At 44.6% G+C, this 288,358-nt stretch overlaps 1 protein-coding gene and 1 long non-coding RNA gene across 8 annotated transcripts; both read left to right on the top strand.

The window, feature by feature from the left end:
* The first annotated feature begins 63,491 nt into the window (after nt 1-63,491).
* On the top strand, nt 63,492-197,885 carry LOC148518124 (uncharacterized). Of its 5 annotated transcripts, none has more exons than XR_015879221.1 (7): nt 63,492-63,581; nt 64,429-64,511; nt 79,864-79,981; nt 125,658-125,773; nt 182,412-182,515; nt 184,995-185,111; nt 196,529-197,885. It is a non-coding gene; the product is annotated as an uncharacterized LOC148518124 (long non-coding RNA). The 5 variants fall into 5 exon arrangements; XR_015879218.1 differs by having other exon boundaries at nt 196,481-197,885; XR_015879222.1 differs by lacking the exon at nt 196,529-197,885 and adding an exon at nt 192,232-192,327.
* A 55,323-nt stretch (nt 197,886-253,208) lies between these two features.
* Nucleotides 253,209-283,650, top strand: CCDC112 (coiled-coil domain containing 112). Of its 3 annotated transcripts, none has more exons than XM_088477696.1 (10): nt 253,209-253,308; nt 258,179-258,291; nt 258,839-258,960; nt 260,825-260,914; nt 266,341-266,416; nt 267,174-267,558; nt 269,345-269,761; nt 273,315-273,410; nt 275,996-276,114; nt 283,151-283,650. In XM_088477696.1, exons 1-10 carry the CDS (start codon nt 253,279-253,281, stop codon nt 283,179-283,181), a joined length of 1,479 nt encoding a protein of 492 aa, XP_088333822.1. In that variant the 5' UTR covers nt 253,209-253,278; the 3' UTR covers nt 283,182-283,650. The 3 variants fall into 3 exon arrangements, with proteins under 3 accessions (XP_088333822.1, XP_088333820.1, XP_088333821.1); XM_088477694.1 differs by lacking the exon at nt 253,209-253,308 and adding an exon at nt 254,100-254,247 and having other exon boundaries at nt 283,151-283,649; XM_088477695.1 differs by lacking the exons at nt 253,209-253,308; nt 260,825-260,914 and adding an exon at nt 254,100-254,247 and having other exon boundaries at nt 283,151-283,649.
* Nucleotides 283,651-288,358: the final 4,708 nt, after the last annotated feature.

Genomic DNA, 288,358 nt, shown 5'->3' with positions numbered 1-288,358 from the left:
ATTGTTATCCATCATTTAGGGGCAGAGCGCAGAATATGCCGTCATCGGCAGCGACGCCGTCGGCCACATCCCTTATCCCCAACTCCCAGCTAATCCTCCTCTCCCCACCCTACCCCTAATTCATCCTCCAACCCAGCATGGCCAGACCCGGACGCCCCTCCCTCTAGTATACTTCCCATCCCTCAAAATTCCCCCTCCCCTCAACCCCCCTCTCTCTTTTCATCACCCTCCCCTCCAACCACCCCTCTCTTTTCCACCCCCTCCCCCCCTTCAGAAATCACCCCTCCTCCTACAGACCTGCATTGGCCTACCTCCGTGGAGGACGATGGTGGGGCTACAGGTCCAGGCGGCATTGTCAACGGTATGTTTCCCTTTTACCTTTTTTTTTAAAATTTTGGGGGGGGATGTTATCCTTTGCCTGTGCATTTTTAAAAAATTTTTTTTTTAATGTTTGTTATATATATCTTGTTTTATAAATGTCTATGATGTTTGGCCCTTACACATATCACACATGTCCAAACACTCATACTTGTATGTCTTGTTTACGGTACCCACCAAAGTACTTTTTCGGCTTAATTCTCATTTTTTACAATTTCTAGTTTTTGTAGGGTTTATTTCGAATTTACTTGGGCAAAGAATGTTGGCTTTGAATTGTAATGTTTGTCCAAATTTACACTTTTTGTAAAGTTGCATTTCCTTTGGCAGTTGTTTCTCAAACAAAATTATGTTTTTTTTTATTAAGAACCTCAATTTTTTAACCCACAGAGGACCAGAGGCGGCTGACGGAGGCAGCAGCGTGTGTGCAGAGGATGAGGGGCCATGTTATAGGCATGCTGGTGGTCCTCGATCACATGGCAGGGATCCTGCGGCATTAATTTATTCGCTTTTCATAAATTTTGTCAGTTTTTCAAAAAATAAAAAAAAAAGTTTCGTTTGAAGTCTCATTCCTTCTCTGTAAATATTATATTGTTTAACCTTACCTAAGTCGACTATTGCAGCAAGTTTGTTAAAGTAATGTAACTTAGATTTGAGAAAGCTGAATTAGGTAAGCTGGCACATTCAACACCTAACAATACCAATAGGTTTTTTTTTTTTTTTTAAATAAATTTATTTTTGGGGGGGGTAAGGTAAATATTAAATGAAACCTGTTTAGGCCGAGAATCCAAAACATACTGATTCACCATAATACCTTGGGGTGTTTGATTTGAGCCACTAAGCATGGTAAAATACTGCACAATTTAAATCATTACTGGATTAGCCCTTAACCAAGTTTCCATTTTGGGAACCAGGTTACACTTGCATGTAATTTAGAATGGAAATGTTTTTTTTAACGTAACAAAAATTTATTTAATAAAAATTTAGAAACACAAAGTGATTAAGGACAATCAATACACACAGTGAAAACACTCTTCAAAAATCAGCCTACATCCAAAATATACAAAAACAAAACAATCAAGAACTGTTTGATGAAGTAGCATGCCAACATGATTCCACAAATGAGTTGACGACAAATTTGGTCCAGAAGTTAAATCCAATGTGTCCACATGAAGTCAGTTTTTACGAACAGGTAGTAGTCATGGTTTTCACGAAAAATATTATGGAATAAAACACACAAACAAAACAAAAATTAAAATTGGTAATTACATTATTACATGTCTACATTGTGTCATCTAACTTCATTTTGGACAATAATTACCTGAAAAAACGGGCCACAACATCATCGCGTATGGCCCCCCCACATACAGACCTCCGACCAACCTCGGGGGGGCCATCCTCAGGCAAGGCATCCTCTGGCTGCATTGGGACCACCAATCCTTATGGCGATGTTGTGAAATATCCCACATAGGACCGCAATTTTCGAAACCATATCCGGCAAATACATGAGCTCGCCACCAGAGCGGTGGAGGCATCTGGATCAGCCTTTTAAAAGGCCGATACAGTGCTCCACCACTTTCCTGGTGGCTGTAAGTGCGGAATTATACTCACTTTGTGGCCCTGGTGTGGGAGCCAAATAAGGAGTGAGCAGCCAGGGCGTGCAAGGGTAGCCACTGTCTCCTGTGAACAAGAAATTACAAAATCAGGATCACTGTGTATCAAGCTTTGCATTGGTATCTAAAAAAGGTCTCCACTTACCCAGAAGCCACGCATCACCAGCTTGTAGGTTGTTTAATTTATGCCAAATCCCTGATTGACGGATGACGAATGAGTCATGTGCACTCCCGGGTAATTTTGCATTCAGGGACAGGATCTGGAGGGAGGCATCACATACCACCATTACATTCAGTGAGTGATAGTGTTTTCGGTTCTGAAAAATGGCCTCCAGCCATGCTGGAGGCTGAAGTGGTATGTGAGTACAATCCACAACCCCTATGATGTGTGGGAAGCCAGCAATTTGGAAAAAATTGGCCTTCGCCATACTAATGGCACCCATATCCAAAGGCATTTTAATAAAATGATGGAGGTGCTTGAAAAGGGCCTCAATCACTGCCCTCAGGATCCTTGAAAAGGAGGATTGGGAGATTCCCGCAACTATTCCCACCATGGTTTGAAAGGATCCTGAGGCACAGAAATGTAACACCGCCATAAATTGCGTAAGTGGTGGTATTGCTGTAGGACTGTCAATTTGCCGCTCAAGATCACTCTCTTATTAATGAGAGAGTGTCTATGATGATTTGGGGCGGAAGACGGTAGCGCCTTAACACCTCATCATCGGGCATTCCAAAAAGGGTGACACGTGTTCTATATATCTGGGACCGAGCATGCCTATGATGCCTACGCCTGGGACGAGATTGAGGTTGGTCGGCTTCCGGCAGCATGGCCACAATAATACGACCAACATCAACCTGAAATGGTAAGAATTGTAGTTAAGGTATGTTGCCCCCAAAAAAGTCCAAAAAATACTTATCTTTACGATACAATCCAAAGATGCTTACATGCCGGGGTATTGTCATGATTTCAAAAACCTACATTTCAAAAGACCAAAAAAAGTTTAGAATTTGGGGTGGCCAATTTGTAATCTTGTTTTTTGAAAATGCACAAAAATAAAGGGGGTAAACACACATTTCGAACAATAGTAAACTGACATTGAGAGGACTTCCACAATTTGGCCCAAAAAAAACAACCAAGAATTTGAACGCTAAATGGTTCGCATTTTTACAAGGGGAATCAAGCCTAAAAACGTGCGCTAATTGGTTCGCATTTTTACATGGGGAATTAAGCCTACAAAAGTGCGCTAAATGGTTCGCATTTTTACAAGGGGAATTAAGCCTACAAAAGTGCGCTAAATGGTTCGCAATTTTACAAGGGGAATCAAGCCTACAAAAGTGCGCTAATTGGTTCGCATTTTTACAAGGGGAATTAAGCCTACAAAAGTGCGCTAATTGGTTCGCATTTTTACAAGGGGAATTAAGCCTACAAAAGTGCGCTAAATGGTTCGCATTTTTAACATCCCCAAAAACCCTGAAAAAAACCTTAATGACCCAAAAATATGCGAAGAACAATACAAGAACAATTAAAAAAACAAGTTAAAAACAAAACTTACCAATACACGATAAATAGGTCACAGAGCAAAAACGTCGTTGGGGCACAGCCAAAAAAAACCTACAAACAAAATTAAAAAAAATTATTATTTTTTGCCCAATACAAAAAAAAAGGAGATCCATATTTTACACAAGGATGACGGGAAAAAAGTTACACAAAAAAAACACCACAACTAAAAGAACCACACCAAAAAATGCGAACGGAAAGTTATAAAAAAAAAAAACGCCTCTAACACAATCCAAAAATCCTCCTCCAAACACAACTCCCTCCAACAATACACTCTGAACCACGTAACCTCCAACAAACAACATCCGCCACCTCAACTCGAGTCGCCAAAAGCCATAAATAGTGTTTCTTTTCCTGCTCAAATTAAGGACGGATCATAGGAACGCACAGTTAATGATGCGGCCGAATAATAAGGACGCATGTATAAATACGTCATGGAAAAAAACAAACGGTCTGGTGTAGTTCAAGTTTTTGCATGAAAAATGGCTACAGACCAGCCAAACAATGGCCAAGAGGCGGCCGGTAAGTATTTCTCACATTTCTAATCAAGGATTATTTTGAACCAGAATATAGTGAAAGATTGACATCTAAATTAAAATTAATTTAATGTAAATAGGTGTTGAGGATGACATGGAAGAGGCTGCTGGGCCCAGTATTCCGGCCAAAGCTGGCAAAAAGAAAAGGCAGCCACAATTCACAAGAAAGGAGATGGAGGTTTTGGTTCAGAAGTGTGTGGACATCCTGCCACAGGCAGACAGGTATATGGGTGTAAGCCAGAAGTGGAGAATGTGGGAGGAGATAGCCAGTGCTGTCAATAGGGTGGGTGATTATGTCCGTCTAGCCCGGGATGTCAAACGCCGGTAAGTAAAAACTTAAAAAAAAAAAAAACAGGGTCAAACAATGCAGGAATAATGCCTACTTTTTCACCCACAGATGGCAAGACTTCAAATATCGCCTGAAGCAAAAACTGGCTGACAGGGCTAGGCATGCAAGGGGGACAGGTGGGGGTCCCACCCCTGTGTCATTGGAGCTGAATGATTTGGAAGAGCTGGCACAGGGGTGTGTGCAGGATGTGGAGGTGTTTGGCGTGTCCAACATGGATACGGACATGCCAGACTTTGCGGCTCCTCATGTTGTCCCAGGTAAACGTTGTGATGTAACCAACTCTGAAATGTTATTGTGACAATATGTAGATTCTAATGTTCCTCTTTTCTCTTTTTTCTCACAGAGACACAGGCGGATGAGTCTGCTCCAGAGGGGAGCCTTGGCCGCAGAATTTCTGCTGGCTCTGCAGGGGAGGAACCAGTACATCTGGCTGAGGACCCTGCAGAAGCCAGTCCAGGGCAATCCCCCTCGCAGGCAGTGGCACTCCTCACAGACCTCAATTTTAAATCGGATTACCATATGGAGATTCTGCAGAGGATGGACGCCAGTCTGCTACGGGTGGCTGAGGCCGTGGAGCAAAATGCTGCGGCCAATGTGACCATTGGTCAGGCCCTGGCTGAAAATACCAGGGCCAACATCAGAATAGCCAATGCCCTGGAGCAGCTCGTTCGCCAGCACATGGTGGAGCCGACCTCCCTTCCTGCCGGAACATCAGGATCCTCCACCTCGGGCACAACAACAGCCATTCCTCCAAATGTGCCTAGCCCTGTGCCTAGTCCAGTGGCCACAACATCTGCCTCTGGACAGGCCAGCCAGAGGACATCCCAGACCCGGTCTGGCGCCCACTCTACCCCAGCCAAACGGGGGAAAAAACGATGACAGCACTGGCTACTTTTCCCACACTCCTGCTGTGCTTGCCCCATATTCCTTTAGGGCCAAAACTTCCCTCTCCTTTCTTGTGAATTGTTTTTAATGTGTTTGTTTAAGTTGGCCAACACTGGTAATATGTTTTTCAGATTTCTTTACGTTATTATTGCCTAACACTGCCCAAAAAGTGTATTTGCAAAATGCACCCCAAAACTTGAAAAATTTGTGTCAGAAATTAAAAATGTGAAAAATGTTCTCCATTGTATTGTGACATTATTTAAAAAATGGTTTAGAGTTAATCCTGGCCCACAAGCCAAAAACGTCCTCCCAAAAATAAAAAAAATGTGTTTTTACAAAAAGGCTTCTTTAAGGAACACTGTAAAATTAAAAAAAGGATGCAAATTCTCCTTGCCAAAGCAAAATGGTAAAATACACACAAACATGATGACATTATTGTTACAATAGCACAAAACCAAAATCCAAAAATAAAAACATTCAAACAAATGTACGCTAATTGATTGTGTAATCCTGAAATTAGCAGCTGAGATTTTCACCTGCGTACGGTTTTGTGCTAACCCAAAAAACTCTTTTCAAAACACATTACAAGCTGGTTTGTAATTCAAAGTTGATTGTTTTTCTGACAAGCCATGATAAATCGATGAATCATCGAGGAGGCCCGGACCGGAGGACAAGGCCATCGCCATTGTGGTCGAGTAAGCCACACCCCAAGCTGTGCGACCAAGTTGAACGGAAAGAGGATCAGCCAGTGACGTATGACTTGGTACGAACACATTTGACGTACGCATCTGAAAATTTATGCACGCCCCAAAAACGCCTCGCCACGCCTGTGTTTTTCCATCTCCACCCACGTCAACGCCCAAAAACGGCCTGTTCTGTCAATCACATTTGACATGTCACTTCCTGTTCGCTATTTGACGAACGAGACAAAAAAAACTCGCAATCTGCCGTACGCACATGCGCAGTGTAACACCGGCGCATGCGTGGTTTCACAACATCGGAACGCAACGAGCGTACTGATGCTAACGAACGGCTCTGAATGAGGGCCATTGTGCCTTATAACCAATGCAGGGGAATTATACTAATGATCTCATTTCAATTTATATATCTGTTTTTTTGTTTTGTTTTTTAATATAGCAGCTTCATAGTGAGGGTTAAGGCCCCATACATCAGCAATTGATTGCAGCAATCGTGCAATTTGCAATCAATTGTGTATAAAAATCTTTCCCTCTTTCAATCGATTGTGGCAATTTGCAATCTGCAATCGATTGAAAAAGGGAAAGATTTTTATACACAATCGATTGGAAATTGCACGATTGCAATCGATTGAAAGAGGGAAAGATTTTTATACACAATCGATTGCAAATTGCACGATTGCTGCAATCAATTGCTGATGTATTGGGGCCTGTAGTTGCAATCAGGGAGATTGCCAGACTCTTCAGGGAGTCAGGACAATTGCTACTATTTCTGGGAGTCTCCCTGACAATCAGGGAGAGTTGGCAAGTATGGCGTATGCAGTTGTGTACAGAGGGCCTGATTCAGACCCGCTCGCGAGCACACAGCGGGTCGTTGGTCCCCCACTGTGCATGCGCACGCCGGAGCCGGCTTTGGCGTGCACATGCGCGAGCCCCTGAGCGAGAGATAAATTCTCTCGCTCCGGGACTCACTACAAAAGGGGCAGCTGTCAATGTTGATCGACAGCTCGCCCTGTTTTGTAGGCGGGGCGGGGGGTGACTACACAATCGAAGGCATTCCCGAAAGAACGCCTGCCATTTGTGGGCAGCCTCACTGACATCACGAGTGATGTCAGTGGTGAGCTTCCGACTCTGTTAGAGCCAGAAGCTCACTGGGGCTTGCGTCGCAAGCCCCGATGGTCGCGATGGTAGGGACCATCGCGACCATCACCTGGCCACTCGCTAAAGCTGTGGATGGTCACCCACAGCTCAAAGAGCGGCCAGAGAGCGGCCAGAGCGTCCGGCTCTGAATCAGGGCCTCAATTCGCTATTATTGGGATGCCATCTGCAATCCATGGACATTTCAGAGATGACTTAAAGTGATCACAAAAAGAGGATCTTTCATAGGCGTGTTATGGGAGTGTCAGGATATGCGGCTGTATTGTCTTTCGCATCATCGCAGCCTCAGTGGCCATGTTTTAAGAATGTTTCAAAGGAGGATGTGCGCCATACAGGGAGTGCTCGGGGAGTATATGTTGCAACTTGTAACCAATAGTTTGTCAATGGTGGAGAGATCTGATCCACCAGCGGACTTGAGTATTGCGCAGATATGCAAAGTGGCCATGGCAGGGTTTGCTCAGTCCGTTGCAGGAAGTACACAAGAAGAATGCTGAAACTGACATTTGCATATTTTCCCACTTGTGAATCCCTGAGAAATTGCAGCTGCGGAATTATTATTTTCATATTGCATGCATAAGGCACTGCATTACTTTGTGACTCCTTATAAATAAAAGATAGTAAGGGGTAAATTTACTAACAATTGAGGTAGGTCGAGCAGAGTTGCCTACCCTCCCGATTTTAGGTTGAACTCCCCCTATCCCGTAAAGTAGGTTGAATCCCCTGCATTCCCTCTGCCCTGTCTAAAAATCCGGACTGCGCATGCGCGAGTCCGGAGGCAAAGGGGCGGGCCCCGAGCTTAAGACGCAGGGGCGTACTCACCGGGTTCAGGGAGGCAGGAGTGTGGCTGCTGCTGGCCCGGAGGTCTCCTGGGGCCAGCAGCAGCCACACCCTGCTGCTGGGAGAGACTGATGCTCACAGCATTCCCTGGCCAGCCAGTGATAACAGAGGACGGAGGGGGAGGAGCCGACGCCGGAGGACACTGAAGACAGAGGAGCTGCCTGGCACTGTGAGTGTTAAGGTGCCCACACACATACCGATCTGCACACGATCCCACGATGTGTGCGATTTCCCCTGAACTCTCCCCCGGCAGCTCCTACACACGATTTGGGGTAAAAAGCATAAGATCTATCGTGCTTCTTAACTTTTTTTTTTTTTTTACCCCAGTGCATTTTGTCCCAGATTGTCAGATCTGCCCTACTGCATGGCAGATATGACGATGCGATGTGTGACCAGCGGGGACGCACATCGCATCGTGATCGTGTGTTAGGACTCACGATTTCCTCACGATTTGGCCATATTTAACACGATCTGTCATCACGATTCGTCGGAATCGGCCACATCGGCCACATCGTGTAAAATATCGCTATGTGTGTGGGCACCTTAAAGGTGCCCACACACATAGCAACATTTTACACGATGTGGCCGATTTCGACGAATCGTGACGACGAATCAGGTAAAAAAAGTACAAATCGTGAGTTTATACTCACGAGCACGATGCCGATGCGCGTCCCCGCTCGTCGTATATCGCATCTTCTGATCTGCCGTGCTGTAGAGCAGATTAGCCAACCATGAACCCGATGGACGCCGATCGTGAGGGTTTTTTTCCTCACGATGAATCGTACGATTCATCACACAATGCGGAATTTGACTGACAGAAGCCTGGACACGCCCCATCGCCGTCTTGTGCAGCATCGTGTATGGAGCAAGACAGTCGCACATTGAGGAGCCTGCACACTGAAGTCTTGTTTTGGACAATTTTTGGTGAGTATTGGTACAGTTTAAATACAACCACACTGACCACCAATATGTGCTCCCCACTGCCCACCAATGTGTGCCCCCAGGCAATAAATGCATGACCCAGCCACCGCCCACCGTATTGAGGCGGCCGGTGGCTGGGTCATGCATTAAGCTCCCCCACTGCCCACAAATGTGTGCCCCCAGGCAATAAATGCATGACCCAGCCACTGCCCGCCGTATTGAGGCGGGCGGTGGCTGGGTCATGCATTAAGCTCCCCCACTGCCCACCAATGTGTGTAATACCTCAAATAAATAAATAAACACGTTTTTTACAAAAAAACACCATACATTACATTTAAAAACACACATTATTTCAAGCTGGGGGTCTTCTACCATTCGGTCTCCAGCTGTTGTGGAACTACAGATCCCAGGATGACCTGACACCCACCTTTGAAACTGTTTTTAGGGCATCCTGGGATCTGTAGTTCTACCACAACGACAGGCCCAAAGGTGGAAAACCCATACTGTCAAAGAAAAACATTATATTACCAAGCAATAAACACATAACATTCCTGTAAAAGAAAACATGATTAGAATACCATAACAAACCTTTAAAAACCTGTAAAAAAGAAAATATTAAAACATTAAAAATGTGAACTATAACAACATTACATTTTACAAAACTATATACACAAATATTTAAATGTCCTTTTTTTTCTTATTCATAGATAATGTCCATGGATTCAGAACGTGAATTCATTACAGGATTCATTGAAATCCTGCACTCGAAAGACTGTCTGTGGAAGATCAGTTCTCAGAAGTACCACAATAAGTCGCAGAAGTTGGCCGCACTCGAGGAACTGTTGGTGTATACAAAAAAATACATATCTGAAGCAGACCTGAAAACTGTACGGCAAAAGATACAAAATCTCAGGACAGTATACATCAAAGAAAAAAAGAAAGTGGATGACTCCATAAAATCAGGAGCGGCTACAGATGAAATATATACTCCTGCGCTGTGGTACTACCATTTGATGTCATTCATCAGTCAACAAGAGCCTCAAACAGAATCAATCATCTTGATGTCGGAGCGTGAGGGAGATGAGGAGGTTGCAGAAGTCTTGGTAAGTAGTGACACAGTTTAAACCAAAATCCTTAATGTTTTTGTTGTTAAATCCCAAATGTCCAATTTAGTCAGTAGTTCACAGACAGTCCTCCTGCCATGGTACAGCACCTGGTCCATTGAAATAGGTCATGTACTCCTCCCTCACTTCTTTGGCACGTGCGGTGGATGTTGTTGTAGTTGTTGGTGCAGACACAGATGTCAAATGTCCAATGTCCTCCAGGGGTCCTACATCTCCTGGTCTAGCTGAGACTGGTCCTCGTTGAGTACATTTTCTTCGCAGAAAGTTGTGCAGCACACAACACGCCATCACGACCCAGTCTATCTTCTCCACATGTAGATTGATGGTGGTGTGGAAAATGCGGAAGCGGTTGCTCATTATTCCAAACGCATTTTCCACAATGCGCCGTGCCCGGGATAGACGGTAGTTGTATATCCTTTTCTCTCTGGTCAGGCCCCTGTGTGCAAATGGCTTCATCACATGTTCATGTAATGCAAAAGCCTCGTCTGCAACGAAAACGTAATTTAGGCCGTGCTTTGTCTGGTCCAGTGAGGGCAGGTTGAGGGTTTTGTTGGCGAGTCTCTGGTAGAAAGCCGTCTTTTTGAAGAACCCACCATCTGAAGCACGCCCATTCTTGCCGACATCCACAAACAGAAATTCGTAGTTGGCATTCACCACTGCCATGAGAACGATGCTGAAGAATCCTTTGTAGTTGTAGTAATATGATCCGGTGTTGGCAGGTGGGTTGATGCGGATGTGTTTCCAATCGATGGCTCCTCCGCAGTTAGGGAAATTCCAACGTTGTTCAAAATCTTCCGTGATGCTGGTCCACTCCTCCACGGTGTTAGGAAACTGTAAAAATAGGAAAAAAGATGTTAAAACATGACTATAATATTTTTTATATCTTTTTTCCCTATATAGACTCCCACCCAAGACCCTGATTTAACATCAACACCGGACCTCAGTCTGCTCGGTGGCGACAGTGATCCGGAGAATAGCACACAAGTGGAAAGTCAAGTTCCACCTGGACCCCCATCTTCGCAACAACCCCAAAAAAAGAAAATTTTACAGAACGAGAGGACCATTTTTTACAAAACGCAGAACGGCTGCTGCAGAAACCCCCAGATGCAATTGATGATTTCACAGCTCATGTGAACAGCACATTGAGAAATCTGGATGCAGATATCCAACAAAATTTTTTACGGTTAAACTACGACCTCTTGAGTCGCTGTATGAGCAAAAATATCTCAAATTCGACATACATTGCAGATCCAATGCTATTTTCCCCTGCCCCAAATAGGTATGTCCGCCCCCCCCTGCCCAGTTAGATATTACTCCCCCACCAAGCACCCCAAGCACCAGCACCACCTTGTATAATGCTCTGCTGGATGCAGCAGATGAGTCGCCCCAATATACAGAGATGTACATTTTTTCTATATTGTAATATCACCAAATTTTATGAATTCCAATCGGTGCTTGCTGCATGGGATAGGGTGGTGATGACGCCATTTGAACAAGGTCACTATGCACATGGCACAAGTACACATAGCTGGAAGCCGGGGCCACAATGTGTATTTGTGCCATGTGTGTATTGGCCTGTTCAAACTGGCGTCTGACCCACCCTATCACATACAGCCAGCTACCTATTGGGATTCATAAAATTTGGTGATAATGTTCTTTTGTAAAGTTGTAATAAAAAAGTATTTTGCACACAGTTTAGTGCACACTTTCAGTTGCCTGCAGGTCAGTGCACATTGTACTAAAAGAAGGCAATTTCTTGCTTTATGTTGAGTAAAAAATAAATATAAAAATTTTTCTTTGCACAAGAAACCAATGTGTGGTGTTTTTTTTTAAACTTACCTTGCAATACTGGTACTGTAGCACTTTTACGATGGCTTTGCAGGTCTCCGGAATGATGACGCCCAAGGACTGAGGTGAGATGAGTGTCCCAAACTTTAGGTCTTCCAGTGACCTTCCTGTAGCCAGGTATCTCAGGGTAGCCACCAGTCTGTCTTCAGCAGGGATTGCCCTCTGCCACCTTGTGTCCTGTCTCTTGATGTGGGGGGTCACCAGATGCAGCAATTCTTGGAAGCTGGCGTCATCCATGCGCAGGTAGTTCCGATAGTCGTCCGGGTTGTTCTCCTTGATCTCTATCAGCAGGGACATGTGAGAGTGGGTATCCCTTTGTAGCAGCCACTCCTTGGTCCAGCATGCTCTCTTCCTTCTTCGCTGGGCCCTCTTCCTAATCTCCCGGACCCCGGCTTCAGCGACCAACACTTTATACTGATAGGGACGCATCAGTACAGAATTCAGAAACAGGATAGAATGCAGGTAGGTAGCACACACGTGCAGGTAGAATAAACTTTGTATAAGGTAAGCCAAATACAAAGAGCACAGTAGCAATGTACAGGATTCAGCAGGAATACACTTAGCCTCATCTAGTAGCAGAGCAGAATGTACACAGAGTTTAGGGTGCCTGCTTTTTTTATACTCCCAAGCTAGCCCCTCCCATTGTTATGACTTTTTAAATTTCCCTCCAATAGTCAAGAGCCTGTTTTATTTATTTTTTCAACTCACGATTTGTTATGTCCAATCTCACGATGCGTACGATCCGATAGATCGTGAGATCGTAAGACAGATTGGGTGTCTTTTTTCCCAAATCGTGATCACGACGGCAAGGGAGCTCCCGTGAAAGTTCATGAGGAAATTGGCCATAAAATCGTATCGTGAGCACATCGGTATATGTGTGGGCGCCTTTAGAGCTCAATGCAGCTCCTGCCAAATGTATAACTCATGTCAGTGCCGTGGGGGAGGGAGGGAGATCTATTACTGTATGTTTGTATGTGTGTGTGTGTAGTAATGTGATGTATGTGTGTGTGTGTGTGTAGTAATGTGATGTATGTGTGTGTAGTAATGTGATGTATGTGTGTGTGTGTAGTAATGTGATGTATGTGTGTGTAGTAATGTGATGTATGTGTGTGTGTGGGGGGGGTGAAATCTTCATATGATGTGTGTGACTGACTGGGTGTCTGTGTGAGAGACTGTGAGCCATATTCAATTAGAGGCGAAGTTTTCGCCTGTCCGACTGTTCGCTTCATTCGCCTGTTTCAGAGGCGAATTTATTCCGTGCTCGTCCCCGCTTTTCGCCTAATTCAATTGCAAAACAGGCGAACACGGAAATAGGCGAATACGGAACAGGTGAAAAGTACTGAAAGAATTGGGTAAATCAGTCTGTACCCCAGAAACAGATGCACTAACATAGGGAATCACTATAGATGTGTACTAATAGCCCTAATAAAACTATTTTGCGTACTTAAGTTGTGTAAATTGCTTGCTATTAGCATTTTTGTAAAAGTGGTGAAGAATGGCATAAAGCTGTATTTTTTGGTGAAAATAAGTAGTCCTGTCAAATTTGGGGTGCTTGAAAATAGGTGCTAGCATGTTTTTATGTCTCTAAAGTGAACTTTTAAAAACCGTGAAAAATCCACCTGCTGCATGCACCTGCAATCCCAAAAACACCTGACCCATACTTGTGGACCCCCAAGAAGTCTTTTTCGCTACTTTTAATGTTTATCCCCCCACTTTTTAAATTTACACCCCAAAAATGACATGTCTTTTTTGGGGTGTTCTTAGGTTTTAGTTTCTGGGTTTTTTTTTGCGTATTTGTCCTTTGGGGGGCTGTCCCAAGGGGTCTGAGTTGTTTCCCCACGTTTGCACCCCAAAATAAAGATTTTGCATTTCTTTTCACCAGCTATTGATTGGAGAATCATTTTTGGAGAATTGTTTCCACTTAGGCGAAATTGTCCTGGAATTGAACTTGGCGAATTTTTTTTAGGCAAATTTTTCACAAAAAAACAGGCGAATATGGCTTTTCACCTCTAATTGAATTCCCCTCTGTGTGTGTGTGTGTGTGTGTGTGAATCTATTCATGGGATGTGTGTGAGACTGTCTGTGTGTGACTGTGTGTATGAGACTGTGTGTGTGTGACTGTGTGTGAACCTATTCATGGGATGTGTGTGTGAGACTGTGTGTGTGTGTGACTGTGTGTATGAATTATTCATGGGATGTGTGTGTGTGACTGTGTGTGAATCTATTCATGGGATGTGTGTGAGACTGTGTGTGTGTGTGACTGTGTGTATGACTATTCATGGGATGTGTGTGTGTGAGTATGAATCTATTCATGTGATGTGTGTGTGTGTGAAACTGTCTGTGTGTGTGTGTGTGTGTGTGTGTGTGTGTGTGTGTGTGTGTGTGTGTGTGTGTGTGTGTGTGTGTGAATCTATTCATATAAATGAATGTGTGTGTCTGGGGGGGAATCTATTACTGTCAATATGGCAGGGTAGAGATGTATTAATGTCAGTGGGGGAGCTAGGGCATCAGCTTATAGGAATATATACACCCATAGGTGGAGTTAGACATGCCCTTTGGGTGGAGCAGACCACGCCCCCACAACGGCGTGTCGCATTCTGTCATCTACAATCTCCCTCAAGGTCATTTTCAAAAGTAGGCAAGTATGAGGTCGAGATGACCATCTCGGGTGATTTATTGATTTTTTCCCTGCTTGCAAATTTACTAAAAGCAAACGTTGGGTGAGTTAGAGAGAGATTTCAATCATCTCACTCGTAAAACTTGGGTGAGATAGCAATCTCGAATCAAATCACCATCGGGGCAAATCGGAAGTACTTTTCACCTAAAACATACATCTCTCAAATTTACCAAAAATCGGGATGACAAGCTCAGGTGAGATAGGAGCAAACTCTCTGTCAAAATCACTTTTCAATAGGGATGTGCAGGCTCGGATAGGTTCGAGTTTGCACGTTGAGTTCGGATTTTTCCCTCCAAAAAAACGGAACTCAGAAAGAGGCAAAACGTCATCATACATGGACGAACATCATCATTCCTGGACAAAAGTCCAGGAATGATGATGTTCGTCCATGCAAGATGACGTTTTGCCTCTTTCTGAGTTCCGTTTTTTTTTAGGGAAAAATCCGAACTCAACGTGCAAACTCGAACCTATCCGAGCCTGCACATCCCTATTGAAAAGTGATTTTGACATCCCTACTTTTCAAACTCTCAACCCCCTGAGCTGCGAGATGATCAGAAACATACACAAATCATTGTAATTTGTGTATTTTTTTTGTACCTGTATAAAATAGGGATATATTAGCCAATGAGCGGCTCCTCCACGTGGGTCCCAGCCAATGAACGGCCGCTAATGTTAGCCGCCGCTGATTGGCTGTCGCCCCCCTTTGAAGTCTGCTTGTTCCCACGAGCAGACAGTAGCGCAGTGCAAGAGCATACTGTAACATGCTGTTACACTGTATCAGCGGGCCAGCTTGGATTACTACGGAGAACATTGTGGGCAGAGAGCTGAGTATTGGATATTTTATTTACAGGTTATTCCAAATGGATACTTTATGTTGACAAGTGGACGTGAACATCTGGAACCGGGTGAGTATGTATGTGTATGTATGTATGTAATAAAGCTTTATTTTACAGGTGTGTTGTTTGTTTATTTAACCATTTCTTTACAGGTGAAGTACAGGTACCAGTGGGTCCTTAATACCCCGCATGCTGGTACTTGTGGTTCTCCAAGTACCAGCATGCGGGGGAGGCTGGCTGGGATCTGTAGTTCCACTGTAAAGACAATGGTGATAAATCTTATTTTTACACTTAACCTAACACAATCAACCCGCCACCCAACAGCAAGGGGTGGCGGAGATCCCTGGCTTGGGCTGACTAATGGTCAGGGCTGATGCTGCGGCTGGGGGGCCCGGTGAAAGGGCACCCCTGGCTGTGGCATCAGCCCCCCATTAGAAAGGGTCCAGGGTTGGTTTTAAATATATGGGGAACTTCACATCATTTATTTTCTCAGTATATTTAAAACCAGCTCTGTGCCTTCTGCCTTGTGCTGGTTCTTAAAATACAGTGAAACCCTATGCATTTTTTTCATTGTATTTTTAAGAACCTGGACAGGCTGGCTAGCCCGGGGCTGGTTAGTGATTTTGAGGGGGGCCTCACGTCATTTTTTTAAAAAACATTTTTCACATTGTTACAAAGTGTTAACACACAAACAGCAAGCACATATCTCACTGATATGTGCTGGCTGCTAGCTCGGGAGAGATTTGGCACAGAGAAAACACTGCAATCTCGGGTGATTAATCTCCTGCAAAACGAGTTACTCGGGAGATATATCTCGTTCTGCTTCACCATCGGCAAACTCGTTTAGCCTCAAATCGCCTGTTGGTAAATTTGGTAAAAGAAAAGGGATTAAATCACCCGAATTTGGGCGAATTCCAGCAAGTTAAAGCACTTTGAAAATCGGGACCATCTCAAATCTTGGTAAATTTACCCCTAATAGTTGCATTTTAACTTTATATGCAGCTGAATGCAAACTCTGATTTTATTTGTATTTTATTATTGATAATATTATTTTTCCAACAACAGCTTTTTTTTTTTTTTAAACACCTTTCTTATCAATTGACTAGTTCAACACAGGTGGGTGTAATCAGAAATTATGTTAGAAGTCTTAGGAGCAGAGCATAATGTACCTGAATGAAGGAGTCATGTTGGAGGGTCTGAAAGACGCCCATTGCTAGCAGAGTCTCATGGGACCAGGCGTGCAGAGAGAGGCTATTTGGTATGACTGCAGCAAAGACAAGCGAGGTCACATATGTAAATACACATGCATAGTTATGCACATGTACTAGAGACGAGCGGGCTCGGTTCCCTGAGAACTGAACCCACCCGAACCTAGCAGATACGAGGCAGATCCGAGTCAGCTCGGGTTTTCCCGCTTGACTCGGGTCTCAAAACGAGGCAAAATGTCATGTGTGTGCAGGGCCGGCCCTAGCCCAAATTTTTTGGTAAGCGAGTAGGTTTTTTGGCGCCCCCCCTATGCAGTGCCCACGGTAGTGGTCCCCCCTGTGCAGTGCCCCTTGTGCCCCCATTAGTAAGCTTATACAGTGCCCCCAGTAGTAGTCCCCCCTCTTGTAGTGCCCCTAGTAGTCCCCCCTTGTAGTAGTCCCCCCATTGTTGTGCCCCCAGTGGAGGTTTCCCCCCCATGTAGTGCCCCCAGTAGTAGTCCCCCCAGTAGTAAGCCTCCCTTCAAGTGCCCCCAGTAGTAGCCCCCCTTCAAGTGCCCCCAGTAGTAGTGCCCCCAATAGTAATCCCCCCTTCAAGTGCCCCCAGTAGTCCCCCCTTCTAGTGCCCCCAGTAGTAATCCCCCCTTCAAGTGCCCCAGTAGTAATCCTCCCTTCTAGTGCCCCCTGTAATCCCCATTCAAGTTCCCCCAGTAGTAATCCCCCCTTCAAGTACCCCCAGTAGTAATCCCCCCTTCAAGTGCCCCAGTAGTAATCCCCCCTTCAAGTGCCCCCAGTAGTAATCCCCCCTTCAAGTGCCCACAGTAGTAATCCCCCCTTCAAGTGCCCCAGTAGTAATCCTCCCTTCTAGTGCCCCCTGTAATCCCCCTTCAAGTTCCCCCAGTAGTAATCCCGCCTTCAAGTACCCCCAGTAGTAATCCCCCCTTCAAGTGCCCCAGTAGTAATCCCCCCTTCAAGTGCCCCCAGTAGTAATCCCCCCTTCAAGTGCCCCCAGTAGTAATCCCCCCTTGTAGCCCCCCCAGTAGAGACACACGTTATAAAAAACAAAACAAAAAAAACCACTTACCTGAAACCCCCGCTCCTGCTCCCGCCGCCGATATCAGCTACTCCCGACCATTCTCCAGGGCCGCTTTGCATTATGGGAGAGACGTCGTCATGACGACGTCTCTTCCATTACCCACAGCGGGAGCCGGAAGATGGCTCCCGCAGTGGGAGCTACAGCAGCCGATGAGAGTCTGACAGACTCTCATCAGCTGCTGAAACAAACACACAGTTGCCGGCTCCGGTGGCTGTGTGTTTGGCACTGTGTAGCGCTGACCGAACTCCGTCTGGTCAGCGCTACACGCGCGGTGCAGACTGTGTCACAGAGACACAGTCTGCACCACAGTAAGCCACTGAAATCTGCATGGTCACGGCCGCGGCGCCCTTCACTACATGGCGCCTTACGCTGCCGCATAACATGCGTAACCATAGAACCGGCCCTGTGTGTGTGGTTGGCTGTGTACATTAGCCACAATTTAGCTGCGCAGTCACATGACAGGAGAGCAGGATCCACATACCAGTCGTGTAGCTGCCAGCAGCAGTCATGATGACGATGCAAGGCCGTCAACGTCATCTATGAAGGCTGATGTACTAGGGCTTAAGTCAGGCTAAAAAACTCAACTTATACCCTGTTAAAGAAACAAAAATATAAAGCTAAGTCAGCTTCAGAGAAACAAAAAATTGGCAATATGCCATTCGCTACACGAAGTGGCAAGGAAAGGATAAGGCTTTGGCTGGTGGTTCTAGTGATGATTTAAGCCCCTCTGCTTGTAGGAGAGGTACAAAAAAAATTTAAATTGTTAAGATGAGTAAGACACCTGAACCAACTGTGTGCTCGCAAATCACAAATCTCCGAGTGTATCCACGGTTGCCATGTGTGAGCCTGACCTTTCTAATACTGTACTTGAAGAGGATCCTCCTTCCACCATTTGTGTGCTCTCTGTAAATGTGGGGATGAGCAGCACAAGTCAACATGCTGACGTAGAAATCGAGGATGCTTCTGTGGAATTGCACAAGGAGGATGAGGAGTGTATTTATGTAGTTGGCGATAACAACAAGGATAATGAGAATGTTGATGAGGATGTTTGTGTAAAAACTGTAAATCAGTAAATAGCTGTTGCCCATGGTGGGAAAATCCCATTGTTACCATGCCTGGGCAAAGGACAAAAAATCCACATCTCATGTGTGGAATCATTTCCACCCAATTCCAGACAACTTTTGCCAAGCCATTTGCAGCCATTGCCATGTAACAGTGAGTAGAGGTAAGGACCTTAACTATCTTGGAACCTCCTCCCTGTTACGTCACTTGCAGCGCATTCATCAAATTGGAAAGGGTATAGAAACATTGGGGACTAAAAACTGAACAACAATCAGTCCAGTGACACCTAGCTGCTCCCTTCTATCTGGATCAAAGTGCCTGCAATCTCCACCACCAACACCTGCATAATCATCAACATCCTCATACGTGATCGGAAGTAGTCCTGCATCCAATATCATAAGGACTGACTCCTCTCCTATCTGTTGTTCCTCAGAAGGATCCTTGAGTGCTACGCCTGATGCTGCTGCTGCTGTTGCTATGAGTGGATCTTCATCCCTGAAGGGAACCAGGAAGAAGACTACTTTTAGTAGTTCAAGTTCAACCAAACAATTGTCAAACAATCCTTTGCATGGCGAACAAGTATGACAGCAAAAACCCAGTTGCACAGTGGATTACTGACGCCATAACAGCTATGCTAGTATTAGATGTGGGGTGCAGTGGGTTTTAGACAGTTAATGGAGGTCCTGATTCCCCGCTACCGTGTCCCTTCTAGATTCCACTTCTCTAGAATAGCAATTCCCAATCTGTACAAGGACATTATTAAAACCTTATTAATGTCCTCTGAAATGCCGTTGTGTCCACTGTCCACTTTACCACAGATATGTGGACAAGTGGGATAGGGCAAACTAAAGATTACATGACTGTGAAAGCCTAATGGGTAGGTGTATTGCCTCCAACAGTGCAAACAGCAGCAGCATCTAACAAATGCCAGCTCATTCAGAGGCAGGCTACCGTTTTCACTAAGAGGCATATAACGCTGAGAACCTCTTAGAAAAACTCAGGGAAATCATTGCAAAATGGCTTACAAAACTTGGACTCTCCTTGGGATTTGTGATTTCTGACAATGCCAGCAATATTGTGCGAGCATTACATGTGGGTGAATTCGAACACATCCCATGTTTTGCTCACACAATTAAGCTGGTGGTGCAACATTTATTTAAAAATGACAGGATGTGCAGGAGATGCTCTCAGTGACCCGTAAGATTTCTGGACATTTCTAACATTCAGCAACTGCGTGTCGAAGATTGCAGCACCAGCAAGAACTGTTGAATTTGCCCCGCCATCAGCTGAAGCAAGAAGTAGTAACTGGGTGGAATTCTACCCTCTATATGCTTCAGCAGATGGATGAGCAGCTAAAGGCCATCCAAGGCTACACTACAGCCCTATGATATAGGGAGAGGAGCAGGAATGCACCTTAGTCAAGTGCAGTGGAGAATAATTTCCATGTTGTGCAAGGTTCTCAAACCCTTTGAACTTTCCACATGTGAAGTTAGTTCAGACACTGCCAGCTTGAGTCAGGTCATTCCCCTAATCAGACTTTTGCAAAAGCAGCTGGAGAAACTGAAGGAGGAGCTGAAATAGAGTGATTTCGCTAGGAATGTCGGATTGGTAGATCAAGCCCTTCACTTGCTTCAGCCAGTGGTTGCACCAATTATCAAATATCAACTCTTCTTACTTCAGCCAGTGGCTGCGCCAACTATCAATTCTTCAGCCAGTGGCTGCACCATTATCAAGTATCAACTCTTCTTACTTCAGTCAGTGGCCCTATAAGGATCGCCCTGGAGTATCGTAAGCTCTGGGACCCTCTGTTTGACCCCCTGGAAATTTCCAAAAGTTTTTTGGGATACCGGTAACCTAGGACTCCTGGTGCTTCCATTCTGGGTACGTTTCATTTTTTATCCATATCCCTAACAAGAGGGTAATTGTTTTTTATTGGATGTACAGAATAGTACACCTATATATTGACCCACTATGTTTGATTGACCTATTTATATGAGATTGTGTTTTTGGAATAAATGCTTATATTTTAACACTGAAGTGTATGAGAAGCTGTTCTCATTATTTTAAGAGATTGTAGCGCTACTACGTTCTGTCCCACAACCTATTTTTGTCTATCAGTATATTTGGTCCAAAGGTGAATTGGACTTGGGGAAGAACACCAGCAGCTTAAGATCCAGAACGCACATATATACAGTCATACACATATAAACACACATACAGTCACACACTAATACACACATACATACATTCAGTCAGTCACACACTCATACCGCCACAATGTAAAAAGGGTCTGATCCGGGTTGGAAATGTATTACAAATCCCCAGTCGGACCCAGGACTTTGGTGTAAAAGGGGTGTTACAGACAAATAATATAGTGTTGTCATCCCCAGTGGAGGCTGAAGGCACGGGCTAGCAGGGCAGTCACTCAGAGCGCCACAACCTGAAGGGCGCAGCCCTGCCTGAATAGAGGCACTCACCACAGGCCAGCTCCGGAAAATCCCACCCTCTACCGACTCCCTGGCGTTATTGGGGGAGAAAAGGGGCACGGCAGTGCAGCACAGGACAGCGCATGGTGCAGAGAACCTTAGCGCCGGCCCTGGTCATCCCTTCCCTCATATTTCAGGCTGAATAATCCTCATTCCCCTGGGCACACTGTCTGTAGCAGCTTTTCTTCTACTCTCCTATGCTGCTCTTACACTGTACAGTGCGTGTAGCCCCGCCCCCTGCTTCCACTCCGCCTCTCTTTCAGTCTCCTCTGTGTCAGTGCAGTTCTGACTCCTGCTCTGCAGTAGTAAACAATGGCTGCGGGGACCACTGAGAAAGGCCCCGCCCCATCCACACACACACTTAATCCGGTTCTAGCCATCCCCCACAACCACTCTCACCTTGCAGTCACGGACTCTTGCAGATGCCTATTACTTTCCTGTGCTTGATGTATTTATGGTACTCCAAGATGAATACAGAAATATTATATAGACTAAACCACTATAGTGGCTGGCACTGTATATATATATAGGCAAATCCTTCTCTATTAAGTATCCCCTGACATGTTCATCCATGTTTGTGGTATACCTTCTGTCTTGCCCATGTGGTTTAAACTATGTGGGCAAGACAGATAGGCAGTTTAAAGAGAGGATGGCACAACATAGAGCTGCAATCCGTGCCGCATTAGTGGCTGGCAGCAGTGAACAAGCTGTAGCCAGACACTTTGCGGAAGCCAGACACAACATGGCTACGCTAAGATACCGGATCATTGACCATGTACCACCGTCCTTACGGAGGGGTGACAGGTCAAGGAAACTCCTACAATTAGAATGTAGGTGGATATTCCGATTGGATACAGTAAGCCCGAGAGGTCTCAATGAGGCCTTGAGTCTCAGTTGTTTCCTCTAGATGGTATTACATCAGGCTTATATACCCTAGTTAATAACAAATATTTACATACTGGCATAAGGAGATGTTGTTCAGAGTTGTTACCACAACTGGATTACAATTGTTTGACATTATAGCTTTTCTATAGTAATTATGTTTGTACAGTTGGCATTGGACTAGATGAATTTATAGATCTCTAGTTTAATTTTTAAAAATTACATCAACATAGAGTTAATTTATGATAACATCTAAAGTACATATGGAGGGCATTTGCATGCTACAAAGCAGGATTTAAATAATTGATGTAGTTTTTTAAGGTGTAAGTTTTGGCATTGTCTCGCATTAAGGAGGGTATATATATATATAAATAATATTTTTGGGATATTTCACATGTGGTTCACACCAGCGTTCAAATGTCACATGAATATATGACTATGTATCTTTTCCACACAATACATTATTTGTTTGTTTGTTTTATGCATTTTTTCCGATGGTTTCCATCTGTCTTAATAGTAGTAGAATGTGTGCCAATAGTACTGTATGATGCGTAGTAATTTGCATGGTGCGTTCACTGTATATGTATAAGCTGCAAACTATTGTAACAGTTATATTTTTTGATGTTAAATATTTGTGATATATTGACAATTTTTTAAGAATGTGTGTTTGTGTTTTGCAGAACATCGTTGTTTGTTGCTTCACGTTGGTATCCGTTGTTATGGATACTATGGCATCATGGAAACCCCTGCTCCCCGGGTCAGGCCCGTATGACGTCACTTCCGGGTGGACGTCACTTCCGGGACCAGAGGCGCGGCAGCTGCAGGACGCCGGTGACCCGCGGGAGGACGGGTGAGTCCTGATTTGTTAATGTATGTTAATGCATGCTATTTAATGCACGATGTGTGTGTCACAAGCATGTGTCCTGACGAAGGGGTGACTGTCCCCGAAACGTTGACTGTTCCTAATACACGTTTTTCACGCAAGACTTGGAGTGCCTCCTCATTTATTTGGATGTGCAAAAGGGGTATGGTATACTCTTAAGGAAGGCACCCAAGCATATATACTCAAGGTGTTAGCTGCCTCAGGAGTGCCGGGTGATATTGATTTACATATATATATATATTAGGGGTGAGCGGGTTCGGATTTCTGAAATCCGAACCCCCCCGAGCCCCCCCGATCCGATCCGAGTCAGGCTCGACTTTTCCCGCCTGACTCAGATCTGAAATCGAGGCAAAACGTCATCATCCCGCCTTCCGGGTCTCGCGGGTTTTGGATCCTATATAAGGTACCCGCGTCGGCGCCATTTTCTCACTCGGCTGTGGACAGTGAAGAGGGAGTGTGGGAGTTAGGGCCGTTAAAGGGTGCTGTAACCCCCAAAGTACACTCCAGTCCAAACCAAAAAAAAAAATATTTTCTGTGTTTGTGAATTGTGTGCGCAGTAGCCGCACGTGCATCAACAAAGTAGTGCCAAGCGTGCGCCTGTGTCATAAGTAAAGGGCCGGCTGGCTTGACCGTTAAAGGGTGCTGTAACCCCCAAAGTACACTCCAGTCCAAACAAAAAAAAAAATTATTTTCTGTTTGTGAATTGTGTGCGCAGTAGCCGCACGTGCATCAACAAAGTAGTGCCAAGCGTGCGCCTGTGTAATAAGTAAAGGGCCGGCTGGCTTGACCGTTAAAGGGTGCTGTAACCCCCAAAGTACACTCCAGTCCAAACCATAAAAAAAATTATTTTCTGTGTTTGTGAATTGTGTGCGCAGTAGCCGCACGTGCATCAACAAAGTAGTGCCAAGCGTGCGCCTGTGTCATAAGTAAAGGGCCGGCTGGCTTGACCGTTAAAGGGTGCTGTAACCCCCAAAGTACACTCCAGTCCAAACCAAAAAAAAAATAATTTTCTGTGTTTGTGAATTGTGTGCGCAGTAGCCGCACGTGCATCAACAAAGTAGTGCCAAGCGTGCGCCTGTGTCATAAGTAAAAGGCCGGCTGGCTTGACCGTTAAAGGGTGCTGTAACCCCCAAAGTACACTCCAGTCCAAACCAAAAAAAAAAATATTTTCTGTGTTTGTGAATTGTGTGCGCAGTAGCCGCACGTGCATCAACAAAGTAGTGCCAAGCGTGCGCCTGTGTCATAAGTAAAGGGCCGGCTGGCTTGACCGTTAAAGGGTGCTGTAACCCCCAAAGTACACTCCAGTCCAAACCAAAAAAAAAAATATTTTCTGTGTTTGTGAATTGTGTGCGCAGTAGCCGCACGTGCATCAACAAAGTAGTGCCAAGCGTGCGCCTGTGTCATAAGTAAAGGGCCGGCTGGCTTGACCGTTAAAGGGTGCTGTAACCCCCAAAGTACACTCCAGTCCAAACAAAAAAAAAAATTATTTTCTGTTTGTGAATTGTGTGCGCAGTAGCCGCACGTGCATCAACAAAGTAGTGCCAAGCGTGCGCCTGTGTAATAAGTAAAGGGCCGGCTGGCTTGACCGTTAAAGGGTGCTGTAACCCCCAAAGTACACTCCAGTCCAAACCATAAAAAAAATTATTTTCTGTGTTTGTGAATTGTGTGCGCAGTAGCCGCACGTGCATCAACAAAGTAGTGCCAAGCGTGCGCCTGTGTCATAAGTAAAGGGCCGGCTGGCTTGACCGTTAAAGGGTGCTGTAACCCCCAAAGTACACTCCAGTCCAAACCAAAAAAAAAATAATTTTCTGTGTTTGTGAATTGTGTGCGCAGTAGCCGCACGTGCATCAACAAAGTAGTGCCAAGCGTGCGCCTGTGTCATAAGTAAAAGGCCGGCTGGCTTGACCGTTAAAGGGTGCTGTAACCCCCAAAGTACACTCCAGTCCAAACCAAAAAAAAAAATATTTTCTGTGTTTGTGAATTGTGTGCGCAGTAGCCGCACGTGCATCAACAAAGTAGTGCCAAGCGTGCGCCTGTGTCATAAGTAAAGGGCCGGCTGGCTTGACCGTTAAAGGGTGCTGTAACCCCAAAAGTACACTCCAGTCCAAACAAAAAAAAAAATATTTTCTGTGTTTGTGAATTGTGTGCGCAGTAGCCGCATGTGCATCAACAAAGTAGTGCCAAGCGTGCGCCTGTGTCATAAGTAAAGGGCCGGCTGGCTTGACCGTTAAAGGGTGCTGTAACCCCCAAAGTACACTCCAGTCCAAACCAAAAAAAAAATAATTTTCTGTGTTTGTGAATTGAGTGCGCAGTAGCCGCACGTGCATCAACAAAGTAGTGCCAAGCGTGCACATGTGTCATAAGTAAAGGGCCGGCTGGCTTGACCGTTAAAGGGTGCTGTAAACCCCAAAGTACACTCCAGTCCAAACAAAAAAATATATATTTTCTGTGTTTGTGAATTGTGTGCGCAGTAGCCGCACGTGCATCAACAAAGTAGTGCCAAGCGTGTGCCTGTGTCATAAGTAAAGGGCCAGCTGGCTTGACCGTTAAAGGGTGCTGTAACCCCCAAAGTACACTCCAGTCCAAACCAAAAAAAAATAATTTTTTGTGTTTGTGAATTGTGTGCGCAGTAGCCGCACGTGCATCAACAAAGTAGTGCCAAGCGTGCGCCTGTGTCATAAGTAAAGGGCCAGCTGGCTTGACCGTTAAAGGGTGCTGTAACCCCCAAAGTACACTCAAGTCCAAACAAAAAAATATATATTTTCTGTGTTTGTGAATTGTGTGCGCAGTAGCCGCACGTGCATCAACAAAGTAGTGCCAAGCGTGCGCCTGTGTCATAAGTAAAGGGCCGGCTGGCTTGACCGTTAAAGGGTGCTGTAACCCCCAAAGTACACTCCAGTCCAAACCAAAAAAAAAAATATTTTCTGTGTTTGTGAATTGTGTGCGCAGTAGCCGCACGTGCATCAGCAAAGTAGTGCCAAGCGTGTGCCTGTGTCATAAGTAAAGGGCCGGCTGGCTTGACTGTTAAAGGGTGCTGTAACCCCCAAAGTACACTCCAGTCCAAACCAAAAAAAATAATATTTTCTGTGTTTGTGACTTGTGTGCACTGTGGCTGCACGTGCATCAACAAAGGAGCAGCGCCAAGCGTGCGCCTGTGTCCCATAAGTAAAGAGCCGGCTGGCTCATTTCTTAAAGGGTGGTGTAACCCACAAAGTGCACTACTCTCCAGCAAAAATAAAAAAATATTTTCTGCGTTTGTGTGCGCTTTAGCCGCACGTATATATCAATATAACATAAATGGAGGACCAAACTTTCTCCGATAAAAATAAAATAGGGAAAGATCAAGAACCACTTCCTCCTAGTGCTGTTGCTGCTGCTGGGAGTTGTTCATCATCCCAGAGAGGAAGTAGGAACATCACTACTTTTACTAAACAATTGACCCTCCAACAGTCCCTAGCGATGAGGATGAAGTACGACAGCAGTCATCCTGAAGCAAAACGTATAACTGAGGCCTTGCCTGCTATGTTGGTGTTAGACGTGCGTCTGGTATCCGCCATTAGTGCAGTGGGATTTAGACAATTGATGGAGGTAGTGTGTCCCCGGTTCCAAATCCCGTCTAGATTCCACCTGCATCCTCAAAGCAGCAGCGACAAGCGTGCGTCTGTCTGTTAAAGGGTGGTGACACCCTCAAAGTGTGCTACACAAACAATAAAAATATTTTTCTTTTTTTTTCTGTCTTTGTGAATTGTGTGGGCTGTAGCCGCACTTGCATCCTCAAAGCAGCAGCGACAAGCGTGCGTCTGTCTGTTAAAGGGTGGCGTAACCCTCAAAGTGCTCCAAAAAATAAAAAACAATTTTTTTAATGTGTTTGTGACTTGTGTGCGATGTAGCTGCACGTGCATCAACATAGTAGCAGCGCCAAGCGTGCGCCTGTGTCATAAGTCAAGGGCTGGTTTGGACATCTGGTCCGGACTGAAGGACGTGCCAACAATTTCTGACAAGTCTACTGTCACTGCATATGATACTGTCCTCAAAGCAGCAGCGACAAGCGTGCGTCTGTCTGTTAAAGGGTGGTGTAACTCTCAAAGTGCTCCAAAAAATAAAAAACAATTTTTTAATGTGTTTGTGACTTGTGTGCGATGTAGCCGCACTTGCATCCTCAAAGCAGCAGTGACAAGCATGCGTCTGTCTGTTAAAGGGTGGTGTAACCCTCAAAGTGCGCTCCACAAACAATAAAAATATTCTTTTTTTTTTTTCTGTCTTTGTGAATTGTGTGGGCTGTAGCCGCACTTGCATCCTCAAAGCAGCAGCGACAAGCGTGCGTCTGTCTGTTAAAGGATTACATCGGTGACAGCATCCAAGTAGGCATGTCAGACAGTCCGTACCTGTACTAGCAGGAAAAAGAAGCAATTTGGAGGTCCCTGTACAAACTGGCTCTATTTTACCTGAGTTGCCCCCCCTCCAGTGTGTACTCTGAAAGAGTGTTTAGTGCAGCCGGGAACCTTGTCAGCGAAAGGCGTAGGAGGTTGCTTCCACAAAATGTGGAGAAGATGATGTTCATAAAATGAATTATCAACTCTTCCAGGGAGACCAGCCTCCAGAACGTACAGAGGGACCTGTGGTTCCAGCGGGGACGAATTAATACTCTGTGAGGATGAGGATGTACACACTGAAGAGGGTGAGGAATCGGTGGATGAGGAGGATGAGGATGACATCTTGCCTCCGTAGAGCCAGTTTGTGCAGGGACAGATTAATTGCCAGCTTGTTTTGTGGGGGCCCAAACGAACCAATCATTTCAGCCACAGTTGTGTGGCAGACCATGACGCTGAAATGATTGGTTTGTTAAAGTGTGCATGTCCTGTTTATACAACATAAGGGTGGGTGGGAGGGCCCAAGGACAATTCCATCTTGCTCCTCTTTTTTTTCTTTGCATTATGTACAGTTTGGGGCCTAGTTTTTCAAACTGCCATCCTGTCTGCCACTGCAGTTTCACGCCTAGATGGGTCACGTGTTTGTGCCGCCCACTCGTGTCACTTAGCATAGTCATCCAGCTACCTCGGTGCAACCTTTTGGACATAAAAACACTATTGTGAGGTGTGAGGTGTTCAGAAAAGACTGGAAATGAGTGGAAATTAAGGTTATTGAGGTTAATAATAGCATAGGAGCAGAAAAACCTACAAATTCTGTGATTTTAGCTGTTTTTATGCTTTTTTTCAAAAAAATACAGATCCAAAACACAAAACCCAGAACCCAAAACACGGAAGGGTGATTTTGGCAAAACCAATCCAGATCCAAAACACGAAGAAAGATCCAGATCCAAAACCAAAACACAAAACACGAAAAGTGGCCGGTGCACACCCCTAATATATATATATATATATATATATATATATATACACACACACACACATATATATATATATAATTAGATATATATATATATTAGAGATGTGCGCCGACCCTCGAGTCTTGGATCTGGATCTCCCCTGGTGTTGGATCTGAGTCTGTGTGGATTTGTTTCCTTGGTGTTTTGTTTATCGGTTTTGGTTTTGGAACTGGATTTTTTTCTTAAAACATCATAAAAACAGATAAAATCACATAAAATGGGCCTGTTTTTGTTCCTACAGTATTATTAACCTCAATAACATTTATTTCCAGTAATTTCCAATCAATTTTGACCACCTCACAATATAATTTTTTTCATCTAGTTAAGGCCAAAAGGTTTCATCCAGCTAGCTGGCTGACTAAGCTAAGTGACACAGTGGGTGGCACTAACATGTGGCAGTTCAGCTTCCAAGTTCCAACACAGATACAGTGTGTTATACAGTGTGGGTTGGATACACCAATAGTGCACTTACTGTAACAGCAGTGTCGGCAGTGCAGGGTGCTGGTGGTGTCCTCAATGCAAGAGTACCAGTGGTGTCCTCAATGCGGAAGTGCCGTCAGTTTTGGCAGTGTTGCGGTCTTTGCAGAGTGGGGACCCTGGCAGTGTCCTCAGTGCATAGTGCCAGCAGTGTCGGTAGAACGGGGGTGCCAGCGGTGTCCTCAGTGCAGGAGTGCTGACAGTGTCGGCTGTGCAGAAATGCCCTTGGTGTGGGAGTAGCGGCAGAGCGGGGTCGCTGACAGAGTCCTCAATATGTGGGGCAGTAGCGCGGGGGGTGCTGGCAGTGTCCTTAGTGCAGGGTGCCGGTGGTGTCGGCAAAGCAGGGGTACCATCGGTGTCCTCAGTACATGTGTACTGACAGTCTTGGCAGTGCAGGGGTGCCCTCTGTGTGGGAGTGTCGGCAATGCGGGGGTTACTGACAGTGTCCTTAGTACATGGGATGGCAGTGCTGCGGTGCTGGCAGTCTCCTCAGTAAAGGGTACCAGCGGTGTCTTTGGTGCAGGCTTGCTTGCTGTGTCGGCAGTGCAGGGGTTGCTGACGGCGTCCTGAGTACGTGGAATGGCAGTGATGCAGTGCTGGCAGTGTCCTCAGTGAAGGGTACCGACGATGTCCGCAGTGCGGGGGTGCCAGCGGTTTCCTCAGTGCAGGTTTGCTGACTGTGTTGGCAGTGCAGGGGTTTTCTCAATGCAGGGTGCCGCCGGTGTCGGCAGAGCGGGGGTGCCAGCAGTGTCCTTGGTGCATGTGTTCTGACAGTGTCGGCAGTGCAGGGGTGCTGATGGTGTCCTCAGTGTGGGAGTGCTGGCAGTGTGGGGGGCGCTGACGGTGTCCTCAGTACGTGGGGCAGCAGTGCAGGGGTGTCGGCAGTGTTGGCAATGGTGGTGTTGACAGCGGGGGATGCTGCCAGTGGGGGTGCCGGCGGTGGCAGCGGGGGATGCCGGCGGTGTCAGGTAGTGGGGGAAGGCGGGCGCCATCTTCTTTTGCTTCCTGTGTGCATATTAAATGGGATTAACGCTGATTGGCTGAGAGCCGTGACAGACGGCTCTCTCAGCCAATCAGCGTTAAGCCCACTCAGTACAAAACCTCGCGACCCGACAGCGGGATCGCTAGGTTTTGCCTCTGGTGAGGGATCCGGGGCAGACGGGCAGATCCGAGCTTGGCTCGGATCGCCCCGGATCCCTGAAATTCGGGTAGGTTCGGTTCTCTGAGGACCGAACCTGTTCATCCCTAATATATATATATATATATATATATATATACTGTATATATCAGATAGATAGTTTGATATTATTGACTGCGTCCCTAATTAAACTGCCGTGTGCAGCACAGATAGCAGCTAGACGAGCTGGGAGTGACTCATTAATCTGCTGGTAGGTTGGCACAGGTATCTGGAGCCATGCTGACTGCAAGTGCATCCCACAGCTGCTGGAGGATGCGTGGTGGAGTATTCATATACTGAACACAACGATCAAGGTGGTCCCACAGATGCTCAATTGGGTTCAAGTCCAGGGAATTAGGGGGCCAGGGAAGTACTTGGAAGTCTTGGTCGTGCTCGTCCAACCACTGTCAGACATTTCTAGCCGCGTGACATGTCGCATTGTCTTGCTGGAAGAGCCCATCCGCCTCAGGGAAGACAATCAGCATGTATGGGTGTACGTGCTCTGCAAGGATGGAGTCATAACCAAATCAGTTGAAGGTGCCTTCCACATGGATGAGTGGGCCCAGAGAATGCCATGAAAACTTTCCCCACACCATAACGCTGCCACCACCAGCTTGTATTCTTCCAGCAATGGTTGCAGGGTATTTGTTCTCCGATGTTTCTTGCCTGACACGTCAATGTCCATCCATTTGATGAAGCAGAAAACGTGACTCATCGGAGAAGGTAACCCTTTGCAATCAGCGGTGGGCTGCTCCACTGTAGGATGCCCTCACGCACTTTCGTAGCCGACATTCATCTCTCACATCAATGGCACGTGGTGCTCTGCTGTTTCCACGTCGATTAAGCGCAATGCTGCCATTTGTTCAGTCACGATACACCTTCACCACAGCAGCACGCGAACAATTCACAAACTGCGCTGTTACAGAAATACTGCCACCTTGTGACTCGACTGTGTATGTATATACATATATATATATATTTATATATTTATATATATGTGTATAGATATAGATACATTGAAAACATGTAAATATTAATCATGACTCAGCCAGGAAATATTAAATATTATTTCAGACAAATTGGCTATTTACTGAGAACTGTATTATTACTTTTTAAGTTAAATATCCAAAATAAGTGGTATGGGGCTCATGCCACTTGCGCAGAAGGATCCGGAGGAGCTTCTGGATCATAGACCCGGATGTCCCTCCATTGCAAAGGAACGTTCTTACTCACAGAGCGGTCCTTTGCGGGAATCGTCATGCATACCGTCGTTACCAACGCCGGCATGCATGCGATGACCGGCGGAATGCATCGCATAGCGAGTGCGATGCGTCATCCATCCATGTGATATGTTTAAATATTGCAAGCATTTATCAATATAAGGGTGGCGAGTCCCCTTTCCACACTTCTACTAGCCTGTGATGGCTTTCGCAGCAGCCAGGAGAGCTGTCTGCTTCAGGAATCACAGCATTGAGGAAGATGGTGTTAGTTTAAGTGAGATTCCCTCTGATATTATATCACAATTTGCCAATGGTAAATCTGACCTTATCACATTTCCCATTACAGGTATGGGCAATGCGATCAGGATTCGAATTGGATGCAAATTTTAGGGGAATCGGTATGAAATATCGCCGGACCTAAGGCCAGCGGATTAAATACCGACGCTGGAAGGCCGTCACATGAAGATCCCGACAGAGGTAAGTAAGACCCCTAACCCTCCCTCTCCCCCCCTAACTCTAACCCTCCCTTAGGGGTGCCTAGCCCTAACCCCCCTAGTGCCTAACCCTAACCTCCTCCCAGGGGTGCCTAAACCTAACCCCCCCTCCCCACACCTCCCCACACCCTAAACCTAGCCCTCCTGGGGTGGGTGCCTAGACCTAATCTCCCCCCGGGGGGGTGCCTGATGCTAACCCCCCCTTCTCCTAGACTGACCCTAACCCTCCCGGGGGTGTTCCTATCCCTAAGACCACCCTGGAGTCCCTAAACTTAACCCATTGGGATTTAGACGCCTGTCATTAGTCCCATGCCGGGATTTCACTGTCAGGAGGCCGGCGGTCGGCATTCCGACCGCCGGCTTACTGACTACATCCCAATTTTAGGATATGGATGAGATTTTTGCGAAATCTCCTTCAAAAGCCCTTTGATAAATTTAAGTGATACTAAAATAATGTCAAAAGGGTATGAAAACATCCATTTTCACATTATTTTAGTTAAAAAAAAATTGATAGATATGCCCATAGTTTATAAAATACAGAATTATCAGAGACACTTTAATGTTGATGTCACTCTACAGTGGTTGCAAATGAAAAATGATACAAACATATGGGGAAATATTTATTTAATTAAAGAGAAAATGTGATCACAAAGTAAGGATCACGGTCAGGAGCGGGCATTTGTTACCATGGTAATGGTAGCTGTTAAATTACATTCTCTTATATATTTCATTTTAACTATGTCTATGTGTTTAGGCTAAACCTACTGCTTATACTGTTAAGGCACCACATAGTGTGCTAAAGGCTACAAATTAACCTAGTGTTTCCTGGCAGCAATAATTCTTTACAATTATAAATTATAATGGATGATGGATAAGTAAAAGTATATTTTTGGAAAAATGGGTCCTTTTGTAAATAAATGCAAAGTGTCAGTGCTGTATATAACAAAAGTGACACTGAATCTAAAATGAATAGCTAACTAGAAAGAAAAAGAGTGCAAGCTATTGGACTTTCTGGTCCTCATTTAAGAATTGCACTAGGGGGCTGATTGTCAAGTGTACAAGTGTGCGTCTGAATTTGCAATGCCACTTTATGTGTCTTTAGACGCAACAATCCCTCTTGGTGAGTTTCTTTTTATAAGCTTGCCATCGCATGTTCCAGAGAGATGGATGTTGCGTTAGCATAAGGTAATAAATATGGTAGATGTGATGCACCTCGACCATTAGGCATTTTATAAATGATACCCTCTGGTGCCATTGTCAACCGAGCTGAATTAAGTGAGAGCACAGGGGGCTAAGTCCCTGGACCCACCTCTTGAGGGAGGTCGCTGGATTCAGGGATACCCATATCATTCAGTAGGCTGCATCCTATCAGGTTTGCACATACTGTAGGCTAAAGTAACTGTGCAGGCTCAGTGCGTTGACACTTGCCACGCAGAGTTCTGTGAAGAAAAAAGGGGGGCACAGACGTATGTTGCCATCAAGTGAGAAGCGCACCTTATTGCCCCTCTGACTGCAGACAGTGCACAGCAGGAGCAGAATTATTACAATGGTAGCAGGAGCATTTTAAGAGAGGAGAGGGCCCATGTGCACTCCTCGTGCGGGGCCCCCTCCTCTCTCCCTGGTGGCTGGCAGCCGACTGACGTGGCTGGCCAGCCACCGGAGCATTAGTAGACTCCGGGCACTAGAGTGTGCCTGGAGTCTACTGCACATGCGCAGAACACCAGAAAATGGCCGCGGCGGCCATTTTTCCCGTGTTCTGAGCAGCAGGTACACCCGACGCGGGACTCTGGACAGGTAAGTTTAAAAAAAATATGGGTGCAGTGTGTACGGTGCGGGGCCCCCCTGGACCCGGGGGCTCGTGTACCCCGCACACACTGCACCAATTATAGATACTCCACTGTACGGTAGGAATCGGACTATGAGACTGGTTTAACCTTGGGTACAGATTGGTTTAGTCCTGTGGAAATGATTGGCTACAATACAAAATAAAGCCAGTGTTTCCCAAACTCGGTCCTCAGGGAGCACTAACAGTGCATGTTTTCCAGGTCTTCTCACTGAATCACAAGTGAAATAATTAGCTCCACATGTGGATTTTTTAAACTGTGTCAACCAGTAGTGAATACACCTGTGCACCAACTAGGAAAAATGGACAGCATGCACTGTTAGTGCTCCCTGAGGAATGAGTTTGGGATACACTGATTTAATTAATATGTCCGGAATATAGGTTACCTAATGAACAAATATGAATAGTAATAATTCTTCTCCCTATCACTGTATTTCACTGGCAGTGGGCTATACTTAGCTACTCTACCGGAAGTTGGGCAGGATGAGCAGATAAGTGGGCAGGATGAGGGGATAATTGCCGTGAATCGCGGTATTTAGCCCCGTCCCCTTCTCCCGCTATTTGTGGTCGTATGCCGTGATGGGGCAGGGCCTAATAACATAGGAGCCCGGCCCCTGCCTCCCGATGTGGCCACATGCGTCTCCTCTCCGGGCTTCCCCCAGACAGGAAATATAAGAAGTCGGCAAGTATGCAGTGGGCCTTTGTTAAGAGCTAAGATCACATGCAATTGGTGCTCACTTGTGCCATTCAGATAAATTGATTGTTTGTGATCTCCACAGAAGATGTTTTGCAGTTCTTTAGACAGATTGGCAGAGCAATTGTTTCCATATTGTGTATACACAAAGCAGAATGGTGTATATATCCAGGACCATAACTAGGGTAGTGCGACCACAGGGCACCACAAGGCAGGGGGCGCTGTTTGGGCCTGTAAATTTTCCAGTTTATTATCATTCTTGTAGCTTCCTCTTCTTTTATCCCCAGCATCTGCTGGCCTCCCCTATCTCTTCCCTGCCCTTCCCTATGAGGCCATGGCCATTTTTCAGGTGCAATATCTTATGTGCCTATTTAAGAAAAATGGAGAGGGGGCGCCAATACTTTCTCTGGCACAGGGCACCAAAAAGTCTAGTTACGGCTCTGTATATCTCAACTTCGTCCCTCAAGTTTTCGCAAAAGTTCATGTAATGAGGAGATCTGTCTGTGAAAGGTGAGATAATTACTGACCCAGCATCACTGTACACCATCCTGGTGTATATGGTGTAAATATATAGATTTATTATTTATATCAGTAAGGAAAATTGTTTGCTTCAGTCTTAAATTCAGTGTTATGTCAGAGGCATGTGAGCAGGTCAGAGTGACATGTGGTGGGCATATATGGAGCTCTGGGGGGCATGTGTGGAGGTCAGTGTCATGTACAGGAGTTTACGAGTGAATATGGGATCTAAGGGTGTCATCTGTTGGCATTTTCTGGTAAATATGTGGTCTGAATGGCAGCTGGGATGATGTGAGTGGCATTTGAGGTAGTTTGAATGGTATGTTGGGCACACGAGGAGGCTGAAGTAGCAAATGGGGTGTTTTAGGGTACCTGTTGAATATTGAGAGCTTATGGGTATCTGAGGGCATGTGGCAGTGTTTTGTGGCAAGTTGGATGTCAGACTGGCAAGTGATGGAATTGTGGAGCACATGGGAGCATTTTATATAGTGATGTGGTGCGGTGCTGAGATAATTTTGGAGCTATTTGTAAGTAGTTGAAATGAAGAAAAATGTTCAGCCTATTTGGAGGCTGCCAACTTTATTCTGGAGAGATCAGAAAGACAGAAAGCAAAGCCAGCAGGAGACGGCTGTTAGCAACACAAAATAAAATGTACATTATTTAAAAGTTCTGCAGGTTAAACTCTTGAAAAGTGCCTCATGTTTAGACAAAACAATGTGCTTTCCTGATTACTTCTAATATACAGTATGATCTCCATGTGCTGTAAGCCTTTGGGCTTATTGTATCCTTATTCCTATACACCTATGGTATTGCTACTGAATACGTAAGTATTTTTATAGATAGATACTTGAGAAAACCTATTTTACTGCTTATACACCTATGGTATTGCTACTGAATACGTAAGTATTTTTATAGATAGATACTTGAGAAAACCTATTTTACTGCTATCTACAATTTGTTGATGGAACATCATGGTACGTGGGTTGTAAATTACATGGGTTTCCTGCAGGCAAAATCACAGAACAGCCTGTACTGGTTAATTAGAGTTGCCATTCTCAACCTACTCCTCATGTGCTATCTAACCAAACACATCACTAAGTAACAAGCAAGAATGCCTGTTTTCTCAGTACTTTTGAAAGAATTTCCAAAGATCTATTTACAAAAGAAAACTCTCATAAACGGGTTTAAGATTGGAACATTTAAGGTGCGACAGTTAATGTGCAGTAGAAGCAGGGCCGATGCTACCATTAGTCAGCTTTAGGCGGCTGCCTAGGAGCACCAACCACTGGAGGGTGCCGCTGAGTCCACAAAAAAATTATATCTCTTTCAGTCTCAGACAGGTTGGTTTAGTGCATGTGGGGTTGGTATTATTGTGTGCTGACAGGATAGTGTATGTGGGTTTAATGGGTGCTGGCAGGGTGAGTGTGTGTGTATGTGGGGGGTAATGAGTACTGACATATATTGGAGTACAGATGCGTGGCATAAATATATTGGGGCATGGATGTGTGGCATAATGTATTGGGGGCACAGCTGTATGGCATATAAAAAATTTGGGGGACATGTGTGGCATATGTATTAGGGACATTGTTTGTCATAATTCATGGCTGTGGGGCATACAATAACTTTGGTGCACAGTTGTGTGGAATATATATTGGGGGCAAAAAGGTATGGCATATTATGTATGGGGCATTACTCACATATGTGTGGCATATGTATTGGGGGCATAAACGTGTGGCATATTATGTATTGGGGCATAAGTGTGTGGCATATGTATTGGAGCATAAACGTGTGGCATATTATGTATTGAGGCATAAACGTGTGGCATATTATGTATTGGAGCATAAACGTGTGGCATATTATGTATTGGGGCATAAACGTGTGGCATATTATGTATTGGAGCATAAACGTGTGGCATATTATGTATTTGGGGCATAAACATGTGGCATATTATGTATTGGAGCATAAACGTGTGGCATATTATGTATTGGAGCATAAACGTGTGGGATATTATGTACTGGAGGCATTGATGTGTAGCATAATTATGAATTGGGGATACAGATACAGCTGTGTGGCATACAATGAATTGTGGAACATAACATATTATGAATTGGGCGCAGTGTTATGAGGCACAGTATGATTTTTTGTCTCTGCTGCGTGGCATATAAATTAGCGTCACTAATATGTGGCATAGTATAAATTGGAGGGAGAAGGGGCAGTGGGTGAAATATTGCCTAGGGTGCCCAGACACCTTGTACCGGCCCTGAGTAGAAGAGTAAGGAAGAATAATACATAAGGGTTTCTGACACTGAAAACAGATTCCTATACTGTGAAGAGCTTATAATCTAGGTCAGTGTTTCTCAAACTCTGTCCCCATGGAACCATAACAGTGCATGCTTTCAAAGGGGCGGATTCATTTCAGTGCAATTTGAATAGCGCCAGTAATGAGTTCCAGGAGCTATTCAATTGTCCCCATCATTCCCAGCACTTAAGTCGAGTGATGCAGGTTACAGCATCTTAAGCCGAATGTTTAGTCACGGTAACCTGCATTCTCCGACTTAAGTGCCTGTCGCGATGCTGTTAGCGCTGTGCTAAGCCTGAAAGCAGAATCAGGAGGGTGCGAGTAGCAGTCCTCTAGTTGGGGTTAACGGTGCGGCCAATTGAATAATTCCGGGAACTAAATCCATGCACTATTCTTCATCGCACTGAATTGAATCATCCCCAAGGTGTCCTCTGGAATAATTAGACCTACCTGTAGATCTATTGTGTTAGTCAATTAACACGCCTGTGCTCCAGCTAGATGATCTGGAAAGGGTTAGGGTTCCATGAGGACTGGGTTTGACAAACACTGATCTAGGTGATTGCTTTTCACTTATTCTTTACTCTTTACTATTAATACTGTTTTTGTTAAAGGATGAGTTACAGAAAGGAAAAAATTAAGATAAAGAGGGATGGATAACATTGTATATCTGTGTCAGTGTTAAGTGATACATAGATCACACTGTATATTATGTGGCGTAGTGGTTATCAACTACAAGTCTCAAGTATCCCCAACTGGTCATGTGGAAACAAATGGTATAATTACTGACCTAGCAAAATAGATCAACTCTCTTGTGCATGATTAAAGGAATCCACAAAACATGACCTGTTGTTGGAGCTGAGAATCACTGATGTAGCAGATAAAATATTATTTTTAAGCATAAAGTACTGACAGCAACTAGGCTCTTTATCAGAAAGAGATGTAAAGGAAAAATATAATTGTTTTAATGAAGTAAGTTATAAGGGTCTATTTACTAAGCCTTGGATGCAGATAAAGTGAAAGGAGATAAAGTCCCAACCAATCAGCTCCTAACTGCCATGTCTCAGGCTGTGTTTGAAAAATGACAGTTAGGAGCTGATTGGTTGGGACTTTGGACCTCATTCAGAGTCGGTCGAAGCGGCCGCACGGTCGTACGGAAAAAGGGTCCGGATATTCAAATGATTCCCTCGCAAGTTGCGTCCCTAAGTTCGGATCGGTAGTTGGCCGACCAAGGGGAGGAAGCGGTCGGAAGACAAAAAAATACGCCTCCTTCTCGTACGCATTGCACGTCATCTCTGGGCATATAAGGATTAATCGAGACCACATCGGGAACCATCGGCACTGGTCGTAGAGCTTAAGGTTGACCATACCCTCTCTTAAGCTCTACGATCATGTCAGTGTAAAAACCTCCCATGTCACATGTGCCATGACGCTACTTTGTTAATTATGCACTCCCATAAACCGTATGCACTCCCATAAAATGCCGTTCGCATAATTAGGCACGCCTGCGTTCGGATTTCCACTCCCCCGTTTTCAAGCACCTTCCCCTGTTACCACCCACAAACGCCTCCATCTGTCACTCAAACTACCGACCTGGCTGTGTTCAAGGAGAGAGAAATTTCTGATCGTAGCGGCTAGTTTGCGCACGCTGTTCGCTATACGCGAACAGTATAGCGAACATCGGTGGCGTACGACCGTGTGGCCGCTTCGACCGACTCTGAATGAGGTCCTTTATCTCCATTCACTTTATCTCCATCCAAGGCTTAGTATGACCCCTGTATCTTTAAAAGTTACCTGTGTAATACAACAATCACATCATTGGGTCTAATGTGTTGGTGAATGTACATGCACCAGGAAGTTAGGGTAAAGACACATGTAAAAAGGGGATATTCAAGTGCATTTGTTATATAAACACATCTTAAGATGACTTTTTGTCATCCATACATTCTTGCCATTTATAACAAATAGATGCTTGAAGCCATCAGGTTGGCTTAGGTATGATCGCTACCTCCCAAAGCAACAGGTAGGGGCTGGTGCAAACCCAGTTACATGTACGGTGCAGCCCCTGGCTGAAGAATTGATAATTGGTGCAGCCCCTGGCTGAATTGATAATTGGTGGTGCAGCCCTTGGCTGAAGAATTGCAGCCCCTGGCGGAACAATTGATAGTTGATGCAGCCTCCGGGCTGAGTAATAGTGGACTACAGAGCTATGATTAGTCCTGCAACAGCCTTGAGGCCTAGAACTCTTGGCAAGTTGTGGCCATTACAGCCTTGAGGGCTGGTGAGGAGTGACGACAGCTGGCCTTGGGCCATGAAGCAGGATGCGGCCTTAAGGGCTGAGAAGAACCCTTGGCTGAATGTCACTGTTGTGCGACTTGTGCCGTCGGGTTGACAGAACAAGCAGCAATTGGTTCAAAATTTTCTATAAAAAAAATAAAAGGGGCATGCAGGAAATGCTGTCTGTGGCCATTACAATTTCTGGACATTCATAACCCATAACATTAAAAATGTCAGGCAGCAATGCCCCAACCAGCACAAAATGGAAAGGAAAAAAGTGTAAGATGGAATTGTCCTTGGGCCCTCCAACCCACCCTTACGTTGTATATATGAAACAGGACATTCACCGTTTAACAAACCAATCACTTCAGCGACAGGGTCTGCCACTTGTGGCTGAAATGATTGGTTTGTTTGGACCCCCCACAAAACAAGCTTCCAATGCGCAGTGGACATTGGTGGCAATGATCCCATACACAAACTGGCTTTACAATACATTAGATTAGATGTCGTCATCGTCATCCCCATCAGTGTGTGCATCCTCCTCTTCTTCACACACTATGAATTCATCCCAGCTGGAATCCACCATTACAGAGTCAGACACTAATGTCTTTTTTGGACTTAAGTGCTGGTAAAGGTCTTCCTCGTGGAATTTGTAATTCATTTTGATGAACATCATCTTTTCCACATTTTGGGGAAGTAACCTCCTACGACGATCACTGACAAGGTTCCCGGCTGCACTGAAAACTCTTTCAGAGTACACACTGGAGGGTGGGCAACTTAAGTACAGCAAAGCCAGTTTGTGTAAGGGACTCCAAATTGCCTCTTTTTCCTGCCAGTAGTGAAACGGACTGTCTGACATGTCTATTTGGATGCTATCCCTAAAATAGTCATCCACCATTCTCTGAATGGTGACCGTATCAGACAAAGTCACGGTAGACATGTCACTCATTGTAGGCAGTTCTTTCAGACCCAACCAATTGTCATTAGATTTTGCTGACTGATCTGCATCACCACCAGCAGTGGGTCTCTTAGGAAAATGTCGTTTTTTCCTGGCATGCTGCCATGTCACGTTCCGCTTGAGCTGACAATTTTTTCACCACCAGCTCTTTTCATCTTTTCAGATTTATGTCCATCGGAAAGAAAGACACAAGGCATGACTTAAACCTAGGATCAAGTATGGTCGCCAAAATATAGTGATCTGATTTCAAGAGATTGATGACACTTGGATCCTGGCGAAGCAAATGAAGGGCTTGATCTACAAGTCCCACATACTTAGCAGAATCACTCCATTTTCAGCTCCTCCTTCAGTTTCTCCAGCTGCTTTTGCAATAGTCTGATGAGGGGAATGAACTGACTCAAGCTGGCAGTGTCTGAACTAACTTCACATGTGGCAAGTTCAAAGGGTTTGAGGGCCTGATTCAAGCCAGACGCTATTTGCGGACAGTCGTTCCAAAAAAGGGGTGCGTTCAGATCTCCACTCCCCCGTTTTCAAGCACCTTCCCCTGTTACCACCCACAAACGGTACATTCTGTCAATCAAATTAGCAGCCCCTCGCTGTTTTGCGAGCACACGATTTCCGACCACAATGACTGGTTTGCGCATTATGACACATATGCATGCGCAGTTGTGCAAACATCGCTCAGAGTGAACGAGCGGCCGCTTACGAGCAGCTCTGAATCAGGCCCTGAGAACCTTTTCACAACACGGAAAGTATTCTCCACTGCGCTTGACTAAGGTGCATTCCCGCTCCTCTCCCTATGTCATAGGTCATTGTGTAGCCATGGATGGCCTTTTTGTGCTCCTTCATCCGCGGAAGCATATACTGTAGAGGGTGGAATTCCACCTAGTTACTACCTCTTGCTTCAGCTGATGGCAGGGCAAATTCAACAGCTCTTGATGGTGCTGCAATCTTTGACACACAGTTGCTGAATGTCAAAAATGTCCAGAAATCTTTCGTGCCACCGAGAGCATCGCCTGCATCCCCCCGGTCATTTTTTAAAAAATGTTGCACCGCCAGATTAATTGTGTGAGCAAACATGGGATGTGATCGAATTCGCCCACATGTAATGCTCACACAATATTGCTGGTATTGTCAGAAATCACAAATCCCGAGGAGAGTCCAAGTGGGGTAAGTCATTTTGCAATGATTTCCCTGAGTTTCTCTAAGAGGTTCTCAGCGGTATGCCTCTTAGTGAAACCAGTGATGCCCAGAGTAGCCTGCCTCTGAATGAGCTGATATTTGTTAGATGCTGCTGCTGTTTGCACAGTTGGAGGCAGTACACCTACCCATTGGGCTGTCACAGTCATGTAATCTTTAGTATGCCCTGTCCCACTTGTCCACATATCTGTGGTTAAGTGGACAGTGGGAACAACGGCAATTCACAGGACATTAATAAGATTTTTTTAATGCCCTTGTACAGATTGGGAATTGCTATTCTAGAGAAGTGGAATATAGAAGGCACATTGTAGTGGGGACACAGGACATTAACTGGGTAAAACCCACTGCATTAATGGCGGATACTGGACGTACATCTAATACCAACATAGCTGTTATGGCGTCAGTAATCCGCTGTACAGCTGGGTGTTTGCTGTCATACTTGTTCGCCAATGCAAGGGACTGTGTGATAGTCAATTGTTTTGTTGAACTTCCTGAACTACTAAAAGTAGCCTTCTTCCTGGTCCTCTTCTGGGATGAAGATCCACTCATAGCAGCAGCAGCAATGTGGCACTCAAGGATCCTTCTGAGGAACATCGGATAGGAGAGGAGTCAGTGTTTATGAAATTGGATCCAGGACTACTTCCGATTATGAATGAGGATGTCAATGATGATGCAGGTGTTAGTGGTGGATATTGCGGAGACGCTTGGATCCAGATAGAAGGGAACAGCTTGGTGACACTGGACTGATTGTTGTTTGTTTTTTTGTCCACAAAGTTTCTGTACCCTTTCCGATTTGATCAATGCGCTGCAAGTGATTTAACAGGGAGGAGGTTCCAACATGGTTATGGTCCTTACCTCTACTCACTGTTACTTGGCAATGGTTACAAATGGCTTGACAAAGGTTGTCCGGATTTGGGTGGAAATAATTCCACACATGAGAAGTGGATTTTTTGGTCCTTTGCCCACGCATGGCAACAATGGGATTTTTCCCACCATGGGCAACAACTGTTGCCAGATTTAAAGTTTTTACACAAACATCCTCGCCATCAACATCCTCATCATCCTTGTTGTTATCGCCAACTACATAAATATACTCCTCATCCTCATGCAATTCCACAGAATCATCCTCGATTTCTACGTCAGAAGGCACACAAATGGTGGAAGGAGGATCCTCTTCAAGTGCAGTATTAGAAAAGTTAGGCTCACACATGGCAACCGTGGACACACTTGGACTCTCCTCTTGGATTTCTGATTTTTCAGAGCACACAGTTGGTTCCGATGTCTTACTCGTCTTAACAATTTAATTTTTTTTGTACCTCTCCTACAAGCAGAGGGGCTTAATTTATCACTAGAAACATCAGTCATAAATACAGGCCGATGCCTTATCCTTTCCTTGCCACTTCGTGTAGTGAATGGCATGTTGCCAATTTTTTGTTTCTCTAAAGCTGACTTAGCTTTAATTTATTTTTGCTTTAATAGGGTAAAAGTTGATTTTTTTAGCCTGACTTTTTGACCTGACTTAAGCCCTGGTACATCGGCCTTCATAGATGAAGTTGACGGCCTTGCATCGTCATCATGACTGCTGCCAGCAGCTACAAGACTGGGTATGTGGATCCTGCTCTCCGGTCATGTGACTGTCCTCCATACTCATTACTCACACAACCACACTCAAAAAATATTGTTTGTTTTATTTTTATTATTTTGGGCAGCAGCCCCTCGACAGACAGCAGCACAGCACCCTTGCGCACCTACGCCGATGACAGGTGTGGCTAACACGCGCACACATTTTTTATTATTTTGGCCAGCAGCCCCTCGGCAGACAGGAGCACAGCACCCCTGCACAGCTATGCCAATGACAGCGACAGCCAGATGTGCCTGACGTGCACACAAAAAAAATTGTTTACTTAGTTTTTGGGCAGCAGCCCTTGACAGACAGCAGCAGAGCACCCCTGCGCAGCTACGTCGATGACAGATGTGGCTTACACGCCCACAAATGTATTTATTATTTTGGCCAGCAGCCCTTGACAGACAGCAGCACAGCACCCCTGTGCAGCTACGCCGTTGACAGTGACAGCCAGGTGTAGCTAATATGCACAGAAAACAAATTGTTTTTTTTATTTTTGGCCCAGCAGCCCTTGACAGACAGCAGCCCAGCATCACTGCACTGATAACAAGTGTGGCTAACACTAATTTCTTTTATTTTTGTCACACTGGGGGTGGGTGAAGAGCACCCCTGAAGAGCAGAGCACCCCCTGGACAACACAGCACTACAGCCAGCCAGCCCCTATGGACAGGACAACAACAGTAAGCCAGTCCCTATGGACACAACAACAGCCAGCCAGCCCCTCTAGAGACAACAGCCAGCCAGCCCCTATGCACAGCGTCAGCATGCAATTAACAATAACAAGTATTAACAACAGCACAACACAGCTCCCAGCTCCCTCCCACTTCACTCTCCACAGCCGGAATGAAAAATAGCAGCAAATCGCGGGTCCTTTATAGAATCCAAAATCCGCGAGAATCCAACAGCGGGATGATGATGCTTTGCATCGTTTTCAGATCCGAGTCAGGCGGGAAAACCCAAGCCGGCTCAGATCTGCCTCGGATCCCCGTAGTTTGGGTGGGCTCGGTTCTCAGGGAACCGAACCCGCTCATCTCTAGTTTTTTGACAACATTAGGATGGACGGTTTTAAGATTTGTTTCTTTTAGTCAGTGTACTGAGACATGGCTACAATTATATAGTTTTCATACTTGCAGATAAGTCAGGTGCTTTAAGGGAACACATTATGCATCAGCCCATACCTAGTGATGTAGAAAACTGTAGGTTTGGCTGTCGATCTTTTACAGTGAGCTAGGCTGACCGCCTCGCTCTATTGTGAATCATGCATAGTGGCCATTCTGGAGCTCACAGATCTGCATCAAACATAGATTCTGATACTAATACCCATATACACAACATAGGAATGGTGTAACATTAATAAAACATTTAACGCTAAATAAACTTAAATTCAAAATTCACAAACCCTTCTAGCGTTTGTCCACCTGTTATTACTGATAGGTGTTCTCGATTATACAAACACACATGGCATTTATTCATTGAGTGCTAAAGTCATCATTCAGGAACTAGTTACTTGTCAGCATTCTTAGAAAATGGGTTAGGATACACACACACACACACATATATATATATATATATATATATATAATTGGGGTTATGTGCTGACCCCCATGTTTTGGTTTTGGATCTGTATCTCCTTCATGTTTTGGATTTGAATATGGTTTTGGCAAAACCGCCTATGCGGCTAAAAAATCATAAAAACAGCTAAAATCACATAATTTGGCCTGTTTTGTTCCTACAGTATTATTAACACAAGGGCCCTCATTCAGAGCCGTACGCTCTGAGCAGAGCGCATGCTCTGAATGAGGGCCGTCCTCCATAATTATGGAGCGTCCTCCTGGACGCTCATATAGCTGTGGGTCACCACCCACAGCCTGTACGAGCGTGCAGGTTGATGGCCGCGATGCGATGGTCTTGACCATCGCGACCATCACCACTGCGAGCCGGAGCCTGCGGTTGAGTTTTTCAACCGCAAGGCCCGGAGTGATTTTGGCTCTATCAGAGCCAAAATCACTCCCACTGACATCACTAGTGATGTCAGTGGGGCGGCTTCTGACGGTAGGCGTTCCCTTGGGAACACCCCCGTCAGGGAGGCACGCCCCTGGCACGCCCACCAAAGGGGGCGTGCTGTCAATCAACATCGACAGCACGCCCCCTTTGATCAGACACAACGAGCGAAGGAAAGTCCTTCGCTCGTCGCGTCTGGCGCATGCACACGACGGAGCTCCCGCCGTTGTGCGCATGCGCAGTGCACAACATCGACCCACTTGCGAGCGGACAGCCACTTGCGAGTGGGTCTGAATCAGGCCCAATATTTTTTTCATCCAGTTCAGGCCCATAATTTGCACCAAGCTAGCTGGCTGACTAAGTTAAGTGGCAGCAGTGGGGGCACAAACACGTGGCAGTTCAACTTCAAACATGGCACATAAGGAAAAATATGGTTTCATTAATCAAGAGGTTTGAGGGAGATGGAGTATGTTTGTAGTTGAATGCAGGGAAAGGAAGGTAAATTTAATTGAAGTTTTTGATGCCAAAGCAAATTTATGAGGGAGGGAGGTGGGGAGTCATTTTCAAAGAATATTTGACTCATTCACATCAGTCCATGCCCCAGGTGAGCTCTTGTGGTGGTCTAGTATTTTTTTTTTTTTAAATAATGAAAGGGGCATGAAGGAGATGCTGTCTGTGGCAGCACACAAAACAGAAGCTCTGAACAGGAAGGGAGCAGAGGGATTTTTAAAGTCTGGTACTAAACATCTGTTATTTGGCTTCTGGGATTATGGATGGGAAGGCTGGGAGGGGAGGAGAAAGAGCATCTCCAGATACCATCACAAAATAGCCATTCCATTTGGTGTTTGAGTTGCATCTGACCAAACATGGCTGTTATGATCAAGGAAAACAGCCATGGCGAAGCGAATAAGAGACTTGATCTACAAGTCCGACATACTTAGTGGAATCGCTTAATTTCAGCTCCTCCTTCAGTTTCTCAAGCTGCTTTTCCAACATTCTAATGAGGAGAATTACCTGACTCATGCTGGCAGTGTCTGAACTCACTTCACAGGTGACTACTTCGAAGGGGTTCAGCACTCTGTACAACATGGAAAGTATTTTCCAATGAGCTTGAGTAAAGGTTCAGTCCCCCTCCTCTTTCTATGTCATACTTCGTTGTGTAGCTTTGGAAGGATTTTTGCTGTTTTTCCATTCACTCAAGCATATAAAGGGTGGAGTTCCACCTTGTAACTACCTCTTGCTTCAGCTGATGTCAGGACAAATTCAACATTTCTTGCAGTTGCTGCAATTTTCTACATGTACCTGCTGAATGGCGAAAATACCCAGAAATGTTGCGGGCCACGGAGAGCATCTCCTGCACGGCCTGTCATTTTGAAAAAAAAATTGCACAAACCATGGGACATGTTGGAATTCACCCAGCTGTAATGCTCTCACAATATTGGTGGCGTTGTCTGAAATCACAAATCCCGAGGAGAGTCCAAACGGGGTAAGCCATATTGCAATGACTTCCCTGAGTTTTTCTAAGAGGTTGTCAGTAGTATGCCTCTTAGTGAAACTGGTTATACATGGAGTAGCCTGCCTCTGAATAAGCTGCTTTTTCTTAGATGCTGCTGCTCTTGGTGCCGCTGAAGGAAATACACCCACCAAGTGGGCTGTTAGTCATGTAATCTTGTGTTTGCCCTGTTCCACATGTCCACATATATGTGGTTAAGTGGACTGTGGGTACAACAGCATTTTGGAGGACACTAATTCATTTTTTTTTAATGTCCCTGTACAGGCTGGGAATTGCTATTCTTGTGAAGTGGAACCTAGATGGGATTTGGTTGCGGGGAAAGAGGACATCAAGTAACTGTCTAAAACCCATTGCACCAATGGTGGATATCGAACACACATCTAATACCAGCATAGATGGTATGGTGTCAGTGATCCGCTGTGCAACTGGGTGACTGCTGACATACTTGCTTCCGCTTCCAAAGGATTGTTTAACAGTCAATAGTTTTTTTAGAACTACTACTAGTAGTCTTCTTGGTCCCCTTCTGGGATGAAGATCCATTCCCAGCAGCAGGTGTAGCGCTCTAGACTCTTCTGAGGAATCCAAGATAGGGAAGGTCTGAGTTAGCTTTATCAAATTGGATGCAGGACTACTTCTGATCATGATTGAGGATATTGTCAATGAAGGTGTTGGTGGTGAAGATGCCAGGTGCTTAGATCTAGCAGAGAGAAGGGAGCTAGCTGATGCTGGACTGCTTGTTGTTACTTTATTAGCCAAGTTTCTGATTTTTGCAAACAGTTTTGATGGATGCGCTGTAGATGACATATCAGGGTGAAGGTTCCTAGATGGTTAGGGTCCCTACCTCTACTTACTCGGGCATAACAACAGATACAGATGGCTTGACAATTGTTGTTCAGATTTGGATAGAAATTATTCCACACATAAAAAGTGGATTTTTTTGTTTTATGCCCAGCCATGACAATGGGCTTTTCCTTATCATGGTCAACAATTGTTTCCACTGGGGCCTGATTTACACAAACAACATCCTCATCAACAACATCCTCATCATCAGCATCCTCATCATCAGCATCAACATCCTCATCATCAACATCGTTATTAAATATCCTCCTCATCCTGGTGCACTTCTACAGAAGCATCCTCAATTTCTAGGTCAGCATGTTGACTTGTGCTGCTTATCCCCACATTTGCACAAGTTGTGGAAGGAGGCTCCTCTTCGAATACAGTTTTGGAAAGATCAGTCTCATACATGGCACCCACCGACACACTTAGATTCTCCTCAGGGATTTGTGACATTTCTGAGCGCACAGTTGGTTCCTGTGCCTTAACATTTTAATTTTGTTGAAACGTCTACAGGGAGAAGGGTTTACATCATCATAAGAGGCAGAACCACAAGTCAATAAAGGCCAAGGCCTTAGCCTTTCGTTACCACTTTGTGTGGTGAAAGGCATATTGCCAATTTTATGTCTTTCTGCAGCTAACTTACACTTTGATTTTTTTTTCTTTAGCAAAGGTAAATATTGGTTCTTTGATTTTAGATGCCCTGAATTAAGCCCTGTATGCCCTTGGGCATCGGCTTTAGTAGATGATGTAGATGGACTAGTATCATCATGACTGGTGGCACTGGCAGCAGCTCCAGCCCTAGTATGTGGTTCCTTCTCTCCTCTCAACTGTACGTTCTCCATATCAAACACGAATGAAGTGGGTTACAGCACACTTGTCAATTTGTACCAATATTAAATATTACACTGCGGTATCAATGACCTACATTGTCACAATATTTTTTATGAATAAGAATAGAATAACACACTTCACTGCCACTTACAGTGTCAAAATATTTTTTATGAATAAGAAAGGAATAACACACTGTTCTACAACTTGGTATCACAATATTTTTTATGAAGAAGAAAAGAATAACACACTGCGCTGCCACTTAGTGTTACAAGATTTATCATGAATAAGAAAAGAATAATACACTTCTCTAACACTTACAGTGTCACAAGATTTTTTATGAATAAGAATAACACACTGCGCTGCAATTTACATACATGGATGAAAACTGCGGTCTGGCCTGCAGTGTCACCGAACAATATTTTTTTTTACACTGGGGAAGAGCACCCCTAGATGAGGCAGCAGCTCCTTGATGAACAACACCGTTCCCACCCTTTATGGACAACAAAGCACCCCTGCGGAGTGTGGACAGACCACTTGCAGAGTCACAAATACATGGATGATAAACTGCGGTCTGACCGGCAGTGTCACCGAACAATAATAGTGTAGCTAGCCCACACACACACAAAAAAATATTTATTTTTTATTTTTGGTGGAATGATAATTATTTATTTTAATTACATTTTTTTTACACTGGGGAAGAGCACCCCTGGATTGACACAGCACCCCTTTATGTACTGCAGCCCTGGTCCCTTGATGGACAGGACAACACAGCAGCACCCCTTTCTGTACTGCAGCCCCCCTTTATGTACTGCAGCTCCAGGCCCTTTATGGACAACACAGCAGCAGCCCTTTATGTACTGCCGCCCCTTGATTGACAGGACAACAGTGACACAGCCGCACCCTCCCTCCTCCACACTTTATGTACTGCAGCCCCAGCATGGACAACACATCAGCAGCCCTTTATTTACTGCAGCCACCCTAGCCCCTTGATTGACAGGACAACAGTGAAACAGCAGCACCACCCCCTTTATGTACTCCAGTCCCAGCATGACAACACTGTACCCTTGAACAGACAGAGCAGCACAGAGCATGTCTGTTCTCTGTACACTATCCACAGCCAGAGTGAAAATGTCGCAGATCACTGGGACCTGTATAGAATCCAAAAGCAGCCAGAATCCGACAGTGGGATGATGACGTTTTGCCTTGTTTTGGATTCCGAGTTAAACTGGAAAATCCGAGCCGGACTCGGATCCGACTTGGAATTGCAATGTTTGGGTGGGTCCGGTTCTTGGAGAACCAGACCCACTCATCTCATATATATCTTGTGATATGATTGAGGTAGGGGGTCCCTCTCCTGGGGAAGATGGACACCTCCTTACACACAGCAGCCAGGAAACAGCACACCAGTCCAGGGTTTTTGTGCAAGCTGGTCGGAACCAGTTTTTATTGTGCCATATAGATAATATAAACAAAACATAAAATTAATCCTAGCCCGTCTGGGCACTAACTAAACATGTTACTTCCTCTCTCAAAGTGGCAGGGCCTACTGCCTCACCACCAACACAACACTTCCAAGTATATCACAATGACTCTGAATAAACCTCATTGTCTGTTCTCCCCAGGTGTATGAGACAATGAACCAAATCTTGACATAGCTTATATGAGCCACTTTCAGGTGCAATTACTAATCAGCCTGCTCTCAGGCTGAAAGACCCAACACCTGGAACGGCCTATTGATGGAGCCCTCCCTTCTCTTCTCACATCCACACCCCCAGGACCCATTATCCGGCTTTTACCAAAAGCCGACACTCTAATCTGTTTGGCAGAACAGACTTTTCCCAGGGGTTTAAATAAATAAATAAATATATATATATATATATATATATATATATATATGACTTGCTTTAAAAGCCTGGACGTAGGTGAGCTTTAAACCAGGAGGCATATTTTGCAGATTAATTATAATATGATAGCAATTGCCATATTTATCATTCTGATAGAATAGGACTTCAAAATATAAACTAAATCCTGTGTTTTATTAATGTGAGAGCAGAGCCTCTATGATTTTTAATCAGCCACAGAACCTTTGTAATTCACATGTCCTGAATTATAGGATTATATGGCAAACTTATATGTACATGTACATGAAATATAATCTCTTTAATGCCTTGTGTACAGTTATATTGTTGAGATATAACTTTAGCCTTTGGAATTACATCAATTACTTAAGATTCTGGAAAGTCCACATAACCCTTGGAAGCAAAGGCATCACAAGGGTTGAGTTGTCCCATTTTGGGGACATGACTGCATGTTACACCCCCATTGCCATGTTGCTATGGGTTTACCCAGCACTCCAGGGTGCTGTTGGGAAGCCCCCAGGCTCTCTGGCCACAGGGATGCGTGTAATGGATGACAAGCGCATCATCTATCGCTGCTGCTAGCATCGCCGGTGCTAGCCGTGACACCATCCAAGGGGGTGACACACTAATAGCAGAGCAGCACTACAATTGGGTGTCGCCCCCTCGGATAGTGTCACCCAGTGCAGCCCGCATCCCCCTAGTGACACCACTGCTGGGAAGTCTTAACTGTTAGCATTTTGCATATAGTACTGTATATGTAGTGTAAAGGAAATATCTCACAGAAGTTAATTGGGTTCTCACTGATCAATTTGTGCCTTTATTCTTTAAAAAATTGATGGATCATGTATTGACATGAATGTGACTATACGGTGATGCTGTTTCTCATTTTTAGGCTATATATTTATGCCAGATGATTCTGTATTACCAATTTGTATATGTACTGTAACTCACTTTACCAAGAATAAAACCCAAATTCATGTTTTTCATAGAGATAAATCTACAATAAATATACAGCCTACACAAATAGCAAAATAGCATAGTCTGTACATGGACCCGCCCTTCACACCCCTATAACACCTCTATGTGATGGCCTTTGTCTGCGTTCACTTCAAGCCGCACCCCAGGAACACTCATGGCGTCCACCGCCAGCTCTATTCCCGCGACTCCATCCGCAACAACGGGCTCTGCGTACACTCATCGGTTTCTGTGATGTTTTGTGCATGTGCAGTATCAAATAATCGCTCAACTGTCTATATGAAAACTCCCATAACTGTTAAATGTCTGTACATTTGCATCAATCTTGTACTATACAACTTGTACTGAACCAAAGGCCTGGAATAATTAATTATGCAAATGCAACCAGATTCCCATTAGGATGGTTCTATTTTAATGAACATTTATTTTGCTTTCAGGCTATAACTTAAAGCTTCACAAGTTCCTTTTCATTTTAATACATATACGTAAAGGTTTGTTTATTTATTTATAAATATATTATATATTAAATCCTCTCCCTAAACACAGGGTCACAAACGCGGTCCTCGAGGATCCCTGACAGTTCAGGTTTTAGAGATATCCGTGGTTGATCACAGGTGGTTAAATCAAATTGACTGAGGTACTAATTAGATCACCTGTGGTCAAGCATGGATATTCTTAAAACCTGGACTGTTAGGGTGCCTTGAGGATCGAGTTTGGGAACCTCTGCCCTAACCCATTATATTACAGTTACATCATTCATCAACCAGCTTTTGTTATTCGGGACTACTGTAGATACGCCTTTTTTTCAGACACCCCTGTCTCAATTACTATTATTGCTATACAATTGTAATTATTATCTGTATTCATTATCAGCGCCAGAGCTCTTATTCTCCAGAGAGACCTAATGGCTAAAAGATCCTCCACCAAAGTAATATAATAACTAAACGGTTAGTTGCAAGCAAAACTAACAATATAAGTAAATGTGCAAAAATAACAGGACAAAAACATTTTTTTTTTCTCACTATAATATTGAGATACAATAAATATATTATTCCACTATGTACCTTACATAGAATGTTGTTCCTTTTGGGCAGACAATGCGATAGAAAATTGTATCACCGGATGCATAGTGAAAATATGAAAAATAGTTGAAGGTGGTGACACAGTTTTTCTGCTGCGTGTGATTTCCTACAGCGCTTTATGTGAATATGCTGACCTATGGAAACGAAGGTCTTTTACCTAGCAGTGTCACACATTGCAGATTCTCAGCTCAGACAGCTGGTAAAAAGTTGCAAGCTGCAGCAAAACAACTCATGCAATAAAAAAGTGTTTCATTGAAGCATATGTTATTCCTCCTGCACCTGTCCCACAAGTGATTAAATAGCTGCTGAAATACTGTTTGGATGCTATGCAGAACGTTTAAAGCAACTGCTGCTGGCACGATAACTGTTCTAAAATACTACAGTACAGAACCTCTTTTCCAAGCTGTTTTTCAGCCGCATGAAAGCTCTTATGTGACAAAGAAGTGGAACACCTGTGGTCACATATACCTCTTTTACACCAGAGCAAAAACCTGGGTTTTTGCTGGGTCTACCCGGGTTGCAGCTCAGTGTAAAAGGGTCCCTGATAAATAAGCCGGGTCAAGTGACCCGGCAATCCAACCAAGGTAGCTACCAGGGTCGGACCCAGGATGGACCTGGGTAATGGTGCAGTATAAACGGTGCAACCCGGGTTAACCCACCTGGGTCATGCCTAAAATTTGCTGATTGGTGGCTGTGGAGCAGTCACTTCCCACTTTTTATGACCTTGCAAGTTTAGCAGGGCAGACCCAGGTTCAGTGTGAACGAGGCTGACCTGGGAATAACCCAGATCGATGGTGCTGTGTAAACGGTGTCTGACCTGGGTTGGAACTATCTCTGAAAACCCAGGTTGGACCTGGGTTTTTGGTGTAAAAGATGTAATATATGTTAAAATATAATTTTTAATCCTTTTGTGGAGATGAGGAAGAGAGGGCCTGATTCAGAGCCGGACGCTCTGACCAGAGCGCTCGCTCTGAATCAGGGCCCTCCTACCTAAAAATGGAGCGGCCTCCTGGCCGCTTGCATAGCTGTGGGTGACCATCCACAGCTTATGCGAGCGGCCAAAAAGATGGTCGCGATGGTCATGACCATCGCGACCATCGGGCTTGCGACGAGACCCTGCGGTAGGGTCTCGCTGCCGCAAGCCCAGGAGTGCTTTTGGCTCTATCAGAGCCAAAAGCACTCCCACTGACATCACTAGTGATATCAGTGGGGCCGGACCTAGACGGTAGGCGTTCCCATGGGAACGCCTCCATCTGGCAGCCACGCCCCCGGCATGCCCTCCAAAGGGGGCGTGCTGTCAGTCACCATCGACAGCACGCCCCCTTTGGTGCGAGACCCGACCATTGCGACCATCGGGCTTGCGACGAGACCCTTGTGGTAGGGTCTCGTCTGCCGCAAGCCCCAGTGAGCTTCCGGCTCTAATAGAGCCGGAAGCTCACTACTGACATCACTCGTGATGTCATTAGGGCTGCCCCCAAATGGCAGGTATTCTTTTGGGAACGCCTCCGTTTGGCAAGCCGCCCCCCCGACACGCCTACAAAATGGGGCGAGCTGTCGATCAACATTGACAGCAGTCCCGTTTGTAGCGAGCACCAGAGCGAGTGAATTTCTCACTCGCTCTGGGGCTCATGTGCGTACTGCCCAGCCATCGACCCGCTTGCGGGCAGGTCTGAATCAGGCCCTTTGTCCATACATCAATCTTCTCTAGGGTTACTTGCCTTTTTATTTTCTGATTCTCAGACGTTGTAGTGGCCAGAAGGTGCGGCCAGGGCTATGGACAATACCGCTGTAGTGTTTCAACCATTTTATTTGTTAGGTTTAGTATACATAATAAGTAGCCAAAGTAGGGGATACTTGTTCTAAACAAATGTATTTATGATTTGATATTAGGAATGGAAGATTACAATCTATACAATCTGTAAAAGTGAATACAATATGCACTGTCTAGGAGGAGATACAGCTGCACCATTGGAGGTCCGTGCATGACTCGCAGCCGGCAGCACTACGTGCCCACATGTGCAGGCCAGGGGCAGTGCCCATTGAAGTTACTGTGTGAGTGTATGTTTAGTTTATACCATTACCAGCCACCCACATAACTAAAAATGTTTTTAAATCATACATATATATATATATATATATACATATATATATAGTAGCACTCGTTGGACCGGCACTCCGCTGAACTGTATGTAGAAATACTCCCGTGCCCGCAGAAAATAAATGTAAAAAATAGCACACACTGCGGCACTTGGAGATTTGAAGAATCATTTAATGTGTTCCTCAAACATGAATGACCGACGTTTTGGAGCTGCACGCCCCTTTGTCAAGGTGACTAGAGAGAAAAAGAGCAATAGAAATGACACTTACCTTATACCCGGAGAAACCCGCCTAACGATGTGACCGGTAATTCAAGACCTCACCGATTACAAGGATGAGATATATCACCAACTAGCCGTAGTAGACACTTACAGACCTCTTAACAGCGACCCTACGGCGAAGTACAAGCATGAGCTTGATCTTGTTTTATCCCAGGCTAGAGACAACGGCCAGATATCAGAACGTTTGATGAAATCACTACTGAAGGAAGGAGTTTCCGGTCATTCCAGTTATGTTTACAGTACCTAAGATCCACAAACGGATCAAGAAACCACCAGGCCGTCCGATTATCTCGGCCCAGGAATCCTTGTACCAGCCAATATCCAAGTTTTTAGACAGTATTATCCAACCATATTTGCTGAAACAACCAACTTTTTTGAAAGACACCTCTAGTTTCCTCAGCCGTTTGGACCATGTGGGCACGTTACCAGAAAACACATTGATTTGTGTTATGGACGTATGTAGTTTATACACGTCTATTCCCCACAGAGAAGGGTTGGAGGCCATGAAAGATTTTCTACATTCTGAGAGGATTTCAAACATTGATCACGACATGTTTCTGAAATTATTAGAATTAACACTCACGAGGAACTATTTTCTTTTTGATGGATGTTTCTTTCTCCAACGGACCGGATGCGCTATGGGGAGCAATGTTGCCCCCTCATATGCGAACATTTACATGTTCAAGGAAGAACAATTCATGTTTTACAATGACACTACAACATCTGAGCACATCCTTATGTTCGCGCGTTATATTGTCGACCTTTTCATGTTGTGGTCCGGGGGCGAGAGGAGGTTTCTAGAGCTTATGTCTACCATCAATTCAAGGAATTCACCAATTAGGCTTACCTATCAGTTTAGCCCTTATTCATTAAACTATCTGGATGTGCAAGTTTCAATAGTCAACGGTCGGATCAGCACAGGGGTCTATACCAAGCCGACAGATAAGAACACCTTTTTTCAAGCTAATAGTCATCACCCACCGGCACTTAAGAGGGGACTTCCCAAATCACAGATGATTAGGGTGGCTAGATTCACCAGCGATCCTAAGGAAGTAGAAGCCAGCCTTGATTCGATCGTTAAAAATTTTTTACAGAGGGGCTATGATCCAACTTTGTTGCACAAACAGAAATTGGAGGTTCTCGGTATGTCGAGGAGCTCTTTATTTGTACCCAGAGTTAGGAATCCAGAGGGAGTCATTCCTTGGAAAAGCAAATTTGGCACCTCTAGTGCAGTTATCCAGCGGGAAACCCGGGCACTATGGCCTATCGTCTCAACAGACAGATCTCTTTCCACCTTCAGAAACAAAAGACCACTCGCTTGCTTTACCAGGAGCCGCAATATTAAGGATATGGTGGTCCATAGCAACATCACAGGTTTTTCGAAGAACGATGGCTCTACAGGCTCCTTTCTCTCTAGGAAACTGGGTTGCTATAAATGTTTGAAGTGCACAACTTGCCAACATATGGATATGGGTCAAACATTTATTCATCCACAATCCAGCCGGTTATATCATATTAGACATGTACTATCCTGTACATCGTCATTTATTATATATGTTATTTCTTGTCCTTGCAAGCTACTGTATGTAGGAAAAACAACTCGTACAATGAGAGAGAGGATGGCATTACATCGGTCTGCCATCAAGTTGGCTATTTCAGGTAAAAGTTCCGATCAGCCGGTGGCATGACATTTTTCTGAAAAGAAGCATGTCTTAACAGATCTTAGACACATGGCCATTGATCATGTTCCAAGGTCCATAAGAGGAGGTGATAGAGCTGCTCGGCTACTCCAATTTGAAGCCAAATGGATTTTCATTCTCAATACCATGAACCCGGCAGGACTTAATGAGAAAATCAATTGGAGTGTTTTCCAGTAACGTTTCTATTTGTTAGAACGACTATCCATTACAGGGCCCAATATCATTTCATTATTGAAGGCTTTAGAGGGCTTCCCTGTAGGGGTGGCTCCCCCCCAGGTTCAGTTCTGTCAAACCATATTTACCACGTGTCTCAAACAACTTTGTTCCCTAAAGACTTTAACTGAGTTAGTGTGTGCTCTAAGGCCCTTGCTACTAGTGGAACCATTTTTTCTACATTACCTGTTTCTGTATTACATGATTTATGTATTTGAATGTATTTTCATTCATTTCCCTATTTTTTGTTTGTACTTGTGTATGTCATTCTCTGTTACCATTAGGTCTAACTTTAGCAGAATTTGCTTTAACATCTTGTATATTGGACACTAACTATGAGTACATTAGTCCGTGGCTATTTTGTATGCACAATTATTGGTGTGGTGGTTTGTTTCTATTTGAGTTTTTTTTCCTTTAGTCACTGTTTCCTTTCAGATGGACAAGCCACGTCTGAACGTGGGCGTCGGGGTTGCCTTGGTGACCATCGACTCCTAGCGCGATGATGTCTTCTATGCGGGACTCCGGCAGCGTCACGTGGGGTCCCGGGCGGCGTCTGGTCACATCGTTAGGCGGGTTTCTCCGGGTATAAGGTAAGTGTCATTTCTATTGGTCTTTTTCTCTCTATTCACCTTGACAAAGGGGCGTGCAGCTCCGAAACGTCGGTCATTCATGTGTGAGGAACACATTAAATGATTCTTCAAATCTCCAAGTGCCGCAGTGTGTGCTATTTTTTACATATATATATATATATATATATTAGGGATGTGCAGGCTCGGTTCTACTCGGTTCCGTTCGGTTCTTTTTACCGGATCTTATTGGGTTTCAGCTGTCACGAGTTTTGGATAGCCAATAAGATTCGGTAAAAAGAACCGAACGGAACCGAGTAGAACCGAGCCTGCACATCCCTAATATATATATATATATATATACACTGCTCAAAAAAATAAAGGGAAGACTAAAATAACACATCCTAGATCTGAATGAATGAAATATTCTTATTAAATACTTTGTTCTTTACATAGTTGAATGTGCTGACACCAAAATCACACAAAAATTATGATTGGAAATCAAATTTATTAACCCATGGAGGTCTGGTTTTGGAGCCACACTCAAAATTAAAGTGGAAAAACACACTAAAGGCTGCTCCAACTTTGGTGTAATGTCCTTAAAACAAGTCAAACTGAGGCTCAGTAGTGTGTGTGGCTTTCACGTGCCTGTATGACCTCCCTACAACGCCTGGGCATGCTCCTGATGAGGTGGCGGATGGACTCCTGAGGGATCTCCTCCCCGACCTGGACTAAAGCATCTGCCAACTCCTGGACAGTCTGTGGTGCATGATGTCTGTTGGTGGATGGAGCGAGACATGATGTCCCAGATGTGCTCAATTGGATTCAGGTCTGGGGAACAGGCGGGCCAGTCCATAGCATCAATGCCTTCGTCTTGCAGGAACTGCTCACACACTCGAGCCACATGAGGTCTAGCATTGTCTTGCATTAGGAGGAACCCTGAGCCAACCGCACTAGGATATGGTCTCACAAGGAGTCTGAGGATCTCATCTCGGTACCTAATGGCAGTCAGGCTACCTCTAGAGAGCACATGGAGGGCTGTGCGGCCCCCCAAAGAAATGCCACCCCACACCATTACTGACCCACTTCCAAACCGGTCATGCTGGAGGATGTTGCAGGCAGCAGAACGTTCTCCTTGTCGTCTCCAGACTCTATCACATCTGTCATATGTGCTCAGTGTGAACCTGCTTTCACCTGTGAAGAGCACAGGGCGCCAGTGGCGAATTTGACAATCTTGGTGTTCCCTGGCAAATGCCAAACGTCCTGCATGGTGTTGGGCTGTAAGCACAACCTCCACCTGTGGACGTCGGGCCCTCATACCACCCTCATGGAGTCTGTTTCTGACTGTTTGAGCAGACACATGCACATTTGTGGCCTGCTGGAGGTCATTTTGCAGGGCTGTGGCAGTGCTCCTCCTGTTCCTCCTTGCACAAAGGCGGAGGTAGCGGTCCTGCTGCTGGGTTGTTGCCCTCCTATGGCCTCCTCCGTGTCTCCTGATGTACTGGCCTGTCTCTTGGTAGCGCCTCCATGCTCTGGACACTACGCTGACAGACACAGCAAACCTTCTTGCCACAGCTCCCATTGATGTGCCATCCTGGATGAGTTGCACTACCTGAGCCACTTGTGTGGGTTGTAGACTCCGTCTCATGCTACCACTAGAGTGGTAGCACCGCCAGCATTCAAAAGTGACCAAAACATCAGCCAAAAAGCATAGGAACTGAGAAGTGGTCTGTGATCACCACCTGCAGAACCACTCCTTTATTGGGGGTGTCTTGCTAATTGCCTATAATTTCCACCTGTTGTCTATTAGATTTGCACAACAGCATGTGAAATTGATTGTCAATGGACAGTTTGATTTCACAGAAGTGTGAATGACTTGGAGTTACATTGTGTTGTTTAAGTGTTCCCTGTATTTTTTTGAGCAGTATATATATATATATATATATATATATATCTATCTATGTATATATATAAGTTGTTAATAACAAACAGTTGGTTTATTATTGCCAACAGCGCTAACCTTTGGAGAACTGGATGCAGGGCCGCAGCTAGGGTAGTGTGGCCGATGCCATCGCACAGGGCACCACAGGTCAGGGGGCGCTGTTTGGGCATGTCAAATTTCTGTTTATTATCATTCTTGCTTGTAGCTTCCTCTTATTTAATTCCAAGCATCCCCTGGCCTCCCCTATCTCTTCCCTGGCCTTCCCCATGAGGCCATTCCCCTTTTTTGGGTGCATTATGTCCCTTTGGAAAATGAGGGGGGCACCAATGCTCTTTCTGACACAGGGCACCAAAAAGTCTAGTTACGGCTCTGACTGGATGCTTGGGTGGGCCTGCATGTATATAAACCCTAACGTGAAATCACCAATCAGAGGTCATTGCAGGGCATCAAGGGAGATTAGTTTACTGTAAGAGCTGAGTGCATGATGGCTACAGTTCTACTATGGGGGAGATTTAACAAATCTTAGACAGATATAGTAGAGAGAAATAAAGTACCAACCAATCAGCTTCTAACTGTAATTTTTTAAACACAGCCTGTAAAATGACAGATAGAAGCTGATTGGTTGGTAATTTATCTTTTCACAATATCTCTCTTCAAGATTTGCTAAATCTTCCCCTCAGTTACCCTGGAAGTGTTTCTCTACTATAAGAATGTAGCAGAGTTTCTAATGAATGAAATAACTGCCAGGATTTCTCCTTACACCTGTACAAATCGTTGCAGAGAGGGCCAGATGATCTGAGATGTGATTTCCAGGCAATGTATATCAGAGATTGCTAAAGGCACGCATCCACTACACGATTAAAATGAACGATATCGTTATTGTTCAATCGTTCATTAATCGTTTGCAAATCGTTCACTAAAATGTCTAAAACGACCAGCAATGCGCGCACCTGCTGGTCGTTTTAGACATCCATCATCGGCCAAACGATAATATCAGGTTGAGCATGTTAGGGGATGATTGAAGTGCCAGTGTAGGCACAGCTCAGACTGACAAACGACTGCACGATTACAATGTCGTTTTGAGGTCTTCTAGTGGATGTGTGCCTTTACATTCCGGACTCCGAACAGAACAGTCGGGATCAATCCTGGATGGGTGGTAACCCTACGAGTGCTCTCTGTACAGTGAACGTGGCAGGAAACTACAGGTACAGTACGATGATTCATTGCAGTGTCTCCTGTGTAATATTATCACCAAGCTAACTTTTAATCAAGCATGGTTAAAGCAGTTACTATTTGAATACAACTTTCATAGATGTAACATGAGCAGAGTGAACAAAATTATACTTGACGTGGGAGAGGGCAGACAAGGCTGGGTTAAGGTTTGTGGGGCAACTAGCTTCTGAGGGCTCTACCAATCAAATTGTAATTATGACATACTGGCAATATTATTATAAAGAATACTTTGTCAATAAGCATTGTTTTTTTTTTCCAATGTCCACTGTCTACATACACAAAATGTGTTGAATGCAACAAGATAATAATTCTTTCTCCTGGCTGGTGAGGCTGCAGTCCACATGCACTGTTGTTTGATGCAGAACACTGCCCAGACTCAATTGCTTCCCAGTGAAAAAACAGGATTTCTAGAGACAAGGGGGAATATTGACTGAAGTGCACGCTTTTATAATTGGAGATGTTGCCCATAGCAACCAATCAGATTTTAGATATTATCTTCTAGAAGGTGCTAGATAAATAATAAGTAGAACCTATAAGCCCGCACTTATATATAATATATATAATATACCCCATGGGGTTTCCAAAAATGAATGTTTTTAAAAAAACAAAGTAAAATAAAACTTGATACTATCAATTGCAAAAACACTTTTATCTCTCATGCCCTCCCTCATGCCCCCTGCCTGACAACTTTTCTCTCACATGCCTCACTGCCTGCCAGCTTTTCTGTCACATACCGCTCTGCCCATCATATTTTCCCTCATATGCCCCTCTGCCCACCAGCTTTTTTCTCAGATGCAAGTCTGCCCACCAATGTTTTCCTTACATGCTCCTCTGCACGCCAGATTTTTCCATAAGAGCACCCACCAGGTTTTCACTCGCATGATTCTCAGCCTGCCATCTTTTCCATTACATGCCCCCTTCCCCCCCCAGCTTTTTCTTACATGCCCCTCTGATCAATAATTGTTTCTTAGAAGATCTGCCTACCAGCATTTTTCTCACATTCCCCCAAAACACCAACATTTTCCTCAAATCCCCTGCCCACCTGTAAACCCCACATTGCATTCTTCTAACATCAATGTCAGCCATCACTGCACAGGAACAGCCTGCCTGCCCACTGTGTACTGCTACATCAGCAGCTGCGATCCCATAATGTCAGAAGTAAGAGGCAGATTCCCGATTATCATGAATCTGTGCATGCGCAGGAACCATTCTGCCAGTGTGCAGAATGGGTAAGATGCATGCTAGTCCTTGACTGCCTCTGCCTGATTGACAGACAGAGGCATTTAAGGGGGGGGCAGAGACTGTCAGCGTTCCAGGAGAAGGGGCATGCCCACCTGTTTTCTGGGAGTGGCCAGCCCAGAGACTGCGTGGAAGTCTGCAGTCTGCTGGGCTCACAAGCCGGCCAGCCTGAGTAAGCTTACTCAGCTGGCTGGACGCCCGCCCGGCGCTGTCCACCATCTCGACCATCAGCCACCGATGGTCGCGATGGTGATCCCAGCACTGCAATCTATGTTGCAGTGCTGGGATCGCAAATGCAGCAGGGGGTGTCATACACCCCCTGCTGCATTTGCATGATTGCAAGGATCGCATTGCAAAGCTGCCTGCGTGCCTATAAGCAATTGCGATCCTTGCTGAATCAGGCCCGGAAAAAGCAGCAGTAGGAAGAACTGCCCCTGTGTGGCCACCCCAGGCGACTGCTCCAGCTGCTCCTCCAGTAATCTGGCTCTTGGGTGGACCAGATGGCAAGACCATATCCATCTAAACAATATTATTTCACAGGAGACCAGACAATGTATTTTCTAAACTAAAGTACAGATATACCATTTCTATTGAAAAGTATGTAATGAAATACATTTCATGGCATTAGCTTGTCAAAAAGTGAAAATGTTTTGTAGAGAAAGGAGGGTATACATTCCAATTTCAAAATGTGGTATTGAGTGCTTTAATACCCTATTTTCTCACTTCCATTCAGTGGTGTATCTATCAACAATGGGAGCAGGGTGTACAGTGCACACGGGTCCTTGACTCAAGGGGGCCCCATGCCACTCAACCTGCACTCAGAGTAAGGAGTCATCAGGTTGCAGCTGGCAATACAGATGTTTCCTGTGCTTTCTATGGAAATATTGTCCTGGCATATGCACAAAAGATGGCAAACTGCCAGTGCTATATTTCTGGAGGGGGCTCATTCAAATATCTTACACATGGACCCCCTCATTTCTTAAATGCCCCTGCTTCCATTTACTTTGGGACTAGCGACCCACCCCGGGTTCACACGGGAGCATTTTTGAATTTACCGCAATAGTCTTTTTTCACAAGTTCTTAGTGTATTGCCTTTAGACTACATTTGACGTTTTCCCTCCTGTCGTCAACACGAAAATATTTAGTTCTGACGTGACACGCAAAATAGGGCCACGTAAAGTTGTCCATGAGAAAAACAGTCTCCATATAGGTCAACTATAGCCATGTTAAGTGTCTGTCCCTGTGCTTTATTTATTGTCATGCCAAAGCAGACTCTTACCGAGAATTGGACTTGTTTGAAATTAAAGTATCGTTCACATAAATGAAATGGGAACAGTAAAAAAAAAAGAGAAAAACTGATAATATGTATCAATCCCTCCATAGTATAAAATAAAGTCAATCGTTGTGATATATCTTTAAAGGTTTAGGCAGCGTACGCGAGGAAAGCTCTCGGACGTCCATTTTTTTCATTGACTTGATTCACTAAAATCATCACAGCCTTAATGTTTCATACACCTAAGCCTTCCTCGACAAATGCTCTATAGAAGAGTGACAACTGCATCAAAATACGTTCAGTGGTTCTCGAGACAAACAGACAGATGCCTACCTGGGACTTTATTTTATACTATGTATAGATATACTCCTAGGAGAATATATTTGTGTTTCCTTGGTGCACACACAATCCTTCATCTTCTGCTTCCTGCAGTAAAGTTCAAGTACTGTACTTAGTATGATCATTCAATTCAGTTTACCAGAGGGTAAAAAAGGGTTATTTAATATGTCTTGTTGATCCTTTGCAGCAATACAAATGTCTGTCAATACTGGCGGAGTAAGTGTCTATTATTATACTTATTGTGAAATGAGGTAAGACGTATCCCAGTGTGGATTTATGGCAAAGCCTCTACTAACCTAAAATAGAACTGGCTTCAGGCTGGATGAGTAGAGATAACTGCAGCTCCTGGAAAGGGCTGAAGAAGAGCCAGCTGACTGGTGACATTTGTTTTCTGCTGGCCATTAAGCAAAAGGTAAGAAGAAGAGAAATTAACATTAATAGTTTGGTATAACATATATGACACCTGAAATATATGAAACTAATATACGTATAATTATGCAAATGAGGCAAACATCTCATTCATCAAGATTTTAGTCCATCAGAATGTATGGAAGTGACGTAGAATATTTTATAAATGCAACATTTAAATAAGAGTGATAAATTCTTAATGAGATATGAAAATGATTAAAATGGCAATATCTGCTTTAATGCAGATTGAGACATTTAAGAATAACAACTTTGGCCCTCATTCAGAGCCGTACGCTCTGAGCAGAGCGCACGCTCTGAATGAGGGCCGCCCTCCATAATTATGGAGCGTCCTCCTGGACGCTCGTATAGCTGTGGGTCACCACCCACAGCCTACACGAGCGTGCAGTTTGATGGCCACGATGGTCTTGACCATCGCGACCATCGCCACTGCGAGCCGGAGCCTGCGGTTGAGTTTTTCAACCGCAAGGCCCGGAGTGATTTTGGCTCTATCAGAGCCAAAATCACTCCCACTGACATCACTAGTGATGTCAGTGGGCCGGCTTCTGACGGTAGGCGTTCCCTTGGGAACGCCCCCGTCAGGGAGGCACACCCCGGCACGCCCACCAAAGGGGGCGTGCTGTCAATCAACATCGACAGCACGCCCCCTTTGATCAGACACAACGAGCGAAGGAAAGTCCTTCACTCATCGCGTCTGGCGCATGCGCACGACGGAGCTCCCGCCATCGCGTGCATGCGCAGTGCACAACATCGAACCACTTGCGAGCAGACAGCCGCTTGCGAGTGGGTCTGAATCAGGCCCTTTCTCCATAATTCTGTTTTTTGTTGTACAGTTCCTTTGCTGTCAAGAAAAGAGGGCGGGAAACGGTATGTAATGCAGCAGCAGCCCGACGGATCAAAATTCTGACTGCAGCAGGTAATTACCCTAACCCTCTCCCTACCCTAACCCACCCTTAGTGGTGCCAAACCATAACCTTCCCCCCTAGTGCCTAACCCTAACCTCCTCCCGTTAGTGCCTAAACCTAACCCCCCCTCCCCGCACCCTGTACCTAACCCTTCCGGGGGGGTTCCTAACCCTAACCCCCCCCTTTCCCTTCCCTAACCCTCCCAAGGGGGTGCCTAACCCCCCCTTTCCCCTCCCTAACCCTCCTGAGTGGGTGGCTAACCCCAGGGGTCCCTAAACCTAACCCTCCCACCTCCGCGGCTAGACGCTAAGACACCCGGCTTACCTTCGTTTGGTATGCCGAGTGTCGGGATTTAGTAGTGGGGTTAATGATAAGCGACGGGATTTCGACGGCTATCTTTAGTCCCATGTCCGGATGTCAGTGTCGATATATCGGCTGGCAGGATAGTGCCCACCGGTATCCTGACTGCATCCAAGAGTTTGTGGTTAAGCTGGATCAGGGGTGTGGACAAAAAGGACAATAAAGATCAGAATACAGTGCACCGGTGACTGGCTTATAAAAATATCACAAATTTACCAACTGGCCGCAGCTGCAGGGGGGTGGGTTGGCGGGCCCCTACAAGCTTCGGGCCCTTGGGCAACTGCCCAACAAGCCCAATGGAAGAGATAGCCCTGGACTGAGTACACTATGGATGTGTTCACGTAAGTGTGACACTAATTAGACCTGGATGCAGGAAATGTATCCTTGCAGGTACTGGGGGGCAGGTGTAAGGCTACACAATGACTACTAGCAGCACAATATAGCCATTTCTGATAGGATGCACGTTCCTGCAAAACTAGTGTCCATGTCAAGCACAGAATCAAGCCCATGGCCATAGCCTTGACCTTATCAAGTGGTTGCCCACTGTAAGTTGACGCAAGCAATGAAAGTTAGAGTTGGAGTCTAGAAAATTCTGAGTGGGAGACTAGTGAGAGTCATGTAGAGTTGCAGACATTTAGTGCATTAACAGGTATGCCGGGACCAATAGTGCTTCTAACCTGAGACAAGCTGCTTAGTGAAGCTGGGAAACCCAACCTGTGCAATACCCTATGTCTAGTGAGGAGGGTGTCCTGACATTAGGAGATCAAGGGAGCGGCTGTGGAGGACATACAAAGGCGATGTAAGTATGCGTACCCAACCTGTAACTGTGACACAAATTAGACCTGGATGCAGGAAGTGCATCCCTTGCAGATGCTGGGGGGCAGGTGTAAGGCTGCACAATGACTACTGGCAGCACAATATAGCCATCTCTGTTGGATGCTTGTGTATAAACCTCATTAGCTGGTAGTACTAAAAAATTAGTGGCTATATTATATGACATTGCAGCCATCTATTATCTTTACTGAAACCAATGTTTTTAATTAATTTCATTTGTATTTTTGCTTGTATTTAATTACATTTTATAAAAATGTAACTTTGCATTTATTGCTGTGTTCAGGTAATAATCCTTCTGGTGTATATGACACTTCATTGCCTTGCTATTCTGTGCATAAATAGGGCAAGCCTATCTCTATTTCATGACATGAGTGTGAGCTGTGGTATTACTTACATTGCAGATGTAAAATGAAATAACATCCACAGTGTGATCAAGAGGTCAGGAGCAAACACAGGATTCGTGTGGGATGGGGGGTTCCTTGTATATGTGTATAATTTTGTATATATAAAATATTATATATACATATATATATATATATATATATATATATATATATATATATATATATATTAGGGGTGTGCACCGGCCGCTTTTCGTGTTTTGTGTTTTGGTTTTGGATCTGGATCTTTCTTCGTGTTTTGGATCTGGATTGGTTTTGCCAAAACCACCCTTCCGTGTTTTGGGTTCTGGGTTTTGTGTTTTGGATCTGTATTTTTTTTAAAAAAAGCATAAAAACAGCTAAAATCACAGAATTTGTAGGTTTTTCTGCTCCTATGCTATTATTAACCTCAATAACCTTAATTTCCACTCATTTCCAGTCTTTTCTGAACACCTCACACCTCACAATAGTGTTTTTATGTCCAAAAGGTTGCACCGAGGTAGCTGGATGACTATGCTAAGCGACACGAGTGGGCGGCACAAACACGTGACCCATCTAGGCGTGAAACTGCAGTGGCAGACAGGATGGCAGTTTGAAAAACTAGGCCCCAAACTGTACATAATGCAAAGAAAAAAAAGAGGTGCAAGATGGAATTGTCCTTGGGCCCTCCCACCCACCCTTATGTTGTATAAACAGGACATGCACACTTTAACAAACCAATCATTTCAGCGCCAGGGTCTGCCACACAACTGTGGCTGAAATGATTGGTTCGTTTGGGCCCCCACAAAACAAGCTGGCAATTAATCTGTCCCTGCACAAACTGGCTCTACGGAGGCAAGATGTCATCCTCATCCTCCTCATCCACCGATTCCTCACCCTCTTCAGTGTGTACATCCTCACAGAGTATTAATTCGTCCCTGCTGGAACCACAGGTCCCTCTGTACGTTCTGGAGGCTGGTCTCCCTGGAAGAGTTGATAATTCATTTTATGAACATCACCTTCTCCACATTTTGTGGAAGCAACCTCCTACGCCTTTCGCTGACAAGGTTCCCGGCTGCACTAAACACTCTTTCGGAGTACACACTGAAGGGGGGGCAACTCAGGTAAAATAGAGCCAGTTTGTACAGGGACCTCCAAATTGCTTCTTTTTCCTGCCAGTACAGGTACAGACTGTCTGACATGCTTACTTGGATGCTGTCACCGATGTAATCCTTTAACAGACAGACGCACGCTTGTCGCTGCTGCTTTGAGGATGCAAGTGCGGCTACAGCCCACACAATTCACAAAGACAGAAAAAAAAAAGAATATTTTTATTGTTTGTGGAGCGCACTTTGAGGGTTACACCACCCTTTAACAGACAGACGCACGCTTGTCGCTGCTGCTTTAAGGATGCAGGTGCGGCTACAGCCCACACATTTCACAAAGACCGAAAAAAAAAGAACAATATTTTAATTGTTTGTGTAGCACACTTTGAGGGTGTCACCACCCTTTAACAGACAGACGCACGCTTGTCGCTGCTGCTTTAAGGATGCAGGTGCGGCTACAGCCCACACAATTCACAAAGACAGAAAAAAAAAGAATATTTTTATTGTTTGTGTAGCACACTTTGAGGGTGTCACCACCCTTTAACAGACAGACGCACACTTGTCGCTGCTGCTTTGAGGATGCAAGTGCGGCTACATCGCACACAAGTCACAAACACATTAAAAAAATAGTTTTTATTTTTTGGAGCACTTTGAGAGTTACACCACCCTTTAACAGACAGACGCACGCTTGTCGCTGCTGCTTTAAGGATGCAGGTGCGGCTACAGCCCACACATTTCACAAAGACCGAAAAAAAAGAACAATATTTTAATTGTTTGTGTAGCACACTTTGAGGGTGTCACCACCCTTTAACAGACAGACGCACGCTTGTCGCTGCTGCTTTAAGGATGCAGGTGTGGCTACAGCCCACACAATTCACAAAGACAGAAAAAAGAAGAATATTTTTATTGTTTGTGTAGCACACTTTGAGGGTTACACCACCCTTTAACAGACAGACGCACGCTTGTCGCTGCTGCTTTGAGGATGCAAGTGCAGCTACAGCCCACACAATTCACAAAGACAGAAAAAAAAAGAACAATATTTTAATTGTTTGTGTAGCACACTTTGAGGGTGTCACCACCCTTTAACAGACAGACGCACGCTTGTCGCTGCTGCTTTAAGGATACAGGTGGAATCTAGACGGGATTTGGAACCGAGGACACACTACCTCCATCAATTGTCTAAATCCCACTGCACTAATGGCGGATACCGGACGCACGTCTAACACCAACATAGCAGTCAAGGCCTCAGTTATACGTTTTGCTTCAGGATGACTGCTGTCGTACTTCATCCTCATCGCTAGGGACTGTTGGAGGGTCAATTGTTTAGTAAAAGTAGTGATGTTCCTACTTCCTCTCTGGGATGATGAACAACTCCCAGCAGCAGCAACAGCACTAGGAGGAAGTGGTTCTTGATCTTTCCCTATTTTATTTTTATCGGAGAAAGTTTGGTCCTCCATTTATGTTATATTGATATATACGTGTGGCTAAAGCGCACACAAACACAGAAAATATTTTTTTATTTTTGCTGGAGAGTAGTGCACTTTGTGGGTTACACCACCCTTTAAGAAATGGGACACAGGCGCACGCTTGGCGCTGCTCCTTTGTTGATGCACGTGCAGCCACAGTGCACACAAGTCACAAACACAGAAAATATATTTTTTTTTGTTTTGGAGTGTACTTTGGGGGTTACAGAACCCTTTAACGGTCAAGCCAGCCGGCCCTTTACTTATGACACAGGCGCACGCTTGGCACTACTTTGTTGATGCACGTGCGGCTACTGCGCAAACAATTCACAAACACAGAAAATAATTTTTTTTTGGTTTGGACTGGAGTGTACTTTCGGGGGTTACAGCACCCTTTAACGGTCAAGCCAGCCGGCCCTTTACTTATGACACAGGCGCACGCTTGGCACTACTTTGTTGATGCACGTGCGGCTACTGCGCACACAATTCACAAACACAGAAAATAATTTTTTTTTTGGTTTGGACTGGAGTGTACTTTCGGGGGTTACAGCACCCTTTAACGGTCAAGCCAGCCGGCCCTTTACTTATGACACAGGCGCACGCTTGGCACTACTTTGTTGATGCACGTGCGGCTACTGCGCACACAATTCACAAACACAGAAAATAATTTTTTTTTTGGTTTGGACTGGAGTGTACTTTGGGGGTTACAGCACCCTTTAACGGTCAAGCCAGCCGGCCCTTTACTTATGACACAGGCGCACGCTTGGCACTACTTTGTTGATGCACGTGTGGCTACTGCGCACACAATTCACAAACACAGAAAATAGTTTTTTTTTGGTTTGGACTGGAGTGTACTTTGGGGGTTACAGCACCCTTTAACGGTCAAGCCAGCCGGCCCTTTACTTATGACACAGGCGCACGCTTGGCACTACTTTGTTGATGCACATGCGGCTACTGCGCACACAAGTCACAAACACAGAAAATAATTTTTTTTTTGGTTTGGACTGGAGTGTACTTTGGGGGTTACAGCACCCTTAACGGTCAAGCCAGCCGGCCCTTTACTTATGACACAGGCGCACGCTTGGCACTACTTTGTTGATGCACGTGCGGCTACTGCGCACACAATTCACAAACACAGAAAATAATTTTTTTTTTGGTTAGGACTGGAGTGTACTTTCGGGGGTTACAGCACCCTTAACGGTCAAGCCAGCCGACCCTTTACTTATGACAAAGGCGCACGCTTGGCACTACTTTGTTGATGCACGTGCGGCTACTGCGCACACAATCCACAAACACAGAAAATAATTTTTTTTTTGGTTTGGACTGGAGTGTACTTTGGGGGTTACAGCACCCTTTAACGGTCAAGCCAGCCGGCCCTTTACTTATGACACAGGCGCACGCTTGGCACTACTTTGTTGATGCACATGCGGCTACTGCGCACACAATTCACAAACACAGAAAATAATTTTTTTTTTGGTTTGGACTGGAGTGTACTTTCGGGGGTTACAGCACCCTTAATGGTCAAGCCAGCCGGCCCTTTACTTATGACACAGGCGCACGCTTGGCACTACTTTGTTGATGCACGTGCGGCTACTGCGCACACAATTCACAAACACAGAAAATATATTATTTTTTTAGCACTTGGGGGGAGCACCCCTGATGGACAGAGCACCCCCTGGACAACACTACAGCACCCCTTTAGGACTGGGACACTGCACAGGACTTTGGAGTGGACACAGCCCCTATGGAGAACTGACTGCACAACACAGTCCAGCCAGCCCCTATGGACTTTGAAGTAGTGGACACAGCCCCTATTAACAACAGCAGCACAGCACAACACAGCCAGCCCCTATGGACTTTGAAGTAGTGGACAACAGCAGCACTACACTACACTACACTACACAGCCCTAACTCCCACCCTCCCTCTTCACTGTCCACAGCCGAGTGAGAAAATGGCGCCGACGCGGGTACCTTATATAGGATCCAAAACCCGCGAGACTCGGAAGGCGGGATGATGACGTTTTGCCTCGATTTCAGATCCGAGTCAGGCGGGAAAAGTCGAGCCTGATTCGGATCGGACTCGGAACGGGGGGGCTCGGGGGGGTTCGGATTTCAGGAATCCGAACCCGCTCACCCCTAATATATATATACTGTATATATATTTCACCATAGTAGACCTTAGATATTTTAATTTCCTTCATACCATCTTATAACTTATATGCTTAGTTTATTGTATGCCTCAGGTGTAAAGGAGCATGCTAGTATCAAGATTGGGGGGTCTATTTACTAAGCTGTGTAAAGGTGCATACACACGGAACGATCTGTACCACCAACGACTTGAAAGACATCTTTCAAAAGATATCTTTCATAGATATCGTTCATAGATCGTTCAAAGATCGTTCAAAGATATCTTTCAGTGAGTCATCCTGCCACATCTCTGAACAGGTAAAGTAGACAATATCGTCCAGATTTGCCTGCATGTACGGACGATCATAGAGATCGTTATCGTCCATGCGGGAACGCGCATCGTTGGTCGTTCACTGAATAAAACATGAACAATATGATCGATATATCGTTGAACAATATCGTTATCGTTCATATCGTAACAATATATCTGTCCGTAACTCACCTTTAGGAGTTAAAGTGGACGGTGATAAGGTACCAACCTATCAGCTAATAACTGCCATGTCACAGGCTGTGTTTGAAAAATGGCAGTTAGGAACTGATTGGCTGGTACCTTATCAGCGTTCACTTTATCTCCTAACACAGCTTATTAAATAGACCCCTAAGTAAATTACGTTTTTTAGTCCTGAGCAGTGGCGACTCCAGAGGTGGGGCTACAGTGCAGAGCAATATGCAAATAGCGGAGCCACACCAACTGTCACCTCAAATGCTGCCAAACATCACTGGCAGTTGGTGTGGCTTCCCTATTGGAAAATTGGACTTCACTGCAGCCCCACCTCTGTAGCCCCCACTTGACCCAGACAATGAGCTTACAGTCCCAAAGCACTTGGGACATGTTGCTTTGTCACCCAATCACCTCGGTTGAGAGGAAACATTTTACCACTTTTCAGCCTCTTAATGGGTTGAATTTTGAAAAATCCCTGCTTAGTAGGTGCTTACGTCATAGAAGGAATATACTCTCCGAATTTCATGTTTCTTTGTCAAGGGGTTTTGGCTGGGTGTTTATGAGTCAGTCAGACAGAACATTGCACAGGGGGAGGAAACATTTTAGCCATTTTCACCCCCATTAGGAGTCGAAAAATCCCTACTTAGTGGGTGCCTACATCATGGAAGCATATACCCCCCAAAATACTTGTTTCTAGGTCCAGGGGCTTGGGATATATATATATATATATATATATATATATATATAATTTCCAATATAATCCGGCACTCTCACCCAGTTATTTCAGCTCCATGCGTGCACATGCTGTATACAATAGAGGTCCAATAGGTGAGTATACTAATCGCACCATGCTCGGCACTGCAGTAAAAATTACTGCATTAAAATTTGCACAGGGTATCAGCAACGTTTCTAGACCGTGCAGGGTCCTGTCCTCAGGCTGTTACAAGTACAAAAAGTTAAATGAAAAAAGAGTTACCTTATATCCTCACCAGCAAGTGAATGCCAAGGAGACCCGAGGTGCGCTTCTGTGCACTGGGACGCTACTCAGTGATGTCAGCCATGTGCACCTTCCATTTGCTGGGCAACCTGATGCTGTCTCCCACTCCGGGATGCGGCTGTGAAGGAATGTTAATTATAGTGAACAATACTATAGAAGGCATGCTACCAACAGGCTAAACAGAACCTGTATCATGACATATAAATGATCCATGGCTAACGTAATAAATTAAGCTAGAATGCTTGGATTAAAGGTTAATCTAGAGCCGGTAAGGTAAACCATGTTACACATTGTTGCAAGGCAAGATGACCCACACCAGGCTACCTGGAGTAAATCTGAAGTAAATCTGACAGTTAGTTATACACATATATTCATAGATAATGTCACAGATGGTTCGTTAGGAGTTTATTATTTCAACCGATTTCTGGGCACACTGTTACAGCCTTACATGACAAGTCAACCTAGGTATCTGAAGGATACAACCACCTTCTTAAACCATCTGGCACGGTTTGTTAACTGAAAACTTTTAAGTTAACAAACCATGCCAGATGGTTTAAGAAGGCGGTGAGAATGTCATCCTATGTACCATGGACATTTGTTCCTTATATACAACCAACCCATTTCCTGAGAAATGTACAAGAACCTTTTGAATTAAATGCAGACCTATTCCTCCAGCTACTAAGGTTAGTCCTAACCAGAAATTATTTCTCTTATGACGGTTGCTACTACAGACAGAAAGCTGGTGGTGGTATGGGGACCAGTGTGGTCCTGGCTTATGCCAACATATACATGTTAAAGCAGGAGAAAGCCTTTTTCTTTAACAACAAGGAATATAACAAACATATTGTCTGATATATTCGATACATAGACAATCTCTTCATAACATGTGATGGGGAAGAGATACTATTCATGTCCATGATGGATGACATTAACAAACGCACCACTGGTTGCTCACACCGGTGATAATGTCACGGAAACAGATCTGGTGCACTGCCTTTGATAATGGCATGACAGACATTCAAGTTGAGCAACGATCCAGTTGGCGTTACACTGCTACCATTGGGAGGTACTGGACCATCCTCCCTACAGCCCTGACCTGACACCTGAGTAATTTACATCTGTTTGGACCATTGAAGAAGTACCTGGGTGGAAGGCGATTCACAACTGACTGTGAAGTTCAGCAAAACATGAAGTTCATGTCCTGGCTTCAAGTGCTTTACATTGATTTCATCTATGCCAGGATAGATGCCTTGGTGTACCATTGTAATAAAGGCTTAAAGCATGGGGACTTTGTAGAAAAATAATGTGTACGAAGGCCATTGTTTATACATTTATATTCGAGTTAAATAAATGTGCACAATGAGAAGTGTTGCTACCTTATTTATTGAACCACCCTCATGTATTTGTGTATATATATATATATATATATATATATGTATATATACAATATATGTGTGTATGAATATATACATACTGTGTATGTATATACATTGTGTGTGTGTATATATATATATATATATATATATATATACACTGTGATAGAGGAACTGGTAAAGTGGTTAATGGCAGATATGTTTGTCCTAGGTTTTTGGCCTATGTGTTTTAAACCCCTAGGAAAAATCTGTTCTGCTAAACAGGTTAGAGTGTTGGCTTTTGGTAAAAGCTGGATAATGGATCCCGGGGATGTGGATGTGAGAGTGAAGGGAGAGCTCCATCCCCAAGGCCGCTTAGGTCTTTCCGGCTTTCAGCCTAAGAACAGGCTGATTAGTACCTGCAGCTGCGTGAGGCTCATATAAGCTGTGTGAGGGTTTAGTTCAGGGTCTCATTTACCTGGGGAGAACAGACAGCGAGGTTTGTTCAGAGACACTGTGATGTATATGTAAGTGCTGTGCATATGCCTATGTATGTGGTGGGGGCAGTAGGCCCTGCCCTTTGAGAGTGGGAGTTATATGTTAAGTTAGTGCCCAGACGGGGGACCTCCTACCTCGATATTATTAAAAGTGGTGGAGAATGCGAGCAACACACACACTGAAAATTGCAGCAAGAGGAAAAGTTTTGCATTTGAAATTAAAGTGTCGGACACTAATTTGTTGTTTGGATATCAACTCGTGTTCTGTGGAATCCATGAAGGTGGCATCGGCAGTTGCTAAGGGAAACCAGATTCTGCTTCCAACCTACACCCAAAGACAACATGGAAGACATTGTTAAGGCCTTGCTCCAGGCTACGAGAGCTCAGCAGGAAGCTACCAGGGCTCAGCAGGAATCCACCAATGTGCAACTATTGGGGTTGGGCAGCCCAGAGGCAACAACAAGTCACCATAGAAGAAACCCACCAGGCGGTACAGCAGCTGGTAGCCAAGTCTGGAGATGCTTCCAATGACGTTCCAACTAGCACTCACTCCATACAGGCCAGCCACTTTCTTCAAAAGATGACCCAGAGTGATGACATGGAAGCATATCTTACGGCCTTTGAAAGAACCACAGAAAGAGGGAATTGGCCTAAAGAGCAGTGGACAAATCTTGTGGTACCCTTCCTGTGGTATTTTGACTTGTGCCTGACTGATGCTAAAGACTATGATAAACTAAAACAAGAAATCCTAACTCATTTGGGAGTCAGGGTGTTTGTTCGCGTCCAATGAGTCCACCACTGGCAGTTCCAAATTGAAAAGCCTCCACGTTCTCAAATGCATGACCTCATCCATCTAACCACAAAGTGGCTGCAGCCAGAGCCTTTATCAGGACCACAGATTGTGGAAAATGGTTGTTATGGATCGATACCTGCGGTGTCTACCTGCCACTCTGCGAAAGAGGGTAAGCCATGCGGACCCTAAAACAGAAGACCAATTGGTTAAACTGGTGGAGAGGTATGTGGTGGCTGAGGAATTGTTGAGTGTGCCCCACTGAGCCCTACTTCTGCAACAGCGATCTCCTGTGATCATTGGTAAAACTGTTAAAGGGGAGAAGGGTGTTGGGCGGTGGAATGAACTTAAGACTGTGGGTTTGGAAACTGGAGATAGGCCAGGAAGGTTCCTACCCTGTTAAAGACTTGACAATAATATGATAGAATGTTTTCGATGTGGTGGTTTGGGCCATTTTGCTGCTAATTGTTCGCTTACCACTGAACCTATGCAATGTGATACTGCTTCTGTCAATCGCAGCGTGTCTCTTTTTGCACAGGCAGCCTGTATTGCTGACCAACAGGCTGAGACAGATAAGCAAATGTGTATAGTTACTATAGAAGGCAAGCGGGTAGAGGCTTTGTTAGATTCGGGTAGCCTGGTTACTCTTTTGAAAGCTGAACTGGTGTACCCCTTAAATTGTATGGCAAAAACTGTTGGTGTGACTTGCATACATGGGGATACTCAGCATTATGTTACTGCTGAAGTGAACATAGAAACGCAGGGCCAAATTTAATAGGGTGAGAGTTTAGAAAATTTTAGAGTTTTCTCACACTTTTTAAACCCGGCTAATGTAATAGAGTCAGAGAACAAAGCAATAGAGCGAACTCAAAAAACTCTCATGATTTAAAATCTCATCGAGATGTTTTTCTATTCTGAAGATAAAACTCGACCAATGTGAGAATTTACTGCTAAACTCTCACATTTGTAAACTCCTACACTATTACATTTGGCCCGCAGTGTGGTTCCGCTGTAGTCTCTGTGGGTTTGTTCATGGCTTGATGTATGATACAATATTGGGGAGAGACTTTGTTCACTTCTGGAAGTTGTGGGAAAGCCGATTTGTTTCAGCAGTAAATAACCCCGACCCATTTGAGAAGGTGCAGGAGCGGTGGGACTTTCCTCCGAGTCTGAGATGTTCCCTTTTTTTAGCATGGTTGCTGAATCAGGGAATGCTGAGAATGATGGTGGGTCGCCGAATGATGTGCCTTCCACTGATATAGGAAATGTTGTTGAACCAGTTGATTGTCTGGCTGATCTTGAAGTCAGAAAAGAGATCTTTGCCGTGGAGTAGTTAAATGACCCTACTCTGGTTAAAGCCAGGGAAAATATAAAAGTGATTGATGGTAAACCTGTAGTCAGTTGTCATATCCTCACATGGCAGTACACCAGGATTTTTTGTATCAAGTTACTAAGAAAGGTGAAGATATTGTAGAACAGTTGGTAGTTCCCAAGGCATATAGAAGAACAGTGGCTCATGGTCACATAACTGCAGGTCACCTAGGGGTATAGAAAACCACTGAGCAAATTTTACAGAGGTTTTTCTGGGCAGGAGTCAATAAAGAGGTGTCTGAATATTGTGCATCCTGCACTGAATGTCAGTATCATGCTCTAAGGTCACATTTTAAAAGTCCACTTGTCCCATTACCCATAATTGAGGTTCCTTTTGAACAAATAGCTATGGATTTTGTTGGACCTTTAATTAAATCTGCCCTGGGCCATCAATATATTCTGGTGATATATTCTCGTGATAATGAATTATGCTACCAGGTACCCGGAAGCGATACCATTGCGCAATACGTCAACAAAAACTATTGCTAGAAAATTAGTCCATGTCTTTAGCATGTTGGAAAAACCTAACGAAATCCTGACTGACCAAGGTACCCCATTTATGTAAAAAATCATGAAAGAGTTATGCCGCCTGTTTAAAATTGCTCAGTTAAGAACCTCTGTGTATCACTCCCAAACTGATGGGTTAGTGGAGAGGTTTAACAAACCTTTAAAACACATGTTAAGGAAAGTGGTGGACAAAGATGAAAGAGATTGGGATTACTTGTTACCTTATTTGTTGTTGGCCATAAGAGAGTTTCCCTAATACCCCACAGGGTTTTCACCTTTTCATTTGTTCCATGGGAGACACCCAAGGGGATAACATTGCCAAAGTGACATGGGAGGGGCAATACAGTCCGGATAAAACTGCTATTGAGCATGAAAAAAGCCAGAACAGATATACCATGTAAATCTTATAAAACCTTGGAAGAATAGAGCAGCTCTGCCAGCCATCCCAGCCCCTCCGGTAAACCCAGGGCCATTGGTTCCCGAAGTGACAGTAGCTAAAACCTTGTTGGCCATTCTTAAAGAATTTCTTATCAGAAATAGGGTTTAGTTTTCAGACGTACCAGGTAAAACCACAGTCATTAAACATGACATAATCACTGACCCAGTGGTTAAGATTAACCTAAAGTCCTATGGATTACCAGAAGCCCAAAGGGAATCAGTGTCCAAAGAAATTAATAAAATGTTGGAATTGGGTGTAATTGAAGAATCGCATAGTGAGTGGTCAAGTCCCATTGGGCTTATTCCAAAACCTGAGGGGAGTTTGCGCTTCTACAATGATTTCCATAAATTGAACAGTGTGTCAAACTTAGATGCCTATTCAATGCCTAGGGTGGATGAACTAATTGAAAGATTAGAAGTGTCGGTAACTGAGACCGCCAAAGAAAAGACAGCTTTTTCTTCACCAGAAGGGTTGTTCCAATACAAGATGTTGCCATTTGGGTTACATGGGGCACCTGCTACCTTTCAAAGGATGATAAAATTCTAAGGCCCCATAGACATTGTGCTGCTGCCTATCTAGATGATGTGGTCATTCATAGTCCTGATTGGCAGTCTCACTTACCCAAAGCTCAAGCAGTGTTGGACTCCACCTATATGGCAGGATTGACAGCCAACCCCAAAAAATGTTGCCATGGGATGGAGGAAGTAAACTATTTTAGATACACCATTGGCAGAGGTTTGATAAAGCCCCAAATGACCATGACCCCTAAATTATATGCAGGTGAGAGCATTCAAGGGAATCACTGGATATTATAGGAGATATTTACCCAATTTTGCCATGATTGCAGTCCCACTGACAGACCTTATCAAAAGCAAACAGAAAGTTATGGTTAAATAGAGCCTGAAGCTTTTCAACAGTTAAAGGTAGCTTTGTGTACCCAACCAGTTCTGATGACAACTGACTTTAACAGGGAATTTGTTGTGCAAACTGATGCATCGGATGTAGGAATAACAAAGAAGGCGAGGAACATCCGATTATTTACTTAAGCAGAAAGTTAAATGTACATGAGAGAAACTATGCTACATTTGAGAAAGACACATTAGCAATAAAGTGGGCCTTACAAACTCTCAGGTACTACTAGCTGAGAAGGAAGTTCAGGTCGATCACTGATCTTTCCCCTTTGAAATAGTTGCATGAGAATAAAGAGAGCAATGGAAGAATAACGAGGTGGTTCTTGGCTTTGCAAAACTTTAAATTCTCAGTAGAACACAGGCCAAGAAGCCAACTTGGCAATGCAGATGCTTTGTCTCGTGTGTTTTGTTTGGGGGCTGCAATTGTTCCACCACACAGGTCGAAACAAATGGGGGGGGGGGTGTATGTGAGAGAAACACTGGTAAAGTGGTTAATGGTAGATAGGGTTTTGGCCTATATGTTTTAAACCCCTGCAAAAGTCTGTTCTGCTAAACAGATTAGAGTGTCGGCTTTTGGTAAAAGCCGGATAATAGGTCCTGGGAGTGTGGATGTGAGAGTGAAGGAAGGGCTCCATCCACAAGGCCGCTTCGGCCTTTCTGGTTTCAGCCTGAGAACAGGCTGATTAGTACCTGCAGCTGTGGGAGGCTAAAATAAATTGTGTGAGGGTTTAGTTCAGGGTCTAAACAGAAAGTGAGGTTTTTTCAGAGACACTGCCTAATCATTTAGTGTAGGTACTGCAGGGGATGGGGAACGATGTTACAATTGATTACTATGTCATAATCGTACTGTCGTTACCTCATCTGCTAGTGGATGTGCGCCTTAACCCTTCCTTCAATTTTCATCTCACATCGCCATGGGCAGCACCAGCAAACTGCTTACCTTCAAACTAATGCCCCTGCAGTATCGCCCACAGTAGCCTGCCCTGACCGACTTCTGAGGAAGAAGGGAGCTAAGGGAGACAGAGCTGCTTGGCTGCTCCGATTGTGCTATAAGTGTAATAAATGCAGGGCAGTCCCCCCCACCTGTGTTTCTGCAACTCCAGCCCTGCAGACAGCCCTCCTTCTCTGTCCCAAGCTCCAGCAGCCCCACTTCTATGTCTCCATCCTTGTGTGTCCCTATCACCAGCAGGCCCCCATCTGTGTCACCAACTCAAGCAGGCCCAGTACACTGGCACTCTACACTCTGTGTAAATGGGCAAATAGCCCTAGCTGGCTCCCGTGCCCTCCAAGGAGGACAGCATCCCCAGCTTACTTTATCAACAATATATAGGCGGCACTCCTAGTCTAGTGAAGAAAGTACCGTCACCAGAGGGAATTTATTAGGTTGACGTTTCGAGGTGTAGTTCACCCCTTCCTCAGGACAACAAAAGTGGCAAAACATAAGAACAGTGTATAAATTCATAATCAATAAACACTTACCCCTCTGTACAACTGGGTTTCATCATATCAGACATTGCGTAAATTCATGTATGTTTTTTATTGTTACAGTTTTTCAATAACTTATATATTTATATGTGGCTCTTGGTGTGAAGCACGATTTTTAAATATTTGTGTACACTGATATTGTCTGTATATTATTAATTGTTTGCATTTGTTAGAATAAGCTGCTGCACATTGCACTTTATATATTGATGCACGATGTTGCATTAAGTTTTTGCACTATATTTTTATTTTTTTACATTGTGTAGAGGGTTTCCATGGCACCGGGACTCGGCCAGGTGACGTCACTTCCGGTTTTTGCGGAGCTGCCGCGACCGGAAGTGTGGATGCTGGATGGAGCCCAGGTGTGCATGGCCTTACAGAGGGGTAAGTGTTTATTGATTATGTATTTATACACTGCTTTTTTATGTTTTGCCACTTTTGTTGTCCTGAGGAAGGGGCGAACTACACTTCGAAACGTCGACCTAATAAATTCCCTCTGGTGAGGGTACTTTCTTCACTAGACTCCGAGTGCCGCCTATATATTGTTGATATATATATATATATATATATATATATATCTCCAAAATCCGGCACTCATGAGATCAATGCAATACAAATACCGGGTGCCATCTACAGTCTGCATAGACATACAAAACCGATTATACACTCCACCTGGCTGCACTCAGTGGCAAGAAAGAAATCACATCAGCCATGCTTAGTAAGCTACGTTTCAGCGCTTTATTGCGCTTTTGTCAAGCTTAAAATACATATACATAACACAACACTAACCACAAATATATAGCTATATATATATATATATATATATATATATATATATATATATATATATATATATGGGTTGGTACAGGATGCCAGCGGTCAGGATACTGACAGCAGCATCTCGACAGTCAGAATCCCGATAAGTACCCTAACACGTCCCCAGCCCTTCCTGCCCACAGCCTGACCCTAACCCCCCACAGCTTAGCATCAACGCTCCCCCTAAACCCAATAGTGTATCCCAGAGCAAGTTTAAGATTGGTGCCGCCTACCATATAGCAAAACATATTGTGCGTGCGCATGTGCAAAAAAATTGCCGTGGTCACATACCAGAAGGGGCATGGTTACTGAAAATGGGGCGTGCCAACATGACACATACACACACACTGACAGATATACACACACAGACACATATGCATATACACACTGACACATATACACACACACTGACATAGATACACACTGACACATATACACATTGGCACATATACACACACACTGACACATACACACACACTGAAAAATATACACACACACACTGACACATACAAACACTGACACATATACACACACACCCTGACATAGATACACACTGACACATTCACATATACACTGACACATATACACACACACTGACATAGATACACACTCACACATATACACATACACATATGCACACACACACTGACACATATACATATACATACTGAAAGCCTAAACAGACACACACACTTTTACACTAATGTATGACAAGCTATAAAGTTTTATGGCAGACAGTATGAGCCATTGTTGTATCTGGCAAAACATAAAATAGTTGCTCTGTGCAAAAATCAACCCCCACACAAGGATCACTTACATGGGTATCACACCTTGGCGAAGAGCACCCGTATGGACTACTTAATGGCTATTAGAGTCTCAAGTGCAGGTAGTAGGTGTTATGCTTTGTAGAAGTGACAGTGTCATGAACTCAGGGAGTCATTCAGCCCGCTCGCGAGCGCAGGACGCTCGCAAGCTGGTCGATGTTCCCCCAATGCGCATGCGCTCCGTCGTGCGCATGCGCGAGACCCGAATAACGACGGCCAAGCCATCGCTATGGGTCTCGCACTAAAGGGGGCGTGCTGTCGATGGTGACTGACAGCACGCCCCCTTTAGTGGGCGTGCCGGGCGCGTGGTTGCCAGACGGAGGCGTTCCGATGGGAACGCCTACCGTCTGAGTCCGGCCCCAATGACATCACTAGTGATGTCAGTGGGAGTGATATAGGCTCTTGACCATCGCGGCCATCTTTTTGGCCTCTCGCATATGCTGTGGGTGGTCACCCACAGCTATGCGAGCGGCCAGGAGGCCGCTCCATTTTCAGGGAGGAGGGCACTGATTCAGAGCAAGCGCTCTGGTCAGAGCGTTCAGCTCTGAATCAGGCCCTCAGTGCCTCCACTTCTTTGGCCTTCAGTGCTGGTTGATAAGTAATAGTGAAACTATGCTCTTCCTAAGGGGCTGCAAACAAAATCTATGAGTGCGGAGGCCCTATAGTTTGTGGCATATAGCCGCACTTACTTGTACCCCGAGTTCAAAGACGGCACACAACTGCAGGCAGTAGCTGAGCCTGGTCATTGACACAGCCCCCCCGAGTTACCCTGTGGAGCTGTGTGCTGTGTAAAGGGGTTTTCTGTGTTGTGGGGTTTGCTGTGTTAAGAGATTTCCTGGTTGGAAGGTATGTTGTGTGGAGGGTGTGCTGTGTGGAAGGCATGCTGTATGGAGGGTGTGCTGTGTGAAAGGCAAGCTGATTGGAGAGTATGCTGTGTGGAAGGCATGCTGTGTGGAGGGTGTGCTGTGTGAAAGGCGAGCTGATTGGAGAGTATGCTGTGTGGAAGGCGTGCTGTGTGGAGGGTGTGCTGTGTGAAAGGCGAGCTGATTGGAGAGTATGCTGTGTGGAAGGCGAGCTGTGTGGAGGGTGTGCTGTGTGAAAGGCATGCTGGTTGGAGAGTGTGTTGTGTTGAGGTTATTCTGTTTGGAGGGTGTGCAGCGCAGAGGTAGTGCTGTGTGAAAAATGTGCTGTCAGGAAGGTATGTTGTGTGGAAGGTGTGCTGAGTGGAAGGTGTGCTGTGTGGAAGGTGTGCTGTCAGGAAGGTATGTTGTGTGGAGGGTGTGCTGTGTGGAAGGCATACTGTGTGGAGGGTTTGCTGTGTGGAGGGTTTGCTGTGTGTAGGGTGTTCTGTGTGGAAGGTGTGCTGTGTGGAGGGTTTGCTGCGTGGAAGGTGTTCTGTGTGGAGGGTGTTCTGTGTGGAAGGTGTGCTGTGTGGAAGGTGTTTTCTTTGGAGCATGTGCAGTGCGTAGGGTGTGCTGGGCGGAGGGTGTGCTGTGTGGTGGGTGTGTTGTGTGGAGGGGTATAAGTGGAAGGTGTGTTCTATGGAGAATGTGCAGTGTAGAGGGCATGCTGTGTGGAGGACGTGCTATCAAGAAGGTATGCTGTGTGGAGGGTGTGCTGGGCAGAGGGTGTGCTGGGCAGAGGGCATGCTGGGCACAGGGTGTGCTGGGCAAGGGCATGCTGGGCAGAGAGCATGCTGTGTGGAGGGTGTGCTGTGTGGAGGGAGTGCTGTGTGGAGGGAGTGCTGTGTGTAAAACGTGCTGTTCAGGAAGGTATGTTGTGTGGAGGGTGTGCTGTGTGGAAGGCATACTGTGTGGAGGGTTTGCTCTGTAGAGGGTTTGCTCTGTGGAGGGTTTGCTGTGTGGAGGGTGTTCTGTGTGGAAAGTGTACTGTGTAGAAGGTGTGCTGGTTCTGTGTGGAGGATGTGCTGTGCATAGGGCATGCTGGGCGGAGGGCATGCTGTGTGGTGGGTGTGTTGTGTGGAGGGGTGTGATATGTGGAAGGTGTGTTGTGCGGAGGGTGTGCTCTATGGAGAGTGTGCAGTGTAGAGGGCGTGCTTTGTGGAGGATGTGCTGTCAAGAAGGTATGTTGTTTGGAGGGTGTGCTATGCAGAGGGCGTGCTGGGCAGAGGGCATGCTGGGCAGAGAGTATGCTCTGTGGAGGGTGTGCTGTGTGGAGGGCGTACTTTGTGGAAGGTGTGCTGTGTGGAGGGTGTGTTGTGTGGAAGGGGTTCTGTGTAGAGAGTGTGCTGGTTCTGTGTGGAGAGTGTGCTGTGTAGAGGATGTGTTGTGTGAAAGGTGTGCTGTGTGTAAGGTGTGCTGGTGCAGTGTGGTGGGTGTGCAGTGTGGAGGGTGTGCTGTGTGGAGGGTGTGCTGTATGGAGGGAGTGCTGTTTTGAGGTTGTGTTGTGTGGAAGTTTTGCTGGTGCAGTGTGGTGGGTGTGCTGTGTGGAGGGGTGTGTTCTGTGGAAGGTGAAGGTGAGTTGTATGGACTGTGTGCTGTGTGGAGGCCATGCAGTGCGGAGGGTGTGCTGTGTGGAAGCCATGCTGTCAGAAAGGTGTGCTCTGTGGAGGGTGTTCTGTGTGGAAGGTGTGCTCTGTGGAGGGTGTGCTGTGTGCAGGGTGTGCTGTTTCTTTGTGGAAGGTGTTCGGTGTAGAATGTGTCCTGTGTTGTGTGGAGGGGTGTGTTGTGTGGACGGGTTTGTCGTGTGGAGGGGTTTGTTGTATGGAGGGGCTGCTCTGTGGAGGATGTGCTGTGTTTAAGGTGTTCTATGTGGAGGGCGTGATGTGCAGAGGGTATGCTGTGTGGAGGGTGTGCCGTGTGGAATGTGTGCTGTGTGGAAGGTGTTCTGTGTAGGGGTTGTGCTGGTTCTATGTGGAGGGTGTGCTGTGTGGAGGGTGTGCTGTGTAGAGGGCATGCTGCGTGGAGGGGTGTGTTGTGTTGAGGGTGTTCTGTGTGGAAGGTGTGTTGTGTGGAAGGAGTGCTATTTAGAGGTTGCTTTTTGTGGCAGTTGTGCTAGTGCTGCGTGGAGGGTCTGTTGTGTGGAAGTTGTGCTGCGTGGTTAGTGTTCTGTACGGAGGATGTGCAGTGCAGAGTGCAAGCTGTCAGGAAGGTATGTTGTGTGGAGGGTGTCCTGTGTGGAAGGTGTCCTGTGTGAAGGGTGTTCTGTGTGGAGGGAGTACTGTATGGAAAGTGTGCTGTGTGGAGGGTGTGCTGTGTGGAAGGTGTTCTGTGTGGAGGGTGTGCTGGTTCTGTGTGGAGGGTGTTCTGTGTGGAGGATGTGCTGTGTGGAGGGCATGCTGTGTGAAAGGTGTTCTGTGTAGAGGGTGTGCTGTATGGAAGGTGTACTGTGTGGAGCATGTGCTACGTGAAGGGCGTGCTGTGTGCAGGGCATGCTGTGTGAAGGATGTGCTGTGTGTAGGGTGTGCTGGTGCTGTGTGAATGGTGTGTTGTGTGGAGAGTGTGCTGTGGGGGGGTGCTGTGTGGAGGAAATGTGTGGAAGGTGTGCTGTGTGGAGGGTGTGCTGGTGCTGTGTGGAGGGTGTACTGTGTATAGGGTGTGCTGGTGCTGTGTGGAGGGAGTGTTGTTTGGAGGTTGTGTTGTGTGGAAGTTGTGCTGGTGCTGTGTGGAGGGTGTTCTGTGTGGAGGATGTGCTGTGTGGAGGGCATGCTGTGTGGAAGGTGTTCTGTGTAGAGGGTGTGCTGTATGGAAGGTGTACTGTGTGGAGCATGTGCTACGTGAAGGGCGTGCTGTGTGCAGGGCATGCTGTGTGAAGGATGTGCTGTGTGTAGGGTGTGCTGGTGCTGTGTGAATGGTGTGTTGTGTGGAGAGTGTGCTGTGGGGGGGTGCTGTGTGGAGGAAATGTGTGGAAGGTGTGCTGTGTGGAGGGTGTGCTGGTGCTGTGTGGAGGGTGTACTGTGTATAGGGTGTGCTGGTGCTGTGTGGAGGGAGTGTTGTTTGGAGGTTGTGTTGTGTGGAAGTTGTGCTGGTGCTGTGTGGAGGGTGTGCTGTGTGGAGGGTGTGCAGTGTGGAAGGTATGTATTGTGGAAGGTGTGCTGTCAGGAAGGTTTGCTGTCAGGAAGGTGTGCTGTCAGGATGGTATGTTGTGTGGAAGATGTGCTGTATGGACGGATGCGCTGTGTGGAAGGGTGTGCTGTGTGGAGAGGTGTGCTGTGTGGAGGGTGTATTGTGTGGAGGGGTGTTTTGTGTGGAGGGGTGTTTTGTGTGGAGGGTATGCAGTGTAGAATGTGTGCATAGTGAAAGATGTGTTGTCAGGAAGGTGTGCTGTCAGGAAGGTATGTTGTGTGGAGGGTGTGCTGTATGGAAGGTGTACTGTGGGGAGAGTGTGCTGTTTGGAGGGTGTGCTGTGTGGAGGGTGTCTTGTGTAGAATGTGTGCTGTGTTGTGTGAAGGGGTGTGTTGTGTGGAAGGGTTTGTTGTGGAGGGGCTGCTGTGTGGAGGATGTGCTGTGTTTAAGGTGTTCTGTGTGGAAGGTGTGATGTGCGGAGGGCGTGCTGTATGGAGGGTGTGTTGTGTGGAAGGTGTTCTGTGTAGGGGTTGTGCTGGTTCAATGTGGAGGGTGTGTTGTGTGGAGGATGTGCTGTTTGGAGGGCATGCTATGTGGAGGACATGCTGTGTGGTGGGGTGTGTTGTGTTGAGGGTGTTCTGTGTATTTGATGTTCTGTGTGGAAGGAGTGCCATTTAGAGGTTGTTTTGTGTGGAAGTTGTTCTGGTGCTGTGTGGAGGGTGTGTTGTGTGGAAGTTGTGCTGTGTGAAGGATGTGTTATATGGAGGGGTGTGTTGTGTGGAGGTTGTGCTGTGTGGAGAGTGTTCTGCGTGGAGGGCGTGCAGTGCAGAGGGCAAGCTGTCAGAAAGGTATGTTGTGTGGAGGGTGCTATGTGTGGAAGGTGTTCTGTGTGAAGGGTGTTCTGTGTGGAGAGTGTGCTGTATGGAAAGTGTGCTGTGTGGAGGGTGTGCTGTGTGGGAGGGGTGCTGTGTGGAAGGTGTTCTGTGTCCAGAGTGTGCTGGATGGAAGGTGTTATGTGTGGAGAGTGTGCTGCGTGGAGGGCATGCTGTGTGAAAGATGTGCCGTGTGAAGGGTGTGCTGTGTGGAAAGTGTGCTGTGTGTGGGGGTTCTGTGTAGAGGATGTGTTGTGTGGAAGGTGTGCTGTGTTCAGGGTGTGCTGGTACTGTGTGGAGGGTGTGCTGTGTATAGGGTGTGCTGGTGCTGTGTGAAGGGAGTGCTGTTTTTAGGTAGTGTTGTATGGAAGTTGTGCTGGTGCTGTATGGAGGGTGTGCTGTGTGTAGTTTGTGCTGTGTGGAAGGTGTGCTGTGTGGAGAGTGTGCTGTGTGGAAGGTGATTTGTGTAGAATGTGTGCTGGTTCTGTGTGGAAGGTGTGGTATGTGGATGTTGTGCTGCATAGAAGGTGTGCTGTGTGGAGGGAGTGCTGTTTGGAGGTTGTGTTGTGTAGAAGTTGTGCTGCTGCTATGTTGAAGTTGTGCTGTGTGGAGAGGTGTGTTGTGTGGAGGATGTGCTTTATGGAGGGAGTGCTGTGTGGAGGGTGTGTTGTGTGGAAGCGATGCTGTGTAGAGGGTGTGCTATGTGAATGGCCGCCATCAGGGGGGGACTGCCAGGACTCCAGTCCCGGGCCTGGAGAGAGAGTGGGCCAGGTGGCAGCGGCGCCGGTGGAGAATGCACCGGGCAGCAGGCAGAGAGAAAGAACATCGACGCTGCAGCATTTGAACAATGGAGCCGGCCGCGAGCCAATCACAGTTCATGGAACGGCAGCCAATCAAGAGCGGCCTTTGCTGATTGGCTGCCATTCCACGAGCTGTGAATGGCTCGCGGCCAGCTCCATTGTTCACATGCCGCAGTACCGATGCTCTCTTTCTCCCTGGCCTGCCTGCTGCCCAATGCATTTCTTGCTGCTTCCCCCCGGGCCCCCTCTATATCAGGAAAAGTAAGAAAGCAGGTATGCTGAGCCTGCCCTGTGCCGGCCCGCCTCTAGTTCAGCCAGCCTTCCCTGCAATATCCCTTGCCTGTCCAGCCAGCCTTCCCTGCAATGTCTCCTGTCTGTCCAGCCAGCCTTCCTGCAATGTCCCCTGCCTGTCCAGCCAGCCTGCCCTGTAATGTCCTCTGCCTGTCCAGCCAGCCTTCCCTGCAATGTCCCCTGCCTGTTCAGTCAGCCTTCCCTGCAATGTCCCCTGCATGTCCAGCCACCCTTACCTGCAATGTCCTCTGCCTGTCCATCCAGTCTTCTCTGCAATGTCCCCTGCCTATCAGGCAGCCTTCCCTGCAATGCCCTCTGCCTGTCCAGCCAGCCTTAACTGCAATGTCCCCTACCTGTCCAGCCAGCCTTCCCTGCAATGTCCCCTGCATGTCCAGCCAGCCTTACCTGCAATGTCCCCTGCCTGTCCAGCCAGCCTTCCCTGCACTTTCCACCTCAGTCCAACCAGCCGTCCCTGCCTGCCCCCCATCCCCTAGTCCAGGCAGTCTGCCAGCCTTCCCATATGCCCCTTTCCCAGTCCAGCCAACCTGCCTTTCCTGCCCGGGCCGCCCCCCTAGTCCAGCCAGCCTTCACTGCACCCTCCCTCATAGTCCAACCAGCCAGCCTGTCTTCCCCGCCCCAGTCCAGCCAGACTTCCCATAGGCAAACGCAGGGGGGTTTTCTGTCTGCCTGGAAACCCCCCTCCCTAGCACACACCATGGCCACAATAGAAATAGTAATATAATAGAATGTTACTAGCGCTGCATGTTCTTCTCAGTATCACAAATGAAATTATCAGCAGCACCTGTGGATCTTTTAAAATGTGTCAGCTAGTAATAAATATACCTGTGCACCAACTAGGCCATGTGGAAAACATGCACTGTTAGGGGTGCACTGCTATAGACCATCAATAGGGTTAATTATTAATACTGTAAAATAATACACTATCCAGTACATAAGGACACCAATATGTACATATATATGTCCAGGGCAGTGCTAGGTTCTTCTGCTGCTCCCTCAGACTCCCGGACTCCAATGCTGTGGAATGATGCTCACATCTGAAGAAAAACATTCTGCTCAGACAGGATGGCCCTACTGCAGCATCTAATGGCTTACTGTGATCGCTGGTCCTGTATATGCTGGAATTATGACACACAATATACTTTGTATGACACATATTAAAGCTGGATAAGTACTAATTCTGCCCTCTTCAAGGACTGGCCACACTCACTCTAAAATCAAGCATTTGGAAACCCCTCTCTAGAAATCCTGTGTTTGCCACTGCTTCCCTGTGCCCCCCCCCCCTTGTCCAGCCAGCCAGCCTGCTTTGCTTCTCTGCCCCTCCCCTAGTCCAGCCAGCCTTCCCTGATCTTAGCCCCCCTAGTCCAATCAGCCTTCCCTGCCCTTTGCCACCCCAGTCCACCTTCCAAGCCCAGTATCCCCCCTTGTCCAGTCTTCCCTGCCCTGTGCCCCCCCATTAATGTCCATCCTTCCCTGCCCTGTGCCCCCCCATTAATGTCCAGCCTTCCCTGCCCTGTGCCATGCCCCTCCTCCACCATGTCTAGCCATCCCTGCTTTACGCACCAACTGATGCATCACCCCTGGAATAGCTCCACCCACATTATCCACAGCACCGCCCAACTCTTCCCTATACTCGGGAGGTGAGGGGGCCCCGTGTATTTTGTCAGTACCGGGCCCCACAATTTCTGATGCAGCCTTGGCTGTGTGGAAGGTGTGTTGTGTGGAGTGTGTGCTGTGTGGTAGGTGCAATGTGTGAAGGGTGAGCTGGGAAGGTGTGCTGTGTGGAAACTGTGCTGTGTGCTGTGTACAGAGGGAAAAATCTTTGCCACTCATCAATAGAATATGAATGACCAGATGAGTGAAGTAGGGAGCAGTGGAGGGGCTGTTTTGGTCTCTTAATGTTTTGGGGCCCTGGTTGCCCCACTCATAATCAGGCCCAGTTGACCAATGTAAAATAAGTGCAAATTCAGGTAACAACACAACAGTGCCACATGTGTTAGACAGTCCCAATGTCCTATCTCTCTCAGGATTAATTTGTTAAAAATAAGGCTAAAGCAATATTTTAGCAGAAAAACTTTTATAAAATGACAGGAGTGATTGTAAAGTGGTCAGAGGTTGGACTCTTGGAGCCATATTTATCACAATCTGCATTTTTTATGTGATAAATATTTCTTCTATAACTTTGCAAAGTGAAGATGAAGATCTTCATGTGAATTTACTCTCAAAATTTAGCGGGTTTGTAGCCCATAGGCCATCTACAGATGGCGTCATCCTATCAGGGCTAAGCTCTGGAATGCTTGGTAAATCTGACCATTTTGCAGCTTTCATAGAAACTTATTGGGGCTGCGGCTGCTTAGAAATGGAGAGAAACACAGCAGATATTGGAGATACTGCATCTGCTGCAATCCCTCCTTCATACATTCGGGGGATCTTTAATATTTGTGGGTTCCCCCTGAAAACACCCATAATGTTATTTGATAAGTAGGCCCTTTGATGTGATTTTTTTCTCTTTGCATAGGGTCCTCTTCAGATGTTCACACATTCCTGAAAATCTAGATCTATTTTGTATTAGCTGAAGTGCATCCCGAGAGCTGAGAATAGTTGTGCACATTGAGGTGCCCTAAGCGGACCATCCTGTGCCCAAAATAACTTATGTCCATTACCGCCGGTAATGGCTAAATAGGTAACACATACGCAATCGCAAAGGGAAAGAAATAAGCAGCTCTAAGACCACATAGCATATTGTGATCACAATAGAGACCCTCTAAGATCCAGAGCAGTTGCTACACCCGAGTGACAACTACAATATCTCAGGCTACATTTTCATACAATACCAGTGACAAAAAAATTTTATAAAATGATAAAAATAATTGGAATATATTTCTAGTAAAAGGTATTTCTAGAACATTTACCTTACAAACTATTTTTATACTTTATTATGCATAAAATTAATTAATGCCAATATTTTATTATTGTAATATTTGATTTCTGGCATTATCTTAATGTTATTTCAATTACATTTTAACTTTTGATTTATGTCTTTCTATAGCCCTACATTATTCATTTTTTATTTATCTTACATTTCAAGCAGACAGCTAGAATGTTTATTCTTAGTATTTTAATGGTTTGTTACTATCAGTTACTAGCTATTCAAACAACCGACATTTTTGTCTGAGAACTCAGACATAAGCTTGAACATAGAAATACGCTATTATCTCTATGGATACTGTATGAATAAACATGACATATTAAACACAGGATGAGTGTGTTGTGCCAGTTAAATTATTGACTGATAAGAGAACAATCAACAATGAAACAATGAAAATCAAACTAACAATCAACACCTGGTGCTAATAGATGTTTCCTTTTGCTGCAAATCTGGCTTTCTATGACCATTACATAGACAACCTTTTTATTATCTGGGAAGGAGATGTCACATTAGCATGTGAGTGTCAGGATGTGGCCTGGGTTTGGCCACTACTCACCTCCACGCCGGCATCCTTAGGCTAAGGGCTTCAGTCACTGGGAATAGAGGTGAGTGGTGGCTAAGTATCCTCCCCGGTGTCTGCTAGGGCTTCCGTGTGTGTGTCCTGCTTCCCAGGGTGCCGGGTATGGGCGCAACCATGTTGGTCCATATCACCTGATTAGTCTCTTCCAATGGTACTCTTGCAGTCACTCAGCTGATCCAATGACCAGCTACCCAGGGGTATTTAGTCTGACTCCAGGAACAGGAGGGGATAGGATCAAGAGGGGAGGTGGAAGGGGGAGTTCCGAATGAGGACCATCTCCAAATACAAGGGAAAAAAAGAACTCGGAATTGGAATGATAGATGGGGAGGGATATGTTGGGAAAGGTGGGGGTAGGGTGCTGAGGATCTGTGAGATGTAATGTCCTGACATAGAGTCAATTTTAGATGTGAAGCAGGCGGCACAGTCATTGGCAGAGAGTGTGGAGGGTAGACAAGCAGGTGGGGGGGCAGAAGAAGGTTGAAAGTGGTGAAGAGACAATGGGGGTTTGAGGACTGTGAGGAGATGAGGTTCTTGAAATATGACTGTTTAGAAAGAGAGAGGGCAGTACAGCATGTTATCTGTGCTGGGATGCCAGCACAGATATTAGGATTTACCTTTCTATACAAGTACTGACAAAAAGACGGCTACATTTTAACTTACTTCTAATATGGATCCGTAGAGTGTGCTAATTAACAAGCACATGTGGAATTTCATGCTAGAACTGAATGCAATCAGGTATATTTATTTTAAATAGCAACATTGTATTCATATTTCTGCAGCTCAGTAGATGTTTCAACTGTGATTCCTTGTGATGTAAATTTCTTTGTTTGATTATGTGCTCATGTGCAATTTATATGGTTGTGTTAATTTTAAAGTAAAAGTATTTATACATATCAAATTGGCTGTGTATAGATATATCTTTTATATATATATATATATATATATATATATATATATATATATTAGGGGTGTGCACCGGCCACTTTTGGTGTTTTGGTTTTGGATCTGGATCTTTCTTCGTGTTTTGGATCTGGATTGGTTTTGCCAAAACCACCCTTCCGTGTTTTGGGTTCTGGGTTTTGTGTTTTGGATCTGTATTTTTTTTTTAAAAAGCATAAAAACAGCTAAAATCACAGAATTTGTAGGTTTTTCTGCTCCTATGCTATTATTAACCTCAATAACCTTAATTTCCACTCATTTCCAGTCTTTTCTGAACACCTCACACCTCACAATAGTGTTTTTATGTCCAAAAGGTTGCACCGAGGTAGTTGGATGACTATGCTAAGCGACACGAGTGGGCGGCACAAACACGTGACCCATCTAGGAGTGACACTGCAGTGGCAGACAGGATGGCAGTTAGAAAAACTAGGCCCCAAACTGTACATAATGCAAAGAAAAAAAAGAAGTGCAAGATGGAATTGTCCTTGGGCCCTCCCACCCACCCTTATGTTGTATAAACAGGACATGCACACTTTAACAAATCAATCAATTCAGCGCCAGGGTCTGCCACACAACTGTGGCTGAAATGATTGGTTCGTTTGGGCCCCCACAAAACAAGCTGGCAATTAATGTGTCCCTGCACAAACTGGCTCTACGGAGGCAAGATGTCATCCTCATCCTCCTCATCCACCGATTCCTCACCCTCTTCAGTGTGAACATCCTCATCCTCACAAAGTATTAACTCGTCCCCACTTGAATCCACCACCACAGGTCCCTCTGTACCTTCTGGAGGCTGGTCTCCCTGGAAGAGCTGATAATTCATTTTGATGAACATCATCTTCTCCACATTCTGTGGAAGCAACCTCCTACGCCTTTCGCTGACAAGGTTCCCGGCTGCACTAAACACTCTTTCGGAGTACACACTGGAGGGGGGGCAACTCAGGTAAAATAGAGCCAGTTTGTACAGGGGCCTCCAAATTGCCTCTTTTTCCTGCCAGTACAGGTACGGACTGACTGACATGCCTACTTGGATGCTGTCACCGATGTAATCCGCCACCATTCTGTCAATGGTGCCAGTATCATATGCAGTGACAGTAGACATGTCAGAAATTGATGCCAGGTCCTTCAGTCCGGACCAGATGTCCAAACTTGGTCCTGCCTGCCCTGCATCACCGCCAGCGGGTTGCTTAGGATACCTAAGTTTTTTCCTGGCAGCCCCAGTTGCGGGAGAAAATGAAGAAGGAGCCGTTGACGTGTCACGTTCCGCTTCAGCTGACAGTGTGTTCACCAGCAGGTCTTTGCACCTCTGCAGGCTTGTGTCGGCCAGAAAGAGAGACACCACATAGGCTTTAAACCTAGGATCAAGCACGGTGGCCAAAATGTAGTGGTCTGATTTCAACAGATTGACCACCCTGGAATCCTGGCAAAGCGAATGAAGGGCTTCATCCACAAGCCCACATGCCGAGCGGAATCGCTCCGTCTTAGCTCCTCCTTCACTTTCTCCAGCTGCTTCTGCAAAAGCCTGATGAGGGGAATGACCTGACTCAAGCTGGCTGTGTCTGAACTGACTTCAGGTGTGGCAAGTTCGAAGGGCTGGAGAACCTTGCACAACACGGAAATCATTCTCCACTGCGCTTGAGTCAGGTGCATACCCCCTCCTTTGCCTATGTCATAGGTGGATGTGTAGGCTTGTATGGCCTTTTGCTGCTCCTCCATCCTCTGAAGCATATAGAGGGTTGAGTTAGACCGCGTCACAACCTCTTGCTTCAGGTGATGGCGGGGCAGGTTCAAGAGTGTTTGCTGGCGCTCCAGTCTTCGGCACGCAGTCGCTGAATGGCAAAAGTGCCCAGAAATTTTTCGGGCCACCCAAAGCGTCTCCTGCACGCCCCTGTCGCTTTTCAGAAAATTCTGCACCACCAAGTTTATTGTGTGAGCAAAACATGGGACGTGCTGGAATTTGCCCAGATGTAATGCCCGCACAATATTGGTGGCGTTGTCAGATATCACAAATCCCCAGGAGAGTCTAAGTGGGGTAAGCCACTGGGCGATGATTTCCCTCAGTTTCTCTAAGAGGTTGTCGGCGGTGTGCCTCTTACTGAAACCGGTGATACACAGCGTAGCCTGCCTTGTAACGAGCTGGCGTTTCTGAGATGCTGCTACTGGTGACGCTGCTGCTGTTGCTGCGTAAGGTGATACATCTACCCAGTGGGCTGTCACAGTCATATAGTCCTTAGTCTGCCCTGTTCCACTTGTCCACATGTCCGTGGTTAAGTGGACATTGTGTACAACGGCATTTTTCAGGACACTGAGGACACTTTCTGACGTTTCTGTACAGTCTCGGTATCGCCTGCCTAGTGAAGTGGAATCTAGACGGGATTTGGAACCGGGGACATGCTACCTCCATCAATTGTCTAAATCTCACAGCACTAATGGCGGATACCGGACGCACGTCTAACACCAACATAGCAGTCAAGGCCTCAGTTATACGTTTTGCTTCAGGATGATTGCTGTCGTACTTCATCCTCCTCGCTAAGGACTGTTGGAGGGTCAATTGTTTAGTAAAAGTAGTGGTGTTCCTACTTCCTCTCTGGGATGATGAACGACTCCCAGCAGCAGCAACAGCGGCAGCAGTAGGCGTAGCAATGCAGGATCCTCCAGAGGAATCCCGGATAGGAGAGTTAGTCATGCCAGTGACATGGCCTGCAGGACTACTTCCGATCCTGACTTAGGAGGAAATTGACGAGGAGGGAGTTGACGGTGTGGTTTGCAGGCACTTGAATACAACAGGACAACGGGATTTAGGTGTCCCTGGACTGCTTACGGTCTTAGCCAAAGTTTCTGAACTTGACAGTAACTTTTTATGAACGCGCTGCAGGTGCCGTATAAGGGAGGATGTTCCTAGGTGGTTGACGTCCCTACCCCTACTTATTTCACCTTTACATATGGTACATATGGCAAGACAGTTGTTGTCCAGATTTGGATAGAAATATTGCCAGACCAAAGAGGTGGAATGTTTGGTCTTCTGCCCAGGCATGACCGTGATGGGCTTTTTCATCCCACGGACAACAACTGTCTCCCCCGGAGCCTGATTTAAACAAACCACATCACCATCAGAATCCTCCTCGCCAACTTCCTCCTCAGCGCCAGCTACACCAGTATCCTCATCCTGTTGTACTTCAACAGTGACATCTTCAATTTGCATATCAGCAAGTGGACTGTGGGTGCTCCTTTCAGCACTTGCAGGGGGCGTGCAAATGGTGGAAAGAGCCACCTCTTCCCGTCCAGTGCTGGGAAGGTCAGGCATCGCAACCACCACCACACTTGGACTCTCCTTGGGGATTTGTGATATCTTCTTAGAAAGCACAGTTCTTCGCTGTGCTTTTGCCAGCTTAACTCTTTTGATTTTTTTAGTGGGAGGAGGGCTTCCATCGTCATGTGAAGCTGAACCACTAGTCATGAACATACTAGGGATCGACCTTAGCCGTTCCTTGCCACTTCGTGTCGTAAATGGCATATTGGCAAGTTTACGTTTCTCTTCAGCTGATTTAAATGTCTTTTTCAAGGTCATTTTCCTGAACTTTGCCATTTGGGATTGTATGTGCCCTCTACTATCACATTGGGCATCGGCCTTGGCAGACGACGTTGATGGAATGTTATCGTCTATGTCATGACTAGTGGCAGCAACTTCAGCACTAGGAGGAAGTGGTTCTTGATCTTTCCCTATTTTATTTTTATCGGAGAAAGTTTGGTCCTCCATTTATGTTATATTGATATATACGTGCGGCTAAGGTGCACACATTCACAGAAAATAATTTTTTATTTTTGTTGGAGACTAGTGCACTTTGTGGGTTACACCACCCTTTAAGAAATGAGCCAGCCGGCCCTTTACTTATGGGACACAGGCGCACGCTTGGCGCTGCTCCTTTGTTGATGCACGTGCAGCTACAGTCCACACAATTCACAAACACAGAAAATATGTTTTTATTTTGTTTGGAGTGCCCTTTGGGGGTTACAGCACCCTTTAGTGGTCAGTCCAGCCGGCTCTTTATTTATGGGACACAGGCGCACGCTTGGCACTACTTTGTTGATGCACGTGCGGCTACTGAGCACACAATTCACAAACACAAAAAAATATTTATTTTTATTTTGTTTGGAGTGCCCTTTGGGGGTTACAGCACCCTTTAGCGGTCAATCTAGCCGGCCCTTTATTTATGGGACAAAGGCGCACTCTTGGCACCACTTTGTTGATGCACGTGCGGCTATTGCGCACACAATTCACAAACACAAAAAAATATATTTTTTTATTTTGTTTGGAGCGCCCTTTGGGGGTTACAGCACCCTTTAGCGGTCAAGCCAGCCGGCCCTTTACTTATGACACAGGTGCACGCTTGGCACTACTTTGTTGATGCACGTGCGGCTACTGCGCACACAATTCACAAACACACAAAAAAATTTTTTTTTATTTTGTTTGGAGTGCCCTTTGGGGGTTACAGCACCCTTTAACGGACAAGCCAGCCGGCCTTTTACTTATGGGACACAGGCGCACGCTTGGCGCTGCTCCTTTGTTGATGCACGTGCAGCCACAGTGCACACAATTCACAAACACAGAAAAAAAATTTTTTTTTTTGCACTTGGGGGGAGCACCCCTGATGGACAGAGCACCCCCTGGACAACACTACAGCACCCCTTTAGGACAGGGACACTGCACAGGACTTTGGAGTGGACACAGCCCCTATGGACAACTGACTGCACAACACAGTCCAGCCCGCCCCTATGGACTTTGAAGGAGTGGACACAGCCCCTATGGACAACAGCAGCACAGCACAGCACAACACTACACTGCACTACACTACACTACACAGCCCAGCCAGCCCTAACTCCCACCCTCCCTCTTCACTGCCCACAGCCGAGTGAGAAAATGGCGCCGACGCAGGTACCTTATATAGGATATAAAACCCGCGAGACCCGGAAGGCGGGATGATGACGTTTTGCCTCGATTTCAGATCCGAGTCAGGCGGGAAAAGTCGAGCTTGACTCGGATCGGTCTTGAATCGGGGGGCTCGGGGGGGTTCGGATTTCAGAAATCCGAACCCGCTCACCCCTAATATATACAGTCAGGTCCATAAATATTGGGACATTGACAGAATTTTCATATTTTGTCCTCTATTCACCACCACAATGGCTTTGAAATGAAACATACAAGATGTGATTTAACTGCAGACTTTCAGATTTAATTTGAGGGTAATTACATCCAAATCAGGTGAACGGTGTTGGAATTACAACGGTTTCTATATGTGCCTCCCACTTTTTAAGGGGCCAAAAGTAATGGGACAAACTAAACAATCCTAAATCTAACTTTCACTTTTTAATACTTTGTTGCAAATCTTTTGCAGGCAATTACAGCCTGAAGTCTGGAACGCATAGACATCACCAGACGCTGGGTTTCATCCCTGGTGATGCTCTGCCAGGCCTCTACTGCAAATGTCTTCAGTTCCTGCTTGTTCCTGGGGCATTTTCCCTTCAGTTTTGTCTTCATCAAGTGAAATGCATGCTCAATCGGATTCAGGTCAGGGGATTGACTTGGCCATTGCATAACATTGCACTTTTTCGCCTTAAAAAACTCTTTGGTTGCTTTTGCAGTATGCTTCGGGTCATTGTCCATCTGCACTGTGAAGCGCTATCCAATGAGTTCTGAAGCATTTGACTGAATATGAGCATATAATATTGCCTGAAACACGTCAGAATTCATTCTGCTGCTTTTGTCAGCAGTCACATCATCAATAAATACAAGGGAACCAGTTCCATTGGCAGCCATACATGCCCACGCCATGACACTACCACCACCATGCTTCACTGATGAGGTGGTATGTTTTCTATCATGAGCAGTTCCTTTCCTTCTCTTCTCTTCCCATCACTCTGGTACAAGTTGATCTTTGTCTCATCTGTCAATAGGATGTTGTTCCAGAACTGTAATGGCTTTTTTAGATGTTGTTTGGCAAACTGTAATCTGGTCTTCCTGTTTTTGTGGTTCACCAATGGTTTGCATTTTGTGGTGATCCCTCTATATTCACTCTTGTGAAGTATTTTCTTGATTGTTGACTTTGACACATATACATCTACCTCCTGGAGAGTGTTCTTGATTTGGCCAACTGTTGTGAAGGGGTTTTTCTTCACCAAGGAAATAATTCTTTTGTCATCCAAAAAGTTCCTCCAGGAAGGTCAATGTCCAGGTTTTGCAGACAGCAGGTGTTTTTATAGGAGAACCATCAAACTCACAATTGTTGGATCAAAGTTGGATCAAAGTTGTCCTTCTGAAGCAGAGATGGCAGTAGAATAGCGTCCTTCTATTTTCTGTTGGTTTAACATTGGTGTACAATACTGATCTTATGTGCACTTACAATAATGTGCACTAGCAGGCTGAATGGCTAGCAGCCTGAGAGATGAAACTTTTGTGTGTTCAGTAATTGAAAGTAAACCCCATACCATGCCCCCTTCTATGGATGACAACAACAAAGGCTTACAAAAGTAACCCTGGGTAACCAGCAAACCATATACCTAAGAATTAAAATAAATTCATGCTTTCACACAGATTCTAGTCTGTAGATAGTAGTTTAGTGAATTAAGCTGCAATAAGTCAGACAGCAATTTTGGTCAATAACAGATGTTTGATGCAGCGCGTCACTTACCTTGGTGACACCTAGTGCGGCTTTGGCAGGAATCCATACACGCGTCAAATCTGCCAAATCATTACAACATCATCTCAGTGTGTACCCAGCCTTAGGTTGTTTCAATTGAAATGATAACGTTCGTACTACCTGTAAATGTATTTCTAATAAAACTGTTGAAATTAGTTCACATATTACTGGTACAAAATATGTAATCAGACAGTTAATTGTGGTCTGCATGCTACAGTGCAAAATTAATTATGGGGATTGGTATCTTTCTTTTAACATGCGACTGCAAGTGATATATAATATATTTATTTTTACTGTGTACTGTATATATGCACATACAGTGCATCCGTAAAGTATTCACAGCGCTTCACTTCCAAAATGGAATAAATTAATTTTTGTCCTCAAAATTCTACACACAATACCCCGTAATGACAACGTGTTAAACTTTTTTTGAGAATTTTGCAAATTTAATAAAAAAATAAATAAATAAGAAATCACATGTACATAAGTATTCACAGCCTTTGCTCAATACTCTGTTGATGCACCTTTGGCAGCAATTACAGCCTCAAGTCTTTTTGAATTTGATGCCACAAGCTTGGCACACCTATCTTTGGGCAGTTTCGCCCATTCCTCTTTGCAGCACCTCTCAAGCTCCATCAGGTTGGATGGGAAGCGTTGGTGCACATTCAACATATATATCACTTGTGCCGCTTCCACTGTTATAACGTAATTAAACCTCTGAACAATCCTGCCTATACCCTTCTAAACCTTTATACGCTCCTGCCTATACCTTCTAGGTTGACGCTATTTGTGTATGGAGTCATACAGTAAAATAAATGCCTTCAGACATTGAAATGTGTTTCCAATGTACAAAGTATATTATTCCACATAAAAACAGTAGGTTGCACGCTGTGATCTAAAGACAATTTAGCGCAAAGAAATTATACAGACCCAAGGTACAGTTATACATACGCACGCGCCCTGGAATCAGTTACCAGCATCAGCAAGAAACCTCCGTCAAAAGCATCAGCAAGAAGACTCCAGATTGAAATCTGTACGCACATTTATACCATTGCAGGGATTGGGAACACAATAGATAAGTTTGGCGTGATTCCATTGGTTCTTCTTAAAGATGTCTTGGTTACAGGATCATTTATTGGACAATTTCAAATGGATACAAACGGTCTCCTACCTCCCTTTGTATCCTTTTTCCCGCCACATGCAAATCTAAGCTGCTAACATTACACAGTACATTTTAGTGTTATAACTCTCTACAGTCCATAAATTGAGAATGCATGTTGCGATCTTCTCACCGATGATACCGGAAAGCTGTTGAGACAGAGTAGATCAGTATGACACTAAACACGGTTTACTTATCATGTACTAAACCTTAGTTGTCGAAAACAGTCATTTCTTTACACGCTGGCATTGTGAATGAATAATGTAATAATAACCCTTTTGCGCTACGGAACTATTGCTTTAAGTGTATGTATGCAAGGAGAACAACACTAAATAGCATTGTGCGTCTGGGGGTCTGTGGGATACTTAGTGAGCAACACTAAGCTGGAAAGGTATCTCTGAGTGTATGGGTTGTGTAGGGATTGTTAAAAAGCTGAACGTGCTAATAATTAGCTATTTTGCGTTGTGCACTGTTTAACATCGCGTGTATGTGTTAATGTGAATGCAGGGAAAACACCACTAATTTGCTACTTTTTAGTGCTGTTCATATTTAAGTCTGTGATGATTTTAATGTGTTGGAAAGTAATTTTTATGTATGTCAGACACCGTCGGTATGTGTTTGGGGAAGATTGTTAAAAAGCTGGCCGTGCTACTTATTAGCGATTTTGCGTTGTGTTTTGTGTACTATGTGGTTTTGACAAAATGGAGCTGTGACCTATTTCTAAAATGGAGTCTTGTCGACATTCGCAAGATGGCGTCGCTCCGATCTAATTTTAAAACTGATTCTGTCTCAGCCAATTATCCAGCTGCAACACCACCACCACAACATCTCTTAGATCCGGCCCTTTCTCACCCCTGATGCCAACTCAACTATTGTAACCTCCTCCTCTCTGGTCTCCCCCTCACTCGCCTTTCCCCACTTCAATCCATCATGAATGCTGCTGGGCCATTCTATGAAATTTCCCAAACAGTATGTATTCAACATAGGTTGACAAGTTTAATTACAGCTCTTTCTCATAGGTTTCTTTAAAAGTGACATGGAATGGTCGTCTGTAAATGCTCAGTGTCTGCCTTATCCCTCTGCAACCTGCTTCTATGGTTCCCCATGCCCCTTAGAATCCAGTTCAGATTCCTTACCCTCACTCTGCGCCTCCAACATCTCTGACCTCTTTTGTCACACAACTGCCTGCCAACTCCACTCTTCCTCTGACTGCCGCCTCTACCCACCTCCAAGTCTTCTTGTGATCTGCCCCCTCCTATGGAGCTCCACTCCATGTAAGACTGTTTACCTGTCTCCCATCTTCAAACGTTCAGTCAAACCATATCTTTTCACTAAAGCAAACCACCCCTCTTAAATCTCCACTTTTCTCCATTCCCCTGGACTTCTCTACTCCCCAGTTTATTCTCCACTTCACCCATACCCTTAGCATGCAAGCTCTCACAGGTAGGGCCCTTTTTCCTCATGTACATCCCTGCACTATCCTTGCTTTCAGAGCTCTATGTTTCCTAGTCCCCTTCAGTGACCCTGACTATGTGTGCTTGTCCTTCATTGGGTACAGCTTCATTGACTGCTGAACTACCTTCCACTCCCTGTGGCTTACAATCCCATGCCTGTCTGGATATAGTGGGGTATATTATACTAAAGGTCAATTTTAATTGATTTAAAATCAATAAAAATTTATCAATATGGATGTTGTGTTTCTGGGGCTAAATCATACATTTACTACTAGACAATTTTTTATTTCGTTTTTTAAAGTATTAGTAAATGTGTGATTTAGCCCCAGAAACACAACATCCATGTTGATCAATTTTTGTTGATTTTAAATTGATCAAAATCAATTAAAATCAACATCAACCTTTAGTAAATAAACCCCAGTGAGTCTCCCAGCTATTGCCCTATACTGACATACTTTGTCAGTTTCATGGTTTGTATATTTCCATTGTTATTTCAGATTAAAGTTACTGTACATTTGTAATGTTTGTTTGCACTGTTACCTGTGTATTGCCTATCACAAGAGAGTTACACAGATGAGAGTATCATTGGTCAAGTGAGCACAGACATATAGGGAGGGTTCTATCATTTTTCCTTTTGTATGAGGATATTACATTGTGAAGAACTTTTTTAAAAAGTGTATGGAGGAAGAAGTTTTCTCAATATCAGAGACTATATACAAAGGTATCTTATATGAATATATTTTTTCTTTGAAATATATACAGTATATTGGCTAAAACATGGGTACATCCAATAGTGTCAGTACAACTACCTCCTTATTTTATACAATAATGTTAATTAACAGAATGGTTTCAGTGTTATAAACTATATTGTATCTGTTTTGTTCAAGGCATGCAAATCTGTTCCTTATACTATGGTTTAGTCTAAGGTCTTAATACCACCTGGTAGCCCTGCAATAGGCTTCCTAATACATTCAACAATAAAGGCACCAATGAAGTTTGTAACCAGTGTCACCAGTGGTGAGTGATATTTAGTCTACAACGAGAAGCTAAAAGCAGTGGGAATTATTTGCAAAAGCTGAAAAGTGAAAAAATTTGAGAAACAAGGGAGATATTGAAAATGAATATAAAAGGGAAGGTAAAGGGAAGGTAATAGAGGGCTAAACCAGACTTGTTCCACAACTGTCTAATGTTACTATGGTATTCCCAGTAATCTTCTCATAGAAATGCCAACAGTGGCATAATAACTGCCAGGGCAGTCCATGCAGCTACTATAGAGTCCTGTGATACTGGCCATCCACTGTTGAGGAACCAGATCTGCTCTTCTAAGCATGTGTATGGATTATGAAGCTATTTTTCTGTTTGGGCACAGCAGAGGTCCACTGAGTGCCTGGACACTTATATCTTCCTATTAACTGTCTAACTGCAAGCTTCCTGCTGGTTGTCATGTGATCAGTATACTGGAAATGTATTCATGTCTGCAGCAGCACACATGAATATGGTGGTTACCAGCACTGCCACATCAATCACAGGGGGATATGTATCAACAGTTTTTGCATTAAAAAAAGTGATAACAATGGTTTTCGAGTATTTCGCTAGTGATAAGAGTCGAGGAAATGTATCAATGTTTTTCGCATATTTTTTTTTCATCAAAGTATGGTTTTAATTTTTTTATTATATCGTTATTTTTGTTGTAATTGAAATCAATGAGAGCCTTATGTATCATAATTTTATCAATTTTTTGAACGAAAATTATTGTGTTTTTTTTTCAACATACTTTGGCTGGTGTTAATTGTATTCCAGCACCACTGATGTTGAAATAAGCTATGTCAATTTTATATAATGACCCATAGAAGAAATGTAGAAGTTTTTGTAGGGAAAATCAGGAGAAACTAAAGGGGAGGGGAAATCTAGTATCAAGGGATTCCTTTATTTTGAGAATTCCGCACGTCACTAACGCAGAACGCCACCTACCATTCACTTCGCATTTCCAAAACTGAAACAGAGCATGCATGGTTGTTATTTTTATTATCAGAAAATGAAAAAATTATTTATGCAGTTGTTTTCCCATTATCTAATTTCGAAAACTTAAATGCAAAAACGATCACAATTCAGGGGGTTTATCACATTTCCATTTTTGGCAAAAATACATGATACATATGACAATAAAAAAAATGAAAAGGTGGCGATAAATACTCGATGTCTGGCAAAAAGAAACAGGATCTTTTCGCATTTTTTGATACATATCCCCCACAGTGAGCTAAGTTGGAGGATAGTGGAGATGTGGGTGTAAAACTGCCCATAAGACTAGCAATAATCCTACAAGTGGCTTGAATGCGTCCAGGATGATGCAGCATGGGTGATGCAGTATTGGAAGGTTGAACTTCCCTCTGGTTGCCCATGGGGGATGGGTACAGGATGCCAGTGCTCGGGATCCCAGTGGTCAGAATCCCGACGCCGGCATTCCGACAGGGTTAGGATACCGACACCTGTCGGTAGGTATCCTAACCCTCCCCCTCTCCCTACCCTAACCCTCCCTCCCCGGTGCCTGAACCTAACCTCCCCCTAGTGCCTAATCCTAACCTCCCACTCCCCACACCCTAACATTACCCTCCCCCCTTAGTGCCCAACCCTAACCCTCCCTCTAGTCCCTAACCCCCCCTCTAGTGCCTAACCCCAATGCTAACCCTCCCCCTAACTCCTCTACTTACCGTCGGGATGCCAGCGCCGGGATTATGACAGGTGCGGGGATTCCGGCACTGGCATTCTGACTGCTGTTTTCCCCGCGGTCAGGAAATTGTCCGCATCCCATCCATGGCAGTTATCAAGAAGCTTGACTGCATATCAGCCTGTTACCAGTAGCCATTGGTAGGTATAGGGCTATTTTATTACAATAATTGGTACTTAGGTTAGTAAAATATAGCAAAAATTTGTGAAATTATTGAAACGTCTACAGCAGAAACACACATAGTTCAGGCTTAGCTGGGCCATTTGTTTTATAGTGTCTTGGTATAATTTTCTTGTACAATAACATCCTAAGACCTAAACTGTTATCGGAATATCACTGACTGTGGTCATTTGTTTCAGAGCACTAACAAGGTGTAAAAAACACTCTAATCCACTTATTCTTATTTTCACCCATCAGTGTTAATAGAGATTTGTCTTCCCAGGAAAAGACACATAAAAAGCAGATTAGTGTCTTTCATCTCTGGCGGTCACCTGATCCGTGCAGATAGCACCCTGCTGGATACCCTAGATGTTTGGTATGTCGATCACATGACAGCTGACGGCTGTTAGGGTTACAACTACAGAAGCCAAGTAAACTTAGAGGACGTTATGTGTGCTAATGTGAGATATTTTACAGCCGCCATGTGTTGGTTGACCATTGTTCTATGTATAGCCAGTTCTATTTACTCCCTTTATAAACACAGTTAGATGTATGCATTTCATTTAATTTATTGCTGCAGTTTGCGAGTAAAGTTTCCTGCATGTCTATTCAGTTGACATCCAACAGACCAGCATGTTATGCATGGGATAACTATGTAGAAAACTTACTTGTGGCCCTCAATGCTTTATATTAGGGATAGGGAACCTCAGGCCCAGGGGCCAAATAAGGCCCCCGGAATCATTTGATCTGGCCCTCTGAGCTTTTTCTGCTAGCCTCATCTGGCTAGCAGGGTTCATAGAGTGGCACCCTGCAGCCAGAATCTATGCAGCAGTGCCGCCTGGAGCGTCCTTATATGCTCCAGATGGTCACACCGCTGCCCTTACAGCTTCCCGGAGCATCCTCAGGATGCTCCTGGGTATTTGCTGTAATAATCGACGATTGTGGCCTTGCCCCCATGTGACATCACACTGGGCCCGCAAATAATGTTATATATATCAAAATGACCATCGGCAGAAAAAAGGTTCCCCACCCCCTGCTTTATATACAGATATTGGAAGTACAAACTGTTGTGTGAAGAAAAGGTTTATTGGAAACAGTAGCAAACCATTAAGCCAAACCACTAATTGTAAAAATGCATACATTGGTAGAATAAATTTTGTGTAAAAATGACAGTCATATTCTATGATACAGAATGTAGGCGTTATCTTCTGTTGTAGTTGGCGCATCCATGAGCTGGAACTGCAGACTTTGAGGATGATTCAGCAAGGATTGTAATTGCAAAGCTACAGGCAGCTTTGTAATTTCGTCCTTGCTATTATGCAAATGCAGTAGGAGTTGTATAACACCCCCTGCTGCATTTGCGATCCCAGCACTGCGATGTGGGTAACAGGCTGGGATCACCTTCGCAACCATGCTCAGGCTGGCCAGCTTACGAGGCCAGGACACTGCATCAGTCGATGCAGTCCCTGGCCTTGTCACTCCTGGAAAATGGTGCAGACATGCCTCCGTCTCTGGGAACACCAGTCACCCCCACCCCTTAAATGCTTCTGCGATCTGCGATCATCAGTGCACTGCTGAACTAGCCCCTTTATTCCACTGACCTCCAATATCCTGCCCCTATGCTATCACTGCAGGTGCACAGGGTAAAATAGGATCAAGTGAAGAGCTATGGGAATATTTACTAAGAATCGTGTCTGTCCAAGTAAATATTCCCCTGATTTTGAGACACAGAGATTTACTAAAAACAAACATGGGTTTAAAACCACTTATCTATCTGCAAAACACAGCTTAACACGCAAGTAGAAGTCAATACACCATCAAACCAACTCTCAAGTACTTTCCATAGACAGTAATACAACACAGCAATTTACCAAGAATCATGTCCGCAAACACGATCGTAAATGGAGCAAACTTGGGATAAAATAGAAATTTAAAATTGATTCCCTCATCAGCAGCATGTTGTGCAGAAACACTGCACAGATCAGTGTGATCTGTGCAGGCTTCTATGTTCTATACTGTACTGAAAAGGTTCAATTTAAAAAAAATTACGTACCCCCCCAAAGCATAACCAGCCCTGGACCTCTGAGCCTGTTCTGGTACAGGTAAATTGGGGGAAAACCCAGCACCGGACTGAACCAGCAGGCGTGGTAATGGCAGAGCAGGGGGACACAGCATGTAATTCCCCTGCCAACCATTCTCTAGCCTCAGACTGGTCAACCCAGAGCTGGCAATCCTCAGAAAGTACGTACAGAGAAAACAGGGGGAAAGAAGTACTCTCTTATGTGGGGCACTCAACCTACCTCTATAGTATAAGAATTTAAAAATTAACTTTTAATAGTATGCCACTAAAAAGATTTTTTTGGACATGAAATATCATCCTGATCTACATATATATGTATATATTTTTTGATAATAACTTTTGCCACCTGTCTGACATTTCATGTTATGACTATTATGTCTAATTTACCATAACCAGGAATTAAGAGTTTTCTCTGATCACAGTCAGGCGGTTTTTTAGTAACTGGACCTATAATTGTCCAGATTCAATGTTAGTTTTTTGTTCTATGTCATGTATGTATAGCTTTTTCTTCTGCTGATATTTCATGTTGATATTTCATGTCCAAAAAAAAAAATATTTTTAGTGGCATACTATTAAAAGTAAATTTTTAAATTCTTATACTATAGAGGTAGGTTGAATGCCCCACAAAAGAAGGTACTTCTTTCCCCCTGTTTTCTCTGTATGTACTCATAAAAACTCTCTAGGGTGCACCTCCATAAATGACAAATTCATAGACATCTTGCACAACACAATTTAATAAATATTGGAATATACTTACCTCCTAACTATACCTTTCAAGCGTTCATCACCAGTGCTTAGGATATCCCCATTCCCCTTTCCTTATGTAAAAAATCCTCAGAAAGTGCCCACCCCCCAAAAAAAAATGGGGTCTCCCCTCCCGTGGATCAACTAGCCAAGGGCTCTTCCCTGCACCCCTGATGACATTGGGGTAATTGGTAATGGGTTAAATCAAGTGCTAATATTGTTCTTCACAGTGGGACTACAAGTTCCAGCCTGTCTGCCCTGTAGCACTTGTAAAACCACAAGTGCCTGTACTCCTACTGTGAAAAAAATATTTAAAAAAACCACAGTACATACACGTCGAATGTTTTATCACTTTATTACACATTCATTCAGTCTTTCATCAGCACTCACATTACATTCTTACCTGCTCCCTAACTCTGATTGGTCCTCTTGTCCAGTAGTATCTGGTCTTCAGAAAATAAAAAAATGACTAACCCGGGGCCCCCGGACTGCTATGCTGTATATACAGTATGGCGCTACCCGAATGATAGGAAACCCAGCAAAGGTGCACCTTGTGGATTTCCTGTCATTCAGGTAGCACTATACTGTATATACAGTTTAGAAGTCCGTGGGGTCAGGGTAAGCTGAATTTGCGTTTTCCGTGTAGAACAGAGTCAGTCTACGGTCCCCCCGCCAAATTTGGTTCTCAAAACGAGGCAAAACTTCACTCTTCCTGAATTCTCATATCTTGCATGTTTTGGATTGCATATAAGTCCCTTCCTCATGATTTCAGGCACCATTTTACATAGGTTGCCATTAGAAAGAGTTGTAGGTGGTTGTAGTGGGTGAAAAAAGGAAGTAAAATAAGGCACCTTTAATCTGTGTGTCAGACACTAGTATGTCCATTGAAGTGAGTTGCACTTACAATTGTTTTTCACAACGGTATCTGTATCTACACAGCAGTCTATAAACACTGATGGGTAAATAAGACTAAGTGGATTAGTGTTTTTTACACCATGTTAGTGCTCTGAAACAAATTACCACAGTCAGTGACATGATAACAGTTTAGGCAAGACACTATAAAACCAATGGCCCAGCTAAGCCTGAAGCATGTGTGTTTCTGTTGTAGACCTTATCCACTTTTCAATTATTTCACTAATTTTGACTATAATATTTTACTAATCTAAGTAAAAGGGGCATCTTAAGAGAGGAGAGGGCCCGTGTGCACTCCCCGTGCTTGGCCCCCTCCTCTCTCCCCGGTGGCCGGCAGCCAATTGATGCGGCTAGCCAGCCACCGGAGCATTAGTAGACTCCCGGTGTGCCCTGAGTGTACTGCACATGCGCAGAACGCCGGGAAAATGGCAGCGGTGGCAATTTTCCGGTGTCCTGAGCAGCGCTGACACCTGCCACAGGACCACGGACAGGTAAGTTTAAAATAATATGGGCCCCACACACACTGCACCCATTATAAATACGCCCTGCTAAGTACCAATATTGTCTATGAGGACAGAGAGAGTACTGTGATAAGATTTCAAGCTTAGCTGACTAAAGATCTAGTATGCTAAGTGTTGTGACTTGTTGGACAGAAAAGCACAGTCTTCTAAACTGTATATGTCAAGGGGTAATAAAGGGACAGGCACAATAGCTATCAATCTGCACAGGTTACTATTGAGAGTCTGAGCTGCACTTAAGGTGGGTACACACTGGAAAGATATATCTGCAGATGATGGTTGTTCATATACACTGGTACCGCTCGCCGGGGGTCGCGTCACAATCCTCTCCCTGCTGGCCTCTGCAGCAAGTGTATGGTCGTTTGGCTGACTGCCCGTACACACAGCACGATGAGCAGATATTTATGCAGATATATCTGCCATCGGCTGTGCTGTACAGCCGACGCAATATGTCTGTGAATGACAGAATTCACAGACATATGGGGCCAAATGTAATAGGGTGAGAGTTTTGAAAAGTGAGAGTTTCTGACACTTTTTTAACTTTGCCAATGTAATAGAGTCCAAAAACAAAGTAACAGAGCAAGCTTTCATGTTTTTTTAGACTTAAAAAACTCTCAAGATTTAAAATCTCATTCAGATGTTTTCCCATTTTGAAGATAAAACTCAACCAATGTGAGAGTTTACTGCTAAACTCTCACATTTTCTAAACTCACACCCTATTACATTTGGCCCATAGTCTGTACACACTGGCCGACGTGCACACCATATATCGGCCGTTCAATTGAATGGCTGATATGCCGGTCAGTGTGTACCCAGCATTACTGTGTACACATTTCAAGGAGATACAGTCATGTGCCTCCCACTTTTTAAGGGGCCAAAAGTAATGGGACAAACTAAACAATCCTGAATATAACTTTCACTTTTTAATACTTTGTTGCAAATCCTTTGCAGGCAATTACAGCCTGAAGTCTGGAACGCATAGACATCACCAGACACTGGGTTTCATCCCTGGTGATGCTCTGCCAGGCCTCTACTGCAAATATCTTCAGTTCCTGCTAGTTCTTGGGGCAGTTTCCCTTCATTTTTGTCTTCATCAAGTGAAATGCATGCTCAATTGGATTCTGGTCAGGGGATTGACTTGGCCATTGCATAACATTCCACTTTTTAGCCTTGAAAAGTCTTTGGTTGCTTTTGCAGTATGCTTCGGGTCATTGTCCATCTGCACTGTGAAGCGCCGTCCAATGAGTTCTAAAGCATTTGACTGAATATGAGCATATAATATTGCCCGAAACACTTCAGAATTCATTCTGCTGCTTTTGTCAGCAGTCACAACATCAATAAATACAAGGGAACCAGTTCCATTGGCAGCCATACATGCCCACACCGTGACACTACCACACCATGCTTCACTGATGAGCTTGTATGTTTTGGATCATGAGCAGTTCCTTTCCTTCTCCATACTCTTCTCTTCCCATCACTCTGGTACAAGTTGATCTTTGTCTCATCTGTCCATAGGATGTTGTTCCAGAACTGTAAGGGCTTTTTTAGATGTTGTTTGGCAAACTCTAATCAGGTCTTCCTGTTTTTGTGGCTCACCAATGGTTTACATCTTGTGATGAACCCTCTATATTCACTCTTGTTAAGTCTTCTCTTGATTGTTGACTTTGACACATATACTCCTACTGGAGAGTGACACACTTTGACACACTCTCCTCCAGGAGAGTGTTCTTGATTTGGCCAACTGTTGTGAAGGGGTTTTTCTTCACCAGGGAAATATTCTTCTGTCATCCACTACAGTTGTTTTCTGTGGTCTTCTGGGTCTTTTGATGTTGCTGAGTTCTCCGGTGCATTCTTTCTTTTTAAGAATGTTCCAAACAGTTGATTTGGCCACACCTAATGTTTTTGCTATGTCTCTGATGGGTTTGTTTTGATTTTTCATCCTAATGATGGCTTGCTTCACTGATAGTGACAGCTTTTTGCATCTCATATTGAGAGTCGACAGCAACTGATTCCAAATGCAAATGTCACACCTAGAATTAACTCCAGACCTTTTACCTTCTTAATTGATAATGAAATAACGAGGGAATAGCCTACACCTGTCCATGAAATAGCTTTTGAGTTGGTAGTCCCATTACTTTTGGCCCCTTAAAAAGTGGGAGGCACATATATAAACCGTTGTAATTCCTATACCGTTCACCTGATTTGGATGTAATTACCATCAAATTAAATCTCAAAGTCTGCAGTTAAAGCACATCTTGTTTGTTTAATTTCAAAGCCATTGTGGTGGTGAATAGAGGCCAAAATATGAAAATTCTGTCAATGTCCCAAAATTTATGCACCTGAATGTATATATATATATATATATATATATATATATATATATATATCTTGTGCATTAGGGGCAGAGACAGTACTGTGATTGTAAGTTCTGCTAACCACAAATACTGTGCTGTGTGTGAGTGAGCTGCACCCTCATTTTGTTTTGAAATTAAATTTAGATATTTCAAGGGATGTTTTCATGTTTTTGATAGGCAGCATATATTATTGTACTTGCTGGGTGTTGTGTCACCCCAAAAATAATAAAAGCTAAAATATATATTTTTTTGTAGTTTACATAAATATCAGGTCTTTTAATTGAATCTGGATATTTCAAGGGAAGTTTGTGTGTGTTTGAGAGGCAGCATATATACTGTACTTACTGTGTGTTGTGTCCCTGTCATCTGCACCATAAAATGGGCCTAATTCAGAGATGTCAGCTAATACCACCTCAGTTGTGTATTTGAACACAGTGGCTGTGCAAAAATATGCAAATGTCACAGCCGCTCGGGTTTATATTGAGCCGCCCATTGGGGGCTTTGCAAATCCAAGCGTCTGTGTACACAGACACAGCATTGGTCGCAGATAATTGGAGCAACCCTATGGTTGCACAAAATGGTCATGGGAACTGAGATGCTGGAGCCATATTTACTGTATGCGGGATCACATGGTCATGACACACCTGCATTTGAATCACCACCACCCTGTTGCTGTCCATAAATGGCAGTGGTATGCAGAGTTAAATGACAACACCAGTCAAATTCCAGATACACTAAACAGTCCAGGTGCTTAACTGTCAGGTGCTTGAAGTATAGTAGTAGTTACTGGTACAGTACTCACAATTACACACTTGTTAATCTGAATGGATCTGACCTTGAGTGGATTATACATAGTACCAGCTGGTGATATATGAAGGTAGCGGTGCAGGTATAGGCAGGATTTACGCAGGCCATATAAGGGATCATGTAGCAGTGTCTTTGGAGCTAAGTGGAACACGTCCATGTACCACTACAGTGCTCATACACAGTGACAAGATAGCACCATGCATTCACAGAAGACCAAATGGCAGTCATCTTGGTAAAGTAGTATTCTGCAAGTCTAATTCAATTTAGATAATTCAAGGGAAAATTTTGTTGTTTGAAAGGCAGTATATATTACAGTACTTTACTGGGAGTTGTGTCCCCGTCAACTGCGCCGCAAAATAGGGCAGATTCAGAGCTGTTCGCTAATGCTGCTGCAGCTGTGAATTCGTACACAGTGGCTGTGCAAAAATACGGGATTTGGATTGAGACTCCCCTTGACGGCTTCCCAAATCCATGCGTCTGTGTACAAAGAGCCTGATTCATTATAGATCACAACTGCAATTACGCACACAGATGGGCGATGGTTGAGTTCTGCACATGCTTATGCATTGCAGTGCATGTGCGTGAAGGTCTGTGATCACACTGTGATCGCAGACACTATGCAGACCCATTGCAGAGTGATAGACAGGAAGTGAGCGTTTGGTGGTGGTTCGGCAAAATGCCAGCATGTCAGTGCGTTTGAACTCTGTTACAGGGGCGTGCATAAATTAGCCACTGCTATGGTATATACAGCTTGAACTCCCACTACGTGCTATGAGGTTAGCAATTTCTGAGTAAGGTCAGACCTTGTGCAAGTGTGCGTGAGGCTACGATGGTACTCGATGTTACCGATGATTTTGCTATTTTGCTAAGTATTACAGATGTGAGTAAGGGGATGTGGGCGTCCTTATGTTAGGATGGCATTGTGATTGCAAACATTAGCATATTTTCACAGTGGGTCTGCGTGTACAATCACAGTTGCGATCCATAATGAATCAGGCCCAAAGACAGAGCATCATGACTTCACCCAGACACTGCACTATTGGGAGTTGGGCTTCTGAGGCCATCAGAGGTTTATTTTTGTTAAGTTGGTCACAATCTACCAGCGGATGCCCTGCAAGCTATCAGCAGATCGCGTTAAATTTTTTGGCCAGGTCTGCTGTACTTACAGGGTGTTGAGTTCCTGTCAGCTGCTCCCCAATATATGCTACTGAGGAAGTTGGAAATGTGTAGCAGGATGAGGGGGATAATTGTGTATGTGACACTAATGAGGATGTTGATGATGAGTTGAACAAAAACAAGTTGATAACATTTAGGAGGATGATGATGTTTTTGTCGAAGCAAGTCAGCCACCAATGGCAGCAGTTCTTGCCAGTGATCAGAAGAAGTGCATTGTCATGCCTGGGCATAAAACCCAAAAATCCACCTCTTCCATATGGAATTATTTTTACCCAAATTCTGAGAACATTTGTCAAGGCATCTGTGGTATTTGTAGTGCCAAAGTAGAGATAGGGACATTAACCATCTAAGAACCTCCTTTCTGCTACATCATTTGCAGTGAGTTCTTTCAAGTTTATCAAAATTTGGAAAATCATGTATAATAACAAGCAGTCCAGCATCAGCTACCAGCAGCATGTATAGATCCCAGCACATGCAATCTCCACCGCCAACACCTTTATCATCAACCTCCTCATTAGCAACCGTAGGAAGCCCTACATCCAATTTGCAGAGCAAACTGACTCCCTTATCCACAATTCCCAAGGGCATTTCTAGAGAGGAGGGGGCCCCTGTGCAGTTTCCAACACAGGCCCCTCTCCTCTCTGTTCGGCGGCTGGCAGCACACTGAGCTGTGCACTCCCAGCACCAGAGTTATAGACTCTGGGCACTAGAGTGCGCCAAGAGTCTATAGAGTATGCGTAGGTCACCAGGAAAATGGCCATGGCAGCCATTTTCCCTGTACTGCGCATGCGCATACAACGGGAAAATGGCCGCAGCAGCCATTTTCCAGTCATTTTTACAGCGCCGGACCCCCGCGCCGATGTGGGACTCCGGAGATGTAAGTAATACTATGGGTGCAGGGTGTGCGGTGCGGGGCCCTCCTGTACCCAGGGGCCCGTGTGCCCCGAACACCCTGCACCCATTATAAATACACCCCTGACAATTCCCAAGAAGAATCCTTGCAAGCCTGGCTAATGCTGCTGGATGTGAATCTTAGAAGAGGACCAAGAAGACTAGTAGTTTCTAACAGCAATTGTCTATGAAACAATCATTTGCAAGAGAAACCAAGTATTTCGGTCACAATCTTGTTCTAGCAGATCACTGAATCCATGATATGTAAGCATTAGAAATGCGTCCAATATCTGCCATCAATGCATCTGGTTTTAGCCGATTAATTGAGGTCATGTGTCCATGCTACCAAACTTTCTATTAAATTAAATTAAATTATATTTTACCAGAACAGTAATTCCTCACTTTTACAGGGATGTTAATCAAAAAGTAATTTTTTTGCCTAGAAAATGCCATTGTACTGGTTATCCACTGAACTACAGATATGTGGACAAGCGGTACTGGTTAAACTAAGAATACATGACTGTAACAGCCCATTGGGTGGGTGTATCGCCTTCATCAGCAGTATACACAGTACTGCTTATTCACAGGCAGGCTACTCTCTGCATCACTGACTTCACTATGAAGCATACTAGTGTCAATCTGTTGGAAAAACTCAGGGATGTGATAGCAAAATGGCTTACCCCGCTAATACTCTCCTCAGGAATTGTCATTTCCGATAACACAAGAAAAACTGTATGAGCATTACAACTGTGCAGTGGCATAACTATGGTATTTGGAGCCCAGGGTAAGTTAAAAATGGAGCCCCCCCATCTGAGTAGGTGTGCACGTTGAAGGAGCGTGCTGAAAAAGTGGGCATGGTCACATTCACAAGGGGCGTGGCCACTGGAAAATGGGGTGTGGCAACATGATACACCACCATTTCTAATCACTTTGGGAATATTCCTTTCCATTCCATATGCACCTTAATGCCCCAAGTAGTAGTGCCCCTCTTTCAATGCCCACTGTAGTAGTGCCCCTTATGCAATATCCCAGTAGCAGTGCCCCTTATGCAGTGCCCCCTGTAGTAGTGCCCCTTATACAGTGCCCCCAGTAGTGCACCCTTATACAGTGCACCCAGTAATGTACCCTTATACAGACATCTTTCCCATTACCCACTGCGGAAGCCGGAAGGTGGAGCTCATGAGTTAGCTCCAGCCCGGCTCTGGCAGTGGGCGCAGACTCTGTCTGACTCTCATTGGCTGCCAGAACAAATACACTGCCGCTGGGTAGTACAAGTGCACTAGCTGAAGCCGGTGTTTTTAGCTGTGTAGTGCGAACTGCACTCCGTGTTGTCCGCACTACACTGACAACCAGTGTCCTGGACAACGCCCGGCGGCGACCCTTTGCCCTGCCGGTCTGTGGCACCCAGAGCACAAGCCCTGCTCAAACCCCCTAATACCCCTTTTACACCGGAGCTAAAACCCGGGTTTTTGAAGGGTTAACCCGGGCAGCTCCCTGGTGTAAAAGGGCAGAGGGTTGGATCGCCGGGTCGAGTGACCCGGCAATCCCACCCAGGTAACTAGCAGGGTTTAACACGGGCGTAGCCCGTGAAACCCTGCTATGGGAACAGCGCACTCCGGGTCACGATGACCTGGAGTGCGCTGCTAGCCGGCCGATTGGTCCGGCTTCAGTGGCGCTTGGAGATGACGTCATCTCCAAGCGTCCACTTTCACTCCGCAAAAGCCGGGTCTATGCAGACCCGACTGCGGTGTGAGCGGCGCTGACTCGGGAATATCCCGAGTCAGCACCGGCAAAATTCCGGGTCTGATCCGTATAGGAACTTTGTTCCAACTCCGGGTCAGACCCGGAATTTAGGTGGAAAAGGGGTATTAGTTACACCACTGCAACTGGGTGAATTTGAACACGTACCATGTTTTGCGCACACAATGAATTTGGTAGTTCAGAATTTCTTCAAAAATGACAGGTGGCCATGGGCCATACAATTTCTGGGAATTTTTGGAATTCAGCAACCGCATGTAGAAATTTGCAGCAGCAGCTGTAAGAACAATTCAATTTGTTATGCCATCAACTAAAGTAAGAGGTAGTAGTAACCAGGTGGAATTCTACCCTCTATGTGCTTCAGTGACTGGAGTAACAGCAATTAGCCATCATGACGTACACATCAAGCCATGAGATAGGGAGAAAGGAGACATGCTACCACTGTCACGATGTGGTCCTCTGGATCTGCTTATCTTACCAAGCCCTGTCAGTTTTCCTTCATGACATGTTCCTCTTGTTTAGCTCCACATTATTTCCAATATGGATTTTGATTACAATGTTCCCTGATTTACAGCATGGCATTGGCTATACCATGTTGCCTCTGGTCACATGACCATTATGATCCTATCCAGTACTATATTCATATCTAATCTGCAGCTTCACCTATACCTGCTATAGTTCCAGTGTACCTGTAGCTCAGCATTGCTGTGAGCTTTCCTTATTACCTGCTATTGTTCCAGTGTACCTGTGTTCTAGCACTACTGGGATTCCATTCTCTAATCTGCAGCTTCACCTGTGCCTCAAAGCCTCACTGCTGCTGTGAGCTCCAGATCAGCATCTAAAGACATTCCCTGTAGTCCTGTGTTCTCAGCACTGCAAAAGACTTATCCTCTCATTGTGCTACTCATCTTTGATGCTTCAGCAATTCCAAAACACCAGTTTGCTCCTGTTTACTTCTCTCAAGTCCTACTGGAAGCTCCTTGTTTCACTGCTAATCAGCTAGCTGCATTCTTTCCCCTGGGACAAGAACATGAATTCCAACTGCAGACATTCTGATATCCTGCATGCAGTTAACCCTTGATATTCTGCACACAAGTATCCTACGCTGCAAGCACAGTAGTTCCAATATCGTATCTGAAGTACCTGCAGGGGCGCATGTCATAGCGTGTTCTTTGAAAGGATTCTACCACAGTATTAAGCAACACCTATTGCTGTATCTTAGCTCAGAGTTTAGTCACAGTCAGACTGTTCATATGTGTCTTTACCAGAATCTATTCATAATATTCCTGGATGAGCTCTGCAACTCTTGTGTGTCTCACCATACCCCATGTTTGTCATCTCACCTGCTTATTTCAGGACTCTGCCAATGATCCCAGTTGCATGTCTTCAGCTACCATATTCTCATTAAGTTCTAGTATTCTGCATCCAGTCCAGTCCCACTCCAAATCAGGCTTTATACTCCAGTTCAGTCCCATTCTGGTTCAGTCTGTGTACTCCAGTCTGGTCCCACTCTGGTTCAGTCTATATACTCAAGTCTGCTCCTGTTCTTTTTCAGCCTATATACTCCACTCCGGTTCTACTCTGGCTCAGGCACTTATCTGCTTATCAGTGGTCTCAAGCCCGGGCTCTGGATTTGTGCCCACAACAAATCCTGATATCTGACAACCACCTCACTGCAGCACACTGGAGAACACTCCAGTGTGCTGCACTACAATTAGTTTTGTGCAAGCTACTGAAACCACTTGAAATTGTAACCTATGAAGTAAGTTCAGACACTACCAGCCTGATCTGGCCATACCCTTAATTAAACTACTGCTAAAGCAGCTGGAGATTACATTAAGCAATTCCACTAAGAATGTTGGACTTGTAGAACAAGTTCTTTATTCGCTTCACCAAGACCAAAGGGTGGTTAACATCATGCATTTGCCTCACTACATTTTGTTTTGTCAACCAGGCTTGACCCTAGGTTTAAGTTGTAATATATGTATTTCCTTTAAACTGATAGAGATCTTAAAAGATGTAAAGAGCTCCTTGCGAGCAACTTGTCAGCTCAAGTGGCACAAGACATGATGTCTCATGCTTTAGTTTCTCCTGTAAATGCTGCTGCCAGGAAAAACTGACATTTTCCATCCCACTGGTGATGATGATGAGTGCTCAGATAAGCATTCCACTTCCCGATACTTATAAAAACATTTGTGTAATAATATTTTATTTTCACATATACTGCAAATCTAAAACGACTTGCTGCTAGTTCATTCAAAGCTTAAAACCTTTACAAAAATATATATCAGTTGAAGACTGTGCCAGTGTAAAGAGACATTAGGTTGTTTAATAAATGGATGTATATCTGCCCATTAGTAAATTATTAAGGTGAATGGCTTTTAAAACTAAACACAAATGTATGTACAAGAAAAATTACAATAACAAAAATAAAAAATCACTGGTTAGTTATTGCTCCATATAGGACTCCCAGATGGCAATTTGAGTTAATCGTCATCTGACTGAGTAGAACAAGATACATATCTATGCTAATACCGCCACTTCCGTCTAAGGATAAGCTGAGTTTTGGGTGTCCTGATGCTGTGCTTCACATGTACAGTGTACCGCTGAAGGACTGTGGGGAGACAGCTTTCATAGGAAAGCTGTCTTTTATAAGGAAATGCATCAGGCTCACCATCAGAGGATTGCTCTTTATTTGCTGGGCCACCCACTGTATGCTACCTTTGGGAAAAGACTTTGGGCCTGATTCAGAGCCGCTCGTAAGCGGCCGCTCGTTCGCTCCGAGTGATGTTTGCACAACTGCGCATGCGTACGGCTCGTAATATGCATGCGCGAACCAGTCAGTGCGGTCGAAATTCATGTGCTCGCAAAATAGCGAATGCCTGCTAATTTGAGTGACAGAATGAGGCGTTTGTGGGTGGTAACAGGGGAAGGTGTTTGAAAATGGGGAGTGGAGATCTGAACGCAGGCGTGCCAAACTCCAGTGTGCTGCACTACAATTAGTTTTGTGCAAGCTACTGAAACCACTTGAAATTGTAACCTATGAAGTAAGTTCAGACACTACCAGCCTGATCTGGCCATACCCTTAATTAGACTACTGCTAAAGCAGCTGGAGATTACATTAAGCAATTCCACTAAGAATGTTGGACTTGTAGAACAAGTTCTTTATTTGCTTCACCAAGACCAAAGGGTGGTTAACATCATGCATTTGCCTCACTACATTTTGTTTTGTCAACCAGGCTTGACCCTAGGTTTAAGTTGTAATATATGTATTTCCTTTAAACTGATAGAGATCTTAAAAGATGTAAAGAGCTCCTTGCGAGCAAGTTGTCAGCTCAAGTGGCACATGACATGATGTCTCATGCTTTAGTTTCTCCTGTAAATGCTGCTGCCAGGAAAAACTGACATTTTCCATCCCACTGGTGATGATGATGAGTGCTCAGATAAGCATTCCACTTCCCGATACTTATAAAAACATTTGTGTAATAATATTTTATTTTCACATATACTGCAAATCTAAAACGACTTGCTGCTAGTTCATTCAAAGCTTAAAACCTTTACAAAAAATATATCAGTTGAAGACTGTGCCAGTGTAAAGAGACATTAGGTTGTTTAATAAATGGATGTATATCTGCCCATTAGTAAATTATTAAGGTGAATGGCTTTTAAAACTAAACACAAATGTATGTACAAGAAAAATTACAATAACAAAAATAAAAAATCACTGGTTAGTTATTGCTCCATATAGGACTCCCAGATGGCAATTTGAGTTAATCGTCATCTGACTGAGTAGAACAAGATACATATCTATGCTAATACCGCCACTTCCGTCTAAGAATAAGCTGAGTTTCGGGTGTCCTGATGCTGTGCTTCACATGTACAGTGTACCGCTGAAGGACTGTGGGGAGACAGCTTTCATAGGAAAGCTGTCTTTTATAAGGAAATGCATCAGGCTCACCATCAGAGGATTGCTCTTTATTTGCTGGGCCACCCACTGTATGCTACCTTTGGGAAAAGACTTTGGGCCTGATTCAGAGCCGCTCGTAAGCGGCCGCTCGTTCGCTCCGAGCGATGTTCGCACAACTGCGCATGCGTACGGCTCGTAATACGCATGCGCGAACCAGTAAGTGCGGTCGAAATTCATGTGCTCGCAAAATAGCGAATGCCTGCTAATTTGAGTGACAGAATGAGGCGTTTGTGGGTGGTAACAGGGGAAGGTGTTTGAAAACGGGGAGTGGAGATCCGAACGCAGGCGTGCCAAATGGTCAAAACGGGCGTTTTAAGGGTGTGCATAATTAACAAAGCAGCGTCATCGACCACGTCACTTGGTTGTTTCTTAGCCTGAACTGTTCGCATGATTGCGGTAGGAAAATCCAACCACAAGCACTGCGAGCAGTTGAGACGTCTTTCGATGTACTCGATTAATCTAATAAATAGCGGAGATGACGTAGGATGTGAGCGGCCAGGGGGCGTTTTTATCAAAATAACGGCCGCAGGTTTTGTTCGCTCGTTCAGGCTTAGAGGCGTCAACAGACCGCAAAGAGCGAGCACTTTATTTAAATAGCCAGCCCTTTTTTCAGAACGACCGTTCGCAAATAGCGTCCGGCTCTGAATCAGGCCCATTGCTCTAACAAAAACCAGAGGAATGTAGAATAAGCCACTCTGGAACCTATTTGATTGGGAGCATTTACAGCCAAGGGACTGCATAGGCTGCAGGTTATTCTAACCCTGCTGGACTTTATCAATTGCACCTAAAAAGGACTGAGTGGTACCCGGTAATTATATTTGGATCCCTCGCTTTATAAATACAGTGTTTTTGCAACATGCTATTCTCTGGTGTTTTAAACTTACCCCATATCCACGCCTTTCAGGCATCATGATATTTATATGATCGAATTATATTGGTTTATTTTAAATTGCATATTGTGCTTATTAAAATTAGTTTTTTTATGCTTTGATAGGTTGCTCACACTGTATTTATTTGATTTTAATTTTTAGCAGTAATTTTTGCTTTGTGCCATATCTTCTAAAAGTTATTTTTAGTTTCCTTGTCAATACATTTTCCTGGGGGGACTATCAGTATATACGGCAGCATTCTTATTGTATTTATATTTCTAGAATGTGTGTTTATTGATTTTTATTATAAGTGGTTTTTGAAAAATTGTATACCCTACTCAGGGATTGGTTTCAGGCAGCGCCTACCATTTGTGTTTTTTACACTTCCCAATTTCTCCACTGTGGTGAGACTACTTAATGGCTGGTTGCCTTTTACTTTCCACACCGGAGCATATGTACCTTGATTAACTGACATTGCTGTCTGGGAGTCCTATTCCCTATGATACGGTACATCGCTGGACTGGTCTGTACACATGTATGCTGTATAATACAGTACTTGACAGGCCAGTTATCACAGCATTTCCAATACCTCCAGAGGTAAAGAACCTTGGGACTCAAATATTACTTATTGGAGGTGATCCCTCAAACCACCGGAGCTCCTCTAATTTATGGACATTGTAACTAAAAAGTAATTTAAGCATTTCACTTTATTATATACTAACTGACCACATATATTTAATATTATGAGGCAGCAGCAGCTCAATTTATATATAGCAAGTACCAATCAGTGATTTTTTTTATTATTATTGTTATTTGTATTGTTTTATTGTACAATATGTGTTTAGTTTTAATAAATCAATTGTAAATAGGAGACACGATTCTCACTATATCTGGTCAGACTTAAAATAAATATTGACACATCTACCATGACTCAATCTGAAACAGTAAACATTGATAGAATGGTGTAGGATTATATTGATGGTGAGTACAAATTAGCATCTCACACATCTTCCCCAAGGGAAAAAAAAGGCAATTCAGGGCCCCTTGTACAAATTAGTTATGGGGTTCCTATGCCCCCACCCTCCAGTATGTACTAAAAAAGAGCATTTAGCACAGCTGGGAACCTTATGACCGGTCTGCATAGGATGCTATTTCCAAAAAAATAGTGATGAGTGTGATGATGAGGATGATGACCAGGGCCGGCTCCAGGGGTGTTCGACCAGTGCAGTCGAACAGGGGTGCCACCCATAGAGGGCACATCCCTCCCCAACACCCCAATTTCAGAGCTGTTCCACCCGTGGGCCAAAGAGGCCCGCGGGTGGTGAAATCTAACGGTTGGTGACCCCCACCGACACAGCCGCGCACATGCGCGTAGCACCCATTCACAGACAGGAGAGGGCTGGGGGAAGCCCAGCCAGTGACGGAGGGCTGGGCTTTACCCCCAGTCTGACATTATTTGGAGGCATGCCATGCGGACATGCCTCCAAATAACGTCACTTAGGGGGCATGGCCTATGGTAATGAGGCCACGCCCCTCATTTCGGTCGCGCGCGGTGAAGCAGGGCACTGCGAACTGGGCCGGCACAGGGTGCTCAGACCCCTGGAGCCGACCCTCATGATGATATCTTGAACTTTGAGGACGATTAAGGATTTTGAGGATGATTAACATTGTTAGCCTTAAACTCATTGGTAGCCTAATTTAACTAAACCACCAAAATGTTTTAAAAAAAACCAAGCACTTAGCAACAAAAGTGTCAGTCCATGTCTCTGATGTGCTTGGTTTGTTAAACTGTGCATGTCTTTTATAATATACAACATAGAGACCCAAGGACATTGCCATTGTGCACCAATTTTCATTATGGGCTTTACCCACCTTGCTGTATTAGTGTACAGACTACTATCCTGTTACTCCATCTCAATTTACCTGTGATTTGTTGGTTGGAGAAGTTTGTTATTATTATCATTATTCTCTTTTCTACTAGCTATTATTCAAGCTTGAATCACCTATATTTTCCTGATACCTGTGATTTACTGTTTGTAAAAGTGTGTTGGTATTATATTTTCTAACAGGCTTTTACTTTTAGGCTATTAGTTCTTGATCAATGAAAACATTCTATAGGGTTGTATAGTTTATTAAACTGCTATCCTGTCTGCCACTGCTTTGCCACTATGATTCATAGATGTGTTATTTTCTTTTACACTGCCATGTGTTTGTGCCACTGTTCTGTTGCTTAGTTTAATTGATAATTATTAATTTTCAATGTCTTGTACTTGCTTGTTACTCTGCTGTTACGTTGGCTTGAATCGCCTGTATTGGCCTAAGGCCTGTGATTTCTGATTTGCTGGCTGGAGAAGTGTGTTGCCAATATTTTAAATTTTCTACCAGGCTTTTAATTTTAGGCTAATTGTTCTTGATTAATGAAAACATTCTATAGGGTTGTATAGTTTATTAAACTTCCATCCTATATGCCACTGCCATACCACTATGTTTCAGATGTGCTATATTCTTTTAAACTGCAATGTGTTTGTGCTGCTGCTCTGTTGCTTAGTTCAGCCAGCCAGCTCGCTGCAGTCTTTGGCCAGCATTGGTGAAAACAATATAGTGAGCTGTTAGGTGGTTAAAATAAACACTTTATTTTGCAGAGGGTGAGGCAGCTATTGTGGGTACATTCAGGAGTTTATGTATCAAGCAGTGAAAAGCATGGAGAAGTTGCCCATAGCAACCAATCAGCTTGAAGTAGCATTTTATCAAGTACAGTCTAGAAAATAATAGGTAGGAACTGATTGGTTGCTATGGGCAACTTCTCCACTGGTTTACTTCTCCACACTTTTCACTGCTTCATACTTAAACCCCTCAGTTGCTACAGTATTCTAGGTCATTCACATCAGTCCCTGCCCCACTGGAGCCTACAATCTAAATTCCCTAACACACACATACATAATAGGGTCCATTTTTCGTCAGAAGCCAATTAACCTACAAGTATGTTTTTTGGATATTATTATTATTATTATTATTATTATTATTATTATTATATGACTATCTACATATCCATTTGTCCCTCACGCCCATGTTCTTTAGGTTATAAACATAAACAGTGTATGTGTTACTCACTTCAATTTTTTTCTTTTGGTCAGTGAGTTCCCTTGATAATGAAGTACCCAGATTCAGCAAATAATGTCACAAAATAGTTCTTGTTTGTTCCTCATTTGCAAAGTCACAGTTCCAAAATCCACGGGAATATCCCCCAAATACTTTATTTATATAGTATTTAAATTGTTAGTACTGCACAGAATGGGTCCACCAAAAATCAACACTCCTCTTTCATGTGAATATCACCACCAAAAGCTCCCACCAAAACACAGCACCTCATGAAAAAAGGATAGGGACAGCATCAGGTCCCAAAGACACTAGACACTACATATTTACTCACACGTCTGCTTTCTTTCATGCTGGTCTCTCCCTCTATCGTTCAGCTGTAGCGTAAGTGGCTCAATCATTTGTTTACAGTATGACATAAATCACACTCACTATTCTTTATATGTATATTTATTAATCCAGTTTTTCATAAAATCAATATATTATACAGGCATTATATTAAATTGGCAGAGTCAGTAAAAGTATGATGCTCAATTTAATGTAACCAACGCGTTCTGTCCAATTGGTGTGTTTTTTTTTTCAAGGGTGTAAACTGTTTTGCTCTTAGTTAGGGGTTTGAATACCTGTCTCTGTGGTTTCCGCCATTTTGCACTTCTGGCACTTCCGTGTTTCACTGTCCATGCAAACGCACTCAGCTGCCACTAGGGTTTATTGCTGTGATCTGGATTCAGCTTTTACTGTGCATGCACAGCTACAGAACTGCAGATACAGACGTCCAGTAGTCCGGTGAGGGGAGGGCTGTAATGCATAAAGAGTGTGTGCCCTCACAGACAGGGGGCGTGGCCTCATGGCCCCAACCAAAGTTTTAGTCACTCCGGGGGTCCCAGAGATACGGACTGCACCATGGGACCAGTCTGTTTGCAATGCCGGCTCCCTCACTGTGTCAGGAGTCAAGTGCTGCACATAATGCTACAGTGCAGCCCCCAGCTTCTGTTAACACTTTGGTGTCACCCCTCGGCGGGTGGCACCTGGGTGCGTCCCGCACCCCCCTTGTGATGCCACTGCAGGAGTCTACTGGCATGCATACAGTTTGATGCACATAGTTGTATTAATATTTTCATTTATGGCGGTGGCCATTTTGTTATGGATGTAAACTCACTGTCTTTAATGACTGCAGCCATATTTGTCATTTGATGAATAGCATAATTTATAGTGTAGTGTGAGAATTATTAATCCAATCTTAATCATATTCTAAATTAGAATCATTTGGGCCTATATTGTCTCATACTAGACATTAATTTTTAGAAGTTTCAGTCACAGGATGTGTAGAAATATATGTACATGTAAATATACAAATGTAATAAATATAAATAAATACATATAAATATATAAAACACCATAAAATATAATGCCTGAAAATATATATATGTAAATTTATTATCCATGATCTTATTTTAACATTGGTACAAGTGTCTAAAGATGTAATTTCATAATTCTATTGTTATAATATGAATACTCATAGATCTATATTGAGACCTTTCGGTTGCAATGTTTTTAGGTTAAAAATCCATCAGCAATCATTTTTATAAATTTGGGTTTGGAGATCTCCTCATCAATTCGGTTCTATTTTTTCTATTGCTGGAAACTTCAGATTATTCCTGGCACCAGCCATTAGTTATATACAGAGTGACTGTCATTCCTTGGACTAGACCGGTTTGTCTTTTTGTTGCCTCTCCTTGATTGTATGCGATACAGAGTTCTTGCTTAGGCAAAAATCTCAAATTTTAATGAGTATTCTGTACTATTCACTCCAAGGCAATACAAAATTAACAAGGGCGATAAACAACTGTCTCCATTACATATCCCTTATCAAGAGTGACCATTTCCAAAGCATATAATCCTGCCTTTAGGGTAAAATTCCAATGACCGCATACTGGACACTAACAGTAACTCCAACCAATACTATTGCTTCAATGTCCTATTTGAAAACTGCTTCCTGTGCCCTGGGCACCACTATATATTTATCCAATATTTATCCAATGCTACTGCGTGTGCCATAATGCTAGTACAAAATTGGGGCCATGGCCCCCATCACTGTGCACCACGTTGGGGGCGTAGCCACACATCATGCCTCTTTTGCTCCCCACAGTGGGGACTATATAATATTTATTTATTTATTTATATAGAGCACACATATTACGCAGCACTTTACAGAGAATATTTGGCCATTCACATCAGTCCCTGCCCCAGTGGAGCTTACAATCTATGTTCCCTATCACATGCTCACACACATACACACTAGGGCTAATTTGTGTTGGGAGCCAATTGACCTACCAGTATATTTTTGGAGTGTGCGAGGAAACCAGAGTACCTGGAGGAAACCCACGCAAGCACAGGGAGAGTATACAAACTCCACACAGTTATGGCCGTGGTGGGCATCGAACCCATGACCTCAGTGCTGTGAAGCAGTAATGCTAACCATTACACCGTCTGTGCTGCCCTAATATCAAAACTTATTCAATTTTGTATCAGTTTTGCATAAGAAAATACATTTTGTTCTACCAAATTCCATTTAACAAAAAGTATTTTGTTCTCCAAATAGTCACTACCCAATTAATGAAATATGCGGCACCCACAAGACTTGGCACAGGCAATGAATACAGTGATATAGATATATAAATCACATCAGCCAGCATCCCGACTGCCAGCACTCCGACGGTAAGTAGTGGGGTTAGGGGGAGGGTTAGGGGTTAGGGTTAGGCACTAGGGGGAGGGTTAGGCTTAGGCTGCAAAGGGGAGGGTTAGTTTAGAAAGAGAATAAATTGTTAGCTTCAATAATAGGTTTAGTTCATATAATTCATTCTGAGGAGAGGATATACTGTTAGCAAATGCCATCTGATAATATGCAGCGGTAGCCATATTGGAGGAGCAGAATTGTGTCTGTGCATTTGTCATGAAGGAATACAAGCTGCTGGATAAATAATAGCCAGAGAAATGACACAGTTACCTTAGCAACAAAGAACTGAAATAATGTAAAAACGATGGGTTTGAATATACAAATTGGAATACACAGAAAGGATTGTGTCTGTATAAAGAAAACAGTAAACATATATGTAGGGCAGTGGTTCCCAAACTGTGCGCCATGGCACCCTGGGGTACCTTGGGACACTTGCAGGGGTGCCTCAGGTTGGTTGTCCAGCACCAAATCAAATTATTTATGGTCAATGTAATGTAAATATGTGGAAAAACAGAAGCGCCAACCTGTCCACCACCACATAACTGAACCATTCTACTTTACAAATTTTTTTCTGAATCTCTCAATAACAAACCTAAACTAAGGGGTGCACTGAAAACAATGCTGATACTCTAGGGCACCATCATTCAAAACAGTTTGGGAACCATTGATGTAGGGGCTGATTCAGAGTTGGAAGAGAAGCCAGCAGCCAGGACATGTTTAATATGTGCAACAGATTTAGATTTGGGAGCCGTGTGTCCTAGCTGAGCTGCAAATTGCAGTGTAAAATAAATCTGTCCAGTATTAAAGTGCTACATGAGAAAGCAGCCTTCCATTGCATCATGGTTTGTCCAGGGGCAAAGTTGCTCCTATCATTTTTGGTTAGCTCCGATTCTGAATTAGCCCCATGCTATCTATATAGAGTAAATGGAGTCTGAAAAAATAAAATGGGCAACTATCAAAATTAGATTCAAAAAAGAGAAGTGTCTGTACAGAACAAGTACAGATGGGTATGCAATAAAGGAAAAATACCTGTAAATGATGACACCCACTATACTCTGTCCTAGGTGTGTTTTATTATTTTAACATCATCATGAGGTTTTATCAGGAGATGATCTATTTGTGTGTTGAAGGTGAGCAGACAAGTTGTGAGTTCTCTCCTGACTAGCCCGAGCAACCAGCCCAAAAAAACCCTCTAACCATTCAGACGCCAAGTTGATTCATATGCCAAGTTGATCTCCCAGTCTTCTCTGAACAAAAATCACTTCCCCCTGTAATCAGAAAAGTAGAGTCTTCGGCCTAGCACCTCACTTAAGCCCAAAATTGACTTCAAAGCGCCACTGCTGCCGGCCCCAGCCAGACTCCAGCCCTCTAATCAGTATAGATCACATTCTGTACCATTTTGAGGCCCACAAAATATTGTGGGGCATGTTTCTGCTTGCAGCAGTCACTGCCAATAGCCTTAGTAACCTACCAGCGAGCTCTGCTTTCAACCCTGAAGCCAAGGGATCCCACCCAGCACCCACTGCAGTATACTATAAAACTTTGTACAGGTTTTGTATACGGAATGTATCCATTTGTATCTGCTGTATTTATTTATTATTTCTTCCCACTGAAATCTTTCGCACAAGAGTATTTTGAAAGAGGATTTATTGGATACATATGTGAAATCCGAGATGTAGTCAATAGGTCGACATTTACAACGTTGACATTCATAATCTCAACACCACAATGTCGACAGTTACGATGTCGACAGTGTTAAAATGACGACAGGCAATGTGTCAACATTCTTAGAATGTCGATATTGTAAGCTTGCGAGCAGGGCCTTGCCTTCCTACCTCTATGTCTGTCTGTTATTACCCAGTTTTATTCTATTAATGGTTCCCATTGTAAAGCGCAACGCAATATGTTTGTGCTATATAAGAAACTGTTAATTAATAATAAATAAATGTCTACAGTGTCAGAATGTCAACATTAGGGTTAGGCTGCGGGTGGGAGGTTAGGGTTAGGCTGTGAGTGGGAGGGATGTTAGGGTTAGGGATTAGGGTTAGGGATACAGGAGAAATACTGACCGGAACACTGCAGCAATGGAAGTCTGACCCAGAAGTGATGGTCACATGACCCAGAAGCTGTGATCAGGACCACTGCAGTCGTCAGTAGCAGGAAGAGCTGCCGAGATGATATGTCGACATTCTAACATGCCAACATTTCATCAGTGTCTACATGATGAATATCAACATGGTTGACGTTAACATTATGACCATGTCAACATTCTCATGTTGACAAAATTAATGTCGACATATCACAGCACACCCGTGGAAACCTGAACCTACTGGGTAGAAATTCTACATTGGTTTGATGCGGATACATTACAGCATGTGTAACAATAGTGCTGTGTTTTTAAATTATATGCGTGGAGCTGGACTGATAAAGTACAGTTGTCCCAAAATGGATATAATAAAATTGTTTCCGGACTTAAACTTCGGTCAGTGTAATAGTTCTTAACTATTTGTATGTCAGTAGAACTGTAGGGATGTCCAGATCAATAGTAATAGGTTTTACTTTTAAGTAGTACAAAATGACACAGCAAGTATATGTATTTCCATTACATAATTGCTTAAGGAATTTAAAGCCCCACACATCTATGACTTTGTATTACTATTTATGGCTATTTAAATAAGTACAATATAACATAAATCTAAAAGAACACTGACACATGGCATGCTTGAGCCTCTGAATTGTGTCTTGTTGAAAAGGAGGAAGCTAGACACAGTAGATGTTTGGTATGCAGATCACATGAGAACTGACAATGGAAATTCACTTTGCTAAAAATGTGACTACATTGCCACAGCAGAAATATCTGTGCTTCTGCTGACAACTTCCAAGACCTCACATTTTATTATTTGCCAGAGAACAAATAGAACATTACAAAAATCAAAATGTAGAAACAAAAGCAATTTAGAAGAGATCTATTAGGGCTCTTAAACACTGGCATTAAAATTAAAGGTTTAACGAACATTGAATGCACTCAACAAAGCCTAGTAAATGCTCCGTGATGCCATAAATGAATGTAAGCAAACAGATGCTCACTTCTGGCAAGCATTCGCTTCGCAACTATTTAACATAGGGTTATAGAGTCTGACGACAGATGAGAACCACACAGCCCAACTAGTCTCCCCCTTTTTAGTCATTAAAACCTATTTACCTGCATTATTTGTGATCATAAACCATTGGTACAGTATTGTCACACTCTGCTCAAATTGTGTGACTTACTTGCCATTTGCTGCAGGTCAGGATTTCTGCCTGACCTTGTTCAAGAACCATGCAGTGACATCACCATCATGTCAGCTGATAGCATTCTTCCCGTGGGAGTGTTCCTGCCTCAGCTGACCTCAGCAACCTATCAGGGACTTGCAGCAGATTCATATCCCCTTTGTGAACTCCCACTGGTGCTAGAGTAAAGAGTTACTTCCTAGTGTTACGTTCTATTCTGTGGCTCCTTTGTGCAGAAAACCATCTCTGCTATCTGGCTCAATAACTACAGTTTCTGTGTCCTGATTTGTGTGCTGCTGTATTCCAGTTTAGGAATAATAAGCTTTTCCTAAGAACTTACTCAGCAAACTTCAGTTTCAGCCTGTTATCCAGCTCAGTGCAATCACCAGCTGCACTGATTAGAGGATTCCTGCAATCAGCTTCTGCAAATCTGTTACTGACCCTGGCTTTGTTTCTGACCTGCTTCTGCCTAATCCCTGGTATTGCGTTTGGTTATCTGGCTCTGACCTTGGCTATCCTCTGTGACCTGCATACGTCTGCTCCCTGGTACCATTTGTCCATTTGGTTTTGACCCAGCCTGTTGACTGCACTGAGAATCTTCTCCATTACATCCATAGTACACCAGCACCTGTATAGGGGAACCTATTCTGAGGGCCGCGACCTGTGTGTCGGATGCAGCTACTGTAAGTCCATACCCTCTTGCAAGGGTCCCTGGTGAACACCGCCAGCACATTATACTCCATGCCTCGGAAATAGGTCTTGTCAATTCCCAAAATACGGGTTGCATCCATTAACCATCCGAGAGTCGTGACAAGTATATTACAGTTCTTTATGTACACCCATGTCTGCCTGGTTATTCATTCGGACACCCCTGTACCAATTGAGTTGAAACTAACGCAAGGTGCTCCAATTGGATCCTGGCCAGGTTTTAGGGGGTTAGGGTCCTGATCAGACTTTCTGTTGGTGTATGCTGGGCAGAAATTTGACCCGAGGAGCCTGTTCTGAGCTTTCCATTGGATGGATTTGGACGGAAACTTCACAGAGTAGTAACATTGGATCCCAGAAGACATACCAAGGGGTTAAGGTCCCAGTTGGACCTCCTATTGGTGTCCACTGGGCAGAACTTGACCCGGGGATGCTGGGCAGAACTTTGACCCAGGGAGCCTGTTCTGGTCCTTCCACTGGATGGATTTTGACGACATCATATAATTTGGATGAAAACTTCACAGAGTGGTAACATTGGATTCCAGAAGACATACTAGGGGTTTGAGATCCTGGTTGGACCTCCCATTGGTGTACCCTGGGCAGAACTTTGACCCGAGGAGCCTGTTCTTGGCCTTCCACTGGATGGATTTGGATAAAAACTTCACAGAGGGGTGGCAATTGGTCTGAAACGCCTAATGGAGTGGTTGGGGTACCAGTTGGACCTCACAGCATAGTGCACCAGGCAGAACTTTGACCCAGGGAGACTGTTCTGGGCCTTCCACTGGATGGATTTGGACGACATCACATAATAAAACTTAATAACTTGAAGATTTAAACCCAAACAATGCCAGGTACTTCAGCTAGTATTCTATAAGTACATAGTAAAGGATAAATCATGGAAGCTTTGAGAACAGGCTTTGCTTTAATAGCACCTTTAACGTACGTGGCCTTAGAGAAGCTATCTGCCCCTTTGTCCTGCAAATAAATATCATAATGGCACTCATAATAATTAAGACAATAGGAATATGGGATAAGAACTGTTTCGAACAACCCCTGGTCAATTCCCCTCATATACAACTGTACAGCCTGTCCTTTCCAATCATTCCATAAGGCCCCTCTTAACCACCACAATGAGGTCACACCATAAATTGGCTACTGCTCCCAATTATATCAATAACCCTCTCCACTGATTCCCTTATATGCATCTTAAAAATATCCATGGCCAGATCTGATAGATGCACCCAGGCTATAGAGCCTAGCCATGAGGTCTTCTAATTCCCAGTGTGTGGCTACATGAGTCCATCACAGCTTTTTATTCACCTATTGGAGGTTATATTCATTGTCTTAGTGCTAGTGGCCTGCTGCCAGTGTAAAACTTGTATAATTTCATATCAAACCACCATGGACTCATTTAGCTAACTCCACTAACTGCAACCATATCTGCGCAAATATTTATTGCCAAAACACAAATAGCTTTCCACATTTATTTTATCATCAAAATTGCATTGTACTCCACTGTGGAATCTTGCCACTTTCAGGATCACCTGGGCCTACCACACACCTCTTAGTCTGAACAAATGTTGGATTGCTTGTTCGGATTTCATTCCCAAGTTGTGTCCTAAAGGCACTCTGTCATACATATGGAAGTCTGGCAATGGGATGCGGGCAGTCAGAAGACCGACTATAGCATCCTGAGGCTCAGAATCCCGACAGGGGCTCGGTAAGTATCGAAACCCTCCACCCTTCATCCCCTAACCCTCTCTTCCTGCTTCCTAAACCTGACCCCCCTCCCCGCAGCCTAACCCTAACCCTCCTCATTAGTACTTAAACCTAACCCTCTCACCTTGGTGCCTAAACTAAACCCTCCCCCCTTAGTGCCTAACTCTAACAACCATTCCCCTCTCAGCCTAACCTTAACCCATCCCGCTATACTTACATTCGGGATGCCAGCTGTTGGGATTTTGGCGTCGGCATCTCAAATGATGCCGGGATTCTGGCCGTGGATTGGAATTCCAGCACCTGGATTTCGACCGCCGGCATCCCAACCGCTGACATCCTAACTGCATCCCCTCTGTCACATGTCATGAATGATACCATATACAATGATACATCCTTAGAACCAAAATCCAGTTCTTCAACAATAAAATCTGTCATTCCCTTATATATACGGATTTATTGTGAGTATAAACAGGACTAATCAGTACTAATAATAACACAAATGTACTAGGCAATATAATACAATATGTGCACAGTGTGTTAACAGTATAAATATATGACACCAGTTAGCAAAAGCAGAAGACAGTCCTCATGTTCCAAGCTAATTATGCCCAAATCATCTCCACACTCCTGTAATCACTAATCCCTAAAGTTATCAGGACATTTGTGAAGGCCACAGCTGCAGGTAAATCCAGAATGTAAAATATTGGAAATTGGAACCAGGACAGTGCGTCAGATAGTTTATTACTAACCCTTAGGATGCACTTTGTTATCACCCAATTTCCTATCTTACCATTACAGTTTGCACTAAAGCCACTACTAAGCAATTAAGCAAGCTACTAATAACACATGAAAAGCTTTCACGGTACTTCCGTATCTTTGCTGCCCCCTGCTGGATGTATGTTGAAGATACGGAAGTAGCGTAAACTTCAGGAAATACTATTCGGACACTTGCAGGCTCGCTGCGCTCACCACGCTGCGGGCATGGTGGCTCACTTAGCTCACCACATGGATTTATTCCCCCTTCATGCCCACTTGGATGGTAGGGAATGACATTGGATGGTAGGGAATGACGTTTGACACAAGTTTATAAGCCAGTGTCCAACGTCATTCCCTACCATCCAAAGTCATTCCCTACCATATAAGTGGGCATGGAGGGGTAATAAATCCAAGTGGTGAGCGAAGTGAGCCACCATGCCCACAGCATGGCGAGCCCGCAAGGGTCCGAGTAGTATTTTCTGAAGTTTACGCTACTTATATATCTTCACTGAATAGTGAAGATACAAAAGTAGCGTAACCAGGGGCCGCAAAGATACGGAAGTTTCGCTTTCACACCATCTTTTAGGTACAGTATATGGTTTGGGTGTAATGTCAGAATCCTGACTGTCACAATGTCGATTCCGGTATCCCAATGGGAAAAACTCCAACACATGTTGGTGAGTGTTCTAACCCAAACCCACCCCTCCCACAGCCTAACCATAACTGTCCCCTCCCGCAGCCTAATACTAACCATTCCCCCTAGTGCCAAACATTAACCCTAATACTCGCTGCCATGATTCTGACCATTGGGATTGTCAAGCCGTTAATGTGATGACTGATGGGATTCTGACCACCGGAATCCTGGCCACCTGATATATACAGTGCCTTGCAAAAGTATTCACCCCCTTAGCTTTTTTCCTTTTTTGTTACATTACAACCTGTAATTTATTTATTTATTTTAATTTGAACTTTATATTATGGATCTGCACAAAATAGTCTAATTTGGTGAAGTGAAATGAGAAAAACATATATATAAAAAATAATCTTTATAAATAAAATTCTGAAAATTGGTATGTGCATATGTAATCACCCCCTTTGCCATGAAGCCCCTCAAAAGTTCTTGTGCAACCAATTACTTTCAGAAGTCACATAATTAGTGAAATGAAGTCCACCTGTGTGAAATCTAAGTGTCACATGATTTGTCAGTATAAACACACCTTTAATGAAAAGCCCCAGAGGCTGCAACACCACTAAGCAAGAGGCATCACACCATGAAGAACAAGGAGCTCTCCAAACAAGTCAGGGACAAGGTTGTTGAGAAGTACAATTCTGGGTTGGGTTATAAAAAAATATCCAATTCTTTGATGATACCCCAGAGCACTATCAAATCCATCATCATCAAATGGAAAGAACATGGTACCACAACAAACCTGCCAAGAGAGGGCCGCCCACCAAAAACCAAAACTCACAGACTGGGAAAGAAGGACATTACTCAGAGAGGCAGCACAGAGACCAAAGGTAACCCTGAAGGAGCTGCAGAGTTCCACAGCAGAGACTGGTGTATCTGTGCATGTGACCACAATAAGCCATACACTCCATAGAGCTTGGCTTTATAGAAGAATGGCCAGAAAAAAGCCATTACTTATGCTGGCCATACACGCTGCAATTATCGGGACGATCCGCTCGATATCGGCGGATCGCCGCAATAATTGTAGCGTGGGGGGGGGCGACTAAGGGTTAAATATTGCTCGGTCGGGCATGCTGGATTGTCCAGCATGCCCGTCCGATGCGATATTTACCCGGTAACTGTCAGCCGCATCGGGCAGTGTATGCCCAGCAGGCCGACAGACAAACATTTCCTGTGTTCCTTCCTACGGAAGGAACAGGGAAATGTCTCCTCCCCCGGGGGCGGAGCGCAGATGTCGGGCTATACACTGTGAGATTTCTCTCACAGTGTATGCCGCGGACATCTGTGGCTGGCAGCCGGCCAGATAAAATGTCTGTCGGTCTGACAGACATTTTATCTTGCCGTGTATGCCCAGCATTAGTGATAAAAATAAGAAGACACGATTTGAGTTTGCCAAAAGGCATGTGGGCGACTCCCCAAATGTATGGAGGAAGGTGCTCTGGTCAGATGAGACTAAAATTCTACTTTTTGGCCACCAAGGAAAATGCTATGTCTGGCACAAACCCAGCACATCCCATCACCCTAAGACCACCATCAGCAGGGACTGGGAAACTGATTTGAGTTGAGAGAAAGATGGATGGTGCTAAATACAGGGATATTCTTGAGCAAAACCTGTTTCAGTCTGCCTGTGATTTGAGACTGGGACGGATTTTCACCTTCCAGTAGGACAATGACCCAAAGCATACTGCTAAAGCAACACTCGAGTGGTTTAAGGGGAAACATTTAAATGTGTTGGAATGGCCTAGTCAAAGCCCAGATCTCAATCCAATTGAGAATTTGTGGTCAGACTTGAAGATTGCTGTTCACAAGCGGAAACCATCCAACATGAAGGAGCTGGAGAAGTTTTGCCTTGAGGAATGGGCAAAAATCCCAGGGGCAAGATGTGGCAAGTTCATAGAGACTTATCCAAAGTGACTTGCAGCTGTAATTGCCGCAAAAGGTGGCTCGACAAAGTACTGACTTTAGGGGGTGAATAGTTATGCACGCTGAAGTTTTCTGTTATGTTGTCCTAAATGTTGTTTGATTCACAATATAAAAATGAACAGAACTTCACAGTTGTAGGCATGTTCTGTGAATGAAATGATGCACACCTTCAAACAATCCATTTTACATCAATGGTTTTTATTAAAGTTTTGTTCCATTAACAACATGGAAGGGGAAGGATACAGAAAAAAGAAAACATGAGGATGGGAGGAAGGGGACAGGGAGGAATAAGACATTACTGTCAATATAATAATCCTCTTGATTACATTATAGTGGAAAAATATTTAACATGTTCACAATACTGCATATTTAAACATATACAGATACCACAAATATATAAAATAATAAAATAATAAGAAGGGCATCAAACCCCCAATACCAACACTTAACCCATTATAGAAATAGTAATACAAAAAGAATAACACACCCATAATAAAAATAGAAACTGGCTTATACATAGACATCAATTAGCGTCATGAAGCAGTGCGGCTCCCTCTCCATTTGTCACAAATTCATGCCATTTGAACCATTTTACCAAAGGGGGGATGGCCACAAAAGAATATGGCATACCTAGAGTTTCCATTTGGAAAGCATAGTGAATCTTACCTAAAAAAAATTTTAAGGGTGGAGGAGACTCTTCCAATTTTGTGCTATAGCTGCCCTAGTGGCAATCAGTATGTGACCTAGAACATATTTGTCAGAGTTAGACAGCTCCTGGGGATACATATGGAAAAGAGTTATGGTAGGTGTCTTCTGAACCTGGACATTGAGAACTTTGTGTGCTAATACAAATACTTCATGACAAAAATTTCAGATGATTGGACAGTTCCAAAATATATGAAAGATATCCCCCTGCTCTGAACATTTCCGCCAACAATATTTTGACTGGGAGGGCCATATTTTGTGTTGCTTTTCAGGTGTAAAATACAACCTATGTAGTAACATAAATTGCATCTCTACATTGTTAGAACATCTAGAGACTCTATGGGCCGTTAGATAAATTTTTTCAATTGTTGGGGGGTGAATACTATTTGTAAATCTGTTTCCCATCGTAATTGTGCAGGAGATTTAGCAAGGGTCTTGTCCTCTATATATAGGGAATACTAAAAACTTATAGCACCTCTAACATTACCTGACGACATTTTGGCTAAGATATTAGAGGGGGGTAAAGCCAGAGAACCTGTGATTCAAAACACATCATAGACCCAGTGACTAATACATATATATGTAAAGAATTCGCTTGAGGGTAAATTATAATGCATCTGTAAGTACAAAAAGGGACACATAGAATTGTTACATAGTACTTCAGCTATTGTGTTTATACCTCTAGAGCGCCATGATGAAATACGCAAATCTGGAATTAAATGGGAAAGGGCCAGAAGCGAAATATTACGGGTAGGCAGAATCATACAACGAGAAACTCCTATGGTAGCATCCCATGCTGTAAGGGAATCCAATATTGCTCTAGGGGAAGCTGCCAACGATGGACGAAATTGTTTAGGGGTCCAAATCATTTCTTTTAAGGGGAACTGAGGAAACAAAGCTCTTTCCAAATCAACCCAAGGTTTTGATCTGTCAGGGAGCGCCCAGTCACTGATCTGAGCTACTAGGCATGCATGATGATAGGCTAGTAGATCCGTGACATCTAGGCTGCCTCTATGTCTGTGACGCGTTAAGCGACTGTAAGCAATTCGTGGAGTTTTACCCTTCCAAATATACTGTAGAATAATTCTATGTATTTGAGCTATGAAGCGCTGTGGTATCAAATAAGGAATTGTGCGGAACAGGTACATTAATTTGGGTAGAACCATCATCTTGAACGCTGCCAATCTACCCAGCCAGGAGACTCTTTAAAAGATCAGCAACATGTATTATAATGGGAGAAAAATGAATCTCGACAAAATTAGAAACATTATTTGGGATATGAATACCTAGATATAGAAGGGATTCTATCTTCCATTGATATTTATACATATTCTGAAGATATGCAAGTGCCTTCTGAGATATATGGAAGGGTAATGCCTCTGTCTTGGTGGTATTTAATTTGTAGAAAGATACATTACTGTATCTATAACCTCATTCAAAGCAGGCAAAGAAGTCTCCGGGCTGGTAACAAATAATAATAGATCGTCAGCAAATAAACAGTTTGTGTGATGTGGAGGCTACAGCAATTCCTGGGAAACATGACATGACTCGTATAGAAGTGGCAAATGACTCTATGGCTAACATATACATCAAAGGTGAAAGGGGGCAACCCTGTCTTGTACCGTTGGATATAGTAAACGGAGAAGATAAGAAACCATTGCTCAATACTTTGGCAGTCGGGTTACTATATAGGGCAGATATAGAAGAGAGAATTGCTCCCTGAAATCCGAATTTCGTTAAAGTAGTTATAAGAAATTCCCAATGTAGGCAATCAAAAGCCTTTTCGGCGTCTGGGGAAAGCAAAAGGGCTTCCCACTTCCTTTTAACTAGCATTTCAGCTAAGTCAAAAACCCTATGGGTATTGTCCGAGGCTTGACATCCTCTAACAAAACCCACGTGGTCTGGATGTATGAGCTGAGTTATCAATGGGGAGAGGCAATTGACAATTAGTGTAGAAAAAAATCTTCACATCAGAGTTAAGGAGGGCAATTGGTCTGCAATTCTGACATAAAGAGGGATCTTTCCCAGGCTTAGGGATGGTGATGATCCTTGCTTCTAACATCTTAGTCGGGAGAGACCCTTCTTTAGTAGCTGAATTAAAAAGAGTAGTAAGTACAGTGGCAACCTCAAGCGAGAAGTCTTTATAAAAAGAGTTGGAAAATCCATCTGGACCAGGTGCTTTACCGAGAGGGAGGGCGTTAATTACATCCACAATCTCTCTCTCCAACCAAGCGGCATTAAGAGCCTCCAACTCATCAGCCGTCAATTTAGGTAAATGTAGTTTTTCCAAAAATGAGGCAATAAGGTTATGTGTAGGTTGGGGAGTATTAGGATCATTATGTAAATTATATAATTTTTCATAATATTTGGCAAATGCATCTGCGATGGACAAGGGATTAAGCAATCTCTGTCCGTCTGGCGTATTGATGGCTTTTATTCTATTTCTTGTTTGGCGTAAACGTAATTTAAGTGCTAAAAATCTGCCAGCTTTGTTGCCTAGGGTATAAAATTTCTGTTGCAGTTTAGACTGGGCGCCTTTCATACGTTCCATGAACAATTTTTGGAGTTTATTTCTAATGGGTACCAACTCTATTTTAAGAAGATGAGATGGGCGGGCATGATGTAAAGATTCTACCTGTGATAGGAGGGTTTCCAAGTCAGTCTGTTGTTGTAGGTATTTTTTATGTAGTCTAGAACCTGTCTGAATAGCCACTTCCCTCAGGACTGCCTTAAGAGCACACCAATATATGGTAATTGATGTGTCATCTGGGGAGTTAGTAGCCTTATATGTTGAGAAGGCTTCCAGTAGAGGAGTGGCTGCTTCGGGTGATTGTAACAGATATTCAGGGAATCTCCATTGTCTAGGGGGAAGCTGAGAGCTCTCGCAATCCCATGACCAGGTCACAGCCAAGTGGTCAGACCAAACTACAGGGACAATTTTGGACTGCCTGGTATGTTGTAGAGTCCATTTATCTAAAATAACTAGGTCTATCTGAGAATAGGAATTATGTACATGTGAGAAATATGTAAACTCTCTAACTCTTTGGGAATGAATTCCCACACATCGTATAGATCAAACTCCTTCAATAGATTACGCAATGTAGAGGATGGGTCTCGGCCAGATCTGGGAGTGCCCACTGCATTGGATTTGTCCATTTTAAAATCTGATACTAAATTGATGTCACCCATGATCACTAAACTACCAATTTGAGCTTTTCGAAGGGCCTCTAACATTTTTAGAAAAGGAATATGTCTTGTATTAGGGGCATAAAGGGAACTAAAGTCATTTCTCTATTTTCTAGTTTCCCAACTAATATCAAATATCTGCCATCTCTGTCTGCGATCTTGCAAGATAATACAAATCGTATCGAGCTATGAAATAAAATAGCTACTCCGTTGCGCTTAAAAGGACCATTAGCATAATAAGTTACTGGGTTTCTAGTATCCCTGATCACAGGAGGAGCCAGTGAAGAGAAATGTGTCTCTTGTAGAGCCACCACCTTCGTCTTTTCTCTATTAAAAGTAGCCAAAGCTAAATGTCTCTCTAAATGGGAATTGAGCCCATGTGTATTTAGTGAATATAATGTAACCATTTGAAGTGAAAGAAAGCCACACTTTTACAGAAAACAAATATACAGTCAGGTGCATAAATATTGGGACATTGACAGAATTTTCTTATTTTGGCCTCTATTCACCACCACAATGGCTTTGAAATGAAACAAACAAGATGTGCTTTAACTGTAGACTTTCACATTTAATTTGAGGGTAACTACACCCAAATCAGGTAAACGGTGTAGGAATTACAACGGTTTCTATATGTGCCTCCCACTTTTTAAGGGGCCAAAAGTAATGGGACAAACTAAACATTCCTAAATCTAAATTTCACTTTTTAATACTTTGTTGCAAATCCTTTGCAGGCAATTACAGCCTGAAGTCTAGAACGCATAGATATCACCAGACGCTGGGTTTCATCCCTGGTGATGCTCTGCCAGGCCTCTACTGCAAATGTCTTCAGTTCCTGTTTGTTCTTGGGGCATTTTCCCTTCAGTTTTGTCTTCATCAAGTGAAATGCATGCTCAATCGGATTCAGGTCAGGGGATTGACTTGGCCATTGCATAACATTCCACTTTTTAGCCTTAAAAAACTCTTTGGTTGCTTTTGCAGTATGCTTCGGGTCATTGTCCATCTGCACTGTGAAGCACCATCCAATGAGTTCTGAAGCATTTGACTGAATATGAGTATATAATATTGCCCAAAACACTTCAGAATTCATTCTGCTGCTTTTGTCAGCAGTCACATCATCAATAAATACAAGGGAACCAGTTCCATTGGCAGCCATACATGCCCACGCCATGACACTACCACCACCATGCTTCACTGATGAGGTGGTATGTTTTAGATAATGAGCAGTTCCTTTCCTTCTCCATACTGTTCTCTTCCCATCACTCTGGTACAAGTTGATCTTTGTCTCATCTGTCCATAGGATGTTGTTCCAGAACTGTAATGGCTTTTTTAGATGTTGTTTGGCAATCTCTAATCTGGTCTTCCTGTTTTTGAGGCTCACCAATGGTTTACATCTTGTGGTGAACCCTCTATATTCACTCTTGTGAAGTCTTTTCTTGATTGTTGACTTTGACACATATACACCTACCTCCTGGAGAGTGTTCTTGATTTGGCCAATAATAATTCTTCTGTCATCCACCACAGTTGTTTTTTGTGGTCTTCCAGGTCTTTTGGTGTTGCTGAGCTCTCCAGTGCGTTCTTTCTTTTTAAGAATGTTCCAAACAGTTGATTTGGCCACACCTAATGTTTTTGCTATCTCTCTGATGGGTTTGTTTTGATTTTTCAGCCTAATGATGGCTTGCTTCACTGATAGTGACAGCTCTTTGGATCTCATATTGAGAGTCGACAGCAACTGATTCCAAATGCAAATGTCACACCTAGAATCAACTCCAGACCTTTTACCTGCTTAATTGTAATGAAATAACGAGGGAATAGCCCACACCTGTCCATGAAATAGCTTTTGAGTTGATAGTCCCATTACTTTTGGTCCCTTAAAAAGTGGGAGGCACATATAGAAACTGTTGTAATTCCTACACCGTTCACCTGATTTGGATGTAATTACCCTCAAATTAAATCTGAAAGTCTGTAGTTAAAGCACATCTTGTTTTTTTCATTTCAAAGCCATTGTGGTGGTGAATAGCGGCCAAAATATGAAAATTCTGTCACTGTCCCTATATTTATGCACCTGACTGTAACAGCATATCTAGATTCCTAGAAATTGACAAACAGGGAAAGGACAAAAAAAATTAAAAAAACAACCCCAAAGAGAACATACATTAAAAGGGAATGAACTGAAATAGCACAAAAATCGGGGCTAGAATGTTTGTCGCAGAGAAAAAATGACGGCAAAACAAAAAACATCGCGGAAAGTGGCCCCTCATGAAAGCCACTCACCCATCAGCTGCTTAGAAACTATAATAAAAAATTAACAAAGCTGGGATGTGAGAAAGATATCTATTATACATAACTCAGGAATCTCAGCTTATATAACCTTAGAATAATTACTACATCTTAAAGTAAAAATAATCAGCTAGTTTAGAAAAAGATTATTTCTTGGGATTGAGAATCTTCCCTGCCGGCTAGTGAACTATAACAATGGGAGCCTCATATAATCTTGTAAGAGAGAACAGATACACCAGTATCAAAAAAATATAAAATATAAACAATAATTATAATATAGGATTTACCTGAACCTTTCTTTTAGGCAATATAGAATATAACCAATAGATGAAATATTGAACTTACTTAGTGCAAATATTAGGAAAAATTAAACAGACCTAAAAAGGTACTAATCTTAGCAGGGAAGCTGTATCTATCAATACTTCAAAAGAATACTCATAATCTCACATGCATAAGATCAATCGGGTACAGCGTTTTTTGAAGATCTAGATGCGCCTGTGGTTATAGGTATGTCCCATTCTGCCAGGAGTTTAACACCAGCCTCCACTGAAGAAATAACATTCGAAGAGGATACGTAATGAACTAGCAGCTTAACCGGGAATCCCCAATGGTAGGGAATCTCGTAGTCCCGAAGTCATGCCGTGATAGTATAAAATGAACGTCTATTGGCCAATGTGTGGGCCGATAGATCCGGAAATATCTGTAGACCTCCCAGGGTGTTAGATCCTTCTGCTTGTCTGGCAGCTTTCAGAATCTGTTCTTTAATATGAAAGAAGTGGATTCTCATCAGCGTGTCTCTAGGGAAATTATTGGTGCTCACTCTTGGTTTAGGCAGAAGATGAACTCAGTCTATGAGTAAATCTTGTACTGAAGCCGAAGGTAGAAGTTTTTGGAATAGTTTGGTCACATATTCTTGTAGCTCTGCAGGAGCGACTGAATCAGGGATGCCGCATATTTTGACGTTGTTCCGTCTCGATCTGTCCTCTAGATCAGCCATTTTATTGCAGATGTTTGATACTTCAGTTTGCAGCTCAGCATGAGCAGTAAGGAGGTCATTATGCGAGGAAACTAATTCGCTCATCTTTCCCTCCAGACAGGGTCGTATCTATAATGGGTGCAGGGTGTGCGGGGAACACGGGCCCCTGGATCCATGGGGGCACCCATAATATTACTTACCTCTCCGGGGTCCCACATCGGCACGGGGGTCCGGTGCTGTAAAACGACTGGAAAATGGCCGCGGTGGCCATGTTCCTGTCATTTGCGCATGCGCAGTACAGGGAAAATGGGGCTGCCGCGGCCATTTTCATGGTGACCTGTGCATTAATTATAGAATCTGGGCACACTCTAGTGCCCAGAGTCTACAACTCCGCGGCGCTGGCGGCACACAGCTCAGTGCGCTGCCGGGCGGAGAGGAGGGGGCCCGTGTTGGAGACTGAACACGGGCCCCCTCCTCTCTAGAAATGCCCCTGCCTCCAGATGATCTGTACGGCCGCCTAAATTTATAAGCTCTGTTCTGAGTGATTGCACTGAGGATTCTACTCCAGTGAGGATATCAGTGTGGAATGCTGCAAACATCTGGAACATCGATTGGGTAGCTAGAGGAGCTGAGGTATCTAAGTCCAGTCCCAAGTCGGCCGATGACGTGAATCCCTTAGAGAGTGAAGCAACAGGAGTCGGGGCGAACTTCAGTGATGCAGAAGTAGATGATTTCTGTTTATCCAAAGATGAGTTAGGAAATTGTACAGGACATGGTAATCGCTGTATTTTCCCTCCACGTTTAGGGAGCATTTTAATTCCGGATATACTAATAGTAAATGTTAAAGAAAGGGACAAGATATACTTGGCACCTAGTAGTGATGTGATAAACAGTCTCGTAATATTACTGCATGGCTGTCTTCATCCCTAAAGGGGAAGCATGCTGTGGGAGAGTGTTATAGCTCCAAAGACAGTTTCCTGCAAATCTGACACTATATTATGATCTTCCTCAGGTGGTCATAAGCACTTGGTAGATAAAGAGCATGAACTGTAGTAGGATAATTATCAATGCTCCAGTGACAGAAAACATATATAGCTCATGTATGAGAGGGAGCAGCCTCCGTGTAGGAAAAGGGCTGTTGTACAATATTGATTTTAACTATGAAGTTTAAAGCTGGAGCTCTCACCAGGGGTTGGAAGGGAAGGTCCCAAGGCCGCTGATGTCAATCTGGGCAGGCCAAAAGCTTGTAGGTGACAGGGTACCTTTATGTTGAACCTCCGTGTCTCTGCAGTAATAGAACTCAGTGAGCAGAAATCTCTGTCTCCCCTCCAAGATGGCGGCCAGACGGGGATGGCATGAAAACGGGCACCCGGAGCCATCCTCTATGTTAGCTGTGGGGTCCCACAGGTAAGTAGCCGCTGGGTGGGTGGCAATCAGCACTCCTGGGGCTCAGGTGAAGTCCAGCAATCTTGCGGGCGCCTCCGCGCACTGCCGCGATGGAGGTCCCGCACTACAGCCCGCAGCTTCCGGAGTTGTGTAGGCCCGAGGTCTCAAACTCTCCCAACAGATCTGTCCTTCGCCACCGCAGTCATACAGGGAAGATGGGCGAGGTAGACGGGAGGGAAGCAAACACCCCAGGGAGGCAAACAGGGGGAGAGAGCTCCTCTAATTTACAAACTGGAGCTGTGGGTAACCGAGCTGGGGAGAAGCACGATCAGTGCGATCTATGCATGTTTCTGACTGTAATAGCAAAGAAAGGGTTACATTTATAAATAAACGACATGGGTCCCCCCCATAAGCATAACCAGCCCTTTGAGGCGGTCCTGATTTAAAAAAATATGGGACAAAATGTGTAGGGGTCGAATAGTTCTGACTGTTGACATTTAGAACAGTCTGGTGTCGACATTCTGATCAGATACCGCCGAAACCTCTAGTCCTTTGTACACTGGCCACAGCTCCTTTGTCCACTGGTGACACCTGCACTGCCTGCATGGCAAAGTTCTGCCACTGCCCATGTGCTTCTGTACCATCTGGTATCGGAAGTGGTGGTGCTCTCTCCAGGCACCTTGGTTCATTGACAGGGCAGCCAAGAGCCACGGCGGGCCCGGGTGACAGGGGGCGTGGCCTAATCAGGGGAGGCGTGGCCACGTCCCCTTAGGAAAAAAAAACATTTTAGCAGCGCCGCTTCACTGGGAGCGGGGCACTGTGAGCCCCTCAGCCTGGCGCACAGCCAAATGGAGGTCACGATCAGCATGATCGCTCCCCCCATAGGCATAGGAGACTGCTCCAGCTGCTGCGAGCAGTCTCCCACTGCAGCCCAGCACACAGCAGCGTGTGCTGGGCTGCTGTGATGTAGGAGGGAGGGGGGGTGGTGCCAGACCAGGGCCCCCGCTGGGCCCCTCCAGCAAGCCTGGGCCCGGGTAATTTGTACCTGCTCCCCCCCCCTCTCGGCACCCCTGTTCATTGATACACCTTTACAAGACTGAAATGCCACCAAAACTATAAACATAGCATAAGCACAATGAAAATGTTTAAATTAATATAAAATTGTTCTTATTTTGAGAGTAGGTTTTTCCTGTAATTAAATAATTTCTACACATTACAAAGCACAGAATACTTTATCTGGTAGGGTAACATTATTATGATGGGACATATAAGCCTGGCAGAATGTACGACTCCAGGTAGACTAGACTTTTAAATATAACTGGATCAGTCTTTGGACTGAGGCCCTGATTCAGAGCCAGACGCTCTGACAGAGCGCTCGCTCTGAATCAGGGCCGTCCTTCTTGATTTTTAGAGCGGCCTCCTGGCCGCTCACATATCTGTGGGTGACCACCCACAGCTATAGCGAGCGGCCAGGAAGATGGTCGCGATGGTAAAGACCATCGCGACCATCGGGCTTGCGACGAGACCCTTGTGGTAGGGTTTCGTTGCCGCAAGCCCTGGAGTGCTTTTGGCTCAAACAGAGCCGAAAGCACTCCCACTGACATCACTTGTGATGTCAGTAGGGCCGGCCCCAGACGGTAGGCGTTCCCATGGGAACGCCTCCGTCTGGGCAGCCACGCCCCAGGCCTGCCCACCAAAGGGGGCATGCTGTCACTCAACATCGACAGCACGCCCCCTTTGGTGCGAGATCCGGAGTGACGGTTTGCCCGTCGCTATCCGGGTCTCGCGCATGCGCATGACGGAGCCGGCTCCGTCGTGCGCATGCGCACTAGGCCAACATCGACCCGCTTGCGAGTGCTCAGCGCTCGCGAGTGGGTCTGAATCAGGCCCTGAGTTAGAACTGTCTTTCAAAAGGGTATAAGGTTTGTCCAAAGAGTCAAAATAATTGTACTAATGCATTTTAGTACCTAGTGTGTACTGTATGTACATTCTCCATTTAGAGACGGCAATAAAGTAAAGTAATAGTGTAAGTGATAGTAAAAGTACACCTTTACCCATGTACTTTTGCTTTTTGGCAGAATGCTTAGTAAAAATAACAGCAGCTTGAATTACCAGTCAATAAGAGCCAGAAGCCACAAGGTTGCTTTAATGAGTAGGGATAACAGTATAACAGCTGTGCCTGTTACTAACGTCATGCATTCTTTCTCCTTAGCTCATGGTGTTAATGTTGGAAAGGGTAACATTTAGCAAATCCGTTGTTTATGTTTTTGTTTCGCCATACAGTGTTGCACAGTCCAATAAACTTTGCCTTGTCTCTGACACATATTGTATGTAAGCCTTCGGCCTTATTAATCAGCCAGAAGCTTTGCCATAATTTTTTCCATACTTTGGCTAGACCAATTTTCACATTCACAGTTGTACGCAGAGCTCAGATGCTCTTTGGGCGGCGCTGTAGTCGCCCCACGAACCTTGCTCCCGGCTAACAGTGTGCCTGGAACGGCACTCGGCAGCCAGGATTTCTGCTGCAGCACCCACGGAGCGTCCTGTGGACACTCCAGATGGGCAGTCTGCACAGTATATGCAGATGGTCAGGCATCCTAAAGATGCCCGGTCAACGCTGCCCTAAGCGAAGCTGGCAGTCATGTCCGTGCAGTGCGACGGAGGCGGGGGCCAACACAGGGCGCAATTGTGCTCTGTTACGGCTCTGATTTTACCCAAGATTGTTCCTGCCAGGACAACCTGTAGAAATTGTACATCTTTTTGGTAACATAGTGGGAACTAATTTTTTTTATATTTTAACTTTCAGGGAGCATTCAGCAGATTATTAGGAACAATTACCAGAAAGTGGAAATAAATATGCTTTAAATTATGATTTCTCTCTTTATTTTACATAGAGTAACACCACAAATATATTGCTAATGTATCCTGCACTGGATGCAGTCATATTGCCGGTGGACGGGATGGCAGGCGTCGATATACCAACGCCCGAATCCCGCCGCACGGCAATATGCCAAAAGCAGATATTCCAAAGGTGAATAGGATACCGGCGTCGGCAGCCCGAACTGCTGGAATCCCAATCGTCCGGACGAGTAAGTAACTGCCTCTCTCCCCGGGGAAGGGGGGGCTAGGTTTAGCCACCCACGGGGGGAGATTAGGGTTAGGCACCCCCCCAAGGGAGGGTTAGGGTTAGGCACCCACCATTAGGTTTAGGGTGCGGGAATGGGGGGGGTTATGGTTAGGCCCACCACTGGGGAAAGGTTAGGGTTAGGCACCACCAAGGGAGGGTTAGGGGGGAAGTGGGAGGTTAGGGCACTTACCTACCTCGGTCGGGATTCTGCACCATGCTATTCAGCCGCAGGCATATCATACCGATTCCATCCTGCACAGCTAGATACCTCAGCGCACCTGGAATGGAGAAAGTTTGTAAATCTCCATGTTTCCCCTCACCACTTTCTCACATTCTCAAATGCTATACCTCCATCCTACTCATACGGGCAGATTCAATTAGCCGCGGGGTTGTCCCCGCTGCTAATTGCCGCGCCGGTCCTATTAAATTGTCAGGAATTCCTCCTGCAGGAGTCCCTGAGACCCCGCGGGTGATTCCCCGCAGTCGGACTTTACTTCGCAGCACCTGGTGGTGCAAGGTAAAATCCATGTTATTCTGCCTCGCGCGCGGGGAAAAAACACAATGATTCCGCAGTTTACACAAAATCAATGTGTTTACGTGCGTGAGTCACGATTTTACGGCGCGGAGAAAAGGCTATATAATTTAGTAGCTTTTACCCGCGCCGTGGGAATTTTGGATGACAATTAGTCGTGGAGACAACCCCGCGGCTAATTGAATCTGCCCCATAGTCTCTCTTCAGGGTTGCAGATCTTGACAAGGGGGCTAAATCAACAGGGCATGAAATTACAAAGCTGCACACAAGTAGCTTTGTAATTCCGTCCTTGCAATTATGGTAATTCATAATCACGCCTCCTGCATGCATTACTTATCCGAGCTGCGTTGTGCAACGCCCCCTCCCCGCTCACAAATGGCAGCAGACACAGACTGTCAATCAATGACAGTCTGCTGCAAGTCTGCATGCGGGATCGCAGACCCTTTATGCACATGCTCAGGATAGGTCAGGCGCCTATGCAGATTCCCGATCATCGGGAATCTGCATACAGCAGTGTACTAGTGTGCACTGCTGAATCAGGCCCAAGGTCTATCAGGGGTTGACGAGGGAAAATCCTACCAGACTACCTATAAATGATATGGATAGCTCACACATCACACAAATTTACCGCACAACACACATGTTTATTCAGGTCATGGGCCTGATGCAGTGTTGTACACAAACCTGATGGATTACGTACAACAGCAATGGTGATATCTGTGCATGTGCAGGTCTGCTTCTGCGAGATCTCTTGCAGTGCCCCAAAGTCTCAACATGATTGACTTGTTTCCGCCGTATGGGGGCAAGACGGAGACAGCAATGATGAGAATTTTACAAAAGGGGGGCGTGTTGTCCCCGATTTGTAGGTGTATCGAGGCCTGGACCCGTGGGCCTGATTCAGACCAGCTCGCGAGCGCTGAGTGCTCACAAGCGGGTCAATGGTGCCCTAGTGCGCATGCACACGACGGAGGAAGCTCCGTCATGCGCATGCGCGAGACCCGGGGAGCGACGGGGAAGCCGTCGCTCCAGGTCTCGCACCAAAGGGGGCGTGCTGTCGATGTTGATTGACAGCACGCCCCCTTTGGTGGGCGTGCCGGGGGCGTGGCTGCCAGACACAGGTGTTCCCATGGGAACGCCTACCATCTGGGTCCGGCCCCACTGACATCACTAGTGATGTCAGTGGGAGTGATTTTGGCTCTGATAGAGCCAAAATCACTCCAGGGCTTGCGGTCACCGAGACCCTACAGCAGGGTCTCATCGCAAGCCCGATGGTCGCGATGGTCTTGACCATCGTGACCATCATCATGGACGCTCACATAAGTTTTGGGTGGTAACCCACAGCTATGCGAGCGTCCAAGAGGCCGCTCCAAGTTTAGGTAGGAGGGCCCTGATTCAGAGCGAGCGCTCTGGTCAGAGCGTCCGGCTCTGAATCAGGCCCTGTGTCTTCTGACACAGATTTCCTGGCCCCAGCAGAGTGAAAGCACAGACCATCCAGTGCAACCTGAGGGTTACTCAGATGGGCAAAGTTTTCGCAGATATCCGATGCTGCATCCTCCAATGCAGCATCGGATCACAGAAGCTTGCGGGAGGCATCTATTTACACAAGATGCCTCCTGCCACACTAGCCTATTTACATACAGCAACTGCATCTACCTTTCAATCAAGCCCCATAAATCTGATGAGTAAATGACAAAGGATTAGATGTACTAAGCCTTAAGACACGTACACACTAGACGATAAGTTGGACGATATGAACAATAACGATATCGTTATCGTTCTTTGCGTCCAATATTGTCCAGTGTGTATGCGGTAAACGGCCAACGATGTGCGCTCCCGTGGGTCATTGGCGATATCTTTCATCACCTGAACATGCAGGCCAACCTGACGATATTGTCAGCTTGTGCATATTCAGGATGATGGAGGGTGCCGGCACTGAATGATATCGTTAACGACATTGAGCGCAGCAGTTCAGGGGAAACACTAGATGATATTGCTCATGGAACATATCGTCTAGTGTGTACGCGGCTTTAAGGGTCTATTTACTAAACCTTGAATGGAGATAAAGTGAACGGAGATAAAGTACCAGCCAATCAGCTCCTAACTGCCATGTCACAGGCTGTGTTTGGAAAATGACAGTTAGGAGCTGGTTGGCTGGTACTTTATCTCCGTTCACTTTATCTCTATCCAAAGCTTAGTAAATAGACCCCTTAGAGCAGGGGTAGGGAACCTTTATTCTGCCAAGGGCCATTTTGATATATATAACATTATTTGCGGACCCGGTACAGGCCACGCCCCTCTGTGTGATGTCACACAGAGTCGGAGCCACAATCGTCTGTGATTACAGCAATGCCCGGAGCAAACTGAGGATGCTCCGGGGAGCTGTAAGGTCAGCGCTGTGACCGTCTGAAGCATCATAAGGACGCTCCAGGTGGCCCTGCTGCATAGATTCTTGCAGCAGGGTGCCATTCTAGGCACGCTGCTAGCCAGATGAGGCTAGCAGAAAAAAGCTCTGAGGGCCAGACCAAATGATTCCGGGGGCCTGAGGTTCCCCATCCCTGCCTTAGAGAGAGGTAAAGTGGAGAAAGATAAAATAACAAACAATCAGCTCCCAACTGTCATTTTTCAAACAGTGACAGTTGGGAGCTGATAGGTTGGTACTTTGGGCTTTATTCATAGGCGGCCGTACGGTCTATGACCGCACGGCTGCCTCGATGTTTGTCCAGTGCGCATGCGCACGAGGGAGCCGGCTCCTTCGTGCGCATGCGTGAGACCCGCTACGACCGACAGCACCGGTCGTAGCGGGTCTCTTTCCATTTGGAAGGCGGGCCGGGGGGGTGGCAGCCCAAATGGAGGCGTTCCCATGGTCATAGACCATCGCGACCATCACCCTAGCGGTCGTTAGAGCTGTGGGTGTAAACCCACAGCCTAACGACCAAAACAGAGGCGGCCGGTCAGGATGCAAGCGGCCGCCCAGTTTCTGAGCGACCGCTTGCATCCTCCGACCGCCTCTGAATGAGGGCCTTTATCTCTCTCCACTTTATCTCTCTCCAAGGCTTAGTACATCTCCCCCAAAAGCTTTTGACAAAAATAAAGTGGTTTAGATCAATGCAACTGTTGCAATCATGCACGTTATCTGATCTCAGAACATGGGATTGTGCAAACTGTATGTTGTATTCATGTATCCATGTTTATTCTGTATGGAAAATGTTAGTTTCAAACAGTATGTCCATTGCTAGTATGTATGAAACTTTGTAAATAAGTCAGTATTGACATCAAAGGACAGAGGGGGTCATTCAGACGCGCTCGCGAGCACAGGACGTTCGCAAGCGGGTCGATGTTGCCCCACTGCGTATGCGCACGATGGAGGGAGCTCCGTCGTGCGCATGCGCAAGACCCGTATAGCGATGGGCTCTCCGTCGCTCCGGGTCTCGCACCAAAGGGGGCGTGCTGTCGATGTTGATTGACAGCACGCCCCCTTTGGTGGGTGTGCCGGGGGCGTGGCTGCCAGATGGAGGCATTCCCATGGGAACGCCTACCGTCTGAAGCCGGCCCCACTGACATCACTAGTGATGTCATCACTAGTGATGTCAGTGGGAGTGATTTTGGCCAAAATCACTCCAGGGCTTGCGGCAGCGAGACCCTACCGCAGGGTCTCCGTCGCAAGCCCGATGGCCGCGATGGTCTTGACCATCACGACCATCATCATGGATGCTCGCATAAGCTGTGGGTGGTAACTTCCGGCTGCGAAATTAGAACACACTTTAAAAGGAGGACTCATGGTGACCTGCATACAGCCTTAATAAAGAGCTTCCAGTTCGAAACGCGTCGGCGCTAGTCTGCAGGATCACATCCATTAAGCTTGTGAGTGTCTGGACCAGGGTGCTATCCGGACCCCTGTTTCCTCACCTTTGTAGACACTCACCTACGTTTTACGGTAGGCATTGCTTTTTTCTTTATGGAACTGAAGCATATATGAAGTACCTTGTTCCAGCGACTCAGTGCATATTGTATTAGCCTATACAGCTACATCGATTTTTGCTACTATATCTTCATGTACTGTATACCTTGTTTTTGCTGCTATTTGTTTTTAATTCGTTTTTTTGTGGGAAACCTTTTGTTTTGTTTTGATTTTATATTCATTAAATATTTTACCTAAGCACTAGTGTCCCTTTAAAAGATTTTATACAACACTCTCAATCAAACTTATGGGCACACACACATAAACTCTTTGTAGCAACATATAGGGGGAAATGTAAAGGAGTCCGAGTATATTTGCCACTATGAACTCGCATCAGTTCGCAGCAAGTTTGAGGTGAGTTTGTACTTAAAGTTACACTATGTAGTTGCTTGCGTACTGTAGTATGCGAGCATGACAGAAATGACTGTAAATGCGAGTTTATCTGTGTGAAACCTCACAACTTGTGATGCGAGTTTCATTGCAAGGTGCAAGTTTAGCAGAAGACGGCACAGATCATTAAGATCCGTGCAAGCTTCTGTGTGTAAAAAGTGTAGGAAAGTTTGAAAAAAAAACAGAAAAAAATTATGTGGGGTCTCCCCAAAAAGCACAACCAGCACTGGGCTTTGTGAGTCAGTCCTAGTTAGGAAAATACAGGGGAAAAAAATTTAGGAGTGCCCCGTATTTTCATCAACCAGCACCAGGCTCTGTGAGCTGGTCCTGGTTGTCGAAATACAGGGGATGAATTGAATAGGAGTCCCCCGTATTACCCACAACCAGCACCGGGCTCTAACTAGCTGGGTTGTAATGCCACAGCCACGGGACACACTTCATGGGGTCCCCTGGCCACGGGAAGCAATCGGGAAGCCGACTGCCTAAATACCGGCAGCCGGCTTCCCGACTGTCATATCCCGGCAAGGGTGAAATGGCGGGCATCTAGATGTAGACGCCCGCATTTCCCCGATGCCGGGAGACCATCGCCTGGCATCCCGATAGTAATGATGCCGGGCGCCGCGAGCGGACAGCCGCGGGGGGGGGAGGGTTAGGGCTCTCGGGGGGGACTTAGGGCTAGGCACCCCCCGGGAGGGTTAGGGTTAGGCTAGGGGGAGGGAGGGTTAGGGTTAGGCACCCCCGTGGGGGACTTAGGGTTAGGCACCCCCCCGGGGGGGTTAGGGTTAGGCTAGGGGGAGGGAGGGTTAGGCTAGGGGGAGGGAGGGTTAGGGTTAGGCACCCCCCGGGGGACTTAGGGTTAGGCGCCCCCCCGGGGGACTTAGGTTTAGGCAGCGGGGAAGGGGGTGGTTAGGGTTAGGCACTTAGAGGGGGGATTAGGGTTAGGCACTTGGGGGAAGTTAGGGTTAGGCACCCCTAAGGAGGGTTAGGGGGGTCGGTATTTCATACCCATTCCCCTGGCCACAGCATTCAGCACACCATAATAGTCAGTCTAGGCTAGGGAGCCCTGAAGATATTGGGACCCCCCCAATAAAGGGGTTCCCCTCTCCAGGGTACCCCAGACCGGGGCTGAAGCCCTGGTCTATCCCCCTCATCCCTGGTCTGTGGAAGCAGGTTTGTGTAAAATTATAGATCTAAGCTAATATTGTCTTTTACAGGATGACTAGAAGTCCCAGAAAGCCTATGCTATACACACTGCTGCTCAGGCTAAACTCGCTAGCCTAAAGCAGGTCTATTATTTTGCAGAAATTGAGGATGCTATTGGAAGTGCAACAGGATTAGGTGGATATTTGTATATCTGATGCTAATGATGATATTGATGATGAATGTGTTTGGACAAGAAGAAGTTGATAAAATTCAGGAGAAGGATGTTGTGTCTAAGTAAGTCAGTCACCAGTGGCAGTGGTGCTTGCCAGTGATAAGAAGGACACTGTCATGCCTGTGCAAAAGCCACTTCTTCCATGTGGAATAATTTTTCCCAAAATTCTAGCAAAATTTTACAAGACATTGGCCCTCATTCAGAGCCGTACGCTCTGAGCAGAGCGCATGCTCTGAATGAGGGCCGCCCTCCATAATTATGGAGCGTCCTCCTGGATGCTCGTATAGCTGTGGGTCACCACCCACAGCCTATACGAGCGTGCAGTTTGATGGCCGCGATGGTCGTGACCATCGCGACCATCGAAACTGCGAGCCGGAGCCTGCGGTTGAGGTTTTCAACCGCAAGGCATGGAGTGATTTTGGCTCTATGAGAGCCAAAATCACTCCCACTGACATCACTAGTGATGTCAGTGGGCCGGCTTCTGACGGGAGGCGTTCCCTTGGGAACGCCCCCGTCAGGGAGGCATGCCCCCGGCATGCCCACCAAAGGGGGCGTGCTGTCAATCAACATCGACAGCACGCCCCCTTTGATCAGACACAACGAGCGAAGGAAAGTCCTTCGCTCGTCGCGTCTGGCGCATGCGCACGACGGAGCTCCCTCCATCGTGCGCATGCTCAGTGCAGACCATCGACCCATTTGCGAGCGGACAGCCGCTCGCGAGTGGGTCTGAATCAGGCCCATTGTGCCATTTCTGAGGCCAAAGTAAGTAAAAGTAGAGACGTTAATCATCTAGGCACCTCCATCCTGTTACATCATGTGCAGCGAGTTCATGCAAATTATTTAGCAAAATCTGAAAAATCCTGTAAAATAATAATAAGCAGTCCAGCATTAGCTACCAGCAGCATGGATAGATCTAAGCACAAGCAATCACCACCACCTACACCTTCATCATCAGCCTCCTCATAAATGATGATCAGAGGTGGTCCTCCTGCATCCAATTTGCAAAGGATAACTGATTTCTCCCCTATCCAGGATTCCCAAGAAGAATCCTTGCATGCTGGGGCTGCTGCTGCTGGGGATGAATCGTCATCACAGAAGAGGACCAAGGAGACTAGGGGGTATATTTACTAAAGGTTGATTTTAATAGATTTTGATTGATTTAAAATCGATCAACATTGATGCGTTTCTGGGGCTAACACACATTTACCAATACTTACAAATCAAATAAAAATTGTCTGTTAGTAAATGTGTGATACACACCAAGTACTGTAGTTTCAAACAATTGACTGTGAACCTTTGCAAGAGGAACTAAGTATGACAGCTGCCATCCTGTTGCACAGCAGATCACTGAAGCAACGACATCTATTTTAGTATTAAATCTGCATCTAATATCCGTCATCAATGCATTTGGTTTTAGACAATTATTTGAGGTCATGTGTATCCCCTAACAAATTTCATCTTGATTCCATTGTACCAGAACAGTAATTCCTCACCTGGACCGGCTAGCTAGCAAAAGTTATTCTTTGTCTAGAAAATGCCCTTGTACTGACTATCCACTTAACTACAGATATGTGGACAAGTGGTACTGGTCAAACTAAAGATTACATGACTGTGACAGCCCTCTGGTTGGGTTTATCATATTTAGCAGCAGAAGTATCTAACACACAACGCCAGCTCATTTAAAGACAGTCTACTCTCTGTAACATCGGCTTTACTGAGAAGCATACCAGTGTCAATTTGTTGGAAAAACTTGGGTATGTGATAGCAAAATGGCTTACCCTGCTAGAACTCTCCTCAGGATTTGTCATTTTCAATAACGTAATTAAAATTGTACTAGCATTACAACTTTGCACATACAAAAAACTTGGTAATTCAGAAGACCTCATTCAGAGGCGGTCGTAGCGGCCGCACGGTCTTACGGGCTACGACCGCAAAATCCAAAATGGAAGCGATCGTACGGCTGGTCGATCGTAAACAAAGTGACGCCCATTCGTTAGCACTGCACCTCCTCTAGCTACCGACTGATATGATCGAACGATCAAGACAATCGTAGTCAGGCGCTGTCAGTCGCTGTATGCTAATTATGTTGTGATGATTGCGGCCGTATGTATTGTATTGATGGTCACATGTCATGTGAGCACTGCACCTCCTCTAGCTACCAACTTATATGATCGAACGATCGAGGCAATCGTAGTCAGGCGCTGTCAGTCGCTGTATGCTAATTATGTTGTGATGGTTGCGGCCGTATGTATTGTATTGATGGTCACATGTCATGTTTACATGGACTATCGAACAGCTTGTTATTAGCTTGTTGTCAATTATCTAATTATGAGTGTTTAACTCTTGCTGTTCTTTTTATCCAGCTTTTTTTAGTTTGTCAATAAACTTTATTGATCACTTTTTTTTTTTTGGTTTCCCCGTTATCGTGTATTTAGTTTGTTTCGAATACAAAGTAATGTTTATTATCTTTGAATGTACTATTGATATTTGTGTTTAAAAATGCATTTGCATTTTGCGTTAGGATCATTTGCACTCTTAGGTTTGCAATTGCACAGTGCGTGTTTTAACCAATCAAATCTGTCCTTTTTTTGGTGTCACATGATTAATGGATTGTCCAATAGTTTTTTATTTTATGAAACTGAGTAAATATTTTAGCCAATCATCTTCCTTTTACCCCATGTATATTTCATGTTTTCTGTAAAAACTGCCATTGCCATCATGAGAGCCGTGGCCTTTACCCGTCGTGAATTGAGCATCATGGTCAATATCCTTGACAGGCGCCTAACCAACGCTGAGCCTCCCATTACCAACCGCTTAAAGCATGTGGCCTATGCGGAGGTGAGGAGTGCCCTTCGGCGTGTGGGTTTTCGCTGCAATATTGCCCAACTTGAGAGGCGGTGGTCGGATTTGCGCCGCCGGTCACCAGTCCTTTTGGTCAATTTGTGGGCGCTAATACGTCGACGTAAGTATGCATTTGTATAAATTATTAAATTTGAGGACCCTTAAAAATGTCTGTACCTTTTCCAATTCTTTTCCTAAATGTAAACAAACACTCATGTATGTTGTCCCTATTGTCCAGAATATGTAAAGTGTACTTGTATTGTGTAGCAGAAAGTGCAAACTAAACTAAGATGTTATCCTTTTTTTTTTATTTTAGACCAACAGCGGAGACGGAGAAGGGCCCCCAGAATTGCCCGCAATGCAGGGCCCTACCTGCAGCCCTCACCCTCACCTTCCCCATCTGCTCGACCCAGCCCTCCCTCCCCACCGCCATACTCCCCCAGTAACCCTCATTCCCTCTTCCAATACTCCCCTAGTAATCCTTGCTGCCCTGCCCACTCATCCCAACTCACCCCTCCCGAACCTGAGGCCTAACCACAAATAGCCCTCGGAAAATTTCCACCCATTTTGCCCTCCCACCCTTCCACCATCTCCAGCGGTAGCTGCCCCGGCAGGCTCTGATGGTATGTTTTTGTCATTTGAAATTTTTAACAATTTTTTTTTTTTTTGTGGTGTTGTTATCCATGTTGTGTTTTTAGCCGTTACTTTTTTTGGGTGTGTGTTTGTTTTCATTATCACAGTATGGGTGTCATAATCAGTGCACAGTAATCATGTTACTCAATATTTTGTGGTTATGTTTTGTGGCTGTGCACTATATTTTTTTTTGGGTGGGCAAAAATTTTTGCCTTTTGGTTTTTTTTAAATGCTTATAATTTGTGTAAAAGTTTAAATTTTTTTATTTGTATTTAAAAAAAAAAAAAAACATGTCACAGGACTTGGGAAGGTGATAGGAACCAGACTAACCTTGTTAATGTTGTGAACACTGTGTTTAAAAAGTACTAAGATGTAACTTCATTTGGAAAAGTGATGTTAGCCACAGCAAACAAACACATTGTACTTTTGGATTATAAAGAACATTCTAGAAGTGAATACGTGCAGTGTGTTTTAATGCTATGACCATCATGATTTAGGAATACACCTCCCAGTTGATTTCAAATCATCCTAGGGTTTTTTTATTATGCCACATAGTTAGGGTGTCCCAGTGTTTTCAGATATTAAATGTTTCAACATATTAATAAAGTTGTGTGGAGTAAACTTTATAACACACCCTAACATCATTGTGTCCACCCACTGTTTGTGATATTGAATAATGTTTACTGTTAAAATGTGGGTCAGTTTTTAGATGTTTTTAACCTACAAATACATTTTTATGTCCACAGATATAACAAGCATACTTGGAGGCATCAGAGAGGAGCTCACTAGAGCAAGTGATCATCTTTTGGAGGCCTACTGCTGCCTACAGCGAATTGTGGGGAGTCTGCAGCGCTTTTAGTTTTTTTGTACATTCGCACATTTCTAAATGTTTTAAGTTAAAGTAAAGTTTGTGTTAAAAAAACATTTTTCTTCTTTTTTTAAACAAATTAAATGGTGTAATTCTGCATTTCAAATAGTTTGCTAACAAAGCTGTGTGCCTTCTCATAGTGTAACTAATTCTAAAATGTGTTTTTTAACCTTAAGAACATTTGCAGTAATGTTTTGCTGTGTTTTTTTTGGGTTGCCCTACATTATCCACCTCAAAATGGGTTTCCAAAACAATGTACACCATACCTTTTTAAAAAAAAAAATGTATTCAAAAACAAACATGTTGCCAACATGCTTTTAATTGTAAAAAGCATTTCATAATAGAATAACACAAATAAAATGGCCTCAGGTGTTTTTTACAGTAAATATCTTGCTTAGTCAGACATAAACAACAAAAGGTAAACTCCAACATAATATTTCAAATGTTTTTGAAAAAGATCACAAAATTCAACAAAATTAACTAAACATGTGGTGGTATATCCGGATAAATTATGTTAGTTGTCCAAAAACAGTACAGGGTATTGCCAATGGGTTCCAATTGTTTTTCAGTTTAGGAAAGTGTTTTTTTGGTTTAAAAAAAAAAAAAAAAGAATTAGTTTCACCTTAAAATACATTTGCTCTAAGTGTAAAATCCAAACTTAACATAAAAATTAATACTTAAAAAATCTGGAAACCACATAATCGCATCTGGCCCCCCCGACAGCATCACAATACCTTCCTCCGGGGGGCCATCCTCTGGCAAGGCATCCTCTGGCTGCATGGGTACTCGACTCCTTATTGCAATGTTGTGTAAAATCCCACACAGGACCACAATGCAAGAAACCATATCCGGCGAGTACATGAGTGCACCACCAGAGTGATGGAGACACCGGAACCGGCCTTTTAAAAGGACAATACAGCGCTCCACCACCTACCTGGTGGCAGTAAGTGCGGCATTATATTGAGTTTGTGGCCCTGGTGTGGGATTCAAATAAGGAGTCAGCAGCCAGGGCATGCAAGGATATCCACTGTCACCTGTTGGAAATGGGACACCATAAGTTCTACAAATTTTTTATGAAACCATGTTTACACTATTACTATAGCTACATACTGGATTTATACTTACCAAGAAGCCATGCATCACCAGCTTGCAGTGTGGTTAATTTAGGCCAAATCCCTGAATGCTAGATCACGTACGCATCATGGCTACAGCCCAGAAATTTGGCATTCAGGGAGAGGATCTGGAGGGAGGCATCACATAGCACCATTACATTTAGCGAATGGAAATGTTTTCGGTTCCTATAGATTTGTTCCCTGCATGCAGGGGGCTGAAGTGCTATGTGAGTGCCATCCACTACCCCTATGACATGTGGAAAGCCTGCAATCTCAAAAAACTTCTGCTTTACCACATCAAGGGCTTCCGTATCAAAAAGGCATACTAATAAAATGTGCTATATGATTGAAGAATGCATCTAGCACACGCCTCAGGATCCGTGAAAATGAGGGCTGGGAGAGGCCACCCACCAGCCCCACAGTGGTTTGGAAGGACCCTGAGGTGCAGAAATGTAACACCGCCAACAACTGTGTAAGTGGTGTGATTGCTGTAGGAATGTGAATCTGACTTTCTAGATCATTCTTTATTAATGAAAGAGTGTCTAGGATAATATTTGGAGGCAGGCGATAAGTGGTTAAAACCACAACATCAGGCATTCCAAAAAGGGTGACACGTGTTCTATATATCTTGGCCCTTGCATGCCTCCTATGCCTACGCCCAGGAGAAGGCTGAGGAAGGTTGGTGGGGGGCAACATGGCCACTATTAGCTGGCCAACATTGCTCTGTAAAGTTTTCATTGAAAAAAATTAGTTGTGGTGAGAATGTTTTTTAAAAAATTGTTAAAAAATACTTAGCTTAGTAATAATGGTGCATATTCTTACAGGGTTGGCCTGTGCCATCTTCTGGAACCCCTACAGGTGTTGTTTGTGTTCTGAATAATTGGTGTTTTTTTTAAAAGTAAAAAAAGAATAAGTCAGACACAAGTATATTACTACTATTATTGGTAAAACAATCCTTAACTTTGAAATTGTGCAATATAATTAAATGACAAAATCACTGTTTAATTTGTAAAAAAACAGCCTAAAACATTTGTAAAATCTAAAAACTCAGCATAAAACTCTTTAGATTTAAAATCGACAAACTTTTAGGATTAAATAAATAGACACTTACCTGGATCCACTACAAACTGTCCTGTTAAATGCCTAAAACAAAAATATAAAACATGAATATAATTGTTGAAAGAATGTTCGTAAAATTTAATTTTTTTTAAAAATAAGGAAATATGCTTGCAGTAGGCTGAAACACTTACTGGAGTCTGCAAACAACGTTGTTATTTTCCACAACAAAATACACAGCCACCAAAGCACACAAAGTAACCGTTTTTTTTAGTGTTTTTTTTTTTTACAAAATAAATAAATAAACAAACACACACCAAAAAAAAAAACCACCAAAAAAAAAAACCACACACCAAAAAAAAACAAACACAAAAAACACAAGCACCACTCAAACAACACACACAAGCACCACTCAAACAACACACACAATCACCACTCAAACAACTCCAAACACTGTAAACACTCCAAATCCGTTACAGCCACAAAAATAACTCCAACTACAACCCACAAGTAAGGGACCAGTTGGCTTTGCCTTAAATAAGAGCACAAATAACACAAATATTGAATAATGCAGGCAAGGTGTGCATTGTACGTAGGCAAATAGGGATGCATGGGTAACCAATCCAGAGATGCGCTCACATCCCGCACAACCCACGCAATGATTGAATAATGCAGGCAAGGTGTGCATTGTACGTAGGCAAATTGGGATGCACGGGTAACCAATCCAGAGATGCGATCACATCTATCAATAGTCTTCACAAGAACTAGTCTTCATGCTCTCTCACAAGTTTTAAAAATGGCAAGCGAGGAGCATGGTGGCCAGAGGCAAAATGAGGCACGTAAGTTTGAAACACATTTTTAAAAATTGTCAATAACAGTTCATATGTTCCAAAAATGCAATATTTGGAAATAAATAACAACAACTTATTGTAGGTGCTGTGAATCCAGTACCACCACGAGAGGAGGAGGAGGCGGGGCCCAGCAGGCCAAGGCTCAGAAATCCTCCGTTTTTGAGTCTAGAGCTTGAGACATTGGTGACCATGACAATGGATAACCTTGTACATGCCCCAAGAAATATGGGGGCTGGAGCCAAAGAGAGGATTTGGGAGGAGATATCCAAGGCTGTTAATGCTGTGGGGACAACCCACAGAACCATGAAAGTCGTAAAAACAAAAAGGCAAGGAAATGATATTGTGAGTGTACTGAAGTCAAAAGCTAGATAATAATATAATAAACTAACCCTGAAAAAATGACAATTAACATTGTCAGATGGACTGATTTTTAAATACCAGCTCAAGAGGAAGCTACGGAGTAGGGTGGACCATGCTGCGGGGACAGATGGTGGTCCCATCCCTGAGGAGCTGACCTTGACGAGATTAGAGATGTTGGCTCAGGGATGTGTGACGGAAGAGGAGATAGTCGGCGTGTCCACTATGGCCGACTTCAACGCTCCACATGTTCAAGAATGTAAATATTTATTGTTTCAAAAACGTATAAAGCTAAAACGTGTATGCGTTTAAAAAAATTTCAAAAACTAATTTTTATATTTTTATTTCCAGACTCTGAGGAGGTAGTGCCTGCTCCTGAGGTCAGGTCTGGGTCCAGCACAGATGGAGACTCCTCAGGAGAACAGATGTGTTCTCCTGAGGATGGAGACCACTCTGGTGAGGGTGGTGGTGGCCCTGGAGACCATTGCTGGGGCCATGGATCGTTGGGCCAATACCCAGGAGCAGGCAAACCCACCTGCCATGATGGAGCGAGACTCCCTTCCTCCCAGGACCACCACCTCTGGCAGCCCAACAGCCACCCCCGCAAGTATGGAGAGCCCTATGCCTAGGCCAGAGGAAATACCATCTACCTCTGGCCAGGCCAGTCGGCGTGTTACACGCCAGTCGGCTGTCCATAGCTTTCCTCTTCCTCTGAGCCGGCCAAAACGATGCAAGTAGCCCTGGATATCTCCTCCCACACCTCATGTCCAGTCCCCATATTTCTTGTCACCAATGTCTGAAGCTCTTTTATAATTTCACATTTTTTTTATAACAAACAAAATTTTTATATTTTTGATTGTTTGTTTATATTTTGTGCAAATGTTGGCATAACAATATGAAAAATTATTATGATTTATGGCTAATTACAAAAAATAAACTAAATGGTAATTTCAAAATGTCCATATTTGACTATATCAATGTATACATGGTTTATAAAGTATGGTATCTGAAAAGGCTGCTACGCAAAACACAATGCTATATGTTTTAAAAAAGGACAGAAAGAAATTAGTTAAAAAACCACAAATAAAGAGTTGTTTAAAGAATTCCCTAATGCACACGCAAGTGAAATTATTTACAAGGTAATTAGCAGTGTTAATAGTTACAATGCATGATTCTTAGCTGCTTGGTTTGTGAGGTTCCAATTAGAAACATCACAAGTAATATCGGATTAACGATTGTACTGATGTAGCTTATGGACGCTCCTTGCCTACCTTACCCTGGACGATCATCCTGTTCATAGAGTGACGTTGTCATGCTTCCGAAATTCATGGTCGTATGAAGCAGATAATTTATGGACTCCCCTAAAATGCCTGGGAACGCTGAAGCACGCCTCCATTTGCAGACCACCACCCCCGTATACACCCACAAATGGACTTTCCTGTCAATCAGCTTTCGCAAGCCACTTCCGGTTCGGAAGCCCTACGACCGACAGTATTTTGCATCGGTAGAGCTTGTACGCACATGCGCACAGCTAGCCGTGCACAGGCGCAGAAAGAAAAATATCGGATGCGTACGACCGTGCGGCCACTACGACCGCCCCTGAATGAGGTCCAGAATTCCTTAAAAACTGATAGGTGCATGTAGGACATTCAGCAACCACATAGAGAAGATTGCTGTGGCTGCAACAACAGTATCATTTGCAATGCCACCAACTGAAGCAAAAGGTAGTAACCAGGTGGAATTCCACTCTTGATAGGCTTCAGTGACTGGAAGAACAGCAACAAGCCATCCAATCTTACATATCAAGCCAATAAAAAAGGGAGTGGGGCATGTTACCTTAGTTTAGCACAGTGGAGAATACTATCCATTTTATGCAAGCTAATGCAACCATTTGAAATTGTAACCAATGAGGTGAGTTCAGACACTGTCAGTCTGAGTCAGGTCATGCTCTTAATGAAACTACTGGCAAAGCAGCTAGATAATCTGAAGGAGGAGATTAAACAAAGCAATTCCGTTCAGTATGATGGACTTGTAGATCAAGTACTCTTTTTTTGCTTCACAAGGAACAAAAGCTTTGCAACATCTTGCATTTGGATCAGTACATATTGGCAACCATGCTTGAGCCTAGGTTTAAGTCAAATGTATGGTCTTTCTTTCCAACTGACACAGATCTTAAGAGATGCAAAGAGCTCCTGGCGAGCAAGTTGACAGCTCAAATGGCACATGACACGATGATATCTCCTGCTTCAGTTTCTCCTGCTAATGCTGCTGCCAGGAAAAAAATATCTTTTCCACAAGAGATACTGGTGATGATGAGGAGTCAACTCAGCACAACAGAGTGAAACATTATGACATCTGGTCAGACTTAAAATAATTGTCCACAATTATTGACACCCTGACTGAGACTCAATATGATACAGTAAGCATCAACAGAATGGTGGAAGATTATTTTAATAATAATGTACAAATTAGCAAGTCACACCTTTGAATACTGGGAGGAAAAAATGGAATTTGAAGCCCCTTGTACAAACTAGCTTTGTGTGTCCACCTTTTGTCCCTGTCAACCTTTTGTCCCAGTTGACCTATTGACTGTCTAACATCTTGTGTCTATCTAGTCACTGTCGACCTTTGTATTGTCTATCTGTTAATCCACACCACTTTCAATTACCTATAAACCATAATTGATTCATATTTGTTGCACAGAGAGGCCTATTACCAATTAATTAACAACTAAGGGCCTGATTCAGAGCCGGACGCTATTTGCGCTCGCTCTTTCAGAAAAAGGGGCCGGCTATTTAAATTGAGCGCTTGCTCTTTGCGGTCTGTTGACGCCTCTATGTCTGAGTGAGCGAATGAAACATGCGCTCGCTATTTTGTAAAGACGCCCCCTGGCCGCTCGCATCCTACTTCATCTCCGCTATTTATTTGATTAATCGAGTACATAGAAAGGCGTCTGAACTGCTTGCAGTGCTTGTGGTATGATTTTCCTACCGCAATCATGCGAACAGTTCAGGCTAAGAAACAACCAAGTGACGTGGTCGATGACGCTGCTTTGTTAATTATGCACACCCTTAAAACGCCCATTTTGACCGTTTTGCACGCCTGCGTTCGGATCACCACTCCCCGTTTTCAAGCACCTTCCTCTGTTACCACCCACAAACGCCTCATCCTGTCACTCAATTGAGCAGGCACTCGCTATTTTGCGAGCACTCAATTTCCGACCGCAATGACTGGTTGGCGCATACGCATTACGACCCATACGCATACGCAGATGTGCGAACATAGCTCGGAGCGAATGAGCGGCTGCTTACGAGCGGCTCTAAATCAGGCCCTAAGTTCCAAAGATACACTGTGGAATAAGTGGGAATAGCGACATTTGTATGTCTTTGCAAAACAACTTTCCATTTGCAGCAGTTGTTACAAACAGTAACTATTTCATTTGAATGACATGTGTACACTTCTTTTGTTCCATACAGCGGAATCAGTGGTTTATTTTTAGCATTCATTGTCAGTGGCATTTATTTATTCATTTAAATATTTATTTATTTTAGTTTTGTTTTTTTGAAATAAATTATTATATATTTTTACAATCTACCAGCACTTTCTCTATCTCTCTGAATATTTTAGCTATTGGAAACAGCCCATGCTACACATCTGTATAGGTATAACTGCTAGTATATCCGAAAGGTTTATGGCCGAGCATCCAGAAGAGTAAATCTACCTCGATCTACATTCTGTTCCATCCCCCATTCCACTTCTCTATGTGTAAGGAGTTGCAAGTGTAAGATGTGGCAGAACTTGTATAGGAATGTACAGTATGCACGTGCATCATTGGTGTGCATGGTGTACAGAAGTTCAACTCATAACAAAAAACAACAACAACAACTGGTCTTATGATAACTGAAAGAAATGATATAGAAGTGATGGGCAATTCTACCAATTTTCAGCTATCATAATACCAGTTTTTTTTATTATTATTATTATTATTATTATTTAATTTAAATGCTGCAGTATAAGTGTATGGGAACATAAATGAATTGTAGCTCATATGTGCTACACAGAATAGTTAACTTCTTTACATAATTGCAATAACGTATCTTGTTCTCCCTTTCTCTGCCGGTGTCTGTTCCCCATATGTCAGTAATGATGGAAGAGGAACAGGAAACCACAGTTGAAAAAGAGAAATGACAGCTGGATACCAGGCCCATAGCACAGGGCAGCATTCACATCCCACAGCATGGAGAAAGCCTGCACGCTCACCTCAAGGTCCCTGTTCCGTATCCCACACCCCCAAGCACACAAAGACCTTCTCATTAAGTCACTGTCATATTAAACACAACATAGCCAGGGCTGAATACTTGCACAGTCCACTAGTCATTGGATGAGGTATCAGCAAATCAACACATATGTTATTTGCTACTATGCAGAGAAAGAGACCTTCGTGCTGTTCTCTGGCTTAGCTAAGCACTCAAGTGGCAAGGTTTTACTAGCATAGGATAGATATATTACTATAGTAGTCTGGTGGCTCCATGGATCGGGCTATACAAAGGTTCACCTGACACGTCCTAATATTGAGACTATTTGAGAATCAACCATTGCTTAAACGACCTGACCGGAAGGCAAATGGTTGTAACATAGCAAAGAGCATTCAGACACCCATAATATGCTGTATTCTTATATTGCATTACTCAAAGCACCTGACCTTCAGAAACGTAATATAATATATAATATTTATATAATATGCAAGCAACATTAAGATTCAATTAGTATCTATATCAGCCATGTCAACTCAAAATACCAACCGGGCCGAATATTCAAGGTCTTAAGAGTGTGTGGGAGGCAACAACAAAAAAGTTTTATATACAATTTTAAGTTTTATTATTAATAAAAACCAATGCAGTGCCCTCTGTAGTGCCCCTTATGCAATGCCCCCTGAATTTGTGCCCATTATGCAATGCCCCTTATGCAGTGCCCTAGTAGGGCCCATTATGCAGAGCCCCAGTAATGCCCCTTATGATGTGCCCCCAGTAATGTCCCTAGTTGTACCCCTTATGCAGTGCCCCCAGTAATGCCCTTAGTAGTGCCCCTTATGCAGAGCCCCCAGTAATGACCCTTATGCAGAGTCCCCAGTAATGTCCTTAGTAGTGCCCCAGTAATGCCCCTTATGCAGAGCCCCCAGTAATGCCCCTAGTAGTGCCCCAGTAGTGCCCCTTATGCAGAGCCCCCAATAATGCCCCTTATGCAGAGCCCCAGTAATATCCCTTGTAGTGCCCCTTATGCTGTGCCTCAGTAATGCCCCTTATTTTGTGCCTCCAGTAATGCCCCTTATGCAGAGCCCCCAGTAATGGCCCTTATGCAGTGCCCCCAGTAATGTCCTTAGTAGTTCCCCTTATGCAGAGCCCCCAGTAATGCCCCTTATGCAGAGCCCCCAGTAATGTTTCTTATGCAGAGACCCTTATGTTGTGCCCCTTATGCTGTGCCCCCTCCCAGTATAGAACAGGCCCCACTCACCTGTGCAGTACTTACCTTTCTTCACGATGGCCACTGGGCACCGCTTCAGTCCACGCCGTCTTTACTCCCACCGTCCCGTGAAGATGCTGCCGCTGACCGGATATAATTAGATCCAGAGTGGCAGGCGCAGGCTCCTCGCAGCACTGCATCACTGGGAACGGTCATCTCTGAAGCGATCAGAGGCTTCTAATCGCATTATAGACCAGCATTGCCAGCTTTAAATAAAGTAAACACTGCCCGATTGGAGCTGAGCTCCGATCGTGGCAGGGGTGTGAGCTGCATATTATATATATGTGGGCCCACACTGTTGGGCCTCACAAAATATTTATTCGAGCCACACGCGGCCCGCGGGCCGCATGTTTGAAGTGCCTGATCTATATAAACAGTACTTCTATACACTGCCCCCTTAAGAGAATTGAATTTTTTAAACAGAAAAAAATGTTTCTGTTCAAATCTTATTATTTTTGGGTGTTGCTGTCGGTGCGAAAATACCCGGTAACTACAGTATTTGACACATCCTGGCAGATATGCACTGCACCTCAAACACACATAATCTTCCCTGGAAATATATATTATAAAGTTTAATTAATAGATTTTTTTTAAACCAGAAAGAAATGTCTTCTTTGGGATGCAGCTCAGCATTTGTTTTTGCTCAGCTAAGCTTCAATCACAGTCCTGTCTCTGCCCTTGATGGATAAGGTATATGTATATACCCTTCAATGGCCTGATTCTGCGATTTATGTAAGATCTATTTATGCAGATGGAACGATTGTTAGCCATTGTGGATGTGCAAATTCCGCACTGAGGGCCTGATTCAGACCCGCTCGTGAGCGCTCGCAAGCGGGTCGATGGTGCCCTAGTGCGCATGCGCGAGACCTGGATAGCGACAGCCAAGCTGTCACTCTGGGTCTTGCACCAAAGGGGGCGTGCTATCGATGGTGAGTGACAGCACGCCCCCTTTGGTGGGCGTGCCAGGGGCGTGGCAGCCAGACGGAGGCGTTCCCATGGGAACGCCTACCGTCTGGGGCCGGCCCCACTGACATCACTAGTGATGTCAGTGGGAGTGATTTTGGCTCTGATAGAGCCAAAATCACTCCAGGGCTTGCGGTCACCGAGACCCTACCGCAGGGTCTCGTCGCAAGCCCGTTGGTTGCGATGGTCTTGACTATCGCGACCATCATCATGGACGCTCACATAAACTGTGGGTGGTAACCCACAGCTATGCGAGCGTCCAGGAGGACGCTCCAAAAAAAAAAAAACCACGCCCTGATTCAGAGTGGGCGCTCGTTCAGAGCGTCCGGCTCTGAATCAGGCCCTGAATACACACAGTGATTGTACTGCGATTACGCTCGCACAGAGGATACACTCGCAAAGTGAGTGACAGGTAGTCAGCATTTGGGGGAGGTAAGGTGTGGTGGTTAGAAAAACACAGGCGTGCCTGACGGTTTACCTGCAGTTTTGTCGGCATGCATAAATTAGCCATTGTGATTTCTTTTGAAGCATGAGAGCTCTCAGCGTGTCATGAGAGCCGCTGTGTTTGAGGCAGGTCAGACTTGTCTTACAAGCTGCATAACTGCCCGATCTGTGTCAATGTTATGGATTTTTACGCTGTTGCACATCATCAGACAAATATGAGAAGGCAGCAGTGGGTGTCCCTATGTTTGGGTAAGCTTTTGGAGACAGCATATTTTCGCAATTGCGGTCCTTAAGAGCTCACAGCTGTGATTGCATTAGTGTAAATCAGAATCATAACTAAGTGCATCTCAGACTCTCAAATACAAGCAGGAGCCTGTGTAGATTGCGAAGTATATCTCCCTTTGACATATACAGTTTAAAAGATTGTGCTTTTTTGTCCACCAAGACACAACACTGAGAAGGCATGGCCATCGGTGGGCTGTCCATCGATGGTCTCCATTTGTGATCATCATCGATGGCACAAAACCATCTGTGGTGAACCATCCACGGTTTGAACCCTTCAATAGCAACCGCTGCTGGGGGAGGGCATGGTGGCCAGAATAGGGTGTGGGGCTTAGGGGGCTTATAGGGTGGGGCTTAGCTCTTTCCTGTGGGGGGAGGGGGAATCATCAGGTCCTAGTCTGCCATCGATGACAGAGAACCACTGCATCTCTGCCATCAATGGCAAAACCATCGGCCATTGGTAGTTAACCATCGATGATAGTTAACTATTGATGGTCGATGGCCATCCCTATTACTAAGATAACTAGATATTTGGGCCCTCATTCAGAGCCGTACGCTCTGAGCAGAGCGCATGCTCTGAATGAGGGCCGCCCTCCATAAAAATGGAGCGTCCTCCTGGACGCTCGTATAGCTGTGGGTCACCACCCACAGTCTATACGAGCGTGCAGTTTGATGGCCGCGATGGTTGTGACCATCGCGACCATCGAAACTGCGAGCCGGAGCCTGCAGTTGAGGTTTTCAACCACAAGGCCCGGAGTGATTTTGGCTCTATCAGAGCCAAAATCACTCCCACTGACATCACTAGTGATGTCAGTGGGCCGGCTTCTGACGGTAGGCGTTCCCTTGGGAACGCCCCCGTCAGGGAGGCACGCCCCCGGCACGCCCACCAAAGGGGGCGTGCTGTCAATCAACATCGACAGCACGCCCCCTTTGATCAGACACAACGAGCGAAGGACTTTCCTTTGCTCGTCGCGTCTTGCGCATGCGCACGACGGAGCTCCCTCCATCGTGCGCATGCTCAGTGCAGACCATCGACCCACTTGCGAGCGGACAGCCGCTTGCGAGTGGGTCTGAATCAGGGCCTTGGTCAGCTAAGCTTGAAATCACAGTACTGTCTCTGCCATCATACACAATATATACTGTAGTGTAGATAAATCCCCTTGTGAAAAACTATGGGAAGTGCTGCTCATTGCAGAATGCTTGCTATAGTGTCAGCAGGGCCGGTGCTAGGGTATTCAAACAATATATATTTGCACCCTCCCAATTTTTAGAAAGGAACTGGCAAAAAAGGGGTGTGGTCTCACAAGAAAGAGGCATGGCCACACAATAGTACCCCCAATTCAAATTATGCCACACAGTAGCGCAATTTTATTCACATTAAACTGCACGTAGTGCCACTAAATCACATCACACAACATAGTAGTGTCTTATTCATGTTACGTTATACAGTAGTGCCCCTTATTCACACATCGCCACACAGTAGTAGTGCCCCTTATACACATAATGCCAAAGTAGTAGTGCCCCTTATACACATAATGCCACAGTGGTATTGCCCTTTATACATATAATGTCCACAGTAGAGCACCTTATACACACAATGCAACACAGTAGTGCCCCTTATGCATATCCCACTCAGTAGTGCCCCTTATACAATATGCCCACAGTAGTGCCCCTTACACATAATGCCCACAGTAGTAGTGACCCTTACACAGTGTCCACACTAGTAGTGCCCCTTACACATAATGCCCACAGTACTAGTGCCCCTTGCACATTATGCCACACAGACAAAAAACACCTTATTTACCTGAAGTCCCACTCCTGGCCAGCTGCCAGCAAACAGGTCCTCATGCTCGGCACTACGGTGAGACATAAAGATGTCTCTCCCTAAACACACTGTGGGGGCCAGAAGGCAAAGCTAAAGAGTGAGCTCCAGCCCTTGGCTGCAGGGAAGGAGCCATCATCAAAGCCCCTTCCCCTCCCTGCAATGGCAGCAGACTGTCAATCACTGACAGTCTGCTGCCAAACTCTGACCCTGATTCAGAGACATGGACGCTCTGAACAAGCGCTCGCTCTGAATCTGGGAGTTTTTTATTTTTTTGTGCGGGCTCCTGGCCGCTCGCATAGCGAGCGGCCAGGATGATGGTCGCGATGGTCAAGACCATCGTGACCATCGGGCTTGCGATGAGACCCTTGTGGTAGGGTCTCATGGCCACAAGCCCCAGAGAGCTTCTGGCTCTAATAGAGCCGGAAGCTCTCCCACTGACATCACTGGTGATGTCAGTGGGGCCGCCCCCAAATGGCAGGCGTTGCTTCGGGAATGCCTCCGTTTGGCCAGCCAACCCCCTGCCCGCCTACTAAACAGGGCAAGCTGTCAATCACCAACGACAGCTCGCCCCCTTTGGTGCGAGACCCGGAGCGACGGAGCACCCGTCGTCAGCCAGTTCTCGCGCATGCGCACCACTCCCCTGTTTACAAGCAGCTTCCCCTGTTACCACCCACAAACAGCACTATCTGTCACTCAAAGTAGCGACCTGATAGTGGCTTATGAGCAACTAAAAACGGATCGCAAAGACTGGCTTGCGCACAGGCACTGCGAAATATACGCATGTGCAGATGGGCGAAAATCGCTCAGAGTGAATGAGCGCCATTTAGTGACCGGGTCTGAATCAGGTCCAATATTCATAGGTATGTTTATAGGGAAATACAGATTAGGAATATTATTCTAAGTATCTATCAAAACAGATTTTGACACCCTGTTAGACACATACTGTATATAATCTAGTTATAGCTTAAAGCTATCTCACTGTACATTGTGTGAGGAAACTCGCGATGCGCACATTGCAGGTAAATATGGGAGAAAAAAACTTGCTCTGTTTTATCTTGCCAGGAATACCCACATTTTTGTAGTGCTCTAGGGGTCTGATTCAGCAGAGGACGTAGAAGAAGAAATCACGCAGGTTCTCAATGGTCAGGAACCTGCGCATGCACCTGACCTGTGCTACGCATGTGCAGAACGGGTCTGCAATATCGCACAGAGGGCCTGATTCAGACTCGGTCGCAAGCGCTGAGCACTCGCAACCGGATTGATGTTTGCCTTCGCCCAGTGGTACATTTCTGACAATTGTGTAGTAAATTTGGACAAAATGTATCTTCTTATTGGCGCGAATTCCCACAATAAAATATTACAATTATTGGGTCTAAAACACAATGGGGGGAGATGCACTAAGCCTTGGAGAGAGATAAAGTATAAATCTATAAGCTTTTGTCATTTTTCAAACACAGCCTGTAAAAAAAAGTTAGGAGCTGATTGATTGGTACCCATTGTGTTTTAGACCTGATAACTGTCAAACGTTTTAACCTTTTAATCCTTGAGATGTGTAAGAAATTAATTGATTGCTATGCGATCATATTGCATCCTCTTTTGGGACCCCCTTCATGCGCGGTCTGCCATTACTGGGGAGGGTCCAGAGAAACCCTGGCCCGATAATTTGTGCAAAGTGTAGTCCATAGACTACAGCGGCTAATGCCATCTCACAATAGCATTAGCTCCCGGGGCCAAGCTCTGGAATGCTTTGCAAGCTTATGGGGGCTGCTTCTGCTGTTGGAAATGCTGGAACCACAGAAGATATTGGAGATATCTGCTGAGGTCCCTCCATGGTACATCCTGGGGATCCTTACTGTTTGTGGGTGTCCATGAAAAAACATCTGTTTTCATAGAATATTCTGCAAATATCTTATATATATATATATATATAATTTGCTTAGTCCCTTTGTCCAGAACACTCTTTGAATTTGAATATTTCAAAGACTAATTAAGATATTAATGTGATTCTTTGGTGACGGATTTCACAGCAATAGAGTTTGGAATAAAACTGTATAAAATTTGATGAAAAAAAAATCGACAAAAACCATAATAAATGCTTTAGTATAGCTAACCTGAAAATGACAAAAAACTACCAGAACACAGCGCTGATTCAGTGACCTGTGGAAAGTGGTATAGGTGTGACCGCCTAACCCTAACACCCCCCTAGGGGTGCCTAACCCTAATCCCCCCCAAACCTAACCCCGCTAGAGTTCCCCCGGATCCTAACCCTACCCCCACCCCCACGGCTAATGCTAAGGGCGCCCCAGACTTACCTTCATTCAGGTTGGCGTCCTCTGCGTTCAGGGTTAAAATAGGCATCGGTTTTTCGCCGCCTATTTTAAATCCCCTGCCGGGATTCCGATATCGGGATTGAGACATAACTACATCCCGATCTAGCCATTATCTAACGAAGCATTTTCCCTACGTATGTTCTGGATTCAAATTGGCAAAATGTTTGCCACAGGCATACTAGTTTTTTAATAAATAAGCCCCTCAGTGTCTAAAATCAGAAGATAAACCTGGAGCAGATCCCATCTGCAATATAATTTTCTACCTATTAGTAGTTTCCAGCAAGGTGAGCAGGTGGTATATTGTTCTCTAGTACCCAGGAACTCATTGCAAGGTTTATATTTATAAACCTCCTCCGTCCGTTATTTGAAAACCTTAATCATTAAGCACTGGTTTCAATATTTAAACCTTTCACAAGTCAGTATGAAGTGCGTACATAGATGTGTTTTGTTGTATGTAAAAACCTTTAGTTCTCACAAAGACTATGGTTTAAAAACTGAAGTTTAAAGGTGATACTGTCAATTATGAGTCACACAAAGTTAAATGGAAAAATATGTCATTATTAAAATTAGACTTTTTAATCTTATTATTATATAGAAAGGCTTAGTAGCAGCCATTGGTTTAGGCACAGTGGGCCTGATTTAGAGATGGATGCAAAATCCTCTCATGACTGCGATCCCATACACAGCGGTTGTGTGAAAATAAGCAAAAGCCGCAGATCAGGCGTCATCTGCCTTCTGAGTAAGTCTAAACTTTGCAGGTATAGCAGATCTTCAGAGGTCTCTTGTGCTGTGATTAGGAATGCCGTGGCTAATTTATGGATGCCCAGAAAACAGGCTTTAAACGAGTGGTTGAAGTGGGGGTATGGAAAATATAAGGTCGTACTTTTGCACGTGTGCCGAAAAAGGGATATGGCCACTCAAAAAGGGTGTGTTCTTAAGACACACCCCTTTTCATCACCATAGTACCTCTTATACATATTATGCCATACAATAGTAGTGCCCCTTATAATACATTATACCATGCAGTAGTAGTGCCCCTTATACATTATGCTACACAATAATGTCCCGTATACTTTGTCACACAGTAATTCCCTTTACAAATGATGCCACACAGTAATGCCCTTTACAAACGATGCCACACAGTAATGCAACCAGCAGCAGCCTCTGCCCTCCCCCTCATGTGCAAGCAGTAGCAGGTGTGGATTTAGTGCCAGACCCAGCAGTCATCCATGGAGAGACAGTGGCACAGTGCTACTGTCATTTCAAATCTGCTAGCCAATTGTAGCTCGCGGATTGGCAGCCAATTATGAGCCGCCACTGCGGCCGCTCCTGATCGGCTGCCGGTTGCTGTGAGGACTTGACTGCCAATTCCTTTGATAGTGATCTGTGATAGTGGTAACATTAGGTTAACTTGGTGGATCATTCCACCTTGCAACTGAAATGCCTTGTCGCACCTGAATCAATACATCAGAAATATCTTCTGCGGTTATTTGTAACATTCAGGGCTGACTCGTCTCTGCTGTTGCATGTCTTTCTTTGCATAGGATTCATACTCTTTTGCTTGTGTTCAATTGCTTTGTGACCTATTGTGACAATTGTAACACTTGAATTTAAATTTCCTAAATGTTTTACTTTTTTATGTAAAGCAGTGGCCTCAGCATTCAAATCACAGGGCACACATATCTTGAAACATTACTGACTGTATCTGTTGTTCACTTTGCTGTGTTTGCCTCTAATGCTACAACCAAGAAGTCAAACTCAGACATCAAGTTCTGCAGCATTGCTGTAGCAATCTCTTTATCATCTACTTGCACTCCAACAGGCGTTAGTTGCTGAGAGACAGACATAATTTTGTCTATGTAATCACTCATACTGCTACATTCATTCAACTTGGTGTTATACAATATACGTCTTTAATGTGTCCTCTACATGAGACAACCCTTAAGCTTATGGTCCCCATGGCTCTCTATATCATGTTGGGCTTGACACTGCATCTGGTTCAGCAGTGACCTTCCACAACCTTTAATTGCATTTCCATAGCAAACTTTCAGGTTGCATGAGTTTCTGCACCTTTTAGCTTGATAAACCCCATTATGGGTGTAGCTCCTGGATTGTTTCTTACAGACATGATTGTGTAGCGTCTGTACTTTATTCAGCATCACTTCTGCTATACTGTGCTGGAAACCAAACACTCTGTGCTATCTTCACTCTGTCTGCACTACACATGCTTAAAATGGCATCTGTGTGCTACTCTGGGCATCTCTAATAGCTTGTATGTTTGAGTCTGTGAGTGCTTTGATACTATATACTTTTGTCCCTAGGCATAAACCTGTTGGAAATTATGGGGGTCATTCAGACCCGCTCGCGAGAGCAGGATGCTCACAAGCTGGTCGATGTTGCCCCACTGTGCATGCGCACGACGGAGGGAGCTCCGTCGTGCGCATGCGCAAGACCCGGATAGCGACGGGCTCTCCGTTGCTCCGGGTCTCGCACCAAAGGGGGCGTGCTGTCGATGTTGATTGACAGCACGCCCCCTTTGGTGGGCGTGCCAGGGGCGTGGCTGCCAGACGGAGGCATTCCCATGGGAACGCCTACCATCTGAAACCGGCCCCACTGACATCACTAGTGATGACAGTGGGAGTGATTTTGGCTCTGATAGAGCCAAAATCACTCCAGGGCTTGCAGCAACGAGACCCTACCGCAGGGTCTCGATCGCAAGCCCGATGGTCGTGATGGTCTTAACCATCGCGACCATCATCATGGACGCTCGCTATAGCTGTGGGTGGTATCCCACAGCTATGCGAGCGTCCATGAGGCCGCTCCAAGTTGAGGGAGGAGGGCCCTGATTCAGAGCAAGCGCTCTGGTCAGAGCGTTCGGCTCTGAATCAGGCCCAATGTGTGTACAGGTGTTGATATTATTATTTAAGCACACACCAGTGGATAACTTAAACTATTAAAGGCTCAGTTGCTTAGCCAGGGGTGTTTGTTAATTGAGAGATATAGCAGGCACAAAGTCACTGTTACATGCACACTGGTAATGGAGCGAAACGTGGTTCGATACAGCTTTCCAGCCAGTGAGTGTATGCTGCAAATGGGTAGCAGTGCAGGTATCTGGGGAACAGCTTTATATAAAGGTATTAACTGGGTACTCCCTAGGAGCTAAGTAGGAGACTTCTGTCTCCCACCATTTCACTCTACACAACACAGACAAGATGGCTTCAGTAACATGTGCAGTAGCACATAAGGTTGGAGGTTGCACCTACATGCAGACTCTGGGCCCTAGTGCCCAGCATGTATGCATAGTGAGGAGACAGTGCAAGAGTTTGCCTTGCCATGTTTGCCTTGCTCTGTGCAACAAAATGTTGTAATCACCTATAGCCTAGTCCTTAAGCATATGTCAGGAACACCAACATCAGGTCCAGACGTAGAGCCCAGCCAGCACCATTACTTACCTCTGCTCTCCGTTTCGTGGGCCTGGGCAGCCGCTGGATTCTGCCTTCTTTGCGGCAACGCTCCAGCCACAGGGCGCAGACCTCTCCTCCACGCTGACTGGCATCCCTAGAGCTGTATGATTTCTTCCTCCAAAATTGCCCACAGACTCTCCAGTTCATGGGTGCGGCCATCTTGCTGTAGCCAGAGTCTACCTGTGCTTCCTGTCAGCTGGGACTTAATCACCAATCAGCAACAGGCACTGCATATAAAAACACTTCCTGGATGATCATTCAGTGCCTGTACAATGTCTTCTCAAGTCCTAGTATTTGGCTCCTGATATCATTTGATCTTGGACTTCCTGTTATCCTCGTGTCTTGCTCCGTGTCGTAAGACACAAATCCTGCAGCACCTAAAGATGCCACTTTGGATACAAAGTCTGCAGCACCTAACAACGCCACTTTGCGGACAAAACCTGCAGCACCCATTGATGCACATCTGTGTACTTTGGGCCCGATTAAGAGATGGACGCTCTGAAAGAGCGCTCGCTCTGAATCAGGGCGTTTTATTTTTTTGAGCGGCCCCCAGGCCATTCGCATAGCTGTGGGTGACCACTCACAGCTATAGCGAGCGGCCATGATGATGGTCGTGATGGTCAAGACCATCGCGACCATTGGGCTTGCAACGAGACCCTTGTGGTCGCTAGCCGGGTCACGCGCATGCGCACGACGGAACCGGCTCAGTCGTGCGCATGCGCTGTGGGTCACCATCAACCCAGTTGCGAGCGCTCAGCGCTTGCGACCGGGTCTGAATCAGGCCCTTTGTCCATATCACCATGACACATCTCAGTGTACTATATCTGGAGCTCGATGCAACATTGTGTACACAAGACTCACTCTCATTGCAAGCCTATGATGTCACAGTCTAGCTGGATTTACCTCTACACCTTTGACCCAGGATTCCTGTCTCGTCTTACTAGGTGAACCCCGGTGACTCGAACACAGGATTCCTGCCTCCATCTATTGAGTATAACTCAGCATCATTTGACCAGTGTCCTGCTTGTGGAGTTCATGCACTAATACCAGTCGTCCCACTCCTACTACGCTGCTGCATTCTTGTCACAGGTTCATGTTCATGTTCCTATCATTCTGGACATTTGTTCTGACCTATCATTCCCAATTCTCCGCTGTTTGTTCAATAAAACCTTGTGTTCTTTCAAAAGCTACTAAGATTCAAGTCTTAATTCTCCTATAAGGAAAAGCTATCTAAACTTCCTCAGTTCTTGCTTCCATGGTCTCAGCCCACAGAGTCTGATTCATCTCAGGAAACCAACTTTCCTAGAGTCGTGACAGCATATCACCTATATTTAACGCCTACAGTAAAACTTTAGCTAGGAGGGAATCCATCCTGCACAGAGTAATTTTGAGGACAAATTGCACTATTCTGGGGTTTTGCAGGCTCTTTGCTACACATTCTCAGATTGACTGCATCTTAAAACAACAAATCCAACTCACAGTACAGCATCCACACTAAGTTGCCATCATTCAATGTTCCTAGTGATTCTTTCTGTGATCAGCTACTCCGTGGTCTATGGAGGGGCTGTGCAGCATTCCCAAAGGCCATCCTACTAGATCCAACATACAGGGGTATTCAATATGGGTGCGATAACATCGTTTTTGCGTTAATATCGGAGATATGACGTCATTATCGCAGGTTTTAGTTTTACACTGTATTCAATATCAAAGACTTATCGCAGTTTTGAAAAGTCTTTGATAAAAAACGGGGATAACTTTTCACCATTGAATAGGTGTCGAAAAAAGTGCAGAATTGGGGTTTAGGGGTGCAGGCTTAAAAAAAATAGCCTGCACCCCTGGGAATGACATTTAAAAAAGAACTGTGTCAAAAAAAGTTTAAAAAAAAAATAGGGACACCCCAAAAAATTAATAAAAAAATTGGGGTGAAAAAAAAAATGGGAAAAAATTGTTTAAGAATAGGGAAATAGGTTCAGGGCTATTCTGCAAGTATGCGGCAGATGTTTTCTAGAATAGAATTATAGCGGCAGGTGCACAAATGCAGAATTTTAAAATCTTACTTTAGGAACATAAAAATATGCTAGTACCCATTTTCATGTACCCCAAATTTGATGGGACCACTTAAAAAAACGAAAAAAAAAACCTAAGTGCTCTTCTGCATCACTTCTTCAATGTCGGGAAGAAAACACCTGCTGCGGCTATTTAAATCCCCGACTTTCAATTGAAGGCTAAAACGGGGGTACCCATAGTGTTCCCCCATGTTTTTACAACTTTAGGGGGGTCTTACAATTATTTTAAGGAAAAATTCGTAACTTTAAGCAAATCCAACTTCTGAGTTTTCGGAGACCCCTAAGAGATATTATGAAGAGTTTGCAAATATCGCTTTCTGTGAACTCCAAAATATCCAAGAGGCAAAGTCAAGTAATAAATAAAGAACCACATACTCCTATGAGAAGTTAATTCAAACCTACTGCTGCTCACTCAAAAAATAGGGATGCGTTAGCTCAATAACAAATAAGTGGAAAAGAAAGGCAAATGGAATGAGTGCAAGTGGAATGAATATATAAAAAATGAATATGTTGCAGAATACTCATACCAGCTCTGGGACACCCACAGCAGCCTTGCTGAGATCTACACTGAGCAGTGAATGGTCAGAGCCGCAGCCTCAGCGGATACTTAGTAAAATAGTCAGAGCCTGTGTACACTGTATTAGAAACTGCTTTGAACACTGCCGTTTTCACAGACTGGGCCTGATTCAAAAATGGACGCAATGGCGATATTTACGCAGATTAAGCAATTGTTTGCCAGTGCATAAGTCGCAATGCACACGTACCATGATTGCTTTGCAAATACGTTCGCACAGAGGATTCACTCACAAATTGAGTGACAGGTAGTCAGCCTTTGGGGGAGGTAAAGGGTGGTGGTCAGAAAAATGCATGCGTGTCTGACCATTTGAACGCCATTACATGGGCGTGCATTACTTAGTCATTGTGATATCCTACACAGCAGGAGAGCTCTCTACGTGTCAGGAGAACTGCCGAGTCTGCGGCTGGTCAGACCTGCCTCAAGGGCAAGATGGCCGATTGATGTGCGTCAAGGTTCCCAATGTTTACGAAGGTAAGCGACGTTGTGCACATATGAGTAGGCAGTGGTGGGTGTCCTTATGCTTGGGTAGACTTTGGAACTATTATCATATTTTCGCAGCTGCATTCCGTGTGAAATCGCAGCTGCGTTTGCATAAGTGTCTATTTCTGAAACCGGCTCTCTCATTGCATTGGCTAGTAGCCTTGAAATATTGCATGCAAATTTCTGACTCACTGAGGACACTTATCGTAGGCCAGTGGATTTCAAACTCGGCCCTCAGTTGACCACAGAGGTTGCGTTTTCCAGGTCACCCAGCAGGTGCACAGGTGTATTCATTACTCACTGACACATTTTAAAAGATCCACAGGTGGAGCTAATTATTTCACTTGTGATTCTGTGAGGAGATCTGGAAAACAACACCAGAGGTGTTGTTTGATGGGCACTAATGGAAGTATTTTGTGGGCATATATTTATTAGGGCCCCCCACCATCCTAGGGGGGGGAAAGAAGAGACAGAGAGAGGAAAAAAAAAAGGATACCGAACTTACCATTCTGCAGCAGGTAACGTCCCTAGGCTGACACAGCAGGGAAAAGTAACGGAGGAGACCAGGACTGAGCTGGTTTAGAAAGTAGAAACACAGGCCTTTCCCAATTCATTGCGCCGGGGCTGATCACTACTACATTGTGATGTCAGGACCCCGGCAACTGCACTGTCAGGGAGACGAAGGTAAAAGGAGGGGATGCCGGGAGGGGAATAGAGGGGAACGGGGTTGGATCATCGCTTCTTTACTACGGCCCGTGGCAGCAGTGTACTGTAATGAGTCAGTCTGACTCATTACAGCAATGCTGTCAATGCCACTGCGGGCACCCATTCTGTCAGTGATGCAGGGTGCCTGCAGTGCAACCTGCATCACAGCCAGCAGTTCAACATGTTTGTCTGTGGGCCCCTCCGGGTCCCCCGAGAATCTCGGGGCCCGGTGCGGCTGTGCCCCTAGTCCCCCCCTGTCGCCGGGCCTGGGCTGATCCCTTATTCAACCACTGATTTATCTAGAAACTACTGACTTTGCTGCTGTCTCAGTGTTGCCACTACTTACAATATCTGCCTCAGCAATATGTTCCAAGATAGACTGCAGTCGTCAGGAGTTCCTTACCACACCTCTACATATTAAATTACTAACAATATTTAACTCCTGTTTTTATATTTTATTATTACATTTTTTTATAGGGTGCCACAAGTGGTCCGCAGCGCCGTACATACAGTAAAGGGTACACAGAATATTACATTACAATACAGCAACCAAATTATAAACTGAGCACAAGTAACAATCAACAACACAATTCTCCATACACAATACAGCTGGGAAGGTGAAGGCTGTCATAGAAGTGCTAGAGAAGAGGGCTGTGAGACAGTGGGGAGGAGAACCCTGCTCCTAGGAGCTTACAATCTATTTATGTCACATGTCTGTGTCAATATTATGGTTATTATAATTATCCTGCATTGATGTTTTTACAAAAAGTAATGGAAAGTCAAAGGAAGATGGAGGATAGGGCTAGAAGGAGGGATATGGTATTTTCTGCAACTAAAGATCACCAGAAAACTAATCAGCATTCAAAATGAATGAGGAGTCATAATAGTAATTCATACTTAATGTGAATATAACTCTTTAATCCTTGGCTATACTCTGAGAGATTCACAGGGTGTCACTCAATTAGAAACATGCTTTGCAACTAATAAAATTAGTTTGCTGAAACTTTGTGCCATAGAAATGCTATGTAAGGAAGCTGATTTGCTATGACGCATCTGTGTTATAAATTTGTCCATGAGTGTCATCTTACATGTGAGCCATTTGCATGGAATGTATGACATGTGTGTGATATAGTGCAAGTCTGTCAAACATTCAGCATCATACCATAAATCAGCACTGCCTTGCTTTTGCAAGACAGAAAACTGTCCTAAAGCGTTCTGTGGAAGAAAATGAGCTCTATTCATGTAGCTAATTCCATTTATTTGCATATCAGCTTAAGAAAAAATAATTTAAGTTATTACCATTTGAAGGGTGTGGTATAAGACATAGACAGTAATTAGATAGACATGTCTAGGTAGACACCAGATGTTAGATAGTCAATAATTAGAAAGGGACAAAAGGCCGACAGGGACAAAAGGGCGACAGGGACAAAAGTTCGACATGAAAATGGTCGACAATTTTTTTTGCCCTAATCTTCACCCTAACCCTCCCTCCTGGTGCCTAACCCTAACCGTGGGGGTAATTGCCTAACCCTCCAGTAAGTGCCTAACCCTAACCCTCCAGTAAGTGCCTAACCCTAAAAAAGAAAATGTGTTGACCATTATTATGTCAAACTTTTGACCCTGTCAACCTTTTGTACCTATCAACCTTCTTACATGTAGAACTTTAGTGTGTCTGACTTTTGTCCCTGTCGACCATTTGTCCCTATCTAAAGACTGACATACCTCAGAGATGGAGCGCTGCAATCCAGCGATCGGATCTGAAATGCTGATCCGGCGGTCGGAAATGCCGACTGGCGGACATCGATGTTCTGCAATCTGTCACAGGTATAGGTGAAATTCTACATGTTAAATTTCACCGATCTGCCAATAACAATAATTTTTTGAACATGATCGGCATATCTGTGAAATCCAACATGTTGGATTTCATCGATCCGCCGACCTGGCATCTATGGATCGCCGCATCGCGGCGATCCATCTCTGATATATGGGGTCTTAACTATTGACTGTCCAACATCTGGTGTCTATCTAATTACTGTCTATCTATAGTCCGAAACCCCCATTTGAATGGGTTTTTACTGTGACTATTTAATGGAAACATAATTTATTAAACAGTGCTTTTTTATTGCTCATAAAGGTCAATAAATCTGATGCAAAATTGGTAAAAGGGTAAATGCAATTGTTTGAAAGAAACATGAAATAGTTTGGGGAGAGAGACACCTGTCAGGCCATTACTATTGTCTCAAAAGGCAATCAAAAAGGTTTCCCTTCAGATTCATGAGGCTTAATTAGATAGAATGTAAATAGAAAAAAGATATATAATTAGTATGAGCTATTAAGACCATGTACTGGGTACATAATGCAATGCAGAGGCTATTAATGTACTGTATATTCCTGTTCCGACCGCTCTCCCAATCACCCCTTCCAGTAGCTCTTGTTCTGCTGTCGTGTCCGATCAAGGTGCATCCTGCACAGCACTGCACACCAAAGGCGCAGCAGCTGCTCCATAACACAAACCTTCCAACATGACCCCTTCCACCAGGTACAAACTGCTCTGCTCCTGGACTTCCCTCCTCATTTATGATTGCAGTCACCTGTGTTGAACTACTTCATTGATGAGAAGGGTGTTTCAACACAGGTAGCTGCAATCATAAATTAAGTAGGAAATCCAGGAGCAGAGCATTTTGTTGAACTCTATGGAACCCAGAGTCACAGCAGTAATATTAACAATTGATTAGATGGCTCTCGCCATAGCCTCGATACAGAGTACAGAGATCAGAAGCGAGGTGGGGCAGCTTAAACATGCCCCATTAGACATAGGGATCACACCGGAGAAAACACCATTTTACCTTTACATGAACAGAGGGGGCGTTTTGTAAAGTGTGAGAATCCTGTGTAGACAATTCTCACCCAAACCTATGTGCTCCATTAGTCCTCTCATTAAACTCCAGTCCACACAACTGAATGTCTTCTCAGCAATAGTGGATAAAAGTGTTCATTATGTTTAAGCCTACAGCCAACAAGAGGAGGACACAGGGTTGTGTCGTACCGTCCAATTTGATTGGCAGGAGGGTGAATATTAGTATTGTAGCAATGTATAATTCAAGTGCAAGCAGAGCCAGATTAAGGGAGGGTGCACAGGGGGTGACAGGAACAGTGTGCTCACCATGCTGACTATGGCCGGACCCCCTGTGCCTGCGCTGCTGCAGTATTCAGGCATGGAGGGCCGGGATCACGTGACCGGCACAATAAAGGTTTTTTTTTTTTTCCTACAGTATCCTGCACTGCGCTGTAACTTCAGGGGTGCGCTGGAGAAGAGAGACTGTCAGTGAGGAGCCTGCAGCTGCTGTGAGGAGGAATAAGGAGAAGATTCAGATAAGTAAGGAAGAGACACAGGGAGGTTTTGGAGACACACAGATGGTGAGCTGACAATACAGAGACACAGGGGGAGGGAGGGCTGACACTATAGAGACACAGGGGGAGGGAGGGCTGACACTATAGAGACACACAGGGGAAGGGCTGACACTATAGAGACACAGGGGGAGGGAGGGCTGACACTATAGAGACACACAGGGGAAGGGCTGACACTATAGAGAGACACAGGGGGAGGGCTGACACTATAGAGACACACAGGGGAAGGGCTGACACTATAGAGACACACAGGGGAAGGGCTGACACTATAGAGACACACAGAGGGGGAGAGCTAACACTATAGAGACAGAGGGGGAGGGATGGCTGACACTATAGAGACACACAAGGGAAGGGCTGACACTATAGAGAAACACAGGGGGGAGGCTGAGACTATGGAGACTCTGGGTTAGCTGACACTATAGAGACACACATGGTGAGGGCTGACACCATAGAGAGACACAGGGGGAGGGCTGACACCATAGAGAGACACAGGGGGAGGGCTGACACCATAGAGAGATACAGGGGGAGGGCTGACACCATATGCTCTGTAATTGAGGCTATGGAGGGACATAGGGGGCTAGCTAAGACTATGGAGATATACAGGGGTGCTGAGGCTTCTGTAGAGACACAAATGGGGGCTCTGTGGCTATGGAGAGACACAGGAGGGAGTGGAGGCAAGCTGATGCTGCTGGGGAGAACTGAGGTTATGGAATACGTGGCGGGATGACACGCGGTGGCAAGAGGCTGTTGGAGAGACACAGTAGGGAAGAGGTTGGAGATTTTCCACAACTTTCACAAAAAGGCCGTATTCAATTAGAAGCGAAAACCAAAATCGGCCAAAAAGTTTTGCCTGTTGCCGCTTTTTGCCTGTTTGCATCTTATCTCCAAATTCAATTCCAGGACTTTTTTTGCCTAATCCGGACCTGATTCAGACCTGCTCGCTAAGCTGCGGCCACTCGCACTGACCGATAGTCACCCGTCTGTGCATGCATATAATTCGCAGTGCGCGTGCACAAGCCAGTCTCTGCGATGGGGAATCGTGTGCTCGAAGTACACAGACTGCCCGCTACTTTGAGTGACAGAATGTGCCATTTGAGGGTGGTAACAGGGGAAGGTGCTTGTGAACGGAGGAGTGGATGTGCACACAGAGGCATGTCTGAGTGTCCAAACTGAGTTTTGTGGGTGTGCATAATTTGCAAAGATGTATACTACTACACGTCACTTGGCTGTTTTTTACACTGAAGAGCTCGCAGTGGTTGCGGGTGGGTAGAGTCAACCACAAGCGCTGCGATCGCTTCCGATGGTCCACAATGTACCAATGTTTTAAGACACTTCCTGGAGATGAAGTGCGCTAGTGAGCGTGTAAAGACACGCTAATGGGCGTCTACATTGACAAAGTGATCGCTCGCCAAGACATAGTGGGCATGCTTATGCCTTGGCGTGCGATCACCTGCCATGCCGTCACTAACCCAAATTTGCATATGCTAGGAGCGAGCGACCGCAACTAGCGAGCGGGTCTGAATCAGGTGCTCAATGCAATGGAATAAGAGGAACAGTTTCTCCAATGAATGACAGGCAGAAAAAAAATCTCTATTTTGGGGTGCAAATGTAGGGAATTGACTCAGAGCCCTTTGGACACCCCCCAAAGGACAAATCAGCCAAAAAAATAAAAAAAATTACATCAGAATACCCCAAAAAAGACATGTCATTTTTGGGGCAAAGATGAAAAAAGTGGGGGGACAAGTATAAAAAGTAGGGGGCCTGTATAGATAAGGCAGGTGTTTTTAGGATTGCAGGTGCTTGCAGCAGGTGGATTTTTCACATTTTTTAAAAGTGTACTTTAGAAATACAAAAATATGCTAGCACCCGTTTTCAAGTACCCCAAATTTCACTGGACTATTTATTTTCCAGAAAAAATACTGTTTTCACCACTTTTACAAAAATGCCTCTAGAAAGCTTTTAACACAAATTAAGGACACAAAGTACTTTTATTAGGGCTAGTAGTACACATCTGTAATGATTTCCAGTGTCAGGGCATCTTATTTTTGGGTACAGACTGATTCCCCCAATCTAATCAGTACAGTCTGTTATGCATTCGCCTATTTGCGTTTTCGCCTCTCCGGCAATTGAATAGGGCAAATCGAGCCTTAGTTGGAAACAGCTGGGGCACATAATCTTCATTAGGACACATAGGGGTCTAGTTACTAAGCAGTGTTAGGAGACAGAGAGAAAAGTGATAAGGTACCAGCCAATCAGCTCCCAACTGTCATCTCAAAGGCTGTGTTTGAAAAATGACAGTTGGGAGCTGATTGGCTGGTACCTTATCACTTATCACTCTGTCTCCTAACACTGCTTAGTAACTAGACCCCAAATTCTTAAAAAATAAATATATACAGTATAACCTCTATTGTATGATGATGGTATTGGTTATATTCCTACATAAACAGGCATCTTCCATACCTTATGATTGCCTACATGTGGAGTGAATACAGACTGAAACATCATCTGGCGGAGGAGGATCACATGCTTTATATGTTCCCCATTGCAAAGCATCCACCAAATAGGTAAGAAAAGCCGACTGGCCTGTACCTAGACTAGCGGGAGGAAACATTAGCGTACTCGGCTCAAAGATTTCTGTTGCCGGCCCTGCTGTTGTCCGGGGATATTTCTGTTCATCTCCAGCCTCCGCCCCCAGGATCCATTGCTGTGCTGCTGCTAGAAGAGCTGCTGCTGGCAGTGGAGGCTGGAGACTTGCAGAATTGGTCCCTGCACTGGCCGAGGGGAATTTTCGGAGTCTGCCCCCCCTCAAACACCATCCCCCTCCCCCCAGCTGCAGGAGTGCAGGTAGGACCTATGCTGCTGCCTCATGGAGATGCAGTGGGGGAAGCACACACAGGGGGCAAAATCAAGGGACGGTCCTGACAAGAGGGGGAAGGTCCCCATGTCTTAAATTCCCTGGGCCCCCCTACGGCTTAATCCGACCCTGATTGCTTGAAAGAGATCTGCTAATCCCTCTTTGGCAGTCTTACTCCTCCTCCCCGCTGCCCATCACACTGTCTGTATATGCATGCATAGTGTCAGAAAAGGCAGAGATGTGATATTGTAGCTATTACTTCAATGTCAAGCTCTTCACCATGACAACCTTTTATTAGGGCTGGTGTCCTGGCAAGACATTTGTTATAAAAAGCTATGAAAAAACATGCTCTCTTTCCGCAATCTGAGAGTTCTGGAACAGGGCAATTTTCTGCTGTCTGCCAGCCGCGCCCAAAAACACATGACATCATGATGTCACGCCGAGAGGGCAGGTCCAGCAGTGCTATAGTCGCAAACCTAATGCAGATGCCATTGGGCAGCAACCGTGCTGCTCCCAGGGCCCTGCACCTGTACAGACCTGCAAAATTGTATAAGGTACTGAGGGGTCTATTTACTAAGCAGTGTTAGGAGTCAGAGGCCAGTATTCAATTTGAAGTGTTAAATCCGGATCCGCGTTAAGTTTCCACCGATTATGTCATTATCGCCTGTTTTGGTTTTACCCCGTATTCAATTTGAAAGACTTTCCGCCTAGGCGGAAAGTCAATGCAATGTAATAGGCGGTAAAGTATCGCCTATGAATGGCAGGCGTTAAAAAGTGCAGAATTGGGGTTTTGGGGTGCAACATTATGGGAACCCCCATGCAGCCTTCAGACAGTCCCCCAAAGGTAATCTGTATCAAAAAAATGTAAAAAAAACTTAAGGACACCACAAAAACTGACTTTGAAAAAGAGGGCGAAAAAAAAAAATGTTGGGGTACAAATTTAAAAACTAGCGAACTTGACTCTGGGGGGGGTCCCCAAGTATGCCCCAAGTGTTTTTTTGATTGCAGGTGTTTGCGGCAGGTGGATTTTTCACGATTTTGTCATCTTCACTTTTTCAACTTTAAATATGCTGACCCCCATTTTCAAGTACCCCAAATTTGCTGGGATAACTTATTTTCTGGAAAAAATACTCCTGAATACTATTCTGCATCAGGTATACAAAAACGCTATTTAGCAGCTATTGAGCCCATTTAAAAGCACCAAATGCCTTCAGCCAGCCAAATTGGGGGGTACCATAGTGAACCCCCATGTCAGAGCATCATTTGGGGGGTGTCAGGCTGATTTCCCCAAAACTGACAGTGCTTTCTGCTTAAGTGCAACAGGGAATTGGAAAGGGGTAGTATCTGGGTGCACTGGACGAGTAATATGTAATGAGTTACTAAAAATTAACTTTTATTAGTTATATATAAAATAGTTATAAGGTCCCTCTAAGGATTCGTAGACGGCAAAGTATTAAAAATAAAGATCAAAGAAAGACATGAGAATTAAAATAATATGCTAAGGGTCATGTCACTTATACCCCTTTTCCACCTAAATTCCGGGTCTGACCCGGAGTTGGAACAAAGTTCCTATCCGAATCAGACCCGGAATTTTGCCGGCGCTGACTCGGGATATTCCCGAGTCAGCGCCGCTCACACCGCTGTCGGGTCTGCATAGACCCGGCTTTTGCAGAGTGAAAGTGGACGCTTGGAGATGACGTCATCTCCAAGCGCCACTGAAGCCGGACCAATCGGCCGGCTAGCAGCGCACTCCAGGTCTTCGTGACCCGGAGTGCGCTGTTCCCATAGCAGGGTTTCCCGGGCTATGCCCGTTTTAAACCCTGCTAGTTACCTGGGTTGGATTGCCGGGTCACTCGACCCGGCGATCCAACCCTCTGCCCTTTTACACCAGGGAGCTGCCCGGGTTAACCTTTCAAAAACCCGGGTTTTAGCTCCGGTGTAAAAGGGGTATTAGTTGGGCAGATTCTCCTATCCACGGATCAATAATTATATCTGTCTGCAAATTTTATACATTTGTGTTCTTCAGAATGTGCAATCTTATTAAATGTACATGTGGCTCATGAAGATAATAAATATAATAATGTCTGAATACTTAGTTGTCTCCTTTCTGTAAGTCTTATAGACAACAAAAACAGTGGTAGCTCTTACTACCAGTGACTATCCTGTACAGTTTCTAGCACATATCTGCTAGATAAGTGGTAACAATTTAGCTAGTATCCAGTTGTAGCAAAAAGTGTTGCCATCTGGTTCTGAAATATTAGCAATTAATGTACCAATCTGTCACCACTGTACTCTTGATGTTAGTTAGCAATAGCTCATATCTGTTTCCATTATCTGTTTACTGCTGTTACTTAAACAGAAAATACAGGCTGACACAAGTGCTATCCAGCGACCTCCCCCTCAGGGAGTATGTACAATTAATTGACTCTCTGAGAAATCCTCTTAAATAATCGCAGTATCCAGGAGCATTGTTGGAACATGCTCTAATAGTATATATCACATATTGTCTAAAGCTAACAAACGTGACTAGCGTATTATTTGAACCTATTGGTGAACTAGTGATGTATAATCAAATCTAAGCATTGTTATAACACTGAATTAATTACTGTGCCAATATAGGCAAATGCTACACATGAAATAACCTATATCTGTATATAACCCTCGGGTGAGAAGGCGACGCTTAATACAACTTGTATGAACTCATATCCCCTGGCCACAAAACAGCAGGCATAAACAAATATTGCAGTATTACATGTATGAGCGTTGATGTAATATACTCCGCAGACACATATTATGTCCAAGTTAATGGATATGAGAAGTGCATTAAAGTGAATTAATATCACATTCTTGTAGCACTAAATTAATTGTTCTGCGAATAAAAGTGAATTAATATCACATTCTTGTAGAACTAAATTAATTGTTCTGAGAATAAAAGTGAATTAATATCACATTCTTGTAGCACTAAATTAATTGTTGTGCGAATAAAGATTAAAGTCACATAAGGAATAATTCATATCTGACCATACTCCCTGAGGGGGAGGTCGCTGGATAGCACTTGTGTCAGCCTGTATTTTCTGTTTAAGTAACAGCAGTAAACAGATAATGGAAACAGATATGAGCTATTGCTAACTAACATCAAGAGTACAGTGGTGACAGATTGGTACATTAATTGCTAATATTTCAGACCAGATGGCAACACTTTTTGCTACAACTGGATACTAGCTAAATTGTTACCACTTATCTAGCAGATATGTGCTAGAAACTGTACAGGATAGTCACTGGTAGTAAGAGCTACCACTGTTTTTGTTGTCTATAAGACTTACAGAAAGGAGACAACTAAGTATTCAGACATTATTGTATTTATTATCTTCATGAGCCACATTTACATTTAATAAGATTGCACATAATTATTGATCCGTGGATAGAAGAATCTGCCCAATTAAGTGACATGACCCTTAGCATATTATTTTAATTCTCATTTCTTTCTTTGATCTTTATTTCTAATACTTCGCCGTCTACGAATCCTTAGAGGGACCTTATAACTATTTTATATATTATACCCCTTTTCCACCAAAATTCCGGGTCTGATCCTGGGTTGGAACAGAGGGCCTGATTCAGACCCGGTCGCAAGCTCTGAGCGCTCGCAACCGGGTCGTTGGTGGCCCACAGCGCATGCGCACGACGGAGCCGGCTCCGTCGTGCGCATGCGCGAGACCCGGCTAGCGACGGGCAATCCGTCGCTTCGGGTCTCGCACCAAAGGGGGCGAGCTGTCGATGTTGAGTGACAGCTCGCCCCGTTTGGTGGGCGGGCTGGGGGGTGGCTGCCCAAATGGAGGCGTTCCCGAGGGAACGCTTGCCATTTGGGGGCGGCCCCACTGACATTACGAGTGGTGTCAGTGGAGAGCTTCTGGATCTGTTAGAGCTGAAAGCTCTCTGGGGCTTGCGATGAACAGAACCCTACCACAAGGGTCTCGTCGCAAGCCTGATGGTTGCGATGGTCTTGACCATCACGACCATCATCATGGCCGCTCGCTATAGCTGTGGGAGGTCACCCACAGCAATGCGAGCGGCCAGGAGGCCACTCCTAAAAAAACCAGCGCCCGCCCTGATTCAGAGAGAGCGCTCGCTTTTTGCGAGCGCCTCTGAATCAGGCCCAGAGTTCCTATCCAGATCAGACCCAGAATTTAGCCAGTGCCGACTCAGGATATTCCCGAGTTGGCGCCACTCACACCGAGTCGGGTCTGCATAGACCCGGCTTTCCCGGCGTGAAAGTGGACGCTTGGAGATGACATCATCTCCAAGAGCCACTGAAGCCGGACCAATCGGCTGGCTTGCAGCGCACTACAGGTCATCATGACCCGGAGTGCGCTGTTCTCAAAGCAGGGTTTCACGGGCTACGCCCGTGTTAAACCCTGCTATTTACCTGGGTTGGATTGCCGGGTCACTCGACCCGGCGATCCAACCCTCTCCCCTTTTACACCAAGGAGCTGCCCGGGTTAACCCTGCAAATACCCGGGTTTTAGCTCCGGTATAAACTGGGTATAACTAATAAAAGTTAATTTTTAGTAACTCATTACATATTACTCGACCAGTGCACCCAGATACTACCCCTTTTCCCATTCCCTGTTACACTCATAACTAACGGTAGTAGGTAGCACACCTCCTTTATACATGAATTATTAAGATAGAATATCTATCCATTTTGTAATTCTAAGGTGGTTATCGAGTAGAGTCTGTGCGGTGTTTTATATTTACAACATAGTACTTTCCGCTTGTTAAAGTATTGCCGGGTCCCGTTTACGCGTACTTTCAAATTAAATACGGGGTAAAGCATGCACGCGCGCGATACTTTTCTGCCTCCAAAACAGGCAAAGTCGGCGTTAAGTCCGGCCCGCGTTAACTTAACGCGGCTCGGCTCAAATTGAATATGGCTCAGAGTGAAAAGTAAAAAGAAAGTGATAAGGTGCCAGCCAATCAGCTCCCAACTGTCATCTCATAGGCTTTGTTTGAAAAATGACAGTTGGGAGCCGATTGGCTGGCACCATATCACTTTCTTATCACTTTTCACTCTGTATCCTAACACTGCTTAGTAAATAGACCCCTGTATAATAATTAACATGTTCTATTGCTCAGTAATGATACATTGGCCCTTAAAAGATTCACCTGTATGCAGGCTCTATTATACCCTCAATACTACCAATCATTACATGAGTAAAGTTGGACTTTTGTTTCTCTATTGGTGCTTTAAAGAGAATTGTTTTGTTTTTCCCATTGATGGACTTCAGCTTTATCCCCAACAACCTGTTTTCTCAAGACTGAGTGGCTTGGAAGGTTGCGATGTGTTCCTGATAGCATCCCCTGCCAAACTGTAATCTCCTAGAATCAACCGACATTGTGACATTCAATGCATGGACTCTGAGATACTTAAAAAACAAAGGGCCTGATCCAGCATGGATCGCATTTGCAACCACATACGCAGATTGTTGCGTACTGCGCATGCATAGGGACTGCACTGTGCGTGTGCGGCGATCGCACTGCAATTACGGACACACTGTGGAAACCATTGTAGAATGAGTGACAGGCCGTGAGCGTTTTGGGGTGGTGACGGGGGAGTTGTTGGAGAAATGCAGTCGTTGCATGGGCAGGCATAAATTAGCCACTGCGATTGCCTTCGCAGCTTGAGTACTCATGAGGGGCTGATGTTCTCCGATGTTACCAATGTATACGCAGGACTGCATATTTTGCAGATTCATTGCGAGTGATTACACAGCTGCAATTGCAGTTGCGATCCGTGCTGAATCAGGACCAAAGTCATCAAGGTTCATTTCCAGTCCATCAAATGTGTGCACTGGGTATTTGTAATCTGTATAAGTTCATTTGCACAGTTGAACCTGGTTTTACAGGGCAGCAAATGATGGCAGTAGGACTGTTACTTGTCACATATGTTAGGGATTAGTCACTTACACTTACCAAAGTACCAACATGCTTAAATAAGTTATGGTTTTGCAGTAGGAGACAATATGAATCCGATAAAGAGCGGAGAAGCCACGTTTACAGGGTCTTTCGATGCATTCTATGCAACAGGGAACTATTAGGCTCACTTTGACCAATTGAATAAAAACATTCAAACACACAAGAGACACATGTAATAATAGGAATGGGATTGATTTAAATCCTGACAGAGGATGCCCGACAGGATCAAGATCCCGTCTGAGTCAGGTAAGTACCCTAACCTCCCCTGTCTCCCCTAACCCCTCCCTTAGTGGTGCCTAACCCTAACCTCCCCCCTAGTGCCTAACCCTAACCTTCCCCCGGGGGTGCCTAACCCTAACTCCCCCTTACTGCTCCCAAACCCTCCCAGAGGGTGCCTAACCCTAACCTTACCCTGGGGCTGCCTAATCCTACCCCCCCCCTAGGGGTGCCTAACCCTAATCTCCCCGCAAACCTAACCCTAACCCATGAGACTCCCTAACCCCCCCCGCGCAGCTAACACTAAGGGCGCTCCGGACTTACCTTTGTTTGGGATGTTGACCTCAGCATCTCAGCATTGGGATTATGATAGGCATCGGTGTTTCGATGCCTATCATAAATCCCTAGCCGCCATTCTACTGTCGGGATTGTGACCGGCAGCAGCACATGAATACATCCCGTAATAATAGTCTCAATGTGTTTTCAGACATGACTAATTTTAGCCAAAAATAAACTTAAATTGATCAATATTTTAGGGAGGAAAGGGAAATGTTTAAATGAATACAGGGGGTGGACATAAATTGTTATCGGTTAAACTTTGAAGTGACAATTCCACCCTGTGCAATTGTATGTAATTCCAGATGCCTGGATTGTGCCACATCCCCACTCCTCCCACCATGGCCTCCGTCTCCTCTGATCTCCTAGAGCAGAAATAACAGAAAGAACATACTATATATTATTTGCATACACAAATAATTATTTAGTATACAGATTTCACATGTCGACACTGTGAACATGTCGACATTCTGCACATGTTGACATGGTCAATGTTGACATATTAACAATGACTATATCATAACTGTTGACATGTTGAAATTTTGACTACATTCTGGGACTGCTGGTTTTGCATATGAAGAACAAATCACAGAAATGATTGTTACAGGGTTATATTACAGTAAAAAAATGCTGTTTCTTTTCATATATTTACTAACTTCCCAAACAGAATATACTCATGTGATTGCTTTCAAGTGCAATTCTCTTGATTGATGATTGTGATTAATTTGTGTGCTTAGTGCAGATGTCAGCAGGGGCATCATTTGCTTTGCATTCCAATGAACTGTGAGTTTAGAAGACTGGCCTCCCTTGTTCCAACGTGTCTACACATGGTCTTTCATTACATTCTGTGACTTAATATTTTGCTGATAACTCAATGTTAAAATAAGCTTGTGATGTTTTATATTAGGAAATTATATATTAATGAATTACCAAAATATGAGTAGAAGACTAGTATGATGAGGTTAATTAATGTGAAGGATGTTTGATGGAATCTCTGCTGCAAGCCAATTTAATTTGCATAATACGCATAACACAACCTAGGCCCCCACATCACTGGGTAAAGCTGGGTATACAACTGACAGATATATTGGCCGATTTTTTAAAAATACTATGCGCCACAGGCTGCAAAAGGGGAAATTTGTTCCCCTCAGCAACTGGCCCAGGCCCATCCAACAGGGCCCAAGTAATTAGCACCCGCTCTCACCTAGGCTCCTCTGTGCCCATTTATGCTCTATACCCACACAGCTAATAGCCACACCTCCAGGGTGTCCAGCATGACCCTTTATTACAAGTAGAGATGCACACAGACCCCTGTTTTTGAGATTGGTTTTTAATCCTGGTTGTGTTTTGGTTTTGACAAAAGAATCCTCAATTGTTTTGATATTGGTTTTGGATTTCTTTAAAAATATATACAAACCACTAAAATCATGTAATTTGGGCCAGAGTCTAGCACAGGTGACTGGAGATTGAGTATTTAGTGGAAGGTAAAACATTTGTTTACTATAAGGAAATTCAAACTGAGCAATAGTCGCCAGAAGCTTCACAAGCATTGCATGCTATATTAGTGGGGCTAACGTGTCTATCACAGCTCAGGCTGTAATCAATGTTATATAGTCTGTATCTGTGGAGAAGCTGCTAGAGACGTTGAAGATGGATGGTCTTGCAAGATACAGAACATCAACGTATGTGACTAGTGGCTGTCCAAAATGAGATGTATGCTGCAGCCGTCATCTCCAGAAGAGTTTTGAGAAGCTGAAGCTGATACATCAGCATTTACTGAAGGAGCAAATGTTGAGTAAATCGAATGATCTATACTCCAATAAGGGGGAGTATGAAAGAGAGTCTCATTACCAGAGGGCACCTATTAGTATTTTGAGATAATCAACTGACTTCTTTATTCTCCATAATATTTTCACGTATTCATACTGTCACCATCACTACAGGAGCATAGTGGTGATAATCACGTGGAGACTTGTAACCTTGTCTTCATGCGGTCAGAATTTTGCTTTGTAGTGATACAATTTTGATTCAGGGCCAAAACACCCAGTAAGTACAGTAATATATGCTGCCTCTCAAACACACACAATCTTAGCAAAACCAATTATGAAAAGTGGTAGACAATGGAATTGTCCTTGGTCCCTCCTACCCAACCTTATGTTGTATACTAAAAAGAAAATGCACAATTAAACTAACCAAGCACTTCAGTGGGAAGGACTGTTGCTTTTGTGGCTGAAGGTGGTTTGTTTTGGCTCCACATAAGAAAACATTTTGGTGGTTTGGTTTAACTAAGCTACCAATAAGCTTAAGGCTAACACAGTTAATAATCCCTATAGTTCATGATGTCATCATCCTCACCATTACCCTCATCACTGTTGTTAATATCATCATCACTCAATATTAGCTCATCCTCACTGGAATCCACAACAAAGGTATCCTAATAGAATTTGTAGTTTTTATCCTCCCTGTATTCAAAGGGACTGTTAGATGCTAATCTGTACATGATCAATAAAATAATCCTTCACCCTTCTACTGATGATTACTGTATCCGATTTAGTTACGGTAGAGGTGTCAATATATGTAGGCAATTCTTTTAAGCCTGACCAGATCATAATGTTTCTCTGGTTGAGTTGACTCATCACCATCATCAGTGTGCCTGTTGGGAAAGGTCAGTTGTGTCCTGGCAGTAACATTTGCTGGAGAAACGAAAGCAGGAGAAACCCTTTGGCCCTGGTGAAGTGAATAAAGAACTTAGGGTCTTCACCTTGGATCGCAGTTGCTAATACGCATGCAATTGGCCCATTGTTCCTTTCTGCGCATGCATCGCAGTGTGTGTGTGCGAACTAGCTATTGAGATTGGGACTTTGATCGCAGAGGCTATGCAGACACTTTGCAGAATGATTGACAGTAAGCACCACTTGTAAGTGGTGACAGAGGGTGGTTGAGGAAATACAATTGTGTGCCAGTGCGTTTGCATGCCATTGCAGGGGCGTGCATAAATTAGCCACTGCGATCCCTTATGCAGTATGAGGTCCGTGCATCTTTTGGGGGGTATCAGGCTGATTTCCCCAAATCTGACAGCACTTCCCCCTGTTTCAGTTTCGCCGGGTGCCGTTTTCACCTACTTTCAAATTGAATACGGGGATACGCGGGGATGCACGTGACACTTTTCCACCTACAAAACAGGTGAAGTAGGCGGAAAGTCCGGGAGGCGAAAAAGTGTCGCCGGGTGAATCTAATTGAATACGGCTTTAAATCTATTTTGATGAAAATCTTTTCGTTTTTACTTTTATATTGACGGATTTCTGTTACCTCCCTATTTGTTTATCATTCCCCAGATTACCATATGTTATATATTCACAGCCTGTGATAAACATTCCCAGATGCATTATCACTTTACCTATCATTTTACAGCCAGTGACATTGCAAACATAGCACAGCAGATTCCACATGCAACAGGGAGCAATCCACACATGATCAGTGTAATCATACGTCCTGCTAATCCATGTGCTTCTCTGTAGAAATAGGAGCAATTGTGCATTGTGCCATTTTCCTCTTACTCAGTTTATAAATGACCATCATAGTTCTGTGATTGTGTGGCTGTCTACCTACCTTGAGCAGTCACCAATCAGATTCACACAATTCATCATTTATATTGCTAATTTCCAATCATATTTAGTTGGACTAAATTAAATTAAATAGAAAAAATATCAGGGCTGAATGAAATCGTATAAATTATTTCATTTAGCCCATGTTAGTTCAGGTGGAAAAAATGGGATTAAGGCAATGAACCTGATATTCAGTTAAGAGTATTGGTGCATACACACGTAACGATTTTTTTAACGATTATCGTTGATGACGTCGTTTACCGTTCAATCGTTGAAAAAATCGTTCAGTTTCTGAGTTATAACGATGAACGATTATCATTCATGCGCATTCCCGTTTGTTCATTCTGACTGACTGACCAACTGAACAATTTTCATTAAGAGAAGTTACAAAAATCATTTGTAGTTCAAAAAAATCGTTCATTACACTTTAAAAAATCTGACAGATAAGGAGCGATATCGTCTAGTGTGTCCCCGGCAGGATGTGCTCAATGTCGTTCATGACATTGAGCACACCCGCTGAACAATATCATTAACAATATCATTCAGCGCCGGGCTCTCTCCCCCATTCCCCAACATGCAGCAACCTGCTGATATCGTCAGGTGGGCCTGCATGTTTACCAAATGAACGATAATGACGAATGACCCGCGGGAACGAGCATCATCATTATCGTTCATTGTTTTGCTGTTAAAAATGGATGATAAAGTGGACGACTGAACGATAACGATATCGTTCAGTCGATAACGATGTGTACGCACCAATAATCTGACAGATAATCTGACAGAAAATTGTTCAGAAAATCGTTGGTAACAAAATTGATGTGTGTGTATGACCTAGCAGAAAAACAAACAAACCATGTTGCAATGCAAGGGGTGCAAATACAACCGTCCATTTGCTCACATACACTAGAAAATAGCCATTTGAACAATTGTTTTTTGTCCTTTTTTTCAGTGTTTAAAACCATATGATTGACTGTCATTTGCTCCCATACATTACCAGATTTTCATTCCAACCAGCCAAATTGGACAGATATCTGACAGAAAATTGTATACTGGATGGCCAGCTTAAATCTCTTTGCACATTTTAAATCTGCTCCACCTGCAGTGAAACATGGTTTTATGAAGGTGCAAAGTTTTTGCTTTCCTTGCTTTGCTCCATACTTACCAACAACATTTCCACTGTATTTTAGCCCTGCCACAAAAGGACCAGCTGACATCATGTCAGTGATTCTTTCGTTAACACAGGTGAGAGTATTGATAAGGACAAGGCTGGAGATCACTCTGTCATGCTGATTGAGTTAGAATAATAGACTGGAGGCTTTCAAAGGAAGGTGGAGCTTAAAATCATTGTTCTTCCTCTGTTAACCATGGTTACCTGCAAGGAAACATGTGCAGTCATCATTGCTTTGCACAAAAAGGGCTTCACAGGCAAGGATATAGTTGCTAGTAAGATTGCACCTAAATCAACCATTTATCAGATCATCAAGAACTGCAAGGGGGTTAGTTGTGAAGAAGGCATCAGGGCACCCAAGAACATCCAGCAAGCACCAGGACTGTCTCCTAAATTTGATTCAGCTGTGGGATTGAGACACCACTAGTGCAGAGCTTACTCAGGAATGGCAGCAGGCAGGTGTGAATGCATCTTCTCGCACAGTAAGGCAAAGACTTTTGGAGGATGGCCTGGTGTCAAGAAGAGCAGCAAAGTCGCCACTTCCCTCCAGGAAAAACATCAGGGACAGACTAATATTCTGCAAAAGGTAAAGGGATTGGACTGCTGAGGACTGGGGTAAAGTTATTTTCTATGATGAATCTTCTTTCAGATTGTTTGGGGCATCTGGAAAAACACTTGTCTGGAGAAGGAAAGGTGGGCGGTACCATCAGTCCTGTGTCATGCCAACAGTAAATCATCCTGAGACCATTCATGTGTGGGATTGGTTCTCAACCAAGGGAGTGGGATCACTAACAATTTGCCTAAGAACACAACCATGAATAAAGAATGGTACCAAAACATCCTCCAAGAGCAACTTCTCCCAACCATCCAAAAACAGTTTGGTGATGAACAATGCTTTTTCCAGCAAGATGAAGCAACTTGCAAAAGTTATAACTAAGTGGCTCGGGGAACAAAACAACAAAATTTTGGGTCCATGGCCAGGAAACTCAAACAAAAACCCACAAATTCTGACAAACTCCAAGCATTGATTTGAAAGAATGGGTGGTCATCAGTCAGTATGTGGCCCAGAAGTTGATTAACAGGGTGAATTGCAGAGGTCTTGAAAAAGAAGGGTCAACACTGCAAATATTGACTCTTTGTATAATCTTAATGTAATTGTCAATAAAAGCCTTTGACACTTATGAAATGCTTGTAAATTTTACTTCAGTATACACAGGCCCAGCGACAGAGGGGGACTAAGGGTACACCCGTACCGGGCCCCGGGATCCAGATGGTCCCAAAACAGGGCCGCGGACTCACTGTTGAAGCCGGCAGGCCACTGGGAGCCATAGCGCCGCCACTCAGCCCCTGCTCTGTCCCTTGTAGCCTGGCCCGGGCAGCGCTGGGCTCTTTCCGGTGGCTCAGCTACAGCCCTGGCCTGCTGACTGCTGTGCTGTCTGACCTTATGAGCTACGCGGTAGTGTGACATCATAGGTCACATCACAGCACATCTCTGCCCATCAGGCAGGCTGCGTTATGGAGAGGATTGGTGATGTTAGAGGAACAGGGGTGTTGGGCAGGAGAACAGGATGGGTGCTGGGGAAGAAGGTGATAGGGACTGGGGACAAAGGAAGGGGCTGGTTGCATTCGAAGGTGCTGGGGGCAGACGGTGACAGGCTGGGGGCAGAGAAAGGTGATGGGGGCTGGGGACAGAGGAAGGGCCTGGGGGCAGAAGAAGCTGCTGGGGGCAGAGGGTAACACAGGCTGAGGCCAGAGGAAGGTGATGGGGTTGGGGACAGAGGAAGGTGATGGGGGCAGAAGAAGGTGCTGAGTGCAGAAGGTGAGAGGCTGGGGGCAGAAGATGACACAGGCTGGATGCATAGGAAGGTGATGGGAGCTGGGGGCAGAAGGTCACACGGGCTGGAGGCAGAGGAAGGTGATGGCGGCTGGGGATGGAAGAAGGTGATGGAGGGCTTCTGGGCTGAGGATTGTGATGAGGGGCTGAGGACTGAGAATGGCTGGCTGCTAACACCATTCCTCCTACCCCTGAGGCATCCAGTGCACATAAGGAAAACCTTGCAAGAGACGGCAGACAAGAACTACAGCCTGCATAGTTAGTGACAGAGGGCCTGATTCAGAGCCGCTCGTAAGCGGCCGCTCGCTCCGAGCGATGTTCGCACATCTGCGCATGCGTATGGGTTTTAGTACGCATGCGCGAACCAGTCAGTGCGGCCGAAAATCGTGTGCTCGCAAAATAGCGAATGCCTGCTAATTTGAGTGACAGGATGAGGCGTTTGTGGGTGGTAACAGGGGAAGGTGCTTGAAAACGGGAAGTGGAGATCCGAACGCAGGCGTGCCAAAAGGTCAAAACGGGCGTTTTAAGGATGTGCATAATTAACAAAGCAGCGTCATCGACCACGTCAGTTGGGTGTCTTTTAGCCAGAACGGCTCGCATGATTGCGGTAGGAAAATGCAACCACATGAATAGTGAGCAGTTCATTCGCCTTTCTATGTACTCGATTAATCTAATAAATAGCGGAGATGACGTATGATGCGAGCGGCCAGGGGGCGTTTTTACAAATAAACATCCGCATGTTTTGTTCGCTCGTTCAGACATAGAGGCATCAACAGACCGCAAAGAGCGAACAGTCAATTTAAATAGCCAGCCCCTTTTTCTGGATGAGCGAGCGCAAATAGCGTCCGGCTCTGAATCAGGCCCACAGAGACAGTGTGGTACTGTAAGTCATAGTGTATTTTTACTTTATGTTAAGGTTGGTATATCGTTTAGCTACCATTCTCATGCGTTACATATCACACATGCAAGGTGTCCGGGCACCCTAGGCAACATTCAACAACTGCCCCTGCTCCCTCCAATTCATAATATGCCACACATCAGAGTCCCCAGTTTATAAGGGATCGGTATGAAATACCGCCGGACGCATGTTCGAATCCCAAAGCTGGAACACCAACAGTGAAGATCCCGACAGGTAAGAATTTTTTCAATTTACTAACCTAACCCCCCTAGACCTAACCTCCCCCCCCAAGTGCCTAACTCTAACCCCTCCTGTAAGTGCCTAAACCTAATCCCCCTTTCCCCGCAGCTTAAACCTTAGTTTCCCGGGGATGCCTAACCATAACTTCCCCCCAGGGGTGCCTAACCCTAACCCCCCCTTCCCCTAGCCTAACCCTAAACCCTAACCTTCCCGGGTAGGTGCCCATCCCTAAGTCCCCCCCGGGAGCCCCTAACCTAAAACACCCCCCCCCCAACCCGAGGTTTTCCGCGCTCACCGCCCAGCTTACCTTCGATCGGTACGCCGGGCTTCGGGCTCCCGGCATAGGTAAAATGACAGGCATCGGGATCTTGATGCCTGTCATTAGACCCCTGCCGGGATTAGACAGTTGGGAAGCCGGTGGTCGGCAATTTCGACTGTCGGTTCCTGACTGCATCCTGTTTATAATATGCACAGCAGTGTCACACACACACACACACACACACTAACACTGCCAGCACTCATACATACATACACGCTAACACTGCCAGCACTCATACATACATACACACATAAATACACACACACACACACACTAACACTGCAGTGCCAGCACACATACATACACACACACACACACACACTAACACTGCCAGCACTCATACATACACACACACTAACACTGTCAGCACTCATATACACACACACTAACACTACCAGCACTCATACACAAACTAATACTGCCAGCCCTCATATACACACACACTAACACTACCAGTACTCATACACACACTAATACTGCCAGCCCTCATATACACACACACTAACACTACCAGCACTCATACACACACTAATACTGCCAGTCCTCATATACACACACACTAACACTACCAGCACTCATACACAGACTAATACTGCCAGCCCTCATACACACACACATACACTACAACTGCCAGCACTCATACATACATAACAGACAACCCTTATCTGGCTCCATTCAGCTGCAGCAGCAGGCCTGTTCCTCGTGTTGCTTAGGGGGCAGAGCTTCTGTTGTCAGTGACAGTCTGGCAGCTCCGTAGAGAAGGAGGGGAATGCAGGAGAAAGGGCTGTCATCACTGCTGCTGAGTGCTGACTCTACCGGACTGACAGGAGGTGAGATTGCAGTGCCAGGGGCTGGGGGAGATACGGAGGCTGGCAGGGACTGATACAGGCATCCCTTTCTCTTTTTTTTTTTGTGGATCCATCGGTGCCCTCTAGTGGCTGGCGCCCTTAGGCACATGCCTAAACTTGCCTAATGGTAGTGTCGGCCCTGCAGGGGAGTGATGTGCGAGGACGGGGTGATGGTGAGAAGCTGGGGTCCCCAGAGACATCAGTGTACTGGCCACCGAGATTTCTGTTGCCGGCCCTGAGTAGACCATAGTAACATCTGACAAAAAGGTCTAAAAACACTGAAGCAGCAGACTTTGTGAAAAACAATACTTGCGTCATTCTCAAAACTTTTGGCCATGGCTGTATGATCAATTTCCCTTTATGTGAAGCGTTTCTTATATCTTCAAAACTAAAAAGTAAAGTACATCAGGACCCAAAGCATCTGCAATTATCAATAATAGTTGTAATCAGTGAAATGGCCAACACTACAGCTGATGTTTAACTCACTGATAAGCAAATTGTTATTAAAGCCGCTCTATCATGAAAATGCAACATTTCTCTTTTATACAAAATTAATGGTACTTAACTTACTGAAATCTGTCCAAAAAAAAAATAAAAAGAAATGCAGAACGAATGAACAAGACGATGGCAGTTCCCATGGAAACATCTTGCAATGCTGAAACATTTTTAGGTGCTCATTTACATTTGATACATACAAAAGTCTTTCCAAACACAATAAGCATAATCAATGTCAATAGCATATAAACACACTTCAATAGCACTAAATCACAAAAAAAAATCCTGTCGTCTAGAATGTGATGTTTATTTAGATGTATACTGTATATCCATTTAAACTCTATGGTGCAGGTGTTGCAGTGGTAACAATGAGAACTGCAGATGCATTTGCCATTTTCTACTGAAGCATTTAATATATACTTAGAAATTGCAATTTCATTAATTGCTAAATATGCTGGTTCCATGTTTGGGAATGACAGCATTGAAACAGATTTATGCAAAAAAGGAAAACATTTTCCATGCATACAACTCACTATAATAAACTATAAGAAGGTCAGTTTGTCAACAGTCAGATCTGGGTAGGAATGGGATTCTTATGCAGAAATGCTTTGGGAAAACTCAAAGGGCATACTTACCAACGCTCCCGGAACTGCCAGGGGCTCCTATAAATCGCTACCGGCTACCTAGAAAGTAGGCAAGTCTCCCGAAGGCTGGAGCTACCTGGCTGCGGCTGCCCACTTCTCCAGTAAAGTGGTCTGTACCGATGAAGAAATTTACATTGAATTGCTCATCATTGCTCAGACTCCCGCTTCATGATGCCGAATATCAAGCCCCTAGACCCGCCCCCACCAGTGCCAACTTGGCTGTCCCCTCCGCTAGGGTCTAGTCAAGTATGACATAAGGCCTGATTCAAAGATACACGCAAAGCAGTTGCATTGGTGGCTGCAATTTGTGCTTGAAAATAGCTGTAGATTTCTGCCTGTATTCAGAGTTTGGACGGATCTATGTGGCTGTACCGACCCTATACATCCACTTGTGAATGCAACTGTCATTACTATCTGCAAGGATTTGCATAAGCCCCATCCTGGGTGCAAGAGGTGACTTTGAATCCAAAACATAAAGGAACTAAATTATCAGGGTACAGGAAAAATACAGCATGAAAAGCAATGAAAAAAAATTGTACTATTGTTTCGACTTTTCCTTAAACAGCAATGTGTTAGACTTTGGGCCTGATTCAGCAAGGAACGCAGTTGCTAATACACATGCAAGCGGTCGATTGTTGCATACCACGCATTCATATGCATCACAGTGCACGTGCGCGAACTAGCCATTGCGATCGGGACTGCGATCTACGCAGACCGATCGCAGAGTAATTTGTAGGTGGTGACGGGAGGGATGGTTGGCTGAACGCAGGCATGCCAGTGCGTTTGAATGCTGTTGCAGGGGTGTGCATAAATGATCCACTGCGGTGCGCTATGCAGCCTGAGGCCTGAAAGCATGGGTGAAAGTTAGCAATGGTATGCAACAGGGCAGACACACCAGGAGGGGTAAAACAATTGATTGATGATCTATGTAGACTAAAGGAATGGTCAAGAACGTGGCAACTACAGTTTAATGCCACAAAATGCAAGATCATGCATATGAGACTCAAAAATCCAAAGGCTAAATATAGTATTAATGGCACTATACTGAAAAGTACTGAAGAGGAAAGGGATCTAGGAGTCACTATTTCAGGTGACTTAAAGGCAAGCAAACATTGTAACAAAGCAATAGAGGAAGGCAAGTCAAATGCTTGGTTGCATAGGGAAAGCAATCAGTAGCAGAATGAAAGAAGTGATAATACCAATGTATAGGTCATTGGTACGTCCTCATCTCGAATACTGTGTTCAGTTCTGGAGTCCATATCTCCAAAGGATATTAATATATTAGAAACTGTACAAAGAAGGGCAACTAAAATGATGCAAGGTCTACACCACAAAATGTACCAGGAAAGACTAAAAGATCTTACTATGTATAGTTTGGAACAGAGAAGGGATATTGGGAACATGATAGAGACTTTCAAATATATAAAGGGTTTTAACAAGGTAAAGGAAGGAGACATCTTCAAAGAACGAGAAGTATTAGAACAAGAGGACATGTTCTGAAACTGGAGGGAGGTAGGTTCAGGGGAAATTTGAGGTAAAATTACTTCACAGAAAGGGTAGTGGACAAGTGGAATAGCCTCCCATCAGAGGTGGTAGAGGCTAAAACAGTAGAGCATTTTAAACATGCATGCGATATACATAAGGATATCCTTCAGAAGAAGTAAGGATCAATAAGGGTTGAAGTAACAATATGTTTAAAAATGGGGCAGACTAGATGGGCCAAGTGGTTCATATCTGCCGTCAAATTCTATGTTTCTATGTTTAATTTCTGAGTAAGGTCAGGGCTTGTGCAAGTGTGCATGAGGTTGTGATGGTCAGAGCCGTGAAGAGCCTCTTTGGTGCCCTGTGCCATGGCACTGGTCACACTACCCTAGTTACGGCCCTGGCGATGGTACTCGATTGTACCGATGTTTTCGCAGTCCTGCTAAACATTACGGATGTGTGTAAGGTAAAGTGAGTGTGTGTGTAAGGTAAAGTGTGCTGAGATTGCATAGCGATCGTAATGGATTAGCATACTTTCGCAGTGAGACTGCGTGCGTAATCGCTATTGCATTTACATCTGCGTTCCTTGCTGAATCAGGCCCTTAGTCCTCAATGGTGTTGGTAAATACATTACTCTTTCTGGAAGCTGCATTTATAACATAGCTGTAGAGATTAGAGATGTGCAGTTCGGTTTTCCTGGAAACCAAACACAAATGAACTTAGGGGCTCCAAGTCGAAATGAGATCCGACTCAGGTCTTCCCGCCATGCTCGGATCCCAAAAGGAGGCAAAACATGAATCTTCCAGTCATCGGATCTCGTGTTTTTGGATTGCATATTAAAGTCCTTCCCTCGTGATCAATTGGTATTTCACACAGGAGACCGGAGGGAGAGGGTGTGGGACCGGTCTGCAGCACAAAAAAATTATTAGGAGCACTTTGAGGCATTGTCCTGTGTGTTCAGGACCAGGCACTAAAAAAATCCATTAGGAGCACTGTGTTAAGGACACTCGGTCTCATTCAGACCCGGTCGCAAGCACTGATGTGCTCGCAACCGGGTCGATAGTTAGCCCTGCGCACGCGCAGTGGCCGCACTGCGCGTGCTCAAGCCCCGGAGCGAGAGAGAAACTCTCTTGCTCCGGAGCTCTCTACAAAAGGGGCGGCTGTCGATGTTGATCGACAGCTCGCCCCGTTTTTTGTGGTTTCCAAAATGGAGGCGTCCTTAAGGAACACCTACCGTTTTGTGGGCGGCCGCACTGACATCATCAGTGATGTCAGTGGGGAGTTTCCTGCTCTTTCAGAGCAGGAAGTTCCCTGGGGCTTGCGGCTGCCGAGAGCCAACCTTAGGGTCTCTTCCCAAGCCCCGATGGTCGTGATGGTGTTCACCATTGCGACGATCAACCTGGTCGGTCGTTAAGCTTACCTAACGATCAGGAGGCCGCACTTCAAAAATGAAGCGGCCGCCCTCATTCTGAACGAGAACTTGCTTCTTGCGAGCGCCTCTGAATGAGGGCCACTGTGTCATTAAAAAAAACAACATTCCCATAGAGGCACTGTGGACTGTGGGCTGCAGCACTGTTATGCATTTTGGAGCTCATTCAGACCTGCTCGCTAGATGCGTTCGCTCGCACCCAGCGTATGAAAATCCTGTGCACGCCCAGCAAGGCAGGCGATCGCACAGCTAGGCATTACCATGCCCACTATGTCTTGGCGTGCGATCACTTAGTGTATGCACACACCCACCAGCCATTCAAAAGATGCCCACTTGCGCACGTCATTTCCTGGAAGTGCATGAAACCATTGGTACATCGAGCACCATCGGATGCGATCGCAGCGATTGAGGTTCACTATACCCTGCCGCAAGTACTGCAATCACTTCAGTGTGAAATACAACCAGGTGATGTGTACAATGACGCTGCCTGTAAATTATGCACGCCTCTGAAACGGCGTTGAGACGCTCAGGCACACCGGCATTCGCACTTCCCCCATTTATAGTGGCCTGCCCATGTTACCACCTACAAACGGCTTCTCCTGTCACTCACTCTACTGGGCAGTCTATGATCAACGAGCGAACGCTTCCTGATCTTTCGCAGTGGTTCTTGCACGCGCATTGCAATGCATATGCAAGCGCAGATTGCAAATATCGGCCAGCTACGATCAAACGTATCCTAGCGAGCGTGTCTGAATCAGCTCCTGTGCTCTGTGTAGCGTGCTCAGGGCTTGACACTGTGTTAAAAAAATATAATAAAACACTAAGTTGTGTGTTAAGACACTATGTTAAAAAATTTTAAATCAAACTGTTGTGTGTTCAGGCACTGTGTTAAAAAATAATGTCATTAGGGTGCCATTACCAGAAGCGCTGAGAGGAACTGTGTTGTATGTTCACGCACTGTTATAATTAAAAAATAAAATAAAATAAATTGTGTGTTAAAAAATAAAATGTCATTAGGATGCCACCCTTATACTAAGAGCTCTGTGAGGCACTGTGTTGTGTGTTCAGGGCTTCAGGCACTCTTATTAAAAAATAATAACATTTTAAAACTTGGCATCCTTATACTAAGGGTGATGTGAATCAATATGGATTGGTCGATAGAAGAACAGGAGCAGCAACCCACTCTTAGTGCTTCAACATCTACTAAAGGTTGTCCAGGGGAAATAAAGTTTAAGAAAGAGTCCCAAAAATCTAAACAATATTTCACAATGTTAAAGAAAACATCACTTCTAATAATAAAGGGAAAATTTACTGCTGAAAAAAGTAAAAATACCAACATTCCATGTTGGCATTTTTTCCTTGTCACACCACAAGCAATGGCAAGGAAAGGCTCAGGCCCAGGGCCAAACACAATCAGGCATCTTCTAATACCTCACATGCCACACCTTCTCACTGTAATGGGGAAATTTACTAAGAATCATGTCACTCTCAAAACACATTGAGCACTTGAAATTTACATAAGTTTCAAATCTTTAAGGCCATGCCAAACTGGCAGGCAGCCACCTAGCCCCACTCGGACAAAACCACATTTCCAAATGGGCCACACCCCACAAATACGTCCATGCGCACAGCCATTTGGTGAGTATCTATACAGGATAATAAAAGAGCTTAGCATATTTTCTTTCAGACAAATGCCATGGCTGCCATTTTCCAGGCATTTTGTGTAGAGCATCTCCAGCTGATGTGGGACTTTGGAGAGGTAAGTATTAGAAAGTATGGGTGCAGGGGCCCATGTCCATGGCACACCCTGCACCCATTATAGATACGCCCCTGGATCAAGTTCTTTATTCGCTTCGCCAGAACCAATGAGTTGCAATGCTTGATCCTACTGTAGGTTTAAGTTGTACATAATGTCTTTATTTCCAACTGACACAGATCTTAAGAGATTCAAAGAGCTTATTGCAGTAAGTTGTCTTGCTTGGCCTAGAAAATGACATGGTAGCTACAATCCACTTAACCGCAGATATGTGGACAAACTAACGATTACATGACTGTGACAGCCCACAGGGTGGATGTATAACCTTCAGCAGCGGCAGCAGTATCTAACACACAATGCCAGCTCATTCACAGGCAGGTTACTCATTATCACCAGCTTCAATAAAAGGCATACTGGTGTAAAAATGTTAGAAAAACTCAGGGATGTTATAGAAAAAAGGCTTATCCCACTACGACTGTCCTCGGGATTTATTTCCGATAACACAAGTAACATTGTGAGAGTATGTAGACAATTGCAGCGGCTGCAAGAACAGTTCAGTTTGCCATGCCACCAACTAAAACAAGAGGTAGGGGTGGAATTCCACACTTTATATGCTTCAGGATATAAACAAGCCATCCAAACCTACACAACAAACCATGACATAGGGAGAGTATAGGGACTGAGGACCTCATTCAGAGTCGGTCGTTGCGGCCGCACAGTCGTACGCCACCGATGTTCGCTAAACTGCGCATGCGCAAAATTCGCAGCGCGGATGCGCAAACTAGCTATTACGATCAGAAATTGCTCGCTCCTTCAACTTGGCGAGGTCGTTAGTTTGAGTGACAGAATGGGGCGTTTGTGGGTGGTAACGGGAAGGTGCTTGTGAACGGGGGAGTGGAGATCCGAACGCAGGCGTGCCTGACTATGCAAAGGGCGTTTTATGGGAGTGCATAATTAACTAAGTAGTGTCATGGCACATGTGACATGGGAGGTTTTTACACTGACTTGATCGTAGTGCTTAAGAGAGGGTATGGTCAACCTTAAGCTCTACGACCAGTTCCGATGGTCTCGATTAATCCTTATATGCCCGGAGATGACGTGTAATGCGAACGAGAAGTGGGCGTATATTTAGTCTTACGGCCGCATCCTCCCCTTGCTCGTCCAGCTAACGATCACATCTTAACAACGCAACTTGCAAGCGCTTCATTTGCATATCTGGCCCCTTTTTCCATACGACCGTGCGGCCGCAACGACCGACTCTGAATGAGGTCCTGAAACTTAGCACAGCACACAAGAGAATACTCTCTGGTTTATGCAAGCTATTGAAACCATTTGAAGTAGTAACTAATTTAGGGCCTGATTCAGCAAGGAACGCAAGTGCTTAGACACAGGCAGTCGCATGATTTTTGTGATCTGCGCACGCTTATAAGTTGCAGTGCGCATGCGTGAACCAGATGCTGCAATCGGGTGTGTACACAGACCCATCGGAAAGTGATTGACAAGAAGTGCCATTTGCGGGTGGTGAAGGCGGGGGCGGGGGTCAAGCGAACACAGGTGTGTCAGTGCATTTGAACTCTGTTACAGGGGAATGCATAAATTATCCACTGCGAACCCATACACAGCCTAAGCATTCACTGCATGCAGGAAGTTTAGCAATTCCTGAGTGAGTTCAGGTCAACCACTATTTTGCGTATGGATCCGATGGTACTCGATTGTACCGATGTTTTCGCAATCTTGCTAAGTATTACTAATACTTACTTGCTAAGTATTATGGATGTGAGTAAAGGGAAGGGGGCGGCTTCATATAGTAATGGCATCTGAGTATTGTGCTGCTGAGGCATTGCGATCACATTCATTTGCATATTTTCACAGTGGCCGGGTGAACGCATGTGCAATATTGCGGGCTGCAGCACTGTTATGCATTTTGGAACATATATAGGTATCTTTATCTTGATATGCCACACCCACACGAACAATGATTCAGCGTTACCCCCTATACATTACACTCACAGGTTTCTCCTTCGATAATAGGCACATCACAGAATCTTGAATAAAAGTTTTTCAATACCTTGTTTTCCTGGATGTAGATCTTACTTTATTGACTCCAGAACAAAAGGTTATAAAGTTTACAAAAAACTTTTATTTCCAACAGATACCACGTTCCAAAATTAATCAAGGTGCATTCTCAGGGATAGAGGTAGTCTTAATACCATACAGTTTGATGTTAGGGATCCCAGAAAAAAAGCCCAGGTATAACACATTCTCCTCACCCTACGGGTACAGTTTCCAAATCCAGCCAGTCATCCCCACTGATGCGTTTCGACCCACAAGAGGGTCTTTTTCAAGGTGTAGGGGATGACTGGCACAATATCCCTATATACCCCACTAATTGATACAATTAGCCAATTTACCAATCACAATCGAAACAAAGCCCTCTAACATGTATAGGTACCAACATATATTGAAACAACCACAATTATGCAGGTTTCCTGGTCCCACTATTTCCCGCTCTTTCATGGTATTGATCCCGGAAGTGACGTAATTTCCAAGGTCCAATAAGGCCGTGTGATTTACACGTATTTCCGGGTCACGACTTTGCATCGGAAGTGACGTTCCGCTTTTCATCGCAGTCCATATCCTGATATTGTGCGGTAGTCATTTTGTAGTAGCATATATCCTTATATTATAGCGCCCATTTTGTTGTGGACCATTTTTAATGTCCAATTGTTTTGCTAATAAAAAAGATAGCATATAAATAAACAAACATTGTTAATGCGTTCTTAGTGTAATTCACATTCAAGAATTCACTACCTAATAGCTAAAAATAATCACATATATTAAAAATCAAATCATATATTAAAAAATAAAATTAATAAAAACATTAAAATAGATATAAACATTAAAATCAATTTGGAACTTAAAATATGAAAGGCTCTCCAAGAATACATTAATGGAACCACTTGAGCTCAAAATCATTGTTTAGCCCATTAGTCTAATTGCCATCTCAGCTTTGGCAATTAGACTAATCATATTGTTATATCTCTGATTATTTTTAAATTTTATGATACCAATGAAGTTCTTAATTCCTTCTATTGAGCAATTATGTTCTTTTTACAATGGGCAGGCAGGGAGTGTGTTTCTAGGCCGTTTTTCCTTTGTATTCTTATTTTAAATGGCCTAGTTGTTCTTCCTATATAATATTTGCAGCAGACACATTCTATAGCGTAAATAATATTCTTCATGTGGCAGGTGATGAAGTCTTTGATTTCATATTTATAACCATTAAGTTCAATTACAAGCTTTTGAGTGGGAGGCATCCCCAATGAAAAGTTATTTGAATATTATGAAGCGGGATATCATATTTTAGTTGATATATATTCCTCAAAATGGGATTACACTATTGTATGTTGCTTTTTTCTTTTTCTTTTACATGTTTCATATGAGAATCTTCATTGAAAAGGCAAGTTCCCATTACACAGGGGAGTATTATTTTATTCTATTTCAAAGCGCTATTGTATCTGTGACTATTTGATGTTTTAGATTGTTATGTTGTGAGAATTTGGTGAAACGCATATGTTTTAGAATACATAGGCAGCATTGATATGCGCACCAGAGTGTACCTATTTTTATTATACAGTAATATTTTGTGGTGATGATGATGTTAACACTGATGAGGGTGAGGAGGATGATAATTAAATTTTCCCAGTGTAGAGATAATTAACAATGCTTGTTACCTTGTTTTGTGGAGGCCAAAACAAACCAAGCACTTCAGCACCAAAAGTGCCAGTCCCCGTCGCTGAACTGCTAAGTTTGTTAAACTGTGTATTTTTATATACAGCATAATGGTGGGTGGGGGTGCCCAAGGACAATTCCATCTTGCACCACTTTTCTTTTCATTATGGGATGTATTTTTGAGGGGCATTGGTGACAGTCTTTTTTGCATAGACAAACATTTTTGTTGGTTATTGCTTGTATATATTACTAATGTGCAACACATTTTTAACCAGAAGTAATTTGGTGCCTCACAAAAAAATAAAATAAAGAATTATGAAGCATATTTAGTATTATTCAGCAAAATGAACACGAACAAGATAAATTGTGTACTTTTCTTCTCCTTTCCCAGTAGCTGGCTCCAAAACAAGGCCACATCTCAAATAAAATTGACTTAATCAATCAATCAATTGATCAATCAGTCATAGTCATAAATACTCCATCTCCATTTCCCTGTACTGCCCTCAGGCCTTTGTTCTAGTTCTTGAATAATGAAAATATTCTATGGGGTCGTATAGTCTATTAAACTGCTATCCTGTCTACCACTGCTGTGTGGCAATGTTTCAAAGATGTGCTATATTCTTTTAAACTGCAGTGTGTGTTGTCTGTGTTTGCCACCGTTCTGTTGCCTTTGGCCAAAATGGGTGAAAACAATATTGTAAGCTGTGAGGTGGTCAAAATTGACTGGAAATTAATGTTATTGAGATCAATAACACGGTATTCAGGCCCAAGTTACATTATTTTACCTGTGTTTATCAATTTTTTAAAAAGATCCAAAACCAATACATGTGAGGGCGCTTTTGGCGATGCTAAAACCTGATGATGAATTAAAACCAAATCCAAAACACGTTGGTCTGCGCACATCTCTAGTAGAGATTGCATAATGTTTAAAATCATCTATAAGGATCATATACAGTAGATGAATACAGAATTTGTTGTCCTATGATACTTTTCAGTAAAGAACAACTTAAGTCATTCAGGCTGATTTTGAGTCTGTGTGTGCATCTTTTTCTGGTGTAGCATGTGCAACTTTATGCTAATACCGCTACAAGCCCTTCTCCAATGTACACCTGTGTGTCTGCATGTGCACTGGTGAAACTACCGTAGGTACATTGAGTGCGGCTGTTATGGGGCCCGGCCCTCCCCCTGTACCTAAAGTGCCAGCACTGGCAAAACTATAGGGTGGTCTGGAGGGTGCACCGGACCACCCATTAGTCATATTGCGGATGTACCTGAACCGGGCCGCTGCAGCATTTACACACAGTGTTACATACGGGATCACATGTTAAGCCTGCAAACACTACTGAGAGATCAGTGCTTTCAGACAGGGGGCATGGTGTGGGCGGAGCGGCACTCATGGCTCCCTCCACACCCACACCACACCCCCAGTATGGAGGCACTGATCTCTCAATGTATTGCAGGCTCAGCAGGTGCTTCCATTTCCCCCCTCAGACCACGGCTTGGTGAGCTCTATGATAGTGAGCACCAGAGGGGACATCGGTGCAAAGAGGAAAGGTGTTTTGTCTTAGTATAAAGATTATGACACCCACTTTCAGCATCTTTAGATGCAACCATCAGTTGCGCCATCAAAACTTACCCCAGCCTTTTGCTAGGTGCAGAATCTCCTTCAGAGTATGGCCTCCATCACCAATCAGACTATAATGCTTTGTGCTCTTCGCAGGACTGTAAAGGGGATAGCGTAGCCAGTACCATCACACAAAGCAGGATGCCCTAGGGGTGGTACCAGCCGTTCTCACCCTCCACTGCAACCAGCGCCATTAATTTCCGTGGTCACAGCCTGGAATCAACATTTCAACCATCTCAACCAATGGCCGTGATAATTACTCCTAGGGCCAAGCTGCGGAAGCTGAAGCTTACCACAGCCTGGTTGGGTCCTGGCAGCTGCGAGGCCCGGAAATCTGAATCCACTGTGACAGACTTTGGCTCAAACCCCCGCATCCAGAAACGGCAGCCAGCCAAGTCCCCAAATGCCACAGCATGTCAATCATGCTGTGGCTTAGGGGGGTCAGCGAGCGAGATTGCAGGACCCGTTCCGCACATGCGCATCAGGTTAGCGTACATCCCTGAATCAGTCCCTATGACTTCTGCCACAGTACCGTGGGATCTGTTCTGCAGTTCTGAGCCTCTCAAGGATGCCCCGAGCAGCAGGTTAGTTGTCCAGAGACAGTGAACCCACCCTCGCTCCTTCTGAGGTGCTCAGTTAAGACAGCTTCAGATCCGCTCAGGTGGCAGGTAAAGCACAGGACTCAGCAGCGACTTGTACCAGGCGCTGGCTCTTGGGATTTATTACTAGTTGGGAAAGTGGTATATACATAGAAATGCTAGGGGGTATAGTTAGTAAAGTGAGAGTTTTTAGAAGTGGAGTTGTTGCCCATAGCAACCAATCAGATTCTACTTAACATTTATCTAGCACCTTCTAGAACAGGGGTGGGGAACCTTTCTTCTGCCAAGGGCCATTTTGATATACACTATATAACATTATTTGCGGATCCAGAGGAGGCCATGTCCCCTTGACGGAGCCACAATCGATGGTGATTACAGCAATGCCTCACGCTCCAGGCGGCAATGCTGCATAGTTTCTGGCTGCAGGGTGCCCTTCTAGGCACCCTGCTAGCCAGAAGAGGCTAGCAGAAAAAAGCTCAGAGGGCCAGACCAAATGATTCCGTGGGCCTTATAGTCCCCCGGGCCTGAGGTTCCCCATCCATGTTCTAGAAGATAATAGTTAGAATCTGATTGGTTGCTATGGGCAATATCTCCATTTCTAAAAACTCTTACTTTAGTAAATATACCCCTAGTTGTTTATTTTTTTCCTTAATTTATTCTGTGGGTAACCATTGTGCATAATCTTGAATATTTTAATAATTGAATGTTAAAGTACACTGAAAGTCATGGGATAGCTGCCTAGATTCGTTTGCAAATCGTTTGCTAAAATGTCTAAAATGACCAGCGATGCGCGTGCCTGTTGGTCGTTTAGACATCTATCATCGTGCAAACATGCTTGACAACCTGACGATATCATCATGTTCAGCATGTTTTCAGATGATTGATTACACTGCACTGAACGACTGCTCGTTCAGTGCAGGCTCATCACAGACTGACAAACGACTGCACGATTACAATGTCGTAATTGTGCATTCGTTTTCAGATCTGCAAGTGGATGGGCACCTTATGACCCCCTCTATCCCAGTGAAGTGGACTTAGTAAATATTATTGTTTTTATTATTGCTGTTTTTATTGTTTCCAAAATTATTTTTTTTAGTTTGCAAAGGTGTCTTTAACATTGTCTTTATGCATGTTTCACTGTTCTATAGTATTAAAAAAAAGTTGTTAGAATCTGTAAAACTTATTCACATCAACCTTTATATTGGGCATTCACTGACATGTCTGTTTTCATGTTGATTGCAGTGGACATTTAACACAGTAAGGACATCTAGTGGTTGAAAATCAGAACCCTTTAAGGAAATCATAGTAATATACTGGATGGCAGAGATGTGCACATTTTCACCTAATAACAGGGATGGTTCTAGACCTAATGGAGTCCAGAGCAAATATTTCTATTGGTTCCCCCCATACAAAAAAGGAATATATCTCAGAGAGTATTTTAGTGACTGCCAGACAATACAGACAGCATTTTAGTGACCACCATATAGTGCAGAGAACATCACATATAATGTAGAGGACGTAGCAGTAACTGCCATGCAATGCAAAGAGCATCAGTAACCGCCATATAATGCAGAGAGCATCGCAGTGTCTGCCCTATAATACAGAGACCATCATAATGCCCACCATATGGAGAGTCTAGCATATAATTTAGAGTGTCACAGTGCCCGCCATATAATGCAGAATGTTGTGCCATATAATGCAGAGTGTCACAGTGCCCGCCATATAATGTAGAGTGTTGCAGTGCCTGGCATATAATGCAGAGAGTGTCGCAGTACCTGGCATGTAATGCAGAGATTATCGCAGTGCCCACCATGTAATGCAGTGTCGCAGTGCCTGCTATGTAATGTAGAGAGTGTAGCATTGACCAGTATATATCACAGAGTTCATCAGCAGTGACCCACGTTCAACACAGATAATATGAATACAGTACACCACACACCATCCCTAATACTGTACATACCGCAATGTAGTTTCTGACAGGGGTAGGTGGGAATGATCCCGCGATTCTCGGGGAAATGGGAAAGGAGTCAGAGCTATCCATATTGGTTCTGCCCCTGCATGCGAGCAGTGTGGGAGGGGAGGGAGGGGGTGGCATTTGCTAGGGAGCTTTTCATCTGTGGCTGTGCCTGCCTGTTGCAGGAGAGGTGCCCCCTGCAGGGCTGACGCCTGGCGGCGACCACCTCCATTGTCTCCGGCAGTTCCGCCCCTGCCTCTATACCCTACACTATATCCATGACCCCTCTATACCCTACACTATATTACTGACCCCTCTATACACTACACTATATTTCTGACCCCTCTGTATCCTACACTACATTACTGACCTCTCTATACCCTACACTACATCACTGACCCCTCTATAAGCTACACTACTGACCTCTGTATACTGACCCATCTGTACCTTACATCAATGACCCCTCTGTAAGCTCCATCACCGACCCCTCCATACCCTACACTACATTACTGACCACTCTATAAGCTACATTACTGATCATTGTATACCCTACACTACATTACTGACCCATCTGTACCCTACACTACATCAATGACCCCTGTATAAGCTACACTATTGACCCCTCTATACCCTACACTACATCAGTGACCCATCTATACCCTACACTATATTACTGACCTCTCTATACCCTACACTACATCACTGACCCCTCTATATCCTACACTACTCCTATCTTATCCTGACCCTTTTGTACCCTACACTACAGTACTGACCCATACACACTGGACGATATGAACGATATATCAAATAGTGTGTATGCACTTTATCGTCTAGTGCAGAGGTTCCCAAAGTCCGCTATTACAGTCCACGTTTTAGGGATATCCATGCTTGAGCACAGGTGACTTAATTAGTACCTCAATCCATTTGATTTAACCATCTGGACTCAAGGTTGGATATCCCTAAAACGTGGACTGTAATGGCGGACTTTGGGAACCTCTGGTCTAGTGTGTATACCCCCTTACAAGGGAAACCTGTGAATTCTAACTATATCAAGCTACTTTACATTTTCCTTAATTTAAAATAGTTATAGTGCCTGATTCAGCAGTGCACCCAAGTGCACTGCTGATCATAGATTTCTGTGTGCAGAATGGGTCCTGCGCAGTCGGGGTGCGGTGGGGTTGACCGGCATTCTTGGAAATGGGGACGTGTCCACCCTGTTTTCCGGGAGTGGCCAGCCAAGGATCTGCGTTGATCAACACAGTATCTCGGGCTCACAAGATGGCCAGTCTGAGTAAGCTGAGGCTTACTCAGCTGGCCAAAGCCCTGCAGAGCCCACCATCGCGACCATTGATCACCGATGGTCACGATGGTGATTCCAGCCTTCGACCTACGTTGCAGTGCTCGGATCACAAATGCAGCAAGGGGTGTCATACACCTCCTGCTGCATTTGCATAATAGCAAGGATCGCAATTGCAAAGCAGCCTGCGGGCAGCTTTGCAATTGCGATCCTTGCTGAATCAGGCCCAAAATTGGGAATTGCCACTTCATGCTTTGCAGTCAGTCACTTTACCAATTAAGCATCTGCTAATACAGTGAAAGCCTGTTAATTCTAATTTATGAAGCTACTACACATTTTTATTAATCTAAAATACAATCATAGTTTGGATTAGAATTTAGCACTTTCATGCTTTGCAGTCAGTCACTTTACCAATGGAGCCACCTGCTAGTACAGTGAAATCCTGGGAATTCTAACTATATCAAGCTGTAGCAGGGCTGAGTGTACCAGTGCGGTCACTCACCCTGCTACTAGGCATCCTCACCCTCCACGCCTGGATGGTGGGGGTGCCTTGGGGCAGCGGGAGCCCCGGGCATCAGAGTGGGGTGGGATCCGGAGAGATCCCAGCCCCGTTCGAGCGTGTGGCGGGGCCCATCCGCAAGCTGGCTGGCGGGTCAGGATCGGTCGTGATCCCACCCCCCATCCGGCGCAGCGGGCGTGGAGGTAGCGGCGGATTGCCGCCGCTACTCCACGGGCATGATGGCAAGTCTGAATCCTGGTGGATTCAGACTCAGCCAATCAGCACGTGCCCCTTTGAATGTGGCGCTGACTGTGAACCAATCAGGGCTCACAGATTGGCAGCCAGCAGGGGATGGCCACGGCGAGCGAATCGTAGCTCGCCGCGTCATCACCCCGCCCCCTGGCGTCGGCTTGAATTAGCTGGCGCGAGGAGAGGACGGGAAGTGCGACGGCCGTGACGGAGCGGTGAAGAGCTCCTGAAGATACTAGAAGGAAGACGACGGAAGTCCCGCCGGGCGGCGGCCATCGAAAAAGAGCTCACCCAGGCTGCCGCCCGCCGGGTGAAGAGCTGCAGACCGGCGCCCACCAGGAGTGAAGACGGAGAAGGCACCGGAGGCCCTGGGGCAGCAGTGTGCGATGCAAAAGAGCTAGCCCCGGCCACTGCTGCCCAGGTGAAGACTGCAGGAAGCCCGGAGGTGGCGGACGTTGTTCCACCTCCGGTGAAGACCACGCGGAGGCTGGGTCAGGCTCGGCTCCGCCGGAGGCCCCGGGACTGGTAAGTCCCTCACACCTCCCTAGACCACCAGGGTTCGGCGCTAGGCCGTGCCCCATTGTAGTTCGGCGCTAGGCCGTGGGTCATTGTAACTCGGCGCTAGGCCGTGGGTCATTGTAATTCGGCGCTAGGCCGTGGGTCATTGTAATTCGGCGCTAGGCCGTGGGTCATTGTAATTCGGCGCTAGGCCGTGTCTCATGGTAGTTCGGCGGTAGGCTGTGTCTCATGGTAGTTCGGCGATAGGCCGTGGGTCATTGTAATTCGGCGGTAGGCCGTGTCTCATGGTAGTTCGGCGGTAGGCCGTGGGTCATTGTAATTCGGCGGTAGGCCGTGTCTCATGGTAATTCGGCGCTAGGCCATGGGTCATTGTAATTCGGCGGTAGGCCGTGTCTCATGGTAATTCGGCGCTAGGCCGTGTCGCATGGCAATTCGGCGCTAGGCCGTGTCGCATGGTAGTTCGGCGCTAGGCCGTGTCGCATGGTAATTCGGTGCTAGGCCGTGTCTCTTGGTAAGTCGGCGCTAGGCCGTGGGGTATGTTAATTCGGCACCAGGCCGTGGTCACTGTGAGTCTGTGTTAGGCCATAGGAGTTGTTGCTGTCGGCGTTAGGCCGTGATCTTTGTGGTTCGGCGCTAGGCCTTGGACAAGGGACAGTCAGGCTAGGCCACAGGTACGCAAGGGCAGAATGTCCTAGAAGCATCGTGAAAATTGGTCAGGCGGTCAGGCCCCCAACACAGGTAGACCGGGCTGGGACCAGGACGTTCTCCCCCTCAGTCAGGCCCCCATTAAAGGTAGGCTGTTGGTAAGTCGCTGCACCCCCCCTCAGTCAGGCCCCCATTAAAGGTAGGCTGTTGGTAAGTCGCTGTATCTCCCACAGTCAGGCCCCCATTAAAGGTAGGCAGTGGTAAGGTATCTGTTATTGTATCGGGTCCTGTGCGGGGCTCTTGCTGTTGTGTTCATCTACAGGTGCTGAGATCAGGACTCGTCCAGCAAAGGGACAAGATTATTGTTGGTGAGCGTAATTGTTTTGTTTGCTGTTTGTGTTGTGTGTCACCCAACTTCCCTTTTCCCTGTCGGGCGTTTTCGTTCGGGGTACACCCTTGTGCTTGGCACGTAGGTGTAGCCAGTCTGAGGCCACAAGTGCCAATGATGACCATCCACTGATCCCAGTGGAGGTCACCCCGCCTCAGCACCTTGTTCTTTTCCAGGGCCAGGAGTGGAAACCCAGTTCGCGACTGTCCGCGTCCGACCTGTGCTCCAGGACCGTCGACGGGAGCGGCCTGAAGGTGAGAGTCTGTGAGTCAGGAGGTAAGTGCCCGAGTCCACCGGCACCGCAGCCGAGACTCCACTCAGCCAGTTCAGGGGGACCCCCCCCTCCCACCTCTTACAAAGCTACTACACATTCTTATAAATCTAAAATAGAGTCAGGTAGCAGGGGGCAACGCCCATTTTTTCGCGTGCATCGAAGAGGGGGTACAATTTTTCATCTTGCCCTATTTACACCTCTGGTGGAGACGTGGCTAGAGCACTGAGCGAGAAAGCTACATGCTGAGTGACAGGACTCACAGACACGCTCCGGAGTCCTGCTGTGTTGCCACCCGCCTGTGACCATTTTTACTGCCACTTGTTTGCTGCAACCCTGAAACTGCTGGCAACCGATCAGTCACAGACAGCCCCTAAGGACAGCCGCATTAAGGGCCTGATTCAGACCCGCTCGCTAGATGTGACCGCTCGCTCCCAGCGTATGGAAATTCAGCTAAGTGACGTCAAGGCAGCCGCTCGCACGGCAAGGCATAAGCATGCCCACTATGTCTTGGCGAGCGATCATTTTGTGCTTACAGATGCCCACCAGCCTGTATTTAGCTGCCCACTTGCGTACATCATCTCCAGGAAGTATATACAACCATCGGTACATCGGGTTTCACCGGATCTGACCGCAGCGCTTGCGGTTGACTGTACCCTACCGCAAGCACTGCGATTACTTCAGTGTATTATTCAACCAGGTGATGCGTACTATGACGCTGCCTGTTAATTATGCATGCCCCAGAAATGGCGTTGAAACACTCTGGCCCGCCTGCATCCGCAACTCCACTCCCCCGTTACTACTGGCTTGCCCCTGTTACCACCCACAAATGGCCTTTCCTGCCACTCATTCCACTGGGCTGTCTTTGCAGGGCGAGCGAGCACATTCCGATCGCTCATACTGCTTTGCGCACGCGCACTGCGAACTACACGCATGCGCACATTAGCGAACATCATCTGCAACGAGCGGCCGCTTGCTGGCGAGCAGGTCTGAATCAGGCCCTAAGCATACCTCCCAACTTTCTAAGGCAGGGATGCCCGAAAAGGGGGCGGGGCTTCCCAAAAGAGGCGTGCCATCGAGAAAATGGGGCGGAGCCTCGCGGGAACCCCCGTTTACGTCACAATAGGGGGCGTGCCCAGCAATATCTGAGATGCTGGGCAGCCCCTCAGGCTCTCCCTACACTAGTGAACAGATGCCGTGCGCATCGCACGGCATCTGTTCACCTTCTGCACACCCGCTGCTCTGCTATGCAGAGCAGCGGGTGTGCTCTCCCCAACTACCCCCCCACCACGGGACACTGTGGCCCGTGGGTGGGACAGCGGGACAATCCCAGAAAAACGGGACTGTCCCGCTGAATACGGGACAGTTGGGAGGTATGCCCTAAGTGTTTCTGTGGCTGGCTAAGGCTCTGCATCTACCATATCGCTGCAGAGCCCTGTAGTGTGCCGGCGCCCACCAGTGTGTGCCTGTCCCCAGCCAGAAGGTCTCTGCCTCAGCCACACTGCAGAACCCTGCAGTGAGCCGCCGCCTGCTGGTGTGTGGATGTCCCCTATCGGAAGGTCTCTGGGCTTGTTCTACACTGACAGCCTGTCAGTGACAGGACAACCATTTATACTGGCTGCCACGGTGACTGGTTGTGTGGCTGGCTGAGCCCTGGAGCTCGTTCCTACTGCTGGGGCCTCTTAATTGCTGGGGATTCCCCTCTCCCTAGTACAGCATTTGCTGCCACTGGCTCCGGCACTGATCCCTGCTTTCCTCCTCATCACTACTCTGGATGGATTCCTTTTAACTCCACCTTTATTACCCTCAGCCAGACAGCCTCCTCAACTCTGTACAGAAGCAACTGGTGGGTAATACCATATATCACAGTTATTATTCCTCTGTAGTCTGTACCCCACTACCCATAGTGTCTTTCACCTCCGCTATGTACCCCATCACCCCTGTATGCCCCCCCCCCGTGTGTCTCACCACCTTTGTGTTCCTCATTACCTCTGTGTACCTCACTGCCTATGTTTGCCTATTGGCTGTGTAGGTATGTGCTCGGCAGCAGCCATGGGAAGTTGGAGCTGTGGCTATACCCCATTAAAAAAAAAGCGTCATCAGGTGCGCCTTGTCTCAATAAGAAAAAAAAATAACCTTATTGTACCAGGCAGCAGCAATCCCCCCCCCACATTCTCTCTGTGATCCCTCCTCATTCCCTTCTTTTTCAATGATCCCCCCCCTCATTCGCCCATCACAGTGACACCCCCATACATTTCCTCTCTTACTCTCAGCTCTCCATACATCAAAACAAAATAGATTAACCCCACCAATGAATGATTAAAGAAATCCACAAATCCTGGCGGAGGTACTTGGGGACTGGAGTTGAGCAGTCCTCAGATCTATGGTAGTGTCACAACATCCATGCCTTATATTTATCTGTTTCATCCTAATATTAATAAGCTTCTATTTTGTGTGTGGGCAGCACCAGTGGCAGACTAAGACCTTGATCCTTGGTTGAAATCTAGGAATGGGAAATGGGTGACTGCTGACCTAGTACATGCTTGTTAAGGTGATAATCTGAAAACATGTACACCCTACCCTCCAATATGACCCCTTCCACCTGGTACACAATGCTCTGCTCCTGGACTTCCCACCTAATTAATGATTGCAAACACCTGTGTTGAACTAGTTAACAGATGAGACAGGTGTTTCAGCACAGGTGTCTGCAATCATCAATTAGGAATGGAAGGGGTCATGTTGGAGGGTCTGTGAACACTATCATGAAATTGCTAAATGCACCAAAATTTGCACACAGCTTGTACTTGTACACAATGACCCTTCTTGTTTCCATGATCTTCTATTTTACCTATATTAAGAAATACAAGTCACAGTATAAAAACCTCCTCCACAGTGTCCCCCTTTGTGCCCTCATAGAAGGATAAAGATTACATGGGGCCCAGTCAAGATACAGAAGAGCTCTGCCAAAACACCTCAGGCAGTGACCTGTAGAAATATGTTTTATTGTGGCAAACCATCCAAGTTCAAATTGTAAAACCAATGTTGCAGCAATAATTTATAACATATATAAGACATGAATGTACCTCCTTTGGAGTAAGTTGGCATCTTACTCCAGATGTCCACTTACACATTTAGACCCATTGAATTGTGCTGCTGACAGCAGTGGCATGGACATCTGTCAGTGTCGACGGTTCCTCTAGAGTAAGCAACAAAGCTAATCTCATGGGACTAAGCATCCGCAGACATCCAAATCAAAAAGACTCATCTGTGCATGCATTGGCGTTACTGTTACAACCATGCTAGTTACTGAGGAAGCCTCACACCTGCGGCAGAACACATTTGGAACAATCCCTATATAGAAGACTATCGACACAATCACACATCTTGTTATTTTTTTAATCCTACTTCTGTTTCTGTTTTGAACATTGTTATAGTTAAAAAAATATATAATAAAATTCTGGTTATTGCAATTTGAGACCTCTTAACACAATTCTGAAAGGAAAATGAAGTAAGTGAGGACCCCACGCTTACCATGCAGAAATGGTTTGAGCTCAAAGAGAAGTCACCTAAGCACAACTTAGGTGACATCAGCAAGCACATCAACTTGAACAGAAACATTGGCACAATGTATTTAAAAAAGTTTATTACTATCACACTGTTTAATATCTCACATCCTGTTTCTCATGGAACAGCAGATCAGCTTTACACTCCGCACTATGGAATATTTTTGGGAGTTAAACTTATTACTAAATTTGACAGCAAGAACATGTAGACCATGTTTGTAAAACAGACCTCACATCACTGAATAATGGGATCACTCCAACAGATTAAGAATTACGCTCAAAGAAAGCTCAAAAACATTTATATAAGTACCTATCACCTCTTATAAGTGAACTACCAGTTAAATGTTATAGTTTATCTGAGTTACTCTATAACCGTAGCATACCCACAGAAACTGCATACTAGAGAGGTGCTCTGACCCCCGTGTTTTGGTTTTGGTATTGGTTTTGGATCTGGATCTCCCCTGGTTTTGGATCTGAATGGGTTTTGCCAAACCTCACCTCTGTGTTTTGTTTTTCGGTTTTGGATTTAGATTTGGATTAAAAACAGCTAAAATCACATAAAATTTTGACCAGCTCACTATTTTGTTTTCATTCAGTTTAGGTCCAAAATTTGCACCAAGCTAGCTGGCTGACTAAGTTAAGCAGCAGCAGTGGGCAGCACAAACAAGTGGCAGTTCAACTTCTAACATGGCACATCAGGAAACAAATGTTTTTATTATTCAAGAGAGGCCTGAGAGAGTTGGAGTATGTATTTAGTTGAAGGCAGGGCAGGGACAGGAAGGGTTGATTGGTAGTAAATGTAATTTCATTTTTTGATTCCAAAGAAAATTTATGAGGGAGAAGGGAAGGAGGCATTTACAAAAAAATATTTGACACATTCACATCAGTCCTTGCCCCAGAAGAATCCTTGAGCACCATGCCTGCTGCTGCTGGGAGTGGATTTTCTCATCCCAGACCGGGACCAGGAAGACTTCTAGTAGTGCTTTCCACATGAAAAAGAATTTCCCAACCTGTACAGGGACATTAAAAAAACATAGTTAGTGGCCTCAAAGTGCCACTTAACCAGCACAGATATGTGGACAAGCGTAAGATCTATGATTTAAGGCAGAGGTAGCCAACCCTGGTCCTCGAGAGCTACCAACAGTGCATGTTTTCCAGGTCTCCTCACAGAATATAGTAATAAATAATTAAATGTGTTGGTGAGAAATTAATACACCTGGGCACCAGCTAGGTGGTGTGTAAATAGTGAACTGCGTGTAGCTCTCATCCTAGAAGGGAACCAGGAAAAGTGCTTTCCAAAAACAATTGACTTAAATAATCCTTTGCAAACCTTCTGTAAGGGCATTTCCCAAACTGTACAGGGACATTAAAAAAACTGAGTTAGTTAATGGCCTTCAAACTGCCGTTGTTCCCACTATCCACTTAACCATATCAGATATGTGAACAAGTGGAACAGAGCATTAAATGCAACATTTCAGATTTAAGGTTTAATGGTGGGTACACACTGGGCGATATTACTGAGCGACTGCACGATTAAGACATCGTAATCATGCAATCGCTCAGTAATCGTGCACAAATCGTGCACTTTTATGTCGGAAACGACCAGCGATGTGCACTCTCGCTGGTCGTTTCCGACATTGTCCATTGCCTGAACATGCAGCACAATCTGACGATGTCGTCAGGTTGCTGCATGTTCGGGAATGGGGGAAGAGAGCCCGGCGCTGAACGATATCGTTAATGAGATCGTTCAGCGGCTGTGCTCAATGTCATGAACGACATTGAGCACAGCCTGCCGGGGACAGACTACACGATATCGCTCAGGGAGCATATCGTGTAGTGTGTGCGCACCTTAAGTCTTAAAGGTGCATACACACTACACGATATGCTCCCTGAGCGATATCGTGTAGTGTGTCCCCGGCAGGCTGTGCTCAATGTCGTTCATGACATTGAGCACAGCCAGTAAACAATATCATTAACGATATCGTTCAGCGCCGGGCTCTCTCCCCCATTCCCCAACATGCAGCAACCTGACGAGGTCATCAGAATGTGCTGCATGTTCAGGCGATGGACAATGTCGGAAAAGACCAGCGGTCGTTTCCGACATAAAAGTGCACGATTTGTGCATGATTACTGAGTGATTGCACGATTACGATGTCGTAATTGTGCAGTTGCTCAGTAATATCGCCCAGTGTGTACCCACCATAAGTCTTTCTTGGGAATTCTTGAGCGCCATGCCTGCTTGCTGGGAGTGGATTTTCCTCCCAGAAGACATTATTTTTTTCTTCCCAACGGACAAACATCTGAAGAGAAAGAGATACATGTAAATAACTACTTGCAGGAAAAAGAGGCAATTTGGGGGTAATTTTAGTTTTACTAAAGTGTTCATGTTGTCCATAGCAACCAATAAGATTGTAGTTAACATTTCTCTATTACATTCTACAAAATGATAGACAGGATCTGATTGGTTGCTATGGGCAACATGAACACTTTTCATATTTAGAAACTTTAGTAAATAAATATACCCCTTGGGGGCCCTTACACAAAAAAAACTGCCTTTACGTTACTTGAGCTGCCCACCTTCCAGTGTGTACTCAGAAAGAGTTTTCAGCACAGTCGGGAACCTTGTCAGTGATCAGCCTGAGACTACTTCCCCAAAATGTTGAAAAGATGATGTCCATCAAAATGAAATACAAATTTTACGAGAAAGACCTTTACCATCAATTACATGCAAAAATTACACAGGCACCTGTAATGGTGGATTCCAGTGGGGACAAATTAATATTGTGTGAAGATGATGTATACATCACCCCAGATTATACCATCACTCAAGCCTATATCGTCATCCCATCCTGTGTTGTGCATAAATTACAGCTGTGCTCCCTGTTAGATTGGGGATTCATTGTCCTCTTTAGCGGATGTGAGCTCCATTTTAGTCCATATCATCACCACACCCCCTACACATCTTCTGACCTGGGCTACAGGAGGAGCAGCTGCACTCTGGAATACGGTTGCATGGAGTTGCCCCTCTGACTCACTGAAAGTCAGGTAGAGGGGCCATGGGTAGGGAGTAGGGACACTATAATCAGAGAACACAGTATTAGCTGCTTTATTTAATTTTTTTTAAAATATCCTCTATTTACCTTTGAAAATGTTTATACAAATCTCAGCGTTTGTGATGCCATGGCTACCGTGCATACACACACAGAAAAAAAAACACATTGATTGACTGATTGATTGATTTAATTTTTTTTTTGGCACTTGAGAGGGAGAGCACCCGAACGAGGAAGCAGCCTCTTGATAAACGACACAGGCAGCACCCCTGACACACACACACAAAAAAAGATTGATTGATTGATTTACTGATTGATTTAATTAATTTTTTTTGCCACTTGGGAGGGAGAGCACCTGAACGATGCAGCAGCCTCTTGATAAACGACACAGGCAGCACCCCTGACATACACAAAAAAAAAGATTGATTGATTGAATTAATATTTTTTTGGCACTTGGGAGAGCACCCGAACGAGGCAGCACGACACAGGCAGCACACCACCCCAGCGCACCTATGTTGCTGATAAATGTGGCTAACGCACACACACACAAAAAAAAAATAGTTTTTATTTTCTCACTGGTGGCATGGCTATCACGCACACACAAAAAATTGTTTTTATTTTTTGACTGGTGGCGTTGCTAACATGCACACACAAAAATTGTTTATATTTTTTGACTGGTTGCGTGGCTAACACACACACAAAAAATTGTTTTTATTTTTTGACTGGTGGCATGGCTAACACGTATACACAAAAAAATTGTTTTTATTTTTTGACTGGTGGCATGACTAAAATGCAAACACACAAAAAAATGTTTTTATTTGAACATTGGTGGTGTGGCAGGCTAACACGCACACACAAAAAATTGTTTTTATTTGAACACTGGTGGTGTGACAGGCTAACATGCACACACAAAAAATTGGGGGTGTTTTTACACTGGGGGTGAAGAGCACCCCTGAAAGAGGCAGCAGCCCCTTGACAGACAGCAGCACAGCACCCCTGTGCACCTATGCTGATAACAAGTGTGGCTAACATGCACACAGAAAAAATATGTTTGTTTATTTTTCACACTGGGGGTGACGAGCACCCCTTATGGACAGAGCACTCCCTGGACAACACAGCAGCACAGCCAGCCCCTGTGGACAACAGCCAGCCAGCCCCTATGGACAGGACAACAGCCAGTCAGCCGCTATATATGGACAACAGACAGACAGCCCCTATGGATGGGCAGGACAACCTCAGTCATAACAACAGCCAGCCAGCCCCTATATGGATAACAGCCAGCCCCTATGGACATTAAGCAACACAACTGTAGCCAGCCCCTATGCACAGCAGCACAGCACAGCTCCCAGCTACCTCCCTCTTCATTCTCCACAGCCGGAATGAAAAAGGGAGGTGATCGCAGGACCTTTATAGAATCCAAAGCCTGCGAGAATCCGACAGTGGAATGATGACGTTTTGCCTCATTCTCAGGGAACCGAACCCGCTCATCTCTACTATAAACTCACTGACACCGGCGGCCACGTTCAGATGGAGATTTTGCGCCTCCATGGGGCTGGTGCAATGTTCAATGGTGCGACTGATGGTGCATCTCAATATTCATAGGCCCATATTCAATTAGACGCGAAAAGCCGAGATCTGCAGAAAAGTAGCGGCGATCTCGGCTATTCGCGTAGAGGAAACTTATCTCCGCTTTCAATTCCACCCGCTTTTAGCGTACACGGAAAGTCAATGCAATGTAATAGGCGAAAAAGATTTGCCTCTGAATAGCAGGAGAAAAGAAGTGCAACATTTTTATTTTGGGGTGCAAAGGTGGGGAAACCACTCAGAACCGTTGGGAAAGCCCCCAAAGGACAACTGTGTCAAAAATTTCAGAAAAAAAGTTAAGAACACCCAAAAAAAAAGTACTTTCATTTTGGGGGTGAAAAAGTAAAAAGTGGGGGGACAAGCATAAAAACTAGCAAAATAGACTTTTTGGGGGTCTGCAAGGATGGGTCAGGTGTATTTTTGATTGCAAATGTGCTTTTCAAGGTTTTTTTCTACTTCACTTTAGAGACTTAAAATATGCTAGCACCCATTTTCAAGTACCCCAAATTTGACAGGTCTACTTATTTTCACCAAAAATACTGCTTAATGCCATTCTTCTCCACTTGTGCAAAGAAGCTCTTAAGAAGCTACTGAAACAACTTAAGTACCCAAATAGTTTTATTAGGGCTATTTGGGCATATCTATATTGATCCCCAATGTTAGTGCATCTTTTTGGGGGGTTCAGGCTGATTTCTCCATTTCTGACAGCACTTTCCGCCTGTTCCGACTTTGCGAACAGCGGGGGCACGCACGATAAGTTTCCGCGTCCAAAACATGTGATGTAGACGGAAAGTCGGGCAGACGAAACTTTATTGCGGATGCAAAACTAATTGAATACCGCCCTTAGTAGAAAGACCATCGGCTGTTGCATTAGCTTAAAAATGCAGACTCAGCATCAATAGCATTCACCTCTGAACCAGCCCAGAATATGTTACTCTAGAGATTCATAATTAATGGAAACATTTTATTTAAGTGATGTGTTTATTCATTGTTAGAGTGCTCCATTAAAATAAAACTATCAAAAACATAATTTGTATAGAATATTAGTAAATATTCTAGTTCATTTTTAAACAAAAGATACACAGACACTAGATTACAATTAGGGGCTCATTTATACTTTGATGCATTTTTACTCTATACATTTACCTATAAATTATGTTGCAAAAATGTTTGATAATATGAGATTCATTTTAGATTATTATAACACTATGTAGTAGCATATAAAACATTTTATATGATTTAAGGCTATTCAACTTGTGTTCATCATTCCTTAATGTCTCACATATTCCTACAGTAAATCTCTCTTATGTCTTCCATGTGTCATTTCTGCTTTCTCTTACCTGTTTCCTTTGTCTGTCACTCTGCACATGTGTCCATAGTTTCATCTCAGGTAACCCTCTTACTCTCCCCCTATGCTCTCCTTTGTGTCTGATCACATGTCTCTCTCCTTTACTTACCCCCTACAACTCTCACTCCCTGCTACCTTTTATCCCCTGCTTCCATCTCAACCCCTGCACCTTTCACCCCCTGCACCTCACTCTCTGCTTCCCTTTCTGTCCCCTGCACCTCTCACTGTCTGCTTCGCTCTCTCTGCCCCGCACCTCTCACTGCTTGCTTCCCTTTCTCTTCCCTGCACCTCTCACTGCCTGCTTCCCTTTCTCTCCCCTGTACTTCTCACTGCCTGCTTCTCTCTCTCCCCTGCACCTCTCACTGCCTGCTTCCCTTTCTCTCCCATCCTCCTCTCACTGCCTGCTTCCCTTTCTCTCCCCTGCACTTCTCACTGTCTGCTTCACTCTCTCTGCCCTGCACCTCTCACTGCCTGCTTCCCTTTCTCTCCCATCCTCCTCTCACTGCCTGCTTCCCTTTCTCTCCCCTGCACTTCTCACTGTCTGCTTCACTCTCTCTGCCCTGCACCACTCACTGCCTGCTTCCCTTTCTCTCCCCTGTACTTCTCACTGCCTGCTTCGCGCTCTCTCCCCTGCACTTCTCGATGCCTGCTTCTCTCTCTGGACCTGATTCAGATCCGTTCACTAGGCTGTGTTCACACGTAGCCTGCTGATGTTTGCAATGTGCGCATGCGTATAAGTCACAGTGTGCATGCGGGAAGCGCTCGCACGCTGCACATAGCTTCCTTGCTAGAATGAGTGACAGGACGAGCCATTTGTGGGTGGTGACAGGGGTTTGTTGATGGAAACGGGCGTGTGGTGGTGCGAATGCAGGTGTGTCTGTGCCTCTGAATGCCATTTCAGAGGCGTGCATAATTAAGACGGAGCGTCATAATACACGTCACATGGCTGAATTACACACTGAAGCAATCGCAGTGCTTGCGGTAGGGTATGGTCAGCCACAAGTGCTGCGTATGGGTCCAATGGTACTCGATGTTACCGATTGTTGCATACACTTCCTAGCGATGACGTGTATTACTAAGGGAAAGTGGGCATCTTAAGACAGGCTGGTGGGTGTCTAAATACACACAGCAATCGCATGCCAACACATGCTAATGCCTTGCCGTGCGACTGAGGGATTTGCATACTTTGGCAGCTGATGCTTGCATGCGAACGCATCTAGCAAGCAGGTCTGAATCAGGCCCTCTCTCCCCTGCACCTCTCACTGCCTGCTTCCCTTTCCCCCTGCATCTTTCAGCCCCTGCCCCTCTCGCACTCCTTCCATCTCTCACTTCTTGCTCCTGCCTATCAATTTCTGTTACTGCTAGTCATATTTCCCTCTCACTAGTGAAGTGAGTAAATGCCTTATTAACAGTGCCAGATTAAGGTCCACATTGGCCTGGAGCTGAAACTTATTGAAAGCCTATGGTGTGTCACCGCAGGGGGTGTGACACTGATCAGTTGGATTTTGTATCACTGGCCTTAATTTGAAGGAAGCTACTAAATTCTACTTTGCAGAAGGAGACTCAGCAGACAGGGGGGAAGTTACCTTGAAGGAAGGACAGGAATATTGAGATGTGAGGGATTTACAGTGCCCTCAATTCATAATATGCCATGCAGTAGTGCCCCCAATTCATAATATGCCAAGTAGTATTCCCCCCAATTCCTAATATGACATGCACCAGTGCCCCAAGTCATAATGCCACTCAGCAGTGCCCCAATACATAATTTGTAACACATCAGTGCCTTCCAACGCCAGTCAGAATCCAGACGCCGGCATCCTAACCTCTGGGATTACAATGGTAAGTAGTGGAGTTAGTGGGAGGGTTAGGGTTAAGGGTAGGCACTAGGGGAGGGTTAGGCACTAGGGGGAGGCTTAGGGCTGTGTTGGATCCAGACTTTACTTTTAGGGGGGGCGGTTTAAGAATAAATACTGACCCCTCCCCTCTCCATTCATTACTCCTCCCATTTACAGCTCTGCCCTTCCCATTTTCAACAAATTTTGGAAGAAATAAAACAGACAATATTCCTTAACAAGAAAAATATTTCTTGTTAATAATATTATGCACCACAGACAGCCCCTAGTAAAAACATGCTACAGCCCCCCAATAATATGCTCCACACACCCTTTCCCCATAAAATAATATGCTCCAGCCCACCCACCACAGTAATAATATGCTCCAGCCCACCCAATAATTTACTCCAGACCCCCTCGCCACAACACTATCGCTTCTTGTAATCATGAGCATAAGGAGACATAATTTAAAGCAGATAGTGCATATCAACAATGCCCTCACCTGCTAGAAATGCTGCTCTGCATGCCTCCTCCACTCTGTGACACATTTGGTAAGCAGCGTGGAGCCCCAGGACCGGCTTATGCTGCTCAGAATAGACCTCAGAGCATGTCACCTGCAAAGTGCAGTTGCGGTGCACAGGGGAGGAAGAGGAGGCAACCGGCAACTCGATTAGGTAAGTGTGGGGAGGAAACAGGGGAGGAAGGCTCGTAGGACACTGGGCTCGGCCAGCAGCCCAGCAGCAGTGCAGATTTGCCGGCAGCAGTGATGTGTGAGCCATCGCTAGCACTGCAGGCTTGCGCGGATGCACTTGCAGACACTGACAGTGTCAATTAGCGGACAGTACTTCGGGCTTTCTGTATGGGGGGCGATCGCTTTTATCCCCCCCCTCCCCTGGATCCGCCACTGGCTTATTGTTAGGCACTAGGGGGAAGGTTAGGTTTAGGGTTGGGGAAGGAGGTTTAGGTGTACGGGAAGGGTTAGGATACTTACTGACAGCTGACGGTATCTTAACCCTGTCGGGATGTCAGCATCGAAATTCTGGCTGAAAGAATCCCATGCGCTGCCATCCCATATCCAACCCATGCAGTGGTGTCACGAGGGGGTGCGGGGGGTACGGGCCTACCCGGGCGTCACCCTCAAAAATTCTGACTCCTCTGCAGTGAGAGGAGCCGGGTGCTGCATGTGACATTCTCCAGCAGCACTTGGCTCCTGTCATAGAAGAGGAGCCAACAGTGCTAACAGCCCAGTCTCCGGGGACAGCCCAGTTTTCCAGCGATGCTGGGCTGCCCCTGGAGTGAAATCATCAGGATCCCCTGTGAGGCCATGCCCCTTTATTTAAGGCCACGTCACCTTTTCGGGCACGGGCACGCCTCCATTGTGCAGGGATAGTCAGAGTGACGCCTCTGAACCCATGTATTCATATTTACCTCAGACCAGGTTTATGAAGAGGCAGTCAGAGGCTGTGGATTCAGCGGGATCTCAGCAGGAAGTGTGGCATCCAAGCCCCAGCACCCAATCTCTCGGGACAGGAGGTGGAGTGGCATAAACCTCATCCAATCCAAAAGGTTCTCATCCTGAGCTAAGCATGGCGCTCCTAAAGGGGGCATGGCACATTCTTCTATCTGCTAAAAGAACCTAGTGTGAACACTGCACAACCTGTCTTTAAATCTATTAAATAATGTAGTATATAACACTCAGTGGGGGTATTTCAATTGTTTGTAGCTCCCATCTAAACTACATGGGAGCTATTCAATTGTTTTGAGCGACCAGCCCCGTGCTGGTCATGACGTCCGCATTCTCACATGAGATTGCATGGAATTAGCTGCATTAAGTTGGGTACTCGCAGGGCTGCCATCAGGGGAGGACTGCCGGACCTCTACTCCCGGGACTGGGTACTCGCCCGCCCACCTGCCACTATCCCCTGGCCCACGGTGAAAGAAAGTGACAAGTGACAGGCCCGGCCGTGGGTCCACCACTATCATCAAAATGCAGCTGCCCGGGCTGCATCCAGTGCTTTGCCCCCCGCCACGTCTCCCCCCCCCGCACTGTTGCTGCCGCCGCCGCACAATTAATATGAGTAAGTGACTCATAAGTCACTTCTCATCCAGGCGCCCTCCTGCTCCACCTCATAACTTAACTAACAACTGGCCGTGTCCACTGAATAAAGTTTTAGTTCACTCATTGAAGCTGTTGCGGCGTGATGTCATGATGTCACGTCACACCACTGAAAGAGAGGATCTGCAGCGGGCAGGTGGTGAGGGGACTCCTGAGGAGTGGTGTGGAGCAAGCAGGCCGTGAGGCTGACAGACAGAAGAACGAAGGAGCAAGCAATGTTAGGTAAGTTAAGTGTTTGTCACTCATTGACACACTGACTGTGTCTCCTTTCTCACATAGGATCCAACTATATTTAATATGCTTCAATATGTTAGGTATGTTCTACCCTCTGTACAGTATAATGGTCAGTCTTTGACAAAGATTTTTTATTGTGTATAAATAAGGTAGTGGGGAAGGGGGGTTGTGGGAGTGAGGGAAGGGGTTTGTAGGGGGGAAGGCAGATTGTGGAGGAGGGGCCCTGCCCATTTTGACAGTCCTGGGCCCCACAATTTCTGATGGCAGCTCTGAGTACTCGTGACTATCCCTAAAGCCCTACTTACTGCGGATTTCTGCTCATACCCCTGGAGGGTGCGAGCAGAAATCCATGATAAGTGCAGCCCAGGGGCTGGTCGTGCTAAACAATTGAATAGCTTTAGAGGAAAGCTAAACTCCAACAAACATCTGAATCACTCCCAATGTGTCCATTCACCTCCACCCCATTTACCCTCAGCAACATCCTGCCAACACCCATTAACCAATTTCCCCCACACAGTATCTGCTAACCTAATGCCCCCCATGAGCACCCAGTAACCCATTTCTCCCTGATTCATTATCAATCCACCCTCCCAGTACCCATTAGCACATTAAATTACCCTATCAGCTCCCATAGAAGCTCCCCTCACACAGCACACATTAATACACTCACTTAGCACCTATTAACTCTGCCCCACTCACCACTTAATAACCCATTCATTGACCAATTTCCACAACCCAGTGCCCATTAACACATTCATCCCCCCATACACACACACGCACGCACACACACATCTATACACACACATATACACACACACACACTAATCATTAACCATGTCACCAGGTCGCTCTCTCTCCTGCCTCAGCCATTTCTAACTTGCCTACTACCTGCACTCAGGTCCCCTTCTACACACTCATGCCTCATGTCATCTGTCTGTTTCCCCTCTCCCCTAGATTGTAAGCTCCTAGGAGCAGGGTCCTTCTCCCTACTTTCTCACAGTCTTCTTCTCAAGCACTTCTATGACAGCCTTCACCTTCCCAGCTGTATTGTGTATGGAGAATTATGTTGCTAATTGTTACCTGTGCTCTGTTTATAATTTGGTTACTGTATTGTAATGTAATGTTCTGTGTACCCTTTACTGTAAGTACGGCGCTGTGGACCACTTGTTGCGCCCTATAAATAAAATGTAATAATAATAATAATTAAGCAAGTCTCCTGACCATGAAACCATTAAAGAAATAATTTAGCAGTGTTCATCCAGCAGCAGCTCTTCATCTGGGGATGGGGCTTGTAACTGACAGGCTCAGGAGGACCCGTGTAAAGAAGAGGACTGGAGTAGAGGGAAGGAGTGCTTGCGTACAATTCAAGCACACTCTGGGCCAAATTCAGACCCGCTCGCGAGCGCAGGATGCTCGCAAGCGGGTCGATGGTGCCCTAATGCGCATGCACACGACGGAGGGAGCTCCGTCATGCGCATGCGCGAGACCCGGCGAGCGACGGGGTAGCCATCGCTCAGGGTCTCGCACCAAAGGGGGTGTGCTGTCGATGGTGACTGACAGCACGCCCCCTTTGGTGGGCGTGCCGGGGGCGTGGCTTCCAGACGGAGGCGTTCCCATGGGATTTTGGTTCTGATAGAGCCAAAATCACTCCAGGGCTTGCGTCAGCGAGACCCTACTGCAGGGTCTCGTCGCAAGCCCGAAGGTCTCGATGGTCTTGACCATTGCGACCATCATCATGGATGCTCGCATAAGCTGTGGGTGGTAACCCACAGCTATGCGAGCGTCCAAGAGGCCGCTCCAAGTTGAGGTAGTAGGGCCCTGATTCAGAGCGATCGCTCTGGTCAGGGCGTCCGGCTCTGAATCAGGCCCTCTGTCCCCTGCAGCTTGTGTCCAGTGGTGTGTGACCAGCCATGTGAACTATATCAAAACAATGCAGTAAGAGCTTAAAGGGGTGTTCTAGACCTGTGGTTCTCAAACTCGGTCCTCAGGACTCCACACAGGTCACGTTTTGCAGGTCACCCAGCAGCTGCACAGGTATAGTCATTACTCACTGACACATTTTAAAAGATTCACAGGTGGAGCTAATTATTTCACTTGTGATTCTGTGAGGAGACCTGGAAAACATGCACTGATTGGGGTCCTGAGGACTGAGTTTGAGAACCTGTGTTCTAAACCAGGGGTAGCCAACCTCGGTCCTTGTGAGCTACCAACAGTTCACATTTTCCAGACCACCTAGCAGGTGCACAAGTGTATTCATTACTAATTAACACATTTGAAAAGATCCACAGGGGAAGCTAATTATATCACTTGTGATTCTGGACCCCATTCAGAGTCGGTCATTACGGCTGCTCGGTCGTAAGGTAAAAGGGGCCGGATATGCAAATGAAGCGCTCACAAGTTGCATCGTTAAGATGGGATCGTTAGCTGGACGAGCGAGGGGAGGATATAGCCGTAACACTAAAAACACGCCCCCTTCTCATTCGCAATACACGTCATCTCCGGGCATATAAGGATTAATCGAGACCATCGGGAACCATTGGAGCTGGCCGTAGAGCTTAAGGTTGACCATACCCTCTCTTAAGCACTACGATCAAGTCAGTGTAAAAACCTCCCATGTCACATGTGCCATGACACTACTTAGTTAATTATGCACTCCCATAAAACGCCGTTTGCATAGTCAGGCACGCCAGCGTTCAGATCTCCACTCCCCCGTTCACAAGCACCTTCCCCTGTTACCACCCACAAACGCCTCATCCTGTCACTCAAACTAACGACCTGGCCAAGTTGAAGAAGAGAGAAATTCCGATTGCAACAGCTAGTTTGCGCACGCGCATTGCGAAACTTACGCAGGCGCTGTTTTGCGAACATCGCTGGGTACGACCGAGCTGCCGCTTACGACTGACTCTGAATGAGGTCCTCTGTGAGGAGACCTACAAAACATGCACCGTTGGTAGCTCTTGAGGACCAGGGTTGGCTACCACTACTCTAGACAATAGCTTTGCAGTTAAACAGAGCTGCAAGGCTATTATACAGAAATAGATTATCTCACACCAGTACAATTATGTATTTCAAAATGTCAAAAGTCTTATCTCAAATATTGCATCTTATTTAGGAATTAACTTCTCAGTGCTACCCAATACTCTACTGCAGTCATTCCCAACCTCGGTCCTCAAGGCACACTAACAGTCCTGGTTTTTGTGATAGCCATGCTGCAGCACAAATGGTTAAATCAAATTAACTGGGATACTATTTAAGTCACCTGTGCTTAAGTATGGCTATTCTTAAAACCAGGACTGTTATACCCTTTTTCCACCTAAATTCCGGGTCTGACCCAGAGTTGGAACAAAGTTCCTATCCAGATCAGACCCGGAATTTTGCCGGCGCCGACTCGGGATATTCCCGAGTCAGCGCCGCTCACACTGCAGTCGGGTCTGCATAGACCCGGCTTTTGCGGAGTGAAAGTGGTCGCTTGGAGATGACGTCATCTCCAAGCGCCACTGAAGCCGGACCAATCGGCCGGCTAGCAGCGCACTCCAGGTCATCGTGACCCTGCTAATTACCTGGGTTGAATTGCCGGGTCACTCGACCCGGCAATCCAACTCTCTCCCCTTTTACACCAGGGAGCTGCCCGGGTTAACCCTTCAAAAACCCAGGTTTTAGCTCCGGTGTAAAAGGGGTATAAGTGTGCCTTGAGGACCGTGGTTGGGAACCCCTGCTCTACTGAGACCATAAACACCAACACAAGACAAAGAAAGTATCTGTCTGGATGCTCTGAAGACCTTAGTTATGATAAAATATAATACATCTTTATTGGTATAATTTAAAAATATTGTTTACAATATATCCCAACGGTGAAATATTAAAATATAGTAAGTGTAAATGAAATAGAAAATGTGTTTTAAAATGTTATAATGCCTGTGGCTGCTGTCTGTATACTCAGTTCTTATAACATAATAAAGGCTTAATAGCCCTCAATAGATGATATTCTCTGTGTCATAAAATCACTTATATAATTTTGTTGTTCCGCAATAAAGACAATTATTTTAGACCATCATATTGTTCCTTGTGTCTTGTCTGTTTATTTCAGTAATACCACTATGGTTAGATTATAATATCAGACACTTAAAGGATACTTCAATATATTGTAACTGTTTCCAAAATGATTTATGTAGCCATATAATAATTATGTAACAATCTAGTGATTATGCAACACTGACTACTATCAACACAGCACTTGTCCTGATCTGTGTGTCGTGTTCTCTGGCTTATCAAATCTCCTCTGAAGGACTCTTATGTTACAGGTAAAATGTACTTATTAAGTGGATATAAAGTGATCTTCAATAACCTACTTATTTGTACACATATATTGGTGTTTTTAGTGTTTCCTACTGAAATTTGTAGGGAATAAATACTGGTCACTATGGGCCTGATTCAGACCCACTCGCGAGTGGCTGTCCGCTCGCAAGTGGGTCGATGGTGTGCACTGCGCATGCGCGAGACGCGACGAGTGAAGGACTTTCCTTCGCTCGTTGTGTCTGATCAAAGGGGGCGTGCTGTCGATGTTGATTGACAGCACGCCCCCTTTGGTGGGCATGCCGGGGGCGTGCCTGCCAGACAGAGGCGTTCCCAAGGGAACGCCTACCGTCAGAAGCCGGCCCCACTGACATCACTAGTGATGTCAGTGGGAGTGATTTTGGCTCTGATAGAGCCAAAATCACTCCTGGCCTTGCGGTTGAGAAACTCAACCGCAGGCTTCTGCTCGCACTGGCGATGGTCGCGATGGTCAAGACCATCGCGACCATCATCCTGCATGCTCGTATAGGCTGTGGGTGGCGACCCACAGCTATACGAGCGTCCAGGAGGACGCTCCATATTTATGGAGGTGGGCCCTGATTCAGAGCGAGCGCTCTGGTCAGAGCGTGCGGCTCTGAATCAGGGCCTATATTCCTAATTTCTATAAGTACCTTATGCCTGTAAAAAATATTATTCTAGGTTGGTATGACATTTAATATTTAAATATATTACCTTCTGTTATTAGTATAGCCAGTCACAACCACATATAGTCATAAACTGATATTAACTATCGATCCCTAATGTAATAGGATCTTTAAAGATTCTCCACTAAGTCACTATCTACTCTCTGTTCAGGTTTAGAGCTGACACAATATAAGCAACAGCGTGTGCCTTAAATAGTTTTAGTGCACATAATGGGGTAGATGTATTATAGCAGCACTAAACATGCCACTATAATGCTTCCTGCTTCGCCTCTTTACCGATGTATGAACATCTCATCTGCTGGAGAGGGGGAGCGTTAACTCCCCCCTCCAGTGATCCCTGCCTGAGTACATAGCGCAGCAGCCTAGTGCTGATGCGCTGTGTGTCAGTCCCGTCCGGCTCCACTGAGCATGTGCGGGATCTCGCAAGTATCGTGAGATCCCCGTGTGCAGCCTGGAGCCGGCAGCTGCCACAGCAGGGACAGCACTGTCCCTGCTGTGGTGATAGGGCAGCGCCAGGCTGTAGCTGTCGATAGCGACAGCTACAGAGGGCTGAACAGTCAGGCGATCTGACCATTCATGCATGGCCAAGGCTATCGATAATGACAGGGGCACATAGCAGGCAATCATACATCGGGGAGAAGCAGTATCAGCGCACATAACGTGTACTGATATCGCCTCTGAGCTTCATACATCTCCCCCACTGACCTCTTATCTTGTTAGGATGTCATTGCAGTCTTGATGAGTTTTTGCAATCTGTGACCTCTCACTAAGCTTTCCCCATCGTGCTGTAATGTTTAAACAGCAATGGAGATCTATTCTCCCTCTAATACTGCACTCAGCTTTTATAAGCATAGACTGAAAATGCCCTTATTAAATCCAGCAATAAATATTGGTGTAAGAGTAACAGGAAGCACAACATAACTTTCTTCACATTCCGTTTTATCTATACTTCAAAAGAGAGATAGTCCTGTTGCACAGTAATTTGAACGGCGCTGCAGTCTCAGTCTATCCCCGCAGCTTGTGACTATTTAGTGAGATTCTTGCTGCTACGCTGTGTTATTTCTGTCGCTACTGGAAATAGCATCATCCTATATAGTGTGGCTAACAATCATTTTATATAATAGTCAGTGTCTATGACATTTATTTGGAATTGAGTACACGATCAGCAGCCACAGGGATGCCAAGGTACGTTTCACCTGTGGCTGCTTTTCAAGGCATCAATTTTTCTTTATTAAGGCTTGATGAGACCCTAAATAAGATCCCAGGGGAAGCAGTCGGGAAGCCGGAGGACGCAATGCCGACCGCCAGCTTCCCGACTGTCTAATCCCGGCAAGTGTCAAATCACAGGCGTCGAGATCCCGACGCCTGTCATTAGACCTGTGCCGGGAGCCCGACACCCGGCTTACCGATCGAAGGTAAGCCGAGCGCAGACAGCCACAAGAGGGGGGAAGGATAGGTTGGGGGCTCTCGGGGGGGCTTAGGTTTAGGCACCCCCCCCGGGAGGTTAGGGTTAGGCTAGGGGAAGGGTGGGTTAGGCACCCCCCCCCCCGGAGACTTAGGGTTAGACTGCAGGGAAGGGGGGGTTAGGTTTAGGCACTTAGAGGGGGGTTAGGGTTAGGCACTTGGGGGGGAGGTTAGGGTTAGGCACCCCTAAGGGAGGGTAAGGGTTAGGGGGTAGAATTAGGTTAGTTGTAATTACCTAGGGACGATCAGAATTTCCTCCTCTGTTGGGCTGCCGCTGCCAGGAGTAGACCCGCGGTAAATCATACTGATTCCGATCCCAGAACTATATGATAAAGTAGTTTTCAGGAAATCAGATAACCTTAAATGGCAATTAGCCCCAAGTTTCTACAGTAGAAAGGCTCATACTACAGAAAAAACAAATTCTTTATACCACAAAAACCAAAAGGCTTCCACAAATGTGGGAGAACAAATTGTAATACTTGTAAGCATACGAAAAGGAAAGTAACAGAAATTGGATCTCATATATCTTTAGAAAATTTTCAAATTAAAACCTTTATTAATTCTAGATCTAGCTTTTTAATCTATGTATTAACTTGTTGTTGTGTTCTACAACACGTGGGCCGAACCACAAGAACATTGAATATAAGGTTCATGGAGCAAAAATATAAATATTACAAAAAAGATAAGAAATAATGCATTATATAAACACTTCACTGAATGTTCACAGGGCGAAGTTGAGAGAATTAGAATTACAGCTATCGAACAAGTGGGAGACAATAAAATATGCTAGCACCCATTTTCATGTACCCCAAGTTTGACAGGACTACTTATTTTCACCAAAAAATACTGCTTTATGCCATTCTTCACCACTTGTGCAAAGATGATCATTAGAGGCAACTGTGCAAACTTAAGTACCCCAAACAGTTTTATTAGGGCTAATCGGGCACTACTACATTGATCTCCAATGTTTCTGCATCTTTTTGGGGGGTTCAGGCTGATTTCCCCGATTCTGACACCACTTTCTGCCTGTTCTGATTTCGCTTGTCACTGTTTTTCGCGTCTTTTGGAATTGAATTCGGCGAATAGCGGGTACATGCACAATAAGTTTACACTGCTAAAATATGCGATGTAGGCGAAAAGTGCGGCATGCGAAACCTTATCGCGGGTGTGCGAAACTAATTGAATACCGCCCTAAGAGCGAAGTCCAAAAACAGAGCATTTTGTCCTTCCTGGTGAGGTTCATGTTTGGAGATATTGATTAAATATAGCAGGTGGTGACACCTCAATGCAATGGGACTAAACAAGGGTTGTGCCTTCTCTCTATAAATATTTATGTATCTATTTACTAATCCTTGGATGGAAATATAGTGAACAAAGATAAAGTACCAGCCAATCAGCTCCTAACTGCCATGTCACAGGCTGTGTTTGACAAATGACAGTTAGGAGCTGGTTGGTTGGTACTTTATCTCCGTTCGCTTTATCTCCATCCAAGGCTTAGTAAATTGACCCCTTAGTCTTTACATTGTTGACGTCTGTACTCAAGCAAGCCAAGGGCCAAGAGTAACAGAAAGCTTACTTTCACCACTCCTTACCTGCTCTTGGGGACAAAGACCATTTTTGATCCTCACCTAGCTATTATTCATGTGGTTCTAGAGGTAAGAATAACTCAACTGACAAAAATAACTGACCAACCAAACAACCCAGACAATTTTGTTTGGCAGCTTCCTCTGGACAATCTTAGGTCAATAATGCAGAACACTAATTTACAAATTAGTAGCAACACCTACAGTAGCTTATTTAAACAAGCATCCCATACTTAATCTATGTACTAATGTTATTATATTGTTACTAAATAGCTGAACTATACAGGTGCCCTCCGGTTACTTTGCAGGGAATGTTATTTTTAACTAATGGGAGTGGATCCAAAATCTGAGTTTCCAGTTTATGGCAGGTACCCATGATTCCCTCTTGGTATACCTTTGTAGACTATCTATAAACTATTAATTATGCTTTTACATTATTATTTTGTACAAGTTTCCAATATACTATTCAGTCTACATTCTCACTAGAGGAGACAACGACCACTGCACTTGGTAAGATACTGTACAGCTCTCATGGATAAATAAGAGATAATGGTAAAGTACCAGGAGAGTCGCTGCCACATACACTCTAGGAATCCTAACAAAAGAAAACAAGAGTAGGGGGCATATTACAAAAGTAGGGGATATATTAACTAAAGTGTGGGTTTTTAGAAGTGGAGATGTTGCCCATAGCAACCAATCATATTCTACTTAACATTTAACTAGTACGTAATAGAAGATAATAGCTACAATCTGATTGGTTGCTATGGGCAACATCTCCACTTCTAAAACCTGCAGTTTAGTAAATATACCCCTAGGAGTATAGTGCACAGTATAGTCGATTAAATGTACATTGTTAGGATAATAGGTATTAAATACTCCATACTTTTTTAAATCAGGTGTTTTTTATTGAAAGTTTTCCATAAACATAACATTCAAACAAAAACAAAAATAAAATAGCATCATCATTATATTGAAACACAGTCGTGAGTAGATTGTAATAGATTACATTGTTACAATAAACAGAGAAGAAAATTATTGAAATAGACATTATATAAGCAAACATGACATGTGTGATTATTTTGCGCCAACAAAAAGGTTATAAATGATTACGAATGCAACTGTTGCATCGTAACATGCAATGTACAAATTGCCAGAAAACAATAAAAAAAACAAAAAAAAAACAGGTTATTACATAACATCACATCAGTATAACACTTTAATTAGTAGAATATTGGGAATACATTTATAAATTCACTACAACCCAAGGTAAGCCAGATACAACTCGACTCCAATCAGTATATTTATACGTCAGTTTCTGCCTCATTCGTTCTGCCCAATTCTGAGTGACACCATCTGTCCCATTTTTTGTGATATGTATTCATAGCATTACGGGACCTAAACATATGTCTTTCATGTCTGATTACAACATTCACCAACGCTCTCCACTTATGTAGAACGGGGAAGTCAGTTGTAAACCACGTGCGGGCCACAATCACTTTAGCCATTGTGGAGAGACACATAACATATCGATAGAGTACTGGGGAGTGCGTTTCTTCCAAATCCAGTCCGAACAAACAAGTCACAGGACTAAAGTCTGGCAGAGAAGGTTCCGTAACCAAAATATCTCCCCATACCTGCCTCCAAAATTCATTTACTAATGGACAGCTCCATAATAAGTGCCAGAAACCAGCACTCTCTTCCTGACATCTAGGGCAAAGTGAGTCCATTCTAAATCCAGCTCGGTGCAGGGATACAGGTGTACGGTATACTCTGTGCAATACGTAATAATGCACCTGTTGATACCTAATACATGGAGTAGTATAACTAATTGAACCCAAGATCTGTAGCCAGTGCTCATCGGAGATGGGGCCAAAGTCAACTTCCCACTTCAGACTGAGGGGAGCAAGCAACTCTGGGTTTAATTTATTATTAAGAGTCGCGTAAATACAGGATACCCTACCCCTAGACCTCAAGGCAGAAAGTAGAGTTTTAACAGGAGATGGAGATAGTATAGGAGCAGCTCCAGTAAACTGCGCCTGCACAGCATGTCGTAACTGTAAATACCTAAATAAGGCTACATTGGGGACAGAAAATTCAGTTTGTAATTGTGAAAATGATTTAAGATGACCATTCTCATATAACTGACCTATAGATTTAATACCCCTTAAAAGCCACAAATTGTCATTAGACAGTTTGAACAATTCAGCATAAGAACTGTTAAACCAGAGGGGGGAGTCCGCGTCTGTCCCAGGCCATTCAAACAGAGTATGGGTATATCGCCAAATCAGCATAGCTTGTCGCAATAGAGGGGGCAATCTAGAGGTGGACATGCCTGATAGTAAAAATAACAAAGGGGTAAAAGAGAATCCCACCCGTTCAGTCAAGAAACCCTGTAACGTCAAACTGGAGGTATCAGATATCCACTCAGATAAATGTACTAACTGGGCAGCAATGTAGTAAAACCGGAGATTAGGAAGACCTAAGCCCCCAGAGGTTTTATTTTTACAAAGGGTTTTGATAGAAACACGAGCAGTACGACAACCCCAGATGAAAGATATAATAATACTATCAATACTACTGAACACCCTTTTAGGTAAATAAACTGGAGAATGCTGTAAGATGTATAGATACTTGGGCTGGATAGACATTTTAAACAAGTTTATACGCCCCAATACTGACAGAGGTAATTTTTTCCAAACGTGGATTTTTGCTTTAAAATTAGTGGTTATGGGGTCTATATTTTGTGAGATATAATCTGATGCCAATGGAGTAATCCATACACCCAAATATTTAAACCTTAGGGTCCACTGCAGGGGGCAAGGCAAATGTTTCTGTACAGGGATACATCCCGATATGGGAAAAATATTGGACTTATCCCAATTAATATGTAACCCCGAAAAGTCGCCAAACACACTAATAATACGTGAAACTGATTCCAATGAGTGTGCATAGTCCTCCAGAAAGAGGAGCATATAATCTGCATATAGGGCCACTATATCCTCTGCCACACCTGACCTAATTCCTCGGACATCAGGATCCGCCCTAAGCATACAGGCTAATGGCTCAATGGCCATAGCGAAAAGAGCAGGTGATAGAGGGCATCCCTGACGAGTCCCCCTCATCAGGGGAAATGCATCTGACATATGGCCGTTCACAGATACCCTAGCTGCCGGAGAAGAATACAGAAGCTGAATCCATTTTATAAAACGGGGACCAAAGGCAAACTTATGAAGTACTGCCCACAGATAACCCCATTCTATTGAGTCGAAGGCCTTGGTGGCATCCAAAGACACCACCACAGCCCCCTTCCCAAGCATATCTTTTCTCTGCAAATGATAGAATAATCTACGGAGATTTTGAACCGTAGACTTCCCCGGCATGAACCCAGTTTGATCAGGGTGTATAAGTGAAGTGATAACTAAATTTAGGCGAGTGGCTAACAATTTAGCTAATATTTTAACATCTGTAGATAATAATGAGATAGGACGATAGGATTCAGAGAGAGTAAGGTCCTTCCCCGGCTTAGCTAGTACTACAATAATAGCCTCACACATAGACGGGGGTATAGCTCCATGGTCAAATAATGAGTTGAATAAATTTAATAAATAGGGATTAAAAAAATCTTTACATTTCCTATACACTTCTACAGGAATCCCATCACTGCCCGGAGCCTTAGAAGCAGGAAGGGAAGACACAGCCAACTCTATCTCCTCCAAAGTGAATGGTGCATCTAAACATGTGATAGCCTCTTGAGATAGTTTCGGTAGAGTAACACAATCCAAATATTCCCGAAGTTGATCTGGGGAATAGGAAACTCTGGAGGCATATAGGGAAGAATAGTAGTCATGAAATACCTTAGAAATATCGACACCAGAGTAGCGTAACTGGTCTCCAGAATCTCTAATACACTGTACAGTGCCAATATGGGAGTCTGCCTTAGCTAAAGAGGCTAAATATCTACCCCCAATCTCCGACTGAAAATACTGATTGTGTCTAGACAAGAGTAGTCTACGTCTAGACCTGTCAAATAAGTATTCTGTCCACTCCCTCTGTGTACTCAACCACAATTCACGATCACTAATCGAGAGAGGACATATTGACCCTCCAGCTGTGAGCACAAGAGCTCAAGACGAGACTCCTCCCCCCTACTATACTTTTTAATCTCAGATACCCATCTAATAAACGAGCCTCGCATGTAAGCTTTGAAAGCATTGTGCCTAATACCTGGATTTGGACATTGGAAATTATCTATCTGGAACTCCTCCCATGCCGCAACCAGTTCAGAGCCAGCTCCCATCATAGATAGCCAGAATGGATGTAATTTCCAAAACCGCACCCCTCTATCTTGAGACATGTTTATAGCAAGTAAAATAGGAGAATGATCTGAGATACCCCTAGACAAATATTTTATATTGCTTACCATGGGCAGAATATTAGAGGACAACAAAGCTAAATCAATTCGGGACAGTGTCTGATAGGAGGTAGAATGACATGAATATTGAGTGGCATTCGGATTTCTACTACGCCAAGCATCAATCCAACCCAATTCAGCTATAAGATTGGCGAATGGAGTGGGAGAGGGCAGCATCAAATCAGTACTCTCCCTCCACCTGTCCAACCGACGATCTACAACGTTATTAAAGTCCCCCACACAGATCACAGGGGTATCAGGAGATTGAGCAACAAACATAGCAGCCTGTCGCATAACATCATTGCTATATGGAGGAGGGATGTAAATCGCTAGTATATGAAGATGAACACAATTAACAACAGCATGCATAAAGACATATCTACCTTGGGTATCAATCTGGCTGGATTCCAAATTAAAACATAGTGATTTACTAATAAGGACCAAGACTCCTCTTGCATTATTTGAGAAAGTAGAGTGGTACATGTGACCTATCCAAGGCTTTTTAAGGGCCAATACCTTACTACCATATAAGTGAGTCTCAGAGAGACATACAATTTCAGCCTGGTATTTCTTAATTTGCATCAGAACAAGAGAGCACTTGACTTTATCGTTCAGGCCTCGGACATTCCAACCCAATATACGTAAATCACCTACAGACGTAGCCATGAGTTATATATCTCGACAGATACAGGATGACGCAGCAGGGATCATTAATGGGGAACAATACTGAGAGAGCGATGAAACATAAAGAAACGAGCCCGTGTGCATCTAGCCGGCAGGGCAGCAACGAACAACATATCACATTCAAAAAAGCAGAGACATTACAACCTGATGACAGCAAAAAAAAAGAAATAAACAAACATCCACCCCTTCCCTAACCCTCCCTGTATAACCTCGAAAACCTAAGGCATACCTAGTTCCCATGCCCTAAACTCCCCCCCCCACCTAACACTAATTAACTAACTAACCAGTATACTTCAATTTAGAGCTTGAGTTATTAGGGAATAGGAAATATATCCTACTGCTATATTCAGTAAGGAACTCCCTAAGAAAAAATAAATGTAATTGGTCCCCTGGTGGAGACAGACATCTATATATACATTTTTTCCCCCCAGAGTCACACTGGAAAAAAAAAAAAATCAAATCATTACAAAATATGGACAATAATATTTGCAAGCATTAATTCCTTTCAGCGAGGAGCACGGGGCTGACGTTCCAGCCAGGATTCCGCCTCCTTAGGATTAGCAAAAAAATGGGTGTTATTATCATGTACTACCCGCAATCTAGCAGGGAATAGCATAGAGTACTGAATATTACAGTCACGGAGTTTGCATTTGACTTGTAGGAACTGTGAACGACTCTTCTGCACCTCCAGTGCGAAGTCAGGAAAGAATGAGACGGATTGATTTTCAAATTGAAGTGGACCACTGGTGCGGGCCAATCGAAGAGCAGTGTCCCGGTCTTTAAAGTGTAGTAAGCGGGCAATGAAGGTTCTGGCAGGAGCACCCGGTGGAGGAGGCCTGAAAGGAAGTCTATGGGCACGTTCCACAGCAAACTGTGGACTAAACGCCTCACGAGAAAATAGATGAATTAGTCAGTCCTCGAGGAATTTCTCAGGCGTCGAGCCCTCAGCCCGCTCAGGGAGCCCAACAATACGGATATTATTGCGCCTGAGGCGCCCCTCCACATCCGAAAGTTTGGCCTGGATAGATACTACTTGCGAAGACAAATCCTCCACTTTATGTTTTAGGGGCATGGTGATGTCCTCTAGGTCGGAAATACGGTGCTCAGTTTCGCCGAATCTCTCTCTTATTTTTTGCATGTCCTGACGTAATAAAGACACATCAATCTGCACCTGACCAATTTTATCGGTAACTCGTTGTTCGGATGTGGATATTGCCTGTAGGATCTGCTGAGTAGAGTGTGATGTATCATTAGAATCTGTGTCACCCTCGACAGACAAAGGCGACGGGGGATGAAGAGCACCCTGACCAGACGGTTGATACACCTGAGAATTTCTAGCGAACTTTTCTAGTTTAGCAGCAGCCGCTCTAGCAGCATTGCTAGTTTTCCCCATGATGTAACTTAATATGTGGGCAGTCAGGCAGTGCTAATAACAACTGATAATTCCACCCTAAGTGAAAGAATCACTATATGTGCCCAAAGTCACAATGGTCAGAGAAGCCCAGCAAAACAGGGGAGTTGTAATGGAGGAACACAGCGTCAGGTGACCTAGGAGCCGTCTGAAATGGCGCCCACAGACGGGCTTACCAATCCAAGGACCAGCGGAGAGGCACCAGCATCGGAGAACACCCATTGTCAGGATTAAGGAGCGCAGAGACTCCAGACAGCGCGCGGCAACTGAGAGGGAGAGGAGCAGCGCAGCAGCACGCCAGCGGGTCCCGCCGATCAGAGGGATTCAGCCAGGAGAGAGGAGGCACAGACCTCACCGCGTCACAGGCCCAGCAGTCCGAGACACAAAGGAGCCTCCCGGAGCACCGATCGCGCCCGCACCAGACACCGGAGGCTTCAGCGGGAGTTCATACACCCCCAGGTAAAGAGCCAGCACTAGACCACCAGGGGAACAGAATATTTACTCGAATCTCGTCGGGAGTTACAGCGACGTGCTGCTACTCCATGCTGTGCCAGGCCACGCCCCCATTAAATACTCCATACTTGATCTGATATTAATTGATACTTTTTGCTTGGAGTTGAATGTTTATATCAAATAAAAAATAACTTTTATTAGAGTTTAATAAAAAAAAAATCTTAGAATATAAATTAAGCTAAGAGCGAAATATTAAAATAAAGTAAGTGTTATAAGAAAAAGTAGAGAGTGATTAAAAGAAAGAGTTTTGCTGTGGCACTTCTATACTTTATTCCTTCACTAAATACAAAGGACACTTACAAATGGTGTACCTTTTGTAAGACTAAACTGCCCCACACCCTATTTTCTTAGATACCTTTTCAGTCACTCTCTTATACATGCCCATACCCCCAGGCTTCATAATCAGTCCAACTGGTGGCCTGCAGATCAGACTTTTATTCTAGCCTCCCGCTTACCCTCAGCAGAGTGTCTTCAATGACAAATTTAGTAGTAGCATTCAGACTTCAACCTTGACATTACAACCAGTGGTGTAATTCTAAATAAATAATAAATAATAATAATATAATAATAATAATATCAGGGCTATCAGTCACAAAGTTTAGCATTTTGGTGCTCAGTGTATGCTGCAGTAAAGTAGTGAGACTCAAATTTATGGAAGAGCCACAAAGTCCCAAGTCTGGGGGAAGAGGTGCAGCAGCTTTTTGCCCCTCAGTGGCAAAGACTAGTGCTTTACTCACAGTTTATGTGTTGAAAAGTAAAGCTCCCGGCTATCAGTCCATGCAATCACAAGCTCCTGTTTTACAGCCAACTAGTTTGTTGGTGCCCCAAGGCTAGCACCCCTAAGTCTTGTCTGTACAAAGTGGCCTGTCCTCCTTTTGGCACCCTTAATAAATGCCACACACCTTTGAGCCCCATGATGTAACCTCAACTGTCCTTTCAATCAGTGGCAAATGCAGGATTTTGAAAGGGGGGGTTCCAAATAATTGGTTACAGAGCCAATGATAAAAAAGTCTAACCAGAATAATAATAAGCCTGCAACATACACTTTATTGTGTACTTCAAGTGTTTTAATATAAATAACAATAAATAATATAAATAACAATGCATCTTGCACAATGTGATTTTTAGTGGAATGGGTATGAAATACCGCCGGCCGCATGGCAGCCCGACAGGAGCAGAGTGCGACGCAGCGGAAGCCCGACAGCGCTGGAAATCCCGATTGTGGATAGGTAAGTATCCACTAACCTAACCTAACCCCCCCTAACCCTCCTTAGGGGTGCCTAACCCTAACTTCCCCCCAAGTGCCTAACCCCCCCTCTAAGTGCCTAACCCTAACCACCCCCTTCCCCGCTACCTAAACCTAAGTCCCCCGGGGGGGGTACCTAACCCTCAGTGCCCCCCGGGGGTGCCTAACCCTAACCCTCCCGAGAGGGGTGCCTAACCCTAAGTCCCCCCCGGGAGCCCTAAACCTAACCCTCCCCCCCGCGGCTGTCCGCTCACTTCCCCTAATTTGGGGAAATGCGGGCGTCTACATCTAGACGCCCGGCATTTCACCCTTGCCAATATAAGACAGTCGGGAAGCCGGCTGCGGGTATATAGGCAGTTGGCTTCCCGACTGCTTCCCATTTTTAGTATCTAGTTGGCTGTAAAGGTGCGAGAACTTCAGAAAGCCAGTACGGCAAATGTGTTACCCTGAGTGTACACACAATGATGCTGTTGCGATCGGATCAGATGGTATTGAAAATGGAGGGGCAGAGTGATGGGCGTTCCTGGGTGGTGACCTGAAGTGAACGCACAAAGAGTGTCTCATGGGCATGTTATGGGAGTGTTGTGGGGTCATCAGTGAGAGCTTCTGTGTTCTCAGATTCAGAGCCACAGCTACAGAGGTCATGTTTAGATGGAGAAACTGTACCTAACTAATCAAAGTCGGAACACAGCCGCGCAGTGGCGTAACTATACATTTTGCTTGCCACCTGCCAAAAAAAGTTTTTGGTGTCCCCCCCCATGGCATTTTGTTAGTACTAATGCAGGGCTGTTTCTAGGAAATTTGGCTCCCAGTGCGAACAGTTAAAAATGTGCCTCCACCCCCCATGACAGTTTACATTATCTTTTTCCTCCTTATAGTAATGCATATTACACATTATGCCACATACAGTTATGCCCATTACACATTATGCCACATGCAGTTATGCCCCTAACACCATTTTATGCCCCATAAGGCTTCAAATTGCTTTTCCATTACCTGCTCGTTGCCAGGGGTCTCATGCTCGTTGCTAGATGTTTCATGCTCCTTGCCAGGGGTTTCATGCTCCTTGTTAGGGGTTTTATGCTATAGGTTTACATGCTCGTTGCCAGGGGTCTCAGGCTTGTTGTCAGGGGTCTCACGCTCGTTGTCAAGGGTTATATGGGAGAAGATGCAGCTTTCTGCATCTTCTCCCAGCGGCACCAGCGTTCCCAGCATTTCCGCGTAACGCTATGCGCTCTGTGTTCCCTGACAGACACTAGAGGCCAAGTAGCACCTCTAGAGACTGTCTCCTCCTAGGTGGCATCTATTTTTGGAGGGCATTTTCAGCAGATCCATGCGTACGGCAAAGGGGCCCTTACCTGTCCGAGGAAGCGGCGGCTCGGCAATTGAGCAGCCCTGGGGGCACAAGGCAACCTGCTCCCCGGCCCAGCCCGCCACTGGGCCAGGGGGATTTCCAGGTACTTTATTGATAACACTGTTCCCCCTTTTGTCAATGTTGTGTGGTAGTTTCTGAATATGGAAAAGCATGGCGGGTCCTGCATTTGAGAAAAATCTATGGTGGGTTTCTGTCCTATTTAAGGCGCATATTGACTACACGATGAAAGGGTGATTGAACGATAACAACATCATTATTGTTCAATCGTTCCTTATATTGTACAGTGGATAATGGCCCTGATTCAGAGACGGATGCTCTGATAGAGAGCTCTAACTCTGAATATGGGCGTTTTTTTTTTTTTTTTGTGCGGCCTTCTAGCCGCTCGCACAGCTGTGGGTCTCGTGGCCGCAAGCCCCAGAGAGCTTCTGGCTCTAATAGAGCTGAAAGCTCTCTCACTGACATCACTGGTGATGTCAGTGGGGCCGCCCACAAACGCCAGGCATTCGCTTGGGAACGCCTCCGTTTGTGAAGCCACCCCCCCGCCACGCCTACAAAGCGGACGAGCTGTCGATCAACATCGACAGCTGCCCCTTTTGTAGTGAGCCACGGAGCGAGAGATTTTCTCTCTCGCTCCGGGGCTTGCGCACACGCAGTGCGCCCGCGGTGCGTGCGCAGAGCGCTCCATCGACCCGCTCGCGAGTGGTCATTCGCTTGCGAGTGGATCTGAATCAGGCCCTATGTGCCCACACTGAACGATATGTTGTTCAGTGCAGGCACCCTTCCTCATCCCTGAACATGAACAACCTGATAATATCATCAGGTTGGCCTGCATGTTCAAGCAAGGACAGATGCTGACAATGACCAGTGGGAGCACGCATCGTTGGTTGTTGCCAGCATAATTACTGCCCGATTAATGAACGATGTCGTTTTCGTTCAAGTGTTAATTTTTATCGTATAGTGGTTATACGCCTTTAGAAACTCACCTTAGGACACTTGTGTTACAGTTTGACAGATGTTCCATCCCAGTTAATCTCCAACGTACAAATATTCACATTTACAGAAATAAAGAAGCTGTGGTGGGGGGTGGAAGCCAACATGTTCTACTTATCTTAAATGTGCAATTCAGATAGAATAGATACCTAATTAAAATCTGCTGAAAACAAATTAGTGATTAAAGCCAAAGCGTAAGGGGCAAAAGTAGTGCCCCCTCCCATCAGAAAAGCTCCCTCTACCACATGTAACCAAGATTGTAGCAAGAGGGGGGTGGAAGCATAAGAGGGGAGGCCAGGGATGCTGTAGGAATGGCCATTGAATGGTTCACTATGAGTATTTTACATCAAGGCAGGAAACCATAGATTGAAAAGCATCGATGGGTGTTCCTGAGCAGTGACTGGGGGGAGGGGGGTGGCTAATAGTGGTGGGCATGTTTGGGTCAAGGACTGCATTTAAATAAATAGGTCCACTGACACAGACACTCATAGAGCGCCGGACATTCCGTACCTGCCATAGGCAGGTTGTCACTCTGGGAGGCGGGTTTTTGAAAGCCGAGGTCTGAGGCTGTGGGAGGAGGCGAAGGCGAGGGGCCTGGACGTATGATCTCCGCATCCACAAGTCTTGGTTGTTGGCTAGACCTAGTCAATGGTGCGGAGTCTAACTCACAAGGAGGTGTTCGCCAGTGACCCCTCCAAGCGGGATATGGGCTTGTGCGGCTCCCTGTAAGCAAGTCGCGGTCCTTTGACTTGGTGACCAAGGCCTGCAGGGAAAAGAGAATCAAAACACCCGTGGCCCAAGGGTAATGCCTGGAATAGGCACGTGGGGAGTGGGATAGAACTCCTGGCTGGAGAAAGGCACTTGAGGTGCTGGCTAGAGAGGTGTGGAGATTTATTGGTAGGCTAAGGTAACAGCTGGATATCCCACGAAGTATATACCGGATTGCCGGCCGGAGATCATGCACTAGGGTGCAATGAGACGAAGGGTTAACCTGCACACAGGCTGTGATGGTGAAAGCACTGCGATGAAGGGTTAACTTGCAAACAGGATGTGATGGTAAAAGCTCTGCGATGAGATGAAGGGTTAACTTGCAAACAGGCTGTGATGGTAAAAGCACTGCGGTGAGATGAGGGGTTAACTAGCTCACAGGCTGTGATGGTAAAAGCACTGTGATGAGATGAAGGGTTAACTTGCACACAGGCTGTGATGGTAAAGCATTGTTGTGAGATGGAGGGTTAACTTGCACACAGGCTGTTGATTAGTAAAGGCACTGTGGAGAGATGGAGGTTGAACTTGCACACAGGCTGTTGCTTAGTAAAGGCACTGTGGAGAGATGGAGGTTAAACTTGCAAACAGGCTGTTGATTAGTAAAGGCACTATGGAGAGATTGAAGTTAGCTGCCACACAGGCTGTTGATAGTAGAGGCACTGTGGAGAGATGGAGATTAAACTTGCACACAGGCTGTTGATAGTAAAGGCACTGTGGTGAGATAGCTCAGAAGCTCTGGAAGAAACACACTGGAAGCACGGGAACCTGGAACGAGACTCCTCTAGTTACACTAGCGGCGACAATGATTGTTCAGGCAACTACCTGGAGCACAGGAGCCGGATATATACCCCTGGAAGCCTGCTGATAGGCCCAGCTGACCAGCCGGGCCACTCAGGGAAGGAAGTACTGACATAGGGAAAGTGTCATGGCGACGCCCATGATGGAAACTGCGATCCCCACTCACCGGGTCGCCTGACACCACAGCTACTTGGTGAATGCTCAGCTCCTCCCACGTCACCGCACCAGCCGCCCGACTGCCCGGGAAGTCAGAGGAAGCCGGCGGGACGGTAAGGGACGGCCGATCCCCGGCTGAACTCTGACACAGGTGCAATATGCGATGGCGTGGTCAATGGATACATCTTCGTAGGCACATCTGTGGATTTGAGCCGCATCCGATGGGCGTCTCAATAGGTCTCAGCATTACCATACAGGCATAGTAGTGGCTGTAACACTACACTAGTGAGTCCACCTCTGATTTAGGCCCAAAGTCATCATCAGTAAAGTAACTACTTTAGATGCATTTCTCTATGTTCTACTGTATATGTGCAAATGCATAGTAAAGGGAAAAAAAAGACAACTTTGTGACACTTGGTAGTCTTGCAGCATCTGCCATTTTAGTGAATTAAACCCATTGCATGGAATTATAATCAAGATAAGCTTTTATTATGTTTTGAGGGTTTTTTGGTCTTCAGGACGAAAATGTTAATACCAGTGATCTTGCGCCTGTTTCAGAATTGTACTTAAAGCCGATAGCTTTGCAATGTTTAATGATAGGCACATGCACAAGATCTGTACTGAGCATGTGCCAATCAGTGACCATTGCAGCCACCCCTAAGTCGCAGCATGATTGTTATGCTGGGGCCATTTGGGAGAAAGGACAGGTCGGCAGTGTCTGTGTTTCCAGAAGCATGACGGACCCTTTTCCTGGGAATGCTAAGGTCAGTGTCTGCGCCTTCCAATGCAGATTTACTGGCCTCACAAGTGGCCAGGAGGTAGGCATTCTGACTAAGCTTAGGCTTATAGAAAAGAGGGCCCTAGACTGCACACCCTGAATATATATATAATGGGAGGTGCTACCTGTGGAGACTATTGTTGCAAACACAAGAAGAAAAACTACAAGTGCACAACTCCAACATTACTTATTATATATAATACATTATGCAATAGAATTTTGCAATAAATAGAGGTTTTAGCATAATCATGGCCATGGTTATGGGCCTACCCACTGCACCCAGGTAACCTCTGAGGGTAGGTCCCTAACATACTGGGGTTGAAATCCAGACCGCAGGACACCCCCAAACAGGCCCAACTGAGCCACCCCTGGGCATCACTCTAATGAGAAAAGGTGAAGTGTAAAAAAGTGTACGATAGATAAGAACAGCTACTGCTGCATATATAAGAATATATATAATAATATATAATATATATAAGCTTACCTGTCACAGCATATGGCAGCATTGACCAGAATGTTGCCTGTATAATTACCAAGCACTAATAAATAGTACATTAAATTATGGAGACCCTGCAAGTATGACACAAATTAAATACAAATAAAATTCTCAGAAACAGCCTGATACGACATGCAAATTATTGAGAGAAATCTTTAGGAATAAACAAAATACTGTGTAAAATGCCAAACTGAGACTGGAATAAAGGGAAAATTACAAAAGCATTCCAGCCAGCAGTACTCCTATACAGTAGCACTGTGAGTAATCCTCACTATGCATTATGTGGCAGCCTGTGTGCACCTTGCGTCCTCCCCCCGAGTCCCGTCCCCGGCCACAGCTCCACCCAAGTGTCTGTATCACGTTTCGTGTGACGGTTGGAGAAGGAACATGGCCTCCCTAGCAACCGCACTGATACAGACGGAGCAGCAGGTAATTAGCGCAAGCCGTTGAACATAGACGAGTATAGGGCGGTGGTCCGGCACAGTTCTGTGCAATAATTACTAACGTCTCTTTGCGGGGATAGCTATGTATTCTTCCTACACCTGGATGGGTGCTGATCTCTCACATGCGAATGGGTATTAAAGAGAGTACACTGACTGCTCCTCGCTCTTTTCCTCTATACCTTGCAGGCAGCTTCCTGTACTCTCATCTGTCTGAGCAATAGTTGGAATTAGTAAATTCGATAGTATTATTCATTTTCGTTTTTCGAAAGATAGTGAGAGGTCTAGAATAAATGATTGTTATTTTGATGACTGCTTTGCAATTAACGTGTACAAACTGTGCCGCTATACTTCCTGGATGTTCTCAATACTTTGGGAAAATAACACTTATTAACAAAAAGATACTGTATTCATAAAATAGTCTCCCATTCCCTGTGGGGGATGCAATTGGGAAGCCGGCTGACATTATACCGACAGCCGGATTCCCGACTGTCATATCCCGGCGAGGGTGAAATGTCTGGCGTCCAGATGTAGACGCCGCTCATTTCACCGACGGCGGGAGACCGGCGCCCGGCATCCCAATCGAAGGGATGCCGGGCGCCGCAAGCGCTCCCGGGGGGGACTTAGTGTTAGGCACCCCCCCCCCGGGAGATTAGGGTTAGGCCAAGAGGAGGGAGGGTTAGGGTTAGGCACCCCCCCCCCCCGGGACTTAGATTTAGGCAGCGTGGAAGGGGGTGGTTAGGTTTAGGCACTTAGAGCACCTTTGTGCGAATCGGGCATTTGGCCGACTAGCGAAGGCTGCGTGACAGGCTGCCGTTGCCGGTATTTAATTGCCACGGCAACGCAAATTCCCACTCACCGCTGACAGTTGAATTCCCCCCTTAGTATACCACAGATGCATTATGGAGGGACTGTGGCATATATCTCCAATATCTGCTGCAGTCCCTTCATTTACTTACAGCAGCCACAACAGATGGCGTTGTGCTGCTGCCTATGGGCTACACTTCATAAAATGTACCTGCATAGGAGTGAAGAGACTGTCTCTACACGCTGAGCACATCGCAGGGATGGGCTGCATTCGGAGCCCCTGTCTCTGGATGTGCAATTTGATATATGCCGGCGATATCATCGCATACTGCAATGCGATCATGGGTGGTAATGTAGCGCCCAGATTGTATTGCAAATGTGATTATTAATAAATGGGCGCCATGGTGTTATGCGCAAAATTTTATTTCAAATGCATTCCTTTTGGTTATTCATGTTTTGTTTCTTTCAGAGGAATTCTTAAAGGGTATCTGTATTTTGTGAATATAGTTTCATTTTGTAAACGTGTTAATTTTCCCTATGTATGGTATGGAGACTTTTGGACTACCCAGTAGTACAGGAGACCGTAGTGTTTCAGAAAGCTACACATTCCGGGTGTTCTAGCTGAAGCGCAGCAGCTGGATAAATGTCAACCTTGCTAATTGATCAGCAAATTGTATGATGTGCCAAATAGTTTACTAATACAGTGACATATTACTGTAAGTGATCTCAGTGGACCATGCTCATCTGCCATAACTCCTGCCTAATATTGTGCAGGTCCCTCCTCTTGCTGCCAAATCAACTCTGACTGATTGAGGCATGGACTCCACAAGCCCGCTGAAGATGTCCTGTGGTATCTGGCACCAAGAGATTAGCAGCAGATTTTTTAAGTTCTGTAAGTTGCGAGATGGGACCTCCATGGCCCGGACTTGGTTTTTCCAGCACATTCCACAGATGCTCGATCAGATTGAGATTTGGGGAATTGGAGGCCAAGTCAACACCTCAAACTTTTGTCATGTTCCTCACACCATTCCTGAACAATGTTTGCAGTGTGTTAGGGTGCATTATCCTGCTGAAAGAGGTCACTGTCATCAGGTAATAGCGTTGCCATGAAGGGGTGTACTTTGGTCTGCAACAATGCTAAGGTTGCTGGTATGTGTCAAAGTAACATCCACTTGATTGCCAGGACCCAAGGTTTCCCAGCAGAACATTGCCCAGAGCGTCACACTGCCAATGCCGGCTTCTTTCCATAGTGCATCCTGGTGTCATATCTTCCCCAGGTAAACAACGCACAAACACCTGGCACATGATGTAAAAGAAAATGTTATTCACCAGACTCCATGCTTCAATTCTGTTGGTCACGTGCCCATTGTAGGCACTTTTGTCGATGGACAGGGGTCAGCATGGACACTCTGATTGGTCTGCGTCCCCATACGCAGCAAGCGTACAGTGCTACAGCAACTCTTCTGTGGGATAGGACCAAACAGCCTTTGCTTCCCACACGCATCAATGAGCCATGGGCGCCCATGACTGTCGCCGGTTCACATTTGTCCTTCAACCAATTTTGGGATGTATTAGTGATGTGCGGTCATTTGAGGCAGAACCTTTCCTATCATACTTAAGTATACTCCAGAGTTTTGACTATAAAAATTATAGGAAAAATGTAAAGAAAATATTATAAATATCTTCTTTGTATTATTCTAATCATTTTTATAGTAAGAACTCTGTCTGGCAGGTGAGGCACTGCCTCCCCTGTCTACATTTTCGGCACATCCCTGATCAAGCGCTCCAAATTTCCAGCACTATATACTGCTACACCTTTGTATAGTGCCCACATATTCTCTCGGGTTCATATATGTATGTGTAAATCTGGCTCTGATACTAGCCAGTGCCTCCCCAGCCATGTACCTCACTGCGCATCACTGGTATGTACTAACCACCCCACAAAACCTGCCTTTATAGAGATGCTCTGTCCCAGTAATATAGCCATCACAATTTAGCCCTTGTTAAACTATCAGATCCTTAAGCCGCATATCCACTAGCCGATAAATTGAACGATATCGTTATCGTTCATTATATCGGCCAGTGGATATGCCGCAATGACCAGTGATGTGCGTTCCCGCATTGACTTCACTTGCTGCCTAATAATATATCCCACCCCTTGACAGGTGCCATTGCGACAAGATAATGTTATTCACTTCACCTGTCAGTTGTTTTAATGTAATGACTGATCTTGTACTGTATATATACAATAACTTTACTAGGATCTTTATTGGGCAACTCATTCATGGGAAGTTTTTTTGAGACTACACTTGATAAAGAGTAGCTTATGTAAAATGGTGTTGATAAGTGCCTATACTCCCGTAGAAGGTAAACCCTTATAAGCTGGGCCCTCTTCCCTACTGACTCCTCAATGTAATTATTTAATTGGAAAGTTTGTATTACGTGATTATGGTATTCTGGAGATGTACGCTAACCCGAAGGTCAGCTGTTGTACTGATCTACAGTAAATGGTCATGAAAAATTGCGCCTAAACAGCCAACAAAGAGGTGCTGCAGTAGTTATACATTTCCCAAAAGCTGTGAAGTGTTACATGGGCTGGTGATGAAGTCTGTCAGTGACCGTGATTACTCTCCTACGACTGGGGGGAATCACGCTGGTGTACTGTTGGCAAGTTGCTGGTGTGACCAAACAGTGCCATTAGGAACGGTCAATGACAACTAGTTGCTGAAAACAAGTGAAACCCCCCAAAAATATAGCACTATATTATTTCAGTATTTCTTCTGGAAACTGGATATATTCTGGTTACATTGTGGAACAGTCACCAGAGGAAGTAATATGGGTGCAAAAATAATTGTAATTGTTAGTTATAAACCATGCAAAGGAGACCTTGTTTTTGGTATCTCAAATGTATCTCAAATGTCTTCTTTCTTACCCTGTAACATGACTTGTTTCACCTGTACAAAATGCTGAATTTTGTTCAGCATCGGTAACTGCAATAGGAAAATAGGTTTTAGAAGCGGTCATATACTTTATATTGCATTGTAAGAAGATAGTACATACTATTATACATAGAATTATTGTTGTATAATTATATTAATGTGTGTTTTGTACAGGATGATGGCAGCTTTTGCAGTGCTGGTGAAGATAATGCACAAAACTGGAAGCTAAAAGCTGAACAAGCAAAGAAAGCAGAATTCCTCCGTGAGGCAGAGAAACTCAAACACCAGTAAGTGGTCACTTCGCTCTTGTCAGGGATTTACCGATGAGTAACAAAACTCTGATTCAGATGGCATTAGCTGCAGGGGCCAAGCTCCGCAATGCCGCAATGCGCTTGGTAAATCTGACAGCTTCGCATCCCCCATAGAAACTGGCTGCTGTCGGATATGGAGGAACCGCGGCAGATATCGGAGATTTCTGCCACGGTCCCTCCATAATTCATCTGGGGGATACTAAATATTTGCGGGTGTTCCCCGAAAATGGGTGTTTTTTGGGGGAATACTGTATGCCGCAAATATTTAGATTTCCTGGAAACCATTTTAAGTGGAATACTGGTCAATCATTAGCTATATTTGCACTATTACAGATTTAAAGAAGGAAGGGATGTCCTTTTATGATCACGATTACTTTGAAAATATTTGCAGTAGTTTATATTAAAATATAGTAGTAAAAAAAAATAAGACCATACACAGGTATATATGGAATGCATGGAATTCCATATCTGATTTTAAAGGTTAAATCATCTAAATTATAATCTGTTTTCTCCCTGATTTTAGAATAGCAGTTCTAGAAAAAGACAAGAATGGACATCTGTATAATAAGAATAATGACTTCCGAATTGACTACAGTGCACTGGAAGAATATGAGCAAAGGCTGGCAAGCAGCAGGAAAGCAGACAGTAAATATGCATTTAGTTCTTACTCTCACGTTCAGTTCCTCAATATTCTTATCTTGATTTCTGTTATTTGATATGAAAAACAAACGTTGGCTCAGTATGAACATGTGTCACATAGCCTTGCACTGTATGTGATCGTTTCCCATGTCCCATAATTCTACTTTTTACATACCTGTCTTGTGTTGGACTATTAATCTATTGCAGTGGCTCTCAAACTCGTTCCTCGGGACCCCACACAGTTCACGTTTTGCGAGTTAACAGATAATTATTTAACTTGTGATTTTGTGAGGTGACCTGGAAAACATGCACTGTTTGGGGTCCTGAGGCCCGAGTTTGTGAACCTGTGATCGATTGATATATCACCACAACTAGGGATAACTTCATACTGCAGATATTTACAGTCACCTTTGTGCTGCTGTTTCCTTTTAATTTTTTTTTTATAAATGTGTATATAATTTTAATTACAACTGCCGCATGCTTGTCATGTATTTCTATATGTAGTGGAAACCCTATAATGTGGTTTGGAGATTAGCAGTCATTACACTTTTGTATCTGCTTTATGTTTAATATAATTTTGTGTTTTAATTCTTAGATTTGTTCATTTTGTTACATTAGGGGTCATGTAATTTGAGGGGAAAAAGTGCGAAATCACATCTAAACGTGACCTACCTGTGTCTATGGTGTTCCATCTTACTATAGTCACTTTTCCATATATTTCTATAATGCTCACATTGTAATTAAACATTTGAGTGAAAAGGGGGTGCATGTTAATAATGTATTTGGTAAGTTGTGTGTTCGTAATGTTTCTAATATGTCATTCAACTATTTCCAGGTATTTTCTGCCTCTCTTGGGAATATATACAAAAAAATTAACATGTTTAAAATATATGCTTTCTTCTTCAATTATTTTCATACTTTATCATTAGTGTTCCAATATCATAGTTTGTGTGGTTGTTGCTGTTTTAGGTATCTGTTTGTCATTAGATTTGCTGCGCTTTGCACTCCATTTTTCATCTCCAGTCTTTTATAACGTGATTTCTTTTTTGCATGTTTTCTGCTACATTCCTTTTATAATTCATGTTCAGTCCCTTTAGTTGTCTTTTATTCATATAAATGTTGTTACTATTTAGTATGTATTTGCAGCAGTAATTATGTAAAGTTTTTTTTTTATTTTGTTTACATTTCCGGTTTGGTTTCTGTGCTTACAATACTGAATACTTGTCTGTGCTGCCATTCTTAAGTCCATTTTCTATGCAGCTATAATTAAAACTGAAATTAGACGTTACCATGAGGTGGTCACTATCCCCTAAATGTGCCCATCAGCTGTATAGTAGATGTAGTAACTGGGCCATTAGAGGTGGCACCAAGTCCAGTAGATCTCTACCCTTACTTGCTTCATCTACCACTGCGAAAGCTAGCTTTCTTTTACCATTTGCCGGAACCATTAGTCTCGTTGTCATAATGTACAGCTGGATGGTTACAATTATCATGAAGGGAACCACATTTTATTTTGCTGTCCTTTCAATTTGCAAAAACATTCAAGTACTATTACATATTGACAGGACAGCAAAATGAAATTTCAGTGCAACTGAAAAATCTTTAGTGATCTATTTTTCCATGTATATCTACCCACAAGTAGTATCCATTGTCATAAGTTCCACAAATATCCTCCCGCTTTCCTATATTCATATCCTTCCTATACATACACACTGATGTATATAGCGATGTACTGTCTGTAGTATTGAAACATGGCTCACACCAGTCACGGCTCAGCAAACCACGATGTCCTTCGCTAATAGTGTATTTATATTGCCATTCAGAAATTATTTATAATAATATGTGCTCGATTTTTTTTATTACTCAACAGAAGTTCAAACTGAACAACAACTTTCCAAAATACATAATAATGTGAAGAGGCTCCAACTCCAGTTAAAAGATGTCAAACCAACTCCTGAGTGTAAGCCCTCCTCTTCCCTTCCCATGACATCAGGCTGCTAGCTGAGAGAGCATGTTCTGGGCTTCTGTCTTGTGTTGCTGTGATTGTGGATTTGCTCCAGTATAACCAGTGAGAGGGGGGGTGGGGGAAGTGTTGCCAAAGCAAGTTACTCCACAGACCCCCGGAAGGTAGTTAAGCATACCCAATGAGAAGTTAAATTAAGGAAAATACATTTGTATGTAGTTAGTGGGAAAATAACATCTTATAAGTTGCATTAAGAAGTAAAACCAAGACAAGTCTCAATAGATACATAGTTCATTTTTTGTTTTCTGTCAGACCCATACAGGATCCTGCTGTATTTCTCAGACCATAGTTCTCATTTAAATTATTATAGTTTAAATAAGTATTATGGAATATTCCCTAAAAATAAATGGTATTCTTAGTAGCAATATTATATCTTAGATATTCAGGTTACATAATATTAGAGTGCATTTATATTTTTACTAGCTGTCTTCAAATAGCCATTTGTAGCATGATTGACATAGGGAAGAAATCCCTAAAAATGCAGCATCTGCAGAAAATAGTGTAGTTTAACAACAATCAAGGACCTGACCACTTTAGATAGTTACAGAGTCCATAGCAAGCAACATTAGCTCTATAGTCACTTCCCTGGTAAAAGGTATTAGTTTATGGAACTAACAGTTGATATAGCTGGAAAATCAAACTAGTGCTGGAAAAAACCTCATAAGAAAGCTCATACACTAGTATCTCATGAAAAGTTATCTGTCACATTTATTATAACAACAAGCATGAATAAAAACTACCCTTCTGCAAGGGATTTTGACAAACATATGTACAAAATGCAGTGAATAAAACAAATACAATTACCCTTCAATAAGGGAGATAAAAAAAAAAGGATGAAAACTAGAGGATGACAGACACATACACTATTAGTGAGCACTGGTACTGGATAGCCCTAAGGGGTCAGAAAACACAATAGGGTCCCGATGCTTACAGAGTCCTTGGATTACTGGTCTGGTCACCTCCCAATGTGCACACCTGCAGCCACTAACGCGTTTCAACCTTTTGGTCTTCCTCAGAGCATGTTTCCAAAAACATGAAAGGAAACAAATTATTCAGTGTTAATCTTGGTCTTGATTTACTATTGCATGTGCTAAACGGCCAATTAGAAGATTACGAGGTGGTGCAATTCAATGAATGATGGAACAAGATATTGTTCAGTAATTCATTAAATAGCACAGTGTGTACGGACAATCACCTTTGGTCCGGGACGAAGGAAAGTCCCCATTGCCAGTCATTCTGATGTATACCCACCCTAAGCCTAACACTAATTGCAGCCTAACCCTAATCTAACTCTAATGCTGGGTACACACTTATCCAATCCTCATGCAGACCTGGTCACAGATTCTACATCCAGTATATCGTACACACGTGTCCAATTATTCAGCAGACCACTAATCTGCATTTGCTGAAACAATCTGCTGAAAGGATTGTGTCACTGTACACCCCTTAGCAACAGCACCCCCTGCACCAATGGTAGTTATGTCCCGGCTTCATTAAGTTTTTTTTAGAGATTTAATGGTTAATTTCTTCTTCATGCCATAGGGGACACTGGCATTACCTTGGGTATAGGCTGGAGCAGGAGGAGTCCGGGCACCAACTAGTTAAACATTTTCTCCAATCAGCCCTGACTTATTCCCCGGCTTTTAAGCAGTCTAGGCTTTTTTTTTTTTGCTTTTTTCTTTAATTTTATCTCTTTAATTTTTTTTTTCCATCCGGTTCTGAACCGTCTTGTTTTAATGGGGTGGTTCCTGAGACATCCGTCCTACGAATTTAGGGCTTTTCCAGTGCAGTCAGTCGTACTTTGCTGAATGCCTGTATGCCTTTCTCTGCAGAATTTTTTCACCACTTTGGCGGACTTAATTCGCTTGGTATTTTGACAGTGAATTTAACCCCAGAGTGTTTTTTCTCTCTCTCTCGAGTTCACTCGAGGCGGGTCTGGATTTGGACCTCCGTCTTTTTTCTTTGCAAGGGTTTAACTGCTCTTTTGGTCTTCTTCCAGAGTCAGTTTGCTCTGTTACCTGAAGTATGGACCTTTTATTTATGAGTACTCCTCATATAGCCCCCATTTGTTCCTCCACTGACAGCTTGGCACTGGTCTTTGGTGCTTCATGCTCTTCAGTTGTCAGCCTTTGAGCCTTTGCTCTTGGTGGACATTCGTTAGTTTACTTGAACATCTGTCTTCCTACAAGTTATTGCAGCGACCCGGCGGGTGTCAGACTTTGGTACACTATCCTTGCACTCCCCATTTGTTTTTTCTTGGTCAGGAAAGTTTTTCGAAGTCGCTTAAGCTACCTTCCTAGGGTAGTCTTTAGTTTTCTCATTACTCTGGAAATCTGGTACCCTGTTTTTTCGGGCACCCGATTGTTTTTCAGAGGAGGCCTATCTAGACGTTGTGGGGACCCTCGGGTCCTTGCTGATTAGGACCCGGGAACTCCTTAGGATGGGTTATTTTTTTGTCTTCTATGACTGTCATGGACAGCTCTGGCCGCCTTCAGGGTGGACTTTGGCCAGTTGACCCTGTTTGACTATCCGTGTTGCAGGCCTTCCTGTGCCGTCTGTGGTGAGGACTCATTCCACCAGATCGGTGGGTAATTCTTGGGAAGCTCGCCAGGGTACCTTGGCTGAGCAATTCGATAGAGCACCCGCCATGGTCCTCCGCCCATACTTTCCTAAGATTCTATTCATTTGACACCTTAGCTACCGCGGTCGTGGATATTGGCCGAAGGGTTGTAAGTGCAGCTCCGGCGCGTCTCCTTCCTTAAGGGGATAGCATTGGGATGTCCCAAGGTAATGCCTGTGTCCCCTATGGCATGAAGAAGAAAAGGAGATTCATGGTATTACCTGGTTAAATCCTCTTCTTCGGAATCCATAGGGGACACAGGGTGCCCACCCTGAGGCACTGGGCTTGCTGTTTTTTACTCTGCTTCCAGTTCTCATTTTGGTGTTTCTGGGTGTTTGGACCTCTGTGTATGTTTTGGTCTTCCTTCTCTTCTCTTCTTGCTCCTGCCTTGGGCTTGATAACTAAACTAATCTGCCTGGGCTGTGGCGGGGTATAGGGGAGAACGAGTAGGGGCTGATGGGAGAAAAGGTTTAAGTAGTTGGTGCCAGTACTTCTCCTCCAACCTATACCCAAGGTAATGCCTGTGTCCCCTATGGATTCCGAAGAAAAGAATTTAACCAGGTAAGACCATAAATCTCCTTTTTAAAAAAAACAAAACACAAAATGCTTGGATTCCCCCCAAACAGTAACCAGCCTCAGACCTCTGAGCCTGGGCTGGTATTGGAAAATAGGGGGAAAAACGGTGTCGGGTTCTCCCTATTTCAAATAACCAGTACTAGCCTGAAACAGCTGGGTGGTAATGCCATAGCAGGGGAGACACACAGCATGGTGTCCCTCTGCCATCGCATAAACCAGTCCCAAACTGTTCAGATCAGGGCTGGAATTCCTCAGAAAGTGTGGACTCCAAAAATAAATGAGATCCCCCTCCCAAGGAACGTGGAACTACAAGTGCCAGAATGTATGGACATTAAGGGCCCGCTGGCACCTGTAGTCTGCCTGTAAACAAAATCTTAAATTAAAGACAGGACACTGAATGCTTTAATACTTTATTGAACGTATCTTCACCAGGTAAGCAATGGCCTGTTTATGCTCTTTTGTATGGCCACCACCCCCCAGGACTTCCGGCTTCTTCTTCAGGAGCTCTTCTCTGCTCCTTCACCTCCGACGGACTGCCTGCCGCTGCCTCGCACTGCATAATATCAGCTAACCCCAGGGGGTATTTTAATGAGCCAGCCACCTCTGAACCCACAGCCGCTGTTAAACTCTGCAGCAATGGCTGACAAGAACTGGATCATCCATGACACAGGCCCACAGCCATGTCAGTGGCATCTGCTGGATTCCGCTGCATCAGTAGAATTTACCGGGATCCCTCCGACTGCTGGCACAAAACCATGCCTGGGACCTGGTGTTAAGTAGCCCGTGGGTGCTGCTGCTCCGGAGATCGGTCACCAGCTCTGGTCTATGCAGCATACACACCAGCATATTGGTCGGCTGATCAGCGGTCGGGTCTCCTGATTTTTAAGCATGTTTAAAAATCACTAGACCGGGCGACCAGGATCAGCTGAGCGCATCAGTCGGTTGAGGGTACACTGGTACAACTGGTCGATCAGGGGTCGGATGACCGCAGATTGGATAAGTGTGTTCTCAACCCTTATTGCAGCCTAACTCTAACTGTAGTTGAAGCCTAACCCTAAAATCAAATGTGAATATTCTGACAATGTTAACGTGTTGTGACCATTCAGACCATGTCTATATCATGCTGTTGAAATCGGTATGTAATACTGGCAGTCGGGATGCCTCCTGTCAAATTATCGACAGCAGCATTCCGATGGTCGGTATCCTGACGGTTCGGGTAAGTATACTAACCCTCCCCCCTTCTCCCCCTAACCCTCCCTTCTTGTAGCCTAACACTAACCCTCCCCACCCTGTATCCTAACCCTCCCCGTTAGTGTCTAAACCTAAGTCTCCCCCCTTTGTGCCTAACCCCCCCAGGGGTGCCTAAACCTAACCCTAAACCCCCCAGGGGTGCCTAACCCTAACCTCCCCCCTCCCCCCCAAACCTAACCCTAACACGCCCACCCCCCCACCCTCCCTCAGACTAACAGCTAAGACGCCCCTGGCTTACCTCGTTTGGGATGGCGTCTGTCTGTATTCCGGCGTTGGGGGTTAAGTTAGGCGTCGGTATTTTGATGCCTATTTTAAGTCCCATGTCGAGCTTGCACCGTCGGGATTTAGACCGGCGGCATCGTGTCCGCCGGTCTGCTAACTACATCCCCATGCTGTTAACATTCTGAATTTCAACATAATGACTACATACTGAATTATACAATATCTTAGTATTTCAGCCCTAATGATAGGGATACTTTTGGAGCTGTGAGCTTATGAGCAAGGCTTTCCTGTGTTGTTTTGTTACTTTGTTTATTCTCAGTTATAAAGCATGCAGAGTACGTTTGAGCTATAAAATTAATGTTAATAAATAAGTAAATAAGTAGAATATATGGCTGTGTAGGGATAGGTATTAGTAACTGCAACAGGGAGGTTATTTTGCAACTAAGTCTTCAATGGGACGTAAACATCTCCCATTGTTAAATATATAGTAACAATACAAAATCCTACAGTTGCTTATGTTTCCATGCTTAAATACAAAATATGTACTAATATACTGGCAAATGGAATCCCTACCTGTCCTGAAAAGACAGTATAAAAGGTGCTTGTATTAATAATTAATACCTGTGAACTTGACACATTTCAGATATGTGAAATTTGAGAGAGCCTCTTGTGATTCAGTTATTTTATCTTGCAGTTGTTGAGAAACTTAGAGAAATGATGGAAGACGTAGACAATGCAATCTCTACTTTTAAAGAAGAACAACGGATAATGTAAGTTATTCAAACATATTTGTTTTTCTTACCTGTAATTCTCCTGATATGTATAACAATTCTGTCTGTGTTCTTTCATTGTCTTTGGTAGACTTACCATGGACATATTTCTACACATCTGACATTTTTAGATTTTCTGTAATGAATCGCTGCAGAAAGTTACATGCTCAGGCTAGGGGAAGAAGGTTAATGTGCGACAGTGCAGTATTAATATTAAACTGTTGGTAAAACAACTAGTTCATATTGCTTTATACTATATAACATATTCCGACTGCTAACCATGTAACAGTGACTCTTGGAGATGCTGGGTCAGCTCCTGGTGTCCGCTTTTTGTGACCTATGACCAGACACTTTGTTTTCCTGTGTCCCAGTTATCAAATGTAAATAGCAAAATATATTAACTAAAATATCTCATCGCTTAGTGTTGATTATTTCCATCATATAAATGTTCAGTAAGCATATCAGCATATTTTGTTTTCCAGTATGGATTGCGTTCCTCTCCAATATCAGTGATTTTCCAACCATAGATTTAATGGCAAAGCAGCCTCAGGGGCCATTTTTACCATGAAATCAATGGGAAAATTCTTATTTAACCTTGCAAAATATGCTCAAACAACTGATAATACTTTCAACATTTTAAAGCGCTCTCTATTACTTTTTGATGCTGGTGTGTTGTGTGAACTGCACATGGGGCACGTATACTGAAATAGTTTAGGGATTTGGGATATATATAACTTGGGTTTTCATAATGTTTTAGATATGAAGAGCTAATGAAGGAAGAAAAGACAACTACTATTGAGCTGACTGTCCTGGAGAAAAAAATAGAGGCATCATTAAACCATGAGCCAGGACAGTCCTTTAAGGCTCCCTCCGGTAAAGCTGTAATAGACACTGTGGTTTTCAGCCGGCTCCCAGAAGAAGTGGTGGCATTTGAAAAGTTTCTCCAACAGACAGGAGGCCGTCTGGGAGGATGGGATGATTTTGACCACCAAAACTTCCTAAAAGTGTGGACCAAGCATAAGGGCAAGCCCTCGTATCTAGAAGAGGCCCTGGCATACCTTCCAAGCAGGACACAGGAGGATGTACAACAACATGAAGCCTGGTATCAGAAGTTTCTCTCTCTAGAAGAGAAGAAGAAAGAAGTGAGAACAATTATTTGCAGTTTACACATATTACGTTTCTGATTTGTGGAGTTTCGTTTAAGAAATATTTAAGATATCAACATTTTAAGATAATCTGATAGATATTAAGCTGAATACAGTTGTCTTACACTATTCCCAACCCATCAACACGTATTGATCAAACAGGCCATGTTTTCGGTTGGATATCCTTAAGACTGACCTGCTGAGTATCCTTGAGAAAAGATTTAAAATTCTAACTCCTGCATCTTTCTGTATGCGTCACCCTGTAATGATGATAATAACTGCTAACATTATAACACAGGGGTGGGCAATAAGCAGCCCTCCAGCTGTTGTTGAACTACAAATCCCAGCATGCAGTGCAACATTTTTAGCATGGCTAAATAGCAAAAGTGTGGCAGGGCATGCTGGGATGTGTAGTAAAATTAAGGCAGGGCATGCTGGCTATGTGTAGTTTTAAAACATCTGGGGGCCGCTTAATGGCCACCCCTACAATAACACATATATATGAAAATTATAAATAATACAGGTGTAGCGCTCGGCCTAATCTGTAGATGGTGTGTTGTTGATTTATAATACAATGTTCTGGGAGTATTCTTTCATGCCAAATGAAGAAAATAACATATCTATATGTATTAATCTAAATCCAATGTAATGACGATGTCATACACATGAAAATATAAAACAATATTTTACTTATTCAAAATAACACAAAATATGGCAATATAACAATAGTGAAATAATAAGCATAAATAAAGAGTGGTTGATGGGGTACCAGTGCTTGGTATGATTCACGTGAATTACACTTCTAATCCTAGAGTATTGGATTAAAAGTGTTATTCACGTGAATCATACCAAGCACTGGTACCCCATCAACCACTCTTTATTTGTGCTTATTATTTCACTATTGTTATATTTATTGTCCTATTTTGAATAAGTAAAATATTGTTTTATGTCTTCATGTGTATGACATCGTCATTACATTGGATTTAGATTAATACATATAGATATGTTATATTCTTCATTTGGCATGAAAGAATACTCCCAGAACGTTGTATTATAAATCAACAACACACCATCTACAGATTAGGCCGAGCGCTACACCTGTATTATTTATAATTGTATGTATATATATATATATATATATATGGAAGGGTGCATATTGGGTTGTTAGCAGCTGGCCATTCTATCACAAGACAGCTCAGTGCGCAGGATTATTATATCCATTAATTATATATATATGAAAATGTTTCTTTACTGGGTATTCTTAAAATTAATAGTAAAAAAATTGATATTCAACATATGCAAATAGTTTATGAATCGTAAAAACAATGAACTTATTCAAATGACAAAAGAACATCTCATAATACTTTTTACTATGTGTACTTTGTTGCATTATACAGTATGCAATTATCCTTTAGATTTTGTCACAAATCATAACTAAAGCATAATGCCATCAAAATTAAAATGGTCCACATGGGTAGATACCTACCAGCAGTCCTGATATTTGGCAACTGAAAAGGGCAATTCCTCGAAATTAATTTGCCGTGTGGACTGGAAGCATGGCATAAATTACCTGGCATTTTAAATAAGACATTTCTGCCCTATTAAGCTGCTATCTTTCACTTCCTGTGCACAAACCCTGATTCTAGTGCCATAGATCAAATTCAGTGATAATCACATTTTCTTATATCTGCATGTGGCTTAAACTAGCAGAAGCACTGCAGATTGAAGACTGATAAATTGTATGTTAGATTTGTGGTACAATGTTAGGTTCTTTCTTTTTCAGTCTATACAACAGTGGAAATCAAGAAAAGAGCAAAAAAAACAAGAAATGTCAGAGGTTCAGGAAAAGACAAAAGAAGTTACTGAGTTCGATCGGTGGCAGCGTGAAGAGGCTCAAAAACAGAAGATAGAAGAGGAAAAGAGGAAGCAGCAACAGGAACTAGAGACCTGGAAGAGGCAGAAGGAGATAGTGGCTGCTGCCAGACTTGAGGAAAGACTGAAAGAAGAGGAAGAGCATCAGAGAAAACAGAGGAAAGAGCGCCAGCGTCAGCTGGAAGTTAGGCTGATAGTGGAGGAGCATACACGGATCAGGAAGGAGCAAGAAGAGTTTCTAAGGCTGGAACAAGAAGTCCTGGAAGAAGCAGAGAGAGAAGAGAAGAGGAGACTAGCTGCATATGAGATATGTCGTTTTCAAGATAGGGTAAGTAACAGAGGTGTGTATTCTGTAATAGTAGTAGTAAATTATTGTAGATCACAACATCATCACATTTATTGTGTTGAGAAATGTTACATAATATATACAAAAGCATGTAGAAATAGTACTATAATAATAATCTACTTAATAAAATTGACTGCTGATTAAAATGATGCCATCACGTTGGAATGTAATGACAGTTCGTCTGACCTCTGACCCCTCTCATCTGTGTCAGAAATGCACAGGAGAGATGCATACCGATCAGCAATAACATTAAAACCACTGTCAGGTGAAGTGTATAACATTGATTATTCACACACAATGGCACCTTTCGAGGGGTGAGATATACTAGGCAGCAAGTGATCATTTGGTCCTGGAAGTTGGTGTTTTGGAAGCAGGAAAAATTGGAAAGCGTTTATCTGAGTGACTTTGACAATGGCCAAATTGTGATCACTAGATGACTGGGTCACAACATCTCCAAAATGGCAGAGCTTGTAGGGTGTTCCTGGTATGCAGTGGTTAGTACCAACCAAAAGTGGTCCAAGGAAAGACAACCAGTGAACCGGCGAGAAGGTCATGGGTACCCAAGGCTCAAGTGAAGGCTAGCCTGTCTGGTCTGATCCCACAGAAGAGCTACTGTAACACAAATTGATGAAAAAGTTAATGCTGGCTATGATAGAAAGGTGTCAGAAGACACAGTGCATTGCAGCTTGCTGAGTCTATGGCTGCATAGCCGCAGACTGGTCAGCCTATGCTGACTGTCCACTGCTGAAAGTGACTACAATGGGCACGTTAGTGTCAGAACTGAACCATGAAGCAATGTAAGAAGGTGGCCAGGTCTGATGAATCACATTTTCTTTTGCATCATGTGGACGGCCAGGTGCGTGTGTCATTTACCTGGGGAAGAGATGGCACCAGGATGCACTATGGGAAGAAGGCAAGCTGGTAGAGGCAGTGAGATACTCTCTGCAATGTTCTGCTAAGAAACCTTGGTCCTGCCATTTATGTGGATGTTACTTTGACACATACCACCTACCTAAACACTGTTCTAGACCAAGTACTCCCCTTTATAGCAAAGTTATTCCCTGATGGCTGTGACCTCTTTCAGCAGCATAATGTGCCCTTCCTCAGTACAAAAATTGTTCAGGACTCATTTTAGAAACATGACAAAGAGTTGGAGGTGTTGACTTGGCCTCCAAATTTCCCAGACCTTAATCTGATTGAGTGATGTGCTGGAAAATAAGTCCGAACCATTGAGGCCCTACCTCACAACTTACAGGACTTAAAGGATCTGCTGCTAACAACATCATGCCAGATACCGCAGGACACCTTCAGAGGTCTTGTGGAGTCCATGCCTCGTATGGCTGCACAAGGTGGACCTAAACAATATTAGGCAGGTGGTTTTAATGTTATGGCTGATCGGTGTACATGTGATAGTTGTTATGGTTCATCAGGTACAGCTCTGTTCATATATTAAAGCTGACTGATGATAGAAAATACGTCAGTGTGCATGTACGTTACCCTAAAGTGCAGGTGGCGGACTGCCCAGATAGTGATGTACCCTGCTACAATGCTGCCATGGTAATTGTGCATAAAACTGTACAATAACACCAACATTTATATGCATTAGCATATTTTAGCAACTGTAATCCATCAGTAAATGCAGTTGCGATTGCATTACCGTCTGTCTCTGAATCAGGCCCTGAGAATGCTGCGAAGAACAGAAAAATAGATTGTTGTTCCCAAACAGTGTTTTTAACTACATTATATTTAAAAATATTTTGGCTGCAGTTGTACATACGTCAGTGAACTTGAATTTGATATTTTTCTTGGCATACAATTTTTAAATCCTAATAAAGGCAGATGCCCCGAAAAGTAAAAACAGCTATTATACCTTTTTAATGTTACATGATAATTTTTGATAACTAGACAATGGAGAACAGAATCCTATTCTTACCAGTGTCCCTGTTTTCACTGTTATTTCTAACCATTAAATGTCTGTCACTCCTGAGTAGCAGGTTGTCAGAGGAGGTACTGTTCTAGCACAGCAGAGTGACTGGCAGCTTGACAGGCTTGGTGTGATGGATAGCAGTGTGTGGATTGGTGGATTCATATACATGTGCAGGGCCAGTAGCATCACAGCTGCTCAGCTGACTGTAGTCTCAATTTTTAATTTAGCATCAGCTGCTAAATTTCATCAGACACGTACGCTATACGCTAATGCCATCACAGCGCTCGCTCTGAATCAGGGCCGGCCTTCTGTTTTCTTAGAGCGGCCTCCTGGCCGCTCGCATAGCTGTGGGTCACCACCCACAGCTATAGCGAGTGGCCAGGAAGATGGGCTTGCGACGAGACCCTTGTGGTAGAGTCTCGTTGCCGCAAGCCCCAGAGAGCTTTCGGCTCAACCAGAGCCGAAAGCTCTCCCACTGACATCACTTGTGATGTCAGTGGGGCCGGCCCCAGACGGTAGGCGTTCCCATGGGAACGCCTCCGTCTGGGCAGCCATGCCCCCGGCCCGCCCACCAAAGGGGGTGTGCTGTCACTCAACATCGACAGCACGCACCCTTTGGTACGAGACCCGGAGCAACAGTTTGCCCGTCGCTATCCGGGTCTCGCGCATGCGCACGACGGAGCCGGCTCCGTCGTGCGCATGCGCACTGGGCCACCATTGACCCGCTTGCGAGCGCATAGCGCTCGCGAGCGGGTCTGAATCAGGCCCAGTGTACGGGAGGCTTCTGTCCTCCCTGAGCTCGCCTTAGGACACCTGCATTACGGTTTGACAGGTGTACCGCCCCAGTCAAACTCCCCACCCTATCGGTCGCAGATCAGACGATAATCTGAGTCCTGAGTAACCCTATGGTTGCACAGAATTGCTGCAAGAACTGAGACTCCGGAGCCATACTATCTGCGTACGGCATCACACACGCAGGCTACGACATGCCCCATCTGATTTTTTTGCCGCCACTCCCCTGTTACTGCCCTCAAACGCTCCCTCACTATCATACTGCGATACTCGCTGTGAGCGACTACGGTAATGGACCTAGACGCATGCACAGATTAGTCGCTCAACAATATCGGCAACAAGTAGTGTTAAGCTGGGTACACACTGGCAGATATATCGCCCGTTCAGTTGAATGGGCGATATATCTGTAGTGCATCGACAGGTGTGTACAGAAGATATGTCTGTGAACGACGTTGTACACTGACCTATCGCATCTGCCCTGCAGCACAGCCGATGACGATATCTCTTGCAGACATATCGGCATATCTCGATGTGTGTATGGGTGACACGTCTACCACCCGTACACTTATTACAGGGCCCCGGCGATGATTGACATCTCAACTGGGCGGGCAAGTTCAAATGCTCGCCCAGTTGTGGTGTCAGCGTAGACACATCGACAGACACCAATCGTTGGATAGGATGGCGGGTCGGCCGACCCATCAGCAAGTGTTTACCCAGCATTAGGCAGCAACAGAAAGGTGTTTTCATGACCCTAAATAATACAGTAAAGTGTAATCTGGATTTACACAGCAAAATTTTGTATATTTTTTTTTCTAGGATCAAAATAAACTTGAGGAAAAGGCAAATGACAAAAGGGCTAAAGAAGAAGCTGCAAAAGAAAAAGAAAAGAGACTGGCAAAATTAAAAGAAAAGGTAATGCGTTTTTATATTGCTTGAATCTTTTTATTGCTGTTGGAAAGCAAAGTACTCTGCATTGCTTGTCAGTGGGGAAAACAGTACAAACAATAAACGGGCATAAAGGTATTCAGAATAAATGCAGACCTGTAGTGAGTTGGGTGCCTTCACATGTAGGCACGCAACTCAAATGGGCCCTACCACACTAAGGGCCTGATTCAGAGCCGGACGCTCTGAATCAGGGCCCTCCTACATCTTATTGGAGCTGCCTCCTGGCCGCTCGCATAGCTGTGGGTGACAACCCACAGCTTATGCGAGCGGCCAAAATGATGGTCGCGATGGTCAAGGCCATCGCGACCATCGGGCTTGCGACGAGACCCTGCGGTAGGGTCTTGCTACCGCAAGCCCAGGAGTGCTTTTGGCTCTATCAGAGCCAAAAGCACTCCCACTGACATCACTAGTGATGTCAGTGGGGCCGGCCCCAGAAGGTAGGCGTTCCCATGGGGGGCGTGCTGTCACTCAACATCGACAGCACGCCCCCTTTGGTGCGAGACCCATAGCGACGACGGGTCTCACGCATGCGCACGACGGCTAGGGCACCATCGACCCGCTTGCGAGTGCTCAGCGCTCGCGAGTGGGTCTGAATCAGGCCCTAAATCACATTATGCCACAATTTAGTGCCCTGGCAGGTCACATTATGCTACACTGTAGTGCCCCAGTAATTTACATTATGCCCAAAAATTTACATTATGCCACACTATATGTACCCTGTAGTTCACATTATGCCAGATTGTAGTGTAAACTGTAGTTCACGTTATGCCACACTGCTGGTCCAGACTCCTGGGAGTTTGGGAACACCCCTTGTTGAGATGATGCACAGCGCAGCCAATCAGACCTCTCAGCACAGCTAGTCAGATACACAGTCTGAACAGTGGCCAGACTCCGGACCAGTCAGGCACACGTGCACACAGTGACCACGAACAGCCCCCTTCCCCGGAAAGATGCATTGCCGACAGCCAGTTATCACAGCTGCCGCTGTTACGGGCAACAAAAAAATAAATAGAGACATTAAGTGCATCTGCCAGGACCAGATAATTGACTGTTTTTCAGCAGGGGAAGTTATCGCTCCCCCTGCAACCCTCTTCCCCCTGCCTAAACCACTGAACAGTAGTAATGGTATGTCAGAGTATACATGGGACTAGGAAAGGCTCTGGCCCATCTTTATTTTCCTACTATCTTGTGTGAACAACTGTGGTTCTGCTATCTCCACATGGATGTTCCAACGCTAACTAAAGCTCAATGTGTCTAAAACAGAGCCTATCATCTCCTTGGAGTTACCACCTCCCCCTCGGACCTCCCTCACTGCAAGCAACCCCACAGTTTCCACAGTCTCTCAAGCCCGCTGCCTTGGTTTCACACTTGACTTCACCCTCTGAGATATTGGGGGAAAAACTGCTTTTCTTCTACAGTTTCTTCATATGCATCATAGATAAATAAAATAAAACAAAATAGCGGGTTCCACTTAAAATGTAGTCTTTTGGATCCTGCAGTTATTTATGAGGAGGTTGTTTCAAAGAGAACAACAAAAGTAATAATATAGAAACCAGCGCTTTAAAATAAAAAAATAAAATAGTATGATTGTATATATGAAAAACGGATGAATAGCAGTAATTTGTTACATTTATTATAATATTAAAAACAATAAAATTGATATACATTAGCAGTATAAAGGAAACTCAAAGTACAATTTTATATATAAAACAACAAACAAAGAGAACAACCCCTGTAAATATACACTAGGTTAGTATCTATCCTGTAATTGGGTTGGGTATGAGATCCCAGTGGTCGGCATGCTGCTGGTCAGAATGCCGACAGCGACGTCCTGACAGTCAGAATCCCGACACCCATAAGGAAAGAAACTAAGACTTACCGCTACCCCTAACCTCAACCCCTAGTGCTTAAATCTAACCTCCCCTTCCCCGCACCCTAAACCTAACACTCCCTCCCTCGTGCCTAAACCTAACCTCCCTCCCTAGTGCCTAAACCTAACCTCCCCCTCCCCACACCCTAAACCTAACCCTTCCCCCTAGTGCCTAACCCTCCCTCTAATGCCTAACCCCACACCCTAACCCTAACGCCCGATACTTACCTTCGGGATGCCGGCGGTCAGGATTCTGCTGTCGGGAATTTGGCGCCGGTATTTCGCCTGTTGGCATACCGCACGCCGGGGTGCTGACTACATCCCCCTGTAATCAGTGTTGAGAAAAAACAGAAGTGGGATGTTTATGAATACTGTAACACAGGAGAGTTGATGTTACTGATAGAACCCAATCAGATGCTTGTATTAGAAAAAGAGGAGAACATGATTGGTTGTAGCACTGCCTTTTCTATGCAGTACCTGTACAACAGTTTTTATATAGGCCCTCAAATATATTAATGTTTGTGTCCATTGTATTCATCTGTTACCTGTATGTGCTTGTTCTCCAGAATCAGTGGCCAAACTTAATTTTTTTTTTGTTGACTTGGAGGGAGCATTTCAGTTATTTATTACCTGGTAGTTAATGATGGGGCATTGTATAATTTCATGTGTTTTATAAAAACAGGTACAAGTTCATGTTGAAAGAGATCCTTCCAGACTGTGTAAACTTACTAAAGGATGGGAAGAACGCTGTAAGAACATAGGCCCAACGGGATCTGGTCCAGTTTTGAACATTCCACACCGGTAATACTGTGCATGTTTCTTCATATTTAAAAATATATATTTCTACATATCTAAAAACATATAAACCGTTCACAAATTGTATTCTGAAATGTTGAAATTTCAAAGCAATTTCTTAAAGGGCAAATCCAACTTTTTAGTTTGCAATTTAGAGCATGAACATAAAATACATTTATATTTACTGATAATCTGGCATTTCTTTGCAGTTCTGTTAAAGGTAAGTATTCTCTCCATTAAAGATGGCTGAAGCCCATCCCACACCTTTGTTCTAATGGGATCAAACACAAGTCAAAAAGTGGATACTGCAGTCATTTGAGCTGCGGTGACATAAATTCCTGTGTCCTGTGTCTGAACCAACAAATCCAGTGCATTTGAAAAGAACAAGCCTGACAGTTCATCTCTATCTGCTTTGTTGCATAAGCATTTCCCCCCTAACTGCAGAGCATGTATCAATACGTATTTTACATAAAATTATGCAGTTATGTATTGTACCTATGTACTAATGGCACAATGCAGGAGATTTTACAGAAATCTCCGGGAAAGTGCTAATTAGCGCTGCAGATCGCAGTCCCCATTATTATCAATGGGGACTACGATCTGACCCCTATTATTATTATTATTATTACTATTGTTTATTTATATGGCGCCACAAGTGTTCCGCAGCGCCTTACAAAGTACATAAACAATTAGATTGATTTACAGTGACTTACAGTACAGTACAATACATTACAGGACATGGATAATATACATTGCTACATTCACGACCATAACACCCAGATAAGCAACAATGCAAAGCAATCAAGTGTTAGGTGCCCTGGTAGAGAGTAAGAAGTAAATGAAGGTATAGCAAGGAGATGCACAAGAGGGTAGAGGGCCCTGCTCATACCCTATGTACTAAACTCCAAAAAGCAAAGCTTTTCGCAGTTTAGCCACGGTAGTTTACACCATCTTCGGCCCCAGACCGGCCTCAAAAGCTGACACTGTGTGTATGCGTCAGCTCCCGGGGAAGTCTTTCACTTCTGTGAAAGACTTCCACAATTTGCCTTAGATATAACTCGCAGGGACAGCAGTTACCGCAACTGCTGTCCCTGCGAGTTCCCCTTGGTACATAGCGGGGATATTTTCATTAAAAATTCAAATATCCCCTGCGAGTTGGACCTCTAATTACTTATATGCATCTGATTTATGCAAAAGTCTTACACAGATTATGTGTAAAAGAGATTGGTTTGTAAGGGCAAAATGCCATATGTCGATCTTATAACAGACTAACTAGTCTTTTGTAGAAAGCATAAGACTGCCACCTAATGACAACCATGTCTGTCTTTCACCATTCATATTATTTGAACCTCCTTCCCCTTCTTGTTCTGCAGAAGGCTTTTGCTTTTCTGCTGAGTGTGCACTCTTGTGGATATCTGTCAGCTCAGAGTAGCTTGTTATTGGACACAGAGCCAAGACACACGTTTTCAGTCGTTGTTATAGGGGCAGCTTCTGCCACTAAGGAGGCTGTAGAGATCACCAGAAGAGGAACAGAGATGGTAACATCATCAAAGGGGATGTAGTTAAGATGCCGGTGATCGGGATGCTGGCAGTCGAAATCCCCGCCCCAGAATCATGACCCATGGCCAGAATACCTGCACCGGAATCCTGGCATCATTTGAGATGCCAACACTGGGATCCCGACAGCCAACCCCCCTGAACGTAAGTATAGCGGGGCAGTTTAGGTTTATGCTGCAGGGGGTAGGGTTAGGTTTAAGCACCACTGGGGAGGTTAGTGTTAGGCTGCAGTCAGGGAGGGAGGGTTAGGTTTGGCACTAAGGGGGAGGGTTAGGGGATGAATAGGGGAGGATTAGTATACTTACGGAGCCTCTGTCGGGATTTTGAGCTGACGGCATCCCGACTGCCGGTTTTGTGTATGTATTCCCATCAAAGAACAACTCTATGATTAATATGTTGCCACTCTTAGCACCACTTTGTAATTTCCTTCACGAATATTTAACTTTTATAATTGTATGAGAATTATATGTCCTAAAGTGCAGCCATCTCTAACTGCAGTCTGCATGCCAGGATCGATGTATGATGCTTAAGTTTCCATTTATATAGTTTGGCAATATTTAAAGTTATTTAACATATTATTTCTTCTTCAGGGTCCATAGGGGATCCACAGGGAGTTGGTTGGAGTGAGCCGTGCACCAAACAGTTAAAGCTTTAGCTCCCAGGATGCTCCGGCCCTCCTCCATATATACTCCGCCCCCAGCCACAGGCAGCTAATGTTTTCGTTTGGTGCTGGCAGAAGCAGTAGCACCTTTGAGAACAATAGGGCTGTGTTAGACAGCCCAAGCTTTTATTTTATGTTTTACAGTTTTTACTTTGTTTCTGAGCAAGTGGCGCTGTGCATCCCAATTGACACCTGCGTGACTGCTCCTACTACCCCTGCCGGTGCTGCAACACCGGTGAGCGGTCCGGTGATTACGGCGGGCACCAGCGGAGCTTGGCTAGAGCTTCCCTGGGAGACCACGGACTGCAGCCGGATAACGGGGATGTCAGGTAAGGCAATTCTCTGCTTGCTTGTTATGCAGTCCTTACCTCCGGCTGTGGAGACCAGCTAGAGGCCGCTGTTGTGGGGCGACTGGTGCGACCGCTCCCCCCACTACACCACCAGGGCAGTAAAATCTGGCGTCTGGGACCTTTGTTAAGCCAGTAGACTCGGGGTTAATACAGCAGTGGGAAAGTAAGCTGTCCCCTGACAGCCCCTCTCCCAGGTCAGAGTGTGATTTCTCAGTTGAGTCTTCCCATATCTGAGCTGCTCCTCCTACACCCTGCTCCCTAATGAGACGCTCAGGTGCCTTTTTAATCAGGGCTTTTCTGAAGCTGTAGGTCTCAGGAGATCGGGTCCTTTCTCCATGTATACTTCTCCCTGGAGCCAGGTTATACAGCACTCAAATCCTACCAGCCTGGTGTTGCTTGAGTAGTTGACTCGGTGCCCATTGCAAGTATATTTATATTTATATGCATTGCATGTGACTTGTGTTAGCCCTGCTGTGGTGATATACTGCCTTTAACTTTCTGACTGTCAGTTATATCTATCCCTGCTGCTCTTTCTTAACCCATCACTACCAGGTGTGTAGGGGTTCATTTGTACTTCATATTTACTTGTATTTGTGAAGGGGGTCCCATTGCATTATTAGCTATACACTGTATTGTGTGCTGCTTGCTGGTATTACTACTGTACATGCATAACCTGTTCAGCAGGCTTGTACTCTCAGGATATTGTGCAGGATGGTCAGTGTGCTAATTGCCATGTGCCTCCTCTCCAGCTTAACTTACCAGTACCGGTGCAGGAGCCACCTTGAGTGTCCTCCTTTGCCACCCACAGCAGTTTCAGCCTGCTAGGTTGGTACCCCCTATGCATCCTTCCTGGATGGATGCTTATGCCCACCCAGCTCAGGATATGGCGCATATATCTGCCACCTTTCAGCAAGATGTTACAGCCAGACAGACCATTAGCAACTAAAGCACATAGGCACCCTGTATTATTTCAGTCTGCCCAGTTTTCAAATTCTTACACATCATCTGAGGAGGCAGACGATGCACAGGGTTCTCCTCCAGGGTCCCCCTCGGGTGAGGAGGACCGTCAATTGATAGTGGATGTTCCTTCTCTAGTAAGGGTGGTTAAATTAGTCTTGAATATAGAGGATGAGGAACCTGCTCCTAAGCCTAAAGCCCCGGTGTTTAAACGACAAAAGGTGGTTAAGGCTGAGTTGCCTCAATCGGAACAGCTCACTGAGCTTATGGGGGTGGCATGGAATATTCCTAACAAACTCTTCCAGATTCTAAGAAGACTGGCATCTTTTTACCCTCTCCTACCTGGTGAGTGTACTAAATGGGAACTCCCTCCTATGGTGGATTCTCATGTGGCACGTTTAGTTAAGAGCTCTACGTTGCCTATACCATCCGCATCCTCCTTTAAGGATGCTACAGTTCGAAAACTAGAGACTTTTCTTAAGTCTGTTTACTTGTTTTCTGGTGCTATTACTAGGCCAGCTAGGGCCGCAGCCTGGGTTGCTAAGGCTGTTGAAGGATGGACGAATGCACTGGAAGACAGCATGTTATCAGACGCTACCATGGAGCAATTGGCCATCTCCCATATTCGGGAGGTGGCCTCTTATTTGGAAGAAGCTGTGTTTGATACTGGACTCCTTGCTTCTAAAGCATCTGCGACCTCGGTAGTCGCCCGCAGAGTCCTTTGGCTACGATCCTGGACAGCGGACTAGGAATCTAAGAAAGCCCTCAAATTCTTGCCTTTCTCTGGCAACGTACTGTTTAGCGCAAAGTTGGACAAGATGGTGACTACTCTGGCAGCCTCAAAATCTGCTTTTTTGCTGTCAGCAGCTACTCCTAAGCCTAATAGGTCTTCCTTTCGGGCCTTTTGTCCCCAAGGTAAGGCAAAAGGACAGTCCTCTCCAAGGCAGCTTGCTTCAAACAAGACCAACAAGTCTAGATCTAAGCAGCTTTGGGCGGCCAGACGTCCAGCTCCTAAGTCGACGACAAACCCTCTGCCTTATGGGGTTGGCCTCCTCCTGGGGGATCCCAGGGTGGGAGGCTGATTTTTGCGGTTCGCTGACTCATGGCATCAGACAACCACAGACGCCTGGGTCAGAGAAGTGGTCTCTCGTGGATATGCTTTCACTTCCCCAGCAATTTTTTTGTACAGGTCTTCCATCACACCCCATCAAGGCCTAGCCTTCGAGGAAGCCATTCACTCCCTGCTGAGTTCAGGTGTGGTAATATTTGTTCCTTCGGCTCTTCAAGGAACTGGTTTCTATTCCACTCTCTTTTTGATTCAGAATCCGAATGGGTCTCATAGGCCTATTCTGATTCTCAAACCTCTCAACAGGTTTATAAGAGCGCCCAAGTTTCGCATGGAAACTTTACGAGCTATTGTTCTGGCAATCGAACTTGGGGATTTTATAGTTTCCCTGGACATTCAGGAAGTGCATCTGCATGTGCCTATTACGCCATCCCACCAACGATTTCTACGGTTTGCTGTTCTGCAGCAATATTACCAGTTTCAGGAACTACTATTTCGTCTGTCAACGGCCCCTCGGGTCAGGGAGTCAGATCCTTGCCGTACCTAGATGACCCCTTAATTTTGGCAGTCATAGGCTGTTTTACAAAGCCATCTCCAACTAACCATTGCTTGACTGCAGGCACATGGCTGGCTCATCAATTGGAAAAAGTCCCCCCTCTTTCCAACCCAGAGGATGGTACATCTGGGTGCACTCCTAGATTCTCCGGTGCAAAGGATCTTCTGCCAGCAAACAAGATTTCGGTACTGCAATTGCATGTGCACAAATTGCTCTGCAATCGGAGAGTATCCATTCACTCAGTGATGCAGGACCTAGGGTCCATGGTATTCACCTTCGATATGGTGGAATATGCACAGTTCCAGTCCAGGCCCCTTCAACAATTGATTCTCTCCCGGTGGAACGCACAGTATCATCTGATCTGTCCCAGACGATCCTCCTCTCTTCGGAGGTTCGGCTTTACCTCTCATGGTGGCTACAGACGTCCCATCTGGACGAGGGTCGTCCCTTCTGGGTTCCAATTGTGAACATCTCACTACCGATGTCAGCATTCACGAATGGGGTGCAGTGACCCCATCCTGTAATCTGGTTGGGTATGTGATCCCGGATGTCAACATGCCTCTGGTCAGAATACCGACCGCCGCATCCTAACAGTCAGAATCCCAAAAACCCATAAGGAAAGAAGGTAAGACTAACCCTTACCCCTAACCCCTCCCCCTAGTGCCTAAACCTAACCTCCCCTTCCCCGCACCCTAAACCTAACGCTTCCTCCCCAGTGCCTCAACCTAACCTCCCTCGTGCCTAAACCTAACCTCCCCCCTCCCCACACCCTAAACCTAACCCTCCCCCCTAGTGCCTAACCCTAACCCCACACCCTAACCCTCCCCCTAACACCTGATATCTTTGGGATGCCGGAAGTCATTGTTCTGCTATCGGGAATTCGGTGCCGGTATTCCCCCCCACCCCTCCGATGCTTATATTCCCTTGTAATCAGTGTTGAGAAAAAAAAGTGGGATTGAATATGCCCCTAAATCTGCACTCAGAACGTCCTCATCTGTCTTTGACGGCATGGCTCTTGAGTTATCCCTTTTAAGAGCCAAAAGTTTCTCTAGCTCTGTGGTCAGGATGATGCTTGGGGTGAGGAAGCCTTCCTCAGCCCGCATCTGTCACAGAGCTTAGCACTCTTATTTTTAAGGGTACTTATCCAGAGGTTATGACTTTATGGTTTGGGTCCTTGATTCTTATTTCTTATCTAGGATACAGCTGTCATCAGTACCCGGATTGGTTACCTTCCATAAGTGGTATCCTGGGGTTTTAATTTTGATTGAAGTGTGTGGTTCCATCCACACATTCCTTAGATTTTTTTGCCTTTGAGACTTTTGCGTCTCAGGATGTTTCCTTTGGGCGCAGGAAACTGCTTTAGGACATCCCCATACTAATCCCTGTGGACCCCCTATGGACCCTGAAGTAGAAATTAAGAGTTATGGTAAGAACTTACCCTTGTTAACTCTAATTCTTCAAAGTCCAAAAGCTCCCACCCTGATGCACCTGGTTTCATTGGGTATTTTTCTCTCGGTCACTGATTCCCTCATCTTTTGTGAGTGTAATTCTTGAGAGTAATGTTCTTCCTTCTGCTCTCTCCTACTCCTGCTTTGGGCTTGTTTACAAAACTGGCTACCTGTGGCTGGGGGCGGGGTATATATGGAGGAGAACCGGTGCATCCTGGGAGCTAAAGCTTTAAATGTTTGGTGCATGGCTCACTCCAACTAACTACACCCATTGGTAATCCCTATGGACTTCGAAGAAATAGCGTTAACAAGGGTAATTCTTACCATAACTCTTCATTTTTCTCCATTTAAGCACAGTAAATTCTTTATAGTCAGAGACGTGCACATGCTTTACTTTCTCACACAACATGCACCTTATGTTAATCTCAGTCTTTTTTTCTCTTTTAGTGCCGTGCCAACATGGAGACAAGGTTTATAGGCTGCTAATACCAAAAACAGATTATCAAAAAGACTGTTGCACTTGTTTATTAAAAAACTATAGTTAATCTGAGACATTTCTCTCCACGAACCTTATGTTGTTACACAGCAGTTCTGCAGACTGATTGTTAAGGATCACTAATCATTTCTCCTGATTTGAGCACAAATAAACAAACAGAATATTATTTGCTACCTTTGTAAAGAGAATAGGACAGATCTCGGAGCATGCAAACTCTATAAATGATCTACTACTATTGCCGGTAGCCAAACCTGGAAAATGGATTATATGCTCTAATGTTTCCCTTGTCAGTTTAATTGTCCTTTTTTTTACTTCTATTTTTTATTATATTTTTAGTAATAAAATATATTTGCAAAGAACCAGCATTCTTGTAATTAAAGAAAAATATTATTGAAAATTAAAAGATATCCAGAAACGTGTTATTGTGCCTTCTCTTGGAACAAATGTTCACACAATCCCCAGCATATTGTCTCATATTTAGTGAGAGCCACATGAGTACTTGTGTGACACGTTTGCATATTTCTATGACTGCATAATGCTCACTCATTATACTCAGAAACAGATGTTTTAAACATGTTTCATTCAGCAAGGCTGCTGTGCTGAGAATTGCTTTAACTGCACATGTAAAAATCTGCATTTTACATAGCATGCAAAGCTGCAGGTATCTGAAGATATCTGCTGGTCTGCATACTATGTAAATGCGTTTGTTTAAGTAATAGACGCTAAATGTGGTAGAGACGACAGTCATTAGCCTCAAGTTAATGATGATGATTAAGATTGTCGTCTGAACGTTGTTTTGTTTAGCAAGGCTGGTGTCAATAAGGCCGGGAGGACAAAAAGCGTGGGATCCCTCGAACATGCCAATACCGGCACTAGCCTAAGCCACTATAGAAGGGAACCCCGACAGCATGGGGTTCTCCTTCTATAATGACCCTTGTATAATCAGCAGGGGCCTTAATTCTCGCAACAGTATATGCTTGTGCTATATATGTAAATTTTAATAAATAAATGTTAGTTATTCTCTAGGGGGATTGTGCCTGCAAGAAAAATGCACATCCATAGTAATTTGGATCCCTGTTGTCAATACACTATACATCATATTTGGTACTTACTCATGGGTCACCACTCTTATGTATCGAAGACTAGCTGGTATATTAAGTGTTTAACTCTGGTAAATAGAAATCTTTTATTACACCAGTCCTATCTCCTCTTTTAGTTATAAACGTGGCTATTGCATTGCAATTTGTGTTATTTGGATTGTGGCAGTTGGCTGACATTTAGGGTTGAGCACAACTACTTTTCACTCTTTCACCTTCTCTATTTTTTTAAGTCAACACAATATTCTTATTTTGGCCACTCTCAAATCATTGCCAACCATGCTGCTTGACTTCCATCAATTCTTTCTTCTTTGCCATCCTCTCTATTAATTGTCCCATCAATGTTGCTGCTTTTAATCTCTCTCCCTTCCCAGACTTACAAAGTATTAAACCAATGGATCCCAAACTTTTTTGAATTTTGGCGCCCTAGTGTTTCAGCATTGTTTTCACGGCACCCCTAAGCCAAATGTTTGTCATTGAGAAAAAAATTATTAAATAAATTGCGCTTACCTGCTATCCTCAGGTTCAGTTATGTGGTGGTGGACTGGTTTGCCCTTCTGTTTGTCCACATATTTACATTACATTGACCATAAATAATTTGATTTTGTGCTGGACCACCAACCTGAGGTACCCCAGGGTGCCACAGCGCACAGTTTAGGAACCACTGTATTAAACTGTTACCAATTCCAATAATGTAGGTCACACCCTTGACCTAATTTTTTCAAAACTGGGGAATATCAGTAGTTTCACATACGGGCTACCTACTTAAACATTTCTGCTTCATCCCTATCTTCCTCTGCTGCCCTAAACCTGGCTTGCAATCCGTATAAAAAAACACTGTCAACTGCTCTGGTTAAGGCTACTCCTGCCAAACTACACTGCTCTTCCTCTGCGCTCTTTTCCCCAAGCCACACTTTTCTCATAAGACATGAGGTGGCCAAACCCAGCCTCTGGGATACCTAACAGTTCATGTTTTTCACATCTCCTAGCCAGTGCACATCAGTATACCTTACTAATGGACACATTTTAAAAGAACCACAAGTGACCTGGAAAAGAAGAACTGTTAGGGGTTCCTCAAAAGCACCACTGGCCAAAGAACTCTTGGAAAATCCACTGATGTTTTTGTACACATATATAGGACATACCGTTTTGCAACAGAGAAGCTAGCTGTGGCTGTTTGAGCATTTTTTAGTCATACGAGGGGAGAGGTGACTTGATCACCTTAATCAAAACCACTTAAAGGACAAATGTTTTTGTAAAAAAATGCCTCCAATTTTTTTTTTATTTCTTTAGCAAATTATGTAAATAATAGTTATTTAATCTTGATTCAATATTTTTTTTAACAAATATGTAAAATCACGTTTAAATAGCTATTTGTTATATAATGTGATAATAATAAAATATACAATTTTTGGGGATGTTTTTGAAAAAAAAAATACTTTATACTGTAGTTTTAAAAAACCTGCTAGCTGGGGGACGATGAAACGAGGGACAGGTGTGTGTGTGTGTGTGTGTAATATATATATATATATATATATATATATATATATATATATATATTATATATACCACTAGCACTATCAGTGCCTTCAATATCAGCCATGTTAAAAAAAACTGTTTTAACTTAACTGTATTGCGATTTCACAAACATCAAGTGCATATATAGTGCAGTAAAGTGCCAAGATGAAATGTGCAAAAAAATACATATAAAGTGCGGCGTGCAAAAACTGATGATTTTCAGATAATAGATCCTAGTATCTATCACAGTCAATCACACATGATGAAAGTCAAAATGTATATGCAGGGGAGCCTTGACAGGATACGGCATATGCCATAGGCAATATCCAATATAAAGTACGCAAATGGTCCGGCTCTCGCTGTGGCAATAGGAACAACACCGGGTGCCTGCACAAATAAATAAAGTATATTCTTCTCAAATGGTGCAGCACTCCTGGGTTTCAAAAATAATTACTCCACCAGCGGCATATATGGCACAGTTTCAGTGCCTTCAGTGTGGCACTTTCATCAGACAAAGATAAAAACAGAACATCTTACCTTAAGTACAGACAAACACCATGGGGAAGCTGCATGCAGACGCGGAACCTCCCACCTGGCCAGCGGCACAGTGAATATGACGACATCATGGTCGGCAAACAACATGTCATCATTATGCACCCCATCACCATAACAACGTAAATAACAGGTTGCTGAAAATAGTATAGACATTGATATAAAGATCATGGCTATGGTATCATAGAGACATATATACAACTATATTACTATCCTATACCCCTCGAGGTTGCTATAGATGTTACAGTATAACGGATTTACTATATAACGCTAGATCACTATTAGGTAATTTTTTGAGGGGAGGGAGGGAGGGAATTTTAAGAACCATATATAATGAAATCTCGCAGTATACATAACACCAAATATACCCAAAATATACTAAATATAGACCAACAATTGATGCCATAAATTATAGTCTGAAAGAGGCTAATTAACGGAGTGTCAAGGGACCATGACTAAATAAAAAAACTATTCAGACCTACATGGTCATTTAGCCCTTTGGGTGACAATGTACTTAATCTGAATATCAATTCCGATATATAGGGTTAGTCATGGTCCCTTGACACTCCGTTATTTAGCCTAAAAAAAAATCACCTAATAGTGATCTAGCGTTATATAGTAAATCCGTTATACTGTAACATCTATAGCAACCTCGAGAGTCCTGACAGTAACCCCTCCTTTTTGGGTGGTCTCCGAACACCCACCAGGTTTAAAAGGAAATTTAGCATGAAAATTACGTATCAACTTAGGAGCATGGACATCAGAGTCTTTAGTCCAAGATCTCTCCTCCGGGCCATAGCCCTTCCAGTCTACCAGATATTGCAACTGATTTTGATGCTTACTTGAATCCAGAATCTTATCAATCTCAAACTCCACTCCTCGAGAAGTTGTTATAGGAGGTACTTTAGGCAAGTTGTCATGAAAAAAATTAAGAATCAATGGTCTAAGCAAGGAGACACGAAAGGAGTTAGGTACAAGCATAGTTGGAGGTAACTGTAATTTTACATGCCACTGGATTGATAATTTTTACAATATGGAAAGGCCCAATATAAAAATTCATAGTGGGTACTTTAAGTCGAAGATTTCTAGTGGACAACCAGACACGATCACCGACAGAATATTTAGTATTTAGGAAGAGCCGAACATTTTCTATCAGCAAAAATGTTATAACTATGAGAGGCTTTCCTAAGACACTTATGTACCTGTCTCCAAATTCCGGAAAAATGTTGGAGAGTAGTTTTGGCTGCTGTAACGTCCACTGTAGGAACTGATTGAAGCTCAGGAACTCGAGGATGCCGGCCACAGTTGGCGAAAAAGGGACTTACACCTGTAGCAGAAGAATAGTGAAAATTATGGGCAAACTCAGCCCAAGGCAAAAAATCCATCCAGTCGTCTTGAGAAGAGGAAATATACATTCTCAAGAAGGTCTCCAAATCCTGGTTCACTCTTTCAGTTTGTCCATTTGACTGAGGATGATATGCAGAAGAAAATTGTAATTTAATTTGTAATGAACATAATGCCCTCCAAAAACGAGCAACAAACTGAACACCACGATCAGACACTATTTCAGAAGGAAGTTCATGAAGACGGAATATCTCCTTGCTAAAAATTTGTGCTGGTTTGGGGGCTGATGGAATTCGTGCCAAAGGACAAAAATGGGCCATTTTGGTAAAACGATCCACCACTACCCAAATAACCGTACACCCCCTGGATTCGGGAAGATCTGTAATAAAATCCATGGAAAGATGGGTCCATGGTTGGGTAGGGATGGGTAGTGGATGGAGGGGACCCACAGGAGACTGACGGGAGGATTTATGTACACATTTAGAACAGTGTGCACGTATAAACTCTTGAATATCTTTTTTCCTTGAGGACCACCAATAGTGTTCACTCTAGCTCCGGCGTCAGGCAGAGCGCTGGAGCTAGAGAGGGCAACCTTGTGCGCGTGCACGACCGAAAAGGGGGTGTGGTCATGAAAAGGGGGAGTGTCTA

Source organism: Taudactylus pleione, unplaced genomic scaffold (genome assembly GCF_031769625.1).
Source record: "Taudactylus pleione unplaced genomic scaffold, aTauple2 ptg000202l, whole genome shotgun sequence".
Classification (NCBI taxonomy): domain Eukaryota; kingdom Metazoa; phylum Chordata; class Amphibia; order Anura; family Myobatrachidae; genus Taudactylus; species Taudactylus pleione.
The sequence above is the reverse complement of the archived record's forward strand: the minus strand, read 5'-3'. Positions and strand labels throughout refer to the sequence as shown.

Excerpts from the sequence above, each read along its gene's own strand:
- CCDC112 (XM_088477694.1), top strand. The coding sequence starts at position 254,206 with ATGGCCTCCCTAGCAACCGCACTGATACAGACGGAGCAGCAG. Across the intron at positions 258,292-258,838 it reads GCAGAGAAACTCAAACACCA|AATAGCAGTTCTAGAAAAAG; the intron begins GTAAGTGGTCAC and ends CCCTGATTTTAG. Across the intron at positions 260,915-266,340 it reads TGTCAAACCAACTCCTGAGT|TTGTTGAGAAACTTAGAGAA; the intron begins GTAAGCCCTCCT and ends TTTATCTTGCAG.